We start from the raw sequence: 243,793 nt of genomic DNA, 5'->3' as shown, positions 1-243,793 counted from the left end.
GTTCTTGGCAATCCTTGGTTAAAGCTACACAACCCACAGATTGACTGGACCGCCGGAAAGGTAACCACATGGAGTTCATTTTGACACTAATTGTTTACATTCTGCCTTTCTCCCTGCCTTGTCTGTGCCCCAGTTCATTCCAATACCTCCGGACCTGTCATCAGTTCCTCCCGAGTTTCACGATCTAGCTCCTGTGTTCAGCAAGCACCACGCCCTGTCGCTGCTGCCTCATAAAGAACAATCTTAGCTAAAGCCCCACACATAAAACCAATTATATATATTTATTTAGACTTTTGTTACTTTATTTGCTTTTAGGCCCACGGGGAAGGGGTGGTAACTGAAATGCTCTAATATGCTAAAACAGAGATTCTTGTTCCCGAACAATTCAATCATCATCTGTACAAATTGTACTGTAGACCTACGGGACTGCACTGTCATCTTCCTCAATATTCTGTGATTACAAATATCACTCAGACACTGGAGGAATACAATTTTATAAACATTCAAATAAATGTTTTTTGGCCGGTAAAGATGATACAGACCATCTTCTGTCAATAAAAATATTTGTGTTTATTGACATAACATGGATACGATTAGCATACTTGAAATGTAACATAAAACAATAAAAGTAATATTTTATTATTCATTTGATCTTACTTCAGGTAGTTCACATCTCAAACATAAAACCTCCCTTGATCAGGAGTATAATAACACCGTAGCACATGGTGTTGAAAGCAGTTAAAATATCCATTGGCAATTCAGACACTGAATAATTTCTCTTATCTTTCATCATTATCTGGCTTACATACCCCATTGGGTAACACTTTAGAATAACGTTCCTGTCTGATCGTTATTATAAAGTGTTACCCCACATGGTAGCATTCTGCTATTCTACTCGATATCACATACTCAACATATCTGTGGTACATGTATGGTATTTGCTTTCACTATCCCTTTACAAACCTAAGTGTACTACATACACTTAAACAGCCAAAAAAATGTTGAACAGTATTCATCACATTTAGGCCTGAACCATTGTGCATCACATAATAACAATACATTAAAATGTAACTATTACATTATTTTAGCACTGTGTGATATTAAAACATGTAGATAAATCACCATAAATAACACTGTTTGCACAGCCAAATAACTTTATGTACAATTGATAGAAATGTTCAATTTTGGAAATCACTGAAATGAAAAGCACCACTATTCAGCTCTGTGTGTCATATGTAGCAGGTTTAAGCTAGTCTAACCAGACTCTTTTGAGTTTTGTATTTGTTCTCAGCAATGGCATTTTATGGGAGAATCTCGAATTGGATTTCTGGCCAGAGGAGAGGAGCAAACTCCTCCGTTTGAATATTAACAAATTGAAACTCTCCTACATACAGTGAATTCAGAAAGTGTTCAGACACTGACTTTTTCCACATTTTGTTAAGTTACAGCCTTATTTTAAAATATATTTTTTTAAATCCTCAATCTACACACAATACCCCACAATGACAAAGCAAAAACAGGTTTTTAGACATTTACAAATTTAAAACAGAAATACCTTATTTACATAAGAATTCAGACCTTTTGCTATGAGACTCGAAATTGAGCTCAGGTGCATCCTGTTTCCATTGATCATCCTTAAGATGTTTCTACAACTTGGAGTCCACCTGTGCTAAATTCAAATGATTGGACATGATTTGGAAAGGCACACACCTGTCTATATAAGGTCCCACAGTTGACAGTGCATGTCAGAGCAAAAACCAGGCCATGAGCTTGAAGAATTTGTCTGTAGAGCTCAGAGACAGGATTATGTTGAGGCACATATCTGGGGAAGGGTACCCCAAAAAATCTGCAGCACTGAAGGTCCCCAAGAACACAGTGGCCTACATCATTCTTAAATGGAAGAAGTTTGGAACCACCTAGACTCTTCCTAAAGCTGGCTGCTCGGCCGAACTGAGCAATCCAGGAGAAGGGCATTGGTCAGGGAGGTGACCAAGAACCTGATGGTCACTCTGAAAGCGCTCCAAAGCTCCTCTGTGGAGATGACAGAAGGACAACGATCTCTGCAGCACTCCACCAATCAGGCATTTACGGTAGAGTGGCCAGATGGAAGCCACTCCTCAGTAAAAGGCACATGACAGCCCGCTTGGAGTTTGCCAAAAAGCACCTAAAGAAACAAGATTCTCTGGTCTGATGAAACCAAGATTGAACTCTTTGGTCTGAATGCCAAGTGTCACATCTGAAGGAAACCTGAAAACATCCCTACGGTGAATCATGGTGGTTGCAGCATCATCCTGTGGGTATGTTTTTCAGCAGCTGGGACTGGGAGACTAGCCAGGATTGAGGGAAAGATGAACGGAGCAAAGTACAGAGAGATACTCGATAAAAACCTGCTCCAGAGTGCTCAGGACCTCAGACTGGAGTGACGGTTCACCTTCCAACAGGACAACTACCCGAAGCACACAGCCAAGACAACACAGGAGTGGCTTCGGGACAAGTCTCTGAATGTATTTGAGTGTCCCAGCCAGATCCCGGACTTGAACATCTCTAAGACCTGAACATAGCTGTGCAGTGACGCTCCCCATCCAACCTGACAGAGCTTGAGAGGATCTGCAGAGAAGAATGGGAGAAACTTCCCAAATCAGGTGTGCCAAGCTTGTAGCGTCATACCCAAGAAGACTCTAGGCTGTAATCGCTGTCAAAGGTGCTTCAACAAAGTACTGAGTAAAGGGTCTGAATACTTATGTAAATGTGATATTTACGTTTTTTTTATACATTTGCAAAAATGTCTGAACCAGTTTGTCATTATGGGGTATTGCATGTAGATTGATGAGGGAATAAACAATTTGATCTTTTTTAGAATAAGTATGTAATGTAAGGGGTCTGAATACTTTCCGGATGCACTGTATGGCTACCACTTTTCGGTTTCCAGGTAACGGAGGAGAGGCGCACGGAGGAGTCGAGGAGAGTACAGACATTGACCAACCCACCCAATCTCCCACTTATTGCCCCACAACAGCATTTCCCTGATGGCAGTAAGCTGGAAGTTACTAGTGTAGAATTCTATTCATCCAGCAGATGCTGCTGTGGCACTGCTAAATCCTCTAGGAGAAAGAGAGGGTTCATCTAGGGACCACAGATGAATATCTTAGTTAGGGAATTACATTTGGACAGCCAGTGAGAAGAAATGAAGAAACCTTTTCAAATATAACCTAATAAATCAAAACATTACAATTCATAGTGACTGATCTATTTAGTGTACAATCAATCATTAGGTATCAAGTTAGAAATAGCAATATACCATTACGCTCAACATAAAAACAATTGAATAAGTTGATTCGCTTATTGTCTCCACCATGTAAACAACTCACATTGAACACGAGCAGCTCATTGAAGTGCCGTAGAATAGTCAAAATTTTCTTTTTTCAGACTGGCTCAGAATCTATAGAGGAAAAACTATAGACCAATTTATTATACAAAAACAACCAAAAACTTTGAAAAACTGGTCGTCACAAATAGGACACTGTTTTGTTTAATATCTTCTCATTTTATAAGACACAAGAAAGCTATATCCAAGTGGAAGGCAATGTACAGAAGTCAGAGTAAAAAAGCCCCATATATAACAAAGAAATCAAATTCAGTTAGCCAAAAGGGAGCTCAAAATCAATACAGTGCAGTCTATTGACACAAAATGTTTTGGCCTTTGCTTTATATACTATATTACAGTACAGATGCAGTTGACTTTGAAAACCCAAACTGCTCTGTACGTTACAGATTTGACTACCACAAAATAAATGGTAAGAAATGGAAAACCCCAAATCCATAACAATGTTACATCATATAATCTCCCTAAGTATCAATTGCACTTTGAATTGTCCCCCCAATGCATTTAAAGTCCTTGCTCTATTGGTTTTCACTGTCAGTCTTTTTAGCTGCACTTCTCTGCAATGATCAATCTAGAGGAACCTTTCACCACAGGAGCTCTCCTGAAGAAACAGAGGAATATGTCACTTGGGAGGTTGTGGCTACACAGAGAACATCAGCCATCACAGCAAACGACCAGCACCATGATGTTGTAGGGTGTCCATGTGATGATGAAGGCAAACAGAATGAGAACATCAGCCATCACAGCAAACGACCAGCAACATCATCCATGTGATGATGAAGGCAAACAGAATGGGAACATCAGCCATCACAGCAACAACATGACTGCCTCCTTGTGAATCTCTGTGCAGTTAAAAACCACAGACAGAATCTTTAGGATGCCTCATCCATCCACTGAGCTGTCAGATTCTAGACTCATCATCTTCATCACCCAATTCCCACTGGGTCTATATCTCACTACGTTGAGTTTTTAGGAATTCTCCTGTGGAACACTACGGACTGCCGTGCCTGGAACTGTTGCTTCCGCCGCCGCTTGCGCTGGTCCCAGTGGCAGAGCAGTATCATCTTGAAGGTGGTACGGAAGGTCTTGTTGCACAGGGCATAGCACATGGGGTTGACGGTACTGTTGACGTAGCATAGCCAGTATCCCAGTGCCCACAGAGCCTCTGGGATGCAGCCATTACAGAAGGTGTTGACCAGCACCATGATGTTGTAGGGTGTCCATGTGATGATGAAGGCAAACAGAATGGCACTAAGGGTCTGTGCCGCCTTCTTCTCCTTTACCAGAGACATGCGCTTGCGCTTGGTGATCTGTGTCCGTGCCCTGGAGGCAAATCTCTTGGCTAGAGCTGCCTCTCTGAAGGAGATCGGCATCGAGGGTAATTTGGTGGTGGTGGCAGGGGAGCCAGAGAGCGGCCCCACTCTGGTGGCCTGGATGGCAGGCATGGACTGGAATCTGGAGATCTGGGAGGGAAAGCGTTGTTGGTAGCTGTTGGTGTCTGTGTTGGCCCCATCAGGGGTGGTAGTAGTGGTGGTGGTGGTGATGGTAGAGAGGCTGTCCCGACTGTCCTCCTCCCCCTTCAGGGGGTCTTCTTCTGAGGCTATGTCCAGGTCCTCGCAGGAGGTGAGGTGGGAGTTGACGGCTGCCTTCATCCCTGGCAGGTTGAGCACTATGGAAAAGATGGCGTGGTCCTGGGGCATCATCCTTCTACCATTTCTCTCCTCATCCTCAGACGAGCCCGAGTGGTCCACTGACAGCCTGGCGTTGTTGTTGTTCCAGCTGTCGCTGCTGCTGTGGTCGGCATCCCCCTCTACGGGCCGGGCGCTGCCAGGCCTCCAGGAGTGCATCATGGGCCAACAGTGGAAGCGTGCGGCCAGCGCCTGGATGGGGCTCTTCTTCTGGGAAACTTGGCTTAGCTCATAGCTGCTGCAGCTCCTGGCGCTCCCAGCCTGGTGGTGGACAAAATGAGCCCTTTCTCCACCCCTCCCTTGGCTCCCTGAGCCCTGCAGGCCCGCCAGTTCCCGTGCGCGGTTCTGCGTCTCCCTGTAGATACGCCAGTAGAGCACACTCATAATAGTGACAGGCAAGTAAAAGGCAGCAATAGCCGTGCAGAATGTAATGATGGGCTCTGAGAGGAACTGGATGTAGCACTTATCAGGGGGCACTGTGCGCTCCCCCACAAAGTACTGCCAGAATAGAATGGCTGGGGCCCACAGGACCAGGGACACGAACCAGGCCAGGCCAATCATCAAGCCAGCCCGCCGTGTGGTCCGCTTGGCCCGGTAGGTGAGGGGCCGTGTGATGGAGAAGTAGCGGTCAAAGCTGATGACCAGCAGGTTCATGACGGATGCGTTACTGGCCACATAGTCAATAGCCAGCCACAGATCACAGGCCCAGTTGCCTAGCGCCCATTGGCCCATGATGATGTAGGTGGTGTAAAGGTTCATGGAGATGACCCCGATGATGAGGTCAGCCACAGCCAGGCTGAGCAGGAAGTAGTTGTTGACAGTCTTGAGCTGGCGGTTTACCTTAAAGGATACCACCACCAGGATGTTGCCAATTATAGTGACCAGGGACAGGAGGCCGGTGAAAAAGACAATGAGGACCACCTGCCACACTGTGTGACCCCCAAGAGGGTCATAGGTCAGAGAGGTCACTGTCTCGTTGTGCGAGCCTGTAAAATTGAAGAGGCCACTGATGGAGTCATTGTCATCGGGGCTGGTTAGCTCTTGCCAGATGTCCTTGTGGAGAGAGTTGGTGTCTGGGTCATCAATGCCCATTCCTGGGGAGCTGACGGTCAGGTAGAGGCCAGGGTTTGTGCTGTTGGAGCTCATTATGAAGTCCTGGCATATTCTGAGGAGAACACAGATAGAGATATATTACTACACTGTATTGTATTGAGAAGTCGCTCCAGTAGGTGATGCTAACAGCACATTTTTGCTCATTTTTATTATTTTTTACGTTTACTGTAAGTAGACTGGCAGTTAAGTGTTTACAGTTTACCCACTTTTCTAGTCAAACTATATTGTTTGTAAACAATTTGTATTCATAGGTTGTGTTTAACCTTTGCAGGTAAATGCATTGACACACATTTTTCCGCAGTTACACTATACAAGCAATAATACATTTTGACACATTCATCTAGACAATGTTTTGTTGGAGGGTCCATTACAAAAACATATTCCTGTGATGACATCTTGCAAATTGCCAAGACAGCATCGCAGCACAACATGTCATCCTGTGATGCATCCGGAGCCTCAATCTGATTGTAAGAAGCATATTTAAAAACACAATTACACTAATGCTGTAAACAACACCAAGGCTTGGAAACGTCTCCTGTCAGACTACTGGTGTGACTTAGCATGCAGGTGGTGGCTATTATGTAAATTCAGCTCCTGTGTCTCAGTGAAATAAATCACAGTCCCATCCGACCTGAATTCATGGCCTGTCTGTTAATCTCACTGATAGCTTACAGAATAGAATGTTACTGGCTCTTGCCCAAGGACAGTCGTGGCCAGCGAGTGTTAGAAGAGATACCTATCCGGCCCAGACAGAATAATACAAGCACACACATACACGCGTACATAATACAGGGAAATATAGAGAAACATTTCAATTGTATTTCAAGAGATATTAAAAGATCATGCGAATTTGACCTTCGCATGCCTAATAAAAAAATTATAATTATAGTCAAAGAGTGAGGCAAGCAAACAGCCTCCAAACTAAAGTTTAATACAACAAACTTTGTGCTTGATGTAAACTTTTGGAAAGAAATGAGCAGAGACAAGGAGGCTGAAGTGGAGAGAGGAGAAGACGAGAGGCTAAAATCGCCTTACAATGCCAAGGACTGAATCTAAGTGAGAATGAAGTTATTAGCTAGCTAGAGCACTCTGAACTCCATCACATTATGTGCTCACACTCTCACAACAATGTCTACATCTGGGTCTCTTGGGCAAACCAAGTACGGGCTTGAAGAGGGGAAAACGGATGGAGGGAGCATTCCCACTCCCAGCTCTTTGGCTCTGCGTCTGAATATCACTGTCTCTGTGTCTGAAAACACAGAGAGCTGTTTCTTTTCCCAAGGATGTTTGCTAAATGGATTCTACTGCTGTGATGGCCCACTGGATATGAAACCATTGAGGAGAGTTCTTCCTTTGGCAGGCAGACAACCTGATGGTGTAACTATAAATACCATTTCAATAAGAACTTGCCAAATTATATTAGCTGGGAGAGGGATGGAAATAGTTTAACGTTTAACTGTGAACTATTTTCATGCCATACTAAAATGGTACCCATTACAATAAAACATTTCACTTTGAGTTGTTTAACTCTGTATAGAACTTTCTATGATGTCTCTGATCAAGGCTTTGATGTTGGCCTTTCAGCCAACCTGGTCTCAGAGCATTTCATATTATTCTGGATGTAAATCCAAGACACTCCATTTAGAATGATACTGTATGTTATGTTTGGTATGGTTACAAAAGAGTTCAAATCTCATCACGTACAGCGTTAGCATTTTAGCTAATTAACTACTTACTACTTTTTAGCTACTTTGCAAGTTAGCTAATCCTTCCCCTAAACCTACATATAATGTAACCCTTTTAGCTAACCCTTCCCCTACCCCAGTGGCCTGCTGGAGGTCATTTTGCAGGGCGCTGGCAGTGCACCTCCTTGCACTAAGGCGGAGGTAGCGGTCCTGCTGCTGGGTTGTTGCCCTCCTACGGCCTCCTCCACGTCTCCTGATGTACTGGCCTGTCTCCTGGTAGCGCCTGCATGCTCTGGACACTACGCTGACAGACACAGCAAACCTTTTTGCCACAGTTCGCATTGATGTGCCATCCTGGATGAACTGCACTACCTGAGCCACTTGTGTGGGTTGTAGACTCCGTCTCATGCTACCACTAGAGTGAGAACACCGCCAGCATTCAAAAGTGACCAAAACATCAGCCAGGAAGCATAGGAACTGAGAAGTGGTCTGTGGTCACCACCTGCAGAATCACTCTTGTTTTGGGGGGTGTCTTGCTAATTGCCTATAATTTCCACCTTTTGTCTATTCCATTTGCACAACAGCATGTGAAATGTATTGTCAATCAGTGTTGCCTCCTAAGTGGACAATTTGATTTCACAGAAGTGTGATTGACTTGGAGTTACATTGTGTTGTTTAAGTGTTCCCTTTATTTTTTTGAGCAGTGTATATCATTCAGTGAGTGATAGGCTAATATTATCACACTATTATTGTTTTAATATTTTCTTTAGATATACAAAATAAATTATGTTTGCCATTTCTTTTTTTTGAATCGACCATTTGAATCGACCACCACCTGTCTCTAAAAAAACACATGTCATCTATGCATTTAAATAGCAAATGCAGGAAGCTTTTCCCATGCTTCATTTTCATGCCAGCCAGGTAGGCTATACTCCTGTTGTAAATATAAGCAATGTGCTCAATATTTGGAAAGTTGAGAAATAAATATAGTAGGCCTAGCCTACAGAAAGCTGATAGGATCCCCCTCTTTTTAAGAGGCCATCACTCTTTTTTTCACGTATTTGCAAAGCCTATAGAATTGTTGCGCAACATCAACTCATGGGCTCTCACAAAATATTTAGATTAGATTTTCGATTACATTTGCATTAATATCAGATTGATTAGAGGGACAATAGAGTCCTGAGTACCTGGCAGTTAGCAAGTTTGGTAGCCCACTAATGACCATCAGCAGCATCAGAGGTTGGTGAAGTCTAATTACCGTGACTAAAAGTTCACATGGAAATTGACTGCTGTCATAACTCGTGAACGCTGGCGTGGCAGTAATAAGGTCACCATACTAGTCTTGGATTTATGTACAGAATAGTACAAAATGCTCTAAGACCAGGTTATCTCAGCTGCTACCCTGAGCCAGACCAGGTGAGGGGCACTAGAGGTGACCTGGCACCAGTGGGAACACCTGTCCCCCTCAGCAGCACCCCCTGGAGCTCCTCCTTTTATCCCAGACCTCGCACTTGTCAGAACTCCAAATATCCCACAGTGCACTGCTGCTATACCCCAACGGCCTGAGCTGCACAAGGGAAAGGAGAGTAACATGCGCTCACACACACACACACCATACCTGCCCCACTAGCTCTCAAACACTCACATCAAGATAAAAACAAAGAAGAAAGCCTTTACCTCAAACAAGGCACGTAAATGTTCACAAAGTGAATTCCGCTGAATGTGTGAAAAGATAAGGTGTCGCTAATGATGGCTAAACATCTTTAAATTGGCAAAAGTCCTGAGAGAGAAAATGTGTCTCTGTGAAGATTACAGATTGAACATTAGGAAATTAGCTTTCATCTTAAACTTCTCATTAAAAAGTAAAAACACAAACAACGAGAAAGAGAGAGAGGAGAGGAGAAGTGGACGAGAGAGAGAGAAGAGAGAGGGATACAAAGAGAGAGAGAGACAAAGAGAGAAAGAGAGAGAGAAGAGATACAGAGAGAGAGAGAGAAGAGATACAGAGAGAGAGAGAGAGAGAAAGAGAGAGAGAGAGAGAGACAGAGAGAGAGAGAGAGACAGAGAGAGAGAGAGAGACAAAGAGAGAGAGAGAGACAGAGAGAGAGACAAAGAGAGAGAGACAAAGAGAGAGAGAGAGACAAAGAGAGAGAGAGAGATACAGAGAGAGAGAGAGAGTAGAGATACAGAGAGAGAGAGAGTAGAGATACAGAGAGAGAGAGAAGAGATACAGAAAGAGAGAGAAGAGATACAGAGAGAGAAGAGATACACAGAGAGAGAGAGAAGAGATAGAGAGAGAGAGAGACACAGGCTCAGTGAGCACAGCCTTGCCATTGAGAAGGGTAGACACAGGAAAACCTGGCTCCCTGTAGAGGAAAGGCTGTGCAACCACTGCACAACAGCAGAACCTGAGACGGAGCTGCATTTCCTGACAAAATGTCAAAAATATAAAACAATTAGAGAGTGTCATTTCCCCAAATTTGAAACTCTTATTCAAGGTTTCAAAGACCTCTCTGATGAGGATAGGCTACCCGTCCTGTTGGGGGAGGACGCAGAGAGCTGTGGGTTGGCAGCGCACTACATTGCTGCCTGCCATGAGTTGAGGGACAGTGTCTGACAGACCAATCAACCTGCACATGTACTCTACTGTATGTTTATTGTTATTGTTGAATGTATGGTTATTTTGACACTTAGTTATTGTTGTTACTGTTGTCCCGTTGACCATTTTGATTCTCATTTTTATATTGTAAATAAGCTTTGGCAATATGTACATTGTTACGTCATGCCAATAAAGCAAATTGAATTGAATTGAATTGAGAGAAGAGATACAGAGAGAGAGAGACAAAGAGAGAGACAAAGAAAGAGACAGAGAGAGACAACGAGAGAGCGAGAGAGACAAAGAGAGAGAGAGAGACAAAGAGAGAGAGACAAAGAGAGAGAGACAAAGAGAGACAAAGAGAGAGAGAGAGAGAGACAAAGAGAGAGAGAGACAAAGAGAGACAAAGAGAGAGAGAGAGAGACAAAGGAGAGAGAGAGAGGCCCTAAATCGACAGTACACCGTGGCTAACTATTTGACTATGGTTACTGATCAAAACCTTAGAAAAACCTTGACAAAGTACAGGCTCAGTGAGCACAGCCTTGCCATTGAGAAGGGTAGACACAGGAAAACCTGGCTCCCTGTAGAGGAAAGGCTGTGCAACCACTGCACAACAGCAGAACCTGAGACGGAGCTGCATTTCCTGACAAAATGTCAAAAATATAAAACAATTAGAGAGTGTCATTTCCCCAAATTTGAAACTCTTATTCAAGGTTTCAAAGACCTCTCTGATGAGGATAGGCTACCCGTCCTGTTGGGGGAGGACGCAGAGAGCTGTGGGTTGGCAGCGCACTACATTGCTGCCTGCCATAAGTTGAGGGACAGTGTCTGACAGACCAATCAACCTGCACATGTACTCTACTGTATGTTTATTGTTATTGTTGAATGTATGGTTATTTTGACACTTAGTTATTGTTGTTACTGTTGTCCCATTGACCATTTTGATTCTCATTTTTATATTGTAAATAAGCTTTGGCAATATGTACATTGTTACGTCATGCCAATAAAGCAAATTGAATTGAATTGAATTGAGAGAAGAGATACACACAGAGAGAGAGAAGAGATACAGAGAGAGAGAGAGAGAAAAGAGATACAGAGAGAGAGAGAGAGAGAGAAGAGATACAGAGAGAGAGAGGGAGAAGAGATACAGAGAGATATAAGAGATACAGAGAGAGAGAGAGAGAAGAGATACAGAGAGAGAGAGAGAGAGAGAAGAGATACAGAGAGAGAGAGAGAAGAGAAACAGAGAGAGAGAGGAGATACAGAGAGAGAGATACAGAGAGAGAGAGAGATACAGGGAGAGAGATACAGAGAGAGAGAGAGATACAGAAAGAGAGAAGAGATACAGAGAGAGAGAAGAGATACAGAGAGAGAGAGATACAAAGAGAGAGAGAAGAGAAGTGGAAGAGAGAGAGAGTCACAATCTCCCTGGGGATTGTGACTCCCTGGGGCTACTGTACCATGCTCACAGGATGTGGTTGATCTAAGCCAGAGTCCCAAGGGAATTATTTCTACTTTAACATGACAAGGGACAACCACCACACCAAACAATTACCCCATGGGGTCAGAGATACAGGCCCTCAAATGTCAGAATTTGAAAGTGTGATACAACACAGGGACACTTAATAACAGTGATGAGAAAACTGTTGTCTTTTTGTCACACAACAAATCTTATAGTTTTACCCATGGTATCTGTGTTTACAGTTACATTGTTTACGAACAATTAAGTAAACAAGCTCATATTTTGGGTTATGATGGAGAACGACAGTTTAACTAATCTTATGAGGCCTTTGTAGTTACATTCTTCAAGAATCAATGGGTATTCATAAAACAATCCTAAATGGATGTACCAATCGCAGAATGCTCTTTTAAATAGCTGCGGCTATGAACTGTCTCCAGGCATGTATTTTTAGAGAAAGAAAAATGAGAATGGACTCTACCTACATGTGTATTTATCCTACTGTTTTTATCAAACAAATGTCAGTTTTTTTCACATCCTTACACAACCTGTTATTTGACATTTTGAAGCATTAAGTCAAAAATCCAATAACCTTTTTTTTGACTGCCCAATGGATGAATCTGGCCCATTTCTGTTTTTATCATCAGAAACGTATCCAGACCAAAGATTGAACACCACAACACAGGACACAAAACATGACTTGATTTAAAAAAAAAATTTAAGACACTCCAGAAAAATGAAAACAATAAAAATTTGATAATGACTAAATAATGTTTATGGGGGAATTCACCTAAGCACCACCAAAGCATAACACCTGCCTACATGGCTGATGTGCAGCAGGTTTTTTGTACTTCAAAGCGTAGAACATTACAGATGCTGCAGGGAGAAATGATGGCACCATTTCAAACCATGAACCAGATATGACATACAATTGCACTAAACTACATAGCAGTTTATAATAATAAACCTTGATTGAAATTTCCTTGAATTCCAACTATGACTATACCAGCCCAAGGCGCACGTTTGCACATACAGTACTAAATATGAGCTGGTCTTGACAGAGTGAGACATGAGCTGAGTGGGCAGTACAACTAATCCTGCCAGTGTGAATAAGCACTAATCAGTCCCTACTGGGTGTGCCTCTACTACTAATGAATTCTGGAGCATGTCATAAATACACTACCGTTCAAAAGTTTAGGGTCACTTAGAAATGTCCATGTTTTTTTTTAAAGAAAAGCAAATTTTTTGTCCATTAAAATAACATCAAATTGAAAACAGAAATAGAGTGTAGACGATGATAATGTTGTAAATGACTATTGTAGCTGGAAACGGTTGATTTTTAAAGGATATCTACATAGGCGTACAGAGGCCCATTATCAGCAACCTTAACTCCTGTTCCAATGGCACATTGTGTTAGCTAATCGAAGATTATCATTTTAAAAAGGCAAATTGATCATTAGAAAACGCTTTTGCAATTGTTAGCACAGCTGAAAACTGTTGTTCTGATTAAAGAAGCAATAAACCTGGCCTTATTTAGACTAGTAGTGTATCTGGAGCATCAGCATTTGTGGGTTCGATTACAGGCTCAAAATGGCCAGAAACAAAGACCTTTCTTCTGAAACTTGTCAGTCTATTCTTGTTCTGAGAAATGAAGGCTATTCCATGTGAGAAATTGCCAAGAAACTGAAGATCTGGTACAACACCGTGTACTACTCCCTTCACAGAACAGCGCAAACTGTCTCTAACCGGAATAGAAAGAGGAGTGGGAGGCCCCGTTGCACCACTGAGCAAGAGGACAAGTACATTAGGGTGTCTAGTTTGAGAAACAGAAGCCTCACAAGTCCTCAATTGGCAGCTTCATTAAATAGTATCCGCAAAACACCAGTCTCAACGTCAACAGTGAAGAGGCGACTCCGGGATGGTGGCCTTCTAGGCAAACTTTTGAACAGTAGTGTATGTACAATCATGGTATTGATCAGAGCGCTTAGCTGTACACAGAAATGGGCAGTATTTCTGTTACATGTATTTGAAACATGGATTTGGAGTATTTTGTCATTTGTATTACACAGGGCTGAACTACACTCCAATATATTTTGTAACAAGATACTTTTGAGAGCTGTAATTTGTATTTTCAAAATGCAAAACATTTTCTATAATATTCTTAACAGCGGCTCACGATTTTGGTGGTCCCCTTTCACCCTGCATTGGTATCTGAAGTCCAATGGCACTATGGTATGATAAGAGCATCTGCTAAATTACAGTGCCTTCAGAAAGTATTCAAACCCCTTGACTTTCTTCACATCTTTTGTTGTGTGAGCCTGAATTCAAAATTAATTAAATATTTTTTTTGTCATCCTTCTCCACACTAAACCCCATAATGACAAAGGGCAAACATGTTTTTATAAATCTTTTTATAAAATGTATTGAAGGCACTGTAACTAAATATAAACGTGTATGTAAAAATTGACAATTGCAAAGCATGCAGAGTATTACTTTAACGCAGCAGGTTAGAAGAATTAACGTAGCAGGTTAGGATAATTCAGTTAAGCTGTATCCCATCTACTGTAGATATGTGCCCAAAACTGTCATGATGTCATCAGGGTGGAAATGACTGGACTAAGGTGCACTGAAGGCACTTTGCAGCGTATTGAGCGTACATTTCTCTTTTTATTTGTAAATGTCACCAACAAAACAAGAAACAACGGAAACGACCGTGAAGCTGACTAGGGCTATACAGGCCACTAACACAGACAACTACCCACAACTAAGGTGGAAAAACAGGCTGCCTATGTATGATTCCCAATCAGAGACAACGATAGACAGCTGTCCCCGATTGAGAACCATCCCCGGCCAAAACATAGAAACAGAAAACATAGAAATAAAGAAACTAGAATGCCCACCCTAGTCACACCCTGGCCTAATCAAAATAGAGAATAAAAGCCCCTCTATGGCCAAGACGTGAAAGAAACAAGGCCAATAATAATACATTTGTCATTAAGCAGACACTTTGCTCCAGAGTGATTTACAGTCAACTAGTGCATTCAACTAGATAAACAACAATATATCACAGTCATAGCCAGTAACCATTACTGATAATGTTGTTTCTGTTTGGGCTGGCAACTTGCAAATAATATTTCAAAAAAATAAAATAAAGGTATTTTAAATACATTTCAAAATACAAATATTTTGTAATGAATTTAGCTACATTGATCTTAATGGAATTTCGTAATTGTATTTTGTAATTTTAGCCCATCCGTGGATGTATACATAACCAATGGCCAGACTGACATATACCACATATACCAGACCTGGGTTCAAATACATGTGTATGTATTTGAGTATCTGGTATTTAAAATGAGTATTTTTTTCATTTTTCAGTTCACTATAATTAATCTGGCTAACCTTGTTTGTGCTCTTTTATTATGATAGGCAGTGAGGAGAGCACTTTTTATTGAGGCATCTTTAGTAGCGACTCAAAGTATTACAAGTCAAAGTACAAAGTCTCTCTCTGGAATGCTTACATTGGCATCATTACTTATAAACAGGAACATTGAAGTCAACTAGAGCTCAATGAGATACAATAACGATACAAGGAAAGGAATTCATATGTGCTTGTCTATCCTCTATGCCAGGGATTAGCTGTATACCAGATCATTCTGTAAGCCAGGGTACTGTTATATATCAGAGGGGAGAAGAGGCTGCTGGAGGATTCTGATAGGAGGCCAGCCATACAAGTTAAGAGTATCAATTTCCTAAGAGAGATAATTGGTTAGTTCACTTTCAATACTCAGACATAAAGCAAGTACAATTGTGTCAAAAGTGTATTCTCTCATGCATCTCGCTCTTTATTTAAATGTATTTTTACCATATTGCAAACGTTTTTTTCTTCACATTTTGACTTTAGCTAAAAAAAACAAGAAATGTGTCTCTTATCAATAACCAGATACTATTAGTCAGTCTTCAAGGGGGGAAATCCAGAGGGGGGAAACGATGTTGTTCCGTTTTTGACAGCTGCCAAAGGAACATGTGATTTCACACATCCTGACCTCCGTGGAGGGTCTCAGTTTCTGACAGCCTCTCTAATAAGCCTGGTGGAATCCACAAAGCCTCCCGCGCCAGGCTCAGTGAGGGATCTATCAAATTCAAGGCTAGGCACTTGACTGACAGTACAACACACACAGTGTCCTAGATCTTAAGCCTGCTATCTACGCATGAAGGGGAGGAAAAAATGATATCAATCAATATTATGAACAATAAAGTCAGCACCTATGGGGTGTAGTGTACAGAGTAAAATATGATCTAGCGTGTAGATTATAGCCTACCTCTAGCTGTACGGTGTATCGTATCTGTCCATTCTAAAAAGCTCTCAGTACACTCCAAATGACATAATCCCTTGTTAAGATGTTATCTCAAAGTGTACATTCAACCCCTCACAATAAAGTGTGAGATTCTCTACACATTTCCGTTTCAACGATACACTATCACGATCCATCCTTAAAAGGCAGTGTGGCTAGTTGCCTATTGAACAGACACTCAAGGGAGAGAAAAAGCACACACTCAAATGTAAACACGCCTTAGCACGAGGAAAGATTTCTTTAAATGTGAGCTTGGAATCTGCCCGAGAAACTTACGAGTGATCACACCCCATGTACAGAGAGCGTAACTCTTCTCAACAACACGTTATTGTGTTTATGTGAGAAAAGAGGTACAGATCCCTCTTCAGGGTCTAGGACAGAGAGCCCATTTCTCTGTGAAGTGGTGGAGACCATGACTACAAGAGCTTTACTGTATACTCTCTAAACTCTCTCTCTCTCTCTCTCTCTCCCCTCTCACTATACACACAATTGTTCACCCCAGCTCAAACACAGCAGAGGATACAGAGTCAACAGACCAAATACTAGGACGTCCTGGTGAAAATAATCTATATATAAAGCGCCATTGAACAGAGGGTGTTGTCCGTGGAAACTTGGCTGGAATACAAATATTTCTAAAAGGTTTTAAGTAAGGCTTGTACAGAATGTTAAGAGATGGCTATTGGATTACAATAACAATGTTGTTGTTGTTTTTAGGACTTATGGGGCTCTATTTTTGTCTAGCATTAAGGCAGCGCTATTGTCAAATGCACGCTCATTGGTAATTTCAACTTGTAAAAGCCGGCGCTCTGCTATTATTCAACACTTGCACCACGGTTAGTAATTAAGATGTCTAACATCAGCTTGATTGCTCTGAGGTGGGAGGGGTGGAAATATTTAAGGTGTGTCCTGAAAAATGTGTGCCAAAGTGCCAATTTCTGGACATAATTAAGACCCACCAAAAGCTGGTGTTAGCGGTAGGCCTAAGGTAGGTGGTTATGACATCAATTCTTCCAACGAAGGTACTCTGTAGCCTATCACCAATGTTTAATAAAATATCACCTTTGGGAGCAGGAAAACCATCAACAGACGTTCCCCTTTTCTTCTTTTCATTGGATGAGCCTTCAGAAAGTATTCACGCCCTGTCACTGCCTACTCCTGCTCCCTCCCTCTGGTGCTCAATGTCGCCGGTCTACTAACCACCGGTCCTGGCTTCATTATTACGCACATCTGTTCCCCTTCATTACGCACACCTGATCGTCATTCCCGTCATTCGTCATACCCCCCCCCCCCCCCAATCTACACCTATAGCCCATAATGACAAAGCAAAAACAGGTTTTTAGAAATGTGTGCACATTTATAAAAAAATGAATTCAGACCCTTTACCCAGTACTTTGTTGAAGCACCTTTGGCAGCGATTACAGCCTTGATTCTTCTTTTGTATGACACACCTTTATTTGGTGAGCTTCTTCCATTCTCTCTATGCAGATCCTCTCAAGCTCTGTCAGGTTGGAGGGGGAGTGTCGCTGCACAGATATTTTCAGGTCTCTCCAGAGATGTTTGATCGGGTTAAATTGCTCCAGAGCAAACTTGATGATTGAGTTGGAGGCGTGCAAGGCCATGCAGTCATGGGTGAACAGGGAGTACAGGAGGGTACTGAGCATGCACCCTTGTGGGGCCCCAGTGCTGAGGATCAGCGAAGTGGAGATGTTGTTTCATACCTTCAACACTTGGGTGGCGGACCGTCAGAAAGTACATGACCCAATTGCACAAGGCGGGGTTGAGACACAGGGCCTCAAGCTTAATGATGACCTTGGAGGGTATTATGGTTTTGAATGCTGTGCTGTAGTTGATGAACAGCATTCTTACATAGGTATTCCTCATGTCCAGATGGGATAGGGCAGTGTGCAGTGTGATGGTGATTGCATTGTCTGTGGACCTATTGGGGCGGTATGCAAATTGAAGTGGGTCTAGGGTGGCAGATAAGGTAGAGGTGATATGATCCTTGACTAGTCTCTCAGAGCACTTCATGATGACAGAAGTGAGTGCTACGGGAGAAAGTCATTTAGTAAAGTAATCTTTGCCTTCTGGGTACAGGAACAATGGTGGCCATCTTGAAGCATGTGGGGACAGCAGACGGGGATAGGGAGAGATTGAATATGTCCGTAAACACATTAGCCAGCTGGTCTGCACATAATCTGAGGACGCGGCTAGGGATGCCGTCCGGGCTGGGAGCCTTGCGAGGGTTAAAACGTTTAAATGTCTTACTCACGTCGGCCACAGAGAAGGCGAGGGGGGGCCCGCTGTCCTTGGAAGCGGGCCGCGTCCGTGGCACTGTATTTTCCTCAAAGCGGGCAAAGAAGGTGTTTAGTTTGTCTGGAAAGTGTCCGTAACGGTGTCTGTGACGTGGGTGGTTTTCTTTTTGTTGTCCGTAATTGCCTGTAGGCCCTGTCACAAAAACTCAGCAAAAAAAGAAACGTCCCTTTTTCAGTACCCTGTCTTTCAAAGAAAATTCATAAAAACCCTGTTTCCCATGCTTGTTCAATGAACCATAAACAATAAACAATTGTGCGAATACCGCCATCTATCCATGGTTTCTGGTTAGGGTAGGTTTTAATAGTCACAGTGGGTACAACATCTCCAATGCACTTCCTTATAAACTCACTCACGGAATCAGCGTATAAATCGATGGCATTCTCTGAGGCTGCCCGGAACCTTTCCCAGTCCGCGTGATCAAAACAATGTTGAAGCGTGGATTCTGATTGGTCAGACCAGCGTTGAATAGTTCTAGTAACGGGTACATCGTTTGTGCCTATAGGGCGGTAGGAGCAAAATGGAGTCGTGGTTGGATTTGCGAAAGGGAGGGCGGGGGAGGGCCTTGTATGCATCACGGAAATTAGAGTAGCAGTGATTCAGTGTATTGCCTGCATGGGCGCTACAGCTACTATATGAGTGCTATGCTGATAGAATTTGTTCTCAAATTTGCTTTGTTAAAATCCCCAGCTACAATATATGCAGACTCAGGATATATGGTTTCTAGTTTGCATAGAATCCAGTGAATTTCCTTGAGGGCCGTCGTGGCATCGGCTTGAGGGATATACACCGCTGTGTAATAACTGACTCAGGCGATAATAATTATCTTGGGAAATAATATGATTGGCATTTGATTGTGAAACAGACAATGTTACAATCCCGGCTGTCTCTCTGGAATGCAACCCTTGCCCTAATTTCGTCTAACTTGTTATCTAGAGACTGGACATTGGTGAGTTATATACGCGGAAGTGGTGGGTGGTGTGCACGCCTTCGAAGCCTGACCAGGAGGCCGCACCGTCTACCTCTTCTGCGGCGACATTGTTTTGGGTCGGCCTCTGAAATCAGATCCAATGTCCTGGGTGGTGGTGCGAACAAAGGATCCACTTCAGGAAAGTCATATTCCTGGTCTTAATGTTGTTGACGTCACTCTGATATCCAATAGTTCTTCCCGGTTGTATGTAATAACACTTACGATTTTCTGGGGTAACAATCTAAAAAAACAAATACTGCATAGTTTCCTAAGGACTGTCGGCGCCATTTTGCAATTTTCCAACAAGATTTTGCAATTTTGTTGCAATTTTCCAACAACACTCATTAATAAGGCATCATAAATGAATCATTTACACTCAGTAAATCATCATGGCTGTGGGTAAATCCCATTGTAAAGACAATGGGATTAACCTGTTACTGTGTAGCAAGGGCCCCAGGACCAGTGGAAGCAAAATAGCCCCATAACATTAAAGATCCAGCACCATATTTTACAGTATGGGTTCTTTTCTGCTTATGCATCCTTATTTCAATGCCAAACCCACCACTGGTGTGCGTGGCCAAAGAGCTCTATTTTCATGTCATCCAACAAATGTAAACGCCTGGAGTTTGCTTAACAGCATTGGCACACATACAGCATTGGAACCTGTGCTATGGTCAGATAACATGAAAGCCGAGCTCTTTGGCCACATACTATGTATTGGACACTCAGTAAGGCCTCATAGTAGAACAAACCCCCAGGAGAAAGTCGTGTCTGTATTGACAGAGCCTTGGCTTGCGGGATCCCTGTGTATTGTGAATCACAGGCGAGATGTCTTAGTGTCCTTGAAATATCTGTATCTCTCTTACTTTGATTAAACGTTCATAGTCAACACTGCTGCTTGCACTTTTGAAGAGTGTTATTTGTTTGTTTACCTCTTACAACATTAATATCTGCTCTTTAGATGTTTTGATACGGGTGTGATTTTATTCATTGTATCTGTTTAATGTTCAAAACAAATAATTGATGAATGCATGCAGAGATACCATGAGTTCACACCGAGGTCCCAGATTGCTATGAGGCTATTTGAAAGAAACAGCACAAAAGAAACCAGAGAGAAATGTATGTGGATGAGAGAGCACATTTCAGATTGATTACCACCCAGGTAAAAACTTATTCCCAAATCCCTGTTTCAATTTCATACCTTTCTCCAAACCTGTAGTTGAAAACCGAACAAAAGCGGTGAAATTGATACACGGCCAATTGCTTGGCATTCCAGCAGCACAGCAAGTTGTTTTATAGCCTACAACTGTATATTTCACTGGGTGCTCACAAGCTAATGGGCCTTGAATGCTAATGGCAGAGGCGAGTGATAGATTAAACATGCTTACCGATTCCTACCTGTCCCGAGCTGCCAGGACCAGTGTTGCTTGGTCTGTCTGTCACTGTTCCCAACATTGATAGGGGAATAGCCAGTTAGTATCAGAAACAAGCCCTGAGCTCATTTTCCTTTTAGAAACTCTCATCACTTACATACAGAACAATCCGGGTTGATTGGTGCCTTGGCATACTGGGTTTATAAGTGAGAGCAGGTACAGTCCAGCTATAAGCACATTATGAGGATGAGAGTAATGACTCCTCTTGACTATTGTCAAAGCATGGCGCTATGAGAAAAAGGAGAAAAAAAAGGAGAAAAAGTCTTCAACTTTACTGGCATTGAAAATTGGGGCACTGCTAATATATGAGCCGTAGCCTAATATATACCCAAATACTGTGAGGAGAACCACAAAGCAGACCAGGCTCCAGAGACATGTTCTGTATTCAAAGAGTAAAATCTATGTAATTTCTTCTCAGTGCTTACAGTAAGTGTTATATAGTCAGAGGTACAGTATGTAAAAGGAGACGGCTCTATGCACCATCCGTAAAACATACCTTATAGCCAGGAAGCCAGCAGGTTGAGCTTGTATTCATACCTACTTTTTAACACCCATGATTTATATACCACTGTGTCAGGTATGTCACACACATCTCATCTCTGTGACAATTTTGATAATGGTTAAACACATTTCAGAATTGCTGTAGGCTACAACACAGTGGCCCACCAGTCTGATGATACCCAATATGTTTTTTCCATTCACGGTAGCTGATCTAAAAGTGTAAAAGTTTGAGTATCCAACCCGAGCAAAATAAATGACTTGTATGCCCCCAGCAGCCTAACTCGGTTCTCTGGAAGTCTGCCCTGTACTGCTTCCCTCTTTATCACAGCACCATTTTCTACTCGAGGACCTCTTGAGTCACTCTTTTTAGACGTGAAAACTGATCAAAGGGAGACTCGGTGGCCCTTAAACTTATTTAAACAGCCTTCAGCCTTGGTGTTTTACTCAATTCAAGATGGCGCCGGCAGAGATGGTTGCCTCGCTTCGAGTACTTAAAAGATATACATTTTTTAAAATGTATTTCTTACATTGTTACCCAAGGACATTTTAAGTCTTATTACATACAGCCGGGAAGAACGATTGGATATAAGAGCGACGTCAACTTACCAATATTACGACCAAGAATACGACTTTCCCGAAGCGAATCCTCTGTTTGGACCACCATCCAGGAAAAATGAACCTATTCCCAGAAGCCGACCTAAAACAACGGCGCCGCAAGAAGGGGCAGACGGAACAGCCTCCTGGTCAGGCTCTGTAGACGTGCCCATTGCCCAACGCTCCCGAGTATAGTACTCAACAATTTCCAGTCTATTGACAGAAAGGTAGCTGAAATTCGAGCAAGGGTTTCCTTCCAGAGAGACATCAAAGATTGTAACATTCTCTGTTTCATGGAAGCATGGATCTCTTGGGATATGTCGTCCGAATCGGATCAGACACCGCGTTTCTCCATGCATTGTGCCGACAGAGATAAACTCCTATCTGGGAATGGCAGAGGTGTATGCTTCATGATTAGCGACTCATGGTTTTATCATAACAACATACAGGAACTCAAGTCCATCTGCTCACCCGACCTAGAATTCCTAACAATCAAATGCCGGCCATATTACCTCCCAAGAGAATTCTCGTCACAGCTGTGTACATTCCCCATCAAGCAGACACCAAGACGGCCCTCAAGGAACTTCACTGGAAACCATATACATATCTTGAGGCTGCATTTTTTGTAGCTGGGGATTTTAACAAAGCACATTTGGGAACAAGGCTACCTAAATTCTATCAACATATTGATTGCAATATGCGCGGGTGTAACTGCTACTCTAACTTCCGTGATGCATACAAAGCCCTCCCCCGTCCTCCCTTTGGCAAATCCGACCATGATGCCATCTTGCTCCTACCGTCGTATAGGCAGAAACTCAAAACAGGATGTACCAGTGACTAGAAACATTCAATGCTGGTCTGACCAATCGAAATCAATGCTTCAAGATTGTTTTGATAACGCGGTCTGAGATATGTTCCGGTCAGCCTCAGATAACATCGATCTATACGCTGACTCTGAGTGAGTTTATAAGGAAGTGCATTGGAGATGTTGTACCCACTGTGACTATTACCTTCTTTGGGGTAGGGGGCAGTATTTTCACGTCCAGATGAAAAGCATGCCCAGAGTAAACAGCCTGCTACAAAGCCATAAAAGCTAGAATATGCATATTATTATATGATTTAGAAAACACTAAAACTGTTTGAATGATGTCTGTGAGTATGTCTGTGAGTATAACATAACTCATATGGCAGGCAAAAACCTGAGAAAAAATCCAACCAGGAAGTGGGAAATCTAAGGTTGGTCAATTTTCAACTCAGGTCCCATTGAACATACAGTGGGATATTGGTAATGTTGCACTTCCTAAGGCTTCCACTAGATATCAATAGTCTTTAGAACCTTGTCTGACGCTTCTACTGTGAAGTGGGGCAAAATGAGAGGGGATTGAGTAAGGTCTACCATGACCTGAACATGCGCTGACCATGCGCATTCATGTGAGAGCGAGCTCAGTTCCATCGCACTTCTGAAGACAAAGAAATTCTCCAGTTGGAACATTATTGAAGAATTATGTTAAAAACATCCTAAAGATTGATTCAATACTTCGTTTGTCATGTTTTTACGGACTGTAATATAACTTTTTAAACTTTTCGTCCGTACTTTCCTCTGGACCTGCCCGCGCGTCGTGAGTTTGGAAAGTGTACTGAACAACAAGGAGGAATTTGGACATAAATGATGGACATTATCGAACAAAACAACATTTATTGTGGAATTGGGATTCCTGGGAGTGCATTCTGATGAAGATCATCAAAGGTAAGTGAATGTCTATAATGTTATTTCTGACTTCTGTTGACTGCACAATATGGCGAAAATATTTGTGTCTTGATTGGGCTCTGGGCGCCGACCTCAGATTATTGCATGGTTTGCTTTTTCCGTAAAGCTTTTTTGAAATCTGACACAGCGGTTGCATTAAGGAGAAGTGCATCTAAAATTCCATGCATAACACTTGTATTTTCATCAACATTTATAATGAGTATTTCTGTAAATTGATGTGGTTCTCTGCAAAATCACCGGATGTTTTGGAACTTCTGAACGTAACGCGCCAATGTAAACTCACATTTGTGGATATAAATATGAACTTTACCGAACAAAACATACATGTATTGTGTAAGATGAAGTCCTATGAGTGTCATCTGATGAAGATCATCAAAGGTTAGTGATTCATTTTATTTTTGTGAATCCTCTCTTTGGCTGGAATAATGGCTGTGTTATTCTGTGAATAGGCACTCACCTAACATAATCGTTTGGTTTGCTTTTCTCATAAAGCCTTTTTGAAATCGGACACTGTGGCTGGATTTACAACAAGTGTATCTTTAAAATGGTGTAAAATACATGTATGTTTGAGGAATTGTAATTGTGGGATTTCTGTTGTTTTGAATTTGGCGCCTTGCAGTTTCACTGGCTGTTGAAGAGGTGGGGCGCTACCATCTCACGTACCCTAGAGAGGTTAAAACCTACCCTAACCAGAAACCGTGGATGTATGGCGGTATTCGTGTAAAACTGAAAGTGCGAACCACTGTATTTAACCATGGAAAGAGGTCTGGGAATATGACTGAATATAAACCGTGTAGTTATTCCCTCTGCAAATCAATCAAACAAGTGAAATGCCGGTACAGGGACAAAGTGGAGTCGCAATTCAACGGCTCAGACACAAAATGTATGTGGCAGGGTCTACAGGAAATCACAGACTTCAAAAAGAAAACCAGCCACGTCACGGACACCGACGTCACGCTTTCCAGACAAACTAAACACCTTGTTTGCCCGCTTTGAGGAGAATAAAATGCCACCGTCACGGTCCGCTAACAAGGATGGTACCCCCCATGGCCGACGTGAGTAAAACATTTAAACGTGTTAACTCTCGCAAGGCTGCTGGCCTAGACGACATATTAAATCACTCCCTATCCCAGTCTGCTGTCCCCACATGCTTCAAGATGGCCACCATTGTTCCTCTCCCCAAGATGGCAAAGATAAGTTAACTAAATGACTACCGCCCGTAGAACTCACTTCTGTCATCATGAAGTGCTTTGACAGACTAGTCAAGGATCATATCACCTTCAGCTTACCGGCCACCCTAGACCCCCTTCAGTTTGCATACCGCCACAACAGGACGATGCAGGCGCATTCACACTGCCCACTGCCCTTTCCAATCTGTACAAGAGGAATACCTATATAAGAATGCTGTTCATTGACTACAGCTCAGCATTCAACACCATAGTACCGTCCAAGCTCATCATCAAGCTGGAGGCCCTGTGTCTCAACCCCGCCTTGTGAATTTGGGTCTTGGACTTTCTGACATGCAGCCCCCAGGTGGTCAAGGTAAGAAACAACATCTCTACTTCGCTGACCCTCAACACTGGGGCCCCACAAGGTGCATGCTCAGCCCCCTCCTGTAGTCCCTGTTCACCCACGACTGCGTGGCCAAGCACGCCTCCAACTCAATCATCAAGTTTGCAGACGACACAACAGTAGTGGGCTTGATTACTAATAACGACAAGAGAGCCTAGAAGAGGGGAGGGCACTCGGAGAGTGGTGTCAGGAAAATAACCTCTCACTCAACGTCAACGAACCAAAGGAGATGATCGTGGACTTCAGGAAATATCAAAGGGGGCACCCCCCTATCCACATCGAAGGGACAGCAGTGGAGACGGTGGAAAGTTTTAAGTTCCTCGGCGTACATATCACAGACAAACTGAAATGGTCCACCCACACAGACAGTGTGGTGAAGAAGGTGCAACAGCGCCTCTTCAACCTCAGGAGGTTGAAGAAATGTTCTTGTCACCCACAACCCTGATAGACTTTTACAGATGCACAATTGATAGCATCCTGTCGGGCTGTATCACAGCCTGGTACGGCAACTGCACTGCCCTCAACCGCAAGGCTCTCCAGAGGGTGTTGCGGTCTGCACAACGCATCACCGGGGGAAAACTACCTGCTCTCCAGGACACCTACAGCACCTGATGTCACAGGAAGGCCAAAAAGTTCACCAAGTACAACAACCACCTGAGCCACTGCCTGTTCACACCGTTACCATCCAGAAGGTGAGGTCAGTACAGCTGCATCAAAGCTGGGGCTGAGCGACTGAAAAACAGCTTCTATCTCAAGGTCATCAGACTGCTAAACAGCTATCACTAACTCAGAGAGGCTGCTGCCTACATTGAGACCCAATCACTGGCCACTTTAATAAATGGATCACTAGTCACTTTAAACAATGCCACTTTAAATAATGCCACTTTAATAATGTTTACATATCTTACATTACTCATATCATATGTATATACTGTATTTTATACCATCTATTGCACCTTGCCTATGCCGCTCGGCCATCGCTCATCCATATATTTATATGTACATATTCTCATTCACCCTTTTAGATTTGTGTGTATTAGGTAGTTGTTGGGAAAATGTTTGATTACTTGTTAGATATGACTGCACTGTCGGAACCAGAAGCACAAGCATTTCGCTACACTCGCATTAACATCTGCTAACCATGTGTAAGTGACCAATAAAATGTGATTTGATTCTGATGAGGTCAGTAGACACACATTGTAGACTGTATGTGCTCATGCAGTTTGGCAGTCCCAAGGAGACGAGACTGTGAACATGTACAAAATAGCCTGAGTCTGAATATGGCTTCTCTTTTACTTCTCTATGTGTTATCTCTGTCGCTCTGCCTATGTCACAGTTATAGCTACAGGCTAATGCCTTTATCTCGCACATTATGTACTGATAAGTGTCTGGAGTATGTGTGAGAAACGTTAAATCCCCTGGTGGGGAGACCAAAGCCATTATATGGTTATACTCTACTTCCCAATGTCCCAGCGTTTTCTCCACCTGGAATGAAAGTGCCTAGCACAAATCTGTCATCCATGGCCACACGTATATCATCTCCTAGTGGATTTGCTGACTGAGTGCTTAAGATGAGCTCTACTCCACAGTATTTGTATTGGATTCATTTATTCTAAAATGCTTGTCTTGTGATGTGTTTGTACAGATATTTGACATGCCCAAGAACCAGCACTATGACGCACTAAGGGCAACAACAGTTCATTGTAAATGTTCTAATCTAATTCCAATGTCAACAGTGGTGTCTAAAGCTCCAAGATTTCAGTGAATTAAATGCCACGAATAATTTCTCACTCAAACAGGAGGACATGAAACATGATGAGGGCATATCATGTCTTGCTTGGAGGTCGTAATAGATGAAGTATAAACACAGCAACTAAAATCAGCAACAAACAACAGCATTTTGGTAATAACTCCGACAATCACTCAAAGACCCTATGATTTAGCTTTGATGAAAATCATCATACCAAATCAAACAGAAGTGTTTCAAAACAAAATTGATCTAATAAATTGTATTTCTTTGTATCACTGTGTGTCTAATAATTCAGTGTGTGTGTTTATTTCATTAAAATAACTAATATATTTTGTATCATTTATTTCCCTGAGCCTCCTTTTGTAATTGAAACAGGTATAGACAGACACGCCAAGGAACCAACATTATGTTGTTATTTGAACTGTATTGAGGTGGGGTGTACTAATGGCATGTGGCCGAGAAGATTGTGGACATTTTGAAGGCCTTTGTTGTGTCTATGAGCACCCCCCACATTCATACCCTCTGCACTCCTCCACTGTAAGACAATACATATTACTGCAAATCCTCTGTTGATGACTGGGTTCTTTCTTGTATGAAGTTGCTGTTCAATTGCTCTGCCATTATTATTATTGTATGAGGTATTCTTGGTGGGGTTACCCCTGTGCTGTGATGTGGGTTTTATAGGGTGTGTATTCTCTTTTCTCTCCACTGGCTATCTGGTAAACAGGCTACACTCTAGGCAGTCTCTTCTGCTGATGTGTGTGGGCCTGGTAGTGGTACTCTCTCTATTCTACTCTTTTCCTTTCGGCATGGTTAATACCTGCCTGGCACCCGAACAAAATCTTTATCTTTACCCCTCTCTAAAAAATACCGCCACAACGTACTGAGGGCAACAACAGTTCATTGTATATCTTCTAACCTGCACTTAACAAAAATATAAATGCAACATGTAAAGTGTTGGTCCCATGTTTCATGAGCTGAAATAAAAGATGCCAGAAATGTTACATGCGCACAAAAAGTTTATTTCTCTTAAATGTCGGGCACAAAATTGTTTACATCCCTGTTAGTGAGCATTTATACTTTGCCAAGATAATCCATCTACCTGACACGTGTGGCATGCAGATTTGTCACACACAATGCCACAGATGTCTCAAGTTTTGAGGGAGCGTACAATTGGCATGCCGACTGCAGGAATGTTCACTAGAGCTGTTGCCAAAGAATTGCATGTTAATTTCTCTACCACAACTCTTTTTTTTTTTTTGGCAGTATGTCCAACCTGCCTCACAACTGCAGAACCTGTGTAACCACGCCAGCCAGGACCTCCACATCCAGCTTCTACACCTGCAGGATCATCTGAGACCAGCCACCTGGACAGCTGATGAAACTGTGGGCTTGCACAACCAAAGAATTTCTGCACAAACTGTCAGAAACTGTCTCAGGGAAGATCATCTGCATGCTCATCGTCCTCACCAGGTTCTTGACCTGACTGCAGTTCGGTGTCGTAACAGACTTCAGTGGGAAAATGGTCACTTTCGATGACCACTGGCATGCTGGAGAAGTGTGCTCTTTACGTATGAATCCCTGTTTCAACTGCACCGGGCAGATGACAGACCATGTGTATGGAGTCGTGTGGGCGAGTGGTTTGATATTGTCAACGTTGTGAACAGAGTGCCCGATGGTGGCGGTGGGGTTATGGTATGGGCAGGCATAAGCTATGGACAATGAACACAATTGCATTTTATCCATGGCAATTTGAATACACAGAGATACCGTGACGAGATCCTAAGTCCAATTGTTGTGCCATTCATCTGCTGCCATCACCTCATGTTTCAGCTTGATAATGCACAGCACCATGTTGCAAGGATATTCACACAATTCCTGGAAGCTGAAAATGTCAGTTCTTCAATGGCCTGCATACTCACCAGACATGTCACCCATTGAACATATTTGGGATGCTCTGGTTCGATGTGTACGACAGTGTGTTCCAGTTTGCACCAATATCCAGCAACTTCGCACAGCCATTGAAGAGAAGTGGGACAACATTTCACAGGCCACAATCAACAGCCTGATCAACTCTATGCGAAGGAGTTGTGTTACTCTGCATGAGGCAAATGGTGGTCACACCAGATACTGACTGGTTTTCTAATCCACGCCCCTACCTTTTTTAAATGCATCTTTGACCAACAGATTCATATCTGTATTCCCAGTAATGTGAAATCCATTGACTAGGGCCTAATTAAATTATTTCAATTGACTGATTTCCTTATATGAACTGTAACTCAGTAAAATCTTTGAAATTGTTGCCTATTGCGTTTATATTTTTGTTCAGTGTAGTTACAATGTCAACAGTGGTCTCTCAAGCTCCAAGATTTCAGTGAATCACGTGATTAATAATTTATCACACAACAGGAGGACATGAAACGATAAGGGCATATCAAGTTTTGCGTGGAGGTCGCAATTGCTGAAGTGTATACACAGCAACTAAAATCAACTAAAACCCAGAGCCTCCTTTTGCCATTGCAATGCTCAGTCTAATTGCGTGGGCGTGTTAATACAGATTTGAATATATTTACATACACAGCCCTGATTGGCTGATAGGATCATCTACTCCAGTCCTCGGGGGCCTGATTGGTGTCACACTGTTTCTCCATCCCTAGCAAACACAGCTGATTTAATCAAATTGCATTCTAAACTGAAGATCATGATTTGGTGATTATTGGAGTCAGGTGTGTTAGCTGAGGCTGGTGCAAAACTGTGACACCAATCAGGCCCCCGAGGACTGGAATTGCCCACCGCTGATCTAGACTCTAGAGCAGACATGGGCAAACTACGGCCCGTTAGGCTTTTTAATCCGGCCCGCCGAACTTGTCCAAATTATAGTAAAAACCTCATTTTTTTCCCCTTTCCCTGCAATGCCCACGTTTCCCCAATAGATGGCGCACTCAAAACACATTGACCGTTGTTGGAGTGGCGCGTATTTCTCTTTATTTCACTTTAATTTTTACTTCGTTTCACCTCACCATTAAGCCCTTCTGTGAAAATGAGCGGACCAAAGAGAAGGAAAGTGGACAGCGAATGCCGAGTGTTTAATAAGGAGTGGACAACAAAATACTTCTTCACTGAAGTCCGATCAACGGCTGTATGTCTGATATGCCAAGAAGCTGTTGCGGTTTTCAAAGAGTACAATATCCGCCGTCACTTTGCCACGAAGCATGCAAACTATGCTAGCAAGCAGTCAACACAAGAACGGGCGGCTACTGCTCAGAGGTTGGCAGCTAATTTACAGAGTCAACAGAACTTTTTTCACCGACAAACTGCAATTCAAGAGTCAAGTACCAAGGCAAGTTATTTGCTGGCATTCAAATTAGCAAAGGCTAGCAAGCCTTTCTCCGAAGGCGAGTTTTTGAAAGAGTGCATGGTAGAGACAGCAGGTCTCTTGTGTCCGGAGAGCAAAGCCAAGTTTGAAAAAATCAGTTTAGCACGCAGGACAGTGACTCGCCGCGTGGAACTGATTGACGAAGATATAGTCAGCGAGTTAAACAAAAAGGCGGAGTCCTTTAAGTTATATTCACTAGCACTGGATGAAAGTAACGACATAAAAGACACTGCTCAGCTCCTAATTTTTATCCGAGGGATTAACGACAGTTTTGAGATAACGGAGGAGCTTTTGAGCATGGAATCACTGAAAGGGAAAACGCGAGGAGAGGACTTATATGAACAGGTGTCTGCTGTCATCGAGAGAATGAAGCTACCTTGGAGTTAACTTGCCAATGTCACCACAGATGGATCGCCAAATTTAACTGGAAAAAACATCGGGCTGCTGAAAAGAATCCAGGATAAAGTGAAAGAAGAAAACCCTGACCAGGATGTTATTTTACTTCACTGCATCATTCATCAGGAGTCTCTGTGTAAGTCTGTATTGCAGCTTAATCACGTCGTGGATCCAGTTGTAAAACTTGTTAACTTCATACGAGCAAGGGGACTTAATCATCGTCAGTTCATTACGTTCCTGGAAGAAACTAATGCGGATCACCAGGACCTACTTTACCACTCTCGCGTCCGCTGGTTAAGTTTGGGGAAAGTGTTTCAACGAGTCTGGGAGCTCAAAGACGAGATTCGCTCATTTTTTAATTTAATGGGGAAATCCGAAGAATTCCCCGAGCTGAGCGACACAAACTGGCTTTGTGACTTTGCGTTTGCTGTGGACATATTTTCACACATGAATGAGCTGAACGTGAAGCTACAGGGGAAAGATCAGTTTGCGCACGACATGTACATTTACATTTACATTTAAGTCATTTAGCAGACGCTCTTATCCAGAGCGACTTACAAATTGGTGCATTCACCTTATGACATCCAGTGGAACAGCCACTTTACAATAGTGCATCTAAATCTTTTAAGGGGGGGGGGGGGGGGGGGGGGGGGGGGCAGAAGGATTGCTTTATCCTATCCTAGGTATTCCTTGAAGAGGTGGGGTTTCAGGTGTCTCCGGAAGGTGGTGATTGACTCCGCTGTCCTGGCGTCGTGAGGGAGTTTGTTCCACCATTGGGGGGCCAGAGCAGCGAACAGTTTTGACTGGGCTGAGCGGGAACTGTACTTCCTCAGTGGTAGGGAGGCGAGCAGGCCAGAGGTGGATGAACGCAGTGCCCTTGTTTGGGTGTAGGGCCTGATCAGAGCCTGAAGGTACTGAGGTGCCGTTCCCCTCACAGCTCCGTAGGCAAGCACCATGGTCTTGTAGCGGATGCGAGCTTCAACTGGAAGCCAGTGGAGAGAGCGGAGGAGCGGGGTGACGTGAGAGAACTTGGGAAGGTTGAACACCAGACGGGCTGCGGCGTTCTGGATGAGTTGTAGGGGTTTAATGGCACAGGCAGGGAGCCCAGCCAACAGCGAGTTGCAGTAATCCAGACGGGAGATGACAAGTGCCTGGATTAGGACCTGCGCCGCTTCCTGTGTGAGGCAGGGTCGTACTCTGCGGATGTTGTAGAGCATGAACCTACAGGAACGGGCCACCGCCTTGATGTTAGTTGAGAACGACAGGGTGTTGTCCAGGATCACGCCAAGGTTCTTAGCGCTCTGGGAGGAGGACACAATGGAGTTGTCAACCGTGATGGCGAGATCATGGAACGGGCAGTCCTTCCCCGGGAGGAAGAGCAGCTCCGTCTTGCCGAGGTTCAGCTTGAGGTGGTGATCCGTCATCCACACTGATATGTCTGCCAGACATGCAGAGATGCGATTCGCCACCTGGTCATCAGAAGGGGGAAAGGAGAAGATTAATTGTGTGTCATCTGCATAGCAATGATAGGAGAGACCATGTGAGGTTATGACAGAGCCAAGTGACTTGGTGTATAGCGAGAATAGGAGAGGGCCTAGAACAGAGCCCTGGGGGACACCAGTGGTGAGAGCGCGTGGTGAGGAGACAGATTCTCGCCACGCCACCTGGTAGGAGCGACCTGTCAGGTAGGACGCAATCCAAGCGTGGGCCGCGCCGGAGATGCCCAACTCGGAGAGGGTGGAGAGGAGGAACTGATGGTTCACAGTATCGAAGGCAGCCGATAGGTCTAGAAGGATGAGAGCAGAGGAGAGAGAGTTAGCTTTAGCAGTGCGGAGCGCCTCCGTGATACAGAGAAGAGCAGTCTCAGTTGAGTGACTAGTCTTGAAACCTGACTGATTTGGATCAAGAAGGTCATTCTGAGAGAGATAGCAGGAGAGCTGGCCAAGGACGGCACGTTCAAGAGTTTTGGAGAGAAAAGAAAGAAGAAAGAAAGTCCCATGTACACAAATGTGAGAGCCTTCAAATCCAAGCTGGTTTTATTCTCCAGGCAAATGTCAAACAAATCTTTCGCACATTTCCCCACACTAGCCGTGCAGAAAGAGGCCGCCCGAAATGCGAAGAAATACTGCAAATCACTGGACGATCTGCACAGAGAATTTTGCCGTCGGTTCTGTGATTTTGAAAAAATTGACAAGTCACTTCAACTGGTGTCCTGTCCCCTGTCACAAGACCCCGAATCAGCACCGCAGGAGCTGCAATTGGAACTGATCGATCTTCAGTCTGACTCCGTCTCAAAGGAGAAGTTCAAGTCTCTTAAACTGAATTACTTTTACGCTTCACTTAACGAGACCGCGTTTCCAAACCTCCGGAGGACGGCGCAGAAGATGCTGGTGTTGTTTGGCTCGACCTACGTGTGTGAGCAGACGTTTAGCGTCATGAAAATCAACAAAGCCCATCACAGATCCCGCACATCGCTCTTAATTTAAATTTAAATTTTCAGCTGCAGGTAGGATATTTAATACAGCATATGTCTGTGTGCTTGGCAACGATACACGTGTACTGTTTGCGCGTGAAGGCGAGGGCGTCCGTGGCGAGTTTGTAGAGCGCGCGGTCAGGACAATCCATCCATGATTTTGTGGAGTTTAACACAAGTAGATATTATTGAGCTTGAGTATTTCGTTGTGTAATAATATGTTTTGAATGTTGAAAGTGATTCCATTTTTCAATAAATGTTGATTTCTTTAACTTTGCACCTTCGATTGAAACGTATTAAAAACAGACGCAATCTTGATAAATCACAGTGCGTATGTTATTTTAATCTATTTACATTTCCTCATCCCGGTATCTGCGAAATAGTATGTAAATGCCATATCTTGCATATTCCTTGAGACAAATTTATTAACTGATAAGGGCTATTTTTCACATTTGAAAGACAGTTAATAAATTGGGTTGTAGTGTTCTTACTGTGCTATGAGGTTTGCACACACTACATTTAATGCTTTAGTATATCCGGCCCAAACACTCCCTCCAAATGCTCCTGGCCCGGCCCCTCTGTCAAATTTTAGAACCCATTGTGGCCCGCGAGTCAAAAAGTTTGCCCACCCCTGCTCTAGAGCCTACCCTGCTTACCCCTTCAAAGTAGGAGGATATAAATGCGAATAAAAGATGATTGGTCATCGGTCAGAATAATCAAATCAGATTCTGATGTAATGCTGTGGGCCAAAAACTCCATCCCACCTGAACACGTTGAAATTCCAGACATTTTATTTTTAAAAACTCTTACACTAAATGGGCATTATATAATTTTCACAATTTCAGAGTATTATTATGACCTCATAGTGTGGAAAGATAATTAAACAAAAACGAAAATCAAATTTTTGACCGCACTGACCCTTTAATGTGTTTTGATGTTCATCACCACCCACACACTGTTGCTTAAAATCCTGATTTCAAAGTCACTGAAAATTTCATCAAAAGTTCTACTTCTCTCCTGAGGTCTATCCTAAGGGTGCACAGATTGAAAAACATTTAACATCTGAGTCTTAACAAGTCAGTTAGTTTGCCCTGGTTTGGACCAAAAAGCTGGGGTGGAGAGAAACCATTTTTGTAGAGATCTGATCAATACCACCAAGACATGCAAGTAACCAATCTGAATCACGGAGCACGAAGCAAGGATGAGCTGTCTTTCAGAGAAACCGAATACATGGGAAAACGTCATTAGTTTCTTCCTGAACACGGAGTACCTTTTCTTAGATCGCAGTTCAATTCAAAGATCCAAGGTCTTTTTATGTGCAAACTTGTTCCTGAGATTGCTTCAGTAATGAGGTTCTACATTTTCTATAATTCAACATTTCAGTCATTTTTTAATTTCTAAGTAGCACATTATCATTACTAGGTTAATTAAGTGACATCAGTGCTTTCACATAATGTAACCACCCACCTTCACGAATACTGCTCTTATTCCAATGTCATTTGTCATGTCTACTACCTTCTGTTTCTTACACAACTGACATCAAAGTGCTGAAACTAAACATCCGGGTAGACAGAGGTAGAAGTCACATTTAATGGTTTGCAAACTGATCAGTAACCTCATTGAAACACTTAGCTGACCTAAGAGGAGGCATGGCTGTTCACTAGACCTTCTGTGTTTTAAGTATTTGGGATATATTTTAAACCCACATCTGGGATCTGTCAGCAACTTATATAAATGTTCCCCCCCCTGTTTGCATAGTTGATGTGATATATAGCTATGACTTGTTGTTACTGCTTCTCTCAACGAGAAAACATTTTTTCTAACTGAGTCAACCTATGAATATGACCTAACCAATGTTGACAATGGTGTGGAAGCAAGTTTGACAGTGCATATCACAATCATCTCGCTAAGTTTGGGAGAGGAACATTTATTTAAGACCAGATTGTCCGTTTTTTACACTATATTAAAACATTAGGCAGGGGTGAGATATTTGTTTTTGTCCTCTGTTCACTGGAGTTGAAAGTAGACAAGAGATGTCTGAGTTAAGCGCTTACAGAGCTGTCTGGGTTGACACAAGTTTCAAGTTATTTTACCTTATGTCAAAATCAAACCTTGACATTTCAGAGAGAATCCGACACACTTCCATCGCAGCCGTCCCCAGAATGAATTGGGATGAACCTGTGGCTCCTCTAAAGTCTATTAGTGGATGAGGGGCAGGTCATTTGAAAAGGTCCTGTCGACCATGACAGGGTCCTCCGTAAAAACCAGGAGTCTGTATCGATCTGTCAAATAAACAAGCCAGCGCTAAGACTAGTGAGTGAACACAGAGCAAACATTGGACATGTGCTTCTCTGAATCATTTTCTCCAACTTTCTCTTTCAATTTCTTGGGAGGGACTAGATGGAATAGCCAATGAATCCCTTGAGAAATAAGACTATAAATACATTGCATTCGGAAAGTATTCAGACCCCTTCCATTTTTCCACATTTTGTTACATTACATCCTTATTCTAAAATCAATTAAATCATTTTTTCTCATTAATCAACACACAATATCCCATAATGACAAATCAAAAACAGAAATACCTTTATTTATTCAAACCCTTTGCTATGAGACTCAAAATTGAGCTCATGTGCATCCTGTTTCCATTGATCATCCTTTAGATTTTTCCACAACTTGGAGTCCACCTGTGGTAAATTCAATTAATTGGACATGATTTGGAAAGGCACACACCTGTTTATATTAGGTTCAACAGTTGACAGAAACAAGATTCTCTGGTCTGATGAAACTAAGATTGAACTATTTGTCCTGAATACCAAGCGTCACGTCTGGAGGAAACCTGGCACCATCCCTACGGTGAAGAATGGTGGTGGCAACATCATGCTGTTGGGATGTTTTTCAGCAGCAGGGACTGGGAGACTAGTCAGGAAAGATGAACGGAGCAAAGTACAGAGAGACCCTAGATGAAAACCTGCTCCAGAGTGATCAGGACCTCAGACTGGGGAGAAGGTTCACCTTCCAACAGGACAACGACCCTAAGCACACAGCCAAGACAATGCAGGAGTGGCTTCGGGACAAGTCTCTGAATGTACTTGAGTGTCCCAGCCAGAGCTCGGACTTGAACATTTCTAAGACCTGAAAATAGCTGTGCAGCGATGCTCACCATCCAACCTGGCAGAGCTTGAGGAGACCTGCAGAGAAGAATGGGAGAAACTCCCCAAATACAGGTGTGCCAAGCTTGTAGTGTCATACCCAAGAAGACTCGAAGCTGTAATCGCTGCCAAAGGTGCTTCAACAAAGTACTGAGTAAAGGGGCTGAATAGTTATGTAAATGTAATATTATTATTTTTTCTTTTTATGTGCAAAAAAATACAATGTGTTAGATATGTTATTATGGGGTATTGCGTGTAAATTGCTGAGGGAAAAAACAATTTGATACATTTTAGAATAAGTATGTAATGTAACAAAATGTGGAAAAAGTCAAGGGATCTGAACACTTTCCGAATGCACTCAGTCATTGTGTTTTTTATGTAATGCCCACAATCAACTCCAATCGACACCATTTCCAAAAGCTTCTCTTATACTCTACAGCTGCACAATATCAACAGCATAGGGTCGAGTTGACTCAAGAATCCATATGTTTTATCGTCCTATCACCTAGCTAGGCAGATAAAGTGTGTGTCTGCTGAGGGTAGCATAATGAAGGTGACCTTACCCTCCCTGTACTTCACACTCAATAGCATTCAGACTCATTGCTCATCCCTCAGATGGAACCTGCCCCACAGACTAAAGGGAGGGGTAAGGAGGACAGTCATAATAACTGAGGATGCAATAGGCGGTATCGTGAACAAATAAAGAATGTGGTACAACGAGGGGACAGATTGAACTGGGCGCAGCCTACAGCTGGATCAGAGGCCTGATCAAAGCAATCACTGGTCAGTCACATCTGATCAATGCTACTTTACACAGCCAGTTCTTCTTTCCTCCAGCAGACAGCATGCTGTCCGAATCACTACAGTAATATCTGAGAGGTTTGAAACCTATATTCAGTCTTTTTGGTAATATCAAAGGAAAATGGAAAGTGATGAAGAGAAAAACAGTGAGAAACGCCAAGGGGGCGAGGTAGAGAGTGAGACCTTGAGAGCGGGCGAGATGATGAGACAGAGAGAGATGGCGAGAAGACTACTTAGCAAGTAAAAATAGTTTGCTGCTGTCTTTTTCAATGGCAGTGTTATTGTCGATTCATAGCATAAAATGTATAATTCAGCCTTAACTTCCTGAATCAATCGACCCTGAGCAGTGATAACTAGATTAGGATGGGAAAGAATCTCATGAGGAAAAATAGAGCAAAAACGTCTAGAAAAGTTGCTCAAGCCTTTGATTTGACTTCCTGCTACTGTACACAATATTCATTGGGGTTAACAACGAGTCATCTGAAAGGACTTAAACCTTTCAAATGATAATTCCATCCTAAAATAAAACTGCATAGAGTACAGCATATTTCATAAAACTATGGTCCAAAAACACTTCAAGCGTTCATCTCGGCTCATCAACTCACTGAACTTTCAGTGCAACACTTACTGTGCCAGACAACATACAGATCAGCTGAGTTTTGCAAAAATAAATATACACCACAGGAAAACAGCCCAAAACAGAAAGATAGCATTTCATTATTCTCACTGAGAAAATCTCCCCCCACTCAGTACAGAAAATATTAAATTCCACCAGCGGGTATAATTGCATGCTCTTTGGCGCTTCATAAATTCTACTTGTAGATAATGGGCATCATGCTCATCCAGCTCAGCAAAGCACAACAGATAAATCAGATGTTCATTTATTATTCTGCTATTCTTATACCATTACTGTATATATTCCAATACCTATTGATGAGTCAAGCTCACCTATGGACTATAAGTTACTGTACTTATATGCCCTCTGTGCATCCCAAACTGTAATTATCAAGAAGTTCTGACAGTGTTGTGGGTCCTTCCCCCTAGTGAGGTCACAGTCATCTGTCGTCTAAATCTTAAGGCCAAGGTAACAGTAATGTGAAATGCCCCTGCTTGGCACAGCATTGCGCACAAAGATTGGGCTACAATGGAGGCTTTTTTATGGACAAGCTTTCAGGCTTTGGGGACTTCGGGATAATTTTGTTACCCCTCACTATTTTGATCCAATCACAGCATAAGCTATCTGAAAAATGTACACAGTCAACTCTTCATGCAGGACCTGAGTGTAGACATGTAAATATGAAGTCTGCCTGAAAATCAGAATGCAATGTCAGGCACTACTTATAGGTTCCCACAACTTTGCTCAGTATTGGGGAATGTCCCTGCTGCTGATGTTCGATTGGGTTTAAGTCCGGTCTCTGGCTGGGCCACTCAAGGACATTCAGAGACTTGTCCCGAAGCCACTCCTGCGTTGTCTTGGCTGTGTGCTTAGGGTCATTGTTGGAAGGTGAACCTTCACCCTAGTCTGAGGTCCTGAGCGCTCTGGAGCAGGTTTTCGTCTCGGATCTCTCTGTACTTTGCTCCGTTCATCTTTCTCTCGATCCTGACTAGTCTCCCAGCACCCTGCTGAAAAACATCCCCACAGCATGGGACGGTGCCAGGTTTCCTCCAGACGTGGCACTTTGCATTCAGGCCAAAGAGTTCAATCTTGGTTTCATCAGACTATAGAATTTTGTTTCTCATGGTCTGAGAGTCCTTTAGTTGCCTTTTGGCAAACTACATGTGGGCCGTAATGTGCCCTTTACTGAGGAGGGGCTTCTGTCTGGCCAATCTATCATAAAGGCCTGATTGGTGGACTGCTGCAGAGATGGTTGTCCTTCTGGAAGGTTCTCCCATCTCCACAGAGGAACTCACTTTGGAGCTCTGTCAGAGTGACCATTGGGTTCTTTGGTCACCTCCCTGACCAAGGCCCTTCTCCCCCGATTGCTCAGTTTGACCGGGCGGCCAGCTCTAGGAAGAGTCTTGGTGGTTCCAAACTTATTCCATTTAGGAATGATGGAAGCCACTGTGTTCTTAAGGACCTTCAATGCTGCATAAATGTGTTGGTACCCTTCCCCAGATCTGTGCCTCGACACAATCCTGTCTCTGAGCTCTACGGACAATTTCTTCGACCTCATGGTTTGTTTTTTGCTCTGACATGCACTGTCAACTGTGGGACCTTATATAGACAGGTGTGTGCCTTTCCAAATCACGTCCAATAAATGGAATTTACCACAGGTGGACTCCAATCAAGTTGTAGAAACATCTGAACGATGATCAATGGAAACAGGATGCACCTGAGCTCAGTTTTGAGTCTCATAGCAAAGGGTCTGAATACTTATGTAAATAAGGTCATTTGTTTTTTTATTTTTAATAAATTTGCTAACATTTCTAAAAACCTGTTTTTGCTTTATCATTATGGGGCATTGTGTGTAGATTGATGCAGAAAACAATTCCTTTAATCGATTTTAGAAAAAGGCTGTAATGTTAAAAAAAAATAGAAAATGGGAAGGGGTCTGTATACTTTCTGAATGGCACACCTGTAAATTGAAATGCATTCCAGGTGACTACCTCATGAAACTGGTTAAGAGAATGCCAAAAGAGTGCAAAGCTGTCATCAAGGAAAAGGGTGGCTACTTTGAAGAATCTCAAAAATATTGTTTAACACATGATTCCATATGTGTTATTTGACAGTGTTGATGTCTTCACTATTATTCTACAATGTAGAGAATAGCTAAAATGAAGGAAAACCCTGTAGTGAGTAGGTGTGTCCAAACCTTTGAATGGTACTGTACTGTATATATTACACTACATTGCATGTGATAAGTTCACAAAGAGGGCCAGAAATAATTAGACACCTATGATAATCTGAAGTACCCAAAAAGGCCACTAGATGTCATGTGATAACATTCCATAAAATCCTTGAAAGTTACCAAAACTCTGGTAGTTTACAGGTAAACTTTGAAAGTTAAAAATAATATACCCTGCCTTTGCAATCCTAGCTCTGACCAAGCTGGTTACACAAGGAATGAGAACTCTGTAATAGATACAATGTGTGCTTTCATCCATTCCGAAAATCAGTGCAAAAAAGCGAGAGCTGGAAGTACCAGTTAAAAGATTCCCTTTCTTTGGTCTTATATAACTGTCATCCTGTGAACTGTCCTTCACATGCAATAAAAGCAATTTACTGAGATGACAAGATTTCTTATAATTTAGGACTTGTCCTGTATTTTCCCCTAATTGTCCCTCATGCTATTACAGCCTTGGACATTCTAAAACACCCATTAGTCTGTGTATGTTCACCTTCAATCAATTTCAAATTATGATCTGTCAGAGAAGCAATATTGTGGCACAAAGTTTTCATTTCATGCTTCAATCACATACGTATCCAGAGAGAAAGAAAACCTCAACCATCAGGCAGCCCATTAAAATGACTTTTTATAAAACAATCAATAGCATCAAGTCAGCGTTGCTGAACACTTGGTTGAAATAAAGCAGAACAATCCATATCCGCTTCATATCTAAAGCTCCAGTACAATCTGAAATTGAACCATAAGCATCCTTAAGGAGTTGGATCTCAATTCTACTCAACTCTGGACTCAATTTAATAACTTTTGTATAGCTGCCCGCTCAATGCTCATTAAAAGCCACCCCAGTATATTGTGAAATTGACTTCTCTTTGCAATCCAATAAGTCTTTCTCCCCATGTCTCTCGTTTGTGAGGTTCTGGCTGATTTTATGTCTGTGAAAAAGAGTGCTCCTGCGGTTTGATTAGATTTCACATGGGCTTTGAAAAAAAGGGTTATGGTTAAGGTTAGGGTTTAGGGTAGAGACGGATCACAGATAGTTCATACAGAAATGTCAGTGCTTCAGATTTTTTTATTATAATGATGACCGATCAAAAGATTCTCTATACTGATCAGAAGCAAAATTATGCACTCAAATGACGAAACATGATGCAATATCCTGAACAGTGCACAGTAGACAAAAACTAACAAATGGGAAAAATATTAAATTAGCCAAAATTGTCTGTGGCAGAGTATCTCCTTTTAACATTCAGGAGGCAGATCTCAATTACACAGGCCTCATTAATTGACTCGGACTCCTAATCCGGCCAGACTGTCGTGTAAAATGATGGCTTCCTGTTACTTTATGTGCACAGATTTTCAGAGTTGGGGGTAGGATTTCTCAACCAAACAACTACAAAATCAGTAAGGTAATTTCCAGAGAGTGATAATAATTTCTACCTTGGAGCCGTGTATGATGGATAGCGAGGCAGCTAGTTAAAATATGAAAAATAATATTTTGGAGAAATGCAATAATGCACTGCAGTTAAACGCCAAAGACCTCATTGCACTTATGGAGCTAAAGTTGATCATCATGCATCACATAAATGATGACATGGATGGTACATTACTGTGACACAAAACCATTGCTACAGCATCTTCAGCAGCTTGGCATTGCACTTCTGTTCCATGTGCTGTTACTTGGAGAGGTATTATACACAGCCGACCAACATAACTCTACTAAGAGTCTCACCCTGGCACTCCAAACTGAGTCAGTTTTGTGAATCTCAATGGGCAAACAGAAGTATCTGTCATTGACAATCTGTGGAGGCATACCAAAATGACAGTTACACAGCCCAGATCATCACTTCCATTCAGTCCTGTGTTCTCTGAACCTCCCACAGGACCAAAGTTCCATATTCTCCAAACAGACTTTGCAAAAGGAATTTGGATGCCCTGAGCAACGATGTTTGTACTGTAGGCTGATACTAATTTAGGAAGAGACATACTGTAGGAAAACATATAGAAAGAATGTGACTTCCCTTGTGTTCTACAGCTGGATAGGTGAGGTTGAGAGGGAAATAGGAAATGAATACAAACACATCAAGTAAGGCATGCGAGAGGGAGAGAGGCCGAAGGAAGGAGTAGAAAGCAGAGTCAGTATTTAAAGGCAAGCTGTCATAGAAAAAGAGAGAGATAAGGGGTGAAGTTATAGTCAATGTGCAGAAAATAAAAGTACACAATATAGAGTAAGGAAGTGGTGTAGGATAGTGAGGAGGAGGAGCCCGGAAAATGCAGCCTGGGTGCTGGTTAAATCCTGGTTTAATTGGCTGGGACTGCCTGGCCACCTGCTGTGCTTGTCTATCATTTCTCTCAATGATCGAATTACAGGAAGTTCCCCCTGACTGAATCCACAGTTCTCCACAGTTTAAAATGATGCTAACATATGATTCCAGTGAGCAACAAATGATAAGTTAAAGTGTTTGAGTTAATTACCATTTTCAGTGTCTATTTCTCCATTATAAGTGACTTTAAAGTAAATAATGGCTGGTATGTTTTAAGAGCAGTGTACTGTATGAAGTGGTACGTATAAAGAGGTGGACTCTACTGCCTATGCAACTTACAGAGTTCATGGGAAGTTTCCAAAGGAAGTGCCATGTGTCTGTAATGTTTCATATCTATGAAGATTGCTTTTGACTGTGCTTGTGATATATATCACCTCCCTCTAAAAAAACACACATACCATGAAGTGTTTTGTACCATAATTTAGTGTAACAGAGAGATGGATTAAGTGTACATGCCGATAACAAGTTCAATAATGGCTTTTGTTGGTGCTGTTACTCTCTCTCTCGGTCTATGTACAGTATATACAGTTGAAGTCGGAAGTTTACATACACATTGGTTGGAGTCATTAAAACTCGTTTTCAACCACTCCACAAATTTCTTGTTAACAAATTATAGTTTTGGCAAGTCGGTTAGGACATCTACTTTGTGCATGACACAAGTTATTTTTCCAACAATTGTTAACAGACAGATTATTTCAATTATAATTGCCACGCCCTGACCATAGAGAGCCCTTGGTTCTCTAAATGGTGTAGTAGGTCAGGGCGTGACTAGGGGTTGTTCTAGTATGTCTGTTTCTATGTTGGTGCTAATATGGTTCCCAATTAGAGGCAGCTGTTTATCGTTGCCTCTGATTGGGGATCATATTTAGGTAGCCATTTCCCCACCTGTGTTTTGTGGGATATTGCTTGTGTTTAGTTGCCCGTGTGCACGTCGTGACTTCACGTTTTGTTGTTTCTTTATTGTTTCACGGAGATTAAAAATATGTGTAAATATACTCACGCTGCGCCTTGGTCCGCTCATTACGAAGATCGTGACAATAATTCACTGTATCACAATTCCAGTGGGTCAGAAGTTTACATATACACTAAGTTGACTATGCCTTTAAACTTGGAAAATTCCAGAAAATGATGTCATGGCTTTAGAAGCTTCTGATAGGCTAATTGACATCATTTGAGTCAATTGGAGGTGTACCTCTGGATGTATTTCAAGGCCTACCTTCAAACTCAGTGCCTCTTTGCTTGACATCATGAGAAAATCTAAATAAATCAGCCAAGACCTCAGAAACAAAATTGTAGACCTCCACAAATCTGGTTAATCCTTGGGAGAAATCTCCAAACGCCTGAAGGTAAAACGTTCATCTGTACAAACAATAGTACACAAGTATAAACAACATGGGACCACGCAGCCGTCATACCTCTCAGGAAGGAGACGCGTTCTGTCTCCTAGAGATGAAAGTACTTTGGTGCGAAAAGTGCAAATAAATCCCAGAACAACAGCAAAGGACCTTTTGAAGATACTGGAGGAAACGGGTACAAAAGTATCTATATCCATAGTAAAACAAGTCCTATGTCAACATAACCTGAAAGGCCGCTCAGCAAGGAAGAAGCCACTGCTCCAAAACCACCATAAAAAAGGCAGACTACGGTTTGCACATGGGGAAAAAGATTGTACTTTTTGGAGAAATGTCCTCTGGTCTGATCAAACAAAAATACAACTGTCTGGCCATAATGACTGTCATTATGTTTGGAGGAAAAAGGTGGAGGCTTCCAAGCTGAAGAACACCATCCCAACCGTGAAGCACAGGAGTGTTAGCATCATGTTGTGGGGTGCTTTGTTGCAGGATGGACTGGTGCACTTCACAAAATAGATGGCATCATGAGGTAGGAAAATCATGTGGAAAATCATGTGGATGTATTGAAGCAACATCTCAAGACATCAGTCAGGAAGTTAAAGCTTGCTCGGAACTGGGTCTTCCAATTGGACAATGACCCCAAGCATACTTACAAAGTTGTGGCAAAATGGCGTAAGGACAACAAATTCAAGGTATTGGAGACGCCATCACAAAGCCCTGACCTCAATCTTATAGAAAATTTGTGAGCAGAACTGAAAAAGCACGTGCGAGCAAGGAGGCCTACAAACCTGATTCAGTTCCACCAGCTCTGTCAGGAGGAATGGTCCAAAATTCATCCAACTTATTGTGGGAAGCTTGTTTGACCCAAGTTAAACAATTTAAAGACAATGCTACCAAATACTAATTGAGTGTATGTAAACTTCTGAACCACTGGGATGTGATGAAAAAAATAAAAGCTGAATTAAATCCTTTTCTCTACTATTATTCTGACATTTCACATACTTAAAATAAAGTGATGATCCTAACTAACCCAAGACAGGGCATTTTTACTTAGATTAAATGTCAGGAATTGTGAAAAACTGAGTTTAAATGTATTTGGCTAAGGTGTATGTAAACTTTCTACTTCAACTGTACAAAACATTAAGGACATCTGCTCTTTCCATGAAACAGACTGACCAGGTAACCGCTATGATCCCTTATTGATGTGACTTATTAAATCCACTTCAATCAGTGTAGATGAAGAGGAGGAGACAGGTTATAGAAGGATTTTTAAACCTTGAGACAATTGAGACATGGATTGTGTATGTGTGCCATTCAGTGGGTGAATGGGCAATAAAAAATATTTAAAGTGCCTTTAAATGGGGCATGGTAGTAGGTACCAGGCACACCGGTTTGTGTCAAGAACTGCAATGCTGCTAGGGTTTTCACGCTCAGTTTCTTGGTTGTATCAAGAATGGTTGACACAACTGTGGGAAGCATTGGAGTGAACATGGGCCAGCATCCCTGTGGAACGCTTTTGACACCTTGTAAAGACACCATGCTCTGACGAACTGAGGCTGTTCTGAGGGAAAAAGGGCGGGGGTGCAACTCAATATTAGGAAGGTGTTTCTAATGTTTTATATGGTATGTCAGGGTGAAGAAAACCACTCAACCATAAACAACACATTATATGGTTCCTTCCTCCATCCTTGAATCACTTGAATAAAATAAAAGTAAATTCTAATTTCCTCCATTTTTCTGCACTTCTCTTTTATTATAGTTTTGAGTTTTTGGTGTAGCTGTGTGGAGGTGGCTGGATAGGCATAACCTTATGCAAATACAGGGACCCTTCAAAACTTTGGGATATTAAAGCCCTTCCCTGGAGATGAATGTAAATAGCTTCCCTTCACAACATAATGAAAACAATTGCACCCTTTTCTCTACATGGCCTAATACAATTGAACGAACATGGTGTGAATTATACAATAGTAATAATTGGTCATCATACAACTACTTTATATCATTGGTTGAACCCCCTACCCCCCGTGTCTATTAATCAATAACATTGTAATACATCCATTTTAATGTACAACTGTTTTTGACAACTTTGTGTTATTTTTAAAATCAGTAAAGAGGTAGATAAAGCAGCATGCATAGGTAGACATAGGTAGACCATCACTGATACTTGAATTACTCAAAAGAAGAGAACACAGTCCAGTGACTAATTTGTGTAAATAATAACCAAACAGTGCAACACATTGTGTAAAAGGTATCCAGTTAGATCATTGTTTTGGACTTTTAGCCAGATAATGCAAGAAGGCAAATGACCAAACAACCAGCCAAACTGTTAGGGACTGACAACGTCTGTGATGTCGACCCGTGGTGGTGACCTGTGGTCTGATTAGATGATGGTGTTGAAGCCTCGGTTATCTCATTGGAGCTACAGACTGACGTTGGTTATAAAAATGCCAGACGATGGTTCGCTGTTGGACAAGATATGAGACCTTGTACATTTACCCTTAAAAATGATAATCAACTTATTTTGGAGCATCGACAAGCATGACAGATGCAATTAAATGAGGGAGCTGACAGCACGATAAGAGTGGGTACACCATTAACACCATTATTTTAGAAATCAGATTATCATCAGAAGTTACAAATAAGATAAATATTGATCTACTTTAAGGGATATCTGATGGGGCGAGTAAGAGAGGATATAAATGCAGGGTGACCGGGACTGAAGCCAATCTATCAGAAGATTCATGCCAATAACAACACTACTGTTCTAGTCATGCTGGGGTTGCACATGGCTTCCTTTATGATTAAGCAGTGTGACTGTCTTAGAACTGAATAACAACCATTGCTGGCAGCAGTCACACCCACTTGACAATATGAAAATACTAATCTCTCTGAACTTTTTCCACATTTTGTTACATTACAGCCTTACATGCTGACCAGACCGGACACGTCGCGTGTGCGAGCGTCGCAAAATAAATGTAGAAACCCATGTTATTCAATTATTGCACCCACACTGCTTGCGCGCCAAGGAGCGTCTGCGACACCAAGGGCTAAAATAGATGTCGTTCCTATTTCTGACGCAGATCGCGCTTCAAGTCCTGCCTCTCCCATCTCCTCATTGGTTTATAGAAGCAGGTATCCACGTGCCATCTCCTCATTGGTTTATAGAAGCAGGTACCCACGTGCCATCTCCTCATTGGTTATACCCACGTGGGTGATAGAAAGACGAAAACTGTTTTGCCGGTAGTCGTGGTAATACAATGAAAGTTTAGATGCGATCACCATATAATTTAAACGATGAAAAAGCCTGGAAGGAGGAGAGATGACTAGAAACGATTCGGTTGGCCGTTTTATATGTGGATTAATTGTCGGAGTAGAGATCCTTGTCCATTTCAGGTAAAATAACAACTCAAGGTTTATATCCCAGGACAAATTAGCTAGCAACAGCAAGCTAGCTAAACAGGACAAATTAACGTTAGCTAGCAAGTGCAAGCTAACTAGCTAAAATACCATACATGTTTAATGCTTTTCGACCTGTCCCCAAATGAATGTCATTGGTTCAGAGTTTGTTTTGATATTTTAACCTGCGTGTCGTGATCCCGTTTGGTGTGGGGGGGCAAAATAAATTTATGCATGACAGCGCACAATGGCACACGCGCGCAGCCGGTTTGGGCAAGGTGTTATTCTAAAATGTTTTTTTACCACATCAATACCCCATAATGACAAGGCAAAAACAGGTTTAGAATATTTGCAAATGTATAAATAAGGTATCTGTTTTTTATTTTTAACAACCCTGTTTTTGCTTTGTCATTATTTATTGTTGTGTGTAAATTGAGGATATTTATTTATTTAATCCATTTTAGAATAACGCTGTAACGTAAGAAAATGTGGAAAAAGAGAAGGGGTCTGAATAATTTCCGAATACACTGTCAATGGTAGTAGCGTCTGTCAACAGACTGTGGGATGGGATGACTAACGAGGAACCTTGGTCCGGTACACATATTTTGTCAGTGATCATCTGGACAAATACTGATTTTACAGGTGCTCGAATCTTTAGAATGTCTAAAGGGGAGGGGACATTTGGCCCTTAGACTTGCTTGAAACTTGCAGAGAGTTCCAGTTTAGAGTGGGTGGAGACTTCGCAAGTCGTGTTAGTAACTTTCATCTCGCCCCAGAACTTAATTAAGCATCTGACACAATTATGCACAATTTTACTTCTGGGTTTATGAGAAACTATGAAACTATGAATCTGTCAACGGGAGTTTCACAATGTTGACAACTATTGTGAATGATCCTTTGTTCAGCGGCTGTCATTGTGACACTATGACACCTCCAACACACATATTATTCTAGAAATGTGAGACCATGCCAAAGAATGTAGATAAAACTCAATAGTCTCATTTAAATTCTAGACGGCACACCATTTCTGGGCACCAGCTCTAATACAAAAAGCTCTAATACAAAACTCCCATTACCTTTGAAAGCCATTTTATTAAAGCGAAAATCTATAAAAAGGTAGCTATTACTCTCAAAACAGATCAGCCATATCTCTAAAAAAGCAACTGAGAAATTCATGAAAAAACGAATTAAACAACAATGTAGTAACTACAGTATGTTACTGTATACCATGACTCTTCTCCATGTGTTTCATGAATCAGGTTGAACTGAACATGCATTTAGGCTGTTGATGAGAGCGTCAGATAGTGTTTCATGTCAGGGTGAAATACAGCTCAAACGTGGGAGGTGAGGCAACAGAATCAAGTAAGTGTTTTATCACTGACCTGGAGATGCTTTAAAGGACACATTTACGGCTGTTCGGCTGCTCCACTTTTCCACCTCAACATTGAATTGAGCGATTTGGCAAACGTAACGTGTGGTTTGGGAACAAACTAATTATTAGCTATTGTTGGCGCAACTTGAGCTTCCGAGCTTCTGAGTGTCAGGGCTGGCGTCACGACTTCCGCCGAAGTCGGTTCCTCTCCTTGGTATTATAGCTTTGTTAGTATGCAATGCATAATATGATAAAATTATGTACAGGCAGCAACCCATAACTTGGGTTGACAAAATATACTAAAGATTTTGTCATTAGCCATCCTGAAAATGTTGCACACACACCTACTACACATACAGTGCCTTTGGAAAGTACTTACACCCTGTCACGGCCGTCAAAGGGAGGAGACCAAGGCGCAGCGTGGGATGTGCTGTTTGTCACGGCCGTCAAAGGGAGGAGACCAAGGTGCAGCGTGGGATGTGCTGTTTATCACGGCCGTCAAAGGGAGGAGACCAAGGCGCAGCGTGGGATGTGCTGTTTGTCACGGCCGTCAAAGGGAGGAGACCAAGGCGCAGCGTGGGATGTGCTGTTTGTCACGGCCGTCAAAGGGAGGAGACCAAGGTGCAGCGTGGGATGCGTACATTCTTTTTTATTTCAAAGAACGAACACTAAACAAACTAACAAACGAACCGTGACACTATACAAAAATGAGTGCTGACAGGCAACTACATATAGACAACTACCCACAAATACAGGTGGGAAAAGGAAACCTAAGTATGGTTCTCAATCTGAGACAACGAAAGACAGCTGCCTCTGATTGAGAACCACACCCGGCCAAACACACAGAAATACAAATCATAGAAAAAGGAACATAGAATGCCCACCCAAATCACACCCTGACCAAACCAAAATAGAGACATAAAAAGCTCTCTACGGTCAGGGCGTGACACACCCCTTGACTTTTTACACAATTTGTTAGGTTACAGCCTTATTCTAAAATCAATACAAAATACAAATAAATCCTCAGCAATCTACACACAATACCCAATAATGACAAACCGAAAACAGGTTTAGACATTTTTGCTAAATGTATTAAACCTAAAAAACAGAAATACCTTATTTACATAAGTATTCAGACCCTTTGCTATGTGACTCAAAATTGAGGTCGGGCGCATCATGTTTCCATTTATCATCTTTGAGTTGTTTCTACAACTTGATTGGAGTCCACATGTGGTAAATTCAATTGACTGGACATGATTTGGAAAGGCACACACCTGTGTATATAAAGTCCCACAGTTGACAGTGCATGTTAGAGCAAAAACCAAGCAATGAGGTCGAAGGAAATGTCTGTAGAGCTCCGAGACAGGATTGTGTCAAGGCACAGAACTGGGGAAGGGTACCAAAAAATATATGCTGCATTGAAGGTCCCCAAGAACACAGTGTCCTCCATCACTCTTAATATGGAAGAAGTTTGGAACCGCTAAGACTCTTCCTAGAGCTGGTTGCCCAGCCAAACTGAGCAATCGGGGGAGAGGGGCCTTGGTCAGGGAAGTGACCAAGAACCCGATGGTCACTCTGACAGAGCTATACAGTTCCTCTGTGGAGATGGGAGAAACTTCCAGAAGGACAACCATCTCTGCAGCACTCCACCAATCAGGTCTTTATGGTAGAGTGGCCAGACGGAAGCCACTCCTCAGTCAAAGGCACATGACAGCCCGCTTGGAGTTTGCCAAAAGGAACCTAAGACTCTCAGACCATGAGAAACAAGATTCTCTGGTCTGATGAAACCAAGATTGAACTCTTTGGCCTGAATGCCAAGCATCACGTCTAGAGGAAACCTGGCACCATCCTTACGGTGAAGTTTCCTATTTTTGCTTTGTCATTATGGGGCATTGTGTGTAGATTGTTGAGGGGGAAAAAATGTAATCAAATTTAGAATAAGGCTGTAACCTAACAAAATGTGGAAAAGTCAAGGGATCTGAATACTTTCCGAAGGCACTGTACCTCTAAGAATTGGTGAAGTTTAACCCTGATTACCACAAATACATTACATGTCTGGTGATGTCGGCCTGAGCTGTATTTCTCTTACATTCTAATTTGACTTGTCTTCCACAGTCATGCCTGATATAGCAGATTTATGTGCACTATCAAATCCTCTGTAACATCAAATTCTCTGATAATTCAACATTTGACAAAGAGGAAGTGAACATGTCATAAGTTAAAGTCAGAGGGAGAATCTCAATTGCATACTCCTCGAGTCCTCTGTCCTCTTTCCTCGCCTGCTTCTCAAAACCAATTGGAGGAAGCCAGAGGGGAGGGACATCTGGCTTTTTCATCCAATGGGTTTCGAGAAGGTGGCGAGGAGAGAGGATGCAAGGAGTATGCAATTGAGATTCTCCCAGTTCGTTTTCCTGGTCAGGTCACATGGTCAAGAAAAACCCCTGAGGTTTTTTCCTACCCTAGGTATGAGGCGTCATTACTTTCTGACATAGATAATGTTAAACTTTCATCTCTCATAGCTATAAATTCTCGTATGTTTACATTGTCTGAATCTGTCTGATTTACATATTCGCTCCACTGGGTTCAGGTGTTAAGTGTTCTCCCTGCTGTCTGTGAAGTGAGGAGCTGCCGTAACCCTGTTGTTGGAGTGTCGGCCTGGCTACCCGCTGTGCTACAGAACCCTACAAGGAAATATGTATATTCATCAGTCTGCTTTAAAACCAGAAATTCTGAGAAACAGCAGCTGCATTTCCTTTGCCTATGCCTTATCCTTCACTTGTTGGTGTTAAAAACTAACTATTGCAGCACGTTGTTGTCTCTTCTTCACAGATGCTGAAACAGGAGTTTTTCTGTCTCTTCATTCAACCAGATAAATATGAACCATGATCAAATTGTATTTGTCAGATGCGCCGAATACAACTGGCATAGACTTTACCGTGAAATACTTCCTTAGGAGCCCTTTCCAACGATGCAGAGTTTAACACGAGGAATAAAATAAAATACACAAGAATGGAGCTATATACAGGGAGTACCAGTACCAGATCAATGTGCAGAGGTACGAGATATTTGAGGTAGATATATACATGAAGGCAGGGTAAAGTGACTAGGCATCAGGGTAGATAATAATAATAAGAGGAAAATAAAGAACAGAGTAGCATCAGCAAATTATGAATGTAAAAGTGTGTGTGCGTGTGTAATGTGTATGTTTGTGTGTGTGTGTGCGAATGTAGTGTATGTGTGTGGGTTTTGTGTGGGAAGGTCAATCTAGTGTGTGTGAGTGTGTATATGGCGTGTCTAGTGAGTGTGTGTAGGTTCAGTCCAAGAGAGTGGTTAGAGCGTTGGGCTAGTAACCGAAAGGTTGCTAGATCGAATCCCTGAGTTGACAAGGTAAAAATCTGTCGTTCTGCCCCTGAACAAGCCAGTTATCTCATTGTTTTATTTCTTTCATCACATTCCCAGTGGGTCAGAAGTTTACATACACTCAATTAATATTTGTTAGCATTGCCTTTAAATTGTTTGCTTGGGTCAAACATTTTGGGTAGCCTTCCACACGCTTCCCACAATAAGTTGGGTGAATTTTTCCCATTCCTCCTGACAAAGCTGGTGGAACTGAGTCAGGTTTGTAGGCCTCCTTGCTCGCACAAGTTCTTTTCAGTTCTGCCCACAAATGTTCTATAGGACTGAGGTCAGTGCTTTGTGATGGCCACTCCAATTCCATGACTGTGTTGCCCTTAAGCCATTTTGCCACAACTTTGGAAGTATGCTTGGGGTCATTGTCCATTTGGAAGACCCATTTGCAACCAAGCTTTAACTTCCTGACTGATGTCTTGAGATGTTGCTTCAATATATCCACATAATTTTCCTACCTCATGGTGCCATCTATTCTGTGAAGTGAACCAGTCCCTCCTGCAGCAAAGCATCCTCACAACATGATGGTGCCATCCCAGTGCTTCACGGTTGGGATGGTGTTCTTCGGCTTGCAATCCTCCCCCTTTTTCCTCCAAACATAACGATGGTCATTATGGCCGAACAGTTCTATTTCTTCTTTCATCAGACCAGGGGACGTTTCTCCAAAAATTATGATCTTTGTTCCAAACCGTAGTCTGCCTTTTTTATGGTGGTTTTGGAGCAGTGGCTTCTTCCTTGCTGAGCGGCCTTTCAGGTTATGTTAATATTGGACTCGTTTTACTATGGATATAGATACTGTTTTACCTGTTTCCTCCAGCATCTTCACCAATTATTTTGCTGTTGTTCTGGGATTGATTTGCACTTTTCGCACCAAAGTACGTTCATCTCTAGGAGACAGAACGCGTCTCCTTCCTGAGAGGTATGACGGCTGCGTGGTCCCATGGTGTTTATACTTGCGTAATATTGTTTGTACAGATGAACGTGGTACCTTCAGGCGTTTGGAGATTTCTCCAAGGATGAACCATATTTGTGGAGGTCTATAATTTTGTTTCTGAGGTCTTCGCTGATATATTTTGATTTTCCCATGATGTCAAGCAAAGAGGCAGTGAGTTTGAAGGTAGGTCTTGAAATACATCCACAGGTACACCTCCAATTGACTCAAATGATGTCAATTAGCCTATCAGAAGTTTCTAAATCCATGACATAATTTTCTGAAATTTTCCAAGCTGTTTAAAGGCACAGTCTACTTAATGTATGTAAACGTCCGACCCACTGGAATTGTGATACAGTGAATTATAAGTGAAATAATCTGTCTGTAAACAAATGTTGGAAATATTACTTGTGTCCTACACAAAGTAGATATCCTAACTGACTTGCCAAAGCTATAGTTTGTTGACAAGAAATTTGTGGAGTGGTTGAAAAACTAGTTTTAATGACTCCAACCTAAGAGTATGTAAACTTCCGACTTCAACTGTATCAATGACCCATCAATGACCCAAGACCAGCTCAGTTAATCCCTACCATTGTGACAATGAGTCGTCATACTTCTGCATCAAATGTACATTATCCTCGGGGCGTTGGGAGACCCATTGTAAGAAACTCTGTTGATCCTACAGCTATTTTATGCAGTAATCATGAGCCTATGAACCAGAGTTATACTGTTAACACTGAGGCGGTGTTGTCACGTTCCTGACCTATTTCTGTTAGTTTGTTGTATGTGTTAGTTGGTCAGGACGTGAGTTTGGGTGGGCATTCTATGTTTTCTGTTTCTATGTTGGTTTAAGGGTTGCCTGGTATGGCTCTCAATTAGAGGCAGGTGTTTGGCGTTTCCTCTAATTGAGAGTCATATTTAGGTAGGTTGTTTCACAGTGTTCGTTGTGGGTGGTTGTCTCCTGTGTCTGTGTCTATGTTACACCATACGGGACTGTTTCGTGCGTTCTCCGTTTTATGTAGTCATTTTTCCTGTTGTGCGTTCTGCGTGTTTTATGTAAGTTCGTATGTTTTCGGTTTGTTTGTACATCGTTTATTAGGTTGTTAGTTATTCAAGTATAGTTCGTTTTTGTCTTGTTTCAATAAATCATGTCATCATACCTCGCTGCATATTGGTCTTCCGATCCCTCTCTCCTCTCCTCGTCCGAGGAGGAGGAAGAGCTAGAAAGCCGTTACAGAACCACCCACCAAATAACCAGAACCAAGCAGCGGTGTAACGGGAGGAAGGGACAGCGCAAGAAGGAAGAATGGACATGGGAGGATGTTTTGGACGGTAAAGGTTGCTACACATGGGAGGAGATCCTGGCTGGAAGGGATCGCCTCCCATTGGAACAGCTGGAGGCACTGAGGAGAGCAGAGGCAACCGGAGAAGGGAACCAGCGTTATGAGGGGACGCGTCTAGCACGGAAGCCCAAAAAGCCCGTGAGTACTACCCAAAAATTTCTTGGGGGGGGGGGGGGGGGGGGGGCGGCTAAGAGGTAGTGGGCCAAGGGCAGGTAGGAGACCTGCGCCCACTTCCCAGGCTAACCGTGGAGAGCGGAAGTACGGGCAGACACCGTGTTACGCAGTAGAGCGCACGGTGTCTCCTGTACGTGTGTATAGCCCAGTGCGGGTTATTCCACCTCCCCGCACTGGTAGGGCTAGATTGAGCATTGAGCCAAGTGCCATGAAGCCGGCTCTACATATCTGGCCACCAGTACGTCTCCTTGGGCCGGCTTACATGGCACCAGCCTTACGCATGGTGTCCCCGGTTCGCCTACATAGCCCGGTGCGGGTTATTCCACCTCCCCGCACTGGTCGGGCGACGGGGAGCATTCAACCAGGTAAGGTTGGGCAGGCTCGGTGCTCAAGGGAGCCAGTACGCCTGCACGGTCCGGTATTTCCGGCGTTACCTCCCCGCCCCAGCCCAGTACCACCAGTGCCTACACCACGCACCAGGCTTCCAGTGCGTTTTCAGAGCCCTGTTCCTCCTCCACGCACTCTTCCTATGGTGCGTGTCTCCAGCCCAGTGCCTCCAGTTCCGGCACCACGCACTAAGCCACCTGTGCGTCTCCAGAGCCCTGTACGCACTGTTCCTTCTCCCCGTACTCGTCCTGATGTGCGTGCCCTCAGCCCGGTGCCACCAGTGCCGGTACCACGCACCAGGCAAATAGTACGCTTTGAGAGTCCAGTGTGCCCTGTCCCTGCTCCCCGCACTAGGCTTGAGGTGCGTGTCTCCAGTCCGGTGCCTCCAGTTCCGGCATCACGCACCAGGCCTACAGTGCGTCTCAGCCGGCCAGAGTCTGCCGTCTGCCCAACGGCGCCTGAACTTTCCGTCTGCCAAGAGCCGCATGAACTGCCCGTCTGTATTGAGCCTTCAAAGCCGCCCGTCTGCCATGAGCCTGCAAAGCCGCCCGTCTGCCATGAGCCTACAGAGCCTTCCGCCAGACAGGAGCCGCTAGAGCCTTCCGCCAGACAGGAGCCGCTAGAGCCTTCCGCCAGACAGGAGCAGCCAAAGCCTTCCGCCAGACAGGATCAGTCTGAGCCATCCGTCTCCGCAGCGCCATCTGAGCCATCCGTCTCCTCAGCGCCGTCTGAGCCATGCGTCTCCTCAGCGCCGTCTGAGCCATCCGTCTCCCCAGCGCCGTCTGAGCCATCCGTCTCCTCAGCGCCGTCTGAGCCATCCGTCTCCCCAGCGCTGTCTGAGCCATCCGTCTGTCCCGAGCCATTAGAGCCGCCTGTCTGTCCCGAGCCGTCAGAGCCGTTAGTCAGTCAGGAGCCGCTAGAGCCATTTGTCAGTCAGGATCTGCCAGAGCCGGCAACCAGACAGGATCTGCCAGAGCCGCCAACCAGACAGGATCTGCCAGAGCCGCCAACCAGACAGGATCTGCCAGAGCCGCCAGCCAGCCATGAGCGTCCAGAGCCGTCAGCCAGCCATGAGCGTCCAGAGCCGTCAGATAGCCATGAGCGTCCAGAGCCGTCAGCCAGCCATGAGCGTCCAGAGCCGTCAGCCAGCCATGAGCGTCCAGAGCCGTCAGCCAGCCATGAGCGTCCAGAGCCGTCAGCCAGTCATGAGCTGCCCCTCAGCCCAGAGCGGCCATTAATCCAGAACTGCCCCTCAGTCCAGAGTTGTCTCTCTGTCCGGAGCTGCCTTTCAGTCCGGAGTTGCCCCTCTATCCGGAGCTACCTCTCTATCTACCTCTCTATTCTCACCTACCTCTATGTCCTGAGCTACCTTGTCCCGGAGCTGTCCCTTTATTTTGTGTTGCCTATATTAGGTGGGTGGAAGAGAGGGGTGGTCATTCTGAGGGGGATTAGCAAGCTGGGATTGACTATGGTGGGGTGGGGACCTCGTCCTGAGCCTGAGCCACCACCGTGGTCAGATGCCCACCCAGACCATCCCCTAAACTTTGTGCTGGTGCGCCCGGAGTTCGCACCTTAAGGGGGGGGTTATGTCACGTTCCTGACCTATTTCTGTTAGTTTGTTGTATGTGTTAGTTGGTCAGGACGTGAGTTTGGGTGGGCATTCTATGTTTTCTGTTTCTATGTTGGTTTAAGGGTTGCCTGGTATGGCTCTCAATTAGAGGCAGGTGTTTGGCGTTTCCTCTAATTGAGAGTCATATTTAGGTAGGTTGTTTCACAGTGTTCGTTGTGGGTGGTTGTCTCCTGTATCTGTGTCTATGTTACACCATACGGGACTGTTTCGTGCGTTCTCCGTTTTATGTAGTCATTTTTCCTGTTGTGCGTTCTGCGTGTTTTATGTAAGTTCGTATGTTCAGGTTTGTCTACATTCGTTTTGTTGTTTTGTAATATATCAAGTGTTCTTCGTGTTTAGTTTCGTCTTGTAATTAAATCATTATGTATTCACAACCCGCTGCACCTTGGTCGAATCACTACTCCTCCTCTTCGGTTGAAGAGGAGGAGGAACACCGTTACAGGTGTGCCCGAGTAGGAAGACCACTGTGTGCAGCTGAACATGCACGATCAGCTACAATATAAAGAACATGAGTAAGTCTACTTCTGATAAGCTTCTCAGTAAAGTATTAAAAGTAATCAATTAAAAAACCCAGAAAAGTGCTAAAAATAGCCCATTTTAATTAACATGAGAAACCTGGTCCATGAAGTCAATAACTGGCTTGTAACAGATGACATTCATATTCTGACTATCACTGAAACTCACTTAGATAATACCTTTGATGATACAGTGGTAGCAATACATGGTTATAACATCTACCGAAAGACTGAAATCCCAACGGGGTCGGTGTTGTGGTCTATATTCAGAAAAACATTCCGGTAAAGCTTAGAGACGATCTCATGTTAAATAATGTTGAAATAATATTGCTACAGGTTCATCTGCCTCACCTTAATCCCATTATTGCGGAAAGCTGCTAAAAGTCATTATCTGGATAATGTGTGTGAAATGCTTGATAATATATGTGACATCAACAGAGATTTTTTCTTGGTGATTTAAATATTGACTGGCTCTAATCAAGCTGCCAACTCAAGAAAGAAGTTCAAATTGTAACCAGTGCCTGCAACCTGGTTCAGGTTGTCAGTCAACCTACCAGGGTATTTACAAACAGCACAGGAATGATATTGCCAGATCTTCAATTTAAGCCTACTACAAAGTGTGTGCCCTCAGGCCTGGAAGGAAGCTAAAGTCATTCCGCTACCCAAGAATAGTAAAACCCCCTTTACTAGCTCAAAAAGGCCAACAAACCAGCCTGTTACCAACCTTTAGTAAACTTCTGGAAAAAATTGTGTTTGACCACATACAATGATATTTTACAGTCAACAAATTGACAACAGACTTTCAGCACATTTATAGGAAAGGACACTCAACAAGCACAGCACTTACACAAATGACTGATGATTGGCTGAGAGAATTGATAAAAAAAATATTGTGGGGGCTGTCTTGTTAGACATCAGTGCAGCTTTTGAGATTATCTATCATAGCCTGCTGCTGGAAAAACATGTGTTATGACCCTGCTATAATGTGGATAAAGAGTTACTTGTCAAACAGAACACAGAGGGTGTTATTTAACTTCTTGCCACTAGGGGGGTGCCATTTCAACATAGCACAAATGTGTACACAATTTAAACGGCCTCGTACTCAATTCTTGCTCGTACAATATGCATATTATTGCACTCTCTAGTTTCTAAAACCGTTGGAATTATGTCTGTGGGTGAAACAGAACTCTCTCTGCAGCGAAATCCATGACAGGAACTGCGAAGGTCTGAAAACTAGGCTCTGCTCTCGGATCAGTTTAAAGCTCTGTATGTATCCTATGGGTCGACATGAACTGCACCCGCCTTCCCCTGGATGTCAGTAACCAATGAGAAGTGGAATGGACTTTCTGCGTAGTTCCCAGAGTTTATAAAAGGCCAAGGAGCGAGAGGACCTATCTTTTCAACGCTCGCCATTACGCAAAGCAAGACCTCAGGATGGCATTTTGGAACGCTCAGTTATTGACCTTAGATATATCCGTCTGTAATTTAATTCGTTATAGGTGTTAGAAACATCACATCGAAGTTATTTTAAACCGAGTTATATCAGTTTATGCGAGTATATTGCTATTTTCGGAATTTCCTTAGTATTGAGTATAAGATTTTGGGCATGCTGTTTGTTATAGCTACTTGTTAGCTGCTACTTCCGAATTTGAACACGACGTTTTACAACCAAGCAACAATTCTTTTGGACAAAGGACCACTTCGCCAAGATTCTGATGGAAGCTCGTCCAAAAGTAAGAGCTATTTATGATGTTATTCCGTATTTATGTGGAAAAATGTAAACGTATTTGTCCGCCATTATTGCGGCACTAGTCTGGCTGTAACGCACACTGTATGTCTAGTAACGTTAATTTTAAAAATCTAACTCAGCGGTTGCATTAATAACTAATGCATCTTTCATTTGATGTCCAACCTGTATTTTTTTGTCAAGTTTACGATTATTTATTGATTAGACTAGGTGCCTTTCCAAGATGGCGCCGGCCAGAATGCATGCCCTGTTGCTACTGATCACATTGTATAACCACGGTTTGTGCTGCTAAATATGCACATTTTTGAACAAAACCTATATGGATTGTGTAATATGATGTTACAGGACTGTCATCTGAAGAATTCTGAGAAGGTTAGTGAAAAAATTAATAGCGTTTGGTGGTTTATAACGTTATTGCTATTTTTGCCTTGAATCAATGCTGCTGTGTGACTGACTATTGTAGTAAGCTAAGATAACGCTATATTGTGTTTTCGCTGTAAAACACTTAGAAAATCTGACATATTGGCTATATTCACAAGATCTGTGTCTTTCATCTGCTGTACGCTGTGTATTTTTAAGAAATGTTTTATGATGAGTAATTAGCTAATACACGATGGTCTCTGTAGTTATTCTAGTCATTTTAGTGACAGTTGTGATGGGGGCTGCAATTGTAAACTATGATTTATACCTGAAATATGCACATTTTTCTAACAAAACCTATGCTATACAATAAAGATGTTATCAGACTGTCATCTGATGAGGTTGTTTCTTGGTTAGTGGCTATTTATATCTTTATTTGGTCGAATTTGTGATTGCTACTGATGCAGTAAGAAAATGGTGGAGTATGAGAGTGGTGTCTTTTGCTAACGTGGTTAGCTAACAGATTTACATATTGTGTCTTCCCTGTAAAACATTTTAAAAATCAGAGATGATGGCTTGAATCACAAGATTTGTATCTTTCATTTGGTGTCTTGGACTTGTGATTTCATGAACATTTTATTTTATGATATCCCTGTAACTTTAGGCTAGGCTATGCTAGTCAGCTTTTGTGATGGGGGTGCTCCCGGATCCGGGTTTGTGAGGCGTTAGAGGTTAACCTCTCTGGGGTACCAGGCCAACATCCGGTGAAATTGCAGAGCTCTAAAATTCTAAATACACCATTCGTAATATTAAACATTTATGTAAATACATGTATCTTACATTTTAAAAGATTAACTTCTTGTTATTCCAGCCGCTGTGTCAGATTTCATAAAGGCTTTACGGCGAAAGCATACCATGCGATTTTCTGAGGACACTGCATCACACACAAGTATTACGAGCATTTTTCAACCAAGCATTAACGCCACGAAAGTCAGAAATAACAATAAAATAAATCGCTTACCTTTGAAGATCTTCCTCTGGTGGCAATGCCAAGTGTTCTAACTACACAGTGAATGTTCGTTTCGTTTGAGAAAATTAGCCATCCTGAACATTTTTATAGCCTAACACGAAACATTTGTAAACCGCTTGCGTCGTGATTTCAGTCTCATTCAACTTTGGATGAAACATTTGTGGTAATTACACACACAAAACAAACGTTTATCCAGTCATGGTTGGTTTCATTGCAATCCTATGGTTGTTACTAACACAAGCATAATTGATGGTTCTTTTCCCGGGACGTATTGACCGAAACAAACCGATTTGAAGACACCAATCAATGACCACATTGCGCACCAATGGCAGGACCGGTCTATCGTTGATTGACTGTATTTTGGCCCAATGACCACTGATCATTCTTGAAATCTAGCTTGGAAGATAGCCAATGAGCTGAGGTAAACGGCAATATGTAATGGTTATACGTTCGAAGACCAGCCTTTGTCGTAAACTCTGGCGTAAAAGAGGTTCATTCGCCATTGCAAATCCTACTTGACGGAGCCACGAGTGTTATGCATAGCAGTACATAGTCAATAGCATTTTCAGCAAATGTATATATTTAAATTATGGCGAATAAATCAGAAAAAGCTAAAACAAAGTCTAGGTATACAGATTTAACCCAAATTAAAGAGGAAATTGATAGAGAAAGCGAGACCGAGTTGCTTCAGGAAGACGAATCTTTCAGCGAAGCTAGTTTTGACTCCCAGGCGGAAGACATGTTTCTGCACGGAGAGGATGCCATGCTGGACTGGTAAGTTCTAATGTTAATGTCGTTGTTTGAAATTAATAATATCAAATATTATTAATTAGAGTTTTTTATTTATTTTATTTGCAATATATAAAAATATAATCAGTAATGAAATGTGTAAAGTACACATTGGCTATACAGTGTGTGTGTGTATATATATGTGTGTGTGTGTGTGTTATATATATTTTTAATTGATTTTAGATAAACATGGAATGGTACATCACTTCACCATAGTGATTATGTTCCCTGTACTCTATATAATACATATCTGTTTATTTTACATGTTGATACAGGGCTCATACATGAAAGTATTGTTACTGATTTAAAAAAAAATCTTTCACAGTGGCAGTGATTCTGATTTTGAGCCGCCAATGTCTAGGTGTCCATCTCCCTCCGAAGCTGATTCATTCAGCCAGGCCCCTGCTGTCTCCGGCTCCACACTTACCCGGCCATCTAGAGGTGTGAAGTCAGTGACAAAGAAGCGGAGGTGGGGAAGAGAGAAACCTGCAGACAGAGGGCCAGAGGGTCGTTGGCACTCTGAGTTAGAAGATGATGTGGAACCAATTCCACCAGTTTTTAGAACCAAAAGGCAGCCAGGACCTCAATTAGACATGACTGCAAAGTACAGCCCCCTTCAACTGTTTTTCACCTCGTCAGTTGTTGATTCCCTGGTGTCGAACACCAATAAGTACGGGGCTAGGAAGCAGGCAGGAAAGAAAGAGGCATGGAAGCCCATTTCCATGTCCGACCTTTTCTGCTACCTGTCAATGGTCATTTACATGGGGCTGGTGAAGTTAAAAACTCTAAGGGACTACTGGAAAACGTCAGCTCTCTATCAACTGCCTTTCCCCATCACTGTCATGTCTTGTAAAAGGTTTCTGACTATCTCACGGGCGCTTCCCATCAGTGACCCAGAAGTTGATGGGGAGAATGACAAGAAGAGAGGCACAGCAAGGTTTGAAAGGCTCTGCAAAATCAAACCTCTCTACCCCAACATCGTTGAGGCCGGCAAGACCTATTTTCAGCCCGCCCAGAAACTGTCCATAGATGAGAGGATGGTGGCCTCAAACAATACATGCGGAACAAACCAACAAAATGGGGTTACAAACTGTTTGTTTTGGCTGATTCTGTGTGTGCCTACACTTGCAAAAAAACATTTATGAGGGGGAAAAACTGTTTTTCTACCGGTAATGGACTGAGTTATGATTCCGTTATGGAGTTATTGGATTTTCAACTGCTGGGGAAAGGCTACAAACTGTTTGTGGACAACTTCTACACAAGCCCTACCCTGTTTACAGACCTGAGGAAGCGGGATGTGTGGGCTTGTGGCACCATTCGGACCAACAGAGTGGGCTTTCCAAAAACAAAGGGGAACGACATGCCTAAGCGGGCTGAGCGGGGGACCATGAGATGGATTCGTGAAGATGGCCTGCTCTTTGTAAAGTGGATGGATACCAGAGAGGTGGTCATGTGCACAACTATCCACAAGTCCTTCAGTGGCGATCACGTCGTCAGGCGTGATTGGACGGTACTGGGGCATGGACCACAAAAAATGTCCCCATTCCAGCTGCTGTAAAGGACTACAACAAGGGCATGGGAGGTGTGGACCTGTCAGATGCACTGATAGGCTACTACAATGTTCTCCACAAGACCATGAAATGGTACAAGACATTTTTTTTATCATTTCATCAACATTGCTGTGGTGAATGCCTTCATCCTCCAGAAGGAAATGGCTAAGAGCTGTGGACAGCCCCCCATCTCACAGCTAGCCTTCAGAGAGCTGCTCATCCAGGAGCTTGCTAGCTACAGCAAGTCCACTGCATCACCTTCTGTCCCCTCAACCTCTGTCCCTTCTGCTCCTTCAACCAGTGGTGATCACCTGCCAAAATTCATCTCTGCAGGCATGAATGAACATACATAGCAATGAATAATGCGGAAATTGAGGAAGTTGAGGTGACTAAACTGCTTGGAGGAACCCTGGATTGTAAACTGTCATGGTCAAAAAATATTGATACAACAGTTGCTAAGAAGGGGAGAAGTCTGTCCATAATAAAGTGTTGCTCTGCCTTCTTTTTTAAAATTTCACCTTTATTTAAGAAGGTAGGCTAGTTGAGAACAAGTTCTCATTTGCAACTGCGACCTGGCCAAGATAAAGCATAGCAATTCGACACATACATCAACACAGAGTTACACATGGAATAAACAAAACATACAGTCAATAATACAGTAGAAAAATAAGTCTATATACAAGAGGAGCAAATGAGGTGAGATAACGGAGGTAAAGGCAACAAAAGGCCATGGTGGCGAGGTAAATACAATATAGCAAGTAAAACACTGGAATGGTAGGTTTGCAGTGGAAGAATGTGCAAAGTAGAAATAGAAATAATGGGGTGCAAAGGAGCAAAATAAAATAAAATAAAAATACAGTAGGGGAAGAGGTAGTTGTTTGAGCTAAATTACAGATAGGCTATGTACAGGTGCAGTAATCTGTGAGCTGCTCTGACAGCTGGTGCTTAAAGCTAGTGAGGGAGATACGTTTTTCCAGCTTCAGAGATTTTTGCAGATCGTTCCAGTCATTGGCAGCAGAGAACTGGAAGGAAAGACGACCAAAAGAGGAATTGGCTTTGAGGGTGACCAGTGAGATATACCTGCTGGAGCGCGTGCTACGAGTGGGTGCTGCTATGGTGACCAGTGAGCTGAGATAAGGCGGGGCTTTACCTAGCAGAGACTTGTAGATAACCTGTAGCCAGTGGGTTTGGCAACGAGTATGAAGCGAGGGCAAACCAATGAGAGCGTACAGGTCGCAATGGTGGGTAGTGTATGGGGCTTTGGTGACAAAACAGATGGCACTGTATCTAGTTTGTTGAGTAGAGTGTTGGAGGCTATTTTATAGAGGACATCCCCGAAGTCGAGGATCGGTAGGATGGTCAGTTTTACGAGGGTATGTTAGGCAGCATGAGTGAAGGATGCTTTGTAGCCGATTCTAGATTTAATTTTGGATTGGAGATGCTTAATGTGAGTCTGGAAGGAGAGTTTACAGTCTAACCAGACACCTAGGTATTTGTAGTTGTCCACGTATTCTAAGTCAGAGCCGTCCAGAGTAGTGATGCTGGACGGGCGAGCAGGTGCGGGCAGTGATCGGTTGAATAGCATGCATTTAGTTTTTCTTGCGTTTAAGAGCAGTTGGAGGCCACGGAAGGAGAGTTGTATGACATTGAAGCTCGTCTGGAGGTTAGTTAACACAGTGTCCAAGGAGGGGCCAGAAGTATACAGAATCGTGTCGTCTGCGTAGAGGTGTATCAGAGAATCACCAGCAGCAAGAGCAACACTATCTTAACTATCTTAACAACACTATCAACAAAGGAAGTTCTACAGGCCCTAGTTTTGTCGCACCTAGACTACTGTTCAGTAGTGTGGCCAGGTGCCATAAAGAGGGACTTAAGAAAATTGCAGTTGTCTCAGAACAGGGCAGCACGGCTGGCCCTTAAAAGTACACGGAGGCCTAACATTAATGACATGCATGTCAATCTCTTATGGCTCAAAGTGGAAGACAAATTGACTTCATCACAACTTTTTTTTGTAAGCGGGGTTGACAAGATGAATGTACCGAGCTGTCTGTTTAAAATACTTGCACACAGCTCGGACACCCATGCATAACCCACAAGACATGATACCAGAGGTCTCTTCACAGCCCAAGTCCAGAACAGACTATGGGAGGCGCACAATACTACATAGAGCCATGACGACATGGAACTCTATTCCACATCAGGTAACTGATGCAAGCAGTATAATTAGATTTAAAAAACACACCTTATGGAACAACGGGGACTGTGAAGGTACAGACACATGCATACGCATGCATTGTGATATTGTTGTGTGGTGGTATCAAATATTTTGTATTGTAGATATGTGGTGGTGTAATACTGTCATATGATGTACTGTTTTATCTTTTGTTTTTTATGTAATGTAAGTGTTTTAATATGTTTGGACCCCAGGAATAGTAGCTGCTGCCTTGGCAGCTGCTAATGGGGATCCCTAATAAATACAAATACAAATAAATACTGTCTTCAGAAAGAATTCGTACCCTTCGACTTTTTCCACATTTTGTTGTGTTACATTCTGGATTTTAAATGGATTACATTGAGATTGGGTGTCACCCATCTACACACTATACATCATTATGCTAAAGTGGAATTGTCATGTTCCTGACCTGTTTTCTGTTTAGTTTTGTGTGTTAGTTGGTCAGGACGTGAGTTTGGGTGGGCATTCTATGTTGTCTGTTTCTATGTTGGTTTAGGGTTGCCTGGTATGGCTCTCAATTGGAGGCAGGTGTTTGGCGTTCCTCTAATTGAGAGTCATATTTAGGTAGGCGGTTCACAGTGTTTGTTTGTGGGTGGTTGTCTCCTGTGTCTGTGTCTATGTTTGCACCATACGGGACTGTATACGGTTTGTTCATTTCATGTAGTCTGTTCCTGTTCATTTCGTTCTTCACGTTGTATGTAAGTTCGTCGTTCAGGTCTGTCTACTTTCGTTTTGTTATTTTGTTAGTTTATAGTGAAGTTCGTGTTTTCGTCTTGTCTTTAATAAATCATTATGTCTTCACAATCCGCTGCGCCTTGGTTCCCTCAATACTCCTCCTTTTCGGTTGAAGAGGAGGAGGACTACCGTTACAGAACCACCCACCAATCCAGAACCAAGCAGCGGTTTAAACGGAGTAAGGGACAGCGCAAGAAGGAGGAATGGACTTGGGACGATGTATTGGACGGTAAAGGTTGCTACACATGGGAGGAGATCCTGGCTGGAAGGGATCGCCTCCCATGGGAACAGGTGGAGGCACTGAGGAGAGCAGAGGCTACTGGAGTGAAGAACCGGAGTTATGAGGGGACGCGTCTTGCACGGAAGCCCGAAAAGCCCGTGAGTAATTCCCAAAAATTTCTTGGGGGGGGGCTAAGGGGTTGTGGGCCAAGGGCAGGTAGGAGACCTGCGCCCACTTCCCAGGCTAACCGTGGAGAGCGGGAGTACGGGCAGACACCGTGTTACGCAGTAGAGCGCACGGTGTCTCCTGTACGTGTGCATAGCCCAGTGCGGGTTATTCCACCTCCCCGCACTGGTAGGGCTAGATTGGGCATTGAGCCAGGTGTCATGAGGCCGGCTCAACGCGTCTGGTCTCCAGTGCGTCTCCTCGGGCCGGCATACATGGCACCTGCCTTACGCATGGTTTCCCCGGTTCGCCTGCATAGCCCAGTGCGGGCTATTCCACCTCGCCGCACTGGCAGGGCGACCGGGAGCATTCAACCAGGTAAGGTTGGGCAGGCTCAATGCTCAAGAGAGCCAGTACGCCTGCACGGTCCGGTATTTCCGGCGCCACCTCCCCGCCCCAGCCTAGTACCTACAGTGCCTACATTACGCACTAGGCTACCAGTGCATTTCCAGAGCCCTGTTCCTCCTCCACGCACTCTCCCTGTAGTGCGTGCATCTAGCCCGGTGCCTCCAGTTCCGGCCCCACGCACTAAGCTACCAGTGCGTCTCCAGAGCCCTGTACACACTATATATTCTCCCCCTACTAATCCTGATGTGCTTGTCCTCAGCCCGGCGTCACCAGTGCCGGTACCACGCATCAGGGGTAGAGTAGGCTTTGAGGATACAGTGTGCCCTGTCCCTGCTCCCCGCACTAGTAGGAAGGTGCTTATCATTAGCACGGTGCCTCCAGTTCCGGCACCACGCACCAGGTCTACAGTGCGCCATATCCGGCCAGAGCCATCCGTCTCACCAGCGCCATCTGAGCCATCCGTCTCCCCAGCGCCATCTGAGCCATCCGTCTCCCCAGCGCCATCTGAGCCATCCGTCTCCCCAGCGCCATCTGAGCCATCCGTCTGCCAGGAGCCTGCAAAGCCGCTCGTCTGCCATGAGCCTGCAAAGCCGCCCGTCTGCCATGAGCCTACAGAGCCGTCAGCCAGACAGGAGCCGCTAGAGCCATCAGCCAGACAGGAGCCGCTAGAGCCGTCAGCCAGACAGGATCTGCCAGAGCCGCCAACCAGACAGGATCTGCCAGAGCCGCCAACCAGACAGGATCTGCCAGAGCCGCCAACCAGACAGGATCTGCCAGAGCCGCCAACCAGACAGGATCTGCCAGAGCCGCCAACCAGACAGGATCTGCCAGAGCCGCCAGCGAGCCATGAGCAGCCAGAGCCGCCAGTGAGCCATGAGCAGCCAGAGCCGTCAGAGAGCCATGAGCAGCCAGAGCCGTCAGAGCGCCATGAGCAGCCAGAGCCGTCAGAGCGCCATGAGCGTCGAGAGCCGTCAGAGCGCCATGAGCGTCGTGAGCCGTCAGCCTGCCATGAGCGTCGAGAGCCGTCAGCCTGCCATGAGCGTCGAGAGCCGTCAGCCTGCCATGAGCGTCGAGAGCCATCAGCCTGCCATGAGCGTCGAGAGCCGTCAGCCAGCCATGAGCTGCCTTTCAGCCTGAAAAGGCTAGATACCCAGAACTGCCCATCAGTCCAGAGCTGTCTCTCTGTCCGGAGCTGCCCTTCAGTCCGGAGTTGCCCCTCTATCCTGAGCTACCTCTTTATCTTGAGCTACCTCTCTCTCCTAAGCTATCCCTCTGTCCTGAGCTACCTTGTCCCAGAGCTGTCCTTGATTCTGGTGTTGCCCCTAAATTTAGGTGGGGTTATTTGGAGGGTGGTCATTGTGGGGAGGCTACGGAAGCGGGGATTGATTATGGTGGGGTGGGAACCACGCCCGGAGCCTAAGCCACCACCGTGGTCAGATGCCCACCCAGACCCTCCCCTGGACTTTTTGGTGATGCGTTCGGAGTACGCATCTTGAGGGGGGGGTTATGTCATGTTCCTGACCTGTTTTCTGTTTAGTTTTGTGTGTTAGTTGGTCAGGACGTGAGTTTGGGTGGGCATTCTATGTTGTCTGTTTCTATGTTGGTTTAGGGTTGCCTGGTATGGCTCTCAATTGGAGGCAGGTGTTTGGCGTTCCTCTAATTGAGAGTCATATTTAGGTAGGCGGTTCACAGTGTTTGTTTGTGGGTGGTTGTCTCCTGTGTCTGTGTCTATGTTTGCACCATACGGGACTGTATACGGTTTGTTCATTTCATGTAGTCTGTTCCTGTTCATTTCGTTCTTCACGTTGTATGTAAGTTCGTCGTTCAGGTCTGTCTACTTTCGTTTTGTTATTTTGTTAGTTTATAGTGAAGTTCGTGTTTTCGTCTTGTCTTTAATAAATCATTATGTCTTCACAATCCGCTGCGCCTTGGTTCCCTCAATACTCCTCCTTTTCGGTTGAAGAGGAGGAGGACTACCGTTACAGGAATTTTGTTTTTAGAAATGTTTAGAAATGAATAAAAAATGAAAAGCTTTTGTTATGACAAGCCTTATGACAAGTCACATAATAAGTTGCATGGACTCACTCTGAATGCAATAATAGATGAGTGTTAAAATGACTAACCCATCTCTCTACCCCACACACACAATTATCTTCACAGATTAGAGCACAGATTCAAGCACAAAGACCAGGGAGATTTTCCAATGCCTCGCAAAGAAGGGCACCTATTGGTAGATCGGTAAAAAAAAGCAGACTGAATTTTATTTCACTTTATGCATGGGGAAGTTATTAGTTCCCATTTGGATTGTGTATCAATAGAGCCAGTCACTACAATGACACAGGCGTCCTTCCTAACTCAGTTGTCGGAGAGGAAAGAAACCGCTCAGGGATTTCACAATGATGCCAATGGTGATTTTAAAATGGTTGGCTGGGATAGGAGAAAACAGCATTGTTGTAACGGCTGATTTCCTCCTCTTCGTCTGAAGAGGAGGTGTAGGGATCGGACCAAAACGCAGCGTGTTGTGAAGACATGAATTTATTTAGACAAGACGAACACGAAGTACACTTGAGAAATTACGAAACAAAAAACGACGTAGACCGACCTGAACATATGAACTTACAGAAACACGAAGAACGCACGAACAGGTACAGACTAGAACAAACGAAACAGTCCCGTGTGGTACATACACAAACACGGAAGACAATCACCCACAAACAAACAGTGAGAACAGCCTACCTTAATATGGTTCTCAATCAGAGGAAACGTCAAACACCTGCCCCTAATTTAGAACCATATCTGTCACGCCCTGGCCTTAGTATTCTTTGTTTTCTTTATTATTTTAGTTAGGTCAGGGTGTGACATGGGGAATGTTTGTGTTTTATCGGTTTTGGGTGGTTATATGGTAAAGGGGGTGTTGGGTGTAGTGTATGGGTTTGTGTTGAGTGTATGTGTCTAGCTGTGTCTATGTTGGTGTAGTTGTCTAGGAGAGTCTATGGTTGCCTGAATGGGTTCCCAATTAGAGACAGCTGATTTCTGTTGTCTGTGATTGGGAGCCATATTTAGGGTAGCCATAGGCTTTCGTTTGATGTGGGTAATTATCTATGTTATACGTTTGTAGCCTGTGTGTGCACTTCGTTCTTAGCTTCACGATCGTTTTCTTGTTTTGTTTAGTGTATAAGTGTTTTTTGTTTTGTTTTGCCTTCGTATTCATTAAAAGGAATATGGCTTATTTTCCTACTGCTGCGTTTTGGTCCGTCAATCCTCCACACGATCGTGACAGAATTACCCACCAATACACGACCAAGCGGCATGTAAAGCGGCAACAGGACCCACCTACACAGGATTCTTGGACATGGGAGGAGATACTGGATGGTAAGGGACCTTGGGCACAACCGGGAGAATATCGCCTCCCTCGTGAAGAGCTGGAGGCAGCGAAAGCCGAGAGGAGGCGATATGAGGAGGCAGCACGGAAGCAAGGCTGGAGACCCGTGAGTAATACCCAAAAATTTCTTGGGGAGGGGCTCATGGGGAGTGTGGCGAGTCCAGATGTGAGATATGCTTTAACTTCCCGTGCTACCCGTGAGGACTCTAAGAGGGAACCTGAGCCAGTCGGGCTGATATTGGAGGTGAGCAATGGGAATGATACAGAGACTGTTAAGGATTTAATGGGGAGGTTGGAAGAGAGTGAAATGAGGGATCTGCTGTGTTGGTGCGTGAGGCACAAGATCCACCCGACAGAGCGTGTGCGGGATGTGATGTTACCTGAGTCAGCTCTCCATGCTCGTCCTGATGTGCGTGCTAACTGTCTGGGAATGACAGTTCCACGAACCAGGCCTCCTGTACGCCTCCCGAGTCCTGCACCTCCTGTATTAGCCCCACGTACTAACTCTCCTGTGACAGTCCCCAGCCCAGTAACCCCAGTGCCTCCTCCACGCACTAGCCCTATGGTGCGTGTCTCCAGCCCTTTACCACCAGTGCCTAAACCACGCACCAAGCCTCCTGTGTGTCCCCAGAGTCCTGTGCGTCCTGTTGCTGCTCCCCGCACTAGCCCTGAGATGCGTGTCCCCAGTCCGGTACCACCAGTTCCGGCACCACGCACTAGGCCTAATGTGCGCTCCTAGGGTCCAGTATGCCCTGTTCCTTCTCCCCGCACTATCCCCGAAATGCGTGTCCCCAGCCCGGTACCACCAGTTCCGGCACCACGCACCAGGCCTACAGTGCGCCTCAGCCGGCCAGAGTCTGCCGTCTGCACAGCGATGCCTGAACTGCCCGTCTACCCAGCGCCATCTGAGCCATCCGTCTACCCAGCGCCATCTGAGCCATCCGTCTACCCAGCGCCATCTGAGCCATCCGTCTACCCAGCGCCATCTGAGCCATCCGTCTGCCCCGAGCCATTAGAGCCGCCCGTCTGTCCTGAGCCGTCAGAGCCGTTCGTCAGTCAGGAGCCGCTAGAGCCATTCGTCAGACAGGATCTGCCAGAGCCGCAAACCAGACAGGATCTGCCAGAGCGCCAACCAGACAGGATCTGCCAGAGCCGCCAATCAGACAGGATCTGCCAGAGCCGCCAACCAGACAGGATCTGCCAGATCCGCCAGCCAGCCATGTGCAGCCAGATCCGCCAGCCAGCCATGTGCAGCCAGATCCGTCAGCCAGCCATGAGCAGCCAGATCCGTCAGCCAGCCATGAGCAGCCATATCCGTCAGCCAGCCATGTGCAGCCAGATCCGTCAGCCAGCCATGAGCAGCCAGATCCGTCAGCCAGCCATGAGCAGCCAGATCCGTCAGCCAGCCATGAGCAGCCAGATCCGTCAGCCAGCCATGAGCAGCCAGATCCGTCAGCCAGCCATGAGCAGCCAGATCCGTCAGCCAGCCATGAGCAGCCAGATCCGTCAGCCAGCCATGAGCAGCCAGATCCGTCAGCCAGCCATGAGCAGCCAGATCCGTCAGCCAGCCATGAGCAGCCAGATCCGTCAGCCAGCCATGAGCAGCCAGATCCGTCAGCCAGGCATGAGCAGCCAGATCCGTCAGCCAGCCATGAGCAGCCAGATCCGTCAGCCAGCCATGAGCAGCCAGATCCGTCAGCCAGCCATGGGCCGTCCCTCAGTCCGGAGCTGCCGTCCCTCAGTCCGGAGCTGCCGTCCCTCAGTCCGGAGCTGCCGTTCCTCAGTCCGGAGCTGCCCCTTATCCTGGTGCTGCCCCTTATCCTGGTGCTGCCCCTTATCCTGGTGCTCTCCCTTATCCTGGTGCTGCCCCTTATCCTGGAGCTGCCCCTTAGTCCGGAGCTGCCCCTTAGTCCGGAGCTGCCCCTTAATTCAGTGGGGTTAATGTGGAGGGGGGTCATTTGGAGGAAGCTACGGAGGCGGTTAGTGACTGTGGTGGGGTGGGGACCACGACCAGTGCCGGAGCCGCCACCGTGGAAGGAAGCCCACCCAGACCATCCCCTAGACTGTGTGCTGGTGCGCCCGGAGTTCGCACCTTAAGGGGGGGGTTATGTCACGCCCTGTCCTTAGTATTCTTTGTTTTCTTTATTATTTTAGTTAGGTCAGGGTGTGACATGGGGAATGTTTGTGTTTTATCGGTTTTGGGTGGTTATATGGTAAAGGGGGTGTTGGGTGTAGTGTATGGGTTTGTGTTGAGTGTATGTGTCTAGCTGTGTCTATGTTGGTGTAGTTGTCTAGGAGAGTCTGGTTGCCTGAATGGGTTCCCAAATAGAGACAGCTGATTTCTGTTGTCTGTGATTGGGAGCCATATTTAGGGTAGCCATAGGCTTTCGTTTGATGTGGGTAATTGTCTATGTTATACGTTTGTAGCCTGTGTGTGCACTTCGTTCTTAGCTTCACGATCGTTTTCTTGTTTTGTTTAGTGTATAAGTGTTTTTTGTTTCGTTTTGCCTTCGTATTCATTAAAAGGAATATGGCTTATTTTCCTACTGCTGCGTTTTGGTCCGTCAATCCTCCACACGATCGTGACAATATCAGGCAACACATTGAACCCAACATAGAAACACATAACATAGACTACCCACCCAGCTCACACCTTAAACATACTAAACAAATACAAAAACAACAGAAAACAGGTCAGGAACGTGACAATTGTAGTCACTCCACAATACAAACATAAATGACAGAGAAGGAAGACTGTACAGAATAAAATATTCCAAAACATGCATCCTGTTTGCAATAATGAACTAAAGTAATACTGCAAAATATGTGGCAAAGAAATGAACTTGTCCTGAATACAAAGTATTAATCCAACACAACACATCACTAAGTACCACTCTTGGTATTTTCAAGCATGGTGGTGACTGGATCATGTTATGGGTATTCATGTCAGCCAGCAAGGACTAGTGAGTTTTTTAGGATAAAAAGAAACAGAATAGAGCAAACCACAGGCAAAATCCTAGAGGAAAACTTGGTTCATTCTTCTTTCCAACAGACACTGGGAGACAAATGCAGCAGGACAATAACCTAAAACACAAGCCCAAATATACACTGGAGTTGCTTACCAAGACAAAATGTAATGTTACTGAGTGGCCTAGTTACAGTTGACTTAAATCAGCTTGAAAATCTATGGCAAGACTTGAAAATGGCTGTCTAGCAATGATCAACAACCAACGTAACAGAGCTTGAAGAATGTATTTAAGAATAATGGGCAATATTGTACAATACAGATACGCAAAGCTCTTAGATACCCAGAAAGACTCACAGCTGTAATCGCTGCCAAAAGTTGATTGTAATATGTATTGATTCAAAGTGTTGAATAATTATCTAATCAAGGTATATTAGTGTTTAATTTTCCATTAATATAAAAAAAAAATCTTCCACTTTGACAAAATGTGGAAAAAGTCAAGGGGTGTAAATAGTTTCTGAAGGCACTGTATCAGCCTGGCTATTTAGCAGTCTTAAGGCTTGGGGGTAGAAGCTGTCTCTGAGCCTGTTGGTCCGAGAGCTGATGCTCCGGTACTATTTGCCAGACGGTAGCAGAGTGAATAGTATTTGGCTTGGGTGGCAGGAGTTTTTGGCTGGAATTTTTCCGGGCCTTCCTCTGACAGCCTAATATAGAGGTCCTGGATGGCAGGGATCTCAGCCCCAGTGATGTACTGGGCTGAAAGATGTTGAGGGAGAGGTTGTTGTCCTGGCACCACACTGCTAAATCTCTGATCTCCTCCCTATAGGCTATATTTTCGCTGTCAGTGATCAGGCCTACCCCCGCCGAGGAGCCCCAGTGTTGAGGATCAGCATGGCAGAGGTGTTGTTGCCTACCCTCACCACATGTGGCTGGCCCATCAGGAACTCCAGGATCCAGTTGCAGAGGGAGGGGTTCAGTCCCAGGGTCCCTAGCTTGGTGATGAGCTTGGAGGGGACTATGGTGTTGAATGCTGAGCTATAATGAACAGCATTCTCACATTGTTATTAGCTGGTCTGTGCATGCTTTGAGAAACCTGTTGTTAACCTGTTTTAAAAGTTTTTGCTAACATTGTCCACGAAGCGCAAGATTACACAGTCATTCGGGAAAAATACTGGCTTTCACGCAAGGCACAGTGTTATATTCCTCCAAGTGAGGAAAAAAGGCATATAGCTCGATTGGGAGTCCCTTTGTGATCCGCTATTGTCTGCAAACCTTACCACATTCGACGAGCGCCGGAACCGGTGTAATAAGATTCCACCTTGCTCCTATATTGTCCTTTCGCATGTTTGATGTCTCGTCAGAGGTCGTAGTGGGCGTTCTTGTATGCTTCCATGTCCGTTCCTTGAAAGCAGTAGCTCTATCCTTTAGCCCACCGTGAATATTGCCTGTAATCCATGGTTTTTGGATTGGATTGGTTCTTATAGTCACTGTGGGGGCAAGATAGTCTAGAAGCCTGTGACTATTGTGGTTAACTCCTCAATGCTATCGGATGAATCCCGGAACATATCCCAGTTTGTACTAGCAAAACAGTTTTGTAGCCTCGCATCTGCTTCATCCGTCCACTTCTGTATTAAGAGCATCACTAGTACTTCCTGTTTGAGCTTTTGATTGTAAACAGGAAGCAGGCGAATGGAGTCATGGTCAAATTGACCGAAGGGAGGACGACAGAGGGCCTTGTATGCATTTCTGTGGGTAGAATAAAAGTGATCTAGAGTTTTAGCGCCCCTAGTGGCACAGCATACATGTTGGTAGAAGAGAGGTAGGATGGATTTATGTCTCCGCACGTTAAAGTCTCCACCCACCAGAAACACTGCCTCTGGGTGAGCGGTTTCATGTTTGTTAATAGACCCATACAGTTAGTTGTGTGCCAGAGTGCTGTTGGAATGTGGAGGGATGTAAACAGCCGTGATAATTATGAATGAGAACTCTCTTGGTAGATAAAAGGGTCTGGAGCTTACCATGAGGAATTCTATATCTGGTGAAAAAAAGCTAGAGATTTCATTCACACTGGAAGCAGCAGACCACTTGTTATTCTTGAAAAAAACACACTCCTCGACTTCCCGAAGCCGCCGTCTGATCCTGCCACTGCATGGAGAATCCACTGAGTACTACATGCATGGCGTCATCATCCAGCCAAGTTTCAGTAAGACATAAAATAATGCAAGTTTTCAAGTCTCTCTGATAGGACACTCTCGAACAAAGCGCATCCATCTTATGATTGGACATTTGCCAAGAAAACGGAGGGGAGCACCGTTAGGTTTTCTCTTTGCCTCAATTTCACGCCTGCATCGTTTTGGTAGTCCATGGAACAAAGGAATAGGTTCTGGCCTGTTCATTTCACACTTATATCAACATAATTTTGCATTTACTATAGTAATAATTTACTGCATGGGTAACCTGAAGCTGGTTCGAGGAAAAGCATTTCAGAAGTTGTTCCAACCATTAGAATGAGTACCAACTGTGACTATTGGAGATTTCAATCAAATTAATGCAAATATGTTTGTCATGCATATCACATTGTTAATCTTCACAAGGACAAGCACACCACCATGTTTTGCAGATCAACTTGGGTGCAATGTTGAACTCATTAACACCCCAGTGATCATGCCTTTCAACATGCAGTGCTGTAATCAGATCAAAGTAACAGCGCGGTAGTAACAATCTCACAACTCAATCGATTCCAGGTATTCCGAGAGAAACTATGAATCTATCGAAGGGAGTTTCACAATGTCGACAACTATTGTGAAAAGATTCCAAGTTCAGTGGCTGTCATTGTGATGCTACAGTATGACACCTTCAACACACAATATTCTATAAATTGCAAGACCATTTAAAAAATGTAGATAAAACTCAATAGTCTCATTTAAATTCTAGACGACACACCATTTCTGGGCACCAGACTTAAATAATTAGATTAATGTTGTCTAGGATCTAATACAAAACTCCCTTTGCCTTGAAAGCCATTTTATTAAAGTGAAAATCTATAAAAGTTAGCTGTTACTCTCAAAAGACCAATGACATACAGCAGGACACTGGACTCCACCGGATTATACGCTGACCAATAGCAAAACACCTCCACCACTCCGCTGAGGGGTAGGCTTTCTATGCTGTCTGCCAACTGTGTGGAGGGGTTATTTTCCCCCCTATAAAACATACCATGATAGGACAGAGCGAGGGGGAAAATGAGAGGGGTAAGGAGAGGGAGAGTTGTGTGTGATAATGATCCTTCCTTTTCTTACTCCCTCAAGGAAACGGAAAGAGAAAAAAGAGCTCACTATAGACGCTTCATTAAAGATGTCTGAAAGACAGTTTTCATTCACCCTCATGAAATCCAATGTGATAAGAAATAATCTAACTATGTAAATAGCATTTTCTAAATCTGTGCATTCATTGACTATGTGTGAGCTGAAATTCAAGGGTAAAAAGTATGGTTATATTTAGTCTCAATGACATTACTTAGAACTGATAAATATCTCTTCTATGTTAAATAGGAGACATGTTTGACGATGCACATAATCACTGTTTAGCACATCATTGACTGCAGCAAGGAAGGCCATCAAGGTGCTGTCATGCCCTGGCCTTAGTATTCTTTGTTTTCTTTATTATTTTAGTTAGGTCAGGGTGTGACATAGGGAATGTTTGTGTTTTATCGGTTTTGGGTGGTTATATGGTAAAGGGGGTGTTGGGTGTAGTGTATGGGTTTGTGTTGAGTGTATGTGTCTAGCTGTGTCTATGTTGGGTGTAGTTGTCTAGGAGAGTCTATGGTTGCCTGAATGGGTTCCCAATTAGAGACAGCTGATTTCTGTTGTCTCTGATTGGGAGCCATATTTAAGGTAGCCATAGGCTTTCGTTTGATGTGGGTAATTGTCTATGTTATACGTTTGTAGCCTGTGTGTGCACTACGTTTTATTAGCTTCACGGTCATTTATTGTTTTGGTTAAGTTTGTAAGTGTTTTGTTTTCGTTTTGCCTTCTTCTAAAATAAAAGAAGATGGCTTATTTTCCAAATGCTGCGTTTTGGTCCGTCAATCCTCCACACGATCGTGACAGGTGCAGAATCTACATATCTAAAGGAATGGTATTGTCACTGGGGAGCTGGTCTTGACTAGTGTCTGGGAGGTTTAGGTCTAAGCCTCAGAGACACACATTTTTAAAAGTGTGCAGCAAAAAATGGCATTCAATTGAAACAAGGATCCCATGGGGAGAAAAAAAAAACACTCGGAATAATGTATTTCTCCAAACAAAAAAAGAGCCAAATCAATGGACCGTCATTAATTACAGCACAGGGTAGTATTTATGCCTTCAATAATTCAGAGGAAATGGTCTTAAGTGTTATTGCACCTCACAAATCACGCCAACGGTTAGTTTAGCAGAGCGGTATCCTACGAAGCAAACTAAATTTACTCAGGGTTTACAGCTTCAGCTAGCTTCACAATCCAGCTCCGGCTTCATCCAAACTATAACAGTGGATATTCCTCGTCCGCCTGCTGCTAACTCTAGCAGGCTTGTAACTGTGCGTGCATGTCACACATGGCAAGTCGAACGCCAAACTCTTCATTGAGACACTGACGGGGTTCGTTTATCTGGCCTGGGTTAGCCCAATGGTGAAAAGTGATTGCATTTGTTTTGGAACTGGCTGCCTCTCGGGCGTGAGCCAGATACCCTGCTCTGGCCAACGGCGAAGTCGGCTCAAAACAAAAGTGACAATTATTAAGCATGTGGAGTAATAAGTAGGATTCTGTATTTTCACATGGAAAAGTGATTGCTTTTGATGAAATCACTTTATCTGCCTTCCCAATGAAAAGTTGTTTAAAATTCAAACATATATTTTCTGGAAAAGACATGCATGTTTCTGGATGATACATTGCATTTGGAAAGTATTCAGAACCCTTGACTTTTTCCACATTTTGTTACGTTACAGCCTTATTCTGAAATTGATTAAATCGTTTTTTCCACCCAACATCAATCTACACACAATACCCCATAATCAAAAAGCAAAAACTGTTTTATAGAAATTTCTGTAAAATCTATTAAAAATAAAATACTGAAATCACATAAGTATTCAGACCCTTTACTCAGTACTTTGTTGAAGCACCTTTGGCAGTGATTACAGCCTTGAGTCTTCTTGGGTAGTCTTCTTGGTTTCCTCAGACCAGAGAATCTTGTTTGTCATGGTCTGAGAGTCCTTTAGGTGCCTTTTGGCAAACTCCAAGCAGGCCGTCGAGCCTATTACTGAGTGGCTTCCGTCTGGACACTCAGAGATGGTTGTCCTTCTGGAAGGTTCTGCCATCTCCACAAAGGAACTCTGGAGCTCTGTCAGAGTGACCATCGGGTTCCATGGCCCTTCTCCCCCGATTGCTCAGTTTGGCCAAGAGGCCAGCTCTAGGAAGAGTCTTGGTGGTTCCAAATGTCTTCCATTTGAGAATGATGGAGGCCCGTGTGTTCTTGGGGACCTTCAACACTGCAGACATTTTTTGGCACCCTTCCCCAGATCTGTGCCTCGACACAATCCTGTCTCAAGGCTCTACGAACAATTCCTTTAAACTCATGGCTTGGTTTTTCTCCGACATGCACTGTCAATTGTGGAACCTTGCGGCGGCAGGTAACTTAGTGGTTGGGCCAGTAGCCGAAAGGTTGCTAGATCAAATACCCGAGCTGACAAGGTAAAAATCTGTCGTTCTGCCCCTGAACAAGGCAGTTAAGCCACTAGTCTTAGCCTATCATTTCAAATAAGAATTTGTTCTTAACTTACTTGTCTAGTTAAATAAAAAATAAAAAATATATGAGACTTGTTTCAGGAAACTAGGCGTATGTTGCGCGTCACTACTTCACAGGAGCAGCATTTGAACGTACACATTTATTTTTTATCGTAATGTGGGTTTTTTGGGCAGGAATATCTTCTGGAACATGTGAACTTTCATGTGCCTTAATAACAAAGTTGTATTCCATCCATACATTTGAATTAAATTCTTCAATTATGAGCCTAGTTGGTTAAGCCAGGGAAAAGGACAGGAACCTACCCACTAGCCATGATTGGCTGAGATAATGTATGTGCTGGACATGCCGGGAGATGAGTTTGGATTGGTCTAACACTTCTGTATGTAACGTGAGCTATTCAGAATTTGTTGACAGTCCTTTTTACCTCGCTGTTTTTGAAAGATATAACATTAGCCATCGAGAACTACAAAGGTTTTCCTACTTTTCTCAACTAGATTGATGCTCTGAAATAGCAGACACTATCGACAGAACAGAAGGAAAAAATGTAGAAACATCTCAAGGATGATCATTGGAAACAGAATGCACTTGAGTCAAATTTAGAGTCTCATTGCAAAGGTTCTGAATATTTATGTAATTGTGATATTTCAGTTTGTTATTTTTAGCTAGTTCGCTATGTCCAGTGAGTCACAAAGGACTCGTGTGACCCCAACTGGTATCTAGCGGAGATGGCAAAAAGCACTCCAAAATTCTATGATGATAATGGTTTATTTTGTTTCATGTGTACTATGGAAGTTAAACGCTGAATTACAGTAACACATACAATATATATATTTTTTATATATGGTCCCGGTGGTTCTGTGTAACATTAGCTACCCAATTTACTTGGATCTAGTTAGTACTCAACCACAAAACAAATAGTTTTAAGTAACTATTCATGGGTCAATCAGCCTGTGTCTTCTTTAATTGAAAAGCAAGCTATAAAAAAACAACAAGATTAATGTAAAACAACATTCTATAGGTTGAATGATTAGTGTTTTCAGCTAACCCCATTCCTCACTTGAACCCCATGTAAAGTGCTCTACAATACATGTATTCTTGTTTGTCTCCCCACCCTCAGCCTCTCTAATGGACTGTCTCAACCTTCCACCACCGTGTGCCAAATACTCAAAATGTGAATCTGAAGGCTGGCACCCTGAGCCTGAGCTGGTGTGGCTGGACAGTAAAGGAGTCAATCTCAAATGTTTTAACTGTTCAAGGATGTGTAGACTTTCACTAGGCACACATTGATAATTGAAGAAAATAAGTTATACAGTTGAAGTCGGAAGTTTACAAACACTTGGGTTGGAGTCATTAAAACTCGTTTTTCAACCACTCCACAAACTTCTTGTTAACAAACTATAGTTTTGGCAAGTCGGTTAGGACTTTGTGCATGACACAAATAATTTGTCAAAAATTTTTTTACAGACAGATTATTTCACTTATATTTCACTGTATCACAATTCCAGTGGGTCAGAAGTTTACATACACTAAGTTGACTCTGCCTTTCAACAGCTTTGAAAATTCCAGAAAATTATGTATTGGCTTTAGAAGCTTCTGATAGGCTTATTGACATCATTTGAGTCAATTGGAGGTGTACCTGTGGATGTATTTCAAGGCCTACCTTCAAACTCACTGCCTCTTTGCTTGACATCATGGGAAAATCAAAATATATCAGCTAAAACAATAGTAGCCCTCCACAAGTCTGGTTCATCCTTGGGAGCAATTTACAAATGCTTGAAGGTACCACATTCATCTGTAAAAAAAATAGTACGTAAGTATAAACACCATGGGACCACGCAGCCATCATAAAGGAAGGAGATGTGTTCTGTCTCCTAGAGATGAACGCACTTTGGTGCGAAAAGTGCAAATCAATCCCAGAACAACAGCAAAGGACCTTGTGAAGATGCTGGAGGAAACAGGTACAAAAGTATCTATATCCACAGTAAAACGAGTCCTATAGATATAACATGAAAGGCCACTCAGCAAGGAAGAAGCCACTGCTCCAAATCCGCCATAAAAAATCTAGACTACAGTTTGCAACTGCACATGGAGAAATGTCCTCTAGTCTGATGAAACAAAAATAGAACTGTTTGGATATAATGACCATCGTTATGTTTGGAGGAAAAAGGGGGAGGATTGCAAGCCGAAGAACACCATCCCAACCGTGAAGCACGAGGGTGGCAGCATTATATTTTGCTATGGTGCTTTGCTGCAGGAGAGACTGGTGAACTTCACAAAATAGATGGCACCATGAGGTAGGAAATGAGGTAGGAAAATGATGTGGATATATTGAAGCAACATCTCAAGACAACAGTCAAGAAGTTAAAGCTTGGTCGCAAATGGGTCTTCCAAATGAACAATGACCCCATGCATACTTCCAAAGTTGTGGCAAAATTGCTTAACCTTTTGTCAATAGGGGGCGCAGTTAGCATTTTTTATTTCTGGGTGTCGCCAAATTAAACTGCCTCCTGCTCAATTCTTGCTCGTACAATATGCATATTATTCTATTGGATAGAAAACACTCTCTAGTTTCATAAAGCGTTGGAATTATGTCTGTGGGTGACCCAGAACTCTTTCTACAGCGAAATCCATGACAGGTACTGCGATGGTCTGAGAGCGAAGCTCTGGTTTCAGTTCAGTTTTAAAAGTCTGTGTAAATCCTATGGAACGACATGAACTGCACCCGCCTTCCCCTGGATGTCAGTAACCAATGAGAAGTGGAATGGGCTTGCTGCGTAGCTCTCAGAGGTTATAAAAGGCCAAGGAGCGAGAGGAGTCTTCCTTTCGACGCTGAACATTGCGCGAAGTGGACCTCAGGATGCCATTTTCAAACGCTCAATTTTAAACGTTAGATGTATCCATCTGTAATTTAATTAGACATAGGTGTTAGAAGCATCATAACGAAGCTATTTTAAACCGAGTTATATCAGATTATGCGAGTATATTGCTATTTTTCGGAATTTCCTCAGTATTGCGCCTTGAGGATTTGGACACGTTGGGGCAAAATAGCTATGGTTAGCTACTGTTAGCTGCTATATCAGAAGTTGAATGCAACGTTTTACAACCAAGCAACGATTCTTTTGGACAAAGAACCACCATGGCAAGATTCTGATGGAAGCTTGTCGAAAAGTAAGAGCTATTTATGATGTTATTCTGTTTTTATGTGGAAAAATGTAAACTCAATAATGGTGAATAGTGACGCCGTTATTGCGGCACTAGTCTGGCTGTAACGCACACTGTATGTCTAGTAACGTTAATTTTAAAAATCTAACTCTGCGGTTGCATTAATAACTAATGCATCTTTCATTTCATGTCCAACCTGTATTTTTTTTTAGTCATGTTTATGAATAGTTTTCGATAAAAATAGTTGTATTTTCAAAATGGCGCCGGGCAGATTGCTTGAGTAGTTGAACACTATTTCCATTGTGTAAGCACGATTTGTGCCGCTAAATATGCACATTTTCGATCAAACTCTATATGGATTGTGTAATATGATGTTACAGGAGTGTCATCGGAAGAATTCTGAGAAGGTTAGTGAAAAAATTTATATTTTTTGGCGATGATAACGATATCGCTCTCTTTGGCTTGAATCAATGGTCGGGTAACGTTTGCAAATGTGGTATGCTAATATAACGATTTATTGTGTTTTCGCCGTAAAACACTTAGAAAATCTGAAATGTTGTCTGAATTCACAAGATCTGTGTTTTTCCATTGCTATGTGCTGTGTATTTTTAAGAAATGTTTTATGATGAGTAAATTGGTAATACACGTTGCTGTCTGTAGTAATTCTAGGAGCTTTGGTGAGATTTGTGATGCTGGCTGCAATGGCAAACTATGATTTATACCTGAAATATGCAAATTTTTCTAACAAAACCTATCCTATACCATAAATATGTTATCAGACTGTCATCTGATGACGTTTTTTCTTGGTTAGTGGCTATCAATATCTTAGTTTAGCCGAATTGGTGATAGCTACTGATGTTGAGAGAAAATGGTGGACAAGAAAAATGGTGATTTTTGCTAACGTGTTTAGCTAATAGATTTACATATTGTGTCTTCCCTGTAAAACATTTTAAAAATCTGAAATGGTGGCTTTATTCACAGGATCTGTATCTTTCATTAGGTGTCTTGGACTTGTGATTTAATGATATTTAGATGCTACTATTTAATTGTGACGCTATGCTAGCGATGCTAATTAGTGTGGGGGGGGGGGTGATCCCGGATCCGGGTTTCTGAGGCAGTAAAAGTTAAGGACAACAAAGTCAAGATATTGGAATGGCCATCACAAAGCCCTGACCTCAATCCTATAGAACATTTGTGGGCAGAACTGAAAAAGTGTGTGCGAGCAAGGAGGCCTACAAACCTAACTCAGTTCCACCAGCTTTATCAGGAGGAATGGGCCAAAATTCACCCAACTTATTGTGGGAAGCTTGTGGAAGGCTACCCGAAACGTTTGACCCAAGTTAAACCATTTAAAGGCAATCCTACCAAATACTAATTGATTGTATGTATACTTCTGACCCACTGGAAATGTGATGAATTAAATAAAAGCTGAAATAAATAATTCTCTCTATTATTCTGACATTTCATATTCTTAAAATGAAGTGGTGATCCTAACTGATTTAAGACAGGGAATTTTTACAAGGATTAAATGTCAGAAATTGTGAAAAACTGAGTTTAAATGTATTTGGCTAAGGTGTATGTACATTTCCGACTTCAACTGTACATACTTGTTGAGCTTAGTTTAACTGTTCTTCCCTATCAGAACCAAGCATATGCCTGTTCAACTGAAAACAAACATGGTCATCATCATAATGGCGCCAGAGGGGATGGCTGCCAGTTTACGGACAACTAGTCTATTGTGCTATTTTGTGTGTTTTTTTCACATTGTTTGTAACTTATTTTTTACATAATGTTGCTGCTACCGAAAATAGCTTCTGGATACCAGAACAGTCATTACTCACCTCGAACTGGACGAAGATTTTTCTGAAACGAAGGATATACTGGTACTCCCGGAAGGGCCCAAATCCCCATTATTCGCATGTAGAAAAGACGGAGATACAGGGGGTGCAGTGGGTAACCCACCTCTACCATCCGTTCTATTGGCCAACATGCAATCACTGAAGAATAAACTTGATGAGTGCCATTCGAGACTATCCTACTAACTTGACATTAAAAACTATCATATTATGTTTCACCGATAATATACAGTTGGCTAGGTTTTCCGTGCATCGGCAGGACACAACAGCTACGTCCGGTAAGACGAGGGGTGGTGGTGGGTGTCTATTTCTCTATAACAGCTGGTGGTCTAATATTAACTTCTTCGGGATTGGCGGCAGTATTCGGAAGTTTGAATGAATGAGGTGCCCAAAGTAAACTGCCTGTTACTCAGGCCCAGAAGCTAGGATATACATATAGTATTGGATAGAAAACACTCTAAAGTTTCCAAAACTGTTAAAATAATGTCTGTGAGTATAACAGAACAGATATGGTAGGCGAAATCCTGAGGACAATCCATCCAGAATGTTTTTTTTTCAGCTTACCACTGATTACAACGGCTGGGAATGGGAATATAAAAGGAAGACCTCCCAGATTGCAGTTCCTAGGGCTTCCACTAGATGACAACAGTCTTTAGAAAGAGTTTCGGGCTTGATTTTTGAAAAATGAGCTAGAATTTGTAGCTTATCTAAGTGGCTCCCATTTTGGCTGAAGTGTTTGTTGCGCGTTCCGGAGCAGGCGCGCACTTTATTATTTATCTCCGGTAATGGTCTCCAGTATTCTCCGTCTTAAATGTTATTGTTTATTTACATATTAGGGTACCTGAGGATTTGATTAGAAACATTGTTTGATATGTTTGGAATAAGTTTATTGGTAACTTATGGGATTCATTTGTATGCATTTTGAACTAGGGAAACCGGTGGATTACTGAGTCAAGTGCGCCAATGAAACTGACTTTTTTGGCATATAAAGAAGGACTTTATTATGTAGGTGGGACCCTTGTGATTGCAACCAGAGGAATATCTTCAAAGGTAAGTGATTTATTTGATCGCTATTTCTGACTTTCGTGACGCCTCTGCTTGATTGGAAATGTATTTCATGCTTTTATGTGCGGGGCGCTGTCCTCAGATAATCGCATCCTAAAGATTGATTCAATACTTCGTTTGTCATGTTTTTACGAACTGTAATATAACCTTTTAAACTTTTCATCCGTACTTTCCGCTGGACCTGCCCGCGCGTCGTGAGTTTGGAAAGTGTACTGAACGCTAGAACAACAAGGAGGAATTTGGACATAAATGATAGACATTATCGAACAAAAAGAACATTTATTGTGGAACTGGGATTCATAGGAGTGCATTCTGATGAAGATCATCAAAGGTAAGTGAATGTTTATATTGTTACTTCTGACTTCTGTTGACTGCATAATATAGCGGCTATATTTGTGTCTTGATTGGGCTCTGAGCGCCGACTCAGATTATTGCATGGTTTGCTTTTTTGTAAAGATTTTTTGAAATCTGACACAGCGGTTGCATTAAGGAGAAGTGCATCTAAAATTTCATAACAGTTGTATCTTTTAGCAATGTTTATTATGAGTATTCCTGTAAATTGATGTGGCTCTCTGCAAAATCATGTTTTGTGACTTCTGAACGTAAGGCGCCAATTTAAACTCAGATTTTTTTGGGATATAAATATGAACTTTACCGAACAAAACATACATGTATTGTGTAACATGAAGTCCTATGAGTGTCATCTGATGAAGATCATCAAAGGTTAGTGATTCATTTTATCTATATTTCTGATTTTTGTGAATCTTCTCTTTGGCTGGAAAAATGGCTGTGTTATTCTGTGAATAGGCACTGACCTAACATAATCGTTTGGTTTGCTTTCGTCGTAAAGCTTTTTTGAAATCAGACACTGTGGCTGGATTTACAACAAGTGTATCTTTAAAATGGTGTAAAATACATATATGTTTGAGGAATGTTAATTATGGGATTTCTGTTGTTTTGAATTTGGCGCCCTGCACTTTCACTGGCTGTTTAAGAGGTGGGATGCTAACGTCTCACGTACCCTAGAGAGGTTAACTGTATTTTCATGAATGTTTAATATTACGATTTTTGTAATTTGAATTTCGCGCTCTGCAATTTCACCGGATGTTGGCCAGGTGGGACGGTAGCGTCCCAATGATCCGCAAGAAGTTAAGGAAGTCTCAAGGTATTGCTCACCTGAGGTAGAGTACCTCAAGTAAAGCTGGAGACAGCACTATCTACCAAGAGAGTTTATCTATATTTTTCGTAGCCATCTATTTACCACCACAAACCGATGTTGGACTTAAGATCGCACTCAACGAGCTGTATAAGGCCATAAGCAAACAAGAAAATGCTCATCCAGAAGTGGAGCTCCTAGTGGCCGGGGACTTTAATGCAGGGAAACTTAAGTCCATTTTACCTCATTTCTACCAGCATGTCACATGTGCAACCAGAGGAAAAAAAACTCTAGACCACCTTTACTCCACACACAGAGATGCATACAAAGCTCTCCCTTGCCCTCCATTTGGCAAACCTGACCATAATTCTATCCTCCTGATTCCTGGTTACAAGTAAAAACTAAAGCAGGACGTACCAGTGACTCGCTCAATACAGAAGTGGTCAGATGACGCGGATGCTACGCTACAGGACTGTTTTGCTAGCAGAGACTAGAATATGTTCCGGGATTCATCCAATTGCATTGAGGAGTATACCACCTCAGTACCGGCTTCATCAATAAGTGCATCGACGACGTCCTCCCCACAGTGACCATACATACATATCCCAACCAGAGGCCATGGATTACAGGCAACATCCGCACCGAGCTAAAGGCTAGAGATGCTGCTTTCAAGAAGCGGGACACTAATAGCGACGCTTAAAAGAAATCCTGCTATGCCCTCAGACAAACCATCAAACAGGCAAAGCTTCAATACAGGACTAAGATTGAATACTACACCAGCTCTGATGCTCGTCGGATGTGGCAGGGCTTGCAAACTATTACGTAATCCAAAAGGAAAACCCAGCCGCGAGCTTCCCAGTGACGCGAGCCTACCAGACAGGCTGAATGCCTTTTAAGCTCGCTTCGAGGCAAGAAACACTGAAGCAAGCATGAGAGCAACAGCTGTTCCGAACAACCGTGTGATCACGCTCTCCATAGACTATGTGAGCAAGGCCTTTAAACAGGTCAACATTCACAAGGCCATGGGGCCAGACGGATTACCAGGACGTGTACTCAGAACATGCGCGGACCAACTGGCAAGTGTCTTCACTGACATTTTCAATCTCTTTCTGACAGAGTCTGTAATACCTACATGTTCAAAGGAGACCACCATAGTCCCTGTGCCCAAGAAAGTGAAGGGTACCTGCCTAAATGACTACCGCCCCGTAGCACACGTCGGTAGCCATGAAGTGATTTGAAAGGCTGGTCATAGCTCACATCTACATCATCATGTCGGAAACCCTAGACCCACTCCAACTTGCATACCGCCCCAACAGATGCACAGATGACACAATCTCAATCGCACTCCACACTGCCCTTTTCCACCTGGACAAAAGGAACACCTATGTAAGAATGCTGTTCATTGACTACAGCTCAGCGTTCAACACCATAGTGCCCACAAAGCACATCACTAAGCTAAGGACCCTGGGACGAAACACCTCCCTCTGCAACTGGATCCTGGACTTCCTGACGGGCCGCCCCCAGGTGGTGAGGGTAGGAAACAACACATCTGCCACACTGATCTTTAACATGGGGGCCCCTCTAGGGTGCGCGCTTTGTCCCTTCCTGTACTCCCTGTTCACCCACGACTGCGTGGCCAAGCACGACTCCAACACCTTCATTAAATTTGCTGATGACACAACAGTGGTAGGCCCGATCACCGACAACAATGAGACAGCCTATAGGGAGGAGGTCAGAGACCTCTACTTCAACGTGAGCAAGATAAAAGCAGCTGATCGTGGATTACAGGAAAACGAGGGCCGAACACGCCCCCATTCACATCAACGGGGCTGTAGTGGAGCGGGTCAGGAGTTTCAAGTTCCTTGGTGTTGTTAGCGGTTGATGTTATCCTTTAATAACACAGACCCAAAGCAAATCAGTGGAAGGAATATAAGTTTATTTGAAGAGGACAAATCATACGGGGTTGTAGATGGTCATTCTCCCCTGTCCTCAGTGATGCTTTCCAGTGATTCTCTCCTGTGGTTCTCTCCAGTGAACAAAGGGACAGAAAGTAGTTTATAACCCAACCCAAGCCTGTGGTTGACCAATTAGAATTCCTTGCAAAAGAAATATACCCTATTTCAGGTTGGACCATTGAGAATGTGCCACACCAGTGCAGGACTGACATTCCTATCAGATGTTGAACTGAAAACCAACTATTTCCATTGATAATTCCCTAGTACAGAAAACACACTATTTCCATTGATCGTTATTACTCTACTGACTTCTCGTCCTCTTGACCTCTCGTACTCTGCTTGTGAATTTATCCTCAACATATTCTTACAGTGTCCACATCAGCAACAAACGATCATGGTCCAAACATACCAAGACAGTCGTGAAGAGGGCACAACAACGTCTTTCCCCCCTCAGGAGACTGAAAAGATTTGGCATGGGTCCCCAGATCCTCAAAAGGTTCTACAGCTGCACCATCGAGAGCATCCGGACCGGTTGCATCACTGCCTGGTATGGCAACTGCTTGGCATCCAACCGTAAGGTGCTGCAAAGGGTAGTGTGTACTGCCCAGTACATCACAGGGGCCAAGCTTCCTGCGATCCAGTACCTCTATACCAGGCAGTGTCAGAGTAAGGCCCCCAAAAATTGTTAAAGACTCTTGTCAACCAAGTCAGTATGTTCTCTCTGCTACCACACGGCAAGCGGTAGTGGAGCGCCAAGTCTAGGTTCAAAAGGCTCCTTAACAGCTTCTACCCCCAAGCCAAAAGACTGCTGAACAATTCATCAAAATTGCCAACCGGACTATTTGCATTGATCCCCCCCCTTTTTGTTTTTATACTGCTGCTACCTGCTGTTTATTATCTATGCATAGCCATTTGTACCCCTACCTACATGTACCAAATGGCCTGGACCAGTACCTCTTGTATATAGCCTCGTTATTGTTATTTTGTTACTTTAGTTAATTTTGTAAATATTTTATTAACTCTATTTTCTGCATTGTTGGTTAAGGGCTTGTAAGTAAGCATTTCACGGGTAAGGTGTTTGGCGCATGTGATGATTTGATTTTGAAAACTATAATTTTTAGTTAATGGATAGCCAGTCCTTGTATTCATAGCTCCTCAATGGAATTTCAGTTCAATACACCAGAAAAGACAGAACAAATATTTGGTAAAACCCAAATATACTAAAAAACTTTATCAATTGGAACCTTTATCAAGTGGAAGGGGGAACTTGTGATAAAATAAAATAAAAAATATATACCAGTTTCATTTAAGGACAAACAAAATTGTCAGCTGAGCCATATAGATTGCAAAATAGTTGGGAAGAGATTTTCAATGTACCGATTCCATGGCACATGGTTTATGAATTGACATGCAAGTTTCTGTTTATTATAACCTACTGCAGGCCTAAAACCTGTTGGTTTAACCTGAATTAATGATAATATTGAAGATAGAAGCCGCCTCTTAATGAGTTTCCCGAAAGCCGATCTGTTATCCAACGATTATTATTTTTAACCCTGCATTGTAATTATATAAAAGCCCATTAGATATTAGATAACATGTTTTCAAACACTTGTTTTTCACAAGGGCTATTAGCAGGACAATAGACACGATGTGGTCCCAAAAACAGCATCTCTCTTAATGATGTTATTGAATGTCTCACCAGCTTTGATCCATGCCTGGGCCTGTTCTTTGTTTGTCAGACGAATCATTGGGTCAAAACTACAGAACAGTACAAAACAAGAGACCACACATGGTTAATATTTTGGGAAAAAAATACAAAATTAAATGGCTTCATTAAATAGTACCTTCAAAACACCAGTTTCAACATCAACAGTGAAGAGGCAACTCCGGGATGCTGGCGTTCCAGGCAGAGTTGCAAAGAAAAAGCCATAACTCTGTCCAGTGTCTGTGTTATTTTGCCCATCTTAATCCTCTATTTTTATTGGCCTGTCTGAGGTATGGCTTTTTCTTTGCAACTCTGCCTAGAAGCCCAGCATCCAGGAGTTGCCTCTTCCCTGTTGACGTTGAGGTTGGTGTTTTGTGGGTACTATTTAATGAAGCTGCCAGTTGTGGACTTGTGAGGCGTCTGTTTCTCAAACTAGACACTCTAATGTACTTGTCCTCTTGCTCAGTTGTGCACCGGGGTCACCCACTCCTCTTTTTTTCTGGTTAGAGCCAGTTTGCGCTGTTCTGTGAAGGGAGTAGTACACAGCATTTTACGAGATCTTCAGTTTCTTGGAGATTTCTCACACGGAATAGCCTTATTTTCTCAGAACAAGAATAGACTGACAAGTTCCATAAAAAAGTCCTTTGTTTCTCCATTTTGAGGCTGTAATCGCACCCACAAATGCTGATGATCCACTAGTCTAAAGAAGGCTAGTTTTATTTATTCTTAAATCAGAACAACAGTTTGGAATACAGGAATGATGGTTGCTGATAATGGGCCTCTGTACGCCTACATAGATATTCCATAAAATATCTGCCGTTTTCAGCTACAATAGTCATTTATAACATTAACAATGTCTACACTGTATTTCTGGTCAATTTGATGTTATTTTAATGGACAAAAAAAATTGTTTTCTTTCAAAAACAAGGACATTGCTAAGTGACCCCAAACTTTTGAATGGTAGTGTGTGGCCTGCTGGAGGTCATTTTGCAGGGCTCTGGCAGTGTTCCTCCTGCTCAAAGGCGGAGGTAGCGGTCCTGCTGCTGGGTTGTTGCCCTCCTACGGCCTCCTCCACGTCTCCTGATGTACTGGCCTGTCTCCTGGTAGCGCCTCCATGCTCTGGACACTACGCTGACAGACACAGCAAACCTTCTTGCCACAGCTCGCATTGATGTGCCATCCTGGATGAGCTGCACTACCTGAGCCACTTGTGTGGGTTGTAGACTCCGTCTCATGCTACCACTAGAGTGAAAGCACCGCCAGCATTCAAAAGTGACCAAAACATCAGCCAGGAAGCATAGGAACTGAGAAGTGGTCTGTGGTCACCACCTGTAGAACCACTCCTTTATTGGGGGTGTCTTGCTAATTGCCTATAATTTCCACCTTTTGTCTATTCCATTTGCACAACAGCATGTGAAATGTATTGTCAATCAGTGTTGCTTCCTAAGTGGACAGTTTGATTTCACAGAAGTGTGATTGACTTGGAGTTACATTGTGTTGTTTAAGTGTTCCCTATATTTTTTTGAGCAGAGTATATATATATAAATAAAATTTACATTTACATTTACATTTAAGTCATTTAGCAGACGCTCTTATCCAGAGCGACTTACAAATTGGTGCATTCACCTTATGAACATTAGTATGAACATTGCTTGCTAACCATGCTATCCTTTGTCCCTTCAAACACTGCTGCGTGTGTTTTGTAATCAAAGACTGGTCAGTAAAAGGATATGGTTATCATAAGTGATGTTACGTTTGATTCCGGAGCTTCAACGCATGTATCGAAATTGCTTCGAACACACCGACTGCGTCATTGTGTTTCGATACACCAGAAGTACATTCATTTCCAATGGAACGCTGCATTTGCCTTGCAGCATTGCGTTGCAGAGGCAGTTGCAGTGCGTTCTGTGTGGTGCATACGTTCGATAAATCGAACGTATGCATCAAATTGTATGAGTGGACTTGACAGAAAGTAGCAAAATATGAATGTAGATCTTTTTTTTGCACCACATTCAGTAAAAATTTGGGATTACATAAAAACAGTTTGATTGCATAATTTCTTTACATTTTTTATTTATTTATTTGCCAAGTATATTATTTATTCGATGACATCCTCAAATTAATTGTGAGAGCCTATAATATAATTTCCCCCCAATATGCAGTTTTGGAGCGAAATGCAATAATAAATAGTCAAGATAGGCAGAGTAGGCTCTTTCAACAATGAGACCAACGTGGAAGGTGGTATGACTATTTCTTTCACACACACCTCATTGGCTAGGTTAGCAAGCTTGGTTAGCTAGCTAGCTAACGCTAACTAGCCACATCTAGCACAAGCTCACTACTAAACTGACTTGAAAATGTCTTACAGAACCTTTCCATGAGTCCACTCAAGTTTCTTCAACTGTTTTCTGACTATGATTGAAGCGATGTTGATGTTGTGCCATGATGCCAGCAAATTCCAGATTGCCTTTCCCGATCGCTCATCATCTTCAACCATCACTGAGTCGATGGCTTGAATAGTCTTGCTGGAAATAGAATACAATGTAAAAACGTGCAGCATTCATTAAAGACCAACAGTCGATTTATTTAAGCATTATTTTTTGTATTATTAGGCCTATTGTCCTTTAAAAGTTGCAGCATACTACAGCACAGCTTGCATGGCGCCACAGAATTCTATGGCATGTTATTTAAGTGTCAGCCATTGTAACCATCAAAGCTAGTTAGTGCTAGTTTGAGCACCAGAGGGCATCTTTGAATAGCCTTCAATAGTAGCTGTACTAGAGAATTTAAACCTTTTTTTGTAAGAACATGGCTTATGGGTCTGATTTTAAGTAATTTTGCTTAATTCATTTGCTTAATATTATGGTGTTTCTATTCCAGAAAAACAAAAAACCCTCAGGGTTTCCGTTAGGACGGGATGGAAAATATGGCACTGTACGTGTCGGTCGGGAGTTGGCTACAGTAGTACCAAGAGCATTCATTTCCAAACCTTAACAGGCTGACTACAACGCTCGTGTCATGTGCACGAGCGTTGCAAAATAAATTTAGACATGCATGTTATTCAATTATGCACCCACACTGCTTGTGTGCGCAAACGAGCATCTGCGTTGCCAAGGGCTAAAATAGATGTCAGTTCTACTTCTGACGCAGATCGCGCTGCAAGTCCTTTCTCTCCCATCTCCTCATTGGTTTAGAGAAGCAGGTACCCACGCGCCATCTCCTCATTGGTTATACCCACATGGGTGACTGAAAGACGAACGAGGTCAGTGCTGGTAATGCACCTAATTTATGAACGTTGCCAATCGCAATATAAAGTCAAGAGAAGAAATGGCCTGGAAGGAGGAGAGATGACGAGAAACGATTCGGTTGACCGTTTTATGTGTGGATTAATTGGCAGAGTGGAGGACCTTGTGCATTTCAGGTAAAATAACAACTTAATGTTTATATCCCAAGACAAATTAGCTAGCAAGTGCAAGCTAGCTAGCTAAATTGCCATACATGTTTAATGCTTTTTGACCTGTCCCCAAATTAATATGATTGGTTCAGAGTTTGTCTTGATATTTTAACCTGCGTGTTGTGATCGCGTTTGGTGTGGGGGAACAAAATGCATTTATGCACGATTGGGTTCTGTGTAATTGTAGTCTAAACAATACCCAAACGGAGATTCAGTGGAAATAAAAATCTCATTGATTTATCAAAAACAGTCCCCATGCTTGTCTCAGAGCAGCGCGAAATGGTGTTAAAATAGTTGACCACAGCTGGTAGGCTATTTCTTCTAAAACTATTGCTTCTAACTTCAATATGCTCGTTAAATAAATAAGACCTACACCTCTTTTAACAGCACATTACTCAATTACTAACGAGACTCATGTCACCTACGGTGGGCCTACAGTATATTGAAAACAATAATTACATATGGGTCTCCCGGTGGCAGCCGGCACGGGTATCGAATCTGTAGCAATGCATTTTGCACTGTGATGCAGTGTCTTAGACTGCTGTGCCAATTGGGAGGCCCCATCCACAAAGTATCCAAATACAGAGGTGTTGGTAAAGGTATATTGTCCTGCTAACAGCCCATAATGGGCTATTATAATACTGTACATGGTGTCCAGGTCAGGATAACCCAAACATTTCTTTATTAAAGACTATTAGAAAGAATGTTGGTACTTGTTTATTTTGATCCAAAGCCATGAATGAGTGAGTCACTCAGCTTTATGTAGTTGCCGGGCTATATGACTGTGCCATCAACTTGATGGCATCAACTTGATGGCCATCAATAATATATAACAATATTTTGGAGGTTATTTAGGTTTAAAAAAACAAAAGTGAGCGATTGTAATCTGAATAAAGGCCAAAATAATATTTGTAAAGGCCAAAACATTTATTTCTGTTTAGAGGGAGAGAAACGCTGGGTCAATTGTGCGCTGCCCTATGGGACTCCCAATCACGGTCGGATGTGATACATAATAATAATAATACTTTTTGTTGAATTATTTGTTTTGTCTTTTCTGCTGGATTAAACTGAAATTGCAACCAGTCACGGCCGGTTGTGATACAGCCAACCTAACTAAGAAATACATTTGATGATATAATTCTCCTCCTACCCTCCTTTTAGGCAAGTCTATTGTCCAGGTACCTGCTAATAGCCATAATGGCGCTGTACAATGTGACCGTGTGTTTGAAAGAGTATTTTCCAGAAAGCAACTATTTGTTTACTTTCATTTGACAACTTTGTTCCGATATTTCTGTAATTCAGTGATATTTATTCCCATAGTAATTCATTATGGATCCACAACTAAATAAACATTTTGATTATGCTGCTAATCGGGCTACAAGTGTTAGAAAACACAGCATCTTGTTTACATCTTGTTTACATTCTTTATTGTAACCATAACGTCACAAATAATTTGTATCTACCTTTCCAATTGCTTTTAGAGTGGGGCATTTTTCCCACCATTTTTAGTTACATTGTTTTAGTTTGAACGTGCAGACTGGCACAAAGAACAGCGGGAACGTTTCCCTAGTCAGCACCATTATTAGTGCAATGCCCCTTAAAGTGTTGCTCTGTGCTAACCAGTGGGACAACCCCCCTCCCCCCTCCCTTCCCCGTAGGCTAGGTCCGTCTTCTGTGCACGTCTCTTCGGCCCATCCCTTGCCCTCATGCCTTGAACCTCGCGAGCCCACAGCTATTTCAATAGATACAGCTGGAGAACTGCAATGCATTCCCATTGTGCGCCACCCGGGAGCCATGACCAATATATATTGTCCTGCTAATAACAGGGTTAATAATATATCTGGGAGAATATCCAACAGGCTTTTATATAATTCTAAATTAATAATAAATGAATAATAAAAATAACAATATTTTGGAGATGATTTCGTTTTCAAATAATGCAAAATGAGCGAGAAAAAGGCCATTCTTGAACATGGGGTGAGACATTGTTACTACTTTGTAAATAAAGCCAGTTTGTTATTTAGAATGATTTCTGTTTTTAGAGGGAGAGAAACCAAAAACCTACAGTCATCTCATGGGTCTCCCAGTCGAGGCCGGCACAGGTATTGAACCAGCATAAGTAGCAACACAGCTTGCACTGCAGTGCAATATCCTAGACTGCTGCGCCACTCATGTGCTGTACAACATGACCGGTCGGGAGTAGGCTACAGGACTACAGTAAGAGCAAAGTAATCCTAACATTTCCACACCCTAATTGTAGTCTAAGTTTCTCTTAGAATAAAAACCTTAGTGTAACAACAGTTTTAGTAAGCCTGCAGTGACGATCCGCGGCACGAAGCCTGCAGTGACGGTCCCCAGTCCGGAGCCTGCAGCGACAGTGCCCAGCCCGGAGCCTCCAGCGACGGTCCCCAGTCCGGAGCCTGCAGCGACGGTCCCCAGTCCGGAGCCTGCAGCGACAGTGCCCAGCCCGGAGCCTCCAGCGACGGTCCCCAGTCCGGAGCCTGCAGCGACGGTCCCCAGTCCGGAGCCTGCAGCGACGGTTCCCAGTTCCCAGGCGATGATCGGTGGTCTGGTTCCTCCGGCGATGATCTGCGGCCCGGTTCCTCCAGTGAAGGTCCATGCACCAGGGTCGCCACCAAAGCGGAGGGATCTGCGGGCGGAGGGGAGTCTACATCCCACACCGGAGCCGCCGCCGTGAATGGATGCTCAGCCGGACCCTCCCCTTTAAAGTCAGGTTTTGCGGCCGGAGTCCGCACCTTTGGGGGTGGTACTGTCACGCCCTGGCCGTAGAGAGGTTGATTCTCTATTTTGGTTAGGTCAAGGTGTGACTAAGGTGGGCATTCTAGTTTCCTTATTTCTATGTTGGTGTGGTGATTCCAAATCAGGGGCAGCTGTCTATCGTTGTCCTTGATTGGGGATCATATATAAGCTGTCATTTTCCTTTTGGGTTTTGTGGGATTTTGTTTTCTGTTTTGTGTCTGTGCCTGACAGAACTGTTCGCGTTCGTTTTTTGGCTTTGTTATTTTGTTTTGGTGTCATCAATAAAAAGACGATGTACGCCTACCACGCTGCACCTTGGTCCGGTCATTCTACAAACGAGAGCCGTTACAAGTAGGCTACTCCGACAGGTCATGCTGTACAACGCCATATTTTCCTAATGGAAACCCCGAGGGTTTCGTTTTTCTTCGAATAGAAACAAATTAAGCTAAATTTCTTAAAATCAATCCCATATACTATGTTCTTACAAAAAAGGTTTTAAATTCTCTAGTACAGACAATATTAAGTACAGTCAAATGCTTCTCAAAGATGCCCTCTTGTGGTCAAACTAGCACTAACTAGCATTAATGGCAACAATGGCTTGCTGTGCTGCAATACGACGCAACTTTTAAAAGAAGCACCACTAAGGTATAAACACTGACGCTTTGTACATTATCTGGAAATAATGGATGACTTGGTCTGCCCAAGTTTATTAGTTCCAGATAACGTGCAGAGCAGAGGCATTTATCCCGCTTTTACCATGGTTGCCAAAGAAAACAAGCACCCATTTACAAGCACCCAAATATGACATGTTTTCATTGAGATAAAAATGCTGATAAGTACATTTATACTATTTCATCCTTCCACTAAACCTGGTTGTTAGTTCTATCAGTTAGGTTGCTAGAGAAGAGGACTTGTTGTTCATTCTATTTGTTTGATTGCTATCCATACTGGCAATGTTCTTATTCCTTGCTTGCTAGCTAGCCAACTATGACTAACACAGTCACGCCAACTCTGCAGATAGAATAACATCAAAGTAGCTGAATTTGTGTTTGTTTAAGCTGTTTTCTAGTGACATTAATTTGGATGCATCCATGCTACAGTGCATACAAATGACACCCACACAAAGTACATTTCATCTATTTAAATAAAAGTTTTAAAATGAGAAAATATCAAAAAAAATTATGTTCATGTTGTTGATAGCTGCAATATAATATTACTACCTACATTTAATATAAATATTTTTTATTGGGTGGGCGGGGGAGTAGAATCGAGTGGATTTGGACCATTATTGGGCTGATTCTGTCCCTAAAATGGCAACTTTGGCTCATTGTGTAGAAAGTTTATGAAAAAGTTTATGAATTTCCTGTCTGGGCTGTAGGACAGTGGAATTATGACATTAACACGTAATTGTATTTTGCAGGTGTTGTTGTCCCACCAGTCAGCATCCAGGATCCAAACAACACGTTTTATAATAGCACTATCATTACAGTATTTGACCGGCAGTAGCGATTATGTAAATATCCCCCTTCCTTTCTTCATCGGTTAAATATACACCCGAAGGAACCACGCAGGGGGGGGGGGGGGGGGGTTGGATTTGAGAGCAAAATGCCTGCAGACACCCATGCCATTTACTCCCCTGCCACTCAAGGGCCATGCCAGAATGCTGGTCCCCAGGTGACTGAATACACTGTGCCTCATGAATACAGATGAGGGGATACAGCTGCAACACCACAGGAGCTACAATGCTACATTTACTCATTATCAGTGCACGATTATCAGAGGACCCGCACTGCATGGATAGTAGTGTGCATGGATATAGCAATAGGATCATGGATTGACACAAACACAACTTGGCTAAAGTTCACACAATAAAGGATACTGATAAAGATGCAACAAACAGTATGTGGGTTGTTCCACCAATTTAGTGCCTTTTGAAAGTTTATTTTATTAGACAAGTTGACAAACAAACATCCTACCAAATTCAGAAATGTGCCTATATCCATTCATCTCAATTGGGCTTAACTTTTTTCCACACACCAGTGAAAACACTGTTCCGCCGTGCCTGCAATTGTTGTAAATATGTAATTGGTGCTTCGGTTTAATTGCATTTAATTGCTGCACAGTTTCTGTAAGTCTACCGTTAATTTTGTCATAGGCTTGTCGCAGGGATTGAATTAGGCAAATGTATTTATTCTTGTTAACAGGTTTTTGTTTTCTTTGTGTTTTGTGAAAAATGTACAATGTTAATTATATATATATATTTATTTGCCTCTTCCTCTCTGGTTTTAGGCTATTTAAAGGGGAATGGCACCTGCTGATTTGGTTTCATTTTTTCTATATGGTGTAATTGAGTTTCTCCATGTGTTCATTCCTTGATATCAGGAAATGTCCATTTGTCCCTGCCATTGGTCACTTCCGGTGTTATGAGACTGATGGTTTCTAAAAGAGATCATTTGTTTACGTGGCAGGTTAGGATAATTAGCGTGGCAGGTTAGGTGAATGGGGTTAAGAAGACACACCCACCTGTCAGAACCTTGCCCGCAGCCGTTTCTCCACTCAATCAACAACAAAAAGCAAACCTACAGGCAGATGATGGTGTAATGCCGGAAGAAGCTTTGAATAGGTCAGTAGCCTACAGAATAATATGAGAATGCAATTGCTGAATCTATAAAGGTATTCTAAAGTGTTTTTGATAACTTTCAAATGTAGTAACAGGTCCATGTAGAATAAACAACCCTTTACATAATACCATAGGAGCAGTGTTCTGCTAATATAAATAACAATGTGCACCTTTCATTGTCATTCCCAGCCGATACACATACAGTACTGTGTCTCTTGGCATTTTGTCTGGTAGTAATGGGCCTGCCTTGGCAAACATGTCAGAGTGGTCATACCTTCCTGTGTGGTGTCCCGTATACAACAGGAGTTCCCTGATCCTGGTGCAGAATTCATAAAGAGTCATGTCGACTCCTTCGACTCCAACCACAGCAGACTCCAACCAATAGTCTATGGCTGTGGATTGACTGCACTGTTTGAATGGAATGTTGGCATATTGGAAGTTAATTAAAACAATTAAATGGAATAATTCATATAAAACTGGCTGGCTAGCTAGCTAACAAACATACGGTACAGATATATTCTTCAAATTCATTATTTTACACAATATCTTATCACAGCACAGGCAAACCATAGTTCACCAACTCCCTGACCAAAATGGCTGACCTCTATCCCATCATAAGAAGGATCATGTCCATTATAGTATTCTAGTTCCTAATTCTATGAAACATAATGACTTTGTTAAAGGGGATGCATACTTTGAAAAGACCTGCCCGAAAGTTCCTCACAGCTCTGTGACCTTTGACATGTTGGGTTAAGAATGCACTATAGTGGTGAGCCTAGATTGAGTTATCAATACTTTTACTCACCATTGTTGCCCTCACAGAGACAGCAGCGAAATAAGAAAGCTAGGGGAAAAAATGACTGCTGCCTCAACTGCTAGGCAAGGAAGATAGTGATGAGGATACTGACATTTACACTGACCATGTGGACACACGTAGATGCCGTTAACAAACGTCCTTTTACTTTACACAAGCTATTACACACATATCGCGGCAAATGAATAAAAAAATATAGGGAGAATGAATTTATTCACCGCGAACGGCGATCAGAGTTTACCCACGTGCCCAATTTCCCCTTCCCCAAAACACGTGTCAAATATTGGACTATAAAATTGTGCCTTCCTGTATTACACTTATGCTAAAATGTTTATTCTATTCTACGGAGCCATTTACTTTATGTTCGTATTCTTATCTTTTATTATGTCTTATTGTTGTTGCATTGTCGAGAAGGAACCTGCAAGTAAGCATTTTGTTGGACAGTTATACCATGTGGATCCCATACATACATACATACACATAATAAAACTTGAACCCATTTTTATTACCACTACATCACTGGATACGATGGATGTCTAGGTGATATCTTTACCGTACAAAACCAATAGTAAAAGGTATGAAGGTGGCCTTTATCTATACTGTCATTCATAATTGAGCATTCAGACATCCCCCCAAAAAACGTAATTTATGAAATGAACACATTGCAGGTTCATCGTAAAGAGTCAGGTGAATTTGTCCATCCCAAAGCATTGCTGATTCTGGCCCAGATTAGCATAGCCTGTAAAGAATTATTGAGATCACTTAAACAGGCTATACTAATTAAAGCCAGAATCATCAATTCAGATCTTCAGATTTCAGCCCCAAATGGAAGAACATCCACTTGGACAGACTGCAAAAATGTGGCATCAGTTATCATAGGATGGTTGGATGTTAATAGATGACTGATGTTAAACTACAAGATCAGAGGACAGGTTATCTGCTGGTACTATAGTGAGTCCACACGCCTATCTAGAGTATGATACAGTTGGATAAAAGAAATGTCATATTCACCACGGAACGTGGAACTTCCTGTATCTTGCTTTTGTATCTTAATCATAATTTTCTCCGTGGAAAATGACTGAGACATGCCGTTCAGCTGAGTACAGTACAGAAGCTTCCTATACTATCTTCTCTGCCGTTCAGCTGAGTACAGTACAGACTCAGTAGTCAGGAGGAGAAAATGTCCTGTTCTGTTTCTGTCCACTCCTTAAACAGTCTTCATCTCTGCCACATAAGTGAATTATACCACACAGAATGTATCACATACCAGCTGCAGCCTTTGTCTCCTCAATGACATACTACACGGGGGGGGAGGGGGGGGGGGGTTGATGGAAAGGGAGAGAGAAACAAAGAGAGAGAGAAAGATATGACCAAATAGATGGAATTAAGAACGGCCTCAGGAGAGGAGTGGTACAATTTACGAGAATGCTGTCCAGCTGAAGCCAAGATCAGAAACATAAAGTTCTCTATATTATTCACACTGCCAAACACGCAACAGAACAAGACAAATGAACCAGGAGACATCATACAGCTCTGATATGAAACCACAAGGTTTACAGTATTAACTACCAAAGGGATATGACTCAACATTTTCATAGTGCTTCAAAATTGTTCGGCATGTCTGACCGTGTGGCTTTTGGAATAAAACATGCTTTAAAAGAATCAAAGCCTAAATAGTTTATGGCACTCGAGAAAACCCTTTGGATTTGATCATGAATCAATTTACAGTCTATGGGCTAATAAATGGAATCTTTCATCCTTCATCACTTTAATCATACATCAAGATCAATCTACTGGAAGGTTTTCCTATGGATACTCATTTGGGTTTTATACAACGGGTGGGTCTAATCCTGGATGCTGATTGGTTAAAGCCACGTTCCAGACTGTGTCTATTCCACAAATTACCACTGGCTAAGGCTATGATGTCGACATGCCTATTTACTGTTCAATCTCACCAGCACAACCAGGCAATATATTAAACTTGATCTCCACTGTCACGTCCTGACCATACAGAGCCTTTATTTTCTATGTGGGGTTCTAGGTTGTTTTTTCTATGTTGAGGTTTTGGTATGATTCCCAATTAGAGGCAGCTGACTATCGTTGTCTCTAATTGGGGATCATACTTAAGTAGCAGTTTTTCCACCTGTGGGTTCTGGGATATTGTTTATGTTTAGAGTTAGTGTTGTAGTCACGGTTCGTTATTTGTTAGTTTATTGTTTTGTCTTTGCTAAAGTTTCACTTCTTTAATACATTATGTGGAACTCAAGATACGCTGCGCCTTGGTCCGTTTCTACGAACGAACGTGACATCCACTGTAAAAAGGCATTTAGACATTATTTCCCTTTTTTTTTAGACTAGCATTTGGTTTTCAACAGTTAACAGCGGAGATTTGTATAAACTTTGCTGTCTGTCTCTCTGACCTTTGCAACATTGTTTCAATATTAAAATTCAATATCCACTGACCCATTGAGGATTAACGTGTCAGGATTAGACAGACATCTTTTCTCAGCCAGTTGAAATCATGATTCAGCATTATTTTTATGGATATAGAATAACGGAATAACGAATAACGAGTCAATAATAAATTCCAAAAAATTATTTTAATAAAAAGATGTAATTATTTGATTATGTTGGTAACCTGTTGTATTAAAATAATAATGCCTGCATGATTTGCAGGCACTCGACTTCATCTCGGACCTAACAACACCCATTTCAATATATGCTTCAAACATCAGCTTCTTGGTAATTATCACTTAAGAAGAAAATGACTGCCCTAAAAGGACTCACTCAAGAGATGACTGTCACGACTTCTGCCGAAGTCGTTGCCTCTCCTTGTCCGGGCGGTGTTCGGCGGTCGACTTCACCGGTCTTCTAGTCATCATCGATCCATTTTTCATTTTCCATTGGTTTTGTCTTGTCTTCCCACACACCTGTTGTCAATCCCATTCATTACCTGTTGTGTATTTAACCCTCTGTTTCCCTTCATGTGTTTGTCAGAGATTGTTCGTTGTCAAGTGTTGTGTTGTTTGTGTATAGGTGTGCGATGGGTCTTCGTACCCAGATTTTGTATTATATTTTTCCGTGAGTGTTATGGAGCTAATTACTGGGACTTTTATTAAAGTACTCCATGCTACACTCTATTTTGACTCTCCTGCGCCTGACTTCCTCTGCCACTTATACACGCCGCTGTGACAGAATCTCTGACCACTAAAAATGAAGTCAGCAGGAGGAGGCACTTCACTAATGGAGGTTGAGGAACGCGTCCTGGAACACGCGGCGGAGATTGACAGTCTGTGCGCTGCCATGGATCGCATTATCCAGAGTATGGATCGCTGGGAGAGACAGGGAGCGTGTCCAGTACCTCCACCACCCCCTGGAATTCCTTCGAACGTTTTTTCCCCTCCGGAACAGAATAGGATCCAGTTATCCCTACCCACGGGATACAATGGAGATACTGCCAGCTGCCAGGGTTTTCTCCTAAAACTGAACTTGTATCTGGCCACGGTCTCTCCAGTACCAACAGACCGTGAGAAAAGCTTCGCCCTCATCTCCTGCCTTACCGGGAAAGCCCTGGAGTGGGCCAACGCTGTGTGTGGAGAGGATAAGGCGTTGGACCATTTTGAGGAGCTCATCTGCCATTTCCGGAAGGTATTCGACCACCCATCCGAAGGCAGAGCAGCAGGTGAGCTCCTCTATCATCTGAGGCAGGGGAAGAGGAGTGCTCAGGAGTTCGCGTTGGAGTTTAGGACTTTGGCTGCCGGCGCTGGATGGAGCGACAGGGCCCTGATCGACCACTACCGTTGTAGTCTACGCGAGGACGTCCGTCGGGAGCTGGCCTGTAGAGACACCACCCTCAACTTCGACCAACTGGTGGATATGTCCATCAGGCTGGACAACATGCTGGCTACTCGGGGACGTCTAGATCGGGGTCTGGTTGTTCCATCCTCCCGCACTCTCTCTCCCGAACCTATGGAATTGGGAGGGATGGTGCGCAGGGAGACCGGAGGGGGTACCCGCTCGAGCACCATCTATGATCGCAGAGATCACACTGCTGATCGGTGCCGGGTTGGTTCCTCTGGGAATAGAGAAGGCAGGCAGGGCACTCTGGCATCACCCCAGGTGAGTAGGCACCATACTCATCCAGAGCCCTCTGCTGCACTTATGTTTGTCTCTGTCACCTTTCCGGATTTTTCCCTGCATTCCCAGTATAAGGCGCTAGTAGATTCAGGCGCGGCTGGGAATTTCATTAATAAAAATTTAGCTTATAGTTTAGGGATTCCTATTGTTTCTGTGGATATGCCTTTCCCTATTCATGCCTTAGATAGTCGACCAATAGGGTCAGGGTTTATCAGGGAGGTCACCGCACCTTTGTCTATGATAACGCAGGGGGGTCACAAGGAGAAGATTAGTCTTTTCCTTATTGATTCTCCTGCGTATTCTGTGGTGTTAGGCCTACCCTGGTTAACTACTCATAACCCCACTGTTTCTTGGCCACAGAGGGCTCTCACGGGGTGGTCGCGAGAGTGCTCAGGTAGGTGTGTAGGGGTTTCCGTTGGTGCTACTACGGTGGAAAGTCCAGACCAGGTTTCCACCGTGCGCATTCCCCCAGAATATGCCGATTTGGCACTCGCCTTCTGTAAAAAGAAGGCGACTCAATTACCACCCCATCGACAGGGGGATTGTGCGATAGATCTCCTGGTAGACGCTGCATATCCCAGGAGTCACGTGTATCCTCTGTCGCAAGCGGAGACAGTGGCTATGGATAATTATATCTCTGAATCCCTGCGTCAGGGGTTCATTAAGCCATCCATTTCACCCGCCTCTTCGAGTTTCTTTTTTGTGAAGAAGAAGGATGGCGGTTTACGCCCGTGCATTGATTATAGAGACCTTAATAAAATCACGGTAAAATATAGTTACCCGCTACCTTTGATAAATACAGTAATGGAGTCAATGCGCGGGGCCCGCTTCTTCACAAAATTGGATCTCAGGAGTGCGTACAATCTGGTGCGTATTAGGAGGGGTGATGAGTGGAAGACGGCATTTAGCACCACCTCAGGTCATTATGAGTACCTGGTCATGCCATATGGGTTGATGAATGCTCCATCAGTCTTCCAATCGTTTGTAGATGAGATCTTCAGGGACCTGAACGGGCAGGGTGTAGTGGTGTATATCGATGATATTTTGATATACTCTGCTACACGCGCTGAGCATGTGTCCTTGGTGCGCAAGGTGCTTGGTCGCCTGTTGGAGCATGATTTATATGTCAAGGCTGAGAAATGCTTGTTCTTCCAACAATCCATCTCCTTCCTAGGGCATCAGATTTCCACTTCAGGAGTGGAGATGGAGAGCGACCGCATTACAGCCGTGCGTAATTGGCCGACTCCAACCACGGTAAAGGAGGTGCAGCGTTTTTTAGGGTTTGCCAATTACTACCGGAGATTTATCCGGGGTTTTGGTCAGGTTGCAGCTCCCATTACCTCACTGCTAAAGGGGGGGCCGGTGCGCTTGCAGTGGTCGGCCGAGGCGAATAGGGCTTTTGGTAAACTGAAGGCTCTGTTTACCTCGGCGCCTGTGTTGGCTCATCCGGATCCCTCTTTGCCATTCATAGTAGAGGTGGACGCATCCGAAGCTGGGATAGGAGCAGTGCTCTCTCAGCGTTCGGGTGTGCCACCGAAGCTTCGCCCCTGTGCTTTCTTTTCGAAGAAGCTCAGCCCGGCGGAGCGTAACTATGATGTGGGGGACCGAGAGCTGTTAGCTGTCGTAAAAGCCTTGAAGGTGTGGAGGCATTGGCTTGAGGGGGCTAATCACCCTTTTCTCATCTGGACTGACCACCGCAATCTGGAGTACATCCGGCAGGCGAAGAGACTAAATCCTCGCCAGGCAAGGTGGGCCATGTTTTTCACTCGTTTTGTGTTTACGCTTACTTACAGACCAGGCTCCCAGAACGTCAAGGCAGACGCATTGTCTCGGCTGTATGACACAGAGGAGCGACCCATGGATCCCACTCCCATACTCCCAGAGTCGTGTTTGGTGGTGCCAGTAGTGTGGGAGCTGGACGCGGACATTGAGCGGGCGTCACGTGCAGAGCCCTCTCCTCCTGAGTGTCCAGCTGGTCGTCTGTACGTTCCGTCTGCTGTCCGCGACCGATTGATCTATTGGGCTCACACATCACCCTCCTCTGGTCATCCTGGGATAGGTCGGACGATGCGCTGTCTTGATGGGAGGTACTGGTGGCCCACTTTAGCTAAGGACGTGAGGATTTATGTTTCCTCCTGTTCGGTGTGCGCCCAGTGCAAGGCTCCTAGACACCTGCCTAGAGGTAAGCTTTTACCTTTACCCGTTCCTCAACGGCCGTGGTCGCACCTGTCAGTGGATTTTGTGACTGATCTTCCACCTTCACAGGGTTACACCACGATCCTGGTCGTTGTGGATCGGTTCTCTAAGTCCTGTCGTCTTCTCCCTTTGCCCGGTCTCCCTACGGCCTTACAAACTGCGGAGGCTCTGTTTACACATGTTTTCCGGCATTATGGGGTGCCTGAGGATATAGTGTCTGATCGGGGTCCCCAGTTCACGTCAAGGGTCTGGAAGGCGTTCATGGAACGTCTGGGGATCTCGGTTAGTCTTACCTCAGGTTTTCACCCCGAGAGTAATGGGCAGGTGGAGAGAGTTAACCAGGATGTGGGCAGGTTTCTGCGGTCCTATTGCCAGGACCGGCCAGGGGAGTGGGCGAAGTTCGTGCCCTGGGCAGAGATAGCCCAGAACTCGCTACGTCACTCCTCCACTAACCTTACCCCTTTTCAATGTGTATTAGGGTATCAGCCGGTTCTGGCTCCTTGGCATCAGAGTCAGACCGAAGCTCCTGCGGTGGACAATTGGTTTCGGCACGCTGAGGAAACTTGGGAGGCAGCCCACGTCCACCTTCAGCGTGCCATAAGGCGCCAGAAAATTGGCGCAGACCTTCGCCGCAGTGAGGCCCCGGTGTTCGTACCAGGGGACAGGGTCTGGCTCTCGACCCGAAACCTGCCCCTCCGCCTGCTCTGCCGGAAGCTGTGTCCGCGGTTTGTGGGGCCGTTTAAAGTCCTGAGGAGAGTGAACGAGGTATGTTATAGATTACAACTGCCCATTAATTACCGTATTAACCCCTCGTTCCATGTGTCTCTCCTCAGGCCGGTGGTGGCTGGCCCGCTCCAGGAGGCTGAAGTGCGTGAAGTTCCTCCGCCTCCTCTAGACATCGAGGGGGTCCCGGCGTACGCTATTCGATCCATTTTGGATTCGAGACGTCGGGCGAGGGGCCTTCAGTACCTCGCGGACTGGGAGGGGTACGGGCCGGAGGAGAGATGCTGGGTTCCGGTGGAGGACGTTTTAGATCCTTCTATGTTAAAAGAATTCCACCGCCTCCATCCGGATCGCCCTGCACCTCGCCCTCCGGGTCGTCCCCGAGGCCGGTGTCGACGCGCTGCTGGAGCCGCGCGTCAGGGGGGGGGTAATGTCACGACTTCTGCCGAAGTCGTTGCCTCTCCTTGTCCGGGCGGTGTTCGGCGGTCGACTTCACCGGTCTTCTAGTCATCATCGATCCATTTTTCATTTTCCATTGGTTTTGTCTTGTCTTCCCACACACCTGTTGTCAATCCCATTCATTACCTGTTGTGTATTTAACCCTCTGTTTCCCTTCATGTGTTTGTCAGAGATTGTTCGTTGTCAAGTGTTGTGTTGTTTGTGTATAGGTGTGCGATGGGTCTTCGTACCCAGATTTTGTATTATATTTTTCCGTGAGTGTTATGGAGCTAATTACTGGGACTTTTATTAAAGTACTCCATGCTACACTCTATTTTGACTCTCCTGCGCCTGACTTCCTCTGCCACTTATACACGCCGCTGTGACAATGACACAGAGAAGATAGTATAGGAAGCTGATCTTCTGAAATAGATTCAGTCCTTTCAAGTAATTCTTCAAAGAACACTGGGGGATTATTTATGTTTGAGGGCCAATCAAGATTTCCATTATGTGTGACACGTCAGCTCATTTTGTTTTCCTTTGAAACGCATTACACCGTAAATTGATGACCTGTCACAGTGAATGACGCTTTCTCTCAATTGTTGCAATATCATGTTCTTCAAAGTAAGACATCGAGCAGGTAGGTACTACATTTGTGACACGTGATGACTGTAGACCCAATTTCTTGTAAGCTACCACAATGTGGTTGTGTTTTGGTCAAAGTAGTCTGTTGATCCTCTGGGAATGACCTTACCATGTCAGTCATGGAATTGTGTCGGATCAGTCGCCTTTCAGATGCATGATGCACGTGCCATAAATATTAGATCATTGGAGGCTTTACAATAATCCTCATGAATGTACGCATACACACACACACACACACACACACACACACACACACACACACACACACACACACACACACACACACACACACACCTCCCACTGGTGGACCAAACTCTAGTAGGCTTTACTCAATGATTTAGAACAGGTAAATTCAAAACTCCTTCATGTAAATTGGGAAAATAAGGTATTTTAAAGTGCTGGTCAGTAAATGCATAATGCCAGAAAAGGTTCATGTGGGCTTCCATTAAAATACTAGGAGTAGTCCTGAAAGATGTGCTAGAAAAGTTCATATTTCAGGCATGAAGTGGTTTCACTATGATGCAATATCCAGTGAGGCATTCCTTGGTGCTACTTTTGCTGGATGTGGTTTGTGAATTTAAAAGAACCTAAAACAAACCCATGAATAGAGAAACGTTACAGTAGACACATAACTGTGGACACTGTCTCAAGCAGGAAAGGAAGTGTGCGCTCTTGCAGATGCAGTATAAGAAAAAAAAAGATATGCAACTACTGAAATGGAACACAGAAAACAGAAAGTGGCTGCCCTGAATATTAAAAAAGTTACATCTCGTAACTGTTGTGGCTGGGATGTGTATGCAAATGTTACCATTTTTGAATATTGGGTAGAACAAGTAGAGACAATCTAGAGAAATTAAAGCATGCTCTATTTGCGGACACATTACTAGTCAAGATTACTATGAGTTTACCTAACACTGATTTTGGAGAAGTTTTGGTAAACTGTGCACAAAGCCAGGCAAATAAAACGTTAGTGCTGTTAACGTTTAGGTTACAAAAGGATGTTCTAATAAGGATACCGTACATGTTATTGTCTTTCACTCTGGGCTGGGCGATATCCAGTATCTATATTGAAATGTTCTACCAAATCCAATGTGTTCATTCCTGAGGAACATAATAAGTCATGGCAGTAAGGCTAATATAGTATTTTCGTCTTCCACATTTGATTAGGAAGATGCACTGAACAGCTGAGAGGAAATTATAGCTCCACTATCTGACTTGTTAAAACCTCCCAGATTTAGTTATTCAGAACACAGCAGCTCCACTGACTAGTGGATTGACAGAATGTGTCTTCATCAACTTTTCTATACATGCCAGCTTCCTTATCCACGCCTCAAGACTGACATGGAAATCAGATCCCTTTGCATTGCCAGCTACTTTGTATGGTGACAGCAGCCCTGTGGCCTTTACAAATAGCCAGTTAAAAAGTCAGAGGTAGAGTCACACCCATTGGTTTCTGGCTCCCTTACTGCGGCATCTTTCTCCTCTATACCATTTTTCTCATTGTACAGTAATGTGCTGCCATCCACTATCCACGGGTGTTAATTATTAAAAGCAGTCATTACACAGAGTCCATAGATTCACCGAAGGGAAGAGAGACCAGGAAGCTTGGAATAGAAAACATGGTTTAATTGTGAACATTAAGGCTAAGTTTCCATTGGTGCCTCAATAAGAACTATAGCCACCTTCAGATTTACCAAGAGGGTTGCAATAGTCTTCAAGTTGTGTACTTTTACAGTACTGCCATACCCATGGAATAATAAACCCTCTGGGTTGCGAGGATAAAAGCTGTTTCATAAAGAGCCTTCGGAAAGTATTCAGACCCCTTTACCTGTTCCACATTTTTGTTACGTTACATCCGTATTCTAAAATTGATTGAACTACATTTTTTTCATCAATCTACACACAATACACCATAATGACAAAGAAAAAGAGTTTAGACATTTTTGCAGATGTATATAAAAAACTAAAACAGAAAAAGATGATTTATATAGGTATTCAGACCCTTTGCTATGAGACTCACAATTCAGCTCCTGAATTGAAGGAACTCCTTCAAGTCTGTTTGAAAGCATTTGACATGAAGCTGGTTGAGAGAATGCCAAGAGGGTGCAAAGCTGTCAAGGCAAAGGGTGGCTATTTGAGGAATCACAAAAAACATTTTTTTATTTGTTTAACACTTTTTTGGTTACTACATGATTCCATATGTGTTATTTTATAGTTTTGATGTCTTCACTATTATTCTACAAAGTAGAAAATAGTAAAAATAAAGAAAAAGCCTTGAATGAGTAGGTGTTCTAAAACATTTGACCGGTAGTGCATGTCAATGTGATATTTTATTTTTGTATTTTTAATCAATTTGTAAACATTTCTGAAAACCTGTTGTTACTTTGTCATTATGCGGTAGTGTGTGTATATTTATGAGAAAAAAATAATTGTATACGGCTGTAACATAACCAAATGTGGAAAAAGTTAAGGAGTCTGAATATCTCTCTCCCACAGCTCCGTCTGAATATTCCTTACATGAGACAAACTGATCTCAGATCTGTAGGACCCCAGGGACTAAGTCAGAACTTCATGTTATGCAGTCAATATTATATCAATAACAAAATCATAATTAAAGTATTTATCAAAATAGCTAATGACCTAATACTTTTAAGCATAGAACATGCAAATGGTAAACAGCTGACAGTACTGTAGGTGGTGTTAGCTATCACAGCAGGATGAATGACTAAGTGTTCGTTTGAAAAGGAGGTGATGTTTTTTGAAGATATAAACAGACATTTCCTGCAATTAACAGTGACTTATACTGCAGTACAGAAAACATTACAAAAGAGGTTCCAAAAAATCTTTCTACAGACTTGTGGCTTTCCACACCACCAGGGGTGTGATGTTGTTTCGAAATAATGCTCCCTGTCACACATCATTGCATACTTATTGGTGTAAAACATTGGAAACTTAATTCCAACAAAATCTACTTTAGGCAGCATAATAAATACTCAAGAGTTGCAGATTAATGATGTTGAATACTGCATCTCAATACTAAAAGCAGACTTAGAGAAAAGTGACCAACAACCCAGCAAAGAACAAAACAGTTATATAATAAACATGGGGTTTATTCTGTTTCTATGAAAAAAAGATGGTATAAAACAGCCTTAACAAATACAAGACACTGTATAAGCAACCTTTCCCAAGAGCCGTTAATGGGAGACACTTGTGATCCAAACACTCAGTGGACCCCAGGCATTATTCTGGACAGGTTATGATATTCACCAAAATACATCAAAAGTTTAACATCACTTGGTGAATCTTGCTACAACCGTTTCAGGTAGCCTAGTGGTTAGAGCATTGGGCCAGTAACCGAAAGGCTCAGTAACCTGAGCTGACAAGGTAAAAATCTGTCGTTCTTCCCCTGAACCAGGCAGTTAACCCACTGTTCCTAGGCCGTCATTGTTAATAAGAGTTTGTTCTTAACTGACTTGCCTAGTTCAATAAAGGTTAAATTCACAAATGGATGTTGACAGAGTTCTATCTTGCTGTTGAACGAGGAAGAGCTCGGTTTTGTCGTCTTGAAAAGTTTGTTGTTTTGAAAATGTATTGGAAAGTTCTTAGTAGCGAGCTAACTTTTTAGTTTGGATCCCGCGAAGCAGTTGTCATCCATTGCTGGGACTGCTAGTCTCTGTCCAGTGATCCTGCTGACTAAGGACGGGTCTGAGTAACTATTTGGCATTGCAGCAAGACAAGCTGTTAGCTAGCTGCATATCAAGCTAGCGGGGTTTTCTTGAGGGCTTGAACGCAGCCCGTGACGCAGTTTGTTTTACTCAATCTTCCATGTGACCTGCCCCATCTGGAACTGCGAGGAGTAACAGTGTAACCTACGTTGCTAGCTACCATGACAAACACTAAAGCCGGTGGGAGTACAGTTGAGGACAGTGGGTTCTCTCTATCACACATGAAGGATCTTTTAAACGAAACAAAAATAGTTCCACAAGCAGATGTAACAACAACAAGAAAATAGCTTCAAGTTTTTTGTCCAAATATTGGTGGATTCAACTAACAAAAGAATGGATGACAGGACCTGAAGAACAGTTTGATTAACACAGTCTCCTCTGAACAGTTGATGTTGAGATGTGTCTGTTACTTGAATTCCGCGATGCATTTATTTGGGGTGCAATTTCTGAGGCTGGTAACTCTAATGAACTTATCCTCTGCAGCAGAGGTAACTCTGGGTCTTCATTTCCTGTGGCGGTCCTCATGAGAGCCAGTTTCATCGTAGCGCTTGATGGTTTTTGCGACTGCACTTGAAGAAACTTTCAAAGTTATTGACATTTTCTAGATTGACTGACCTTCATGTTTAAAATAAAAATGATGGACTGTCATTTCTCTTAGCTTATTTGAGCTGTTCTTGCCATAATATGGATTTGGTCTTTTACTAAATAGGTCTGTTTTCTGTATACCAACCCTACCTTGTCACAACACAACTGATGGGCTCAAACGCATTAAGGAAAGAAATTCCACAAATTAGCTTTTAACAAGACACCTGTTCATTGAAATGCATGACTACCTCATGCATGGTTGAGAGAATGCCAAGATTGTGCAAAGCTGTCACCTAGGCAACGGGTGGCTACTTTAAAGACACTAAAATATATTTTGATTTGCTTAATACTTTTTTGGTTCCTACATGATTCTGTGTGTCATTTTATAGTTCTGATGTCTTCTCTATTATTCTACAATGTAGAAAATAGTAAAAATAAAGAAAAATCTTTGAATGAGTAGGTGTGTCCAAACCTTTGACTGGTACTGTAGATTCAATGGTTGCAACGATGGGGAGAGGTCTGTCCGTAATAAAGAGATGCTCTGCTTTTTTGACACCACACTCTAAAAAGCAAGTTCTGCAGGCTTTAGTTTTGTCTAATCTTGATTATTGTCTAGTCGTGTTGTAAGGAAAGACCTAGTTAAGCTGCAGCTGGCCCAGAACAGAGCGGCACATCTTGCTCTTCATTGTAATCAGAGGGCTGATATAAATACTATGTATACCAGTCTCTCTTGGTTAAGAGTTGAGGAAAGACACTGCATCACTTCTTTTGATAAAAAACAATGTGTTGAAAATCCCAAATTGTTTGCATAGTCAACTTACGCACAGCTCTGACACACACACTTACCCCACCAGGGGTCTTTTCACAGCCCCCAAATCCACAAATTCAAGATAGCGTACAGTACTATATATAGCCATTATTGCATGGAACTCATGGAACTCTGTTCCATCTAATATTGATGAAATAAACAGCAAACCTGGTTTCAAAAAACAGATCAAGCAAAACCTCACGGCGCAACGCCTCCCCCGTATGTGACCTAGATAGTGTGTGTGTATGTATTGATATGTAGGCTACGTGTGCCTTAAAAAGGGACGTGGTTCTGTTCTTGTCCATTAATATCTTGTATTATGTCATGTTTTGTGTGGACCCCAGGAAGAGTAGTTGCTGCTTTTGCATCAGCCAATGGGGATCCTAATAAAATATTTTAAAAATATATTTCCGATGCATAACCAGGCAGATTGGAGAGCCCATTTATACCCTAGCAGAGCCTGAAACAAAGCTGACAATCAGAAAACACCATCCCGGTCTCATAAGTAAAAGGCAATGAGTTACAAATGGAAAACCAAACCCGATGAACTTTGCACTGAAATTATCATGAGAACATAAATCAAACATTTTATGATAAATTAACTTGTCATTGACCGATCAACAAAATCATTGTTTGATATTTAAATGGGATGCTTTTCTTTGGTGTGGTGAAATGATTTTGGACTGACGTAATGCCTGTACTATCAATCATGAAGCCACTCTTGATTAGCGTACAGAACATTACCTTGAATAGTCAAACTAGCCCTGCAAGCCACTGTTGAAATACAATTGAATCTTATCTCTGCACGCAAGGACGGAAAAGTGCTCATATCAAACTTAATGGCCTTATCTACTTATTTTCATTTGCATTGAACTGACAGACATCCATCATTCATTTAGGCCACCATTTGGATTTTAGAGTTTATAGTGCATTGGAAAGTATTCCCCTACAATGGATTTAATCATTTTTTCCCCCTTCATCAATTTACACACAGCCATAGAAGGTTATTAGAAAAAATTGAAATATAACATTTACATAAGTATTCAGACCCTTTACTTAGTACTTTGTTGAAGCACATTTGGCAGCGATTACAGCCTCGACTCTTCTTAGGTATGACGCTACAAGCATGGCACACCTGCATTTGGGGAATTTCTCCCATTCTTCTCTCTGCAGATCCTCTCAAGCTCTGTAAGGTTGGATGGGGAGCATCGCTGCACAGCTATTTTCAGGTCGCTCCAGAGATGTTTGATCAGGTTCAAGTACGGGCTCTGGCTGGGCCACTCAAGGACATTCAAAGACTTGTCCCGAAGCCACTCCTATGTTGACTTGGCTGTGTGCTTAGGGTCGTTGTCCTGTTGGAAGGTGAACCCTCTCCCCAGTTTGAGGTCCTGAACGCTCTGGAGCAGGTTTTCCTCAAGGATCTCTGTACTTTGCACCGTTCATCTTTCGCTCAATCCTGACTAGTCTCCCAGTCCCTGCCGCTGAAAACATCCCCACAGCACGATGCTGCCACCACCATACTTCACCATAGGGATGGTGCCAGGTTTCCTCTAGACATGAGTTCAATCTTGGTTTCATCAGACCAGAGCATCTTGTTTCTCATGATCTGAGAGGCCTTTAGGTGCCTTTTGGGAAACTCCATGTGGGCTGTCATGTGTCATTTACTGAGGAGAGGCTTCCGTCTGGCCACTCTACCATAAAGACCTGATTGGTGGAGTTCTACAGAGATGGTTGTCCTTCTGGAAGGTTCTCCCATCTCCACAGAGAAACTCTGGAGCTCTGTCAGAGTGACCATCGGGTTCTTGATCACCTACCTGACCAAGGCCTTTCTCCCCCGATGGCTCAGTTTGGCCGGGCGACCAGCTCTAGGAAGAGTCTTGGTGGTTCCAAATGTCTTCCATTTAAGAATGATGGTTGGATGTTCTTGGGGACCTTCAATGCTGCAAAAAAAAATGTTGTACCCTTCCCCAGATCTGTGCCTCGACACAATCCTGTCTCGGAGCTCTACGGGCTGTTCTTTCGATCTCATGGCTTGGTTTTTGCTTTTGCTCTTTATAGACAGGTGTATGCCTTTCCAAATTATGTCCAATCGAATTTACCACAGGTGGACTCAAATCAAGTCGTAGAAACATTGCAAAGATGATAATTGGAAACAAGATGCACTGGAGCTCAATTTCTTGTCTCATAGCAAAGGGTCTGAATACTTATGTAAATAAGGTGTTTCTGTTTTTTAATTGTCATACATTTGCAAAAAGAATCGAAACACTTTTTTTCTTTTTGTGATTACAGGGTATTGTGTGTGTAGATTAATGATAAAAATAATCTATTTAAGAATAAGGATGTAACGTAACAAAATGTGGAAAAAGTCATGGGGTCTGAAAACTTTGATTGCACTGTAGCTGAGCACAAAATATTGGGAGTAGAATGCCAAAGCCAATCAAGTCTGAAGGATTTTGTGTGGGAGGGAATTGTGCTTATATCAACCCAAAAAGGAAGTCGGTAGCTAACTACACTTAGCTGAGCCAATGCAGAATTATAAATACACTATAGCCAAAGCCTATTTAGATGGACACCAGTTGATTGAACAATGTTTAACACGAGTCATGTAACTAACCTTTTTACATAGGTCGCAATCTTCAAAGAGCGACTGAACCCCCCCCCCCCCCCCCCCCGATTACACATGTTTCTCTGCTGCTCATTAAGAATTTATCGGTCTTTATCCTCTGTACTGTACACTTTGTAGTCAATTTTGACACTAAACTAAATGTTTCTGACTGCCACATATGCTGTTTTCTATCAGAGAAGTTGTTTTATTGCCTTCAGTTGTGCTTTGAAGCTCTGACTGGAAAAACTCCATTCATTGATTTCTGAGTGGAGAAACACACACACACCCACAATCACTCACACACAATACCCCATCAACCCAGTGTAAGGAACAATAAACAGTCCTAATTAATGCATCGGATCACCAATCAATATCAATCCCCACATGCTCCTTGTCTGACACACAGTAGGGTTGTGTATCCTCGTATCCTCCTCATCTGACACACACAAAGTAAAGGCCAATTCTCCCGATGGAGGCAATCTTACATCGATGATGTGTACTTTTAATCATTGTACGAAAGGGAATGAAACAGGGCCCCAACAATGAGACTGCCTGACTCTTAATTATGAAATTAAGATGGCATGTTTCTCACCCTGATGAAAACACAATTTTTACAGGGGCCGGCAAATCAATACGGCAAGGTTTAATTTAAAAGAAGCTTAGGCCCAGTTGACTGACTGACATTTCAGAGGGAGGTGACAGAAACTATAAAAACATTTAAAAGATTCTTGATTCACCTGAAGACAGCGCTTCTAAGATGACCATTAAATAACGTATTTTGGAGAAAGGCAAGTAGACAGTGACAGGCAGGGAGGAACATGTGACCCTTATCTGTCCACAGAGCTGGGGAGGATACAGTTTACTCACCAAAAGTTTTGGGGAGGGGAAAACGCTGGAAGTCACCTTTCAGTGGAGTGCATTTCAGTGTCTGTGCCGTCCACTCATGCGTGCTTATTCTCCGACTAGGTCATGGTGTCTGGAGGAGATGGAGGGGGGGCAGGAGGAAGGGGAGGGAAGCAGAGAGAGAGACAGAGATGGATTTGAAGCCTGGATCAGTCCTTGTTGGAACTATTGATACAGTATTCTCAGCATCCGGCTCAATTAGTGTATTCGGAAAGTATTCAGACCCCTTGACTTTTTTCAACATTTTCTTACGATTCAGCATTGTTCTAAATTGGATTAAATTGTTTTTGTCACGTATATTCCCCTTAGGCCTCTAGGTCATCAGGCTGCTGATTATCCCGCACACCTGTCACCATCGTCTTTCGCACCTGCGCCTCATGACACTCACCTGGACTCCATCACCTCATTGATTATCTTCCCTAAATCTGTCACTCCTCTTGGTTCTTTCCTTAGGTGTTATTGACTCTGTTTCATGTCGGTGCTTTGTTTGTGTTTCGTGTTTATTTATTAAAACATCTCACTCCCTGTACTTGCTTTCCGACACTCGGCGCACTCGTTACAGAATAACACCTCATCTAAGGGAAGCATCAGGGAGTGTTTATAAATTTAAAAAATTGTGTCGGAGTAATGACGTTGGGTCCGGGAACTGCTACAGGCTCTCATGCCTCAACCAGATCGCCAGGCTTCCCTGCCTCAGCCGGCTCGTCAGGCTCTCATGCCTCGGCTCGTCAGGCTCTCATGGCTCAGCCCAGAAAATGTCAAATGGCGGCAGCATTTTTACGGGCGCCCAACCAATTGTGCTATTGTTCACCTAATACATTTTTTTTACTTAAAAATTGCACTGTTGGTTAGAGCCTGTAAGTAAGCATTTCAGTGTAAGGTCTACTACACCTATTGTATTTGGCGCACGTGACAAATAAACTTTGATTTGATTGCCAGGCTCCCCTGCCTCAGCCGGTTCGTCGGGCTTACAGGCATTAGCCGGATTCCCAGGCCCTCCTGCCTCAGTCGGCTCGTCAGGCTTTCATGCCTCAGCCAGATCGCCAGGCTCCATTGCCTCAACTGATCTGTCAGGTTCGCACGCCCCAGCTGACTCGAAAGGTTCCCGTGCCTCAGCTGGTGTGACATGTTCTTGTGCATCAGCAGGGGTGACCAGTCCGCTCCTGATCCCCGGGTTCGTCCCCTTTAACGGCGTCCTGCAGCTGGAGCTACGCGTCGGGGCAGGGGTACTGTCACTCCCCCTACGGCCTCTAGGTCATCAGGCTGCTGGTTATCCCGCACACCTGTCACCATAGTATTGCGCACCTGCACCTCATGACACTCACCTGGACTCCATCACCTCCTTGATTATCTTCCCTAAATCTGGCACTCCCCTTGGTTCTTTCCTCATCTGTTATAGACTCTTTCATGTCAGTGTGTTGTTTGTGTTTCAAGGTTATTGGTTTGTTTATTTATTAAAACACTCAGTCCCTGTACTTGCTTCCCGAATCTCAGCGTACTCATTACAGTTTTTTCTTCTCATCAATCGACACACAATACTCAAATAATGACAAAGGGAAAACAGGTTTAGACCTTTTTGCACATTTGTAAAAAAAAAAAAAAAAGACAAATATTTACATGAGTCTCGTGGCAAAGGGTCTGAATACTTAAAATTGAACTCAGGTGCATCCTGTTTCCATTGATCATTCTTGAGATGATTCTACAATTTGATTGGATTCCACTTGTGGTAAATCCAATTGATTGGACATGATTTGGAAGGAACAAACCTGTCTTTATAAGGTCCCACAGTTGACAGTGCATGTTAGAGCAAAAACCAAGCCATGAGGTCAAAGGAATTGTCAGTACAGCCCCGAGAAGGGATTATATCGAGGCACAGATCTGGGGAAGGCTAACAAAAATGTTGCAGTATTGAAGGTCCCCAAGAACAAAGTGGCCATCATTCTTAAATGGAAGAAGTTTGGAACCACCAAGACTCTTCCTAGAGCTGTCCGCCCGGCCAAACTGAGCAATCGGGGGAGAAGGGCCTTGGTCAGGGAGGTGACCAAGAACCCAAATGCTCACTCTGACAGAGCTCCAGAGTTCTTCTGTGGAGATGGGAGAACCTTCCAAAAGAACAACCATCTCTGCAGCACTCTACCAATCAGGCCTTTATGGTAGAGTGGCCAGACGGAAGCCACTCCTCAGTAAAAGGCACATGACAGCCCACTTGCAGTTTGCCTAAGGGCACCTAAAGGACTCTCAGACCATGAGAAACAAGATGTTCTGGTCTGATGAAACCAAGACTGAACTCTTCGGCCTGATTGCCAAGTGTCACGGTTGGAGGAAACCTAGCATCATCCCTATGGTGAAGCATGGTGGTGGCAGCATCATGCTGTGGGGATGTTTTTTGAGTCAAGAACTGGGAAACTAGTCAGGATTGGGGGGAAAATGAATGGAGCAAAGCACAGAGAGATCCTTGATGAAAACCTGCTCCAGAGCTCACAGGACATCAGAATGTTCACTTTCTAACAGGACAACAACCCTAAGCACACAGCCAAGATGATGCATGAGTGGCTTTGGGACACGTCTTTGAATGTCCTTGAGTTGCCCAGCCAGAGCCCGGACTTGAACCCGATCTAACATCTCTGGAGAGACCTGAAAATAGCTGTGCAGCGACAGTCTCCATCCAACCTGACAGAGCTTGAGCGAATTTGCAGAGAGGAATGGGAGAAAGTCCCCATATACAGGTGTGCCAAGTTTGTAGCGCCATACCCAAGAACACTTGAGGCTGTAATCGCTGCCAAAGGTGATTCAACAAAGTACTGAGTAAAGGGTCTGAATACTTATGTAAATGTGATATCTCAGTTTTTTATTTAATACATTTGCAAACACTTCTAAAAAACAGTTTTCCTTTGTCATTATGGGTTATTGTGTGTAGATTGATGAGGAAAAAACACAAATTAATCAATTTTAGAATAAGGCTGTAAAGTAACAAAAACAATTTAAAAGTCAAGTGGTCTGAATATTTTCCGAATGCACTGTGTATGCACCATGACACACTGAGCAAAAAATAACACCCACCACTACCAATACACCACATTAACTAAACAAAGAATCCTGAAAAACTGTGTTGGAATACAATGACAAACATCCCTTAACCGAACCTACAGAAAAATGTATCTGTCACCTTTTGAAGGCAAACAAGTACAAATCCATCTTTGACTCCTTCCAGATGTACTGGAGTTGATTTGCCCTTAGAGCTGAGTTACAGGCTCAATAATGGCTGGAGAAGTAATACCTCTCTGGACCACTACGTCAAACAGCTTCAGGAGACTCGTAACGATCAAGTCATCAATTCGTCTCACATCTCTTATTTAGAACCATGTGTGAGTCTAACGCTATCGCCTCCATCAAGCTCACTTTAAATAGTTTCCATTCCCCCTGGATTGCATCTGTCAAACAGAAGACATTTCAACTCTAAATCTCTTCATGGCTTATATAGACATAGTGAGATGCCTGCTCCACAAGGTTTGGTATGTTCAGGCAAGGAGAATTTATGAAAGCTCATTAAAGTAACCCTCCTTCTACCCATAAAAATAATCACTGGTTATGGATGGTTCCCAGACTAAAATTCCTTTGCTAAAGAAATAGTCTGTTGGGCAAAATCACTCAATAAGAATGGGCAGATAATGACAAGCTGTATGGGACCTCAGATGCAAAGAGACAATTCTAAGCAGGTAAGCTGACTACAGTATTATAGCATCAGCAAAGCATCGTATAGATATAAAGTCACTTCCTTTCCTGTGTGGACTGTATTGGAAGGTCCTTTCATTGCATATAAGTGATAATACCTTCTGTATTGACAAACATTATCAACACAAATACTATATATATATATATATATACAGCACTGTATATACACTACCGTCAAAAGTTTGGGGTCACTTAGAAATGTCCCTGTTTTTGAAAGAAAAGCACACTTTTTGTCCATTAAAATGACATCAAATTGATCAGAAATACAGTGTAGACAATGTTAATGTTGTAAATGACTATTGTGGCTGGAAACCCTAGAAAACCCCTTTTTAATTATGTTAGCACAGCTGAAAACTGTTGTTCTGATTAAAGAAGCAATAAAACTGGCCTTCTTTAGACTAGTTGAGTATCTGGAGCATCACCATTTGTGGGTTAGATTACAGGCTCAAAATGGCCAGGAATAAATACCTTTCTTCTGAGACTCGTCAGTCTATTCTTGTTCTGAGAAATTAAGGCTATTCCATGCGAGAAATTGCCAAGAAACTGAAGATCTCGTACAACGCAGTGTACTACTCCTTTCACAGAACAGCGCAAACTGGCTCTAACCAGAATAGAAAGAGTGGGAGGCCCCGGTGCACAACTTTTCTTTTAATTGGCCTATCTGAGATATGCCTTTTTCTTTGCAACTGCCTAGAAGGCCAGCATCCCGGAGTCGCCTCTTCACTTAACTAATTATAGGCAGCATTTGGCTGAGTAGGCAAAGACATTCATTTGATAACCTAAAATGGATAATGAGAATGAGAAAAATTACATGTTGGCAACTTCCTTCCTTAATCTGAAGAGAAAGGCTAATGTGGCTTTTAATATGTGTGAAACATGAATAGGATGGCTTTCCTTCCAAAATAGGAAATGGAAATCATCTGACACGGGACTTGCTAACACAATAGACCATTGCTAACTCTGTGTGTGCGTGAGCGTGCATATGTGTGTGTCTGTGTGTGGGCTTGTGGGCAGTGAGGGGGTTCACGTACGTTTATAATAAGGTTATAAGAAGGACTTATTTAAGTTTAAGTATTTATAATTGGTCAGAATGAAAGGGTTCTCATTTGTCAGTAACATGAAATGAGACAATATCCAAATTGGACATGTCTCATTCATATTTTTTGTTGTTGTTGAAAGTTCCTGGAATTTCGCAACCCTATACCAGACACAACCTTGGTTTTAATGAATTTTCAGCGAACCGATATTCCTCTCTCTCTAAGCACATGATGGAGTAGAATCCACAACAGGGTCATATTTTGTAAGCTAAGACATTCCTTTTTTAAAGAGTCTTATCTCGCCCAACTAGGGTATAACTTAAATCTGCTCTGCACAAAAGTTGACACACCTACTCATTCAAGGGTTTTTCTTACTTTTTACTATTTTCTAGTGAAGACATCAAAACTATGAAACAACACATATGGAATAATGTAGTAACCAAATAAGTGTAAATACATTTTATATTATTTAGATTCTTCAAAGTAGTCACCCTTTGCCTTGATGACAGCATTGCACACTTTTGAAATTCTCTACCAGCTTCTACTGGAATGCTTTTCCAATAGTCTTGAAGGAGTTCCCACATATGCTGAGCACTTGTTGGCTGCTTTTCCTTCACTCTGTGGTCCAACTCATCCCAAACCATCTCAATTGGGTTGAGGTCGGGTGATTGTGGAGGCCAGGTCATCTGATGCAGCACCATCACTCTCCTTCTTGGTCAAATAGCTCTTACACACCCTAAATGTGTTTTGGGTCATTGTCCTGTTGAAAAACATATGATAGTGGGACTAAGTGCAAACCAGATGGGATGGCGTATCACTGCATGATGCTGTGGTAGCCATGCTGGTTAAGTGTGTATCAAATTCTAAATAAAACACAGACAATGTCACACCTCCTCCTCCATGCTTCATGGTGGGAACTACATTACACATGCGGAGATCGTTCATTCACCTACTCGGCGTCTCACAAAGACACGGCGGTTGGAAACCAAAAATCTCAAATTTGGAATCATCAGACCACAGCAGATTTTTTCCGGTCTAATGTCCATTGCTTGTGTTTCTTGGCCCAAGCAAGTCTCTTAATATTAATGTGCTTTAGCAGTGTGTTTTTTTACCGCAATCGCCATGAAGGCCTGATTCACGGTCTCCTTTTAACAGTTGATGTTGAGATGTGTCTGTTACTTGAACTACGTGCAGTGCAATCTGAGGTGCAGTTAGTTGCTGATGTCTGAGGCTGGTAACTAATGAATGTATCCTCTACAGCAGAGGTAACTCTGGGTCTTCCTTTCCTGTGGCGGTCCTCATGAGAGCCAGTTTCATCATAGCGCTTGTTGGTTTTTGCGACTGCACTTGAAGAAATTTTCTGGATTGACTGACCTTCATGTCTTAAAGTAATCATTTCTCTTAGCTTATTTGAGCTGTTCTTGCCATAATATGGACTTGGTCTTTTACCAAATAGGGCTATCTTCTGTATACCACCCCTACCTTATCAAAACACAACTGATCAGCTCAAATGCATTAAGATGGAAAGAAATTCCACAAATTAACTTTTAACAAGGCACACCTGTTAATTGAAATGCATTCCAGGTGACTACCTCATGAAGCTGATTGAGAGAATGCCAAGAGTGTGCAAAGCTATCATCAAGGCAAAGGGTGGCTACTTTGAAGAATCTCAAAACATAAAATATTTGTTTTACTACAGTACATAATTCCATGTGTTATTTCATAGTTTTGATGTCTTCACTATTATTCAACAATGTAGAAGATAGTAAAAATAAACAAAAACCCTGTAATGAGTAGGCGTGTCCAAACGTTTGACTGGCACTGTATATACAGTGCATTCAGAAAGTATTCAAACCCCTTCCCTTTTTCCACATTTTGTTACGTTACAGCCTTATTCTAAAATGTATACAATTATTTTTTCCCTCATCATTCTACACACAATACTCCATAATGTCAAAGAGAAAACAGATTTTTTTAAATGTTAGAAAATGTATATACGTATATATAAAAAGATTTACATATATATATAAAAAGATTTACACACACACACACACACATATATATACATACATATATATATATATATATATATATATATATATATATATATATATATACATATATATATACATATATATATATACATATATATATACATATATATATATATATATATAAAGATTTACATAAGTATTCAGACCCTTTGCTCTGAGACTCAACATTGAGCTCAGGGGCATCCTGTTTCCATTGATCATCCTTAAGATGTTTCTACAACTTGATATGTATTTATTTTTTATTTAACTTTCATTTAACTAGGCAAGTCAGTTAAGAACAAATTCTTATTCACAATGACGGCCTACCCCGGCCAAACCCGGACGACGCTGGGCCAATTGATCTGCAGAGAAGAATGGGCGAAACTTCCCAAATACAGGTGTGCCATTATGGGGTATTGTGTGTAGATTGATGAGGAAAATAACTAGACTCTAAAGAAATAATGTGAAAGCGGAATTTGAATTTTTACAAGTTAATAAAATTGAAAAGCTGAAATGACTTGGGTCAATAAGTATTCAACCCCTTTGTTTTGGCAAGCCAAAATAAGTTCAGGAGTAAGTTGCATGGACTCACTGTGTGCAATAATTAGTGTTTAACATGATATTTGAATGTCTACATCATCTCTTTAACCCATACATACAATTATCTGTACGGTCCCTCAGTCGAGCAGTGAATTTCAAACACAGATTCAACCACAAAGACCAGGGAGGTTTACCGATGCCTCGCAAACAAGGGCACCTATTGGTAAATGGGTAAAAATAAAAAAGCAGACATTGAATATCACTTTAAAACGGTTACAGAATTGAATGGCTGTGATAGGAGAAAACTGGGATGGATCAACAACAGTGTAGTTACTCTGCCATACTAACTTAATTGACACAGTGAAAAGGAAGCCTCTACAGAATAAACAATATTCCAAAACATGCATCCTGTTTACAACAATGCACTAAAGTAATACTGCAAAAAATGTGTCAAAGCAATTCACTTTTGTTCTGAATACAAAGTGTTATGTTTGGGGCAAATCCAATACAACACATTACTGAGTACACGTCTCCCTATTTCCAATTCTAGTGGTGTCTGCATCTTTTATCATTAAGGACTGGGGAGCTTTTCAGGATAAAAAAAGAAACGGATTGGAGCTACAGTAAGCCCAAGAGGATAGCCTGGTTCCATCTGCTTTTCATCAGACACTGGGATATGTATTCACCTTTCAGCAGGGAAAAAAACTTAAACACAAGGCCAAATCTACACTGTTGCTTACCAAGAAGACGGTGAATGTTCCTGAGTGGCTGAGATACAGTTTTGACTTAAATCTGCTTGAAAATCTATGTCAAGACCTGAAAATGGTTGCCTCTGGGTACATCTTAGATGTACCCAGAACGACTCACAGCTGTAATCCCTGCCAAGGGTGATTCTAACATGTACTGACTCAGGTGGTTGAATACTTATCTAATCAAGATAGTGTTTAATTTTTCATGATTTTTTTGTATAAAATGTTTCTTTCACTTTCACATTACATAGTATTTTAGGTAGATCGTTGACGAAGATTTACTATTTAATCCATTTTAATCGCACTTTGTAACAACAAAATGTGGAAAAAGTCAAGTGGTCTGAATACTTTCTGAAGGCACTATATGTGTTAAACCACCTACAAAGAGTGTTTGAGATTTCAAGACCATAGACATTATAACCAGGATTAAAACCTGAAAAGATTTCACAAACTTTCTGCCTAATGGCCCTCCTTATTAGAATTATTATAGTGGTTGAAATTTAAGGTTGACGTCACTGTTAATGACCGTGATTTATTCCTTACATCATGACTTTTAATGCATTTTGAAGTGAGGCCCATTGATTAGATCAAACATTATAGAGGTAGTGTTGGTTATTTATTCTTGTAAAAAAATAATGCCTGGTTGTCTTGTTATGGGATGCTAGGACTATCCTCCAATGGTCAGCACAATTGAACTAAGGATCTTGGCTAGGCAGCAACTAAAATCAAGTTACTCCCACAGTTCTATATTAAAAGTGTAATGAGAAAAGGTTCCGGTTGTTTTTTTTTATTGAGAAATCATATCCCCCGCAATCTGTCTCTGTAACGATGTGCGCTGAGAGTCGGGAAGCAAGTTCAGTGAGTGTTTTAATGAAAAAAGGCAGCGTAATCCAAAACAAGAAACACAAACACCGCACAGACATGATACAGAAACAGAAATCATGACGCCTGGGGACGGAACCAAAGGGAGAGACATATATAGGGAAGGTAATCAGGGAGGTGATGGAGTCCAGGTGAGTCTAATGACACGCTGGTGCGCGTAACTATGGTGACAGGTGTGCGCCATAACAAGCAGCCTGGTGACCTAGAGGCCAGAGAGGGAGTATACGTGACAGTCTCACTGTCTCTTTCTTCGTGTGTTCTTCGAGTGTTGCAACTGAGGACAGACGGCAATTTTTACCATTCTGTGAGCTTGTGTGGCCTACCACTTCGCAGCTGAGCCATTGTTGCCCTTAGGCATTTCCACTTCACAATAACAGCACGTACAGATAACCGGAGAAGCTCTAGCAGGGCAGAAATTTAACAAACTGACTTGTTTGAAAGGTGGCATCCTATGACGGTGCCACGTTGACAATCACTGAGCTCTACAGTAAGGCCATTCTACAACCAATGTTTGTCTATGGAGATTGCATGGCGGTGTGCTCAGTTTTATACACCTGTCAGCAATGGTTGTGGCTAAAATAGCAGAATCCACTCATTTGAATATATAGTGTAGATATATATTTTGTATATATATTGTATTTTCCCCTCTTCCTTCAGATGAAGTCTGGTGTGAAGGTTGCATTTTTATCTCCGTGACTGGTGACTACTGCTGGCTGTCATGTCCACCTCATGGAAGTTTATCCCACTACGACACTTGACTTTTACACACGGTCAATTATTCCGTCAGTGTCAGTTTCATACAGAGCAGAGTTAGTGAAACACACCTAAAAGCACACATCGCATTAAGCCCACTCCACGGTGACTGCCTTGGCCAGAAGGGAGGATTTCACCTTTGGAACACCCGGTAGTACTCATCTTTAAATAAATCCTCGAAATAAACTTTTCTTTTGCAGAAATTGGAATGCAGTTCAAATTTGGCATATCCATGAAGAACAAGTTGTAAGTGTATGAGCTCTCTCTCGTGCCCTCCCACCAAGCACTTTCCGATCATCCTACAGTTGATAACCCAAGCAGTGTTCCTTTTGAAAATCTACCTATTTGCATTTTGTATTGTAAATGTTTACTTAAAGTGTGAGGCATTGAGAACATACAGTATATTATGACCCTGTCTGTCTGTGGAACCTGCGCTGCCATCATTCTTTCAAAAAGTCTCAGAGTAATCCCTGAGGATAGGTTCATTTTCTTTTAACATTCAATATTAGTCCCTAAATTGGCTGTGACAGTAAAGAGAGTTATTTTGTTTGGCTCTCCTCAGGATAAAGAGCTTTAAACAAACATAGATGAAAGAAGTATGCCTCACTTTGGGTAATGCTCAGTCTTTCTCTCCTTTCTCTCCCTGTCTCTTGGAAGGATTATGTGAAGTCACGCAGCACTTCAAGGATCATATTGATATTAGATAATTGAAGGTATTCGCTCAGATATTTGCATGCTCACAATTAAGGGATAAAATAGGATTTTGTTTATGTTATGATTATTCACCTATTTATGAAGTTCACCATGAGTATATCAGAGACTAAATGAAGCTTATTAGGACTGACAGACAGCAACATCAATTATTGGATTTTCACTACAGATGATATATTTCAGTAAGACCATTCGTTGTATCATTCATGAATGTGACAGGACTCAGTATGTCTCTGGCTAAGGGAAGTAGGTGCCTATATGCCTTGGAATATTTCCCTGACCTCTTTGATCAACTGGAGAACCATTGCACCTTTTAATTGAAATGAGAAACACACAGATCCCACGGGCCATTACTATTTCAGCAGAGGTGTGACTTGACTGGCACAGGTTCAAATGTCCCATCTTTGTATTCCCTTCTCGGTCAAAAGCAGTCTATTAGACTGCATCACAAACAGTGAGGGTGGCCTGGTCAATATCATAGTGCTTATTTGCTGTCACAAATCCATTGATAAAAGCTATGTCACTAACAATGCAGAGACAGGCTTAAAAGTGGATGGATCGTGTTAAGTTCATGTTTGTTATGTTTGTTATATTTACAGAACATTATGACATGTCTGTGACTTATCTTCAGGACTGCAGGCACCACTTTCTCTGTCATGAAGTTTATATAGTCGTTCCTTGAAGTTAACAGCAGAGGAGACACAAGTGGGATGCTATACATGGGGGAGTGTTGTATATTTATTTTCCATATGGCTGTTGTATCATTGTGTGCGGAACATTACTCATGGAATAAACATCTTATTGATGAAAACATCTCATAGGTTGTATTGGAACCTACATTATAGCATGTCCCTTTCAGAAATGTGACTTAACTCATCTTCCAGTTGTCCACCTAACCTCATAGAGTATAATAGCTTTTGGTCAATTGCATTCAATTCAGGATGTCATCAAAGTCAAACTTCACCTTTGAGTTCATATTGATCGTAATACAGTACAGTCATTTCAATAGGAGGGAGGGTATGCATGAATAACTAAGCTGAACATGTATTCTACCTCATTAACCTTGCCTTACTACATTGACATACAGGTATTTATTTGATCATATCATGAAAGGGGGGGGGGGGATCAGTGGAAAAAAGATCAGAATTGGGCTGACTGTGTAAACGCAGCCATAGACACTTAATTGATATCCTGACTTCACACCTTGTGTCTCCAAGGCATGCTCCATTGTGCCAACCGTTGTCATGGCTTTCATCATTACTGCTTCACAGCACCCAACATTCCAACAGAGCTCCTAGTTGACTCACACGCGTGTGTGTGTATGTGTGTGTGCGCGCACAGAGATCCATGCTCTCTCCTCCATATGTGACGGTCTAACCACATAGACAAATACTACAGTTTACTATAGAATAAAATACTGTAGAATCCTATACTCAAAACTGTAGTATCCCTCGATCATGTGGTGCTTACTATAGACTTTATATAAAAAATAAAAAGACAAATAGCTTATTTACATAAGAATTCAGACCCTTTGCTATGAGACTCGAAATGTAGCTCAGGTGCATCCTGTTTCCATTGATCATCCTTGAGATGATTCTACAACTTGATTAGAGTCCACCTGCGGTAAATTCAATTGATTGTACATGATTTGGAAAGGCACACACCTGTCAATATAAGGTCCTACAGATGACAGTGCATGTCAGAGCAAAACCCAAGCCATGAGGTCGAAGGAATCGTCCGTAGAGCTCCGAGACAGGTTTGTGTCGTGGCACAGATCTGGGGAAGGGTACCAAAAAATGTCTGCAGCATTGAAGGTCCCCAAGAACACAGTAGCCTCAATCATTCTTAAATGGAAGAACATTGGAATTACCAAGACTCTTCCTACAGTTGGCCACCTGGCTAAATTGAGCAATCACAGAGTTCCTCTGTGGAGATGGGAGAACCTTCCAGAAGGACAACCATCTCTGCAGCACTCCACCAATCAGGCCTTTATGGTAAAGTGGCCAGACGGAAGCCATTCCTCAGTAAAAGTCACATGACAGCCCACTTGGAGATTGCCAAAAGGCATCTAAAGGACTAACAGACCATGAGAAAAAAGATTCTCTGGTCTGATGAAACCAATATTGAACTCTTTGGCGTGAATGCCAAGCGTCACATCTGGAGGAAACCTGGCACCATCCCTACGGTGAAACATGGTGCTGTGGGGATGTTTTTCAGCGGCAGGGACTGGGAGACTAGTCAGGATCGAGGGAAAGATGAACGGAGCAAAGTACAGCGAGGTCCTTGATGAAAACCTGCTCCAGAGTGCTCAGGACCTCAGACTGGGGCGAAGGTTCACCTTCCAACAAGACAACGACCCTAAGCACACAGCCAAGACAATACAGGAGTGGCTACAGGACAAGTCTCTGAATGTCCTTGAGTGGCCCAGGCAGAGCCCGGCCATGAACCCGATCGAACATCTTTGGAGAGATCTGAAAGTAGCTGTGCAGCGATGCTCCCCATCCAACCTGACAGAGCTTGAGATGATCTGCAGAGAAGAATTGGAGAAATTCCCCAAATACAGGTGTGCCAAGCTTGTAGCGCCATACCCAAGAAGACTCGAGGCTGTAATCCCTGCCAAAGGTGCTTCAACAAAGTACTGAGTAAAGGGTCTAAATACTTATGTAAATGTGATGTTTTTTATTTTTAATATATTTGGAAACCTTTTGTAAAACATGTTTTTGCTTTGTCATTATGGGGTATTGTGTGTAGATTGATGAGGGAAAATAACAATGTAATATATTTTAGAATAAGGCTGTAACATAACAAAATGTGGAAAAAGTCAAGGGGTCTGAATATCTTCCGAATGCACTGTACCACTCCTTTCATCTCTCTCCTGTCAGCACCATGCAGCAAAGAGATGGGAGAATATTGAGTCATTTCTTAGGTAATTTTTACGCCAATTTCAGGGATTGAATAGGACTCGTAATTCAAATGGCAAAACTGTGATATTGATGTCCAAAATAGAGATGTCCCAACGCGGACAAAATTCTGAAAGAGAATTAATTAATTGTTCATGTGCCAATGCCAAAAGAGCAATGGTTTTAGGATTCTAGACGAGCCAACCAAAAGACTCAGAGACATACTATTCCAATTGCAGATCTTTGAAGGCTGCGTAGGATTTCCTGTGAAATAGAAGACAAAGTGGCTGGGGAAAGGTCAGCGGTTGAGAGAGAAATCAAAAACATGGAGAACAAATTAAGGATGACATGTGGGACACTTTTAAATAGTGTATCACTAAAGAAAAACAGTCCTCAAGCAATATTTTCCTCACGGCATCAGGATTTGTTAGGCAACTCCTTCTCATATTCGTTTTCCATTGTAAGGCACACTCACTAGTGTTTTTTAGAGTATCTCTGATGAGACTTTCACCAGTATCATGTAGGATTCAGAGTCAATCTTCTGATATCATGGGAACAGCATTTTTAGGCTGCTTATTTGTTTAAAAAAAAGTTATTTGTTCAATTTAGCCATGTAGTGTTTGGTAAATAACAGGGCATTAACTGACGATGATACAAAGTTGATGTACCATGTGGAATATCACTCTTCTGCTCCCCGACCTTTAACATCAAACACACATTTGATAAACTGAGAGATAAGACGAAGAGACAACTGAAAGATTGAAAGTGTTTCTTGGTGCTCTTAACAAAGTATTTTTCACAGAATACGGCAAGGACTGATAAACTTGCTTCATGCAGAATCATATTATTTTGGGCTCCGGCTAATGGTACTCGGTTCGAGTCCGCTTATCCAGCCCGATACATTTTTTTAGGAGTAGGGCCATTTATGCTTTTTTATTCGGCAGGTGAGAACATATACATTTTAAAAAAACAAAAAATTTGACATATTTCACCTCCAAGTCATCACATGTTCTAGGTAATTTGCTAAGTCAATTTGCTAGGTCATTGTGAGTCTCCGCGGTCTTATAGCTATCAGAGATGGTCCCTAATTTTGAGAATCTCCGATGCTATATCTGCTTTTGCTTTTACTACGGCATTGTTTTTTGTAGTTGCAGAACACTCAATTGAAAAGTGCACATTCCCTTCCATAACATTTATTCTAGGCTACCAGCATCTAAGATAAACATGCACAATAACACAAGATAGCCTTTCAAAACTTCACTACTGTAAAATGCTGTAAAAACTGCAGTACCACCACTCCTTATATCCATACTCATTAACAGTAAGTTGTGTGCAAAATGTTGATGTTTGATACTCTGATCTTCAATGTGTATTGATTCCTACTTTGTAAGAGCTAGGTTTGTACTACTAAAATGTTTACTCTGCATCAGATCCCACTGAGACTGGATTCCCCAAGATACATGATATTCAGCTGCCCATGCTTGTCTGATCTTACTGCCCATGCTTGTCTGATCAGCTGCCCATGCTTGTCTGATCGAAAAAAAGGTGTTATCTAGAACTTAAAAGGGTTCATCGGCTGTCCCCATAGGATAACTCTTTGAAGAACTCTTTTTGGTTCCAGGTAGAACTCTTTTGGGTTCCATGTAGAACCCATTTCCACAGAGGGTTCTACATGGAACCCAAAACGGTCCCACAAGGAACCCAAAAGGGTTCTACCTTGAACCAAAAAGCGTCCTCCTATGGGGACAGCCGAAGAACCCTTTTGGAACCGTTTTTTCTAAGAGTGTAGGTAATAAGCCGTAATCAGGTGGTCATTACCAGGTTATTACATTTACATTTAAGTCATTCAGCAGACGCTCTTATCCAGAGCGACTTACAAATTGGTGCATTCACCTATGATGTCTTAACTATGACCAGTAGGCTACATAACATAGTGGTCACAATTATGACCGACTGGTCTTATGGCGGTCAGAAAAATACATTCCGGTCAATAAAAATGTATTTAAAAAAGAAATTTTTCAACCAGTTTGTGACCAGAACAAGAAGTCAGAAAATTACATATTTTCAACCAAGTTTTGCCCACTGGTCATAATGTGGTCAAAAAAAGACGTAATATTCTGGTCAGCAAAAATACGTGAAAACCCCCCAGAAAAAAAACACTTTTTGGGTTACTACATGATTCGATATGTGTTATTTCATAGTTTTGATGTCTTCACTATTATTCTAAAATGTAGAAAATAGTAAAAATAGAGAAAACCCCTTGAATGAGTAGGTGTGTCCAAAATTTTGACTGGTACTGTATATATATTTCAAAACAATGTATTTCTTACTGTTTTTATTTTGAGTGGCAGCCTACAGATACAGGTTTTAAAAAACGTATAATTTCAAATGGATAAATGTACCTGTAACCCGCCCCAAAACAAAAGAGCATATACAAATACAAATTTGGTCACAAAAAAACAACATTAATTTCAATGACTTGTCACAATGTCACATTCAGTGACATGCAATTAAATAGATACTTACAGATCCTTAACCAACTATAGTGACAGACAGTTGAGGCCCCTCTAATACCAATTAAGCAGACTGTTTTCACTGGGTGGACTGAGGGGAAGAGTACAGCTGAGCCCTGTCCAGTGGAGATGACAGAGTCAGCAGTGATGAGGACTTATAAGAGAAATCTCTTGCTCAAGACCACAGAGGGAATATATACAGACTGTGCCCTGCAGGGAGAGAGGGCTTTAAGACCAGCTCTAATACTGTGCTGTTCTGGTCAGGGGCATGCTCTTTCAAGCTAGTTGATTGCCATATTTGGTGTCTCTTTCACTATATTAACCCAAGGTTAACCAATATAGTATTACATAGTGAGAAAGACACCAAATATGGCAATCACTACAAAGGAGTATGACTATAGGAGTATGGACTAGGTCTACTGGTTAGGGTCTGCAAATAATGCCCTCCCTTACAATCACTGGCAAAATTAACCACCAGCATCCTCATTGTATCTAAGTATACAACACTGAAGATAGATAGGCATCACTGAATATCTGGCAGCCTCATTAAGACCAATTCCCATCTTAACTAAAATGACCAGCGTCTTTTGGCACACATTATGGAAACTCTTATATGCATTGAATCTTATTTTTTCTGTCTGTGCCCTGTCTCTCCAAGAGCTAATTCTCCTCGAAATGACTGTGGTCTGCAGGTGACAGCAGTGAATTAATGGTTCATTATGTTCAATATAAGCAAACAGAGAGCCAGTGATGGAGGAAAAGGAATTATGGCCCATCCATGCCAGACATAACATCAGTCTGAAAATTAGGAAAGCCCTTAGCTATGCATGCGGGAAAAGTGTAAAGAAGTGTTGACTTGTATAACCATAAAGTACATTCAAAAAATTGAAGATATTGAATGTGATGACTGTATGAATCCACCAACATATATTGAACAGACTTTTCTTTCTAGGAAAAAAGGAACAAAGTGTACCAAGAGCTTAAATTGTTAGTTTGATTATTGCCCATAAATATGATCTCTGTTGCTTGCTCAGACCTCACGGGACCGACTCTAAATTAACTTTCCATTTTGTTGCACTGAAATTGCATTGACCCATACCAGAGCTCTTTAGCACAGGCACTAGAGGGGGTATGACTGTGAAAGGTTAGGCTACAGTTCTCTGGCTTTTTAAGAGCCATGATCATGCCGATTATTGTAAACTGAAAATGTCCCATTCCTGATTAAGCTCATTTTCTATCTATCTCAAGGCCATCAGACTTTTAAACAGCCATCACTAACACAGAGAGGCTGCTGCCAACATACAGACTTGAAATCATTGGCCACTTTAGTAAATGGATCACGAGTTACTTTAATAATGATAACATATCTTGCATTACTCATCTCATATGTACAGTGGCAAGAAAAGGTATGTGAACCCTTTGGAAATACCTGGATTTCTGCCTAAATTGGTCATAAAATTTGAGCTGATCTTCATCGAGGTCACAACAATAGACAAACACAAAGAATTATACGTTTTCATGTCTTTATTGAACACACCGTGTAACCATTCACAGTGCAGGGTGGAAAAATATTGTGAACCCTTGGATTTAATAACTTGTTGACCCTCCTTTGGCAGCAATAACCTCAACCAAACATTTTCTGTAGTTGCGGATCAGACCTGCACAACGGTCAGGAGGAATTTCGGACCATTCCTCTTTGCAAAACTGTTTCAGTTCAGCAATATTATTGGGATGTCTGGTGTTAACTGCTCTCTTGAGGTCATGCCACAGCACCTGAAAATGGGTCTCTGACTGGGACACTCCAGAAGGCGTATTTTATTCTGTTGAAGCCATTCTGTTGTTGATTTACTTCTGTGTTTTGGGTCGTTGTCCTGTTGCATCACTCAACTTCTGTTGAGGTTGAATTGGCGGACAGATAGCCTTAAATTCTACTGCAAAATGTCTTGATAAAGTTGGGAATTTATTTTTCCGGCAATGATAACAAGCTGTCCAGGTCCTGAGGCAGGCAGCAAAGTGGCCCCAAACCATGATGCTCCCTCCACCATACTTTACAGTTGGGATGAGGTTTTGATGTTGGTGTGCTGTGCCTTTTTGTGTTCCTTCCAAACAACTCAACTGTAGTTTCATCTGTCTACAGAATATTTTGCCAGTAGCGCTGTGGAACATCCATGTGTACTTTTGCGAACTTCAGACTGCAGACAATGTTTTTTTTGGACAGCATTGGCTTCTTCCGTGGTGTCCTCCCATGAACACTATTCTTGTTTATTGTTTTACATATCGTAGACTCGTCAACAGAGATGTTAGCATGTTCCAGAGATTTCTATAAATCTTTAGCTGACACTCCAGGATTCTTCTTATCCTCATTGAGCATTCTGCACTGTGCTCTTGCAGTCATCTTTGCAGTACAGCCACTCCTAGGGAGAGTAGCAACAGTGCCTGAACTTTCTCCATTTATAGACAATTTGTCTTACCGTGGACTGATAAACATCAAAGCTTTTAGAGATACTTTTGTAACCCTTTCCAGCTTCATGCAAGTCAACAATTCTTAATAATCTTAGGTCTTCTGATATCTCTTTTGTTGAAGGCATGGTTCACATCAGGCAATGCTTCTTGTGAATAGCAAACTCAAATTTTGTCCGTTTTTTATAGGGCAAGGCAGCTCTAACCAAGATCTCGTCTCATTGATTGGACTCCAGGTTAGCTGACTCCTGACTCCAATTAGCTTTTGGAGAAGTAATTAGCCTAGTGGTTCACATACTTTTCCCAACCTACACTGTGAATGTTTAAATGATGTATTTTTCTCTGTATTGAATACAATAATTTATATGTTATTAGTTTAAGCACACTATGTTTGTATATTGTTGTGAGTTATATGAAGATCAGATCAAATTTGATTACCAATTTATGCAAAAATCCAGGTAATTCCAAAGGGTTCACATACTTTTTCCTGACATATATACTGTATTTTATACCATCTATTGCATCTTGCCTACGCCACTCAGTCATTGCTCATCCATATATTTGCATGTATATATTCTTATTCCATTCCTTTACTTAGATTTGTGTGTATTAGGTAGTTGTTGTGGAATTGTTAGATTACTTGTTAGATATTCCTGAACTGTCGGAACTAGAAGCACAAGCATTTTGCTACACTCGCAATACCATCTGCTAACCATGTGTATGTGACCAATAAAAATGTATTTGATTTGATCGAGTTTGGGGATAATTGACAATGTTTAACGCTGATGAATACAAACTCTCTAAAGAAGTGTATACTTGTTTTATTTAGCTTGTTTATTTAGCAAGACTTATGAACAGGTTAAAGGATGAGTCCAGTTGTCAGAACCAGTAAGCTCGGATCATCTCCATATGTCTCCATGATGGATGTGTTTGGTGCAGCAATCAACCGACCCCGCTATTCAGGCAAAGGCCTGTATCATCTTTATGTGTTGCATGTCACATCCACTGACTGATTGACTCATTGAGTGTGAACACAAAAGCGTACCCTCCTTTAAACAAGATGACAGGCACCAATAATGGACAAACGATTTCACTATTTAACATTTTTTAGTTAATACAAACCATGCTTATATTTGTTCTATATCAAAAGGAAACTAAAATAATAAGGTACATTTCTGCTACCTGACCAGTGTACCAAGACACAAACAAAAGTATGAAGTGACAGTGTACTTTGGAAATGACTCACTCAGAATGCTACCAGAAACACAATGCCAAGTCCTGAGCATTGTGAAGGATCTCTTCATTCCGCTTTTCATTTAAGGATTTTTGACAGAAGGAAATGGATTGTCTTCGCCAGCTACATGTCCAAACACAATGTGTGAAGGTGAGGGTCAATCGAGGGATTTTGGTTAGCGACTCTTAAAAGCCAACTGTAGTTATTGTCTTATTGGCACCACTACTGTGTGGTGATTAAGTGTGCTGTCTAATAGGCAAGGATTTTCCATCCAAAACGTCCACCGAGCAGGCAATTAAACACCTAACTGAACCCTAACCACATGAATCTGGGCCTTTTCTTTTTCACGTTAACAAAACGTAAGCCATGAAATGCACCCACAAATGGGGGGCCCAACATTTGATTGGGAAATATGTAAATAAAGCCAGACATCTCCTGATTATGATGTAAGGCCAGAGTACTCTGTTATTTTCTAGGAAACAGCCATGCCTGGGCTGAAGGAGTCTTTACGGAGAAGAGAGGGAAATGACTCACTCGTGGCTGCTCCCTCACGCTCTAAATAGGCTTTTATAATTTATTAATTACATCACATAATATAATGATATCTTATAAGTAAATAATAAAACGTCAGTGGAGCAACATGGTCACAAAGTCATCCAACTCCCCTGCCACTTTTCAGCAGTTAAGGGATTGACTGTACTTACATAGGCCAGATGATTGCAGGCAGGAAGGCAGACATTAAAGCAGTAAAAATGGGGCCTGTGAGGAGCAGTTTTCAGATGATAGGGCTATGCAGATCTGGGCAAAATTTTTGAGAGCTAGGCCTAAATCTTTTCTTGAAGAAAAACTAATCCTATAACCAACATTAGACATAAGAAATTCAGCAATGATGATATTTTTGTAGATTCTAATACTGTCAGCTGTTGTCATTCTTAGGATAGCGTTATGTACTGTGGTGAAAGTTGCTTTCAATTAGGTAATTTTTGTGTATGCTCTATGTTTTGGCTGAGTATTATATGCATACTCCATTCAGTGTGTGGGCGTGTTATATAAAATATGCAGTAAACTTGGATTATGATTACCTTTCAAAAACAGAACAGCACCAAACCAATAAACAATTTACTTCTGTCTGCCAGAAATATCAGTGGTGTAAAGTACTTAAGTAAAAATACATGAATGTAACGGCAGTCTAGCTCTTCCTCCTCGGACGAGGAGAGGCGAGAAGGATCAGAGGACCAATGTGCAGCGTGGTAATTAGACATAATGAATTTAATAAAACAAAACAAGACACTATACAAACTGACAAAACACACTAACCGTCACAGTCCCGTGTAGCACCACCTCTGACACAGGAACAATCACCCACAAACAAACAGTGAGAACAGCCTACCTAAATATGGTTCTCAATCAGAGGAAACGTCAAACACCTGCCTCTAATTGAGAACCATATCAGGCAACACATTTAACCCAACATAGAAACAGACAAACTAGACACACAACATAGAATTCCCACCCAGCTCACGTCCTGACCAACACTAAACAAGCAAAACACATACGAACTCTGGTCAGGACGTTACAATGAATGTACTACTTAAGTAGTTTCTTGGGATTTCTGTACTTTACTATTTATATTTTTGAAAACTGTTTTACTTCACTACATCCCTAAAGAAAATAATGTAGTTTTTACTCCATACATTTTTCCTGACACCCAAAAGTACTCATTACATTTTGAAAGCTTAACAGAACAGGAAAATGGTCCAATTCAGATACTTATCAAGAGAACAGCCATGGTCATCCCTACTGCCTCTGATCTGGCGAACTCATTAAACACAAATGCTTTGTTTACAAATTATTCTTATCGGCAGACTCAGTAGCCTTGGTTTTTCTAATGACTGCCTTGCCTGGTTCACCAACTACTTTTCAGACAGAGCTCAATGTGTCAAATCGGAGGGCATGCTGTCCGGTCCTCTGGCAGTCTCTATGGGGGTACCTCAGGGTTCAATTCTCGGGCCGACTCTTTTCTCTGTATATATCAATGATATTGCTCTTGCTGCGGGCGATTCCCTGATCCACCTGTAACGTTCCTGACCTGTTTTATGTTGTTTTTGTATGTGTATATGGTCAGGGCGTGTGTTTTGGGTGGGCAGTCTATGTTTTCTGTTTCTATGTTGGTTTTGGGTTGCCTGGTATGGCTCTTAATTAGAGGCAGGTGGTTTGCGTTTTCCTCTAATTAAGAGTCATATTTAGGTAGGGTGTTCTCACTGTTTGTTTGTGGGTGATTGTCTTCCGTATCTGTGTTATGTTTTGCACCATACGGGACTGTTCGGTTGTTCGTTCGTTTATTTTGATGTAGTCTATTTCCTGTCCGTAAGTGTTACGTTTAGTTATGTAAGTTTATGTTCAGGTTTCGTCTACTTCGTTTTCTTGTTTTGTATTTTTGAAAGTGTTTTGTTTTTCGTGTTGCCATCGTCGTTACAAATAAAGAGATGGCTTATTTCCCTAATGCTGCATTTTGGTCTGATGATCCTTCTCTCCTCTCCTCATCCGAGGATGAGGAGAACGACAGCCCTTACACCACCTCTACGCAGACGACACCATTCTGTATACTTCTGGCCCTTCCTTGGACATTGTGCTATCTAACCTTCAAACGAGCTTCAATGCCATACAACACTCCTTCCGTGGCCTCCAACTGCTCTTAAATGCTAGTAAAACCAAATGCATGCTTTTCAACCGTTCGCTGCCTGCACCCGCACGCCCGACTAGCATCACCACACTGGACGGTTCCGACCTAGAATATGTGGACATCTATAAGTACCTAGGTGTCTGGCTAGACTGCAAACTCTCCTTCCAGACTCATATCAAACATCTCCAATCCAAAATCAAATCTAGAGTCGGCTTTCTATTTCGCAACAAAGCCTCCTTCACTCACGCCGCCAAACTTACCCTAGTAAAACTGACTATCCTACCGATCCTCGACTTCGGCGATGTCATCTACAAAATAGCTTCCAATACTCTACTCAGCAAACTGGATGCAGTTTATCACAGTGCCATCCGTTTTGTTACTAAAGCACCTTATACGACCCACCACTGCGACCTGTATGCCCTAGTCGGCTGGCCCTCGCTACATGTTTGTCGTCAGACCCACTGGCTCCAGGTCATCTACAAGGCTATGCTAGGTAAAGTGCCGCCTTATCTCAGTTCACTGGTCACGATGGCTACACCCACCCGTAGCACGTGCTCCAGCAGGTGTATCTCACTGATCATCCCTAAAGCCAAAACCTAATTTGGACGCCTTTCCTTACAGTTCTCTGCTGCCTGCGACTGGAACGAATTGCAAAAATCTCTGAAGTTGGAGACTTTTATCTCCCTCAACAACTTTAAACATCTGCTATGCGAGCAGCTAAACGATCGCTGCAGCTGTACATAGTCCATTGGTATATAGCCCACCCAATTTACCTACCTCACCCCCATACTGCTTTTATTTATTTACTTTTCTGCTCTTTTGCACACCAGTATCTCTACTTGCACATGATCATCTGATGATTTATCCCTCCAGTGTTAATCTGCTAAATTGTAATTATTTGATTTATTGCCTACCTCCTCATGCCTTTTGCACACATTGTATATAGATTCTCTTTTTTTCTACCATGTTATTGACTTGTTTATTGTTTACTACATATGTAACTCTGTGTTGTTGTCTGTTCACACTGCTATGCTTTATCTTGGCCAGGTCGCAGTTGCAAATGAGAACTTGTTCTCAACTAGCCTACCTGGTTAAATAAAGGTGAAATAAAAAAAACAAAAATAAAAAAATGTCTGAGTGTTTCCCTGGCTATAAGTAAATAAAAATAAATAAAAAAAATGTGCAGTTTGGTTAATATAAGCAATTTGAAATAATGTATAGTTTTACTCTTAAAACGTAAGTATGTTTTTGCAATTGCATTTACTTTTAAAAGCAAATATTTTCAGACTTTTACTCAAGTAGTATTTTACTGGGTGACTTACTTTTGTAAGTGTGTCCAATCCAAATATTCAACTAGCCATTTCAGATCTTAATTATTGCTCAGAATCCCTTCATCTCAATGTCCTTCTCCAGCATCTTAGGACCTCAATATTTCACAAATTGATATAATTATTCTAGATCACAAAATAACAATTTGTTTCACTAAATTACAGACGGCTTACGATGTTACGATTTTTGCCATATTTTCTAAAACTGAAAATACTGTGATTTAACTGAAACAGATTAGCTGTACAGAAAGCTTATGTCAAAATCAGTGTCTTCACACTTCCATCAGAGCACTTTAATGTCATCTTATGATCTGGCAATCAAGAAGTGAGAGGAGAATGAAACGGAAACTTGATTGTGCACATGACAGACTACCAATTTGCATCGGTAAAATCTGATGTGGTTTGGAAGAATAACTGTCTGGATCAGACACATGCACAGATAGGGCTTCTCTTTCTCTCACTCTCTCCCCCTGGTACACAAGGAGTGATGGCACCAGCATAGACTCTATGCCTCTTATGTCTGAATGGTATGAACAATGGAAGGTCTGAAGAGACAAACTGTGCAGCCGTTGAGAGGAATAGTAATGATCAAATGCTCTGTATGGACTAATCCAATGTTGTGCACCTTTCCTTTCCTTCACGAGACATTTATTTTCTTCCACCACAAAAAAACATTACAAGACAGAAATGAGGAAATGTGTGTAGCCGACGGTGCATAAATGAATCAGTGTCTATCAACAAAACACTTCACCTTGCTCCACCCTAAAACAATGTTTGAATGTGAAATGTAATTTCCGTATGCATTCTAGCAGAGTGCCTGAAATGATGTTTGACATGCTGAAGATGTGGTTAATGAGGTGTGTCAAAGAACTAGCGAGGTGGAGAGAAACAAACAAAGGTAGGCAACAAGAAAACAAGCAGGATAAAAACAAATTGAATATGACAGACATTTCACGGCCAACTTAACGAAATAAACTCTGCTATGAATTCTGCTGGGTTCGTTTGACAAAAACCTAATCACTTTACATTTAATTTAGTCTTGCTGTGGAATAATTTGAAAAGAACACATTTAAAACTCAATTATAAGCTAACTGTAAAAAAGCTCTTTACAATGAACCTATATGGCAAGCTTGGTAAACTACAGTACATTTTCCAAACTATGTTTTTATGTTACTTGAAATAACACGTTTGTCACTGATTTAAAATCAAATCAAAAATGTATTAGTCACGTGCCGAATACAACAGGTGTAGACCTTACAGTGAAATGCTTACTTTCAAGCCCCTTACCAACAATGCAGTTTCAAAAAAAGACATAAGAATTAGAGATAAAAGTAACAAGTAATAAAAGAGCAGCAGTAAAATAACAATAACCGTTCCTTTTTAACTTGACACCCTCGAAGGAGAAGAGGAAGACTAAATATTCAGCTGATGACTCACAAAGCAGTACATTTGTGGTCTGGATCAGACACATGCACAGATAGGGCTCTACTTCTGCAGAGCACATCCCCCTTTTCCCTTCCAATCTCCAAAGTGCCCTTTCTGGTGGTGGTAGAATTTCCCCCAAAATGTTTTTTTTTTGTTCTGAACCCACTGCCCGCAAGTTGTCGTTAAATCCTCATCAATGCTTCAAAACCAATAAATATGAGTCTTGATTGTTGATGTTGACCAATGAACAGTCATCTGCATTGGCACACAAAGGCAGGCGCGCATATCCAGATTAGTGACAGGAAAGAACGTTTCATTGTCTCCAGTTTTGCCTGACAAAAACAGAGTAGGCCTACGTTTTTTATTATCCATATAAAATACAGTTTAGAAATCTTCTACGGAGGCATCTTTGGCAGAAGAATAACAGGCTACCTGCCAATTCAATTGATAATTTTCACATTTCAGATGGGCCTAGTTTGGGTGGCTACTGACCACTGGCGTACCAGAACACCCCGCAAAGGCGGGGCGGCCCACGAGATCTGGGGACCCATGCACCTGTCTGACACAGTTGTCAATATTTTAAATTGAATACATGATTTAGACAGTAGCCCTCCAAAAAGTAATTCACAAATCTTTTTAATTTCCATATGTAGTAGGAAGCCAAGTACTTGTTTCTTGGGCTTCAATAATTTGTCTGATAAAAGTGCCTCGGGACTTGAAAAATAAATAATTGAATGCCAGTGTAATGAGTGGAGCTTACACGGGTGTTCAAAAGCACATACAAAACCTTGCAGAGAGCCTATCCAACTGACAATTTCGTAGAAAAAAATATAGACTATTGGAGCCAAGACTTAAAAATAACTGATATTGACACAAGATGGAGGGAGTTGAAACATAACTAATGAAATTACAGTTAAGAAAAATGCTTAATCCAGTATAAACTAATGTATAGAATTTATTATACAAGAGACAATTCACAAAGTCTACAGCAAAACGGCAGAGTCATGTCTTAAGTCTAAAACTAACAATGACTCAATAATCCATACCTTCTGGGAATGATATAAAGTCCAAAAGTTATGGGCAGATTTAGAGAATTGGCTGTCAGAACTATTACATTGTAAATGTACTGTCTGCATATTTCAAGTGCAGACAGTGCTTGGCATATGAGGGTGCAGTGAGATACCCGAACGGTTGGACAAAACCTTTCTCATCAATCATCTTGATAAAATATATACTTAAAAACAGAAAATGAACTCAATGGTAAGGTCAAATGGTTTATAATCTAAATGTTGAAAGTGAGAGAAACATAATGGTGCAGTTTGAGGTCATGTGGTGGAGAGTGATATGGGCGCTGGACATGTGAGCAGGTGGGTCTTGATAGGGGTGATGTGGATGTTTGTGTGCATCTGTATGTTGTTGTTTGTATGTTTTGTACGGTTTAATTATTTTATTTTTATAAAATCGTTTAATTTATTTTTTACATATCAGACCGAGAGCATAATGATTTTTAGATAGATCTTAATTAGTTTTAGTTTAGAAAACGATCTCTCCGCAGAAGCGACAGGTACAGGTATGGTTTGATTGCCGTGGCAACATCAGGGAAACTGGGCAGATGGGTAGTGGTGCTTCAAATACAGCAGTCCTGCAACATATTTTAATGAGACTCACATTCTCCTTAATTGGCAGCCTCAACACATTAAAGAAAGCCAATAGATTGACAGATGCAAACAGATGATCATCTTTAGAGGATAACAGTTATTTGAGGGATCAAATAAGCGGTTTGCGATTTTGTTCATACTGGTGAATCGGCGTTTGAGTTGTGTGGTTGCAATATCCACAGTCCCTTATCTCTGGTATATCTTGGCATGCATCATGCAAGACTAAGGTTAAATAGTTTACAACCCTGTCTGGGTTGTCAATACTCAGCATAGAAAACAGTCAGGCCCGCAATCTGGACCTACAGGCCGTGGTGAAAGCATTTGCACACAAGCATGCAAGGTGACGCAGTAACATACGGTAACTATTATAGACCCCTATATAGAAAAAAAAGAGATATTGGCATTAATAGACTGGTTTTAAGCACAAAAACATTCTATCCAAGCTGGGAGAGAGCGCGAGGACGGCTCAGGTAGGCAGTTGAAACAAATCTATTGTTTGCTGATTACAAAAATGTATTTCACAATCTGCAATGTTTGAATTTCCAACTTCCATTACTGAACAAGTAAATATAATATTCCCGCCAGCCAAGCAGTCTACACCGTGTATAGCTTAGTGAAATGTTAAACTTAACATGAGAAAATGACAGCCAAATAGGCCTACCAATAAACATTTATCCATTAGTTAAAGCAAAGTTATAGGCTGCATTGGTAGACTAGCGGTTGAGCCAGTAACAGAAAGGTCGCTGGTTCGAATACCCGAGCAACATGTTGAAAAATCTGTCGATGTGCCCTTGAGCAAAGCACTTAACCCTAATTTGCTCCAGAGGCACCGTACTACTATGGCCGACCCTGTAAAACAACACATTTCATTGCACCTATCCGGTGTATGTGACAATAAAACATAATTATTATGTATTTTTTATATGCCCTGGCACCACAGAAAGCCTACCATCGATTCGATTGGCAGCCTCACAGACATGTCACAATTTCAGCACCGTGGACAGCGATTGGCAGTCTCTACTTTGTGAGTGGCTGTCTGGCTGACTCATGCCATTTATTTAAAAGATTACGTTATGCCAGTCCTACTAGCTATATGTCTAAAGATAAGCAGCTGTAATAATGCACTGCCTTCAATATTATGGGATGAAGATTTAACATTCTGGTGAATTTACTACAATATTATTGAGGAAGAACAAGGCTACCCGGATGGCAACGAGCACTCTGCAGGCAGGCAACCCTCCAAAGTGATGGCGCAGTGCAGACAGAATATGCTTTCCATCCAATCCTGAAACCTTTGATACAAATAGGCCGTATGATTTTGCTTGCTTTGAACTCCAGAAAAGTGACATGATATATCTCTAGTTGATATTGGATGATAAAATTAATAATTTCTGTTCCAAATACAGGTGTAAAAGGCAGTTTATTTCTGTAGCCTATCTTGCCTTTTGAAAATGTATCAATGTTTATGGCTGTAATGACAAGATACATTTACGCAGTGATTGTGTGTGCATGATCGCGCACGAACACGTGCATGTGCGTGGGTCGCAAGTTTTGTACCACTCATTTTTGGGGGTAGCGGGTCAAAAAGTTTGAAACATGATAGTGGCAAAAAATGGAGTTGGGTTGGATATAGTAATAGTAATTGTAGGCTACAGTATTTCTTACCATCTTCTGTTTTGACTGGAATTTTGTGGTTATTGTTAATACTGTAAGTGCAGCATTTATTCCAGTTCAAAACAGTTTAGCAAAATACTTTACTCACCAGATAGTGCTGCTTTCCCCTCTTCTTGTAATAATTGCTCAATGGGTCTGTGATTGCAGTTGCAGGATTTTTGGGAGGGATGCCCTTTTCTTTGTTTGAGAACATTCCCCCCAAAAGGACTGTCTGTGCACGGCCCTGGTCTGGATGGTTATATTGTGTGGGACATGGGTGTGTGTGAGCAGCCTGATTAACACTGGGTGTTTATTTTACGAAGGATAAAAGACAACCCAAACAGAAAACCAAGGTTACTAGTCCGAATCCCTGAGCCAAGGTGACAAATCTGTCAATGAGCCCTCGAGGAAGGAATTTACACCTAATTGCTCCAGGGTCACCGTTGATAATGGAAAACCCTGGGTGTGACCCCACTCTCTGAGGTGTCTCAGGGAGAGTGGGATATGCAAAAAACAATTCCAAATCACACATGTATTAATATGCAAGGTTATACAGTGGTAGCTACTGCACATTTGGACCAAATTAGTAGGGCTGTGACAATACCAGTATCACAATATTTTTTCCATTACAAAATTAAAACACGAAGCAGACCAGGCTTTTTGGTCCTCTACCAACCTGCTATATGTAAAATATTGTATGCTATAGTTTGGAAAATAAATAAAAATGTGACTGAATGACAACATAATTATATTTGTTTCCAACATTAGGTGTGTTTTCCTAAATAAGCTACATCCACTTTGTGTTTGGTTTCCTTGCCACGATACTAACGAGTACCGCGATACTGGTATCTCACAAAGCCAATATTGAAAAATGTTCAGAAAATAAACTTTGATATTTCTATTTCAAAATATACTCAGAGAAAGGTATTGTAACCAAAAATTGTTGAGTTAAAAAAGCCACAACAAACTGACTGATTAGTACGCCACAAAGTAAAATAAACAACCTATTAATGTTTCATTTGGAGTATCAAATCAATATTGTGAGCAAGTACATTAGCTCTGAATAATAAACAAACCATCCAATACAGCCAACTGCTTGTTTGATGAGAACACAGTAGCAAATTACTGTAATTGAGAGTTTGGCAGTGGTTTGGCTCTGTCCCGCTGATACTCTCAATATCTCTTTCCTTCGCTGTCTCTCCCACTCCCTCTATCCCTCTTCTTTCCAGACTCTCTCTGTATACTATCACTCCACACACAGCTGGCTGGCCCTGGATTCCCCTTGGCTGGAGTGGAGGCTGCTTTGGATCCACAAGCTGTCATATAAGGGCAGGGTACAACAGGTCTCTTTCTCTCCCTCTCCCACTCACCCTCCCTGCCTCCCATTCGCTCGTTCTTGCTCTCACTTCCTCACAAAATGATGGACAGCTAGGCCTTATTGATTTATTTACATAGAACAGAGAGAGAGCAGGCACAGAAAAGAGCTTCATATATTAACCATGTTTCCAAATTCCCTGGACTCACACTGTCAGAGAAAGAGAAATGCATCAGCACAGGAGAGCTGCCTGAAGTGGACCAGCCCTCAACACTTATATTAGAGAAGAATAGAAATGTGAATGTTGTTAGTACAGCTTCCACATCTACAGGAGAGTGCATGGTTGTCAAGTTTGCAACTACTAAAACAACTGAAGACAACTACAAACCAATCAAATAATCAATATTCCAATCAATCTGCTATTAATAATAATTGTTCACATCATAAAATAATAGTACTAACTAAGAAACAAAAACAAAAGGAAGGATAAAAAAATAAGATAAAAATCATACATCGAAATCATACATTAAAAGCATATTAAGTGTGTCTTCAGCAGGGATATAAGAATAATCTGAATCTGCAAGTCTGATATCTTTTATGGCAGACCATTCCAAAATCTAGGGGCCCTAATGGCAAATGCCCAGTCTCCTTTTTCAACCTAGACGTTGGAATGGTCAACACATTCCTGCCAGAGGATCTCAGGCTGCATCCTGGCTCATAGGCAGATAAAATATCTGAGATATAGGATGGGACTAAACCAAGCCTAGCCTTAAATGTGATTAACAACATGTTTAAATGTATTCTAAAAGTGACTGGTAGCCAGGGTAAAGAAGCTAAAAATACTGTATGTGTGATATGGTTACATTAAGACGTATGATGCCTGTTAAATTAAAAGCTGAGCTGCAGCGTTTTGAACTGTAGACGATGGAGTGAATTCTGACAGACATGTACACAAAGAGTTACAGTAATCTAGGAGTGAGGAAATAAAAGCAGGTAGAAGTCTCTCCAGATCAGTGACTGAGATAAAATACTTGACTTAACCATATTTCTTACATAATACATACAGCTTGGGGTTTAGGTCAGGGTCAAAGAAGACAAAATGGTTTCTGGACATATGCTTTACATTCATGGACAAGTGACCAAGGTTTGGTCATTCATGGACAAACAACCTCAGATTTTGTATCATTGAGCTGGAGAAAATGGTCAGATATCCAACATTTGATGTCAGCAAGAGACTTGTGAAAGGTACCTACGCTAGCTTGGCCACTGGGTCGGATTGGTAAATCGAGCTGCGTGTCATCCACATAGAAGTGAAACTGAGTGGTTAGAGTGTTGGGCCAGTAACCGAGAGGTTGCTAGATAAAATCCCCCAGCTGACAAGGTAAAAATCTGTCGTTCTACCCCTGAACAAGGCAGTTAATTGTAAATAAGAATTTTTTCTTAACTGACTTGCCTAGTAAAATAAAAATAAAATATGAATATGGAGGATGTCACCAAGGAGAAGCGTATAAAAGGATGGGGCCCAGAATTGATCCCTGAGGGACAATATAATGAATAGGTGCTGGGTACAATACTAAACTACCCATGCTCACTGAGAAACATCTTCCACATAAAGATGACCTGAACCAGTCGAAGACAACGCCAAAGATTCCCACCCACCTCTCCAGCCGGTCAATAAAGATGATATGATCAATAATGTCAAACGTGGCACTGAAATCCAAAAGAACTAGAATAGAGCATTTACCAGCATTGGCAGCCAACAGAAGGTCATTATTGACTTTCAATAAAGCAGTCTCCGTGATGTGAAGTGAGCGGAAGCCCAACTGGATTTTTAAAAATAAATTGTTCATACTCAAATCTGAGCCACCATTTGCTTGAACACAACTTTTCTAAAATCTTGTATAAAAAAGGAAGCATAGAAATACTCACAGGACAGGTTATTAGGTACACCCATCTAGTACCGGGTCAGACCCCCCTTTGCCCCTAGAACAGCCTGAATTCTACAAGGTGTCGGAAACGTAGTTTTGCTCAATTGGCATCAAAGGGACCTAGCGTGTGCCAGGAAAACCTTCCCCACACCAGTACACCACCAGTCTGTATTGACTTGAAAAAGTAAATATTTGGACGAGTTGCATACATAATTAAAAATAATGCCATTGTAGATTAGATGCTTTTTTAATTAATTAGGCTATTTTCTTTTAAACCATATGGTGTGTCTACTCGAAACTCAAGGACAATATGGACACAGATATAAAAAATGAATACCAGTTATAGTTTAGTACAGAGGTTCTCAAACATTTTGGGTCTGGGACCTCTTTTGTGATAACAAATTCAGCAGTGACCCCCTATGACTTCGGTAGTGCATGACAAAATGAACCAAGTCTCAGGCCCTGGGAAGGAACATTTTAAATGCATGTATGTTCCAAAAAACATTGGGGAATACAAGAAGTATTGAGTTGAAAAATGTATGAATTGATGGAGTACTGTGGATACTAATATACCTGTGAGCCTCCCAGGCCCATGTTGCCTGGGGTTAAATGTCCAATGCAGCCATTTTTATCTCAATATCAAATAATTTCTGGGTAATAACTAAGTACCTGAGTGTGAATGTTTTCAATTAAAATAGCTTCTTAGCAAAGAATTTTGTTTGGACTGTCTGCGAGTGGTCTGAGTGGGGAGGGGAAAACTGAAAACTAGCCTGTTTCTTATTGGTTTATTCACAAAATGTACTGTCAGGCAGGCAAAAACTCCATCCCACTAAAACAGGCTGACATTTCAGGCTTTTTCAAACAGCTCTCACACTAAAAGGACATTATCATAATGTTCACAATTTCACAGTATTATTCCAACATCAGTATAGAAATATATATAAAACACAGGAAAATCTAGTTTGACTCCGCTAGGCCTTTAAGAACATAAATTATTTAAAAAATGAAATGTCTTTTTCTTATATAAATCCTTTGAGATCTGTCCGTGGACCCCCTGAAGTATGTCGGATACCACTTTGAGAATGTCTGGTCTAGTAGGGACCACATCCAAAGGGCAGGAGGTGGTCTTCATGAGAGCAACAGTATGAAGGAGTGATATTTGCTCATAGGAACAAAAGTAAGCAGTAGACGGTCACAAAATAATTTCCTCAAGTGCCTCCTGACAAGAAAGGCTGGTATGGGGCCAGCTACTGTCAACCTGGGATCTAATCTTTTCTATATTTTCTGTAAAGAATCGTAAAAACAGTTCGCAGAGATCAGGGTATGCGAGCGAGCATGTCACTGTTGGGGGGGTTCCGTTTTTAATGATCCAGCTAAACTGTGCATTTAACTCCATTGTAGTTATTGTTCCTTTAATTAGCAGTCCATACATTGGGAATAAAACATGGTTTATGAAATGTGTTTGGAATGAGGGAGGGGCACGCCAAGCTACTTGATGCAATGTTTATTTTCCCCAGGACCATTTCTGTGAAGCTAAGTAGGCCTTGTGAGTGCAGAGCAGCAGCAGACAGCAGAGACAGCAGCCAGTCACCTCAAAAGGCCTCGCTATAATCAGGCTGTCAGGCTCCAAGTACACTACTCTGACCCTTTGTAGGAGAAACAGAGCTATAAAGAGAAGGCTATACAGGCAATAAACCTGCAGTACATTAACCAGTGAATCTGAATGATATTTGCTCGCCAGTCACATTCAGGTTAGTTGATACGGATTTTATCCCATTTGCCAACAGGGATTCTTTCATTGACTTTCATGGATCTTTTATATGGATTGCATAGGTGGATCCTTGAGCATTATGCTACCATGTTGATGAACAACCAACCATGTGTTTACAATAAAGGAATGATCTGCAGACTTCAGACACCTTCAACAATACTTCACAGGTATTTCAAACGAACCCCCTCTTCAGTGAGTTCTCTTGCCATTGAGCCATTCCATCTATATTCCAACAGTGCTTCTACCCCTACATGGAAGTGAAAACAAAAATGTGCTTAAAAATAATATTCCCCAATAGGTGAGGAGATTTCCAACACAGAAAAAAAAACCTTAGATAGAAAGCCTATCTGAAAAGAGATGTCAAGTACAAAAGCAGTGTCATGGACTTTTTAATTTGAATGCAATGAGAATAATAGTGCAAGATAGCCAATCTCATGGTCTGCTCTGTGAATTAAAGATGGAGACTAATGATAATGTGTCTGGCCATCTGACTGCAGTAAACAGAGCTACCTACTGAAATGCATTGTAAAATAATTGGAACAAGAATGAGACCTTTCTCAAGATAGGCCTTTGTTGTGTAGGAGGTCAAGAGTTAAATATGAGTTTGAGACCCTCACTCCCTAATTGTTCCTCAGGAAAACAAATAAATGCAACAATTGTGCCAATGTACAGTACAATGGACCTTTACGGCTTCAATGAAATAGGTCAAGGACTGAAATATTCTCACATAACACATTGAATACCTCACCTTTATAGCAAGAACAGCAATCCAGCTTTGTCTGAGCAACAATGGGCCAACCTGCCCCACTAAAGCCAGACAAGGGTGTATTATTACTCAGTACCACACAATATAAACACTCCTGAGTGGCACAGTGGTCTAACGCAAAGCAGCGCTAGAGGCGTCACTACAGACCCTGGTTTGATCCCAGGCTGTATCACAACCGGCCGTGATCGGGAGTCCCATTGGGCGGCGCACAATTGTCCCAGTGTAGTCCGGGTTAGGTGTCTTAACTGACTTGCCTAGTTAAATAAAAATCTATGATCATATCAGGCTGTTGCAACCTTCCCATGGAACCATCCATCAACAGAACAAAGCCAAAATAGATTTTACCTACAGTATATTGACTGCACACATGCCAACCACAAAACCTGTCCTGGGCAATTCCACATTAATGGAATTGAGCTGAGACTCAAGATACTGAGATATTTCACTTAAAATGTATGGGTAAATACATTTGAATTCAATCCCTATTTTAACTAAACCTTCCATAGATATTTGCCCATTGTAGAATTGCTAAAAAAGTGACTTTTTAGACCTGAATGCCACAAGATTTAAGAGATAAAGGTGCTCAAAGTTGACCCACCCCACCATACCATGAGACATTCATGTCTTTATCACTTAACCCAATGAGTCCCACCGTAACGCCGGTGTGTTTTGGACTTCTAACACCTTTTAAACATTTGTCTTGTTTTCTTTACATCTGTAGATATCATTAGTCTGTGTGATTAACGGGAGCTAGAACGGTGTTTGTGAGACAAGGGTGGATCCCGAAGGGGCCGTGTCTTTTTACAAAAATGTCTGTAAAGTCCGAATGCATTGACCTACAAAAATGTTTTGCTTGGAGACTCACAAGCTATATATGAGCCGTTAGAAAGTAAGGGGTTCTTCTTCATAGAATATCCCAGGACAGTGTCTATAATACTGTAATAAGCCCGCATAGTTGGTGTCACAAACTCCACACTGTTGTCACCGCCAATTTTGAATATTAATTTCCTGGTGAGCCATTTCTGTACTTACAGAATTAATCGAAAATACATTTTTATCAGGTTTTTGCTTTGGCAGATCTTATTTATTTATTGACATTTTGTCAATAAAACTCATGAATGCAACTATTTATATCACATTATTGTGTTCTACTTGTAGCCCTGGTTGTCCTGAAAATAAAATAAAAACTTCATTGTGAGACAAAATATAAAGGCTGGGCATGCAGATAAATGAAAAGACGATTTTTGCTGGGGTCTCAGGACTGATGGGCTTAAAAGCTTACAAAACATGGTTGACTAAAATTAAACTACTTTTCAACTTCCGGTGTTGGTCATGCTCAGTGGTGAGATGCTGGTAACAGTAAATGGAAAGAGGGGGCTCATGGGTAGGTGTCAGTAAGAGCAGAGATCTGTATATAATGACGAGATGCTCATGTCTCTGCCCTAACAATGGGAGTAGCTGTCCAAAAGGCAGGCGTCAAGCTTAAGTCTGCATATTAAGCCCATAGAAACACATTGGGCTTATTCTGGACAGATTTTGGCTAGAGTGAGCGCTCTTGCTTCGCCTCTTCCTCTCTGGTACGAGCCAGGAGAGGTGACATTAATGAGAGAGAGAGAGGGGAAAGGAGAGAAGAGAGAGAGTGGTCCAGGCTTTTCACACTCTAGCTTTGACCACCAGTGGACAGAAAGAGAAAGTAAACAGTTATCAGCTGAACATAACAGTCTTCCAGTGGAAGGGAGGACAGTTCAGGTGACCCAACTGTGGTTTGTGACTGATTTCCCATTGTAGCCAATTAAATTGTAGAAATTCTGTTAACGATTATTCACTAATTCTGTTACCGATTTGGTAACAGAATTTCGAGATTTCATTCATAAACAAAATTGATACCAGTAAAAACACTAACTAATTGATCGGTCTACTTTTACTTCTTACTACTGTAAACTTTCATTATCCTCCCTCGGGAGAGAGAGAAATGTGAAAATACTGTATCTTAAAGACGTGGGTTTTTGGTAATAGAATTTTAAGGAATAAAGCAATTTTTCTTAAACTTATAGAAGGCAGAAAAAACATTCATATTAGTTGGCAGGGGTCTTAATTTCAACATGATATGTTGTTTTTATATATTTTAAGACTTTCTGGAAGATGTTTAATAAGACCCGTTTTCCATGAAATCAAAGCCTTTGAAAAAAGTATATATATGCCTTAATTTTTTTTATATATAGCTCTTATTTCACACCCAATTTGACATGTTCCTATGAACTTCACATGTTGGTGGTCATGGGTCCTTTTACATGGAAACGACCTACTGTAGCCCTTATGTTTAGTCTACCTGCTCAGTCTCTGCATGGGAAGACATACACTGAGTATACCAAACATTAAGAACCCCTTCCTAATATTGTGTTGCCCCCCCTCTTTTGCCCTCAGAACAGCCTCAATTCATCAGGATGCTGGCCAATGTTGACTCAAATGCTTCCCACAGTTGTGTCAAGTTGGCTGGATGTCCTGTGGGTGGTGTCCCATTCTTGATACACACGGGAAACTATTGAGCATGAAAAACCCAGCAGCATTGCAGTTCTTGACACAAGCAGGTGCGCCTTGCACCTACTACCATACCCCATTCAAAGGCACTTAAAATGTTTTGTCTTGCCCATTCACCATCTGAATGGCACATATACACAATCCATGTCACAATTGTCTCAAGTCATAGAAATCAATCTTTAACCTGTCTCCTTCCCATCATCTACACTGATTTAACAAGTGACATCAATAAGGAATCATAGCTTTCACCTGGTCAGTCCATGTCATGGAAAGAGCAGGTGTTCTTACATGCTAACCACACCAGTCACGTTACGAAATACATTTACGTATATATGTTGTTCAATAATTTCATCCAAACTGCTTGGTTTTATTTTTGACGTCAGACTCACTGCAAGTCCTGCCTCTCCAATCTACTCATTGGTTTTTAGGAGCATATACTGTACCCACGTGGGCGATTGAAAGCTGAACTGAGGTCCACACCCCAGTCAGTGTGTGATAATGCACCTTAAAGTTGGTTGCCAACTGCCATACAAAGTCCACAGAAGAAGAAGACTAAATGAGGAGAGATTACTAGAAAGTAAATTTCCCCTTTTATCTGTGGATTATCTCTGGATTCATTGTCAGGTAAAATAACAACCCAATGTTTGTATCCCAGGAGAAATTAGCTAGCAACGGTAGATGTCCATGAATGTTTCATATGTTCCGACCTGTCCCCCCAAAAATCTATATAGTTGGTTCAGAGGTCATTTTGATATTTCAACCTGCGTCTCCTGATCGCATCTGGTGTGGATGGACAAACTCAACATGCGCACGATGGCGCACAGGGATGCATGAGTTTGCCCGGTGTAGTCAGCATGTTAAACACATTCCAGATATAACTGACAGAGCTTGTATACCATGCAACAATTCCCAAATAATGGCAAGCAGGTATGATAGAAGCCTCTAAACATATTTAAGTGAAACATTTTGCTTGGAATTATATTAAAATATATTTAAACCAACTTGTATTAAGGTTTAAGACAGTTATACCACTGAGTTGTCTGTAGATGACTTAGTTACTTACCATTGCTATACGTTTTGACATTGTGACTCTGTCAAAGTGCCCTAAAAGAACATTAATTTGTCTTTCGATTTTTGGACATGGTAAATAAACAGTTACCCATATACATGTAAGCTCCCACATGTCCTGTAAGGACACAATTCAATTCCCTTTCTCCAATAATACACGGACTGACATTTGATTCTTGAAAACTATCATGTATCTTGCACACTACAATTAAATGAAATATGAAGTGAAGCAGCAAAGTTAGTTCAGTTATTTTCAGGGACCAGTTTGCAGCAGAGGATGCTGACGAGGTGTAGCAAATAAAACAACAGCTAATGCCCTCGCAATTTCTTCCTCGAACTTAGAAAATGGCGAATGTGGAATTATAATGTAGACAATATAAAAAGGTGTGTAACAATAACTAACTAAACGAAACATTTTCCGAATGTTATAATTATCACAGTTTCTGTAATTTCAGAGAACATGACAAAGGTACACTGCAACATTAATCAACGACATGGTGAAAATGCTTACAACAAGACGCATATAAATGAGTAACGTTAGCTTACTAGAAATTCAAGCCACTTCGACCATGAAGAAAAAAACAGAACCTGATAAATAAAACAGTCTATTTGCAAAACTTAAAAACCACACATAGTAATATTGTTCACATATTTGCACCTACCTCTTACAAACTACGATATTCATTTACGGATAGCGCCAAGAAGGAGGATACATTTGGCGTAACGAAGCAGTCCACTTAAATTTGCCACAGTTTTATAGGTCAGTCCAAACAAAGTCGCAGTTGAAGCTCTCTGACCGAGTGGCAGCCCTGCAGCTCCCGCGTCGCTCTAATGTCGTCTGTTCGCCGGTCAGCGCCCTGCTAAGTACCAGACAATAATTAAGGAGGGATGGGGAATCTCCAGGAGCGCACGGGAAGTGTCTCTCCGGGTACATAACGTATGATTGGCCACGAGGACAATGACGCACCAGCAGGCACAGCCGTCGTTTTATGCAGGATTCATTGATAATTCCGCGAGCGCTGTGTGGTATGCAAGACTTTCTAGTGGATAAAACATTTGATACATTGGATTGGTTTCCATCCAATTGGTGACAGATTTTCATGCGAATATTCTAAAATCCGCATGAAATCCGTTTCCATCAAACTGACTTGTGCTAAAATGTTGATAATTTAAATGGCAGTTTGGTACTTGTTGCGGATTAAACACGCTGTGCGTGACGACATAGTGCACATAAAAATAACTTTTATGGATAAATTTCATACTAAATAAAAAAGTTTAATTAAATGGGTTTCCATCGCATTTTCAACTGTATTTATGGTTTTGTCTGAAAAAAATGTTATGTTGTATATCGAATGTGCCCATTCTGGATTTGACAAATGCACTCGAGCCAACATCTTGCATATACAGTGCAGGTAGTCTACCTACTATATTTATCAAACGGCAGTAACGCATTGATCATCATTTACATTTTTTTATTTAACGTTTATTTAACTAGCAAAGTCAGTTAAAACCTGTTGAGGCTAGGGGGTGCTGTTGTCACTAATTATGTAAATCGTGTAATTTTTTAAACGGCTTCCTACTAAGTTCTTGATCGTACAATATGCATATTATTATTATTATTGGATAGAAAACAGTCTCTAGTTTCTATAGTCGTTGAAATTTTGTCTCTGAGTGGAACAGAACTCATTCTACAGCAATTTCCCTGACATGGAGTCAGATTTCACACATTTTGGCCCCTGATCTGGAGTCAGTTAAAAGGCCACTGTTATTGCTATGAGTATACAGACACTGCTTACGTCTTCCCCTGGATGCCTTTACGTGATGACGATTTGAATGGTATCGATTGCCCAATCACAGCCACTATAAAACAAAAACACGTGTAGGTAGGAACTCTTTTCCAGGTGCGTCAGGCGCGCGGAGGACACCGACCTGCACTTTTTCCAAGCACTAGTGAAGCCAGTTATATTTCTCCGGTCATGTTTCTACTCGTTATAGGAGTTAAAAACATCATAAGGTAGTTAATTTAAACCGTTTTATAGCAATTTATTTCCGTTTAGTGCGATTTTGGGACATTTATTTCTGAGACACTGTGAATCTCTGGGCACGGTTCCAGTTCATGCCGAACGCAATGGGCATTTCTACATGGCAAGAGGACAGCTTTCGACCAAAAGACGATTAGACCCAAGAAAGGATTCTTTGCCCAAGATTCTGATGGAAGAACAGCTCAAAGTAGGAACAATTTATTGTGATAAATCGTGTTTCTGTCGAGAAATGTTAATCGCTTAGGACGCCATCTTGTTTGACGTAGCTTCGCTTGGCGCAAACTGTATTGAAAAGTAAGGATAATTTAAAAAATGTAAATCAGCGATTGTATTAAGAATTAAATTGTCTATCAATCGCTGTCCACCCTATATTTTTTAGTCACGTTTATGAGTATTTATGTATACGACTAGATCACTGTCTAATATGGCGCACGACATTGTCTGACCAGCTGGGCAACTTTTGTCATTGTCTAACCATGATTTTGGTGGCTAAATATGCACATTTTCAAACAAACTGTATATGTATGTTGTAATGTGATGTTACAGGAGTGTCATCTGAAGAATTCTGAGAAGGTTAGTGAAACAATTAATATATTTTGGCGATGTTTACGTTATCGCTCTCTTTGGCTAGAATCAATGCTCTGGTAACGTTTGCATATGTGGTATGCTAATATAACGATTTATTGTGTTTTCGCTGTAAGACACTTAGAAAATCTGAAATATTGTCTGTATTCACAGGATCTGTGTCTTTCGATTAGTGAATGCTGTGTATTTTTACGAAATGTTTGATGATTAGTAATTGGGTAAACACGTTGCTCTATATATTTATTCTAGTCCATTTGTGACGGTGGGTGCAATTGTAAACTATGACATCTACCTGAAATATGCACATTTTTCTAACAAAACCAATCCTATACCATAAATATGTTATCAGACTGTCATCTGATGAGTTTTTTTCTTGGTTAGTGGCTATCAATATCTTAGTTTAGCCGAATTGGTGATAGCTACTGGTGTTGGTGGACAAATAAAAGATGGTGTCTTATGCTAATGAGTTTAGCTAATATATTTATATCTTTATATATTGTGTCTTCCCTGTAAAACATTTTAAAAATCGGACATGTTGGCTGGATTCACACGATCTGTGTCTTTCATTAGCTGTATTGGACTTTAATGTGTGAAAGTTAAATATTTAAAAAAAAAATTTTTTTTGAATTTCACGGCTCTGCCTTTTCAGTGGAATGTGTAGCGGCACCCAGTCCTAGACAGGTTAACTAAGAACAAATTCTTATTTTACAATGACAATGGTGGCCCATGTCACCAGAATAAGATGATATGTTGCTCGAATGAATGTCCCAAAACTTGAAACTGTTAAAAAAACTTCACCACTGTGCACTTTCACCACCCTGTGAAGTTCATCAGAATGTATTTAATCTGTACCATACTAAACGGCATACTTTACCTTGTCGTAGTGCGAGCACAACATATCATTGCGTGACTCCAAATGTATTTCATAAAGGCCTAATGGTTGTCAATATTTGCGCATAAAGGTGTTTCTGCTGCCATTTCTCACATAATTTTGACTACACAAAAAATTCCACCTTGTCCAACGTGTATTTTGTTTGGTCAACATTTGGAAAGGTTACCAAAAATGTAGCTGTTTCCATCAGGACTGTCTTGACATTCTTATCCGACATGTATTTACTTTACTTGCATAAAATGGTTGTATGGAAACCTGGTTAGAGATTAAGTAAAGGGAGAAATGACAATTAAGGGAGGAATGACAAATGTGTTTTGAATTTGGCTACTATCCTGTAATTTGCATTGCTGAACACAATAACAAAGTTACAGTGTCTGAGGCACTCAACATGTGAAAAAAACATCCTTGTTTCTAATAATTTACTGTTAGTACATGAATCCACATCACTAGCAAGAGTGATATGGATACAGAGTGCTGGGGACAGAACACTGCGACATCAGGACCGATGAGCAGTGGTGGAAAAATTACCCAACTGTCATACTTGAGTAAAAGTAAAGATACCTTAATAGAAAATGACTAAAGTAAAAGTCACCCAGTAAAATTCTACTTGAGTAAAAGTGTAAAAGTATTTGGTATAAAATGTACATACAGTAAGTATCAAAAGTAAAAATCACCACTAGATATATTTCACTGGTCATTCCCAAAGCCAGCAGTTCCTTTGGCCGCCTTTCCTTCTAGTTCTTTGCTGCCAATGACTGGAACAAATTTCAAAAATCACTGAAGCTGGAGACGTATATCTCCCTCTGTAACTTTAAGCATCAGCTGTTAGAGCAGCTTACCAATCAATGTACCTGTAAACAGCCAATCTGTAAATAGCACACCCAACTACCTCATCTCCATATTGCTATTTATCTTCTTGCTCTTTTGTACCCCAGTCTATTGGGTTATTGACTGTAACTCTGTTGTTTTTGTCGCACTGCTTTGCTTCATCTTGGCCAGGTCGCAGTTGTAAATGAGAACTTGTTCTCAACCGGCCTACCTGGTGAAATAATAAATAAAAAAAATGCAGATTCCTTAAATTAAGCAAACCAGGTGGCACCATTTTCTTGTTTTTTAGTTTACGGGAAGCCAGGGGCACACTCCAACTCTAAGACATAATTTACAAACAAGCATGTGTGTTTAGTGAGTCCGCCAGATCAGAGGCAGTAGGGATGACCAGGGATGTTCGGTCATGAGTGTGGCAGGACGGGCTCCAGCCCACGATGGCACGTGTAGCTCAGTCAATAGAGGGATTGTGTCGCTGGAGCCAAGAAAATCCCAATACCACAGGAACCTGTGGAGACTCAACCAGCAGGAATTGGATCTTCTCGCTGTGGTTCCCCGACACTCGTAGGTTGATGGAGGTCTGGTGGGTGACCCGGTGTATAGAGCACCCGTCCAGCGCTCTAACACCCATGGGAATGGAGAGGGGTTGAATGGGGATCCCCAGCTCGGACGCCAAGGTAACGTCCATGAGACTCACATCGGCCCCCGAGTCGATGAGTACCTGGAGAAGCTTGGACTGGTCGCCCCACAGCAGGGTGACGTGAAGAGGGGGGGTGAGTAAGGGGAGAAGAACAATTATCTTTAAGACCCACCAGTGTACTCACTCCAACGAATGAGCTAGGTCTTTTGAAGGGACAGGTAGACACAAAATGACCGGCAGTACCATACAGACAACTCTGGCTCTCAAGTCTGCGTACACGTTCGGCTGGAGACAGCCTAGCCCTGCTGAGCTGTATCGGCTCGGGAATAGGTAAATCGGCAGTCTCCGGAGGCTATTGGAGGGACTCGGGTAAGCTCGGATCCTTTCAGGGGACGTAGACGCCGGACACTTTCGGAGTTCATCAGCTGCAAGGTGGGATCCCTGAGTGAGGGATTGGGACCGCAATCGGACCTCTTCTCCCTCCTACGTTCCCGTAGCCGTCCGTTGATCCGGATGGTTAAAGCGAAGAGGGAGTCGAGATCCGTCATTAGTTCTCGGGCTGCCAGCTCATCCTTTACCTCCTCCGATAATCTGTGCAGGAATGTGTCGAACAGTGCTTCCGGCCTCCAGGTACCCTCCGCTGCTAGCGTGCGGCACTCCACCGCATAGTCGGCCACACTGAGGGTGTCCTGCCAAAGCTGGAGTAACTTCTGGGCAGCCTCTCTCCCAGACACCAGAGTCTTGAAAACTTCGCCACGAATACCACCAGACTGAGGCAGACGGCGGATTGTTGCTCCCACACCGCTGTGGCTCAGGCGAGTGTCCTCCCGGACATCAGCGTAATAATGTACCCTATCTTAGAGTGGTCCGAGGAAGGCTGCAGCTCGAAAACGAGGGAGCACTGGGAGAGAAAGGCCTGGCAGGTTCTGGAATCTCCACCGTAGCGCTCCCGGGGAGGTAAGCAGGGTTCCCGGGAAACCGGGTTACAGAGGGGCTGGGGGGTTACCGTCGTGGTAGGCTGCCTAAGTAGGCAACCCTGGAATTGCTCCCGCAATGCGTCCAAGGCTAGGTCGGCCACGGCCTCGAACCCTTCCATCAGACCAAGAAGCAACTCCTCGTGCCTTCCAATAGTGGCTCCTTGGGAGGAGATGGCGTTGTGGAGCTGGTCCAAGTCTGCTGGGTCAGTCATGGCTAGTTCATACTATCAGGTATTAAGGGAAGACCCAAATGCAGACTGTGTGAAGTAACAATGTTTATTGTAGTCAAGACAGATGGGTCGATAATCCAGAGTAGGAGCAAAGGTACAGGACGGCAGGCAGGCTCAGGGTCAGGGACAGGTAGAGTGGTCAGGCATGCAGGTACAGGGTCAGGACAGGCAAGGGTAAAAACCAGGAGAATGAGAAAAAGAGAGGCTGGGAAAAGACAGGAGCAGACAGGACAAATGCTGGTAAGCTTGACAAACAAGATGAACTGGCACAGACAGAAAACACAGGTATAAATACCCAAAGGATAAGTGGGGATGATGGGAGACACCTGGAGGGGGTGGAGACAAGCACAAGGACAGGTGAAACAGATCAGGGCGTGATGCAGCTCTCCAGTCACATTTCCTTTCCCGAACTTCTATTCATTTGACACTCAGACAAAAATAATGTATGGCCCCGGTGAAATTATATAATCTGAATATATGACTCATACATTTTAAGAAAGTTCAAGCTGCATTTCTATTAAATTATGAAGCTCTAAAATACTATTCAGCTCAGTCGATCTACAAACATATAGCCTATTAGCTATACAATTAGCCGCTACACATGAACTCAGCAATGGGATTCAAAATTATAATTTAATACATACAGAGGGATCTGTTAGCAGAAAAGTATTTGCAATTCTACACATTTTGTCTTGACGTATGCCATGCTAATATGATATCTGAGTGAGAGTGACTAGCAAAATCAATAGGTGCCCGTGGAGGTCAGGGCCCCTGGGCACGTTCCCCGTGTGCCAGGTCGGTAATTCAGCCAGATGTCGATAGCTGGCTAGACTAACTAGACTGATTTACCAATTTAAAAATTGTTAACTGACACTGGATAATTGAGTGACTGTCAGTGAGTGACATACAGTGTAACAAGAGGAACATTTAGAAATTTCACCTTATGTATTCTACTATTCTAACTCTCAACAGTAAATTGAGAACTTGACTGAGTTCCCCAAAAATATTACACTTTTTTGTTGCTGTTATTACAGAGTTCTGGACCTCGGTATCCTATGTAGCTACGGTCCTGGGGATGACTCTTCAGATCATTAAGCAATGTATTTCTTAGGGGTGATAGCTGTACACCATAAATCATTAGACTTTAGCTAAATCCTGTGGGTTTTTAGCGATACTAGAAGGAAAGAACAATAGAACAAGGACAAATATTGACCTTAAACAAATTAATTTTTAAAGTCTGACTACAACCAAGAAAACCTAGCAAACCTGTTATTGACTGCTGCAACTGAATTTTAAATATATATTCGGTTTATCATAATAATCATTAGAATTATTGTCTTTCAGAATCCATGGTGGAAAGTAATTAGTATTTAAATCGAGGTCCCCCTTGCCTTGATAAAGACAATTTACCATCCAGCCTTCCCACTTTTGAGCTGAAGATGAGGTTGAGGGCCCAACATTCTTCAATTTCACACTTTCCAATTTCAGAGGCACTTTCATGCTCAACATTTTTGCTATGGCAGGTCATTTGGTCAGAGGCAAATGTTTTGGACCAGTAGCCGTCATCCCATCAATCCACACTTTTGTCATTGGCAGCAGAGTGAAGACTTCCTTGCAGGGTTGTAGCGTGTATTGTGTTTTGTATGGACACAAAACCTCAGAACAACAGTCAGGAGCTTACTCTCCTTAAAGACTATGTTACAGTGTCCTCTGGGGTGGCTTTCATTGCATAGAATACTCATTAATCTGTAAAATAATACTCACACGCACGCACACGCGCACATGCGCACACACACACAGAGACACAGATGGAGGGGATTGGTTCCCACCTCCACTCACGGGGTTGCAATGAGACTCGGGGTGACAGGAATCTGGGTAAAACTGCCCTGCCACCATAATTGGTAAACATAATTTCCTCTGAATCTTGTTTTAACTTTGGTTGTGATGAGAATATGCTCAAAAACAAATGTGGGGAAAAATTATGTGGAAAAATGTATTTTTTGTTGTTGCAATTTTCACAAGTCAGACCCATGGTTACTTTTTCAAATCTTCACTTCACTTTTTTTCCCAGATGTTTATTTTTTCCATGTTTATTTTTACCACTTCCAGCTACATCTGGTCTCACATCCAGGACCAACTCTGCTTACCTTCAGAGGCACACCAGCAGTGGTATGCAGGGGGATATGTTGCTGAATGAATGTGCTAATACTTGCAACTGTTAAAAAGGCAGTGAAAGAAAAGGCTAGGGTAACATAACCAAAGATTAGGAAAATTGCAGGGAAAAGGGAGGCTTTTTATTGAATTGCGTAATCATTAAAAATATATTTTTTTCTTCTTTTTTTGCATCCATTTACAATTAATTTGTCCTCGCATTTAGAAATGATTTCCGCGCAATATTTTTTTGCTATCAATACTTTTAGGTTTGCAATAGTAAGAATTTTGTTCTCAACTTCAGAAGTTTTGCTTGATACTAATGGCACAAAAGTAACTCAATCACTAGAGGATTGCACCATATAATAATAACCGTATTACTCTATTAAAACTTTTTAAAGTGGTTGAAACATTAACAAAATGTTCTCCCTGCCACATTTTCAGTAAAAATCTGAAGGATGGGGCTGGAGAAATGCAACCACTCTCAAATACATAGACTGACTATGCTACGGATGAAGGACTGAACACCCGTGATATCAAAATTATAGTTTTAACCGTGTTTTTAGGTTGTACAGTGGTTGTTTACATTTACTTTGTTTACAGACTTGGGAGTAAAACAAGCTTATATTTTGGGTTCTGATGGGGTACGACAGTTGAACTAAGCTCATGAGGCATTTGTATGTTATATTCTTCAAGAATCAATGGGTACAGTACATATCATTAATTTATAAGTCCAAAAATGGATATAGCAACTAAGGATTACCCCTTTAACAGGCAGTGATCCTCTTACAGCAGAACTGTCACCATTTGAAATGATCCATGAACCTCCCCCTCCCATTAAAAAATGTCTGTCCTCTCGTCCGTGAATGTCCCGCAAAATCATTCCCTTGTTATCTTCTTTTGGCTGCATCCCGCTACCGGGATCGATATGACAACAGCCAGTGAAAGTGCAGGGCGCCAAATTCAAACAACATAAATCTCATAATTAAAATTCCTCAAACATACATGTGTCTTATATCATTTTAAAGGTATTTGTGTTGTTAATCCCACCAAAGTGTCCGATTTCAAATATGCTTTTCAGTGAAAGCACTACAAACGATTATGTTAGGTCACCATCAAACCACAAGAAGCGCAGCCATTTTTCCAGCGAAAGATAGCAGTCAGAAAAAGCAGAAATAGAGATAAAATTAATCACTAACCTTTGATTATCTTCATCAGATGACACTCATAGGACTTCATGTTACACAATACATGCATGTTTTGTTTGATAAAGTTCATATTTATAACAAAAAATCTGAGTTTACATTGGCGCGTTACATTCACTAGTTCCAAAAACATAAAGTGATTTTGCATAGCCACATCGTTTCAACAGAAATACTCATCATAAATGTAGATGATAATACAAGTTATACACATGAATTATAGATATACCTCTCCTTAATGCAACCGCTGTGTCAAATTTAAAAAGAACTTTACTGAAAAAGCAAATCATGCAATAATCTGAGACGGAGCTCAGAACAATAGTCAAATTACCCGCCATGTTGGGGTCAACAGAAACCAGAAAATACATGATAAATGTTTCCTTACCTTTGATGAACATCAGAATGCAGTCCTAGGAATCCCAGGTCCACAATAAATGCTTGATTTGTTCGATAATGTCCGTTATTTATGTCCAATTAGCTACTTTGGTTAGCGCCTTTGGTAAACAATTCCAAAGTCACAAAGCGCCTCCACTATAACGTGATGAAATGTCCAAAAGTTCCGTAACAGTCAGTAGAAACATGTCAAACGATGTACTGAATTAATCTTTAGAATGTTGTTAACATACATCTTGAATAACGTTCCAACCGGAGAATTAGATTGACTTCAGAAGAGCGGTGGTACGGACATCCTCCTCATGTGAAGGCGCATGGTGAATGCGTGATCAGCTCGTGGCAGTGATTACTCATTCTTGTCTCCTTCGGCCCCCCTTCACATTAGAGTCATCAGACAAAGTTCTATTGACTGTTGACATCTAGTGGAAGCCGTAGGAAGTGAAAACTCATCCATATCTCGCTGTAATTTCATTGAGAGCTTGGTTGAAAATCTGCCACCTCAGAAAAAATTAAAACAGGAAGGGGAACTTCTCAGGTTTTTGCCTGTCATATGAGTTCTGTTACACTCACAGACATAATTCAAACAGTTTTAGAAACTTCAGAGGGTTTTCTATCCAATATGACTAATACTATGCATATATTAGCAACTGGGACTGAGGAGCAGGCCGTTTAATATGGGCACCTCTGTGCACCTTTCATCCAAGCTACTCAATACTGCCCCTGCAGCCATAAGAAGTTATGCATTTGGGCTTTTAAGATACTGTCACCCTAATTTCACCGGTGAAAACATTGCTACTGCAACATGTTAAAACCATCTTTTCAGATGTGAGGAGAATAACCCTATTTCAACCCCACATGTGAATCTGCAATTTTACATGTGAAACTGCAGATTAGATTTTCACTTTTACATGATAAATTGCACGTTCACATATGAAAAACAATCACGTTGGAGTTTTTCACATAAAAAACTGCAAATGTGATTTTCACATGTGAATGTTTTTCACGTGAAAATGCAATTCCACATGTAGTTGTCTTACATGTGAACCTGCAAATTATATTTTCACGTAATCGTTTTTCACGTGAAACTGCAAATTTCACATGTGAAAAGGTGGTGTTAACATGTGAACTCTAAATTTAAGATGTGAAAATATGGGTTGACGTGAAATTTGATCTCAACAACTATTTCACATGTGAACTGCAAATTTGAATTGTGTAAGGGTACTCAAATCTTTCTGCGAGTATTCACTCTTCATAGAGGATCATCAAAGCAGTAGATGTTAATTGTCAGTGAGTGCATACGATCACAGCATTAGCATACAGTAAATTCAGTGGGGTAAAATCACTATCATATATCATCACATTTGACCATGGTCTACAATCAGAAAAGTGGACTGTCACAAAATATTTCTGTTTGTGGTTGAGAGAGAATATGTATGCCAGTTGCATGCTTGTGTATGTCTACAGTTGATTCACCAACGACTGCCTGGGCAACTCAGTGAGCGTATTCCGCCATAACCAAACACTAAAATGCTCATCCAGAGGAGGCGCTCCTAGTGGCCGGGGACTTTAATGCAGGGAAACTTAAATCTGTTTTACCAAATTTCAATCAGAATGTTAAATGTGCAACCAGAGGGTAAAAAACTTGAGACCACCTTTACTCCATCCAAAGAGACGAGTGCAAAGCTCGCCCTCGCCCTCCATTTGGCAAATCTACCCATCAATTTTACATTTTCTGCTTACAAGCTAAAATTTAATCAGGAAGCACCAGTAACTCAGTCAATAAAAAAGTGGTCGGATGAAGCAGATGCTAAACTACAGGGCGGTTTTTCTAGCACAGACTGGAAAATGTTCCGGGATTCTTCCGATGGCATTGAGGAGTACACCACACCAGTTATTGGCTTCATCAATAAGTGCATTGATGACGTTATCCCCACAGTGACCGTACGCACATACCCAAACCAGAATACATGGATTATAGGCAACATCCGCACTGAGCCAAAGGCTAGAGCTGCCGCTTTCAAGGAGCGGTACTCTAACCCGAAAAGCTTATAAGAAATCCAGCTATGCCCTCCGACCAACCATCAAACAGGCAAAGCCTCAGTACAGGACTAAGATCGAATCGTACTTTACCGGCTCCGATACTCGTCGGATGTGGCAGGGCTTGCAAACCATTACAGACTACAAAGGGAGCACAACCGAGAGCTGCCCAGTGAGACGAGCCTGCCAAACGAGCTAAACTACTTCTATGCTCGCTTTGAGGCAAGTAACACTGAAACATGCATGAGAGCACCAGCTGTTCCGGATGACTGTGTGATCACGCTCTTCGCAGCCGATGTGAGTAAGACTTTTCAACAGGTCAACATTTACAAGGCCGCAGGGCCAGAAGGATTACCAGGACGTGTACTGCGAGCATGCGCTGACATTTTCAACCTCTCCCTGTCCGAGTCTGTAATACCACCACGTTTTAAGCAGACCACCATTGTCCTTGTGCCCAAGAACACTAAGGTAACATGCCTAAATGACTACCGACCCGTAGCACTCATGTCTGTAGCCATGAAGTGCTTTGAAATGTGGGTCATAGCTCACATCAACACCATTATCCCAGAAACCCTAGACCCAGTACAATTTTCATACCGCCCTAACAGACCCACAGATGATGCAATCTCTATTGCACTCCACACTGCCCTTTCCCACCTGGACAAAAGGAACACCTATTTGAGAATGCTATTCATTGACTACAGCTCAGCGTTCAACACCATAGTGCCCTCAAATCTCATCAACATGCTAAGGACCCCGGGACTAAACACCTCCCTCTGCAACTGGATCCAGGACTTCCTGACGGGCAACCCCCAGGTGGTAAGGGTAGGTAACAACACATCCGCCACGCTGATCCTCAACACAGGGGCCCCTCAGGGGTTCGTGCTCAGTCCCCTCCTGTACTCCCTGTTCACTCATGACTACACGGCCAGGCACGACTCCAACACCATCATTAAGTTTGCCGATGACACAACAGTGGTAGGCCTGATCACTGACAATGACGAGAGCCTACTGGGAGGAGGTCAGAGATCTGGCCGTGTGGTGCCAGGACAACAATCTCTCCCACATTGTGAGCAAGACAAAGGAACTGATCGTGGACTACAGGAAAAGGCGGGCCGAACACGAACACACCATTTGCATCAATGGGGCTGTAGTGGAGCGGGTCGATCTACCAATGATCTATCATGGTCTAAACACACCAAGACAGTTGTGAAGAGGGCACAACAAAACCTATTCCCCCTCAGGAGACTGAAAAGATTTGGCATGGGTCCTCAGATCCTCAAAAGGTTCTACAGCTGCACCATTGAGTGCATCCTGACTGGTTGCATCACTGCCTGGTATGGCAACTGCTTGGCCTCCGACCGCAAGGCACTACAGAGGGTAGTGCATACGGCCTAGTACATCACTGGGGCCAAGCTTCCTACCATCCAGGACCTCTAAACCAGGCTGTGTCAGAGGAAGGCCCTAAAAATTGTCAAAGACTCCAGCCACCCTAGTCATAGACTGTTCTTTCTGCTACCGCACGGCAAGTGGTACCGGAGAGCCAAGTCTAGGTCCAAGACGCTTCTAAACAGCTTTTATCCCAAGCCAAATAGACTCCTGAACAGCTAATCAAGTGGATACCCAGACTATTTGCAATGCCCACCCCCTCTTTTACGCCACTGCCGCTCTATGTTATTATCTATGCATAGTCACTTTAATAACTCTACCTACATGTACATATTACCTCAATTACCTAACCGATGCCTAACCGATGACTAACCGATGCCCCCGCACATTGACTCTACCGGTACCCCCTGTATATACAATCGCTATTGTTATTTTACTGCTGCTCTTTAATTACTTGTTTCTTTATTTTCTTAATCTTATTCATATTTTTAAACTGCATTGTTGGTTAGGGGCTTGTAAGTAAGCATTTCACTGTAAGGTCTACACCTGTTGTATTCGTTGCAGGTGACTAATAAAATTTGATTTGATTTGAACTGACCCTGTATGTATTGTATGTTTGCTTATTGTGTTCTTCTTATTTGTTATTTTATATTTTGTGTGTTTGTGTTCTACCTTGTTATTTTTAGTATTACATTGTTATTGATTAGTGTGGGGAAAAAATGTCACTTAATTTTTTTTTTTACATGAGGAAACAAGTGCAAAATTTATATTTGAAACTTCATACATTTTGTCCGAAAACCACGTCTTTTAAATGTTTTTTTGTGTAAGCTATGTTTTAGTTACTGGTTATTTGAACAAGTAACGATTAAGTGGGTGTGCGCGTCTTTCGAAATTCGGGAAGTGGCGGGTTCATTTGGGCCATACACTTGACCGAAACTTGCAAAGTCTTGACCCTGCTTCCGCTCCTATTTATCATATATTTTCTCATCTCCCTACAGAACTGAACTTTCTGATGCAATTACGCAAGATCTTAGTTCTGAGTTTCCGAGATAGGACCTGACGTAGTTAGGAAAAACTCTGGGCCCTTATGCATGCATAAAACATTCCACATAGCATGGCATATTCTCTTCAAGCATACTTAATAACGTCACTTAGTGTTGTCATCATCAGTGGATTACATTTGCATGTCTGGTGTGGTCCATCAGGTGATGGGAAGCATCAGTTTACAGATTGGAGCTACTGAGGTTTGTGGGTCAGGGTGAATGACTGAGTGACTGTGTGTTGTCTGCACTAATGTCACCTCTACACCTTCCAGATGAGAGGAGAACTCAGTCTGTTCAGGTTTGTCCATTTTCCCCAAAAAATTATGTGGTTAACAATTTGATATTGTTTTACGATTTATTCAATTAGATAATTTCATTAGATGTGTTGAAAAATACATTGAGTAAGTATGTCCTTTTGTGCTGATATTAAATCATTTCCTTAATTGACTGAGTTGAAATGGAATTGAACCCAACCGTTCTTCATTTGACTGATTCATGATTGATTGATTCATGTTTTACTGTGCCATTACAACAGGAAAAACTATTTATTGTGGTAGAATATTGAAGCTCACGCATCAGTCCAGAAGGGGAAGACATGAACATCGCAGAGACAAACAGCTCTTCAGTAGCTGTCCTCCATGCACATATCAAGTCCTTCTCCACTACTTCCTATACAATCAACCTCATCCTTGATCTCCGCACCAATGTCTACATCCTCTGGCTGATAGTGACCGGAGCGGGAGGGACTATGGCCTCAGAGTTCTTCGCTCTCAACCTGACCATGTCTGAGATCCTCTATTCCCTGTCTCCTGTCTTATTATTGCCAACATACACATCCCTAAATGTATTATTGGTATCTTGAACACAGGCCGGCCCGTTTCAAACCTTTGTTTGTGTGGAGCACTGCCTGGCAGTGGTCCATCCTATGGTCTACCTGAAGTTCAAACCCCTGAGATACAGGGTGGGGTGTTGTGATGTTGATGGTGCTTGGGTCCTGTTTGTTCTGTATGCTTCTGATTCCTAAATCAAGATATACTTTCTTGGTTCAGGACCTTTGTGATGTCATTCAGCTGCCTCTCAGTTCTCAGGGCTCTGAACCTTCCCGGGCCGGGGGAAGGGGAGAGAGAGAGGGAGACAATAACATGAAGATGAGAGAGTTTAAGATCAATTTAATTATCCTGGTGTCCATGATGGTGAACTACCTCACTATGATTTTAATGATGTGTTTGTACAATGTCCTCAATCGGGTTGTGTTCTGTTTGTCACTATCCATTTGTTTCTCCATCAGTGTGACCCAGCCCCTCCTCTACCTCCACAGGGCTGAGAAACTGCCCTGTATCAGAGGTCTCTGATGAAGAGGTGACTTCCTTATATGGGGCGCTCACACTGCTCACTACTTTCAGCAACCAAGCTACCAGAAATCTGTCATTTTAAAAAGGAGACATTCAAAAATTCAACAGTTGGCCACTGGAGAGTTGACAGTGTGCTGGAGAAGCTAATAACCAACATTTTGTTTTACATGCTGTTCGAAAGATACACCTCTGAGGGTAGGTTTTGGTAATAAGGTAGCTGAAGGTAGTAAGTAGTGTGAGTGCTCTGTTAGATCTCACTGAAATTATATGAAATAGGGTTGAATCTTTGAAGTTAAGTGTTTCAACTCGTTTTAATTGTTAACTTACCTATTATTCAAGATGAACTAGAGTCGATGTTGATTAATCACAGATCACAATCCTGCAACAAAGAGGGAAAGGGAATCTGTTTCTAATTTGTCTGTCTCTGTGTTGTATTCTCAAATGAACATGACCTTTTCGTTCAGTTATAAGCCTTCCAATTAGTTGTATTTGAGTGTCCAAATTTTTTCCGGATATCGGGCATGTAAACCCATTTTGCAGCTGATAATGTCTTTCAACGGCAATGCAGCCATAGGCCTACAGCAGTGGTCCCCAAACTGTACTGTTGGGGGTACTCGAGGACTGGAGTATACCATCAGGTCACTTCAGTTTTTGGTTGTTTAATTAAATCAGGTGTTTTAGTGTCATATAAAGATTAAATATATTGTTTGGCTGGACAACCAATAGTCAACACAGCAGGTTGTCTTATCCTATTGAGGCATTTGTCCTATGTACATACATTTTAAACAGTGGTAGGCCCGATCACCGACAACGACGAGACAACCTATTGGGAGGACCTGGCAGTGTGATGCTAGGACAAGAAGCTCTCCCTCAATGTGAGCAAGACAAAGGAGATGATTGTGGACTACAGGAAAAGGAGGGGCTGGAGTGGAGCGAGTCGAGAGTTTCAAGTTTCTTGGTGTCCACATCACCAACAAACTATCATGGTCCAAACACAGCTAGAAAGTTGTGAAGAAAGCACGACAACACCTTTTCCCTCGCAGGAGACTGAAACGTTTTGGCATGGGTCCCCAATTCCTCAAAACGTTCTACAGCTGCGCCATTGACAACAATGCATCACCGCATGGCATGGCAACCTGCTCGACATCCAACCATAAGACACTACAGAGGGTAGTGCGTACATCCCAGTACATCACTGGTGCCAAGCTTCCTGACATCCAGGACCTATATACTAGGCGGTGTCAGAAGAAGGCCCAAAAATGGTCAAAGACTCCAGTCATCCAAGTCATAGACTGTTCTGTCTGCTACCACATGGCAAGCAGTACCGGAGCACCAAGTCTAGGTCCAAAAGGCTCCTTAACAGCTTCTACCCCAAGCCAAAAGACTGTTGAACAATTAATCATTGACACCCCCTCCCTTTGTTTTTACACTGCTGCTACTAACTGTTTATTATCTATGCATAGTCACTAGACCCCTACCTACTGTATATGTTCAAATTACCTTGACTAACCTATGCCCCCGCACATTGACTCGGTACCACTCTGCAAGTGTGGAGAGGAAATTCTCTGCTGTTGGCCTGCTCTCCAGTCAACATCGCATGAGCCTGAAGTCAGACTGGCTTAAATCATGTTTCTAAAAATGTATTCTAAAACTAAATTGAAAAGGCACTAATAACTAGTTTTTCGCTGAATTTGTATTTATTTCTAAGACAGCCAATATGCGAAATGTATAGACTATAGTGATTTAATACAACAAAATGTTGTTTAAATGCTGAGCGCTTTAGGACTATTCCAGCCTATTGTGTCGGACTCGCAAATGCTTCACAATGTAGTTCTTTGTAGGTTATAGCCTTGAAATACTTGAAATAATATAGCCTAAATACTTTCTTTTCGTTCCTTTTTAGGCTCCCTGTCTGGCTCCTGACCTATTTAGATTGTTGTCGTTCTGTTTAATATGACATGTAGCTTATTTGAAATTATGTGCATTTCTTATGTTCACCTTTTCATGTTAATTCAAATACTTTTCATTCAAATCATATGATTTGGTTTCAATACTTCAAAATCAAATGGTAGGTCCAGGCAGTCACAAAAATAGATGGGCGTTGGTTAAATTGTGATTTTAATGAATGGAGCAAATTTGGAGCAGCAGTTTTTTTCTTCCTGTGAGCGTGAAGCTGTTTTTAGTAGAGCAGTTGGAAAGGATATGGAGTGCCTGAGCACACCATGGGGCAATGAGCAGGATTTCCAACCACTTAACTCCACTCACATACTCTTGTCACGCCCTGATCTGTTTGACCTGTCCTTGTGATTGTCTCCACCCCCTCCAGGTGTCGCTTGTTTTCCCCAGTGTATTTATCCCTGTGTTTCCTGTCTCTCTGTGCCAGTTCGTCTTGTACGTTTCCAAGTTAACCAGTGGTTTTCCTGTTCTCCTGCTTTTTGTGTTCTCCTTTTTCTAGTCCTCCTGGTTTTGACCCTTGCCTGTTTCTGGACTCTGTACCGCCTGCCTGACCATTCTGCCTGCCTTGACCACAAGCCTGTCTGCCACTCTGTACCTCCTGGACTCTGATCTGGTTTTGACCTACTTGCCTGTCCACAACCATTCTCTTGCCTACCCTTTTGGATTAATAAACATTGTAAGACTCCAACCATCTGCCTCCTGTGTGTGCATTTGTGCCTCGCCTTGTGCTTTGATACTCTGTATTGTAATTATGCCAACACCTTTCCATAAAATCGTTGAGTCAGTTCCGAATGATTTTTCAGTTTGGCGTCATGTTGATTCCATTATGATATATTGTGAGATTTTTCTCATTTCACTTTTCAAATCAGTGCATGGTTTACAACTTGCTGAGTAAAAATGTATGAAGTTGATTACATGTATACAGATCAATAAGTTGTGAATAAAAGATTAGTTGAATACAATGTATGAGGGATGGAGCCCTTAAAAGGGGAACAATACTCTGTGATTGGGCTCATGCAGACTAAAATGCCTGCTAGTATGTGACTAGCAGAATGAGTGGACTGAAAATTCAGTCAATTCATTAGATGAATTCATCAAGCACTGAACAAAGACCGGCAGAGCCATCAGTCCCAGATACAGTTTGATTGAACAGGGAATAAGAGTCATATATTATGTTCTTAAATTAGCTTAAAGACTTTGTCTAAACAATGTATAATAACTAACCAATGTACCTTTTGAGCAAGAGTGTCTGAGAGTCAGTCAGTATTCAAACATAAATCATACCAACTCATGAGAACGGGACACCCATCCCACAGTAGTACAGGTGTGTCCCCAGCTCTGTTTCATGTCACACATTATTACTAAGGCCCTTACAATTAGAACCCCTAAAGAGAACATAAAGGTCCAGAAGAGAGGGAACTCTCTAAAGCTGAAGAAAGCTGCTTGTATGATAATGGGATGACATGGAAAAGGACAAGAGAGTAGAGAGAGAGACGAGAAGTAAAAGGGAGAGACTAAGGGAGTAAAAGAGTGAGTAAAACAGAGGGTATGGTATGCAATGATGGAGAAGTCTCGGAGAGTGAGTAGGGAGGGCACTGTTGCTACGATCAAATCAAATCGTATTTGTCACATGCGTCGAATACAACAATACCATGAAATGCTTACTTACAAGCCCTTAACCAACAATGCAGTTTTAAGAAAATAGAGAAAGGAAAATTTTCACAAAATAAACTGAAGTAAAAAAAATAAGAAGTTTAAGTTACACAAAATAGTAACAATAATAAGGCTATATACAGGGGTATATAAGAGCTGGAGATGATAAACATTCTTTTGGCCATTATTGGCAGACTGGGAAGAGTTTTTTTTCTCTTTTTTCTTTTCTATAGGTAGGCCTAAAGGTTTTTAGGCAAAATTACCCAATCAAAATGGAAAGCGTCTTGAACGTGGGAATATGCTGGGTCAGTTGGGACAAAATCAATTATGGCCTGTTGCATAGATAATAGAACAAAAATGAACGAAACATTTAAGAGATCTGATTTTTTGTTTATAAATACTTTGCAACATTGACGCACTTAGTTATCTACCCACCTTGTTCCTATCTTTTAGCATGTGCATGTAGTAAGTACACCATCATGCATTCGGGATACATGTCTTTTCAGATTAGACAATGATTCTTTAGTTGTGGACACTACATCACCACACTCCCTCTCTTGCTCTTGGTCCTCATCTTTGTAAGTCACCTTGATTTTGCACCTGTGTGTTTTATCAGTTTCTTTATGAAAATATTTAGCGAACTCCATGACAGTAGCTAAAGCAAGGAGCTATAGCAGCACACAAGTAGACTACAAATACATGTTGGGCCAGGCATGCCCTGAGCTTGTGAAGTGAGCACTACTGGAGCGAAACTGGAGCAGGCGAGAAAGCCGATGGCTCCGGGCTCCAGTCAAATTGGGATGCTCTGCTCCTTGCTCTGCTCCAGCTCCACTCCACTCACATAATCTGCATGGATGCAATCCCATAGTGCAGAGCACAATTGGCCCAGTGTCATCCGGGTTAGGGGAGGGTTTGGCCGAGGTAGGCCCTCATTGTAAAATAAGAATTTGTTCTTAACTGACTTGCCTAGTTAAATAAAGGTTAAAATCACAATCACTCACAGTGTCAAGAGACAAGAAAGCCCACAAAACCCAGGGGCGCCACTTTGGTTTTATTTTTAAAAAGTATCCAGTTGGATAAACACTCCAAACAGCCTACCTGACCGCTCGGAGGCATCCGCATGGTCCTAAAGCACACCATTGCCTCGTTTTATATCACCTTCCAATGTGAAAACTGGGACAAAAATGCAATTTCAGAATGTGGGGGGGGGACATGGCCCCCTCCTTCCCCAGTTGCGCCCCTGATAAAACCTATGGCAAATCAGCATTCTGAATCTCTCTCAATGCCTATATATAGCGAATGGGTTCACCTGAATCATCATGCTGATTTTTGTGAGTTTCTGTCACTACTTTTATCTTAGAAAGTACCGTTTGGGTAGCTAATACTAAGTGGATTGTTTTACCTTCTCACAAATGGCTGTCGCAAAACATTTGTGGATGGTTTGAAAGCACATTTTCACTGTGAAAATCAAGGTTAGCCATGCCCAACTAGCACATAATTTCTTAGAGCTTGGTGATGGCGTGGTTGTCCTAGTGTTATTTTGTTTATATTCAACTTTCCCACAACTTTCTGGGAATGGTGCAGCAAAGTTGCTTGGCTAAGGAACATTCTTAAGCACATTTAAGGAATTTCACAAAAAAAAAAAAATCTTGGAATTTCATTACCATTCAAAAATGGTTACATTTTATTTACATTTTGGTAATATTCTTGGAATGTTTTCCAACTGGTTTGACATTGGGAATGTTCTCAAATAGTTCAGAGAACGTTAAGAAACAATGCACACTTCTGTGGAAATTTCCGGACTTCACCATAACGTTTCCTACAGGTTTCCTCATGGTTCCTCACTAAACATGTCGTTTGACACGTTTTTTTCAGTTGCTCATTAGAATAAAGAGATTTCAGTCTTAGAGGTGTGTTTCCTGACCGATTCCGCATTTGGTTAATGATGTTTGTCCCCGATGAGACACTTTAGACGCGGATGTCGTGTGGCCCAGCCCCCATAGTGACATCATCTGTATGCAAGAATTTCATCTGTGTTGTCTTAGGATTTCAACATTCTCTGTCACTGTCACACCCTGATCTGTTTCACGTGTCTTTGTGCTTGTCTCCACCCCCCTCCAAGTGTCGCCCATCTTCCCCATTATATTTATACCTGTTTTCTCTGTTTGTCTGTTGCCAGTTCGTTTTGTTCGTCAAGCCTACCCTAAGCCTGCCTGCCGTTATGCACCTTGTCCACACTGGATTTCTGACCTCTACCTGCCCTTGACCTGTCGTTTTGCCTGACCCTGTTCTAGTAATAAACTTTTATTTCTTCAATACTGTCTGCATCTGGATCTTTTCTAAAACATGATAGTCACACCTCTGAGAAGCAGAGGTTCTGTTATGATAACATCCTGTAGGTCTGAAATCTGATTATAGGTTAACGTTACAAAAGAACGCCACCTACTGGTGGTGGACTCCAAAAAGAGGTGCCGGTAAGACAGGCACACACACACACACACACACACACACACACACACACACACACACACACACACACACACACACACACACACACACACACACACACACACACACACACACACACATAGCAAACAGGAAGAGGACTGATGGTAGTGAATAGTGATAGTGGTTTTCTGTAGCACAGAAGGAACAGGGGATATACATACATATATTACAACAGTGTAGGTTATACAGCAGTAATGGCAGTGATGCAATATATACAGTTGAAGTCGGAAGTTTACATACACCTTAGCCAAATACATTTAAACCCAGTATTTCACAATTCCTGTTTATAATCCTAGTAAAAATTCCATGTCTTAGGTCAGTTAGGATAACCACTTAATTTTCAGAATGTGAGAATAATAGTAGAGAAAATTATTTATTCAGATTACATTTTTTTCATCACATTCCCAGTGTGACAGAAGTTTACATGCACTCAATTTGTATTTGGTAGCATTGTCTTTAAATTGTTTAACTTGGGTCAAACGTTTCGGGTGTCCTTCCACAAGCTTCCCACAATAAGTTGGGTGAATTTTGGCCCAATTGTCCTCAAAGAGCTGGTGTAAGTAATTGAGTCAGGTTTGTAGGCCTCCTTGCTCGCACATGCTTTTTCAGTTCTGCCCACACATTTTCTATGGGATTGAGGTCAGGGCTTTGTGATGGCCACTCCAATACCTTGACTTTGTTGTCCTTAAGCCATTTTGCCACAACTTTGGAAGTATGCTTGGGGTCATTGTTCATTTGAAAGACCCATTTGTGACCAAGCTTTAACTTCCTGACTGATGTCTTGAGATGTTACTTCAATATATCCACATCATTTTCCTACCTCATGATGCCATCTATTTTGTGAAGTGCACCAGTCCCTCTTGCAGCAAAGCACCCCCACAACATGATGCTGCCAACCCCATGCTTCACGGTTGGGATGGTGTTCTTCACCTTGCAAGCATACCCTTTTTCTTTCAAACATAACAATGGTCATTATGGCCAAACAGTTCTATTTTTGTTTCATCAGACCAGAGGACAATTCTCCAAAAAGTACGATCTTTGTCCCCATGTGCAGTTGCAAACCGTAGTCTGGCATTATTTTGGCGGTTTTGGAGCAGTGGCTTCTTCCTTGCTGAGCGGCCTTTCAGGTTATGTCGATATAGGACTTGTTTTACTGTGGATATAGATAGTTTTGTACCTGTTTCCTCCAGCATCTTCATAAGGTCCTTTGCTGCTGTTCTGGGATTGATTCGCACTTTTTGTAACTAAGTACGTTCATCTCTAGGAGACAGAACGTGTCTCCTTCCTGAGCGGTATGACGGCTGCGGGGTCCCATGCTGTTTATACTTGCGTACAATTGTTTGTACAGATGAACCTGGTACCTTCAGCCGTTTGGAAATTGCTCCCAATGATGATCCAGAGTTGTGGTGGTCTTGGCTGATTTCTTTTGATTTTCCCATGATGTCAAGCAAAGAGGCACTGACTTTGAAGGTAGGCCTTGAAATACATCCACAGGTACACCTCCAATTGACTCAAATTATATCAATTAGCCTATCAGAAGTTTTTAAAGCCATGACATCATTTTCTGGAATTTTCCAAGCTGTTGAAATGCACAGTCAACTTAGTGTATGTAAACTTCTGACCCACTGGAATTGTGAAACAGTGAAATAATCTGTCTGTAAACATTTGTTGGAAAAATTACTTGTGTCATGCACAAAGTACATGTCCTAACCGACTTGCTAAAAACCATAGTTTGTTAACAAGAAATTTGTGGAGTGGTTGAAAAACGAGTTTTAATGATTCCAACCTAAGTGTATGTAAACTTTCGACTTCAACTGTACCTACAATCCTTCTTTCTTTCTTTTTTCTTTCTTTCCCACAAGCCATGGTTTCTTTGTCTCTCTCTCTCTCTCCCTCTTTGACCATGCTTGGAATAATCCATTAATCTTACAAAATAAATTAAATACACTTGTGTTAAGATTTCCATTCTCAGACATTTCTTCATTGCCTGTTACTGTAACTCAATTATAGTGTCCTTGCATATTGATATTTATCTTACGGAGTCAGATCATTAATTGAATTGACTCATTGCATAGTCTTATTACGAGTCGCATGTGAGGTATATATGATATATTGTATATACACATATTGTCACGTTCCTGACCTGTTTTCTGGTGTTTTTTATGTGTGTGATGGTCAGGGCGTGAGTTTTGGGTGGGCAGTCTATGTTTTCCGTTTCTATGTTGGTTTTGGGTTGCCTGGTATGGCTCTTGATTAGAGGCAGGTGTTTTGCGTTTTCCTCTAATTGAGAGTCATATTAAGGTAGGGTGTTCTCACTGTTTGTTTGTGGGTGATTGTTACCTGTCTCTGTGTTTGTGTTCTGCACCAGATAGGTCTGTATCGGTTTTGCACATTTGTTATTTTGTAGGTTGTTTGTAGTGTTTCACTTGTGTTTGTATTAAACATGTTTAACACTAGCCGCGCTGCATTTTGGTCCTCTCCTTCACCCCTGGAAGAAAACCTTTACAGAATCACCCACCAAACCCAGATCAAGCAGCGTGGCAACAGGCAACGGCGGCAGCAGCAGCAGCAGCGGGAGCTAGCAAGGCAGAGTGGCTGGAAGCCCGAGAGGCTCCCCCAAAAAATTATTGGGGGGGGGCACACGGGGAGTATGGCTGGGTCAAGTGGGAGATTTGAGCCAGTTCCCCGTGCTTACCAGAAGGAGCAGTGGGCTAAATTGAGGTACGAGTCGGAGAATGTGGAGGAGTTATTGGACATATTGGAGGAAAGTGAAAGGATGGGAGATTATGAGACATTTGATGAGTTGTTGGTGATATTGGGGGAGAGCGAAGAGAGAGAGATGTTGGTTTGGCGTAGCATACACGGTACTCGCCCTGAGGTGTGTGATTACCGTGGAGAGCGGGAGTACGGGCAGACACCGTGTTATGCGGAAGAGCGCACGGTGTCTCCTGTACGCGTGCTTAGCCCAGTGCGGGCTATTCCACCTTGCCGCACTGGGAGGGCTAGGTTGGGCATCGAGCCGGATGTCATGAAGCCAGCCCAACGTATCTGGCCTCCAGTACGTCTCCTCGGGCCAGCGTACATGGCACCAGCCTTACAGGTGGTGTCCCCGGTTCGCTTGCATAGCCCAGTGCGGGTTTTTCCACCTCGCCGCACTGGCAGGGCTACGGGGACCATTCAACCTGGTAGGGTTGGAGAGGCTCGGTGCTCAAGAGCGCGTGTCCTCCTTCACGGTCCGGTATATCCGGCGCCACATTCCCGTCCCAGCCCAGTACCACCAGTGCCTACACCACACACCAGGCTTCCAGTGCATCTCCAGAGCCCTGTTCCTCCTCCCCGCACTCGCCCTGAGGTGCGTGCCCTCAGCCCGGTACCTCCAGTTCTGGCACCACGCACTAAGCCATCTGTGCGTCTCCAGAGCCCTGTACGCACTGTTCCTTCTCCCCGCACTCGCCCTGAGGTGCGTGCCCTCAGCCCGGTACCTCCAGTTCCGGTACCACGCACCAGGCCTATAGTGCGCTTCGAGAGGTCAGTGTGCCCTGTCCCTGCTCCCCGCACTAGCCTTGAAGTGCGTGCCGTCATCCCGGTACCTCCAGTTCCGGCACCACGCACCAGGCCTACTGTGCGCCTCAGCAGGGCAGAGTCGGCCGTCTGCCCAACGCTTTCTGCACTGCCTGTCTGCCCAGCGCCGTCTGAGCCATCTGTCTGCCCAGCGCCGTCTGAGCCATCTGTCTGCCCAGCGCCGTCTGAGCCATCTGTCTGCCCAGCGCCGTCTGAGCCATCTGTCTGCCCAGCGCCGTCTGAGCCATCTGTCTGCCCAGCGCCGTCTGAGCCATCTGTCTGCCCAGCGCCGTCTGAGCCATCTGTCTGCCCAGCGCCGTCTGAGCCATCTGTCTGCCCAGCGCCGTCTGAGCCATCTGTCTGCCCAGCGCCGTCTGAGCCATCTGTCTGCCCAGCGCCGTCTGAGCCATCTGTCTGCCCAGCGCCTTCTGAGCCATCTGTCTGCCCAGCGCCTTCTGAGCCATCCGTCTGCCACGAGCCATTAGAGCCGCCCGTCTGTCCCGAGCCGCTAGAGCCGTCCGTCAGTCAGGAGCCGCTAGAGCCGTCCGTCAGTCAGGAGCTGCCAGAGCCGCCAGCCAGTCAGGAGCTGCCAGAGCCGCCAGCCAGTCAGGAGCTGCCAGAGCCGCCAGCCAGTCAGGAGCTGCCAGAGCCGCCAGCCAGTCAGGAGCTGCCAGAGCCGCCAGCCAGTCAGGAGCTGCCAGAGCCGCCAGCCAGTCAGGAGCTGCCAGAGCCGCCAGCCAGTCAGGAGCTGCCAGAGCCGCCAGCCAGTCAGGAGCTGCCAGAGACGCCAGCCAGTCAGGAGCTGCCAGAGACGCCAGCCAGTCAGGAGCTGCCAGAGACGCCAGCCAGTCAGGAGCTGCCAGAGTTGCCCTCCGGTCATGAGTTGCCCTCCGGTCATGAGTTGCCCTCCGGTCATGAGTTGCCCTCCGGTCATGAGTTGCCCTCCGGTCATGAGCTGCCCTCCAGTCATGAGCTGCCCTCCAGTCATGAGCTGCCCTACAGTCATGAGCTGCCCTACAGTCATGAGCTGCCCTACAGTCATGAGCTGCCCTACAGTCATGAGCTGCCCTACAGTCATGAGCTGCCACTCAGTCCGGAGCTGCCACTCAGTCCGGAGCTGCCACTCAGCCCGGAGCTGCCACTCAGCCCGGACCTGCCAGAGTCCCTCAGCCCGGACCTGCCAGAGTCCCTCAGCCAGGACCTGCCCCTTATCCCGGTGCTGCCCCTTATCCCGGTGCTGCCCCTTATCCCGGTGCTGCCCCTTATCCCGGTGCTGCCCCTTCATTTAGGTGGTTTTAGTTGGAGGGTGGTCATTGGGAGGGGGATACAGAAGCAGGGAGTGACTATGGTGGTGTGGGGACAGCGTCCGGAGCCTGAGCCACCACCGTGGTCAGATGCCCACCCAGACCCTCCCCTGGACTTTGTGCTGGTGCGCCCGGCGTTCGCACCTTGAGGGGGGGTTCTGTCACGTTCCTGACCTGTTTTCTGGTGTTTTTTATGTGTGTGATGATCAGGGCGTGAGTTTTGGGTGGGCAGTCTATGTTTTCCGTTTCTATGTTGGTTTTGGGTTGCCTGGTATGGCTCTTGATTAGAGGCAGGTGTTTTGCGTTTTCCTCTAATTGAGAGTCATATTAAGGTAGGGTGTTCTCACTGTTTGTTTGTGGGTGATTGTTACCTGTCTCTGTGTTTGTGTTCTGCACCAGATAGGTCTGTATCGGTTTTGCACATTTGTTATTTTGTAGGTTGTTTGTAGTGTTTCACTTGTGTTTGTATTAAACATGTTTAACACTAGCCGCGCTGCATTTTGGTCCTCTCCTTCACCCCTGGAAGAAAACCTTTACACATATCAAATACTACTCCACTACACGGAAACTGATTCCACTTCCTCAAAATCCCCAGAATGAATCTAAGATAACTCAAGAAATCTGTAGTTAATTTTGAAGTTTTTGCAGAGGATGTTGTAGTTGTGCAATTTTAGAATAACATTACTTGAGATTAATTGTTTCTGATTTACACTACCGTTCAAAAGTTTGGGGTCACTTGGAAATGTCCTTGTTTTTGAAAGATAAACACATTTTTTGTCCATTAAATAACATCAAGTTGATCAGAAATACAGTGTAAACATTGTTAATGTTATAAATTAATATTGTAGTTGAAAACAGCTGATTTTGTATGGAATATCTTAGTCTGGCATCTTTGTATGGCGTACAGAGGCCCATTATCAGCAACCATCACTCATGTGTTCAAATGGCACGTTGTGTTAGCACAGCTGAAAACTGTTGTTCTGAATAAAGAAGCAATAAAACTGTCCTTCTTTAGACTAGTTGAGTATCTGGAGCATCAGCATTTGTGTGTTCGATTACAGGCTCAAAATGGCCAGAAACAAAGTACTTTCTTCTGAAACTCGTCAGTCTATTCTTGTTCTGAGAAATGAAGGCTATTCTATGTGAGAAATTGCCAAGGAAACTGAAGATCTCGTACAACGCTGTGTCCTAACCAGATAGAAAGAGGAGTGGTAGGCCCCGGTGCACAACTGAGCAAGAAGACAAGTACATTAGTGTCTAGTTTGAGAAACAGACGCCTCACAAGTTCTCAACTGGCAGCTTCTTTAAATACTACCCGCAAAACACCAGTCTCAACGTCAACAGTGAAGAGGCACCTCCGGGATGCTGGCCTTCTAGGCATGTTAATAAGAAAGACATTTTTCTGTGGGAATTTCTTACAGGTTTCCTTATGGTTCTGTTTACAGTCACGTACTCAAATTGTTCTGGGAATGTTACAAAAACATTCCATAAAAACCACAAGAAAACGTTAGTAATGTTCAGAGAACTTTCTAAGAATGTTTTTGAAAAACATACATTCTGTTCTCAGAACGTTTAAAAAACTTTCCAAAAAAACACATGAAAACTTTAGTAACGTTCAAAGAATGTTCTAATAATGTTATTTAAAAACATATTCTCAGCATAAACAAAACTCTGTCAAATCAAATCTTATTAGTCACATGCGCCAAATACAACAGGTGTAGACCTTACAGTGAAATGCTTACTTATAAGCCCCTGACTAACAATGCAGTTAAAAAAATACGAATGAGAATAAAAAATGAAAGGAACAAGTAATTAAAGAGCAGCAGTAAAATAACAATAGCGAGACTATGTACAGGGGATACTTGTTAAGTGTGTTCAGTTTTGTTGGCCGCACCCACAAATTTTCCACACCTTATCTTTGTCACGTTCCTGACCTATTTATGTTAGTTTTTGTGTGTTAGTTGGTCAGGACGTGAGGTTGGGTGGGCATTCTATGTTATCTGTTTCTATGTTGGTTTCGGTTTGCCTGGTATGGCTCTTGATTAGAGGCAGGTGGTTTGCGTTTGCCTCTAATTAAGAGTCATATTTAGGTAGGGCATTCTCACTGTTTGTTTGTGGGTGATTGTCTCCTGTGATGTCTTCGTTATGTTCGATGTATTCACTTTTGGAGCTGTTTGGCTGTTCGTTATGTTTCGATGTCCGTTCCTGTTCGTGAGTTTACGTTTGTCTATATAAGTTTATGTTCAGGTTGCGTCAACATCGTTTTGTTATTTTGTAAGTTTTGAAAGTGTTTTGTTTTGTTTAGTCTACGTCGTATTTGTAATAAAAATGGCTTATTTCCCTGACTCCGCATTTTGGTCCGAAGATCCTTCTCTCCTCACCTCATCTGAGGATGAGGAGAGCGACAGCTATTACAGAATCACCCACCAACAAAATGTGACCAAGCGGTATGGGAAAAATCGACGGAGTAACAAGGACTTCTGGACTTGGGAGGAGATCCTGTCTGGTAGAGGACCCTGGGCGCAAACTGGAGAATATCGCTGCTCTCGTGAGAAGAGTGAGGCAGCCACAGCCCAGGAGCGCTGGTATGAGGAGGCAGCTAGGAGACGTGGATGGAAGCCGGAGAATCAAGCTCGTAACCGGAATTATGAGGGGACTCGTCTTGCACGGAAGCCCGAAAAGCCCGTGAGTAACTCCCAAAAATTTCTTGGGGGGGGGCTAAAGGGTAGTGGGCTAAGGGCAGGTAGGAGACCTGCGCCCACTTCCCAGGCTAACCGTGGAGAGCGGGAGTACGGGCAGACACCGTGTTACGCAGTAGAGCGCACGGTGTCTCCTGTACGTGTGCATAGCCCAGTGCGGGTTATTCCACCTCCCCGCACTGGTAGGGCTAGATTGGGCATTGAGCCAGGTGTCATGAGGCCGGCTCAACGCGTCTGGTCTCCAGTGCGTCTCCTCGGGCCGGCATACATGGCACCTGCCTTACGCATGGTTTCCCCGGTTCGCCTACACAGCCCGGTGCGGGTTATTCCACCTCCCCGTACTGGGCGGGCGACCGGGAGCATTCAACCAGGTAAGGTTGGGCAGGCTCAATGCTCAAGAGAGCCAGTACGCCTCCACGGTCCGGTATTTCCGGCACCACCTCCCCGCCCCAGCCTAGTACCTACAGTGTATACACTACGCACTAGGCTACCAGTGCGTATCCTGAGCCCTGTTCCTCTTCCACGCACTCGCCCTGTAGTGCGTGTATCTAGCCCGGTGCCTCCAGTTCCGGCCCCACGCACTAAGCTACCAGTGCTTCTCCAGAGCCCTGTACACACTGTATATTCTCCCCCTACTAATCCTGATGTGCTTGTCCTCAGCCCGGCGTCACCAGTGCCGGTACCACGCATCAGGGATAGAGTAGGCTTTGAGAATACAGTGTGCCCTGTCCCTGCTCCCCGCACTAGTAGGAAGGTGCTTATCATTAGCACGGTGCCTCCAGTTCCGGCACCACGCACCAGGTCTACAGTGCGCCATATCCGGCCAGAGCCATCCGTCTCACCAGCGCCATCTGAGCCATCCGTCTCCCCAGCGCCATCTGAGCCATCCGTCTCCCCAGCGCCATCTGAGCCATCCGTCTCCCCAGCGCCATCTGAGCCATCCGTCTCCCCAGCGCCGTCTGAGCCATCCGTCTGCCAGGAGCCTGCAAAGCCGCCCGTCTGCCATGAGCCTGCAAAGCCGCCCGTCTGCCATGAGCCTACAGAGCCGTCAGCCAGACAGGAGCCGCTAGAGCCATCAGCCAGACAGGAGCCGCTAGAGCCGTCAGCCAGACAGGATCGGCCAGAGCCGCCAACCAGACAGGATCGGCCAGAGCCGCCAACCAGACAGGATCTGCCAGAGCCGCCAACCAGACAGGATCTGCCAGAGCCGCCAACCAGACAGGATCTGCCAGAGCCGCCAACCAGACAGGATCTGCCAGAGCCGCCAACCAGACAGGATCTGCCAGAGCCGCCAACCAGACAGGATCTGCCAGAGCCGCCAGCGAGCCATGAGCAGCCAGAGCCGTCAGAGAGCCATGAGCAGCCAGAGCCGTCAGAGAGCCATGAGCAGCCAGAGCCGTCAGAGAGCCATGAGCAGCCAGAGCCGTCAGAGAGCCATGAGCAGCCAGAGCCGTCAGAGCGCCATGAGCGTCGAGAGCCGTCAGAGCGCCATGAGCGTCGAGAGCCGTCAGCCTGCCATGAGCGTCGAGAGCCGTCAGCCTGCCATGAGCGTCGAGAGCCGTCAGCCTGCCATGAGCGTCGAGAGCCGTCAGCCTGCCATGAGCGTCGAGAGTCGTCAGTCAGCCATGAGCTGCCCTTCAGCCTGAAAAGGCTAGATACCCAGAACTGCCCATCAGTCCAGAGCTGTCTCTCTGTCCGGAGCTGCCTTTCAGTCCGGAGTTGCCCCTCTATCCTGATCTCCCTCTCTATCTTTTTCTACCTCTATATTCTTATCTATCCCTCTATCTTGATTTATCTCTCTGTCCCGGTGTTATCCTTATTAAATATATTATTAAGAGAATTGTGTGGGGGAAAAAAGAGGGTGGACATTCTTGGAGGGGGGAGGTTAGGATGGATTATGGTGGGGTGGGAACCGCGCCCGGAGCCTGAGCCACCACCGTGGTTAGATGCCCACCCAGACCCTCCCCTAGACTTTGTGCTGGTGCGTCCGGAGTTCGCACCTTGTGGGGGGGGTACTGTCACGTTCCTGACCTATTTATGTTAGTTTTTGTGTGTTAGTTGGTCAGGACGTGAGGTTGGGTGGGCATTCTATGTTATCTGTTTCTATGTTGGTTTCGGTTTGCCTGGTATGGCTCTTGATTAGAGGCAGGTGGTTTGCGTTTGCCTCTAATTAAGAGTCATATTTAGGTAGGGCATTCTCACTGTTTGTTTGTGGGTGATTGTCTCCTGTGATGTCTTCGTTATGTTCGATGTATTCACTTTTGGAGCTGTTTGGCTGTTCGTTATGTTTCGATGTCCGTTCCTGTTCGTGAGTTTACGTTTGTCTATGTAAGTTTATGTTCAGGTTGCGTCAACATCGTTTTGTTATTTTGTAAGTTTTGAAAGTGTTTTGTTTTGTTTAGTCTACGTCGTATTTGTAATAAAAATGGCTTATTTCCCTGACTCCGCATTTTGGTCCGAAGATCCTTCTCTCCTCACCTCATCTGAGGATGAGGAGAGCGACAGCTATTACAATCTTAATGAGTGCTTGTTTCCTTTGAAATGGAGTCTGTTTGAATAGACTAAAATGAACAGCTTTGAATGCGTAAAAAAGTATGGCATGCTCCATCCATTAATATAGAGCACAGAAGATCATAGTTAAAAATGTTACTGATGCCGTGTCATAAATTTGTTCACATGATTAATGCCTAAGGAAATTAATTTCCATGTCCTATCTGTGCTTGGAGTTCAAAAAAGTTAGTGCTAAATAAGATAGCAATGTTTTGACACATCTTATTGAAATATTCAGTGAAAGTTTTTGAAAAATTATTTTTAAAAACAACCAAAAAACTATAATTTCCGTTCTCAGAGCCTCAATAAAACCTCCCAGGAATACATTCAACTGGGTAGAATGTGATATATGAAATCCCTAGGCCTAATCCTTTCACTGCAAGTCAGTAGGAAAATAAAGAAAAGAAGGAGGAACATTGGAAAAAGCAGCCTCAACCTTGGACAGCGTGTCACCCTACACTATAGCACAGCCACAAGCAAATGTGTGTGTTTTTTTCAACTAAGCTTGCCAGGCTTAATACTGTAGGTTAATTCCACCTGTAACAGCTATTGAGTTACTTAACCCCTCTTCCATTTGGACATCCATCAATATGCAGAGAGATATTCAATTCACATTTGTCAGTTGAATCAAGGTTGAATATCACATTAATCAAAATTCTAATTGCAAAATTCTAATTACATGCTGTTGATCCAAGATGGCGTAGCAGTCAGGCGTCTTTGTCTTTGTCTTGTCGTGTCCCGTGTACATATCTTTTTTCTTTATATATATTTTCTTCAATTTTTCTTAGCCTCAACTTCAACATACTCTCCTGAAACCCGCCTAACCCAATGTTGTATGGATCTTCTATTTTCTTTACTTAAGAAACGGTACCCCCAACAGAAGCTAGCCAGCTAACTAGCTACTAGCTAGTTGTCAGCTAGCTACTGCTAGCGGTCATCAGCTAATCTTTGGATCGGACAACTCCTGGCAGTCTGCTCAGCGCGATTCAACCCAGAGCATATCAAACTTCTCTTTTTCTCCATATCTCTGGATTCCTACCGCAAGCTCTGAACCTTTTCACCTGGATCATCGCAGCTAGCTAGCTGCTATCCTAGTGGCTACTCCTGGCTAACGTCTCTGTCCCGACGCAAGCACCAATTAGCCTGGAGCTAGCCTATGCTAGGCCCATCTCCCGGCTAGCTGAAGATGTCCATCAGCCACTCCTCAGGCAACAATACCTATTTTGCCAATTGGCCTGAACCCTTATACTACACGGAGCCCGGCTGATCCATCACGACTGGTCTGCTGACATAACCGCACGAGGGGGCTACAACAGACTTCTTCCGTCGCGACGTCCCTCTAAGGCCCATCTGATAGCCTGCTATCCCGGCCCGCTAGCTGTCTGTATCGAAGTGTCTCCAGCCCGCCTAACTACTCACAAGACCCTATGATCACTTGGCTATGCCTGCCTCTCCCGAATGTCAATATGCCTTGTCCATTGCTGTTTTGGTTAGTGATTATTGACTTATTTCACTGTAGAGCCTCCAGCCCTGCTCTATATGCCTTAGCTAACCCTTTTTTCCACCACCCATACATGCAGTGACCTCACCTGGTTTAAATGGTGTCTCTAGAGACAATACCTCTCTCATCGTCACTCAATGCCTAGGTTTACCTCCACTGTATTCACATCCTACAATACCTTTGTCTGTACATTATGCCTTGAATCTTTTCTACCGCGCCCAGAAACCTGCTCCGTTTCATTATCTGTTCCGAACGTACTAGACGACCAGTTCTTGTAGCCTTTAGCCGTACCCTTATCCTACTCCTCATCTGTTCCTACGGTGATGTAGAGGTTAATCCAGGCCCTGAAGTGCCTAGCTCCACTACCATTCCGCAGGCACTCTCATTTGTTGACTTCTGTAACCGTAAAAGCCTTGGTTTCATGCATGTTAACATTAGAACTCTCCTTCCAGACTCACAGTAAACATCTCCAATCCAAAATTGAATCTAGAATCGGCTTCCTATTTCGCAACAAAGCATCCTTCACTCAAGCTGCCAAACATACACTCGTAAAACTGACCAGCCTACTGATCCTCGACTTTGGCGATGTCATTTACAAAATAGCCTCCAACACTCTACTCAACAAATTAGATGCAGTCTATCACAGTGCCATCCGTTTTGTCACCAAAGCCCCATATACTACCCACCACTGCGACCTGTACACTCTTGTTGGCTGGCCCTCGCATCATACTCAACACCAAAACCACTGGCTCCAGGTCATCTACAAGTCTCTGCTAGGTAAAGCCCCGCCGTATCTCAACTCACTGGTCACCATATCAGCACCCACCCGTAGCACGCGCTCCAGCAGGTATATCTCACTGGTCACCCCCAAAGCCAATTCTTCCTTTGGCCGCCTCTCCTTCCAGTTCTCTGCTCCCAATGACTGGAACGAACTGCAAAAATCACTAAAGCTGGAGACTTACCTCCCTCACTAGCTTAAAGCACCAGCTGTCGGAGCAGATCACAGATCACTGCACCTGTACATAGGCCATCTGTAAATACCCCATCCAATCTACCGCATCCCCATACTGTATTTATTTATTTATCTTGCTCCTTTGCACCCCAGTATCTCTACTTGCACATTCGTCTTCTGCACATCTATCACTCCAGTGTTTGCTAAATTGTAATTAGTTCACCACCCTGGCATATTTATTGCCTTACCACCCTTGTCTTACCTCATTTGCACACACTGTATATGGACTTTTTCTATTGTGTTATTGACTGTATGTTTGTTTATTCCATGTGTAACTCTGTGTTGTTGTATGTGTCACATTGCTTTGCTTTATCTTGGCCAGGTCTCAGTTGTAAATGAGAACTTGTTCTCAACTAGCCTACCGGGTGAAATAAAGGTGAAATAAAAAATAAAAATTACATTTACTGAAACCTGAAACATGGGTGAAACACTAAGCTTTAATCCTAAGAGGTAAACATCCAAGCATCTGCCCTAGACAGTAAAGGATTTGAGGGTGGTTTGAAATGATTTGAAGAAAATTGGGAAAATGTATGATAAGAAACAAATGCTTATCAGTTAACTGACCTCAACTGGATCTCGAGTTTGTGCACTTTCTGAAGATGTACAATAACAATACTATTGTGGCGGTGCTGAAGAAGATTGCGATGAAATCGAATTTAGAAAACAATAACAATGTTCTCACAACCATCTGGTTGAGCGCCTGAACAGATCCTCTTGGTATCATTGTTCTGAAGACTAAGACCAGTTCCCTATGTGAAGCCACTGTAAAGTACTCTACATCCTCTGCTTTATGTAACTAAGTGTGTCTTACTGTAACACCTGTTCACCAGATGTTCATTGACTCCCTCCCACCTTCCCCAACCCCAGAATCCCTCACTGATTACCTACTAAACAACTTAGAAACGTAGAGGTTCTTCATTGGGCATACTTCAAAAGACAAGTGTTCAGAAGGGTTCTGTGTGTCTGTGTGAGAGAAATAGAGAGATTAGATAGAAGTGTAGGCCAAATAAGGATAATTTCTTATTTATTTCTCTTTGCTGTATGATATATATGGTTACCTTCAAAGGCCAAAGAAATGGATTCTCATCCTTTCTGTCTCCAGAAGAGATTCTTGGCTTCTTGATTAATTCCAGAATTGGACATCCAGACAGGGGGATGAGTAGTGGGCAGATGTTGTGAATACCAGAGAGATCTGAGGTATTGAAGAAGTTAGCAAAAGTAAGTGTGTGTGTGTGTGTGTGTGTGTGTGTGTGTGTGTGTGTGTGTGTGTGTGTGTGTGTGTGTGTGTGTGTGTGTGTGTGTGTGTGTGTGTGCATGTGTGTCCATGTGCATGAGTGTGTGTGAACGTACATTAATGGATGCAATCGTGCATGTGTGTATGTGTTGTAGGGAGAGAAATGTTAGAGAGGAAGGGGAAACTCTGTAGCTAACTGCCAGTAGCCAGTTTAGCCCTCCGTTGTACTCCTAGGGGATACACATCTGGAGCTGGTTGTTAAATTCATATTAGTAGACCATGCAGGTATAACCACACAATAATTTGAGCCGAGCACAGAGCTTAATGGTGGATGAAATGTCTTTGATGGACACAGGGAAGGCCTCTGGCAACAACACATCAGATAGTATTACCTCTAAATAGTGATCTGTTTGTCTGCCATTTCTGATGAGCCTCAGAAAGAGTATATATTGTAATTACTTCACCACCATGGCTTATTTTATTGCCTTAACTCCCTTATCTTTTTTTTGTTGTTTTTTTTTTTTTTTTTGGGGGGGTGGATCAGCTTAATATTGCGGAAAGAATGTTGCTTCCAATGTAATTGTCTGCATCATTTCCAACCCCCCATATTTTTGGGGGCAAATATATATATCCATTCACATATGCATACATATACACATATATACATACACATACCTACATAGACATACATACTTTTTTAACGAGTATACCTTTATTATTATTCCCCGCAAACCCTACCACCGATCCCCCAATTGGAGTAAACTGATAAACATTTCTGTTTTTACCTTCAATTTATACATCTTATACACATTTTACAGACACAGTCTACTTTATAATAGTTCTCTTTTGTTTGTTCTTAGTCCTTCCTCTATTTCTGTTGTCCATCCAGTTTGATTTCCACTTGTAACTGTGCTATTTCACAATAGCTCCGCACCTATACACATTTCACAGATCCCGTCTGCCCTACATTGTTTATCTTGTTATTAGTCCCACCCTTCAGCTCCACTCAACCTTTCCCATCTATCTTCCAACATCATCCATTTCGGATTTTTATTTGCCATATATTTTTCAACTGTGCTGTGATGCTTCACAAAAGATTTGAATCTTCCTATTCTCAAAGCTTCCACGGATTGTAAATTAAAAATAAACATTTTTGCTAAAATAATTATTATATTATTGATTGATTGACTATGGCTTTTCAAATCCCCCAGTATTGCTATCTGTAGCGTTAGTTCTACGCAAATGTTGCAATTCTCCAACCATTCCTGGACCTGTGACCAAAAACGAGCTACATGCGGACAATACCAAAATAAATGGTCTAATGACTCTGCCTCCTCACAGCAGAATCTACAGAGCTGGGAAGATTGTATCCCCCATATATATAACATTCTATTAGTTGCAAGAATTTTGTACAATAATTTAAATTGAAAAATTCGAAGTTTTGAATCCGGCGTTGTTTTGCGTATCAATTCATAAACCATGTGCCATGGAATGGGTACATCGAAAATCTCTTCCCAACTATTTTGCAATTTATATGGCACAGCTGTAAGTTTTTTGGTCCTTAAATGAAATTGGTATATGTTTTTATTTATCACACTTTTCTTTAACCATTTATGTTCTTTAATATAAGGCCGACATACAAGTTCCTTACTTTTATCCCCTTCCACCTGCCTCTTCCATTTTTGTGGTAATGCTGCAATTAATTGGTTGTAATTTTGGGTAGAGCAGACATTTCCATATGTCTGTGTTAGCTGCATGTGTGACATTACTCCACCAGTCCTATTTATGATATCATTCACAAAAATTATACCTTTTTTAAACATTTCTTCGATAAATACAGTTTTTTTATCAATTACTATATTTGAATTTAACCACAAGATTTGTTGTACTATTTGTTCCGTCCTTTCAGGTGGATTAAACTAAATTGCAACCAACTTTCTAAGGCTTGTTTAAAAAATAAAGATATTTTGGAGATTATTTCCTTTTCAAGCAACCGAAAGTGAGCAGGTGTAATCTGAATAAAGGGAAAAAGGCCCTTCTTGAACATAGGATGAGACATTCGTACCAATCTACTAGAGAACCAGTTTGGATTTAAGTATAACTTTTGTATGACTGATGCCTTTAGTGAGAGGTCTAATGCTTTAATATTTAATAATTTCTGCCCTCCGAATTCATATTCGTTATATAAATAGGCCCTTTTAATTTTATCTGGCTTGCCGTTCCAAATAAAATTGAATATTTTTTGTTCATATAATTTAAAAAGCAGGTCACTAGGTGTAGGCAAAACCATAAGCAAATAGGTAAACTGTGATATGATTAAAGAGTTAATCAGGGTGATTTTCCCACAAATAGACAGGTATTTTCCTTTCCATGGTAGCAAGATCTTATCTATTTTTGCTAACTTTCTATAAAAATTTATTGGAGTGAGATCATTTCTTTCTTTTGGGATTTGTATACCGAGTATGTCCACATCACCGTCAGACCATTTAATTGGTAAACTACATGGCAATGTAAAATGTGTATTTTTTAGTGACTCCCTTATCTTACCTCATTTGCACTCACTGTATATAGACTTTTTGTTTTCTTTCGTTCTACTGTATTATTGACTGTATGTTTTGTTTATTCCATGTGTAACTCTGTGTTGTTGTATGTGTCGAATTGATATGCTTTATCTTGGCCAGGTCGCAGTTGCAAATGAGAACTTGTTCTCAACTAGCCTACCTGGTTAAATAAAAGTGACATATTTTTTATCTTTTTATGTGGATGAACCAACTTCGTTGTAAATTTTTTGTTATATAGAAATAACAAAACATGCCAAAAAGCTGCTGTGTTGTTCAATGTACATGTAACCAGGTCAAAAATCCTGACCTACAATTTGCAATGCTCCCACATAGGGAAATAGAGCCTGAAAGAAGAGCCCTGTGGCTTTAGGCTATTCGGCGTGGGAAATGTGGAGACCAAGTAGGCTACACGTAGCTAATTGTGTGTGTGGAAAACATTTCATCACAAGAAAGAGATTTAACTTGTGTAGTATAGTCCATGTGTAACTCCATTCACTACTTGTAGCTGAATAGTCCATTTGTTTGTGTTGGCTAGCTTAATGTTCTGGTTGGTAGCTAGCTAGCCCTCACTCACGTGGCTGCTAGCATCGTCATGAAAAGGGGCATGAGGGAAGCACTACAATATTACGTTTTTCTAAGTTGTAAAAACGGTTTGGAGCAGGTAATGTTGAAAGTCATCCTTAGACATGTTAAACTTAACTAAAACAAGCAGACAAGAAAATGATGTTTGAAAAAGGTCAAGCTTTTGCTGTAAGCCAATGGGGTAGGTAACCTAAGTAACCACAGGTTGTTTTCACCACAGGTGAGCGGGGCCGCGGCGTTCTATCTAATACCAAACATAATACAAGATAAGAATATGAACATAAAGTAAATGGTTCTGTACAATTGAATAAAATGTTTTCGCATAAGTTTAATACAGAAAGGCACAATTGCGTGCTCAGTCCCCCCCCTGTTCTCCCTGTTCACCCACGACTGCATGGCCAGACACGAGTCCAAGACCATCATTAAATTTGCAGATGACACAACAGTTGTAGGCCTGATCACCGACAACGACGAGACAGCCTATAGGGAGGAGGTCAGAGACCTGGCCGGGTGGTGCCAGAAAAACAACCTATCCCTCAACGTAACCAAGACTAAGGAGATGATTGTGGACTACAGGAAAAGCACGCCCCATTCTCATCGACGGGGCTGTAGTGGAGCAGGTTGAGAGCTTCAAGTTCCTTGGTGTCCACATCACCAACAAACTAGAATGGTCCAAACACACCAAAACAGTCGTGAAGAGGGCACGACAAAGGAAATAAAAAATATTTGGTGTGGATCCTGAGATCCTCAAAAGGTTCTACAGCTGCAACATCGAGAGCATCCTGACTGGTTGCATTACTCCCTGGTACGGCATTTGTTCTGCCTCTGACCGCAAGGCACCACAGAGGGTAGTGCATACGGCCCAGTACATCACTGTTCATGAAGTTAATTTCTTTGCCAATTTTTTTAAGTTTTACTTTAGAGCCTTATTGCAAACAGGATTCATGTTTTGGAATATTTTTATTCTGTACAGGATTTCTTCTTTTCACTCTGTCATTTAGGTTAGTATTGTGGAGTAACTACAATGTTGTTGATCCATCCTCAACTGTTTTAGTCAAAATTGGTCTCATGGTGAAATCCCTGAGAATTTTCCATCCTATCTGGTAGTTAGGAAGGATGCATGTATCTTTGTAGTAACTGGGTGTGTTGATACACAATCCAAAATATTTGAATTTTTTTATTTAATCTTTATTTAACTAGGAAAGTCAGTTAAGAACAAATTCTTATTTACAATGACAGACTATCCCGTCCAACGCTGGGCCAATTGTGCGCTGCCCTATGGGACTCCCAATCACGGCCAGATGTGATACAGCCTAGAATCGAACCAGGGACTGTAGTGACCCCTCTTGCTCTCAGATGCAGTGCCTTAGACCGCTGCGCTACTCGGGAGCCCATATAATTGGTAATAACATCACCATGCTCAAAGGGATATTCAATGTCTGCTTTTATTTACCCATCTACCAATAGGTGCCCTTCTTTGTGAAGCATTGGAAACCCTCTCTGGTCTTTGTGGTTAAATGTGTGTTTAAATTCACTGCTCAACTGATGGACCAGTCAGATAATTGTATGTGAGGGATACAGAGATGAGGTAGTCATTCAAAAATCATGTTAAACACTATTATTGCACAAAGTGTGAGGCCATGCAACTTATGATAAATAATGATTACTTATTTAGACTTGTCATAAGAAAGGCGTTGAATAATTGAGTCAAGAAATTGTACTTTTTCTTTTTTTTATTCATTTATCAAAGTTAATGTCTAAATACAAATTTCCACTTTGACATTATAGGGTATTGTGTGTAGGCCAGTAACACAAAATCTCAATATAATACATTTTAAATTCAGGCTGTAACCCAGCAAAATGTGAAGAAAGTCAAGAGGTGTGAATACTTTCTGAAGGAACTGTATATCTTATATCGCATGACAATTACTGTAATGTTTATCATTGCTACTCTGCTTTTCCATAGTTGGAAAAGTTAGTTCCATTTTCCATAGTTGTTTATGCAAGTTATCTGCCTTGAGTGGGATAAATATTGTAACCAGGTGACAATAATTGGTTACAACCATTCTCCTTGGGATCAGAACCACTAGAGCAGAAACTAAGTTCCTCACATTGAAATATTAGTTTTTCTTAAGTGGATAACAAGCAAGCATAGTCATACAGTTGCCATTGTCTTGCCATTGGATTAGAAAGCTACCCAAGGTGAGGTGGATAGATGTTGGGGCTTCCCCCACTAGTTTTAACCCTCTCAATAAAGCAGTCACTTCCCAGATATAGGACTCCTAAGAGGGAATACTCTGTGTGGCAAATCAGTACATGTATGGAATGCCTAGGAACAGAAAACACATTTTGAGGTCATGCTCTCTGCAAAGCACAATGAAGAATAACTGAATTGTCAGCCTGACCGATGCACAAAGTAAAAGAAGGCAAGCTCATTTGAAGATGAAAAAGTTTTTTCTAATATCTTAATAAATAAAGTAAATGGACATCCAAATATGATCATGGGTTACAGTGCTATCAGGTATGAAGGTAAGACCCAGATGCAGACGTCGAATTAACAATGGTTTAATAATCGAACAGGGGCAGCCAATAGACAGCTCAAGGCAGGCAGGGGTCAGTAAACCAGAGGTGGGACAATCGTACTGGACGGCAGGCAGGCTGATGATAGGCAGAGGTCAATAATCCAGAGGTAGGGCAAAGGTACAGGTCGTCAGGCAGAGTGGTCAGGCAGGCTGATGATAGGCAGAGGTCAATAATCCAGAGGTAGGGCAAAGGTACAGGTCGTCAGGCAGAGTGGTCAGGCAGGCGGGCTCAGAGTCAGGACGGGCAAGGGTCAAGACCAGGAAGGAGAGAAAAAGAGAGACTGGGATAAGCAGGCGCTGAGACACAAAACCGCTGGTTGACTTGACCAACAAGACGAACTGGCAGCAGACAAACAGAGAACACAGGTATAAATACACAGGGGATAATGGGGAAGATGGGTGACACCTGGAGGGGTGGAGACAAACACAAAGACAGGTGAAACAGATCAGGGTGTGACAAGTGCGACAGCTTAAAATACAGCAGCTAAACATGCTTCCTCATGTTGGGAGTAGCTTGGCTTTCTTCAAAATAAGTTTATTATTAGTATTAGTGTTTTGGGGAAAACCTCAAAAAATTGTATATGCTATCTGTTTGTACAACTTGCTGTAGGGCAAAATCCATTTTCAGAGTCGTGAGTCATCAACACCACCCTATTTCATCAACACCACCCTATTTCACTCTTTCTATCTGAGCAAAGTGGGTAGTTTTGGCTGTCTTCTTGAATGGTGGTACATGGGTGTGGCAGTGTCATTGTGCCAGGGGCTGATTTGCTAACCAGCACATCTGTGTTAGGTCTGGCACACAAAGCTCTACCAAGGTAGTGCCAGCAATACAGGGCTATGGCTGGCAGCAGCCCCAGATGCATATGTAATCCGGGACAGAGACTGTTGTCAGGAAGCATGCAGGCGTGCACACAAACAGATCCACACACACCCTCTGGCAGAATTCCTAAGCCAGTGGAGGCTGAAAGACAGCAAATATGTCAGATATGTACACAAATTGATTGTTTTTTCATTAGCCACATACTGGGAAGAGAGAGTGTATGGAAGGTCAGGTCAGCTTGCTGATTGGACAAGGACACAATTAGCCACTCAAGCCATGATAGGAGGACTCATGAAGGAATCTGTATAGACCTCCCCGTGCATGGACTGAACATTCAGGCGGTTTTACAGTATGTCAATTATTATATTCTACTGTTCCAATCATGAAATTGAATTGTGCCTCACAAAGTAGATCCAATTTATTGCGACAATTAAACCAAAAATCTCTGCCATCATTTTGGTCTTCCCTCAGTTAAGCAACAGACAGCATGTCAATACGATGTGCTCAATAAGACATCAAACGCACCTCTACTTCCCTACTTTACAATATTCCATCCAGGTACGCTGATAAAGAAGCTGGAATACTTGAGGGAATCCCAATTCGATACGAGAGTTGTTAGACTGCTGGAGCCAAAGTCCAATGTGACGGAAGGATCCTATGCCTCACTGCTGATGCTGATGCTTACTGCTGTATGCTGTTTATAAACTCAGAAAAAAAGAAACGTCCCTTTTTCAGGACCCTGTCATTCAAAGATAATTTGCAAAAATCTAAATAACTTCACAGATCTTCATTGTAAAGGGTTTAAACACTGTTTCCCATGCTTGTTCAATGAACCATAAACAGTTAATGAACATGCACCTGTGGAATGGTCGTTAAAGACATTAACAGCTTACAGACGGTAGGCAGTTAAGGTCACAGTTATGAAAAGTTAGGACACTAAAGAGGCCTTTCTACTGACTCTGAAAAACACCAAAAGAAAGATGCCCAGGGTCCCTGCTCATCTGCGTGAACGTGCCTTAGCCATGCTGCAAGGAAGCATGAGGACTGCAGATGTGGCCAGGGCAATAAATTGCAATGTCTGTACTGTGAGACGCCTAAGACAGCACTACAGGGAGACATGAAGGACAGCTGATCGTCCTCGCAGTGGCAGACCACAGGATCGGTACATCCGAACATCACACCTGCAGGACAGGTACCAGATGGCAACAACAACTGCCTGAGTTACACCAGGAACTCACAATCCCTCCATCAGTGCTCAGACTGTCTGCAATAGGCTGAGAGAGGCTGGACTGAGGGCTTGTAGGCCTGTTGTAAGGCAGGTCCTCACCAGACATCACCGGCAACAACGTCACCTATGGGCACAAACCCACCATCACTGGACCAGACAGGACTTGCAAAAAGTGCTCTTCACTGACGAGTCACAGTTTTGTCTCACCAGAGGTGTTGGTCGGATACGCATTTATCGTCAAAGGAATGAGCATTACACCGAGGCCTGTACTCTGGAGCGGGATTGATTTGGAGGTGGAGGGTCCGTCATGGTCTGGGGCGATGTGTCACACCAAAATCGGACTGAGCTTGTTGTCATTGCAGGCAATCTCAACGCTGTGCGTTACAGGGAAGACATCTTCCTACCTAATGTGATATCCTTCCTGCAGGCTCATCCTGACATGACCCTCCAGCATGACAATGCCACCAGCCATATTGATCATTCTGTGCGTGATTTCCTGCAAGACAGGAATGTCAGTGTTCTGCCATGGCCAGTGAAGAGGCCGGATCTCAATCCCATTGAGCATGTCTGGGACCTGTTGGATCGTAGGGTGAGGGCTTGGGCCATTCCCCCCAGAAATGTCCGGGAACTTGCAGATGCCTTGGTGGAAGAGTGTGGTAACATCTCACAGCAAGAACTGGCAAATCTGGTGCAATCCATGAGGAGGAGATGCACTGCAGTACTTAATGCAGCTGGTGGCCACACCAGATACTGACTGTTACTTTTGATTTTGACCCCCCCCCCCCTGCCCCTTTGTTCAGGGACATATTATTCAATTTATGGTAGTCACGTGTCTGTGGAACTTGTTCAGTTTATGTTCCAGTTTTTGAATCTTATACAAGTATTTACACATGTTAAACTTGCTGAAAATTAACGCAGTTGACAGTGAGAGAACGTTTATTTTATTTGCTGAGTTTAGATACAGAGATAGAAAACAGAGTAGCTTTAGAGAGGGAGGTAATGAGGGTGCCTAGACCAACACGTAGAAAATAAGTATAAATCCAGTTTATCTTCATCCCACAATTCATAATAGTGTGTGAGAGAGAGCGATGTGAGAGAGTAAAGAGTATACTCTTGTCTAAAGTTCTACAAGTGAAATAACAATTATAATTATGCCACGAGATCAGATGTAAATTCAGTGGAACAATATCATGAAATCAAAACTCTGCGATAATGATAAATATTTGATTAGAACTTGTGTTCGTAATTCAATCTGGAATGCCAGAGTGCGCTCAGAGTGTGCACTGGGTGGTTGTTAATTCAGAGCGTTGTCAGATTTGTTATTCTGACCACAAAACGGCAGTCAAACACCCAAGCTAACTGGCTAACATTGGCTAGCTTGCTAGCTACTTCCAGACACAAATAAGAATACACCTCACTTTGACCATTTTACTCATCCTAGCAGAGCTGATAAGGCTGTTTATGTTATCCAGAGCATTGGTGACTAACTGTCTGCTGGCAACAATTTAATCATGTTTTTTGCGATGTTTACTGACACTGGCCATATTCAAAGTGTTTTGAGCATTCCTAAATTCATCAGTTATTCTGCACTCTGGCACACTCAGACAAGAGTTGATAGTGAAAGTGAATTTAAGAATGCAACCAGTAATTCTCATTCTCATTATATCGATGTCACAAAGGATTGACTTGAAATACACTGCTCAAAAAAATAAAGGGAACACTTAAACAACACAATGTAACTCCAAGTCAATCACACTTCTGTGAAATCAAACTGTCCACTTAGGAAGCAACACTGATTGACAACAAATTGCACATGCTGTTGTGCAAATGGAATAGACAACAGGTGGAAATTATAGGCAATTAGCAAGAGTTCCTATGTCTCCTGGCTGATGTTTTGGTCACGTTTGAATGCTGGCGGTGCTTTCACTCTAGTGGTAGCATGAGACGGAGTCTACAACCCACACAAGTGGCTCAGGTAGTGCAGCACATTCTGGATGGCACATCAGTGCGAGCTGTGGCAAGAAGGTTTGCTGTGTCTGTCAGCGCAGTGTCCAGAGCATGGAGGCGCTACCAGGAGACAGGCCAGTACATCAGGAGACGTGGAGGAGGCCGTAGGAGGGCCACAACCCAGCAGCAGGACCGCTACCTCCGCCTTTGTGCAAGAAGGAGCAGGAGGAGCACTGCCAGAGCCCTGCAAAATGACCTCCAGCAGGCCACCAATGTGCATGTGTCTGCTCAAACGGTCTGAAACAAACTCCATGAGGGCCCGACGTCCACAGGTGGGGGTTGTGCTTACAGCCCAACACCGTGCAGGATGTTTGGCATTTGCAAGAGAACACCAAGATTGGCAAATTCGCCACTGGTGCCCTGTGCTCTTCACAGATGAAAGCAGGTTCACACTGAGCACGTGACAGAGTCTGGAGACGCCATGGAGAACCTTCTGCTGCCTGCAACATCCTCCAGCATGACCGGTTTGGCGGTGGGTCAGTCATGGTGTGGGGTGGCATTTCTTTGTGGGGCCGCACAGCCCTCCATGTGCTCGCCAGAGGTAGCCTGACTGCCATTAGGTACCGAGATGAGATCCTCAGACCCCTTGTGAGACCATATGCTGGTGCGGTTGGCCCTGGGTTCCTCCTAATGCAAGACATTGCTAGACCTCATGTGGCTGGAGTGTGTCAGCAGTTCCTGCAAGAGGAAGGCTTTGATGCTATGGACTGGACCGCCCGTTCCCCAGACCTGAATCCAATTGAGCACATCTGGGACATCATGTCTCGCTCCCTCCACCAACGCCACGTTGCACCACAGACTGTCCAGGAGTTGGCGGATGCTTCAGTCCAGGTCTGGGAGGAGATCCCTCAGGAGACCATCCTCCACCTCATCAGGAGCATGCCCAGGCGTTGTAGGGAGGTCATCAAGGCACGTGGAGGCCACACACACTACTGAGCCTCATTTTGACTTGTTTTAAGGACATTACATCAAAGTTGGATCAGCCTGTAGTGTGGTTTTTCACTTTAATTTTGAGTGTGACTCCAAATCCAGACCTCCATGGGTTGATAAATTTGATTTCCGTTGATAATATTTGTGTGATTTTGTTGTCAGCACATTCAACTATGTAAAGAAAAAAGTATTTAATAAGAATATTTCATTCATTCAGATCTAGGATGTGTTATTTTACATTTACATATTTACATTTTAGTAATTTAGCAGACGCTCTTATCCAGAGCGACTTACAGTAGAGTGCATACATTTTTATAAAAAATTTTTTTTTACATACTGAGACAAGGATATCCCTAACGGCCAAACCCTCCCTAACGACGCTATGCCAATTGTGCGTCGCCCCACAGACCTCCCGGTTGCGGCCGGCTGCGACAGAGCCTGGGCGCGAACCCAGAGACCACTGCGCCACCCGGGAGGCATTTTAGTGTTCCCTTTATTTTTTTGAGCAGTGTATTATATGTTGGAAGAAATAATTGTCATTATAGTTTTTGACAATGAAAAAGCAGGGATTTTTTTTTTTTAGCTTGTTTTTTTTCTTTGTGTGCTTGTTACACCACTTGTCATGCCTACTCCCTTTCCAGCGATCAACATCGACAGTCTACTAACCACCGGCCTTGGCAACAATCATTACGCACACCTGGTCATCATTATCTCCTTGATTACTCCCCCTTTATTTAGCGCTTGTTTTCTCTCATGTTTTGTTTATCTGCATTGATTTATTATTACACTCACCTTCTGCACCTGCTTCCTGACTCCCGCCATATTACGTCACACCACCAAAGCCCAGTGTACGGCTACTGTAGGAATGGAAGAAAACATGAAGGAACAAAGCAGAGACTGAATTAATCAAAGAATTTGAAGACAATGGTTTGGACAAACAAATAAGATAAAGAATCTGTCATGAAAGGAAATGTATCATCCGAGACTGAAACAGAAAGACGCTGTACATTCCAGCAGCAAGGTCTCAAAATATGCTTTGAAAAATGACTCACCTGGTCACCAATCTGTAGGGACAGGAAGTCTGAGCCTTTCTATCCAACCATCTATGCAACCATTCCAACCAACAGGAGGAGTCTCCTCTTTTTCTCCACTCTGCTACATTAGTAGAATACTCGGCAGACCTCCATTGCCAATACTTCCCACAACACAACCATGACAGAGGAGGAAATCTGGAACAGGTGAGGTCTGGAGCAGCAATGACGGGTAGTAATATCATTACAGGTAATACTGTATTATGGTACTTGTATGATCTGTAAATTCAATGGTTTAATAGTTCTGATTTCCCGTGAAGACTAGGAACAAGGTAGTTGTCTCATACTGTACAACGAGGCTACAGCACATACAGTATGGAACCAGGCAAGGAACAAGGTGTTATGTAAGGATGTGTGTGTACGTCCTATAGAGCTAAATAACCCAGGCGTCTAGAGGTTGTGAAGAACCTGACAGGCCTGTGGGGCAGTAGTGTGTGACACCACCCTTACAAAAAAACACATCTGTTTTCACATGTTCAGCTTACATTTCATGTGAAACCTTATTGTCATGTATTACATTTTGCATTCATGTTAACACCAGAATTCACATGTGGGATGTTATTCTCCTCACTGGGTGCAAACAAGTTGACTCAATGTGTCCATGTAATTTCAATGAAATGACGTTGAACCAACATGTAATAAATGTTGAATGGATGTCTGTGCCCAATGTGATGTTTTCACCAACATTTGCTGTTTAACATTTTAAACTTTAACATGTGAGAATTGGATATGCATGTGAATCTCCCTTACACATGTCAAATTGCATTTTCACGTGAATCTCACCTGACAATCAATCACGTGAAAAAAAAAAAAATAGTATTTTGCAGGTTCAAATGTAGGAACTCCACATGTGAAATTCACTTTCACGTGTGGAATTGCAAGTGTGAAAAACATTCGCTTGTAAAAATCTAATTTGCTGTTTCATATGTGAAAAACATTTGCATGTGATTTTATTCCACATGTGAGGGTGAGATTTTCATGTTGGAAATTCGAATTTTACTTATTTTAATGAAAATCTATTTTGCAGTTCAACATGTAAGAAATCCACATTTACTGCAATGCAAACAAACACTGTATAGCCTATTTAATTTTTTATTGTTCACCTTTTTTTAATTAACCAGGTAGGTCGGTTGATAAGTTCTCATTTACAACTGTGACCTGGCCAAGAAAAAGCAAAGCAATGCGACACAAACAACAACACAGAGTTACACATGGAATAAACAAACGTGCAGTTAATAACACAATAGAAAAAAAAGTCTATATACAATGTGTGCAAATGGCGTGAGGAGGTAAGGCAATAAATAGGCCATAGTAGCGAAGTAATTACAATTTAGCAAATGAACACTGGAGTGATAGATGTGCAGATGATGATGTGCAAGTAGAAATAATGGTGTGCAAAAAAGTTAATAAAAACAATATGGGGATCAGGTAGGTAGATTGGATGGGTTATGTACAGATGGGCTGTGTATAGCTGCAGCGATCAGTTAGCTGCTCAGATATATGATGTTTAAAGTTAGTGAGGGAGATATGTCTCCAGCTTCAGCGATTTTTGCAATTCGTTCCAGTCATTGGCAGCATAGAACTGAAAGGAAAGGCGGCCAATGGAGGTGTTGGCTTTGGGGATGACCAGTGAGATATACCTGCTGGAGCGCGTGGTACGGGTGGGTGTTGTTATCGTGACCAGTCAGCTGAGATAAGGCGGAGCTTTACCTAGCAAAGGCTTATAGATGACCTGGAGCCATTGGGTTTGGTGGCGAGTATGAAGCGAGGGCCAGCCGACGAGCATACAGGTCACAGTGGTGGGTGGTAAATGGGCCTTTGGGGACAAAACAGATGGCACTGTGATAGACTGCAAACAATTTGTTAAATAGAGTGTTGGAAGCTATTTTGTAAATTACATCGCCGAAGTCGAGGATCGGTAGGATAGTCAGTTTTACGAGGGTATGTTTGGCGGCGAGAGTGAAGGAGGCTTTGTTGCGAAATAGGAAGCCGATTCTAGATTTAATTTTGGATTGAAGATGTTTATTATGAGTCTGAAAGGAGAGTATACAGTCTAGCCAGACACCTAGGTATTTGTAGTTGTCCACATATTCTAAGTCAGAACCGTCCAGAGTAGTGATGCTAGTCGGGTGAGTGGGTGCGGGCAGCGATCGGTTGAAAAGCATGCAATAAGTTTTACTAGCATTTAAGAGTAGTTGGAGGCCACGGAAGGAGAGTTGTATGGCATTGAAGCTCGCCTGGAGGGTTGTTAACACAGTGTCCAAAGAAGGGCCAGAAGTATACAGAATGGTGTTGTCTGTGTAGAGGTGGATCAGGGAATCACCCGCAGCAAGAGCGATGTTGTTGATACAGTTGAAGTCGGAGGTTTACATAAACTTAGGTTGGAATCATTAAAACTCGTTTTTCAACCACTTAACAAATGTCTTGCTAACAAACTATAGTTTGCAAGTCGGTTAGGACATCTACATTGTCCATGACACAAGCAATTTTTCCAACAATTGTTTACAGGCAGATTATTTCACTTCATTCACAGTATCACAACTCCAGTGGGTCAGAAGCTTACATACACTAAGTTGACTGTGCCTTTAAACAGCTTGGAAAATTCCAGAAAATGATGTCATGGCCATAGAAGCTTCTGATAGGCTAATTGACATCATTTGAGTAACAAAATTCTTAGTATTGGAAATGGGGATACCTAGTCAGTTGTACAACTGAAATGTGTCTTCCGCATTTAACCCTACCCCTCTAAATCAGAGAGGTGCGGGGGGCTGCCATTGCAAACAAAACAAATTATATTGAAAGGAAAGCAAAATATTGCAAGGAAATAATTTATTAAAATGCTGTAGCAAATTAATTGTAAATGGTTGCCCAACATTTTTTCAGTGACTTAATTTTTAAAATAAATGCCTCCCTCTTTCTTGCAATTTTCCGTATCTTTGGTTATGTTACCCAGGCCTTTGCTTTCGATGCCCTTTTTCCAGTTGAAAGTTTTATATTGAGCGAGAGCTGCCAAAAGACTTAACGTACGGATTGTTGGGATCGTAAGAAAAGCCATGCGTCAAACGTTAAACGTTAAATTAGATCTGTAAAAGTACAAACCATATGTTACGACTATGAATGAACATTTATACGTTCAATTCTTACGTCTCCCTTTACTCAGTTACATATCTTTTTTATATGTACAAACTTTTGTCGGTAATGTGGCTTCTGCAAAGGACATGAACCGAACGTAGCCAATTGAAGTTAGCTAGTCAATCAAGCAACTCTAGCCCAGACATTAGTTGCTTTCCAGCTTCCGATTTCATTTTCAAAATAAGTTGAGCATGTTTTAGAACTGAAGTCAATAATGATGTTATACCAGTAGATGGCGAAGTATTGGCTTGGACCTTCAGCAAATGACTTGTGTGAGAATGATGGACACAGAAGAGCCTTGTCTAGAATAACCGCCTGAGCTGCAAAATAGAAAGTAAATAAGATTTAGTCTAGGCCTATTCCACTATCTAAATACGCCATGCTGTTGTGTTAATGGCCATATAATTGCATAATTTATTTTTATAGCCAGGTGGGGCTACTGTGGTGATCATGTAATCTAATGAATGACACTTTTTCCACTATTTGGTAGCATGGACTGTAGGTCTTGGATAAGGCATTTTGAATATTATTTTCATGAATTCCACACTATGTAGGCTTGTTAAAGATATTTGTGTTGCACAACCCAATCACGCAGAGGCTATATCCATATCAATAAATGAGACAAAAGAAAACATTGATAAAGTCTTGGCTATAACCTGTCCTGAGCGAAAGAGTCTTGACCATTTGGGGCCCCTTGGCTATCTATAGCCTATTTTTATTGCCAGATCTGTTTTCCATATCAGCCACCGCACGTGCTTCAACTATTTTGTTAAGTAATATTAAAATACATTTTAAAAAGGTAATTCTGTAATCGTAACATGGAGTTTGAATGTTCACAGATTCAATTGTAGGTTTCATATTTCATGCGTGTGTCACGCCCTGACCATAGAGAGCCATTGTTTCTCTATGGTATAGTAGGTCAAGGAGTGAATAGGGGGTGATCTAGTATTTCTATGTCTATGTTTTGTTCTAGTTTCTTTTTCTATGTTGGTGTTTTGTATGATTCCCAATTAGAGGCATCTGGTTATCGTTGTCTCTATTTGGGGATCATATTTAAGTTGTTATTTTTCCCACCTGTGTTTGTGGGATATTATTTTGTGTTTTGTGCACCACTTAGTCACATTTCGTTGTTTTTTTTATTGTTTTGTTTTGCTTAAGTTCCACTTAGAAATAAAGATGTTGAACTCAACCTCCGATGCGCCTTAGTCCGTCTCTACACACGGTCGTGACAGCATGGCTTTTCTTACGATCCTAACAATACACACGTTCAATTTTTGGAAGGTATATCACTCTATAGTTTTGGCACATTAATTCCATCAAAATAGCACCCTGCATCCCAATCCTGGTTTGCCTCTGATGCTAAGCAGGATCGCTCCCCAGATTGGAGACCAGATATAGCTGGAAGTAGTGAAAATAAATGTTTAAAAAAATACTCCCCTCTCACTGACTTCCAGTGACAGGGCCATACCTCTGACTTTATGGAGTTTATTGAGGGGCCGAAGAGACAATGTTTTTGGAGGTGTGGGACCTCGGGACCGAGGGGACCAAGGGAAAATTACTGGAGAGCACGGACGTGCTGGACGAGGGCACCTGGCTCCAGAATGATGAAACCACACGAGAAAAACAATCCTCACGATTTGTGTGTAAAACCATTAAAGTATTTGATTCCTTCATAAAGTATTCCTTTTATGCTTTAATACCTTCATCCGTGCATCCGTCTATACATTCATCAACATAGTATAGTCTTAGAATACTCTCGCAGCTGCATTACTAAAAGGAAGTGGATATTTTACCGGCAGACCTAAACTTTAAGGTACAGAAAAGAGTTGTGCTGGACAAGAGCACCTGGCTCCCGAAAGATGACAACTAGTGAAACCAAATTACAGATTATGAATGATGATGGAACTGTGGCTGGTTTACTTCTTCCACAGATGATCCAGAGATATCACTATTAAAGGTAGACTCAGCGAAATGACGTTGCAACAAGCCACACTGCAGATATTGAGATGAGCTCAGTCACACACAGTATTTGCGCATGTGCACGGGTCCGCTTCACGCTGTTCACAGCATGGTAGCCAGGGAAACAAAACAGCGGAGATGTTGAGCCTCACGCATCCTCGCTCTTAGTTGTATGCTGTTTACTTTCTGTATCTGTCATATTGCACAGTCTACCTTTAAAAAATAGATCTGTATTGTGTTTTTCTGCAAGCATACTTCCAATGTCCTACAGTTACTACTAGCCTACTACTGTACTGCAGTCAGTACTAATTATTCTACTGTAGTCACGTCTACATCAGTCACAACCAATTACACTCCATCACTCTATCCAACTTTTTATCTATCTATTCAACCTAGTATACAGTACTAGAATACTCCTGCAGCTGCATTACTAAAAGGAAGTGGACATTTTCCGGGTAAGGCTCCTAGCTGGAAGGCAGAGATGTGGCCAGAATACCAAGTATGGGCTCCGCCAAACACCCTCTAATCTCTAGAGCCAAGGGGATTAAGCAGGAGCAGTGTCAAAGCACTCTACCCTCAGACATTCACAATCTCTCCCCTTGTCTGGCCCTGCCTAGAGCCAGCTGCGACAAGAGGACTTCAGATTCCTCACCTGTTGGGAAAGGAACAGTAATGCTCAGCAGCCTAACTTTTTGGGGAATATGACTAAACACATGCTTCTCATACTCAAGTGATTAGAACTGCTTGCAGGATTGTTTCTGCTCTAATTGATGAATAACATTTGGTAAACACTGAATTATGACTGTTGAACACTACATAATTGGCAACAATTTCTACAATGTAGTCAATCTCTGCAAACAAGCATTTGCTACACTCGCAATAACATCTGCTAAATATGTGTGACCAATACAATTTGATTTTAAAACATTTAGAGGGAGACATCCTAATCACAGTGTAATTGAACATATGTAACCCATTTAATCATGTCTTCTACACATACTGTATAGAACTTTCCCATACTGCTGAATGAAATACATTTCAACCAGTACCACTCAAGTTGACGGACTGTAAAGTAATCAGTCCATGGACTGATGTGAGGATGAGACTAAAGGAAGGAAGAGAGAATGGACGACTGTCTAGAAGTAACAAAAAATAAACACATTCTCTACATTTTCTCTGACAGGTCAAATTAAGATGAATCTAATTTCCTCTGTATTGACCCCTCATGGTTGTCTATGTAACAGTGATTTACAAGCTAATCACAGTGCTACAGTGACATACTGTGAGGTCGGTGGCTGGGTAGACACTGGCTTTTATCGAAGCCAGATTTACTCACAAATAAACTTTCATGAAGCCCAATTTCACCATATGACAGATGGCTCTAACAACCACAGTAACATACTGTAAGCTATTGACAATTTTCCCCAAATGTAGATACCAATGTACACAATAGCCTCTGAGGGCGGTATGTATCTGTAAAAATTACACACTGTTCAACTCAGCTCAACCATAGACCGATGTAGTTACAACTGATAGGTTGCTCTAAAATATTGATATATGTATACATTTAATCAGAGTAATTTGCTTCGCAATCTCCATAGACTTTCACAATGTAATTACAATTCTTCCAATGTGTGGCATGCGCACACAATAATAATAATAATAATAATAATAATAATATAAACATTATTACACGCATACAGTGGGTCCTCCTTTAAAAGTTGCAAGTTTACACCACGGGACTTAGAGGTACCCAGCGTCACGGCTTCAAATGAAACAAGCAGGGAGCAGGTTTCGAACCCTCAACATTCTTGCCCGAAGTCCAGCTCGCTATCGACTGTGCACCAAAAGCATGCTCAAGCTGCAGAGTCGATAGAGCACGTCCTCTTATACGTTATGCTGGCTGACAATGTGTTAGCTACGCTGTCCTTACGAACCACATAGCATATCATTACAGCAGTATGTACCGGTATGATAGGTAGATAGCTGATGTTAGTAGTTATACATCACATTTGACAATATATTAACTATAGGCTATCTAACTACCCAAAATGTATTGATTTGATTATTCTCATCATTCTTAGCTTAGCTAACTGGTATAGTCGTTGTGCGTTCTCAATGGACATTCGGATGCTTTTGTAAATTCGCTCTGGCTATCTACACCGATTTCAGAGCACTCTTGCCAGAGCGCAGAATAATGAATTTACGAGCGCTCAACACCCGTTGAATATTACCGGCATCAGTAAACGTCGGCAAAAAAAGCGTAGTTCAATTGTTTCCAGCAGCACAGTCACCAACACTCTGGTTAACACAAACTGCCTAACCAGCTCTGCTAGGGTGAGTAAAATGGTCAGAGTGGTCTCATTTGTGTCTGGAAGTAGCTAGCAAGCTAGCCAATGTTAGCTTGTGTGCTCGACTGCCATTGTAACGCCAGAACGCTCAAATCAACCCTACAACGTGAGAGCAAAACGGTCCGAATTTATAAACTGACAATCTGACAATGCTCTGAATTTACGAGCGTCATGTTTTACAGCGCCATATTTACCGTTCCATCCTAACAGAAACCCAGAGCATTTTTCATTTTTTCATGGAATCGAAACACCATAATATTAATCAAATGAATTAAGCAAGTACCAGTCAAAAGTTTGAACACCTACTCATTCCAGGATTTTTCTATATGTTTATTATTTTCTACATTGTAGAAATAATAGTGAAGACATGAACTATCAAATAACACATATGGAATCAGTTAAGAACTAATTCTTATTTTCAAGGACAGCCTACTCATTCCTCCCCATCGGGGAATTGAACCTGGTCTCCTGCATGCCCTCCCCATCTCTGGTAATGCCAATATGGAAGACTATCAAATGCTTCTCAAAGATGCCCTCCGGTGGTCAAACTAGCACTAACTTGCAGTAATAGAGAAAATGGCTGACAATTAAATGACGTGCCATGGAATGCAGCTGCAGCCCGCAAGGTGCCCGCGTTATGATGCAACTTTTAAAGGAGGAACCACTGTACAGTGAGCTCCCAAACTTTTTTTTGGGGGGGGGCTCTGTACTCCAGCTCTTTGGGTTAGACTGTGAGGTTTGACTATGAGGTTATAGTGCAGACTCTATGCTTTAATTTGAGGGTATTTTCATGCAATTTGTCCCAATATATTAAAGGACCAAAAGTATGGGGACAAATTCAATTACAGTTGAAGTCGGAAGTTTACATACAAATAGGTTGGAGTCATTGAAACTCGTTTTTCAACCACTCCACACATTTCTTGTTCACTTCTTTGGGATCGGTGTCCCTTCCACGGGACGGTTAAGCTAATGTAGTCAAATGCGATTAGCATGAGGTTGTAAGTAACAAGAGAATTTCCCAGGACATAGACATATCTGATATTGGCAGAAAGCAAACATTCTTGTTAATCTAACTGCACTGTCCAATTTACAGTAGCTATTACAGTGAAATAATACCATTCTATTTTTTGAGGAGAGTGTACCTTTTTTAACATGAAGAGTTATTATTAAACAGATTATGCACATTTTGGCAAAATAGATGAACATAAATGCAATGGTTCATTGGATCAGTCTAAAACTTTGCACAAACTGCTGCCATCTGGTGGCCAACATCTAAATTGCACCTGGGCTTGAATAAAACATTACGGCCTTTCTCTTGCATTTCAAAGATGATGGTACAAAAAAGAAACATGTAAAAGATCATATTTTTTTCTTTGTATTATCTTTTACCAGATCTATTGTGTTATATTCACCTACATTCCTTTCAGATTTCCACAAACTTCAAAGTGTTTCCTTTCAAATGGCACCAAGAATATGCATATCCTTGCTTCAACCCAGAGCTATAGGGAGATCGATTTGGGTGTGTCATTTTAGGAGAAAATGTTAAAAAGGGGCGGATCCTTAAGAGGTTTTAATTAACAAATGATTGCTTTGGCAAGTCGGTTAGGACATCTACTTTGTGCATGACACAAGCAATTTTTCCAACAATTGCTTACAGACAGATTATTTCACTTCATTCACTGTATCACACTCCAGTGGGTCAGAAGTTTACATACACTAAGTTGACTGTGCCTTTAAACAGCTTGGAAAATTCCAGAAAATGGTGTCATGGCTTTAGAAGCTTCTGATAGGCTAATTGACATAATTTGAGTCAATTGGAGGTGTACCTGTGGACATATTTCAAGGCCAACCTTCAAACTCAGTGCCTCTTTGTTTGACATCATGGGAAAATCAAAAGAAAACAGCCAAGACCTCCGAAAATAAATTGTAGACCTCCACAAGTCTGGCTCATCCTTGGGAGCAATTTCCAAATGGCTGAAGGTACCACGTTCATCTGTACAAACAATAGTCCGCAAGTAGAAACACCATGGGACCACAAAGCCATCATACCGCTCCGGAAGGAGACGCGTTCCGTCTCCTAGAGATGTTGTTACTTTGATGCAAAAAGATCCCAGAACAACAGCAAAGGGCCTTGTGAAGATGCTGTAGGAAACAGGTACAAAAGTATCTTTATCCACAGTAAAATGAGTCCTATATCGACATAACCTGAAAGGCCGATTAGCAAGGAAGAAGCCACTGCTCCAAAACCGCCATAAAAAAGGCCAGACTCCGGTTTGAAACTGCACATGGGGACAAAGATCGCACTTTTTGGAGAAATGTCCAACGATCTATGAAACAAAAATAGAACTGTTTGACCATCGTTATGTTTGAAGAAAAAAGGGGGAGATTTGCAAGCCGAAGAACACCATCCCAACCGCGAAGCACGGGGGTGGCAGCATCATGTTGTGGGGGTACTTTGCTGCAGGAGTGACTGGTGCACTTCACAAAATAGATAGCATCATGAGGTGGGAAAATTATGTGGATATATTGAAGCAGCAACATCTCAAGACATCAGTCAGGAAATTCAAGCTTGGACATAAATGGGTCTTTCAAATGGACAATGACCCCCAAGCCATACTTCCAAAGTTGTGGAAAAATGGCTTAAGGACAACAAAGTCAAGGTATTGGAGTGGCCATCACAAAGCCATGACCTCAATTATATAGAACATTTTGGGGCAGAACTGAAAAAGCATGTGCGAGCAAGGTGTCCTACAAACCTGACTCAGTTACGTTAGTTCTGTCAGGAAGAATGGACCAAAAATCACCCAACTTATTGTGGGAAGCTTGTGGAAGGCTACCCGAAATGTTTGACCCAAGTTAAACAATTTAAAGGCAATGCTACCAAATACTAATTGAGTGCATGTAAACGTCTGACCCACTGGGAATGTGATGAAAGAAATAGACTGAAATAAATCATTCTCTCTACTATTATTCTGACGTGTCACATTCTTAAAATTAAGTGGTGATCCTAACTGACCTAAGACAGGGAATTTTTACAAGGATTAAATGTCAGGAAATGTGAAACCGAGTTTAAATGTACTGTATTTGGCTAAGGTGTATGTAAACTTCCGACTTCAACTGTATGTGTATTAAAGTAGTGAAAAGTTTAGTATGTGGTCCCATGTTTATAATGATTACATCATTCTTGTGACTCTCTACGAACGTGTTAGACTCATTAGCTGTTTGTGTTATATTTCAGTAGAACAGTAGCCAGGTAAAGCTCTAGCTGGAGCAAGAACCCCTTGCACCCGTTCCACCGTACTCCCTCGGGAGCGTGAGCCGAAGAGCGCTGGGTCAAGACGCCGCCGGAGAAGTAGGTAGCACAGGCTGATGAGGAGCTGGAGACGAAGTAGGGAGGCCGCTCCTCTCCCATCTATCCATTCTCTCCATCATCTGATCCATCGCCATCCCAATTCGGTGTAGGATGGCTGTGTGATGGAGGACACGCTCTTCCATGGAGGGGAGGGGGGGGGCGCAGCTGCTCCTGCTGACTCCATGTTATGCTGCGGGCTTCTGTCACATATTTCTTTTCATATTTTAAATAGACTGTAAATAAACCCAAAATAACCAACAGGTGAAAACAATCAAGACAAAACCAACAGAAAAGATAAAGGGATCGGTGGCAGCTAGTAGACCGGTGACGGCGACTGCCAAGCGCCGTCCGAACAGGGAGAGGAGCCACCTTCGGTGGAAGTCGTGACAGCGGGGACACCGGTTACTCAAGGTAATTGAGGTTATACAGTGGGGCAAAAAAGTATTTAGTCAGCCACCAATTGTGCAAGTTCTCCCACTTAAAAAGATGAGAGAGGCCTGTAATTTTCATCATAGGTACACTTTAACTATGACAGACAAAATTAGAAAAATAAATCCAGAAAATCACATTGTTAGATTTTTTATGAATTTATTTGCAAATGATGGTGGAAAATAAGTATTTGGTCACCTACAAACAAGCAAGATTTATGGCTCTCACAAACTTCTTCATTAAGAGGCTCCTTTGTCCTCCACTCGTTACCTGTATTAATGGCACCTGTTTGAACTTGTTATCAGTATAAAAGACACCTGTCCACAACCTCAAATAGTCACACTCCAAACTCCACTATGGCCAAGACCAAAGAGCTGTCAAAGGACACCAGAAACAAAATTGTAGACCTGCACCAGGCTGGGAAGACTGAATCTGCAATAGGTATGCAGCTTGGTTTGAAGAAATCAACTGTGGGAGCAATTATTAGGAAATGGAAGACATACAAGACCACTGATAATCTCCCTCGATCTGGGGCTCCACGCAAGATCTCACCCCGTGGGGTCAAAATGATCACAAGAACGGTGAGCAAAAATCCCAGAACGACACGGGGGGACCTAGTGAATGACCTGCAGAGAGCTGGGACCAAAGTAACAAAACATACCATCAGTAACACAATACGCCGCCAGGGACTCAAATCCTGCAGTGCCAGACGTGTCCCCCTGCTTAAGCCAGTACATGTCCAGGCCCGTCTGAAGTTTGCTAGAGAGCATTTGGATGATCCAGAAGAAGATTGGGAGAATGTCATATGGTCAGATGAAACCAAAATATAACTTTTTGGTAAAAACTCAACTCGTCGTGTTTGGAGGACAAAGAATGCTGAGTTGCATCCAAAGAACACCATACCTACTGTGAAGCATGGGGGTGGAAACATCATGCTTTGGGGCTGTTTTTCTGCAAAGGGACCAGGACGACTGATCCGTGTATAGGACAGAATGAATGGGGCCATGTATCGTGAGATTTTGAGTGAAAACCTCCTTCCATTAGCAAAGGCATTGAAGATGAAACGTGGCTGGGTCTTTCAGCATGACAATGATCCCAAACACACCGCCCGGGCAACGAAGGAGTGGCTTCGTAAGAAGCATTTCAAGGTCCTGGAGTGGCCTAGCCAGTCTCCAGATCTCAACCCCATAGAAAATCTTTGGAGGGAGTTGAAAGTCCATGTTTCCCAGCAACAGCCCCAAAACATCACTGCTCTGGAGGAATGGGCCAAAATACCAGCAACAGTGTGTGAAAACCTTGTGAAGACTTACAGAAAATGTTTGACCTCTGTCATTGCCAACAAAGAGTATATAACAAAGTATTGAGATAAACTTTTGTTATTGACCAAATAATTATTTTCCACCATAATCTGTCATAGTACAGGCCTCTCTCATCTTTTTAAGTGGGAGAACTTGCCCAATTAGTGGCTGACTAAATACTTTTTTGCCGCACTGTATGAATATGTAGGTAGAGTTATTAAAGTGACTATGCATAGATGATAAACAGAGTAGCAGCGGTGTAAAAGTGGGGGGGCAATGCAAATAGTCTGGGAAGCAATTTGATTAGATGTTCTGGAGTCTTATGGCTTGGGAGTAGAAGCTGTTTAGAAACCTCTTGGACCTAGACTTGGCGCTCCGGTACTGCTTGCCGTGCGGTAGCAGAGAACAGTCTGACTAGGGTGGCTGGAGTATTTGACAATTTTTAGGGCCTCCCTCTGACATCGCCTGGCATAGAGGTCCTGGATGGCAGGAAGCTTAGCCCCAGTGATGTACTGGGCCGTACGCACATCACTTTGTAATGCCTTGCGGTCGGGGGTCGAGCGGTTGCCATACCAGTTAGGATGTTCTCGACATTGCAGCTGTAGAACCTTTTGAGGATCTGAGGACCCATGCCAAATCTTTTCAGTCTCCCTAGGGGAAAAATGTTTTGTTGTGACCTCTTCAAGACTGTATTGGTGTGCTTGGACCATGTTAGTTTGTTGGCGATGTGAACACCAAGGAACTTGAAGCTCTCAACCTGCTCCACTACAGCCCCGTTGATGAGAATGGGGGCGTGCTCGGTCCTCTTTCCTGTAGTCCACAATCATCTCCTAATAACCATGGAGGAATAATGTATTGTCTGCTAGATGGCAGGTAGAATAATGAACTGAACATAATCAAAAAGGAAATGTGGGCAGCTCTCATTATTGAGAGCCAGACGCAGTCAATGTAATCTGCAAAGAGTTGCTGCTCTGTGACAAACATGAAAGTCAAGTGTGCCAGTGACTTTGTGCTCAAAGTGAGGAGCTAGAGTATTTGTTCTGAAGGTAAGTAGCTGACAGAGGGTGGTTACAACAGATGTGGGATTAAAATAATTTAATTTGTTCAAGAACTAGATGGTGGATATGAGGGAGGGGCAGATAGGGAGGGAATGGATAGAAGGCCATGCTGTGGATGTCAATGTCATAGATTAAAGCCTTTGAGTGACAAGGAGTAATCCCAAATGTTACAATGTCCTTTTGGCTGACCTGTCAGATTGGTTGAACTCTGACCCTGAGGAGAATGTAGGGGATTAGTATCCGTGTCTGGCGGCTGCCCGGTGTATGGCCGATTTTAAGATGATTCAGGATAACCTCCAGCATGAATTTTCCTTGGGTCTGAGAGACAGTCATGTCCTTGACAGTGCCGAAACAAATATCAGTCAACATTTCTGCCTTCGTAAGGGAACATATTAAAGCTTGTTTACCCTTTGATTTGCTGTAATCGAGCATGTCAGGTATTTAGAGCCAATGGCTAGAGAATAAAAGGAAGCAGAAATAAAAAATGGCCAGTTTTTTTATGGCAATACAGCTTGGTATTTCATATTTCAGCAACAGTATTTCTGATAAATTCTTGATACTGAAGTATAGTCTCCTGTTGGATTTAGGTATTTTGGTTTGAGTCTGGAGCTCTTTGTACAACTGTTCAGAATAAAGGAGTGAAGTTTGTTCTACTCAGTTTGACTGGGCTTTGCAACATGAAATGAAATGCACCAAAAAGAAGAGCCTGCACTGCCTCAGTGGCTTACCTGAAGGGGCAAGATAAGGTGATGAACGGTTGAATCCGGTCACCAGTAATAACTCTAACAGCCAGTTTCAGGCATGCAGCCTGCCAGCTGTCCCCATTCATCCAAGCCAAATTCCACCTCTATCCTCAACCAAGCATTCTCACTACTGGCCGCCAAGGACATCTAAGCAGAGCGAGGCTAGGATGAGTCGTGACATGGTTCGATGTAGTCTTATCAAATGCACACAGGCCTGGTGAAACAACATAGTCCAGATCAGGCTCCACCAGTTCTCAGAACCTCTGACGCCCTGTGCTACTCAATAGAGGATTCAACTAGCAAATGTGAAAAAAGGTAGAGGGCAAAAGCCTCACCTTCTTTATTCACATATTTTCTGCTAATATGAATGTACACTACCGTTCAAAAGATTGGGGTCACATAAAAACTTCCTTGTTTTTGAAAGAAAAGCACTTTTTTTTGTCCATTAAAATAACATCAAACATCGGAAATACAGTGTAGACATTGTTAATGTTGTAAATGACTATTGTAGCTGGAAACAGCTGCTTTTTATGGAATATCTTCATAGCTTTCCAAGTTGATCATTTTAAAAGTCTAACTGATCATTAGAAAACCCTTTTGCAATTATGTTAGCACAGCTGAAAACTGTTGTCCTGATTTAAAGAAGCAATAAAACTGACCATCTGGAGCATCAGCATTTGTGGGTTCAATTATTGGCTAAAAATGGCCAGAAACAAATAACTTTCATCTGAAACTCGTCAGTCTATTGTTCTGGGGAATGAAGGCTAATCCATGTGAGAAATTGCCAAGAAACTGAAGATCTCGTACAACGCTGTGTACTACTCCTTCACAGAACAGAGCAAACTGTCTCTAACCAGATTAGAAAGAGGAGTAGGAGGCCCCGGTGCACAAATGAGCAAGAGGACAAGTACATTCGTGTCTAGATTGAGAAACGGACGCCTCACAAGTCCTCAACTGGCAGCTTCATTAAATAGTACCCGCAAAACACCAGTCTCAACGTCAACAGCGAAGAGGCGACTCCGGGATGCTGGCCTTCTAGGCAGAGTTCCTCTCTCCAGTGTCTGTGTTCTTTTGCCCATCTTAATATTTTATTTTTATTGGCCAGTCTGAGAAATGGCTTTTTCTTTGCAGGTCTGCCTAGATGGCCAACATCCCGGAATCGTCTCTTCACTGACGTTGAGACGGGTTTTGCGGGTACTATATACATTCGTTGTTCCAATTGTGTAAAAAAAAAAATATATATTTTATAACTGATAGTGCTACAATCTTATTAACATGTGACATCTGTTACTACAGTTATTACTGTGCAGTTACATAGTAATAGGGGCAACTTAATGTAAAGTGTTACTTTGCATTTTAAGCCTGTTATATTCAATGAACTGCCTTCCCCTTCAGCTGTTAAACTCCGAGTGGTTGTTTTGGGCTCTGTACATCCTCCACATGTGCCGTTGATCTATCTCACTCGTTTACAATAGGGAACGTGAATGGGAAAAGAGGTTTGAGGTTCCCCACCCGTCTCTCTTATTATTTTTATTACTCTAACTTGAAAACCCTGATTTCTGGGTCATTTTAACATGTCAGGCTTGAAAATCCATTCAGCCATTTTGGTTCAATGACTCACTACCCAAACCAGATGCAATTAGTTTCAAGTGGCCAAGAAACGCCACTGGTTTCTAGTGGACGACTTCAGATTCCTGTAAGACAAAAAATGAAAGCATGTTACATTGCACAAGCCCTGCACTTTCAAAATGGCTGTGTTCCTACGGGGATTTTCGCATGTTTAGAGGCCCACCATTAGGTAAAAGATCTGACTTTTTTATTTATTTTATTTTCGGAACAGTAATCGGTAACATTTCATTTCAAACCTAGACTTTCAAATCTCTTATTCCCCAACACGGGGACAATTGGGGGAACACCCCCCCCCCCCAAAGAAAAAACCTGCTGTATTTCGAGATCTGTAGTAGGCTGAGCCACATTACTTCTGACACCTCTATCAGAATCCCACAGTTCATGCCTTTCTAACAGTACTAAGCATGTGTTTGTTTGGACTTAAAGTTTTGAAACCGAAATGTACTTTACAAAGTTACGCATCGTTTAGAAAAGGCCACCAGACGCCGTCAGATTTTGAGGTTCTATAGACCACATGTACAATTCTATAAATCAGATTTTTTTACATGAATAAAGAGTTGTTCAAGTCCCAAATGTTTGCATCTTGACATGTCCCTCTGTGCACCATCTGTGACTTCCAGGAAGATTTTAACACACTCACTATCATTGTAAAGCCCTAGTTATTTTGTTGCTTTGACAAAGTCATTGCTGAAGATTATTTACTTCATGTGGTTAGTGATTTAATTTTAGGAAAAATATAACATGCCCCTCATTTTGAGGTCAACCCTGCTACATGAACTTAACTCTTGTTTTAATAATGTGAAACTATTACTTTAAGAAATATATATTTTTAATAGTCAAATCATAGTGTAAAAGCGGGTGAGGTGGTTCTACTCTGTTTTGGCAATTGTCTGGTGGAAAACTGAGTGGGTTGAGCATAACAATAGGCACTTACTATAGTCGTTTTTTTTTTTAAAGATGAGATGGAAAACCATGTTTCTTTTATTAAGTTGAACATGTGCTCTTTATTACAATGTTAAAATGAGATGAAATCAATGTTTTTTCCCCACAAAGTTGCACATATCAAAAGGTACCAAATTGGTGGAACGGCCCACCATTCAATTCAAGGTGCAGTCAGTGTATTGGAAGTTGAACTTTACTTTCTGTGCCAATAGTAACCTGCACCAACTTTGATATTTTTGCACTACTGTATATATTCAAACTGCTTCATAACACCTGCATCTCTCTTCTTAATGTAACTCCACGTGTACATGTTTTATACTGTACCTATGAATTCCATCTTTTCATCTCTTTTTGCTATTGAAATATTAATGCAGAAGTCTTTCAACTTGCAAAAAATAAATGACATGCTTGATTTTCTCACAGTTTTAGAAATTTGGAAGCAAGGTTCCCAGCTGGGTCCGGTACTAGAATAAAAGCACAATGGCTCTTTTGAAGCCTCGTAGTGTACTGAAAGTTTCTGACTTTGATGAAAAGGTCTGAACATTTGTCTGACGGTAAAAACGGTCAATTTTTCCTCAGCCACATTCTTTAATTCCATCGTATACTTTAGGATTAATGAGCTGAGCATCCCCAAATGTTCAGGATTGAAACATCTGCATTTGATGCATTCCAAGGTTGTATTATTCTGACATACAGTATGTAGTTGATGTATTCTTAAACCCTCATTGAAAGGTAAGATAATGTGGTAACAAACCTGCTTGAATCACTGGTGTTCCAAGATGGCGTAGCAGTCGGACATGCGTTTTGTCGTGTCCCGTGTAAATATTGCTTTCCTCTTTTTTTATAAATATATTTTAATCTAATTTTACATCTACGGACTGAATATACTCTCCAGCAACCCGCCTCACCCAATGTGGTACGGATCTGATATTTTTATACTTAAGAACCGGAACCCCCATCAGAAGCTAGCTAACTAACTACTAGCTAGTAGTCAGTTAGCCACTGCTAGCGGTCTTCACCATTACCTCGGACACCAGCCAGTCTCAGCTCGGTCAATACCTGCCAGTCTGCACAGCGTGATATCTACCCAGAGCATATCGGACTGCTTTTCCTCTACCATATCTTCGGATTCCTACCGCGAGCTCTGAACCTTTACACCGGAGCATCGCAGCTAGCTAGCTGCAATCCGAGTGGCTACTCCTGACCAACGTCTCTGACCTGAAGCAAGCACCAGTTAGCCTTGAGCTACCCTCGAGCTAGGCCCATCTCCTGACTAGCCGAAGTGGTCCACCGGTTAATTTCTTGGGCTACAATACCTATTTTGCCAATTGGCCTGGACCCTTTACTGCCGACATGGAGCCCCGCCAATCCATCACAACTGGTCTGCCGACGTAATCGTCCGAGGCGGTTACAACAGGCTCTTCCGTTGTGACATCACCGAAGGCCCATCTGCTCTCCCCGGCCCGCTAGCTGTCTGAATCGCAGTGTCTCCAGCTCGCCTAGCGTAGTAGCAACTACTGAATCGGCTCCCTGACTCACCTATTGCTACTCATTGGACCCTATGATCACTTGGCTACACATGCTTCTCATTAATGTCAATATGCCTTGTCTATTGCTGTTTCGGTTAGGGGATTGTCTTATTTCACTGTAGAGCCCTCAGCCATGCCCAATATGCCTTAAATAGCCCTTTTCTCCCACCCCCCACACATGCAGTGACCTCACCTGGTTTAACTGGTGCCTCGAGACAAAACCGCTCTCATCGTCACTCAATGCATAGGATTATCTCCATTGTACTCACATCTTCAAAGGGAGGGACAGTCTAGACCCAAACTGTGTTAGACCTATATCCATCCTGCCCTGCCTTTCTAAAATCTTTGAAAGCCAAGTTAACAAACAGATCACTGAGCATTAAGAATCCCACAATACCTTCTCCACTATGCAGTCTTGTTTCCGAGCTGGTCACGGGTGCACCTCAGCCACGCTCAAGGTCCTAAACAATATCATAACCGCCATCGATAAAAGATAGTACTGTGCAGCCGTCTCCATCGACATGGCCACGGCTTTTGACTCTGTCAATCACCGCATTCTAATCGGTAGACTCAATAGCCTTGGTTTCTAAAATGACTGCCTCGCCTGGTTCACCAACTACTTCTCAGAGTTCAGTGTGTCAAATCGAAGGGCCTGTTGTCCGGACCTCTGGCAGTCTCTATGGGGGTGCCACAGGGTTTAATTCTAGGGCCGACTTTTTTCTTTTTATACATCAACGATGTTGCTCTTTCTGCTGGTGATTCTCTGAACCACCTCTATACAGACGACACCATTCTGTATACATCTGGCCCTTCTTGGGACACTGTGTTAACAAACTTCCAAACGAGCTTCAATGCCATACAACACTCCTTCCGTGGCCTCCAACTGCTTTTAAAAATGCTAGTAAAACTAAATGCATGCTCTTCAACCGATTGCTGGCCGCACCAGCCCGTCCGACTTGCATCACTACTCTGGACGGTTCTGACTTAGAATATGTGGACAACTACAAATACCTAGGTGTCTGATTAGACTGTAAACTCTCCTTCCAGACTCACATTAAGCATCTCCAATCCAAAATGTAATCTAGAATCGGCTTCCTATTTTGCAACAAAGCCTCCTTCACTCATGCTGCCAAACATACCCTTGTAAAACTGACTATCCTACCGATCCTTGACTTCGGTGACGTCATATAAAAAATAGCTTCCAACACTGTACTCAGACTACATCCAGTTTGCTATCACAGTGCCATCCATTTTGTCACCAAAGCCCCATATACTACCAACCACTTCGACATGTATGCTCGTTGGCTGGCCCTCGCTTCATATTCGTTCGCACACTCCAGCAGGTATTTTCCACTGGTCCTCCCCAAAGCCAACACTTGCTTTGGCCGCCTTTCCTTCCAATTCTCTGCTGCCAATGACTGGAACGAATTGCAAAAATCACTGAAGCTGGAGACATATCTCTCTCTATAACTTTAAGCATCAGCTGTTAGAGCAGCTTACCGATCACTGCACCTGTACACAGGCAATCTGTAAATTCACACCCAAATACATCATCCCCATATTGTTATCTTCTTGCTCTTTTGCACCCCAGTATCTCCACTTGCACATCATCATATGCACATCTATCACTCCAGTGTTAATCCTAAATTGTAATTATTTCGCCTTTATTGCCTTTTCTCCCTAATCTCCTACATTTGCACACACTGTACATAGATTTTTCTATTGTGTTACTGACTGTACGTTTTTTTTTCCCGCACTGCTTTGCTTTGTCTTTGCCAGGTCACAGTTGTAAATGAGAACTTGTTCTCAACTGGCCTACATGGTTAAATAAAGGTGAAATAAAATACAAAATTGTGATAATGTAATGGTGCTTGCCTACGGAGCTGTGAGGGGAACGGCACCTCAGTACCTCCAGGCTCTGATCAGGCCCTACACCCAAACAAGGGCACTGCGTTCATCCACCTCTGGCCTGCTCGCCTCCCTACCACTGAGGAAGTACAGTTCCCGCTCAGCCCAGTCAAAACTGTTCGCTGCTCTGGCCCCCCAATGGTGGAACAAACTCCCTCACGACGCCAGGACAGCGGAGTCAATCACCACCTTCCGGAGACACCTGAAACCCCACCTCTTTAAGGAATACCTAGGATAGGATAAAGCAATCCTCCTGACCCCCCCCCCCCCCCCCCCCTTAAAAGATCTTGATGCACTATTGTAAAGTGGCTGTTCCACTGGATGTCATAAGGTGAATGCACCAATTTGTAAGTCGCTCTGGATAAGAGCGTCTGCTAAATGACTTAAATGTAAATGTTAAATGTGATAAGATTTGTTCGACATTTCCAAAAGATGTAGCACACCGTATGCCTTATGGGATTTGCTGAAGCGCGTAGCGTGTAAAAATCATCTGTCTGCGGTTGCAACACTCACTACCAAGTTCCAAATATCCTCTGGAAGCAACTGCAGCACAAAACTGTTCGTCTGGAGCTTCATGAAATGGGTTTCCATGGCTGAGCAGCTGTCTACAAACCTAAGGTCACCATGCGCAATGCCAAGCGTCGGCTGGAGTGGTGAAAAGCCATTTGACTTAGTGGAAACAAGTTCTCTGGAGTGATGAATCGAGTTTCAAATTAAATTACATCTGTCACATGCGCCAAACACAACAGGTGTAGACCTTACAGTGAAATTATTTCTTTCAAGCCCTTAACCAACAATTCAGTTTTAAGAAATTCCCATCCCCAAAAAAGTAAGAAATAAAAGTAACAAATAATTAAAGAGCAGCAGTAAAATAACTGGCAGTCCGACGAACAAATCTGTGTATGGTGGATGACAGGAAAATGCTACCAGCCCGAATGCATAGTACCAACTAAAGTTTGGTGGAGGAGGAATAATGGACTGGGGTTGTTTTTCATGGGTCGGGTAAGACCACTTAGATCTAGTGAAGGGAAATCTTAATGCTACACCATACAATGACATTCTAGTCGATTCTGTCCTTTGTGGCAACAGTTTTGGGAAGGCCCTTTCCTGTTTCAGTATGACAATGTCCCCGTGCACAAAGCGAGGTCCATACAGAAATTGTTTCTCAAGATCGGTGTGGAAGAACTTGACTGGCCTGCACAGAGACCTGACCTCAACCCCATCAAACACCTTTGGGATGAATTGGTATAGGCGAGCAAAGCCTAATCGCCAAACATCAGTGCCCATCCTCACTAATGCTCTTTTGGCTGAATGGGAAGCAAATCCCTGCAGCAATGTTAAAAAATCTAGTGGAAAGCCTTCCCAGAAGGTGGAACCAAGTCCATTAATTGATACCCAAGATTTTGGAATTCGATTTTTGACGAGCAGGTGTCCAAATCATTTTGTCATGTAGTTCACCTGACTAATCTTACATCCAGTGGTGTGTATTCATGGATGCCAAGGGAAGCCAGGCTTCCCCCAAAAATGTACCGATTTTTTTATTTTATTTTGTCTCTCTGTGTTTAATAATGTTCCTCAGAAAGCATCTGAGCGAGAAAAAAACAGTGCCCCTCTTTCTCTGTGTAGCCCATCTAGCTGATGCGGTCTGGACGGGAAAAAAAAAAACGTTTTACGGGCTCTTCACCAACTTTGCTATTTTTAGTTAGTTTATTTGCATTTTTTGTAACTCATTTTATACATAATGTTGCTGCTACTGTCTCTAGTGACCAAAACTAGCTTCTGGACATCAACAGCGATTACTCAACTCGAACTGGACAAAGATTTCTTTCTTTAAAACTTCTCCGGGATTGATGTCCCTTCCACGGGATGATTGAGCTAATGTAGGCTAATGTGATTAGCATGAAATTGTAAGGTATACAATAGTTTCCCAAGACATATCTGATATTGGCAGAAAGCTTAAATTATTGTTCATCTAACTGCACTGTCCAATTTACAGTAGCTATTACAGTGAAAGAATACCATGCTATTATATGAGGAGAGTGCACAATTTTGACAATGAAGTTATTAATAAACAAATTAGGCACATTTGGGCAGTCTTGATACAACATTTTGAACATAAATGCAATGGTTCATTGGATCAGTCTAAAACTTAGCACACACTGCTGCCATCCAGTGGCCTAAATCTAAATTGCACATGGACTGGAATAATATATTATAGCCTTCCTCTTGCATTTCAAAGATGATGGAACCAAAAAATACAAAAGAACATTTATTTTTTATCTTTTATCTGTTATATTCTTCTACATTCCTTTCAAATGGTACCAAGAATATGCATATCCTTGCTTCAGGACCTGAGCCAAAGGCAATTAGATTTAGGCATGTCAGTTTAGGCGAAAATTGAAAAAAAGAGGCGGATCCTGCTTCCCGGAGACCAGGCCCAAATCCCCATCATTCGCGTGAAGAAAAGACGGAAATACCCGTCGGAGGTCTGGGTGTCTTGTGAGAATTCATCGGCGAGTGAGTAACCACTGCTCTCATTATTGGCCAACATGCAATCATTGGAAAACTAATTGGGTGATCTACGATTAAGACTATCCTACCAACGGGACATTAACTCTAATCTTATGTTTCACAGAGACTTGGCTGAACGACGACATGGATAATAAAGAGCTGGCTAGCTTCTCCTTGTTTTGGCAGGACTGAGCATCTACGTCTGGTAAGACGAGGGGCGGTGGTGTCTATTTGTCAATAACTGCTATGTCTAATATTAAAGAAGTCTCAAGGTATTGCTCACCTGAGGTAGGATACCTCATAAGCTGTAGACAACACTATCTACCAAGAGTTCACATCAATATTTGTAGATGTCTACTTACCACCAAACTGATGCTGGCACAAAGCCTGCACTCAACAATCTGTAATAAGGCCATAAACAAACAAGAAAGTACTCATCCAGAAACGGCTCTCCCAGTGGCCGGGACGTTAATGCAAGCAAACTTAAATCCGTGTTACCCAATTTCTACCAGCGTGTTTTTATTTTTTCTTATTTATTTTATCTTTATTTAACTAGGCAAGTCAGTCAAGAACAAATTCTTATTTTCAATGACGGCCTAAGAACAGTGGGTTAACTGCATTGTTCAGGGGCAGAACAACAGATTTGACCTTGTCAGCTCAGGGATTCGATCTTGCAACATTTCGGTTACTAGTCCAACCCTCTAACCACTAGGCTACCTGCCACCCCAACATGTCATGTGCAACCAGAGGGAAAAAAAACTTTAGACCACCTTTTCTCCACACACAGAGATGCTTAAAAAGCTTGCACTCCATTCGGCAAATCATAATTCTATACTCCTAATTCTTGCTTACAAGCAAAAACTAAAACGGGAGGAACCAGTGACTCGCTCAATACGGAAGTGGTCAGATGACTAAGATGCTACACTACAGGACTCTTCTGCTAGCACAGACTGGAAAATGTTCCAGGATATATCCAATGGCATTTAGGAGTATACCACCTCAGTCACCGGCTTCATCAATAAGTGCATTGACGGCATCATCCCCACAGTGACCGTATGTACATTTCCCAACCAGAAGCCATCGATTACAGGCAACATCCGCACCGAGCTAAAGGCTAGAGCTGCCGCTTTCAAGGAGATGGACACTAATCTGGATGCTTATAAGAAATCACACTATGCCCGCAGACTAACCATCAAACAGGCAAAGCATCAATACAAGACTAAGATTGAATCCTACTACACAGGGTCTGACGCTGGTCGGATGTGGCAGAGCTTGAAAACTAGACTACAAAGGGAAAACCAGACGTGAGTTGCCCAGTGATGCAAGCCTACCAGACGAGCTAAATGCCTTGTTATGCTCGCATTGAGCCAAGCAGCATTGAAGTATGCAGAGGACCAGCTGTTCCAGACGACTTTGTGATCACTCTCTCCGTAGCCGACGTGAGCAAGACCTTTTTAAACAGGTCAACATTAACAAAGCTCAAAGCATGTGCGGACCAACTGGCAAGTGTCTTGACTGTCATTTTCAACCTCTACCTGTCCGAGTCTGTAATACCTACATGTTTCAAGCAGACCACCATAGTCCCTGTGCCCAAGAAAGCGAAGAGAACCTGCCTAAATGATTACCGCCCCGTAGCACTCACGTCGGTAGCCATGAAGTGCTTTGAAAGGCTGGTCATGGCTCACATCAATACCAGTGAGCCATGTTTCCGTGAAACAGATCTCTGTCTCTCTGGAAGGCAACTCATGCACTATTTTCATCCACGTTGTTATCTAGAGATTGGACATTGGTGAGTAATCTGCTCGGAAGAGGTGGATGGTGTGCTCGCCTTCTGAGTCTGACCAGTAGGCCTCTCCGTCTGCCTCTCCTGCGGCGACCGCGTTGTTTTGGGTTGGGTACGAACAGGGTGGAGGTCCGAGGTCCGAACAAGGGATCCGCTTCGGGAAAGACATATTCCTGGTGGTAATGTTGGTAAGTTGACATCGCTTTTATATCCAATAGTTCTTCCCGGCTGTATGTAATAACACTTGAGATTTTCTGGGCTAACAATGTAAGAAATAATACATGAAAACAAAATTGCATAGTTTCCTAAGGACCTGAAGCGAGGCGACCCTCTCTGTCTGCGCCACCTTGCTTGACCATGCTGTATGTCATGTAATTGTTTTTTACATGCAATATGGTTTGTGGACTTCACCAGACAGAGAATGCGCTCCAGTTTTGTGATGAAAGAAAGGTATGGTTGAATTTGTTCTGTTGTCACTGTCTGATTGTCTCGGCCTTAGGCCTATGTATCATGGTCGCAAGGCATATAAACTAACATGTTATAGAGCAAACAATGCAATTATCACAACACATGTTGTAAAATGGTCTTCTTTTCTGGCATGGGTTCCTCAGTGATTTTACCCACGCATCGCTACTGCTTACATCTCCACTTTAGCCCAGTAAGCACTCGTAAAGTGATTCTGACAGGTTTGAGAAAGTAAGGAAACACTCCTTGAGAGTATCTCAGTTGCATAGTCCTCGCATGCTTTCTTTTCACCACCTTCTCAAATTCCAATGTGAGGTTTTTTTTCTAATTGTGGCTTATTTGATAGAATGAAGTCCGTAATTCTTAGGTTCTTACGAGTGTACAATACTTATAAGTAGGACATGTGACACCCTGACCCAAAACATGTCCATTGTTAGAGCAGCCACATATCTGGTCAATTATAATGGTTCATCTGTGGCTAGAACAAGGCCAAGTCAGCCTGTGCTCATGCTATAGTTCTCTCAGCTAGGGGAAGAGAAATTATAGAATACAATGATTTTGCTCATGATGCACGCTGCAACTAATTCGTAACAACAATGTGAGCGCATTGCATCACGAAACAAAACATCAATGCAAATATAATAACAGCTAAACAAGTTTGATATTTTCTTTCGAGGGTGACTTTTCATTATGACATAGTAGACACTTGTGGTTTCTAGCTCACCAATCAAAGCAGTGGAGGGTGGACAAAACCATTAATCTTGGGGCGACGGGGAGCAGGGTTCTAAAATGCAATTATATCACATTCAATTTTACCATTTATAAAATGGTCATATAAGTTTTAAGGCGGACTAGCTTTGCTTGAAAAAGTGGAGGTGCAAAAATAATACGTTTGCGACCAAGTGTAAGCTACTGCGAAAATCTGTTTGGCTGAGCTCAGTTGCGACTCGGGAAGAGGAAGAGCTTTGCAGGTGTTTCTGATTAACAATGCCATGCTGGTGGGTGGTAACATTCAAATAAAACCCAGCACCTGAAAAGAAACTTAAACTTAAAGTATTAGCACATCTCATCGGAGAAAAACACAGCATTGACAAAGTTACCACTTCGGATTTCCCACTTCAAGCCCAAATATAGAATACTTTTTTCCACTTCAAGCCCAAATATGTATAATACTTTGACTAAAACTTTTTGACATAAATGGTCTTTTAAATGACATGTCCGTCAACAACTGCCAAACATCGAAATACAACAAGGTATTTGTGCCCAAGTTTGTCTGAAAGGAAAGGAGTCTGTCATACATATTTTTGTTATGAAGTCATGAGTCATGAAGACTGAAAGACGGGCATAGACTATGGTAAATAGTCAAATAGTCAACTGAACTATAATAGAAATGTTAGATGTGGCTTTGGCACCCCTCTCCATGTTCATACAGAACACCTTTCTGCCTGAGCTATGAGCAAAATTGTGTTTACACACAATTCTTTCCTTTTGTCATATTTTATTGATTCATGGCTGATATTATATTTTCATATATTCTGCTGATGTGTCTTCAGAAGGAAGAAAGAAATATTAGGATGCTTTTCTGGGTGATCCAACAGGATCCACCTTGCCCTCAATGCATATGCAGATGTTCTACAGCCATCTGTCCATATGAATGCTTTTGTATGTTATCTGAATTTTTTCAGGGGGGAAATTGGTCCTCTGGGTAGAGTTGATGGATCCATTTCTTAATTGATTTCCCATTGAAATTGAAGATTCTGATGACTGGTTCTATTAATTACACGTTCCGTTATCACATTAGTCTAAATTATTGGTTTCCATCATTGACAGAAACCCAGTGGGGATTTCATCCCAGGATATGAGATATTATCTAAGCTCTATTTTTTTTCTCCAGTATTCACTTGTGATCATCTTTGTATGGAACACAATGTGCTTGCCGAACACAATATTTCATATGACTTGCATACGGAACATGTATAACATGTATAACATGTATAAGCCACTCTGTGTGGTCTGAAGCTGCTACATCTTAATTTGACCTGTATTGTCGCAGCTAAATAATCCTGCAGCAACAGGATTTGAATGTTTAGTCTATAATGTTGCTTGATCGGTACTCAAAATGAGGGTACATGAAAAGTAGAAGTGTTCATATAACTTTGTTAGTGCAGGTTTTCAGTTAATTTGTTTAAATCACTAAGCTCATTGGTATTTTCTGCGGTGAAGGAAAATGTTCAGCAAAAAAAGTGATCAAATTTAAGATCCCACGCCTGTAGCTGCTGCTCTCTACTAACTGAGCCATGTCGGACTGTGCTATCAGATAGCCTGTGCTGTATGGCTGTCCACACTTCTCAATTAGCCCCAGTAATGAGACTGATCACGTGGCCCTCTTGTCCAGACTCCACCGCAGCAGCCAGACACAGACATGCTGCAGACTGCATAACCAAGGCCAGCTGTCCTCGACATTACTCAACTGTTGATTTAGGACTTTGGGAAATGGCGCCGCCTGCTCTGCTACCGGGAAATAGCATTGCTGTCTGCTGTGCTATCATCCATCTTGCCCTGGGTGCCTTTGATCAAGGCTAGTAGGCCGGTAGCCACAAAATACAACATGTTCAAGTGTCTAAGGTCCAGTACACCATGTTCCTGTAACACGATCGTGTTGAGGGCTTCTCAGCTTGTTCAACAGCTAGCTTCTGTTCGTTGAGGAAACCACAAGGCGAGTTGGGTATCTGTTCTATGTTGGTATGATGGATTTTCATTCACATTGGAATGAGGTTCATTTCCAAGGGGGACAACGTTTTGATGAGAGAGGGGTTTCATATCTTTGCTCTGTACGAGGAGGGATGTTACAACCGTAGATATAGAACTGATATATGGACATCTGGAAATCTCAACCATCCATGTCCTGGGATAGTCTGTGTGACTGTAGGTAAATCTGGATGTCCTCCATGTTCAGTATGGTAGAGACATATTCATATTTTTCCCAAAGTATCACATTTTCAATAAAACAATTGCCTCGTATTGTGCAATGGAGCCAGCAGTGGAGATTTTGTTACAATGAACATAATCCAGGCTCATTCATGATCGTATGAAAATACCCTGGAATGGGTTAACTGCGATCACAATGATGAACAGGGAATGTATTCAACCTGTGTTTAATCGATTAACTGCAGTAAAACAAAGCAACACTATTCCGAATGCTTATGAGAAATCCTGCTACAACCGACAGGCAAAGCTTCAATACAGGACTAAGATCAAATCCTGCTACTCCGGCGCTGATGCCCATCCGATGTGGAAGAGCTTGCAGACTATCATGGATTTCAAAGGGAAACCCAGCCACAAACTGTCCAGTAACGCGAGCCTACCAGATGACCTAAATGCCTTCTATGCTCGCTTCGAGGCAAGTAACACTGAACCATGCATGAACCACAGCACCAGCTGTTCTGGACGACCATGTGATCTTGCTCTCCATAGCCGATGTGAGTAAGACCTTTAAACAGGTAAACATTCACAAGGCCACGGGGCCAGACGGATTACCAGGACGCATGCGCTGACCAGCTTGCAAGTGTCTTCACTGACATTTTCAACCTCTCCCTGACCCAGTCTGCAATACCTACAAGTTTCAAGCTGACCACCATAGTCCCTGTGCCCAAGAATGCCAAGGTAACCTAATGACTATTGCCCCATAGCATTCACATCTGTTGCAGTGGATGCTCCTCAGATGAGGAAGGCGGAAGACCATCCTCAGTGAAATTTCATGAAAATAAAATAGTGGAACATAACATTTATTTTGTTCTTTTTAGTAAAACTATATTAAATATATTCATGTCACCAAATAATTGATTAAAATACAATTTTGCAGTGAAGGTATACAGTAACTTCAACAACACTGTCTGGGGTAGCACCATGGTGTAGCCGGAGGACAGCTAGCTTCCGTCCTCCTCTGGCTACATTGACTTCAATACAAAACCTAGGAGGCTCGTAGGCCTCACCACCTTCCATAGACAAACATGGTAACTATGACCACTTCTGGAGGATGTCCTCCAACCAATCGAAGCTTTTGCAATATGAACTGACATGTTGCCCATTTCAATCAGAGAATTAACCTAGTGACTTGTATTGGGATTGTGCCACTGAGCATTATGGGGGTTCTATGTGTTGAGAAGCTTGGTAACACTGTTGGATAGAGATTAAGATTGAAAAGTGATAGTTGAGCATTTTTGGGATATTATTCAATTCAAATGAGTTTTTTCAAATTACAGGAGACTGAGGAGGTTAATTATAAATTGTTTTCTTCGTTTTAGAACTTTATTTTTGTGTCCAGTTAGTGCAATTTATTTACATTTGCCTTGTTAGCTACTGAAGTTATCTAGCTACCAGCGCGAGTTTGCAGCTTTCTCTGCCAGAATGGTAGAATGGCCAATGCTGCTGAAAATGTTGGACTTTTTGTTGAAGAACCCCTTTCATTCTCTGGTGTACATGGAAAAGATGCAAATTAAAAGCTAGGGTCGACCTCTGCCTGAGGTCATTTCAAGAAGAAGAATGAAAGGTGAGGGTGTTCAATACCAACTGGTATCAAAAGTACAGCTGGTTAATAACAGGGAGCCTTTCATCAAGCCGCTTGTTTTGCTGGCCTTGCCTGCTTTTTGGAAAGTCTGAGCTTTGGTCGAAAGGTGGGTACAGTGACCCGAAGAACATTGATACTTCAGCTAATCGGCAAAACAAAAGCCGGGAGCATTTAAATGCCCACATCAGATTCAAGCTTCTGGGAAAATGCTGCATCTATTATGAAGGTCTGCGTATTCAAACTGCGCAACACAACGAAAAAGTAAGAAGAAACAGGGATGTTCTCAAGTGGCTTATCAACACTGCATTTTTGGACATGCAAGAATTTGCTTTTAGAGGACACGATGAGAGGGAAAGTTCAACAAGTACAACTGCAAGGAGCTTGCAGAGACAATTGCACATTACAATGGTTTACTTGCTGAACACATCGAACTTTCAACTGTCTTTTCTGGAACGACTCCGAATGATTTGATAGCTTCCATCGCATCTTCCATTAAAATATTAAAGGTTGACGCAGCGCATTTGTTGCCTGTGCTCATGTTAGCTTTCCACTTTCCTCCGGTATTTATTTAGCAAAGAACACATCACTCCGGATAGATACAGCAAAAAATGTATGACATAAACGTTGCAGCTGCCTAGGCTACACCTGAACATTAGAAATTTGACTTGCTGTATAGGATGAAAAACAGACTATTTTTCAGGCTGACAAACTGTAGGCTGCTAATACCATCATTAAGTTCGCTGATGACACGACGGTGGTATGTCTGATCACCGACAATGATGAGAAAGCCTATAGGGAGGAAATAAGTGACCTGGCAGTGTGGTACCAGGACAACAACCTCTCCCTCAACGTCAGGAAGACAAAGGGAGGGCGGAGCAAGCCCCCATCCACATCAACGGGGCTGTAATGGAGCGGGTCGGAGCTTCAAGTTCATCGGTGTCTACATCACTAAGGAATGGTCCACACACAGTCGTGAAGAAGGCATGACAATGCCTCTTTCCCCTCAGGAGGCTGAACAGATTTGGCATGGGCCCTCAGATCCTCAAAGTTATACAGCAGCACCATTGAGAGCACCATGGCTTGGTATGGCAACAGCTTGGCATCCGACCTCAAGGCAGTACAGAGGGTAGTACGGACGGAGTTCCCTGCCATCCAGGACCTCTATACCAGACGGTCAGAGGAAGGCCCGGAGAATTGCCAAAGATCCCAGCCACCCAAGCCATAGACTGTTCACTCTGCTACCCCACGGCAAATGGTACTGGAGCATTCAGTCTGGAACCTGAAGGGTCCTGAACCGCTTCTACCCCCCATGTCATAAGACTGCTGAACAGGTAATCGAATGGCTACCCGGACTTTTTGCATTGACCCATTTTTTGCACTGACTCTATGCAGACACAATGAACACTACCCACACACTCACACATACAGGACTTACACTGACAATCCCACGCATGCATGCATGCAACCACCCACACACACTTTGATTGTTTAGTTACTTTTATGTACATGTACAGTACATATTACCTCAACTACCTTGTAGCCCTGCACATTGACTCCTACCGATTCTCCTTGTATATGGCCTTGTTATTGTTGTCTATTGTGTTACAATTTTCAATTTTTATTAGCAAATGGTTCTTTCACTGTGCATTGTTGGGAAAGGGCTTGTAAGTAAGTATTTCATGGTAAAATCTACACCTGTTGTATTCAGCCCATGTGACAAATAAAAATGTATTTGCTCTAATTCCCAGCTACTGTAGGTCCTATGAGGCGAATCAAAACAAATCCACACTGCGTATCATAACAAAGCCATAGTAATACCTTGCCTGCACCTCGATCTCAGCATAATAAGACAATATCTGCAGGTGGCACGCAGGGCCCGGTCTCCCTCCCGCCAATCTCCTACACACAACATTAAATGGTTTAATGATCCTCGCCTCGGTCATGTAATCAATGTGTTGCGCTCAGAGCCTCAAAGAACGGTTTAGGGCGGTCTGAAGCAACGGTCCATCACACTGTTAAGCACGGGGGATTCATTTCACGGGAAAGGTTTGGCCCCTCAGTGCTCTGAACATGGTTCAGACTGGTAAGTCAGCCTGAAACTAGAAGGATGAGAGGAACAGATGTCAGAGTGTTTGTCTGTGTAAGAAAGGCACACAAAAGAAGACATGGCTCTGAATAGACAGATCGGAGACTGACTGAAAACTGGACTGTGAAAACAGGCCTCAACACTGATATTCACACACATTTTGTGTGCTACTTCTTGGTAATACCCAAATAGTACCATCCAAATACTTATACGAATGGAAGCAAAACTACTGAACAAAACCATTGGGTTTTCGTTTCAACTTCTTTATTTCAAATGAATGACAAATTATATCATATTGCCACAATTTAACACATACAGTCATGTCAGAACCACTAGAGTGAAAGCTGGTGTATTCAAGTGACTAATTCTCTCCACACAAAGCACACACATTACTTTTCCAGACCATTGATTAAAGTGCATATTATCCTTCTCCATTTGACAGTCCACATTCATCACTCTGGATTATACAGGAAAAAAATGAATATACAAATTGAGTGCGCCATAAAATGTATATAATATTCAGTAGTTGACTACAGCGCATACCATATATACAGTAAGTTGAGTTTGTGAATCATTCTAAAGGCCATACATCATCCTATATGATGACTGTCACGACTTCCGCCAAAGTTGGTGCCTCTCCTTGTTCGGGCGGCGTTCGGTGGTCAACGTCACCGGTTTTCTAGCCGCCACCAATCTACGTTTATTTTTCCATTTGTTTTGTCTTGATTGTACACACCTGGTTTCCATTACGTATATATTTATTCCCTACTTAACCCTCTGGTTCCCACATGGTTTTGTGCGTGTTTGTTCTTTGTTAAGTGGTCGCTATTTTGTGTCGAGCTGGAATATTTTTCCCTGTATGGAATTAGTTTGTGATTTATTCGAGTAAAGTACATTTTTACTCAGTTCTGTGTCCTGCGCCTGACTCTGTCCTACCCACTGCACACTGACACTTGACAATGACATTACTATGACAAACATCAGATATCCCTTCAGCTGAGCTGGTCTTCATACTCTTTATGGAAACCGTCACCGACAAGAAAGAATTCCCAGCAACACTCCTGGCACATCTTCCATGCCTACTGTAGGATTCCTGTCAAGGACAATTCAACCGTGTCAAGGACATCAGTAATTAATATATTCGGCTTTCATGTAACTTGATGCCCAAAACACCTAATCTGTATTTTGGATATCAGCAGATTACTTAGTCCATGTGTTTGGTTTCAGCTTTATTAATGAGGTACATCACAGCGAATCTCAGGAGAAAACCGGTTGAGACACATTGAGAAACTCTTAGAACATGTCACTATTCCAGAGAGTAGAATGTAGAACATAAGCACATGCAATGTTGGCTGGCCTTAGCAAGCTATTGTGGAAGTATCCTCTAATTTTAATAGGGGGACTGGTATAATTGACCCACCAATTATAATAATGTCAGTGATTTACAAATTATAAAATAATACGTCTCAGCATGCATTATTAGACATGCATCTCAATTCATTGCTAAAATTAAACACCCTAAATAATTCAACGGGTAATTGTTTTTGACATTAAGAATAACCTGTTAAATAGAGAGCCGAGAGAGGCCATTAAGGGGCTGAACAACCCATTACATTTAATAGTATACACTGAGTTTACAAAACATTAGGAACACCTTCCTAGTAAGTTGCACCCCCTTTTCCCTTCAGAACAGCCTCAATTCGTCGTGGCATGGACATCGAAAGGATTCCACAGGGATGCTGGCCCATGTTAACTCCACTGCTTCCCACAGTTGTCAAGTTGGCTGGATGTCCTTTGGGTGGTGGACTATTCTTGATACACACGGGAAACTGTTGAGAATGAAAAATCCAGCAGCTTTGTCATTCTTGACACACACTAACCGATGTGCCTGACACCTACTACCATTCCCCGTTCAAAGGCACTTAAATATTTTGTCTTTCCCATTTACTCTCTGAATGGCACACACACAAGCCATGTCACAATTGTCTCAAGGCTTAAAAATCCTCTTTTAACCTGTCTCCTCCCCTTTTGTCTACACTGATTTGAAGTGGATTTAACAGGTGACATCAATAAGGGATCATAGCTTTCACCTGGTCAGTCTGTCACGGAAAGAGCAGGAGTTCCTAATGTTTCGTACAGTCAGTGGTAAACTTTGTTGGACAACTGAACCTACACATGAATTGGGAAGCAATCAAATGAGGACAGATCTCTTAAATGTCCATACCTAGTCAGTCATATTACTCCCTATACACCTGTCAAAATATCTGATAAAGAACAAGGGTCAAAGACAAAGACGTGTAAATTTGATGTCCGAAGGCCATTCATTTAACATAAGATAAATATGTATAAATTTAATATTAAATCACTCAACTCTTACCCTTCTTCTAACCCAGAAATATGTGTTGCAAACTATTCAATTAAGGGAGTTATTGAGCTCTAAATTGTCAATGCCCTTCAGTGTAAATGTCTGGGTTAAAGTTCTAATGACAATTGTTTTTAAAATGGAGAAATTCATCCTAAAAATATAAATGAACACTCATGGCATAATTGTGTTAGTGTTTGCAACAATATATAGAATAATTGGCGACATACCGTATCTAAAAAATATTTAACTTGAATAACTTTTGTCCGGACTTTTGCGCGTCAATGTCATTCAGCATTGTGACATCACAAAGATGACCCATTAAAGACCCTATATCAATGTGATGAGGTGAGTAAATCTCTCTGAAATGTTTATTTCACCTTTTCACGCTCTAGCAACATTTGTAACAAAAATGCATGTCCTTCAGTACAACACAGAAAACATAATTTAAAAAAAGCTATATTAAATATGAAAGTAAGGATAATCTTTATATTTCAAGGTCATTACTTTATATAGGTGGCCAAGGAACTGCCTGTTAAATACAAAAGGTTAATGTTATACCACAATGTGACCCGTTATGATGAATGACTAGCTTTATTATCCCATGTTTTCACTAGTTTACACCGTTTAATCATGCAATTGTCACAAGCCGGCTCATAGCCTGTGACAAAAATGAGGGGACACGAACAACAGGTATAGGCCAATTTAAAAGTGTTCTTTATTATTAAACAAACTATTAACTTAAACTAAGAAACAGGAATGAGGTGTGGATGTATCATAATGTAAGGTGTATGTAAAGTGCATGGGTGCATGAATATGTGTGTGTGAACATGACTGAGTGGAAACTATGCAAAACTAAAAAGGAACAAACAAATCATGAGCATACCTGGAGGAGCAGAGAGAGAGAGCAAGAGAGGGAGAGGTGATTAGTAAGCAGTTTTATACCCTGAGCCCAGGTGGCTCCAATCACTAACGACCCTCCTCTGCCTGCAGGAGGAACCGCCCCCTGCACTGCAGAGGAGGAGCCGTGACACCCCCCTCCTTAAAATGAGGGTCCCACCCTCAACCCAACTTCCTCCAACATATTCAAAATAATTCAAATTTCCCAAAAAACAAATAAACAACAAAAATGCCAATCCCGGCTCCTAGCAGTAGCCCCGTGTCCCCCAGCTGACTGTCCGCCCCTCAAACTCAGCAGCCCTGGTACCTGGGGAGCAATTTAAGAGGAAAGAGGCGCAGACAGCCCGTAGGGTCAGCAGAGAAAAGATACAAGCTAGGTTAAAGGAGCACGGGACAGAGCATCAGCAATGATATTATCCTTACCACTAATGTGTCTAATATCAAGGTTGAAAGGTTGCAAGAACAAAGCCCAACGCATCAGGCGCTGGTTTGGGTTTTGCAGGGACCTCAGAAAAACAAGTGGGTTGTGGTCAGTGAACACAGTTAAAGGGGTCAAACCAGAACCAACATAGACCTCGAAGTGCTGTAAAGCCCAAATGAGACCTAAAGCCTCCTTTTCAATTACAGAATAGTTTTTCTGATACTTATTAAATTTTCGGGAGAAGAAACTGACTGGACACTCAACCTTGTCGTCATTCTCCTGGAGAAGCACAGCCCCAGCACCGATTTGACTGGCGTCTACCTGCAATTTGAAAGGTTTCCCAAAATTTGGTGCTGCCAACACAGGTGCCAAACACAAAAGAGTCTTAACTGCATCAAATGCCTCTTGACACTGGGTGGACCAGATAAATTCAGCCTTGGCCTTCAACAGATTGGTCAGTGGGGAGACTACTACCGAAAAGTTTACACAAAAAGCACGGTAGTACCCCGCCATTCCCAGGAAGCGCATCAGTTCTTTCTTTGTAGAGGGCTGTGGGAACTGCCTCACAGCCTGAACCTTGGCTTCCACGGGACAGACAAATCCCTGACCCACAACCTTGCCTAGGTATGTGACTGTAGCTTTGGCAAACTCACATTTTGCCAAATTAATAGTCAACCTGGCCCACACCAGTCTTTCAAACAGGCCTTGCACTCTCCGAACATGCTCCTCCCAGGAGTCTGAGTAGACGACCACGTCGTCCAAATACACGGCACACCCTTCCAGACCTGAGACCACCCGATTCATTAGCCTCTGGAAGGTGGCTGGAGCATTCCGCAAGCCGAAAGGCATCACTTTATAAGAGAACAAACCAGATGGAGTTATAAAGGCAGCAATCTCACAAGCTCTTTTGGTAAGGGGTACTTGCCAATATCCCTTTAAAAGATCAAATTTGCTAACATACTTTGCTGACCCGACTTGATCAATACAGTCCTCCATCCTAGGAAGAGGGTAAAGGTCTGCTTTAGTAACATTGTTAACTTTTCTATAATCAGTGCAAGGTCTGAAAGTAGAATCAGACTTTTTGACCAATAGACAGGGTGAAGCCCAATTTGAACAACATGGCTCCGCAATACCATTGTCCAACATATACTGCACCTCTGTTTCCAGTTTCAATCTCTTCTCCTCAGACACACGATAAAATCTCTGTTTGTTAGGCTTAGCATCTCCGATGTCTATATTATGTTCAATTAAGTGGGTTTGCGATGGAGTGTCAGAAAACAAAACAGGGTAGTTTCTAATAAGAGCTACCAATTCATCACGTTTCTCAGAGTCTAAATGATCTACCAAAACACCAAGGTTTTGCAAAGTCTGGGAGTTTTTCAACCGTCCTTGTAAGACCTGGTTTGGCTTACTTGTACACTGACACGTATGACAAGTTTTAATAAACTGAGATACATCCCGCTTTAAACGTGGCCAGAAAAAATAACGAAGTATACGATCATACGTTTTACGAACACCCATATGACCTGCCACATCACCATGTGAAGTTTGCAACACTTTATTTCGCAAAGTAGTAGGTACAACTATTTGAAAGACTGGTTCTCCTAGACCCTGATCATAGTGTGGAACCCATTTCCTGACCAACAGCCCATCAAGAAGAAAATAACACTGAGCACTATTCCTCACCATTGAATCAGGAACCACTTTATCAAACAGATCAGCCAAATTAGTATCGGCTTTTTGCTCAGCCATCAATGAATCTCTAGAACTAGTCAACTGTTCTGTCTGGAGTTTGACTAGCAACTCAAGACTTTCTGGCTTACTCTCAATCTCCTTACGAGAGGCTGCGCGGGTAACCGCACAAACTGGAAATACCTCAGGAGACACACAGTTCTGATCCGGAGATTCCCTTGCAGGGGACACTGAAGGTTGCTTCTTACAGATGTTTAATTTGCCATCTGCCCACACCTTACTACCTGCCAAGTCATTCCCCAAAATCATGTGCACTCCCTCTACTGGCAACTGAGGTCTAACCCCAACATCTACATCACCCTCTACCAGACCACATTTTAGGGTAACTTCATGTAAAGGACAAGAGAATGGAGCTAAACCCATACCATTACACAACGGCCAGTATCAGACTCTTTAGAGAACGGCAAAACAGATTCCAGAATAAAAGAATCTAAAGCTCCAGTGTCCCTTAGGATCTTGATTTTAACATTCTGGTTGCTATCTACCAGGGACACTACACCATCTGAAATAAAGGCTGAAAAATCACAGCGGGAAAACTGAGAATCAAACTCAACTAGTGGCTGAAACAGCTCACCCTGGTGGTCAGAGGCTGTAACAGGAGCTGCCATCATAGCAGGTTTAGCTTGACCTGACTGTTTTGAATGAAGCTGAGGACAATCTTTCTTCCAATGTCCTTCAACTAAACAGTAGCGACAGGTATTAGCATTAACCGGTCCTTTAAGTCCTCCAGACTTAAACTTCTGCCGAGGCCTTTGGAAAGAAGCCCCCCAAAAAGGTGACCTACTATTCCTAGGAGTAAAGTTATTTTCATGGTACATGTCACTGTTTGACTCAAAATGTATTTTATGTGTTAGCCTGTACTCATCTGCAAGGATGGCTGCATCACTTGGAGACTTAACTTTACTTTCATTCAGGTATGTAGCAACCTGGTAAGAAACAGAATTTTTGAACTTTTCTAACACAATCAAATTAGACAGACCCTCAAAAGTACTAACTTCAGAAGCTGTACACCAACGATTAAATGCAGAAGTCAAGTCACAAACAAACTCAGAATAGGTTTGTGAATCTAACTTTTTCCTGTGACGAAAACGTTGACGGTATGCCTCTGGCACAAGCTCGTAGACCTTCAGAACTGCTGATTTAACTTTAGCATAAACTTTACTGTCAGCTACACTCAGTGCTGCAAAAGCCTCACGTGCTTTACCTGTAAGTACACATTGCAACAACATAGTCATGTCCAAATCTGACCAAGCTCTAGCTTCCGCAATACGCTCAAATAAAGTAAAGTATGTGTCTGGATCTGACTCATCAAATTTAGGCAACAAACGAAGATTCTGTGAAACATCAAACTGTGGTAGTCTTTCCGGTCTATTAGCATTTCTCAATCGCTCTATCTCTAATTGCATTTGCAACAGTTCCCTCTGCTGCTCAAAAGTTAATGAAGGGCTAGACTGAAAACTTGCACCCTCACTACTAGCAGACTGACCGCCAAAAAAAACCATTTCCCTAAGACCCTGCTTTAAGCTAGTTAACAGTCTCTTTAATTTTTTTATCAACAATCTCAATCTGATAATGTTCAGCAATTTCAATTAACTGCTCCTTAGTACACAACTCTAAGGCTACCTCTGAAGGAGCTTGAACAAAACTACACAAAATGGAAGACATTTTCCTCAACCAATACAACTATTACAAATGCTCAAAAAAACACAACTCACCTGCTGTCAATCTGGGTTCAAGGACAGGAGCCACACCCCACTATCCTCCAAAACTACTAACTGGCCCTGGTCTTCGTGCAGTCACATGTGGTGGGGTTTTATGCACACAAAACCAGTGGAGTGGAAAAGACAACCAGAAACTGGCGGCCCTCCCATAACCACGGAGGTGCTCCCGAGCCGATGTAGGGGAAAAGGGAAAGGGATGCTCTACCCACGTTCACTGCCACCTAAAACAAAAACACCACAAGCCTCCTATGGACACTTGCTGATATGCCTGAACAGGAGAGGACTCCCACCTGAACAAAACCCAGAAAAACAGAGTGAATTGCTTAGCTACCAAGCTAACTGAACCAAAAGAACACATGGCTCTCAACTCTCAAACAAAAATTGGCCCAACCAAAACATCCACTCAAACAAAAAAAATTGTCAATCTGAACTAAACTAACCCAAGTTAACTACTATCCCGGACGAGCCCCCACTTGTCACAAGCCGGCTCATAGCCTGTGACAAAAATGAGGGGACACGAACAACAGGTATAGGCCAATTTAAAAGTGTTCTTTATTATTAAACAAACTATTAACTTGAACTAAGAAACAGGAATGAGGTGTGGATGTATCATAATGTAAGGTGTATGTAAAGTGCATGGGTGCATGAATATGTGTGTGTGAACATGACTGAGTGGAAACTATGCAAAACTAAAAAGGAACAAACAAATCATGAGCATACCTGGAGGAGCAGAGAGAGAGAGCAAGAGAGGGAGAGGTGATTAGTAAGCAGTTTTATACCCTGAGCCCAGGTGGCTCCAATCACTAACGACCCTCCTCTGCCTGCAGGAGGAACCGCCCCCTGCACTGCAGAGGAGGAGCCGTGACACAATTCATATTTACTTGTTTTATGAATACTGAATATTATCATTTAAAAAATGTTATGGCATTTCAAGGCACATTCTTTATACTGTAGATGCCGTTGTCTGATAAGGAGATGGCTGCACTGCGCAGACAAAAGATTAATGCAGATCCAATTGCTAGGGAGAAAAGACTAGCCAGAAGAAATACAATTTATTGTTTTCATGGTTTCATGCTGCTGTCAGCAACAGAATAGGATATAAAGTTGGGTGGATAACACTTAACATTAAGTTGCACTATTACACCGTAGTTAATGTTTTATTGCACTGCAGTTAAGGCATAACTGATGGATTATATTAATATTACACACACACACACAATTATGAATTATATTAGTTAATAGCTGCTTCACATTTGGGGCACCAAGTTACACACCAGTTAGGCTACAGAATACTACATAGGCTTACACAAGCAATCTAAAAGAAATCCATGTTTTAAAGATGTTATTGAATGATGAGTTCAGTTTGAGAACGTTTATGAGTTCCATTTGATGTTCAGACAATGGATTTGGTTAAAATTCTGTTCAGGATACAGAAATGTTTTGTTTTGCTGTTAGTGGAATATTTTTTTTTAATGCATTTTCTTTCAAATACCTGATGTGATGTAATGTCATGATATTACTTTGAGAAAGATATCCACTGTTTCATGATGATTTTAAACTAAACTAAAAGAAAATGCATAATGTTTAATTAATGCTTTGTTTGAAATGTTCAATGCTGATTTAATCCTATGTGAATTAAATTGTACCTCATGTGTCAGTTAAACTGTTGCATAGTAATCCCCATGTTCTTTGTGTGTGGCGTATGGGTCATTTCTCTGGCTCTCGTATGGAAGCGACCTAAGTTCAGCTAGCCTGCACATTTTAAACATCTTATCCAGTTTTTTTTTTTACAGTTTAATAACTTAAATAGCTAAAAGAAAAATACTATTGCTGCTACTAATAATAGTTCATAGAATCATTATTGCTGAAGGAATCACATTTAATCAATATTTGTGGGCCGTAGTGATGTCATTCAGGGTAACAAAATATTGTCATACAGTATAACACCAGTATTTATATTAAAATACAATAACTTTGGTTTTTGTATTAGTCAGCAATCTCAAAGGATGAGGTGAAAGAATGTGGTATTCAAAATAAAATGTGGGTGCAATTGTAACCTATGCCATCTACCTGAAATATGCACTTTTTTCTAACAAAACCTATCCCATACCATAAATATGTTATCAGACTGTCATCTGATGAGTTTTTTTGTTGGTTAGGGGCTATACATATCTTAGTTTAGTCGAATTGGTGATGGCTACTGGTGTTGGTGGACAAATAAAAGATGGTGGATTATGCTAATGTGTTTTTAGGTAATAGATGTACATCTTTACATATTGTGTCTTCCCTGTAAAACATTTTAAAAATCGGACAAGTTGACTGGATTCACAAGATCTGTGTCTTTCATTAGCTGTATTGGACTTTAATGTGTGAAAGTTAAATATTTTAAAAAATATTTTTTTTGAATTTCGCGGCACTGGTTTTTCAGTGGGGGGGGGGGGGGGGGTGTGCCGCTAGCGCCACGCTGATCCTAGACAGGTTATACTGAATTACATTTTGCTAAGGTACATTCATATGAATCACAATAAAAATGAATTATTGTATTTTCTTGAATATAACTAATATAAGGGCATAAGTGTCACTCCAAAGAACATAAAAGCCTTTTAGGGAATTGTAATTGCTGTTTTAAATTTTTTTGCTTCTTTGAAAACTTTATCTTTGTCCCATATAACATGACAAGAAATTACCCCTTTTCACACATGAAAAAGTTTTAAAAAATGTAACTAAGAAAAACGTTCTGCTTAACTGGACGCTACCGTCCCACCTGGCCAACATCCGGTGAAATTGCAGAGCGCATAATTCAAATGACAAAAATTGTGATATTCAACATTCATGAAAATACAAGTGTCATACATCATTTAAAAGCTTAACTTCTTGTTAATCCAGCCACTTTGTCAGATTTCAAAAAGGCTTTACGGCGAAAGCACACCATGCGATTATCTGAGAACAGCGCACCCACAACAAAAGCATTACATACATTTCCAACCAAGCAGAGGCGTCACGAAAGTCAGAAATAGCGATAAAATAAATCACTTACCTTTGAAGATCTTCATCTGGTTACAATCACAAGGGTCCCAGCTACATAACAAATTGTCCTTTTGTTCGATAAAGTCCTTCTTTATATCCCAAAAAAGTAAAAAAAAATGTTGGCGTGCTTGACTCAGTAATCCACTGGTTTCCCTCGTTCAAAATGCATACAAATGAATCCCGTAAATTACCCATAAACTTCTTCCAAACAAATCAAACAACGTTTCTAATCAATCCTCAGGTATCCTAATATGTAAAGAAACGATAAAATGTGAGACGGAGAATAGTATATTCATTACCGGGAGATAAATAACGAAGTGCGTGCCCTCACCGGAAGGCGCTACAAACACTACAGCCAAAATGGATGCCACTTACAAAAACTACAGATTCTAGCTCATTTTTCAAAAAAGGTTTTCCTTTTCTATTCCCATTGACATCCATAGTAATCAGGGGTGAGCTGAAAAAGCAATTGGGAGATGGATTCTCCTCGGGTTTTCGCCTGCCATATCAGTTCTGTTATACTCACAGACTTTATTTTAACAGTTTTGGAAACTTTTGAGTGTTTTCTATGCATATCATAGCTTTTGGGCCTGAGTAACATGCAGTTTACTTTGGGCACCTCATTCATCCAAATTTCCGAATACTGCCCCCTAGCCCGAAGAAGTTAAAAGAGAATTTAATTATTTAGGAAACTAATCTGTATTTTTTTGTAAATGGCACGTTACAGAAGGGTCCAGACACTTTTTTTTGCAATTTCACTTGGTTTCAATCAAAACATCCAAAATACATAATATGTACAATGCGATGTAAAAACAATTTGACCTTGAGGTTAAAGAAAGTGATTCGCAATTCACGTGATTTTGCTAAGCGTTACTTTAGATCAAATCAAGACTTCAATATTCTTGTAATATTTTTTAAAAATCTTAAAT

General features: G+C 42.4%; 1 protein-coding gene across 1 annotated transcript; it reads right to left on the bottom strand.

Moving 5' to 3' along the window:
- Positions 1 to 389: 389 nt before the first annotated feature.
- On the bottom strand, positions 390 to 154,355 carry LOC129857938 (muscarinic acetylcholine receptor M3-like). Its single transcript, XM_055926653.1, has 3 exons — positions 154,062 to 154,355; positions 115,687 to 115,795; positions 390 to 6,235 (listed from the first exon to the last, which is right to left on the bottom strand). The coding sequence occupies exon 3, from the start codon at positions 6,214 to 6,216 to the stop codon at positions 4,339 to 4,341; it is 1,878 nt and encodes a 625-aa protein (XP_055782628.1). The 5' UTR covers positions 6,217 to 6,235; positions 115,687 to 115,795; positions 154,062 to 154,355; the 3' UTR covers positions 390 to 4,338.
- Between the last annotated feature and the right edge of the window lie 89,438 nt (positions 154,356 to 243,793).

Source organism: Salvelinus fontinalis, chromosome 1, assembly GCF_029448725.1.
Source record: "Salvelinus fontinalis isolate EN_2023a chromosome 1, ASM2944872v1, whole genome shotgun sequence".
Taxonomy (NCBI): Eukaryota; Metazoa; Chordata; class Actinopteri; order Salmoniformes; family Salmonidae; genus Salvelinus; species Salvelinus fontinalis.
This window is presented reverse-complemented; position numbering and strand designations above follow the sequence as displayed.

Excerpts from the sequence above, each read along its gene's own strand:
- LOC129857938 (XM_055926653.1), bottom strand. The coding sequence starts at position 6,216 with ATGAGCTCCAACAGCACAAACCCTGGCCTCTACCTGACCGTCAGCTCC.